General features: G+C 48.0%; 1 protein-coding gene and 2 long non-coding RNA genes across 14 annotated transcripts; 2 read left to right on the top strand and 1 right to left on the bottom strand.

The window, feature by feature from the left end:
- Positions 1-77,729: 77,729 nt before the first annotated feature.
- On the top strand, positions 77,730-140,749 carry LOC138387765 (uncharacterized). Of its 10 annotated transcripts, XR_011233963.1 has the most exons (8): positions 83,649-83,784; positions 88,261-88,388; positions 100,495-100,665; positions 103,140-103,418; positions 131,820-131,896; positions 134,086-134,170; positions 135,565-135,703; positions 139,253-140,749. It is a non-coding gene; the product is annotated as an uncharacterized lncRNA (long non-coding RNA). The 10 variants fall into 10 exon arrangements; XR_011233966.1 differs by lacking the exon at positions 103,140-103,418 and having other exon boundaries at positions 88,319-88,388; XR_011233962.1 differs by lacking the exon at positions 103,140-103,418.
- A 15,726-nt stretch (positions 140,750-156,475) lies between these two features.
- Positions 156,476-157,969, top strand: LOC138386036 (tropomyosin alpha-3 chain-like). 3 transcript variants are annotated; one of them, XM_069472187.1, is made up of 2 exons: positions 156,476-156,644; positions 156,703-157,969. In XM_069472187.1, exons 1-2 carry the CDS (start codon positions 156,514-156,516, stop codon positions 157,316-157,318), a joined length of 747 nt encoding a protein of 248 aa, XP_069328288.1. In that variant the 5' UTR covers positions 156,476-156,513; the 3' UTR covers positions 157,319-157,969. The 3 variants fall into 3 exon arrangements, with proteins under 3 accessions (XP_069328288.1, XP_069328289.1, XP_069328290.1); XM_069472188.1 differs by having other exon boundaries at positions 156,484-156,615; positions 156,806-157,969; XM_069472189.1 differs by having other exon boundaries at positions 156,514-156,652; positions 156,836-157,969.
- Positions 157,970-161,814: 3,845 nt separating this feature from the next.
- Positions 161,815-204,241, bottom strand: LOC138387766 (uncharacterized). The gene is made up of 3 exons (XR_011233973.1): positions 204,153-204,241; positions 168,652-168,786; positions 161,815-161,963 (listed from the first exon to the last, which is right to left on the bottom strand). It is a non-coding gene; the product is annotated as an uncharacterized lncRNA (long non-coding RNA).
- Positions 204,242-288,358: the final 84,117 nt, after the last annotated feature.

Raw genomic sequence — 288,358 nt, 5'->3', positions numbered from 1 at the left:
TCTAATTTAATTAAGTTCCATTGATTTATTTTTATTGTTGCTATGTTTGTCTTTGGGGTCCTAGTCATAAATTCTCTGACTTGGGTGATGCCTAAAATGTTTTTCCTACTTTTTTTCTAGAATTTTTATGGTTTCATGCTTTTCATTTAAATCTTCAATTCATCTTGAATTGATTTTTGTATATATAGAGAGAGCAATCCTGTTTCTTTCTTCTTCATAGGGATATCCCATTTTTCCAGCACTATTTATTGAATCGGGCTTCCTTTCCTCAGTGTATGTTTTCTGCTTTGTCAAAAATCAGTTGGTGCTAGGTAGATGGTTTTATGTCTGGGTTCTCTATTTTGTTCTCTTGGATTAGTCACAGTTTTTTACACCAGGACCACGGTGTTTTGGTTACCATGGCCTTGTAGTATAATTTGACGTCAGGTAATGTCATACCTGCAGATTTGTTGTTGAGTATAATGTTGCATGCAGAGGTGAACGTGAGCATGTTTGCTTTGTCCCTGATCTTAGTGGCAAATCCTGTGGTTAGGGGTTAGGGTTTTTAGAGTTAGGGTAGCTGTTAGAGTTGGGATTGGGTCCTGTTAATAATTTAGTATCTTATGGTCACAAGAATTCTGTTTTGTTAGTCTTATGATCTCTGGTTTTTGTTGTTTTTTTTTGTTTGTTTGTTTGTGTTTTTTGAACATAAGTACTTGTCAATTGTATCTAAACTCCTGGAACTCAGTTGTAAGGTTTCTCTGAGGTTTGCTTGGCCAAGAGGGATCTATTCAGTTGGCATGGGGCTTAGGGTTTTATTTTAATTTACTTTACCATGCTTTCACTAGTATAATTTAGTAATGCTTTCTTTACGTATGCATGGGAGGAAACAGCCAGGAAAAATGAGTAAATCTCCAAGAGGTGGCTCTGAGTTCAGGCTTACATACTATCTTCAGGTGAAACAAAGAAAGAATGGGTGTCGTGGGGGTCAGTAGTGGGGAGGTAACCAGGGAAAGCAAGGTAAGCAAGAGCAAGCATTGTGGTTCAGACTTAAGTGGTGCCTTCCGCATTGCTAAGAATCCCTCAGGATTTAGTCATCCTTCTCTTCTTGCTATGAGAAGGAGACACGTTTACAAATGGAAGTAGGTCTCCTTCACAGACGTAAATTTCCCTGACAAAAAGGTAACTTCTGGCCTGTTTTCAGAGCTTCTCCTGTGTCTGCAGTGTCTCAAAATAATCAGCTCAAAATAATTCGTATGCCGGGCTGGGCATGTTGGCTCGTGCCTATGATCCCAACACTTTGGGAGGCCAAGGCAGGAGGCTCCCTGGAACCCAGGAGTTCAAGACTCGCCGAGGCAATGTAGCAAGGACCCATCTGTACACACACAAAAAATTATTTGGCAGTGGTGGCTCATGCCTATAGTCCCAGCTACTTGGGAGGCTGAGGATCACTCCAGCCTGGAAGTTCAAGGTGGCAGTGATCTGTGTTTGTGCCACTGCACTGCCGCCTGGGATGACTGGCGCCTTGCCCTCGACCAGCCGGTGCACTTCGAGGGCCGCCTCCTGGGTGCTCCTGTCTTTGAACTGCTTCTTGCCCAGCTCCTCCAGTGCCTCCTGGAACTGCTCCAAGGTGAAGGTCTGGCAGGACTTCCTCTTGTGGGCGGTGGCGGCTGAGGGCGGGGTCTGGAAGCTGACAGGGGGCGGGGGAGAGGAGACCGGGGACAGGAGGGGAACAGCCCCCAACTAAGTCCAAAGCCAGCTGCAGCACCCTAGAGGGAGTCCGGGCCCAGGGCCAGGGTGGGCCTTCTGCTCACCAAGGAAGCTACTCTTGGGACCCGGCTGGCTGCTCGGGGCTCTAGAGACCCCTGGTGGTCACAGTGAGGCCTGGGGACAGTGAAATGGAAAGACCACAGCAGTCTGGAGTCGGGAAGGGAGGCTCCCTACTGCCCTTGGTGGGAGGAAGTGGCCGGCATCCCTGAAGAACTCACCTCCTCGTGCTGCGTCCCCGAGCCCAGCGCTTCCCGGGTCCCCAGGGCCCAAGTGAACAGGCCCAGGGGACAAAGGCCATTCAGAGGCTGTGGGCACCCCGGGCGGCACCAAGCTCCCCACACTGGGCGTTCTCAGCTCTTCTATCGAGTCCAGCTGAGCGCAGTGGCCCTGGGGCCATTGTTCGTGTTTCCAGTCACAGCAGGGCACTCCTCCGCCTCTCCTCGGGACACTCCATGTGAGTGGCCACTTGTCGTGGCTACGGCCGCTGCCCCAGACAGGGAGAGCTTCCCAGGGCGGCACCAAGCAGCACTGGCTGGCTGTGCCTCCCCCGCACACCCAGCAGGAGCCACAGCGCTGTCCCCGCACCCTGAGGGCACAGGCCACCCAGGGGCCAGGCATGGCCAGCCTGCTGAGCTCTAGCCCAGCCCAGGGGCCCAGCCTCAGGCTGCTCGCTGGCCCAGAAGGTCGCTGGGACGGGGTCTCGGACCCCAGTGAGGCCCCAGCCCCAAGAGGGTGTCGCGTGTGCCAGCCCTTCGTTCGGGCAACCTGGAGGCTGGAAGGGACGAAGCCCCGCAGGTCTCCTTCACTGTTCCCGAGGAAGTGAGAGGAGAAGGGCGGAGCTGGTGTCCTGAGCAGGTGTCCCCAGGACATCTGCACACTCCCAATGACAGCCCTCACCAAGGATCACACCTCGGTACCCCACTGCTCGCCAGAACCAGGTGTGGCCTCGGACCCACTTGGAGACCAGGGGTGGGCAGTGGACGGGACAGGGCAGGCGGGAGAGGGGAGTCCGGGCAAGGAGCCTTCCAGGAAGGGAAACTGAGGAAGGCAGGCAGGCAGGGCCTGCGGCAGGGGCGGCTGGTGGCCATCTTCCATCCCCAGCGCCTCCGAAGGAGATATGGATGCTCAGGGCTTCTCTGGCCCACAGAGGCCTCCCGGCACCCAGCCGCCTGGTGCCCTCAGTCTCCAGGAACCGCACTTGGGGCTGAGACCAGGCTCACGGCAGGGGTGACCGCTGGAGCCACCTGCGCCCAGACCTAAGGTGAGAAAGCGAGGACAGCCGCTCCTTCTCAGGTTGTGGGGGCCGAGAGGAGACCCTGCCAGGTCACATGGCAATGCCCTGTCCCTGCGAGGGAGCATCAGGATGGGAAGGTGGAACTTTCCAGCACTCGAGTCACCCACCAAGGTTGTCCTCACTGGCCTGTTATCCAGCCCACAGATGCCCGGGCACCCGGGACTCCCAGGAGCACCAGTTAACATCACTAGGCAGCCACAGAGACGGGACGGAGCAGCAAGAGAGCGCTAAGACTTGTCTGCAGGTGGCACCGCGGCCCCAGGCCCTGCGCTCAGAGACCCACAAAGGCAGCAGAGGACATCGGATTCTGAACCAGAGAAGGGGTCAGTGGTGCTGGCGTCCCACAGGCCGTGTCGCCTGCGAGGACCAGCACTGACGCCTCGGGAACCTGGGGGCAGCGTGGCCCCCACAGTGGCCAGGCCTCAGCTTCTTCTCAGCCCCTCTGGGGTCTGCTTCTGCAGCCGCTGCCCAGACTGACCCTAACTCTTGCTGTTCTGAGAAGTCCCCTCCAGAGAGCAGGCAAGGCACAGAGCAGGAGAGCGTGTGTGGGTGGGGTCACACCAGGCCAGTCCTGTGACTCAGGTTCTTTTTACGTCTGTTGTGGCTGGCTGGGCTTTCTTTATGGCCCACGGAGCCCTAGGAACTTGCCTTCTGGAAGTTAGTATTGACAATATAAACCAGGTAGTGAAAAGATCACCCTGGTTGTGTTCCTTTTACCATTTTAGTCAAAAGGTGACTGACTAGTCCGTTTTTGAAAATGAGTACAAATGCTCTTGACATAAATTCAGAGATTTTATCAGTAGAATCACAGCTAGAGGTGGCCTCGGCTTCGGGTCCAGAATTATTCCAGGACAGGCAGACTGTCGCTGTTCAGGGAGCTAAGCGAGTCCCCTGCCCAGAGGAGAACCAGGCTGGCCGTGCAGCGCTACCGGAAAGCCCGGCCCCGCTCCCGGACAGGGCCCTGATGCCACACCAGGAGCAGCCAGCTCATAAACACCAGTCCTGACTGTCTGGGAACGGAATTGATTATAGATGGCAGGTGTGTCATTTCCTAGCAGGCAGTCAGCTCAGTCTGCACTTAGAAAAACACCTAAAATAGTGGCATAGGGTCTTGCTCAGCTAGGAAAATTAGATCCTGGTTTGGGAATTAGTGGCCCTTCACCAGCCATGGCCACCTGACCAGTGCACCCTTTGACCCTGCTCTGGGCTCTTGGTCCGTTGACAGGACCTGGACAACATCCACGGATTTACCTTCCAGTTTTTAAGGACAGATTCCACATCAGTGAACGAACTTCTTCGCAGAAGTTGTGTTTGTAAACTAGGTGGCTTAAACAACAGGAGCTTCCTGTCTTCCGGCCAGCAGGCCAGACGTCCAGGGCCATGTGCCCCCTGGAGGCTCCAGGGAAGGACCCTTCTTTGTCTCCAGCGTCTGGTGGCTCCCTGCATCCTGGACTTGTGGCTGCCAGCTCCTCCTCTGCTCTGTCCTCGTGGGGCCTCTTCCTGGGGTGTCTGTTATAAGGACACTTGTCACTGGATTTAGGGGCCCCCATCTCAAGATGCTTAACTTAATTACTTCTACAAAGACCCTATTTTAAAATAAGTTCCTATTCTGAGGTTCCTGTGGACGTGAATTTGGGGGGCGCTATCACACCAACTCTACCAGCGGCACGAGCAGTTGCCAGGGGTGTTTGCCACATGGCCAGGTCCCCAATTGCCCTGCTCAGCTCCCTGCCCAGGGTCCCTGTGCACAGCTGGGAGCTCAGAGGTCCCTGCAGGAGGCCGGCTCTGGAGGTTGCCCATTCCCCTGCCCTCTGCTCACACCTGAGCTGGCTGGGCCGGGCCCACTCCCTGCCTGTCAGGTTCTGGACTCTGCAGCTGGCCTTGCACCTCCTGAGAGAGACAGAGACAAGAGAATGAGAGAGGCAGAGACAGAGAGAGAAGAGATCAGGGGAGACAAAGAGGCAGAGATGGACACACACGCAGAGGAGGGAGGGGGCAAGTAGGAGGTGTGGCCACCTGGGTGGCCCAGCGACACCACACATCATCTTGGGAGTGCCACCTGCCTTGGAGCTCCGTGGATGGAACTGACTCAGTTTGACCAAAGGATGGTCACGGAGCCCCACTGTCCTCCCCAACCATGTGAACCTGGTAGAAAGTCCCAGGCCTTCCTGAACCAGCGGGATCTACACAGCCAGGTGTGGGGCAGGCCCTGGTGGGACCAAGCCTCCCAGGGAAGCCCAGAGAGGGGAGCGGGGGGACCTGTGTCCACACCTGTCCTACCCCTCCGCCCTCTGCAGTAGTGGGGGGGGACATCTCTCCCTCCTGGAAGCCTCTCTGGCTGACCAGGCCCTGGGCTACTGCTTTGGGCCAGGAGGGTGTCAGGACGCTGACTTGGCAACGGGGTGTGGTGTGGCTGTGGGGTGCAGGAGTCTCGGGGACACAGGGCTCCTGGGCAGCTCCCTGTGCCCAATCCACAGGTATGGGACTGTGCAGGGGCTAAGGGGCTTCTGCCCGCCGCCCAGGCCCTGCAGGCAACCTCTCTGTCCCTCCTGCATGGTCTCACTCCTCCCTCAGCCTTCACCCCCTCCCCCGTCGGGGGGCTCCGGCGTTTGGAGTTTCATTCCAGGTGGCCTGGGGCTGCTGGCAGTGGGCGGTCGGTCATGCTCAGCCACAGCAACTCTTGGACGTCTGTTCAGCCTCTCCCTGGAGAGGCAGCATCATTCACACCCTCCCCCTCCGCAGAGCCAAGGCAGGACCAGCCCCGTCGGACACCACCCAGCCCACAGCACACTTGGCCCCTGGCCCTGGGGGTTGGCTGCCCGCAGCCGCAGCCTCGGGCCTGCTGAGCCCCTCCTGGGGACCTGGCCCAGGGCAGGTTCTGCCCTCAAGTGGCAGTGCCAGGGCCCTCTCACTGGAGCCACGTGGGGCTCGAGCAGCCGGATGCCAGAACAGGGGCCTCTCGACCTAGTTCCTGTTTTGGGCACAGAACCACCCAGCTCAGGCGCCTTGCCTGCCTGTTCCCAGCTCTTCCTGTGTTCCTGGGCCTCCCCAACGTGCCCCATCATTTTGTTTGGAGTGGGCAGCTGCTGGGGGTCGGGGGGCTGAGGCAATATGGCAGCGATCAACAGCTCCTGCTTGTGAGCACTTGTGAGCACCTTGCGAAGCACCTCAAAATCCACCAGGGACACAAAAGCCAAACTCAGGAGATGCTCGAGACACACGTGGGGGTCTCTGACCCTGGCAGGCAGGGACTTAGTGGGAATTGGCTGGCCACAGGGCAGACAGCTGACCCTGGATATTGGAAGGCGCCAAGTACATGCAGTAGGCTCACAGCAAGCCAACAGTCCCCCCACGTGCCCGGGGCTGTGAGGTGGCCTGACGCCTGCCAGCCTCAAGATGCCCAGACCCCTGGAGAGGAAGCTACCTATGCTAGAGCGCCGGCCTGGCCAAGCAGGGTCCTGGCAGGAAGCAGCAGAGGTGTTGGGGAGCAAGGGGAAGTGGCCACTGGAACATTCCAAAGTCCAGCCAAGGACACCAGCAAGAGGCAGTGGGGAGCTGTGCGGGTTGCAGACAGGGGCGCCACATGGCAGAGAAAGGTGGCACAGCTGGCAGCTTTCAAGCTGTATGGCAAAAGGCCACCAGAAGCTGTCCCAGTGGGGACTCAGGGTCCCTGGCCTTGAGCAAGGATTCTCAGCGGTGGCTCCCCAGTGTCCCAGGCAGCCGGAGGATGGGCCCATTGATGCGCGGGAGCTGGGCAGCCTCTACTGTTCACCGCGACCATGCAGCCCACCGCCGAGCGAGCGAGCGAGCGAGGTCTGTGCCCTGGGGGCTCCAGTAGCTCCCATGCGGCCCAGGCAAGGATTAGCTGCAGCCTGAGAGGGAAGTCTCCGGAGGGTGCAGGGTGGGGCCGGGCGGGGCCGCGGGTATGGACAGCTGGGGGAAAGTCTGCGGGACCCACTCGTGCCGGGAACAGAAGTTCTCTAAAAAGGAGTCTGGAGGAAAGAGACTCATTCCAGAGATCCCTCCTTCCGTGTGATAAGGTGGCCGTTCCAGAGAGCACAGGTGAAGAACAGGAATTGATAGTAGGAAAATGTGTGCTCTCTTTGATTCTAACCGATGCTATTCGCTTCTGTGACTATGCTTGCTTTTAGTTGTTTAATAAATATAGTTAATCAGAATGAAAAACAGAGATAAGAACAAAGGTAACTCCATGATAGGCTAGGCTTCCTGGATGTGAGAAGCCTAGTTCTGCTTCTGTATATATGGCTTGCTGGCTTGGTGCTTAGCGTAAGTGGAGCCATGGCAGGCTTCACTAAAGTAAAGGAAAACAAAGCCCCGGGGAGGTAACTGCAAGTTGCTTCCTGATAAAGGGCTGGAGAATCCAGGTGCCCTCCAACCAACTAAGTAGATAAGAAGAGCAAGACATGATCAGCGCATGAACAGCTTGTGCAGGGCGTGTGTTCCCAGTATCGCTTGTAACCAAAAACTAGAAGGTATGCAACAACAGGCCCCCTCCCCCATCAGAGACCCTCCTCTTCCCCTGGATGATGTTAACTACAACTGGCGCCAGTGCAAAAAGCCCGAAGCTTAGAGTCAACAAACCTGAAGCCAACACGATCAGCCACTTCTAAACAAAAGGAACAAATAAACTGAAGGGGGATAAAGTGCAGACTAGTGTGTCGTGTACAGACTAGTATGTCATGTGCAGACTAACGTGTTGTGTGCAGAATAACGTGTCGTGTGAAAACTAGCATACAGAAAAGTAAAAAAGCCTAATCTTTACCCCAGGGCGGGGTCCTAGTTTCTGGAGAGGCCACTGCGTTGGTGCTCTGGAATTTGGACCCTGGCCCGAGGCTAGTTAATAAACTCCTTTGCCTTTTTGCAGCCTCAGTGACTCTGCCTCTCTGTTCCTGGGGCCAAGGGGAACCGGATCTAACACAGGGAAGGCTCAGGTCACACATCGGAAGTTGCCGCCCAGGCTCCAGTCAGGTTCATTATACAAATGAGGGATTCACTGGCTTGGTCTGATTGGTCAGTGCGGCTGAATCCTAATTGATCAATACAGATAAGTCTAATTGGTCAATGCAACTGAGTTGGATTGGTCACAGTGGCTTACTTCTAATTGCTCAATGGAGCTGAGTGTGTTTGGTCAAGGCAGCTGAGTCTCATTGGTCACTGTGGCTCACTTCTAATAGCTCAATGCAGCTGATTCTGATTGGTCAATGCAGCTGAGTCTCATAGGTCACTGTGGCTTCTAATTGCTCAATGCAGCTAATTCTGATTGGTCAATGTAGCTGAGTCTGATTGAACAGTGCAGCTGAGTTTGATTGGTCAGTGAGGCTACATCCTCATTGGTCAGTGCAGCTGAGTCCTGATTGGTCAGTGCGGCTGAGTCCTAATTGGCGAGTGCAGCTGAGTTTGATTGGTCAGTGAGGCTGCGTCCTGATTGGTCAGTGCGCCTGAGTCCTGATTCGTCAATTCGGCTGAGTCAGATTGGTCAGTGTGGGTGAGTCCTGATTGGTCAATGCGGCTGAGTCTGATTGGTCAGTGTGGCACAGTCCTGATTGGTCAGTGAGGCTGAGTCTGTTTGGTCAGTGAGGCTGAGTCCTGTTAGGACAGCGGGGCTGAGTCTGATTGGTCAGTGAGGCTGAGTCCTGATTGGTCACTGTGGCTAGGTCCTGATTTGTCAATACTGCTGTGTCTGATTGGTCCATGTGGCTGAATCCTGATTCGTCAGTGCGGCTGAGTCTGATTAGCCAGTGAGGCTGAGTTCTTATTGGTTAGTGCGGCTGAGTCCTGATTGGTCAATGCGGCTGAGTCTGATTGGTGAATTCGGCTGAGTCTGATTGGTCAGTAGGGCTGAGGCTCATTGGTCAGCGCGGCTGAGTCTGGTCAATTAGGCGGAGTGATGGGTCAGTGTGGCTCCGTCTGAATGATCAATCATGCTGAGTCTGATTGGTCAGTGTGGCTGTGTCCTGATTGGTCAGTGAGACTGAGTGCTGATTGGTCAATGAGGCTGAGTCCGATTGGTCAATTCAGCTCAGTCTGATTGGTCAAGGTAGCTGAGTCCTGATTGGTCAGTGCAGCTAAGTGTGATTGGTCAATGAGGCTGAGTCTGATTGGTCAGTGCAGCTGAGTCCTGATTTTTCAGGGCAGCTATATCCTGATTGGTCAGTGTGGCTGAATCTGGTCAGTGCGGCGGATCCTGATTGGTCCGTGTGGCTGAATCTGATTGGTCAGGCCAGCTGAGACCTGATTGGTCAACGTGGCTGAGTCCTGAATGGTGAGTGTGACTGAATCTGATAGGTCAGGCCGGCGGAATCCTGATTGGTCAATGTGACTGAGTCTGATTGGTCAATGTGGCTGAGTCTGATTTGTCAGTACAGCTGAATCCTGATTGGGAAGTGTGGCGGTATCTAGTCAGTGCAGCTGAGTCTGGATTGGTCAGTTAGACGGAGTCCTGATTGGTCAATGAGGCTGACTCTGATTGGTGAATTTGGCTGAGTGTGATTGGTCAGTGCAGCTGAGTCTAAATTGGTCAGTACCTCTGAGTCCAGACTGGCCAGTGCGGCTGAGTCCTGCTTTGTCAGTGCAGCTGAATCCTGATTGGTCAGTGTGGCTGAATCAGGTCAGTGCAGCTGAGTCATGATTGGTCAGTGTGGCTGAATCCTGATGGGTCAGAGTGGCTGAGCTCTGATTGCCCAACGTGACTAAGTCCTGATTGGTCAACGTAGCTTCATCCTAATTGGTCAGTGCCACTGACTTTGGACAATGCGGCTGAATGGGGGGGTTGGTCAGTGAGACTGAGTTCAGATTGGTCAGTGAGGCTGAATCTAATTGGTCAATTCAGCTGAGTCTGATTGGTCAGTGCAGCTGAGTCCTGATTGGTCAGTGCAGCTGAGTCCTAATTGTTCAGTACAGCAGAGTGTGATTGTTCAGTGCCATTGAGTCCTGATTTGTCAGTGCAGCTGAATCCTCATTGGTCAATGCGGCTGAATCTCGTCAGTGTGGCTGAACCCTGATTGGTCAGTGTGGCTGAATCTGTTTGGTCAGGGCAGCTGAGTCCTGATTGGTCAACGTGGCGGAGCATGATTGGTCAGTGTGGCTGATTCCTGATTGGTCAACGGGGCTGAGTCTGATTGGTCAGTGTGGCTGAGTCCTGATTGGTAAACGCCACTGAGTCTGATTGGTCAATTTGGCTGATCCTGCTTGGTTAGTGCAGCTGAATCCTGATTGGTCAAGGTGGCTGAAGCTGATTGGTCATTGTGGCTGAGTCCTGAATGTTCAACGGGGCTGAGTCTGATTGGTCAGTGTGGCTGAGTCCTGATTGGTCAATGTTGCTGAGTCTGATTGGTCAATTTGGCTGATCCTGCTTGATCAGTGCAGCTGAATCCTGATTGGTCAATGTGGCTGAGTCTTGATTGGTAAACGTGGTTCAGTGTTATTGGTCAACGCAGCTGAGTCTAACTGATTAGTGTGGCTGAGTCATGAATGGTGAACGTGGTTGAGTGTTATTGGTCAATTTGGCTGAGCCTGATTGGTCAGTGCGGTTGAATCCTCATTGGTCAATGTGGCTGAAGCTGATTGGTCAGTGCAGATGAGTCCTGATTGGTCAGTGCTGCTGAGTCTGATTGGTCAGTGCAGCTGAGTCCAGATTGGTGAACGTGGCTGAGTCTGATTGGTCAACGGGGTGAGGGCGGGGCCGGGGGCGGACATGGGAGGGGAGTGGGGGTGAGGACAGGGCACCCGGCAGTCCTGAGCGGGCTGGAGGCTTCTCCGCCTGATGAGCGACTCGGCTAAAGCCTGACACTCCCCGCGAGCAGCATCCTGACGGTCGTTGTAATGAGTCGCTGAACGTCGCTGGCCGAAACAGATCATGCAGCGCGTGCTCGTGGTCCGCGGGGACAGCGCTAACACGCACTGGCTATTCTGGTCGTCCTTGTGGGGAAACTGAGGCACAGAAACCAGTGAAAAGGCCAAAGGAGGCATGGGACTCAAAGCCTGCACGGCATAAACCAAAGCTGGGCCTGAGCCCTCACCCAGCCCTCGCCTGACCCTCGTCTGGTCTGAATGTCAGGTTAGACCCACCTAAATGTGACGCAGCAATAACTACTGTTGACGACTGAACGGACAGACACTTGGAATGTCAAAGTCTCAGGTAAGAGTAAAGGCAGACACGTTTTTTAAACGCAATTACTAGTAGTTTAACCAACGTTGAGGGGACTCAAAGTGGTGAGCAAGTTCCTGATTTTAGGTAAATTTCCTAGTGATGGGGGATCAGCCTGCTCAGGGTCAGCAAAGTCCACCCAGAGCTTGAGACGGAGCCCGGGCTTTGGGTGCCTTGGGCGGGTCTGGCGAGAACTTCAATCAAAGCTTCTGTCACTGCTGAGGACAAGAGCCAGTGCAGCTCTAAATGCCCACGTGTGTGCCCATTGCAGGGCTGGAGTCAGGGCCAGGTTGGTACCCCTGTACCCTGGGGATGGGATCCGTGCTGGCCCTGAGGTCATTCAGGTGGGGAGGCAGGCACTGGCCTGGGACAGTGCCCCTGACCTCCTGGGAACATGCAGCCCATGCTGGTTGGTAGGGGCTGCTCCATCAGCAGCATTCGGTGAGGGGGGCAGAGGCCAAATAAGTCCTTGTGGGGAGCGGGGTGGGTAGGGCTTTGGCCTGATCCCTGCCACAGGCTGGCTGGAGGTCCCTTGCCTAAGAGAACTGAGGGTCACACCCCCTGGGCCAGAGGCCCAGCTGCAGTGGAGGTGCAGGGATTTCCTTCCCCGGGCTGCTTGGGGCCTGGAGACTCTGCACCTCTGTGCAGGAGACCAAGAGGGGCTGGGACTCAGGCGCCCCCAGCCTGCTTCCTTGGTCTTGGAGGAGTGTCTCCATCTGTTATGGCAACTGTCCCAGTTTGCCTGGGACCTTTGGTGCTAAACTGGGGGCTTTCCCCTGTTCCCGCAAGTTCTGCAACACGCTTAGAAGCAGCTCCTGACTGCCTACACTTGACTACAGATGTAACTGTAGGTGACAATTTTAGTATTTTGCCACTATTTGCCAGTCCTGTGGGCAGTGAGCACCCAGGACATTGGGAAGCAGAGTGTGAGTGCCCTGCAGGTTGGAGCAGAGAACCTATTCCAGACACCGAGAGCTGATTCAGAGAACCTGTGCCTGGGGTCCTGTCCCAGGACCAGCCCTGTGTGTGTCCAGGTGCAGTCAGGGAGCGCAGCGAGGGTTGTGGATGTGGGGTTGGCACAGGACTTCCGCCCACAGGGTGGGGCAACTGCAGCCTTTACAGCAGGCTGGGGTTGCTGGGGTCACCAATGTTACCCAGGCCTGACCCTGCTTAGCGGCCGAGATCAGCCAAGGCCGGGCGCGTTCAGGGTGGTGCGGCCGTGGACAAGGAAGAAAAGGTGGTGCAGTGCTGGGGAGAGTGAGGGCACCCTGGGGCCCACATCTGAGAGCAAAAGGACGTCACCGCTCTTCTGCCCGAGGTGGCCTTGGTGGGAGCAAGTGGAAAATGCCTTTTTCACACCCAGTTCTAACCCAAGCCAATTTCCAGACCCAGAGCCCACCCAGGGAAGGGGGCCCAGGGTCCCGCAGCAGTTCCTGCAAGGACAGCCGAGGTGACTGGCAGACCCCGCCCCTGGGTCACCTGCGGACACCCGTGGGCCTTGGGCGAGTCTCTCTGCAGGAGAGCGGCGGGAGGGGTGCAGCTCTGCTGTGGGGGCTCCTCTCATGGGTAGCTTTTAAAATAGCAAATGGGCCATGAACATGGGCACCCACAATGCCTCCCCACGCCTGAAGGACGTGCCACCCCTTCTCAAGGCCCTGGCAGCCTCCTGGTGGGGGTGACTCATTCTTAATAATGTGTCAGGGTGTTGACAGCCTGGTCTCTGATACCCCAAGTAAAAGGAGTTTGGAAATAAAATGCCTTCCCCCGATTGTCTGACCCTGTCATCCTGGACACTTATGGCAGACCGTGTCCTGCAGTCCTAGGAGTCCCTATCATGTGCTCTGTGACATTGGAAGGATGACTCGCCTGTTTACCTCTGGCATCATGTATCTGCTCCTTTCCTTTGCAGCCTTGGTGACATAGGGACGAAGGTCAGGGTGTGGCAGGACCCTCCCGTGGCCTCCCCAGAGCCCACCTGGGTGCTGATGCCTCAGCCCGGTGTGCAGAGGCCACCCTGGCCGGCTGCACTGCGGGTCCCTTCCCCTCCCGGAGCGCAGGGGGGCGCCCTCCACACTATGATGGGGGTCCCGGCAGGTGGGAGACAGGGCGGGACAGAGCACCTGGGCCCGCCCCCGCCCAGGCTGCAGGGGACCAGGCTGGACACAGCAGGCACAGGTGGATCCTTCTGGCTGGGGGCTGAGCCGGGACCAGCTGTGGTGCAGAGTCCCGGGTGCTGGGTGGTGCCGGCAGCTCAGTCCCACGTGGTCCCAGATCCATCTTGAGTGGGCTGTTCCTCAGCTGAGGCGCTCGGGTGTCTCCAGGCCTTGTCATGGCAGGAAGCAGGTTCCGCTTCCAGCTCCCCTCCTCTGCTGGCCTGTTGGTCCCAGCCTTCGAGGAGGCAGGTGGGAGGAGAGCTGCTTCCAGGACCCGGAACGCCGCTGCTGGAGGCTGCAAGCCGCTGCTGGGCTCTCCCCGGCCGGGGGCCAGTGGCCCCGTCAGCTCGGCTGGCGCTCTCCGCACACCGCCCCGGATCTGACCCCTCCTCCTCCACCCGCCGGGATCACCCAGGGCCACGGGATCCCGCAGGGCCGCCAGAGCCTCCTTATTTCTGCTACTGTCTACTTAGCATTTGCAGGGGAGCTTGGTCCACACAAGACACAATCATAGCCTGCCCTGGAGAAGTTGTGTTTATTTTCCGCCAGGGAGCTGCGCTGGAAGCAGCTGCTCAGGAAATACACAGAAGCCCCTCTGATCCAGACCCTGGCTCCCCACAGAGGCCCCTGCCCGCCTGCGACTGACCCGGTGCCGGAGCCGGAGCCTGTCAGCTTCAGTTTGCGTTTCCTCAGTGACCACTGAGTGGAACAGCTGTTCCTGAGCTGATCGGCCATTGGTATACTTTCTTTTTGCAGTGTCTTTGGTATTTCAAGTGACAAATCTTCCTTTAACATGATGCCACAAATTTTATGTATTTTGACTAGTATTTGAACTATTTGCTAATTTTTCTTATGATTTCTTCTTTGAAGAGGGGCATGCGGGCTGACTGGCCTCCTGGTCAGGCACGGAGCTAAGAAGAAACAAAGAATCAAAAGTCAGCAAAAGAATCCCCACCGCACGGCTGCCTCGTGGCCGGGCTGCCGCCACGGGCAGGTCTCTCTCCTGCTCCCGCTGCGTGTGGGGTCACACACACTCGCCCATGCGGGGGAGCAGAGATAACAGGTCCCACAAATGCCTCCGTGTCCCCAAAATGCAGGTGATGCAAGAGCCACATCTGGTCGCTGATGGCATTTCATTACGCAGCTGTCTGAGACCACCTCACAGCGATTCATGTGTCATTAAATAGCTCATGTTCAGCTTTGTTTAGTGACCAGGAATTTTGACAAAATACCTGAAATTAAAGAGGGCAGATGGAGGAGGAAGCTCTAGAGAGAATGTCATTTTAAAAAACAAATTTGACTTTAAGATCATAAGAAAAATGGTGTCTAATCTTTATTCTTTGGTATTCATTAGGCTGATATTTATTGAGCATCTGGCGTGATGGTGAAAGATCCACCCGGAAGGATTAGCAGTAATGAGCTGATGCTCACCAGGCAGACACAGGAGACCACGTGATACACAGCACTGCGGACATGCCTAGAAGACCCTGCCTGAGCGAGGGGACGATTAACCCCCCAGGGAGGGCCCCACCTAACATATGGCAAAGGATCCAACTGTTTCCAAGAAGCCCAGCTGCATCCCAGAGCAATACTCAGGAGTATTCGTAGCCTCGTAAGAACACTTGGGATGCAACAAGGTAAAATTCACAAGGTCTGGCATCCAACGAAATGTACGAGCAAGCAGAAAAATATGACCCCCATCCTAAGGAGCAGAGTCAATAAATTGAAAGCACAGCAGAACTGATACAGATGTCAGCAGAGAACAAGGGCATTAAAACAACTGTCATAACTGCATCAACGTGTTCAAAGTAGAGGCATAGAAGATATAAATAAATAAGACCCAAATGAAACTTACATAGATGAAAACTACCTTGTCTGAGATGAAAAATACTTGGGATTTAGGAGGGATGGCGTGGCCGCTGGACAGCGCCCAGCTCTGTGAGGCTGCGGTTTGCCCTTGCTGTGTCCTCACAGGAACAACGCTTGGATTTACTTCCTCTTTCACAGAACCACGAAGCAGGCAGCGTCTGCGCTGCGGGAGGGCGCTGTGGGGGGGTGGGCGCCGTGGGGAGGGCACTGTGGGGAAGGCGACGTGTGGAGGGCATGGCTGGGGCTGCGGGTCAGGTTCCTGGCTGGGGCTCTGCCCTGCCCTGGGCTCCGGGTCAGGGAGCTTCCCTCAGCTCCTGCATGGCCGGTGCTGAATCGTCCTGCCGCAGGCCTGGTCTGCCCCTGCCTGTCCCCGCGGCTTGGACAGCTCCAGTGCCAGGGGCTTCTCCCAGTCCTGTGTGACCACACAGCAGCTTCCGGTGCCTGTCGGCTACCCCCTGGGCCGCAGACCGGGAGGACGCAGCAGGGACCCGCACCCAGGTCTGCGCAGCCTGTGGGGGAACTCCTGGGTCACCTGGGGAGTTTCTCACCAGGTGTGCCCAAACTCCTCTTTACAAACAGGCACCTGAGGAGGGGAACCTCTCCCTGGCATTAGAAGGTAACAGCACAGCAAACCTGCAGCTCAGCTGAGAGGCCGCTTTCTGGTCTGGAGGCGTCGGGCACAGGCAGCATGGGGGAGGGGGGACTCGTGGGACAGCCATGTGTGACCGGCCGGCAGTGGCTGCTGAGAGGCTGTGGTCTCCTCTGCCCTCCTTGCAGTGCGGGTGACGTCTGCCCGATGGCGGGCAGTCGGGGGGCAAGACGAATGCCCCGGCCGGGCCATGAGGTGGCAGATGGCGCCAGGGTGGGGGGCAGAGGGCGTTGCCTCTTGGGCCTCAGCTGCTGGACCACCAGGTCCCTGCCCTGGAGCTGTCCCCTGTGGCCAAGTGATCAGGGGCGAGCAGGGCCCTCCTTGGCTTCTGACTCAGTCTCCCTGTCTGCTTGGCGTGGGGGGAGCCGTGTCCGGACGGTGCCCTGCGCTCGCGCTCTGCACACGGAGGGTGTGGTGTCGCTTCCCGGATGGCCACAGTGACAGCGTCCCGGGAGGAGGCGGCTACGGCTCAGCCAGCGTTGCCAGAGGCCCCGCGGGGGTGGGGACACACCGTGAAGCCCTGACTCCCCCTGGGCTCTGGGGAGGTCGTGTTCTCGTGACCGTGGGAAGGGCTGAGGTGCCCGGGCAGAGCTGCCGCCCCTGCCTTGACCCGCGACTGCCGAGTCTGTGTCGCCCCGTCGTGGGGGACCAGGCGGAGCCTTCACCGAGGTGGGCGTTTGCGGGCGTGGGCGAGCCGGTCCCCGCCTCTGGGAATCTGCGAGTCGGTCTGAAAACGCAGGGTTGCTGGATGGGGACAGGGCGTCGTTCTTGGTCATCCTCATTGTTTTGTGCAGATCCAGCTTTCCAGCTGGTTAATTTTTCTTTTGCTTGAAGAATTTCTTTTAATTTTTTTTTGGTAATGAGAATCTGGTGGTGATAATTTCTTTCATTTTTTGGTCTGAAAAAGTTATTTTATTTTCTGTTTTGATGGTATATCAGATATACCATCTGTTTGCTCCTGCCCTCTGGCGTCACACCCTGTTTGAGAGGACGCGGCTGCCAGTGAGTGAGGCCTTCCCGTGCCCAGACCTGTGGCCCCGAGGGTGAGTGCCACCTTCCCGTGCCCAGACCTGTGGCCCCGAGGGTGAGTGCGACCTTCCAGTCCCAGCCCCAGGGGCAGCGCCTTCCTGTCCGCAGCCGCCTGCTGAGGGGCGGCCGGTCCTCAGAGACCCGGGAGGGGCTCCGTTTGGACATGTGGAAACGGGGAACCCACAGTTTCCACCACACCGAGGTCCCCCACGCCCAGGCCCAGGACGTGGTGGCCACGGGTGTGATGTCCACGCGGTGGCCTCTCCACCCTAATGGGGTAGCAGCCTCCGAGCTGGACATGGGTCTGGCTCAGCCTCTGTGAGGGAGTTCCTTGTCATCTGTTTCATTGGCAGGGTGTTCAGGTGGTTGTTCATAAACGTGGTTTCCTTACAGTAATTTCATCCTTCCAGGGAACATGGTGTCGCAGCACAAAGTCCTCTGTGTCCGGCCTTCCGAGTCTCCGGGCCCATTGCTGTGTGAGGTCTGCGACTTCACGGTGAGTCCTCCCGTGTGTTTCACCGTGTGTTTTGCAGCAGCCACATGCTCCTAGGCCATCACCGTTAACCCCTAATCAGGAAATACACCTTTCTCCCTGACCATCCAATCCACCAGGCCCGCTTCTCCGCCTTCCCCAACTGGGAGAAAAATGTGTCTTTCCCTTCAGTTCCAGTTTTCTTTTCCCGGAACCGTTTCTGAGACTGTCCCTCAGTTTCCCAGCCTTGGCAGATCTAAAGAGCAGAGATGACTCCAAGGTGGGTGTGGGCAGTGTTTCCTCCTGAGCAGACGCAGACCCCACATTCCCGGCAGGAGCACCCACTGTTCATGCCCTGCTCTCTCAGCCCAGCCCCCCAGGGGGAGCGCAGATCCCCCCTCACTGAGGGTCCCAACCTGACAAAGGCAAACAGCGCTTCACAGACTCAAGTCTCGTCATGTCGCTCTCCTGATTTATAACTTTGCCAGTGGTTTCCTACTGGCCTTGGAGAAACAACACAGGCCTGACCATGGCCTCCAGACCCTGCCTGCTCCCCTCACCCACGCGGTCTACCCCAGCTGCTTACAGTCTACCCTGGTCTCACTTTCAGGGACACAGCCGGGTTTTGGTGTCTCAGGGCTTTTATTCAGCTTCCCTCAACGCATCCACCCAGTGGACACCCTTAGCAAATTTTCCAAGGGTTTGCCCAGCTAGAGCCTTAAAGTCACAGCAGTTTGTAGTATCCAACAGTAGAAAAGTTGATAATGTGATTTTTCAAAAGACAAAAAAATCCATTATTTAGTGTATCATTTGTGAGACTCAGCTTCGATTTATATGTAGACCAAGGAAATAGTAGCTAAAAACAGTTTATAGTTTAGATCATTAGTAAAGAAAAGTTAAATCTCACTGCCAAATGAAAGGCAAGTGGCCTAATTGGTCACGGAAATTTCATAAGAATTTACTGAACCAGGTTACCTTGCTGTGTTCTCCAGCCGTGTGTGTGCACATGTGTGTCCACCGGTTGTGAGGTATCTCAGGTTTGCACACTTATGTTTACATCACCAATCAATGTGACAAAGTCCTAGTCCATACTATGACGATGTATATAAATATTGGAAACCACCTTTTAGAATTTCACCATTTTTACCATTTGTAAGTATATAATTCAATGGAATGTCATACATTGGCCATGTTGTGCAACCATCTATTTATTAATAGTACCAGATTTTTTTTTCTTCCTCTGAAGGAAACTCAGAGCCCATTACAAAGCCAGTTTCCTTTCCCGGTCCCCCAAACCCCTGGCAAGCACTAATCTATTTTTCATTGCCATGGATTGGCCTGCCTTGGACATTTCATACAAATGGATTCATATAATATGTGGCCTTTTGTGCCTGGTTTCTTTCACTTAGGACATTTTCAAGGCTCATCCGTGTTGCAGTATACATCAGCGCTTCATTCCTTTTTTCTGTATGATTAAAGACATACAGCATTCACCATTTTAACCATTTTTAAGTGCACACTTTAGTGGCATTAACCACATACATGTTTTTGTTTAACCATCACCACCATCCATCTCCAGAATTTCTTTCATCTTCCCCAAGTGGAACCCTGTACTCGTTAAACACCCACTTCATATTCTCTCTTTCCCCAGCCCTGGAAACTACTCCAGGTACCTCATAAGTAGAGCGTACTGTATTTGACCTTGTGTGCCTGGGTTGTTTCACTTAGCACGATTTTGTTACCTATGTCAGAATTTCCTCATTTTTAAGGGTGAATTATATTTCATTGTGTGGATGGACCACATTTTATTTATCTACTCATCTGTCAGTGGACACTTGTGTTGCTTCCACCTTTTGGCACGGTGAATAATGCTGCCATGAACGTGGGTGTTCAAGTCCCTGGTTTCAGTTCTTTTCAGTATATGCCCAGGAGTGGAATCAGTGTGTTGTAAGTGAATTCCATGCTTAATTTTTGAGGTACTGCCATATTGTGTTCCATTACAACTGCTCCATTTCAGTTTTCTCTTTCCTTTTTATGGCTGAATAATATATCAGATTATGATATTCATAATTTTGCTTATCCATCCATCTGTTGATGGACGTTTGGGTTGTTTGCACCTTTCAGCTATTGTCAACATGGCTGCTATAGATGTTCATGTACAAGTTCTTGTTTGAACACTTGTTTTCTAATCTTTGGAGTATGTACCTTGGAATGGAATTGTTGAGCTATGGTAATTCTGCATGTAAATTTTTTTTTTTTTTTTGAGACAGATTCTTGCTCTGTTGCCCGGGCTAGAGTGAGTGCCATGGCGTCAGCCTAGCTCACAGCAACCTCAAACTCCTGGGCTCAAGCAATCCTTCTGCCTCAGCCTCCCGAGTAGCTGGGACTACAGGCATGTGCCACCATGCCCGGCTCATTTTTTCTATATATATTTTTAGTTGTCCATATAATTTCTTTCTATTTTTAGTAGAGACGGAGTCTCGCTCTTGCTCAGGCTGGTCTCGAACTCCTGACCTCCAGCGATCCACCCGCCTCGGCCTCCCAGAGTGCTAGGATTACAGGCGTGAGCCACCACGCCCGGCCTGCATGTAAATTTTTGAGGGAAGATTCAACTAGTTTACACACAGCCTGTACCATTTTATATTTCTACAAGCAGTGCTTAAGGGTATCCAGGTTTTCTGTATCCTTGCCAACAGATATCTTTCATTTTTTTTTTAACAATAGTGTTTCTAGTGTGTGAGAGTGGGTATGTCATTGTGGCTGGAATTTGAATTTCCATTATAACTAATAACGTTTAGTATCTCCTTATGTGCTTGCTGGCCAATTGCTTGTCTGTGTGTGTGTGTGTGTGTGTGTGTGTATGTGTGTAGTGTGTATTTTAAGCCCTTTATCCATTTTGTTATTTGACTGTTTGTCTTTTTCCTGTTCAGTCTTCAAAGCTACTTATATATTCTGGATAGCAGACCCTCATCGGATATATAACGTGCCTCTGTGGGTTGTCATCTTACTTTCTTGGTGGTATCTTTGGATTTCCAAAAGTTTTTAATTTTGAGGAAATTCTCTTTTTTTTTTTTTTTTTTTTTTGGAGACAGAGTCTCACTCTGTTGCCTGGGCTAGAGTGAGTGCCGTGGCGTCAGCTTAGCTCACAACAACCTCAAACTCCTAGGCTCCAGCAATCCTCCTGCCTCAGCCTCCCAAGTAGCTGGGATTACAGGCATGCGCCACCATGCCCGGCTAATTTTTTGTATATATATATTTTAGTTGTCCATATAATTTCTTTCTATTTTTAGTAGAGACGGGGTCTCACTCTTGCTCAGGCTGGTCTCGAACTCCTGACCTCGAGCGATCCACCCGCCTTGGCCTCCCAGAGTGCTAGGATTACAGGCGTGAGCCACCGTGCCCGGCCAATTTTGAGGAAATTTTCTTTACTGGCTGTGCTTATGGTGTCAGTTCTAAGAAACCCAATGTTATGAAGGTTTTTCTTCCAGGGTTTGTGTTTTCACCTCTTACATTTTGGCCTGTGGACCATTTTGAGTTCACTTTTTCTGTGTGGTATGATGTCAGGGTACAGTTTCATTCCTGTGCATGTGGATAGTTGTCTGACGTCACTTGTGGAATTTAGGGACCTTGGGGCTGGCACACAATCAATTGACCATAGAGGCATGAATTTATATCTGGACCCTCAGTTCAACTTCGTTGATCTACATGTGTACCTTCATGCCAGTATCATCCGTTTTTGATTGTTGTTGCTTTGTAGTAAAATTTAAGATTTAAAATTGGGAAGTGTGAACTTCCAAGTTTGTCTTTCTTTTTAAAGAAGATTTTGGTTATTTGTGTTCCCTTACAATTCCATTTGAAGGCCGGGCACGGTGGCACATGCCTGTAATCCTAGCACTCTGGGAGGCCGAGGCGGGTAGATCGCTCGAGGTCAGGAGTTTGAGACCAGCCTGAGCAAGAGCGAGACCCGGTCTCTACTAAAAGTAGAAAGAAATTATCTGGCCATCTAAAATATATATAGAAAAAATTAGCCGGGCATGGTGACACATGGCTGTAGTCTCAGCTACCCAGGAGTCTGAGGCAGTAGGATTGCTTAAGCCCAGGAGTTTGAGGTTGCTGTGAGCTAGGCTGATGCCACGGCACTCACGCAAGCCAGGGCAACAAAGCGACACGCTGTCTCAAAAAAAAAAAAAAAAAAAATTCCATGTGAATGTTAGGATCAGTTTGCCCATATTCTGCTGAGAGGCCTTTTTGGATTTTTGTAGGGATTGCATTGGGTTTGAGATCACCTGTGTGTATGGCCATCTTGAAACATATTAAGTCTCCAGTCGATGAACGTGGAGTGTCTCGACATTTGTTTAGGTTTGCTTTAGCTTTTTTCAATAATGTTTTGTAATTTTCCACATACAGGTCTTGCACCTTTGTTAATTGTTTTCCCGAGTTGGTTATTTTTGTTGATATGATTCAAATGGAATTTTTGTCTTCATTTTATTTCCACATTCTTGGTTACCAGAGTACAGGAATAAAATGGATTTCTGTGTATTGAAATGTTGTTCTGTTACTTATCCGTTGTTGTTTGCTGGTTCAAATAATTTTTTTGAATTCTTTGGGATTTTTTATATTTAAAATGATGTGATTTGGAATCTGTGAATAGATTTACTTTCCTCTGATGTATGCATGTCTTTTATTTCCCGTTCTTCTCTCATTGTTCTGTATAGAACTTTCAGTGCAATCTTATTTCTTTCTTTCAAAATACTAATTAAGGTGGTACAAGTATTTTTGTTACATGGCTGTCTTGTGTAGTGCTGAAGTCAGAGGTGTTGGTGTGTCCATCATCAGAATATAGTGTTCATGTGGGCAAGTTTTTATCCTACACCCACTGGCCATTCCTCCCCCTTCTAGGTTTTTCATGTCCTTTATATTGCCATGTGCCTCTGTGTATCCATGTAGTAGCTTCCACTTACTTGTGAGAACATATGGTGTTTGGTTTTCTGTTCCTAAGATAGTTCACTTAGGGTAATGGTCTCCAGTTCCCCCCACATCGCTGCAAATGACATTATTTCATTCCCTTTTGTTTTTAGAGAGAGGGTCTCCTTCTTTTGGCCAGGATAGAGGGCAGTGGCATGATCCTAGCTCACTCCAACCTCACAATCTGGGCTCAAGTGATCCTCCTGTCTCAGCCTCCTGAGTAGCTGGGACTACAGGTATGTGCCACCATGCCTGGCTAATTTTTTTATTTTTTTAGAGACTGGGTCTCCCTCTTGCTCAGGCTGGTATTACATTCCTTTTTATGGCTGAGTAGTACACCGTGATATTTATACATGTATGTGTCTACACACACACACACACACACACACACACACAGATTTTTTTCCCCTTATGAATTGAATGGCACTTAGGTTGATTCCACATCTTTGCAATTGTGAAGTGTGCTGTGCTAAACATTTGAGTGCAAGTGTCTTTTGGATAAAATGACTTCATTTCCTTTGGGTAGATACCCAGGAGTGGGATTGCTGGATTGAATGGTAGGTGTACATTTCTTTCTTTGAGGATTGCCCATAATGTTTTCCATAGAGGTTCTACTAGTTTGCAGACCCAGCAGAGTATCAGCGCTCCTTTCTCTATGCTTCTGTGACAGCATCTGTTGTTTTTTGTCTTTTTAATAATGGCTATTCTGATTGGGGCGAGATGGTATCTTATTGTAGTTTTAATTTGCATTTCTCTGTGATTAACGATGTTTAGCAGTTTTTCATGTTTTTTGGCAATTTGTCTATCTTCCTTTCAGAAACTTCTGTTCTGGTCTTTTGCCCACTTTTTGATGAGGGTGTTAATTTTTTCTTAATGATTTGTTTGGGTCTTTGCATATTCTGAATATCATCTTTTGTTAGATGCATAGTTGTAAATATTTTGTCCAATTCTGTAGGTTGTGTATTCACTGTGTTGATTATTTCCTTTGCTGTGCAGAAGTTTTCTAATTTAATTAAGTCTCTTTGATTTATTTTTGTTGTTGCTATGTTTGTCTTTGGGGTCCTAGTCATAAATTCTCTGACTTGGGTGATGCCTAAAATGTTTTTCCTACTTTTTTTCTAGAATTTTTATGGTTTCATGCTTTTCATTTAAGTCTTCAACCCATCTTGAATTAATTTTTGTATATAGTGAGAGAGTGATCCTGTTTCTTTCTTCTTCATAGGGATATCCCATTTTTCCAGCACTATTTATTGAATAGGGCTTCCTTTCCTCAGTGTATGTTTTCTGCTTTGTCAAAAATCAGTTGGTGCTAGGTAGATGGTTTTATGTCTGGGTTCTCTATTTTGTTCTCTTGGATTAGTCACAGTTTTCTACACCAGGACCACGGTGTTTTGGTTACCATGGCCTTGTAGTATAATTTGACGTCAGGTAATGTCATACCTGCAGATTTGTTGTTGAGTATAATGTTGCATGCAGAGGTGAAAGTGAGCATGTTTGCTTTGTCCCTGATCTTAGTGGCAAATCCTGTGGTTAGGGGTTAGGGATTTTAGAGTTAGGGTTGCTGTTAGAGTTAGGATTGGGTCCTGTTAATAATTTAGTATCTTACGGTCACAAGAATTCTGTTTTGTTAGCCTTATGATCTCTGAGTTTTTTTTTTTGTTTTGTTTTGTTTTGTTTTTTGTTTTTTTTAAACATAAGTACTTGTCAATTGTATCTAAAATCCTGGAACTCAGTTGTAAGGTTTCTCTGAGGTTTGCTTGGCCAAGAGGGGTCCATTCAGTTGGCATGGGGCTTAGGGTTTTATTTTAATTTACATTACATTACATAATTTAGTAATGCTTTCTTTATGTATGCATGGGAGGAAACAGCCAGGAAAAATGAGTAAATCTCCAAGAGGTGGCTCTGAGTTCAGGCTTACATACTATCTTCAGGTGAAACAAAGAAAGAATGGGTGTCGTGGGGGTCAGTAGTGGGGAGGTAACCAGGGAAAGCAAGGTAAGCAAGAGCAAGCATTGTGGTTCAGACTTAAGTGGTGCCTTCCGCATTGCTAAGAATCCCTCAGGATTTAGTCATCCTTCTCTTCTTGCTATGAGAAGGAGACACGTTTACAAATGGAAGTAGGTCTCCTTCACAGACGTAAATTTCCCTGACAAAAAGGTAACTTCTGGCCTGTTTTCAGAGCTTCTCCTGTGTCTGCAGTGTCTCAAAATAATCAGCTCAAAATAATCCGTATGCTGGGCTGGGCATGTTGGCTCGTGCCTATGATCCCAACACTTTGGGTGGCCAAGGCAGGAGGCTCCCTGGAGCCCAGGAGTTCAAGACTCGCCGAGGCAATGTAGCAAGGACCCATCTATACACACACCAAAAATTATTTGGCAGTGGTGGCTCATGCCTGTAGTCCCAGCTACTTGGGAGGCTGAGGATCGCTCCAGCCTGGAAGTTCAAGGTGGCAGTGATCTGTGTTTGTGCCACTGCACTGCCGCCTGTGATGACTGGCGCCTTGCCCTCAACCAGCCGGTGCACCTCGCAGACCGTCTCCTGGGCGCTCCTGTCTTTGAACCGCTTCCTTCCGAGCTCCTCCAGCGCCTCCTGGAACTGCTCCAAGGTGATGGTCTGGCAGGACTTCCCCCTGTGGGCGGTGGCGGCTTAAGGCGTGGCCTGGAAGCTGACAGGGGGTGTGGGAGAGGAGACCAGGGACAGGAGGGGAACAGCCCCCAGCTAAGTCCAAAGCCAGCTGCAGCGCCCAGAGGGAGGCCGAGCCTGGGGCAAGGGGAGGGCCTTCTGCTCACCGAGGCCCCTGCCAGCCGCTTGGGCCCAGGCTGCTCGGGGCTCTAGAGACCCCTGGTGGTCACAGTGAGGGCTGGGGACAGTGAAATGGAAAGACCACAGCAGTCTGGAGTCGGGAAGGGAGGCTCCCTACTGCCCTTGGTGGGAGGAAGCGGCCAGCACCCCTGAAGAACTCACCTCCTCGTGCTGCGTCCCCGAGCCCAGCACTTCCCGGGTCCCCAGGGCCCAAGTGAACAGGCCCAGGGGACAAAGGCCGTTCAGAGGCTGTGGGCACCCCAGGCGGCACCAAGCTCCCCACACTGGGCGTTCTCAGCTCTTCTGTCTGAGTCCAGCTGAGCACAGTGGCCCTGGGGCAATTGTTCCTGTTTCCAGTCACAGCAGGGCACTCCTCCACCTCTCCTCGGGACACTCCATGTGAGTGGCCACTCGTCATGGCTACGGCCACTGCCCCAGACAGGGAGAGCTTCCCAGGGCGGCACCAAGCAGCACTGGCTGGCTGTGCCTCCCCCGCACACCCAGCAGGAGGCACAGCGCTGTCCCCGCACCCTGTGGGCATAGGCCACCCAGGGGCCAGGCACAGCAGGGCTGCTGAGCTCCTGCCCAGCCCAGGGGCCCAGCCTCAGGCTGCTCGCTGGCCCAGAGGGTCTCTGGGACGGGGTCTCGGACCCCAGTGAGGCCCCAGCCCCACGAGGGTGTCGCGTGTGCCGGCCCTTCGTTCGGGCAACCTGGAGGCTGGAAGGGACGAAGCCCCGCAGGTCTCCTTCACTGTTCCCGCGGAAGTGAGAGGAAAAGGGCGGAGCTGGTGTCCTGAGCAGGTGTCCCCAGGACATCTGCACACTCCCAATGACAGCCCTCGCCAGGGAACACACCCCGGGACCCCACTGCTCGCCAGAACCACGTGTGGCCTCGGACCTGCTTGGAGACCAGGGGTGGGCAGTGGACGGGACAGGACAGGCGGGAGAGGGGAGTCCGGGCAAAGAGGCTTCCAGGAAGGGAAACTGAGGAAGGCAGGCAGGCAGGGCCTGCGGCAGCAGCGGCTGGTGGGCATCTTCCACCCCCAGCCCCTCAGAAGGAGATATGGATGTGCAGGGCTTCCCTGGCCCACAGAGGCCTCCTGGCACCCAGCCGCCTGGTGCCCTCAGTCTCCAGGAACCGCACTTGGGGCTGAGAACAGGCTCACGGCAGAGGTGACCGCTGGAGCCACCTGCGGCCAGACCTAAGGTGAGAAAGCGAGGACAGCCGCTCCTTCTCAGGTTGTGGGGGCAGAGAGGAGACCCTGCCAGGTCACATGGCAATGCCTTGTCCCTGCGAGAGAGCATCAGAATGGGAAGGTGGAATGTTCCAGCACTCGAGTTGCCCACCAAGGTTGTCCTCACTGGCCTGTTATCCAGCCCACAGATGCCCGGGCACCCGGGACGCCCAGGAGCACCAGTTAACATCACTAGGCGGCCACAGAGATGGGACGGAGCAGCAAGAGAGTGCAAAGACCTGTCTGCAGGTGGCACCGCGGCCCCAGGCCCCACTCTCAGAGACCCACAAAGGCAGCAGAGGATGATCGGATGCTGAACCGGAGAAGGGGTGAGGGTGCTGGCGTCCAACAGGCCGTGCCACCTCCGAGGACCAGCACTGACATCTCGGGAACCTGGGGGCAGCGTGGTCCCCACAGTGGCCGGGCCTCAGCTTCCTCTCAGCCTCTGTGGGGTCTGCTTCTGCAGCCGCTGCCCAGACTGACCTTAACTCTTGCTGTTCTGAGAAGTCCCCTCCAGAGCGCAGGCAAGGCACAGAGCAGGAGAGCGTGTGTGGGTGGGGTCACACCGGGCCAGTCCTGGGACTCAGTTTCTTTTTACATCTGTTGTTGCTGGCTGCACTTTCTTTATGGCCCATGGAGCCCTGGGCACCTGCCTTCTGGAAGTTAGTACTGACAATATAAACCAGGTATTGAAAAGATCACCCTGGTTGTGTTCCTTTTACCATTTTAGTCAAAGGGTGGCTCACTGGTCCATTTTTCAAAATGAGTACAAATGCTCTTGACGTAAATTCAGTGATTTTATCAATAGAATCACAGCTAGAGGTGGCCTCAGCTGTGGGAGCAGAATTATTCCAGGACAGGCAGGCAGGCAGTTGCCGTCCAGGGAGCTAAGCGAGTCCCCTGCCCAGAGGAGAACCAGGCCGGCCGTGCAGCACCACTGGAAAGCCCGGCCCTGCTCCGGACAGGGCCTCGGTGCCACGCCAGGAGCAGCCAGCTCATAAACACCAGTCCTGACTGTCTGGGAACAGAATTGATTTTATATGGAAGGTGTGTCATTTCCTAGCAGGCAGTCAGCTCAGTCCGCACTTAGAAAATCACCTAAAATAGTGGCATAGGGCCTTGCTCAGTTAGGAAAATTAGATCCTGGTTTGGGAATTAATGGCCCTTCACCAGCCATGGCCACCTGACCAGTGCACCCTTTGACCCTGCTCTGGGCTCTTGGTCCGTTGACAGGACCTGGACAACGTCCACGGATTTACCTTCCAGTTTTTAAGGTTCACCGATTCGCCATCAGTGAACGAACTTCTTCACAGAAGTTGTGTTTGTAAACTAGGTGGCTTAAACAACAGGAGCGTCCTGTCTTCGGGCCAGCAGGCCAGATGTCCAGGGCCATGTGCCCCCTGAGGCTCCAGGGAAGGACCCTTCCTTGTTTCCAGCGTCTGGTGGCTCCCTGCATCCTGGGCTTGTGGCCGCCAGCTCCTCCTCTGCTCTGTCCTCGTGGGGCCTCCTCCTGGGGTGTCTGTTATAAGGACACTTGTCACTGCATTTAGGGGCCCGCATCTCAAGATCCTTAATTACTTCTACAAAGACCCTATTTTAAAATAAGTTCCTATTCTGAGGTTCTTGGTGGATGTGAATTTGGGGGGCGCTATCACACCAGCTCTACCAGCGGCACGAGCAGTTGCCAGGGGTGTTCACCACATGGCCAGGTCCCCAACTGCCCTGCTCAGCTCCCTGCCCAGGGTCCCTGTGCACAGCTGGGAGCTCAGAGGTCCCCGCAGGAGGCCGGCTCTCAAGGGTGCCCATTCCCCTGCCCTCTGCTCACACCTGAGCTGGCTGGGCCGCCCCACTCCCTGCCTGTCAGGTTCTGGACTCTGCAGCTGGCCTTGCACCTCCTGAGAGAGACAGAGACAAGAGAGTGAGGGAGACAGAGACAGAGAGAGACAGAGAGCAGGGGAGACAAAGAGGTGGAGATGGACACACACGCAGAGGAGGGAGGGGGCAAGTAGGAGGTGTGGCCACCTGGGTGGCCCAGCGACACCACATGACATCTTGGGAGTGCCACCTGCCCAGGAGCTCCGTGGATGGAACTGACTCAGTTTGACCAAAGGATGGTCATGGAGCCCCACTGTCCTCCCCAAATATGTGAACCTGGTAGAAAGTCCCAGGGCCTTCCTCAACCAGCGGGATCTACACAGCCAGGTGTGGGGCAGGCCCTGGTGGGACCAAGCCTCCCAGGGAAGCCCAGAGAGGGGAGCTGGGAGACCTGTGTCCACACCTGTCCTACCCCTCCGCCCTCTGCAGCAGTGGGGTGGGGAGGGGGCAGCTCTCCCTCCTGGAAGCCTCTCTGGCTGACCAGGCCCTGGGCTACTGCTTTGGGCCAGGAGGATGTCAGGACACTGACTTGGCAGTGGGGTGGGTTGTGGCTGTGGGGTGCAGAAGTCTCAGGGACACAGGGCTCCTGGGCAGCTCCCTTTGCCCAATCCACAGGTATGGGACTGTGCAGGGGCTAAGGGGCTCCTGCCCACCCCCCGGGCCCTGTAGGCCCCTACTCTGTCCCTCCTGCATGGTCTCACTCCTCCCTCAGCGTTCACCGCCCTCTGCCACCGGGGGTCTCTGAGGTTTGGAGTTTCATTCCAGGTGGCCTGGGGCTGCTGGCGTGGGCGGTTGGTCATGCTCGGCCACAGCAACGCCTGGACGTCTGTTCAGCCTCTCCCTGGAGAGGCAGCACCATTCACACCCTCCCCCTCTGCACAGCCAAGGCAGGACCAGCCCCATCGGACACCACCCAGCCCACAGCACACCTGGCCCCTGGCCCTGGGGGTTGGCTGCCCGCAGCCTCGGGCCTGCTGAGCCCCTCCCAGGGACCTGGCCCAGGGCAGGCTCTGTCCTCAAGCGGCAGTGCCAGGGCCCTCTCACTGGAGCCACGTGGGGATCGAGCAGCCGGATGCCAGAACAGGGGCCTCTCCACCTGGTTCCTGTTCGGGGCACAGAACCATGCAGCTCAGCGCCTTGCCTGCCTGGTCCCAGCCCTGCCTGTGTTCCTGGGCCTCCCCAACATGCCCCATCATTTTGTTTGGAGTGGGCAGCTGCTGGGGGTCAGGGGGCTGAGGCAATATGGCAGCGATCAACAGCTCCTGCTTGTGAGCACTTGTGAGCACCTTGCGAAGCACCTCAAAATCCACCAGGAACACGAAAGCCAAACTCAGGAGACGCTCAAGACACACGTGGGGGCCTCTGACCCTGGCAGGCAGGGACTTAGTGGGAATTGGCTGGCCACAGAGCAGATGGCTGACCCTCGACATCGGAAGGCGCCGAGTACAAACAGTAGGCTCACAGCAGGCCAACAGCCCCCCATGTGCCCAGGGCTGCGAGGTGGCCCGATGCCTGCCAGTCTCAAGAGGCCCAGGCCCCTGGAGAGGAAGCTACCTATGCTAGATTGCCAGCCTGGCCAAGCAGGGTCCTGGCGGGAAGCAGCAGAGGTGTTGGGGAGCAAGGGGAAGTGGCCACTGGGACGTTATGTTCCAAAGTCCAGCCAAGGGCACCCGCAGGAGGCAGTGGGGAGCTGTGCAGGTTGCAGGCAGGGGAGCCGGCACAGCTGGTAGCTTTCAAGCTGCATCTCAAAAGGCCACCAGCAGCTGTCCCAGTGGGGACTCAGGGTTCCTGGCCTTGAGCAAGGATTCTCAGTGGTGCCTCCCCAGTGTCCCAGGGGGCCGGAGGATGGGCTCTTTGATTCCTGGGAGCTGGGCAGCCTCTGTCGGACACCGCGACCATGCAGCCCACTGTGGAGTGAGCGAGGTCCGTGCCCTCAGGGCTCCAGTAGCTCCTGTGTGGCCCAGGCAAGGATGAGCTGCAGCCTGAGAAGGAGGTCTGGGGAGGGTGCAGGTCGGGGCCGGGCGGGCCTGCGGGTATGGACAGCTGGGGGGAAGGTCTGTGGGACGCGCATGTGGGGAACAGAAGTTCTCTAAAAAGGAGTCTGGAGGAAAGACTCATTCCAGAGACCCCGCCTTCCGTGTGATAAGGTGGCGGTTCCAGGAGAACAGGGAAGGTTCAGATCACACAGCGTAAATTCCGGCCCAGGCTCCAGTCAGGTTCATTATACAAATGAGGGATTCACTGGCATGGTCTGATTGGTCAGTGCAGCTGAGTCCTGATTGATCAATACAGATGAGTCTGATTGGTCAATGCAGCTGAGTCTGATTGGTCACAGTGGCTTACTTCTAATTGCTCAATGCAGCTGAGTCTCATTGGTCACTGTGGCTTACTTCTAAATGCTGAATGCAGCTGATTATGATTGGTCAATGCAGCTGAGTCCGATTGAACAGTGAGGCTGAGTCCTGATTGGCCAGTGCAGCTCAGTTTGATTGGTCAGTGAGGCTACGTCCTCATTGGTCAGTGCAGCTGAGTCTGATTAGTGAGTGTGGCTAACTGCTAATTGGGGAGTGCAGCTAAGTTTGATTGGTCAGTGAGGCTGCGTCCTGAATGGTTAGTGGGGCTGAGTCCTGATTCGTCAATACAGCTGAGTCTGATAGGTCAGGGTGGCTGTGTCCTGATTGGTCAATGTGGCTGAGTCCTGATTGGTCAGTGTGGCTGAATCTGGACAGTGCGGCTGAGTCCTGATTGGTCAGTGTGGCTGAATCTAATTAGTCAGGGCGGAGAGGGGGGCGTCCTGTTTGGCCAAGGTGGCTGAATCCTGACTGGACAACGTGACTCAGTCCTGATTGGTCAGTGTGGCTGAATCTGATTGGTCAGGGCGGCTGAGTCCAGATTGGTCAACGTGGCTGAGTAGATTGGTCAACGGCGGTGGGGGCGGGCGAGGGGCGGACACGGGAGGGGATTGCGAGCGGGCACGGGGCACCCCGCGGTCCAGGGCGGGCTGCCGGCGTCTCCGCCCGATGGGCGACTCGGCTGAAGCCTGACACTCCCGCGAGCAGCATCGTGAGGGTCGTTGTAATGAGTCACTGAACGTCGCTGGCCGAAACAGATCATGGAGGGCGTGCTCGTGGTCCGCGGGGACAGCGCTAACAGGCACTGGCTATTCTGGTCGTCCTTGTGGGGAAACTGAGGCACAGAAACCAGTGAAAAGGCCAAAGCAGGCCTGGGACTCAAAGCCTGGACAGTATAAACCAAAGCTGGGCCTGAGCCCTCACCCAGCCCTCGCCTGACCCTCGTCTGGTCTGAATGTCAGGTTAGACCCACCTAAATGTGACGCAGCAATAACTACTGTTGACGACTGAACGGACAGACACTTGGAATGTCAAAGTCTCAGGTAAGAGTAAAGGCAGACACGTTTTTTAAACGCAATTACTAGTAGTTTAACCAACGTTGAGGGGACTCAAAGTGGTGAGCAAGTTCCTGATTTTAGGTAAATTTCCTAGTGACAGGGGATGAGCCTGCTCAGGGTCAGCCAAGTCCACCCAGAGCTTGAGACGGAGCCCGGGCTTTGGGTGCCTTGGACGCGTCTGGCGAGAACTTCGATCACAGGTTCTATCGCTGCTGGGGACAAGAGCCAGTGCAGCCCTAAATGCCCACGTGTGTGCCCGTTGCAGGGCTGGAGTCAGGGCCAGGTTGGTACCCCTGTACCCTGGGGATGGGATCCGTGCTGGCCCTGTGGTCATTCAGGTGGGGAGGCAGGCACTGGCCTGGGACAGTGTCCCCCACCTCCCGGGAGCGTGCAGCCCACCCTGGTTGGTAGGGGCTCCACCATCTGCAGCGTTCGCTGAGGGGGGCAGAGGCCAAATAAGTCCTTGCGGGGAGCGGGGTGGGCAGAGCTTTGGCCTGATCCCTGCCACAGGCTGGCTGGAGGTCCGTTGCCTAAGAGAACTGAGGGTCACACCCCCTGGGCCAGAGGCCTGGCTGCAGCGGAGGTGCAGGGATTTCCTTCCCCGGGCTGCTTGGGGCCTGGAGACTCTGCACCTCTGTGCAGGAGACCAAGAGGGGCTGGGACTCGGGCGCCCCCAGCCTCCTTCCTTGGTCTTGGAGGAGTGTCTCCATCTGTTAGGGCAACTGTCCCAGTTTGTCTGGGACCTTTGGTGCTAAACTGGGGGCTTTCCCCTGTTCCCGCAAGTTCTGCAACACGCTTAGAAGCAGCTACTGACCCCCTACACTTGACTACAGATGTAACTGTAGGTGACAATTTTAGTATTTTGCCACTATTTGCCAGTCCTGTGGGCAATGAGCACCCAGGACCTCGGGAAGCAGAGTGTGAATGCCCTGCAGGTCGGAGCAGAGAACCCATTCCAGACACCGAGAGGTGATTCAGAGAGCCTGTGCCTGGGGTCCTGCCCCAGGACCAGCCCTGTGTGTGTCCAGGTGCAGTCAGGGAGCGCAGCGAGGGTTGTGGATGTGGGGTTGGCACAGGACTTCCGCCCACAGGGTGGGGCAACTGCAGCCTTTACAGCAGGCTGGGGTTGCTGGGGTCACCAACGCTAAGCAGGCCTGACCCTGCTTAGCGTCTGAGATCAGACAAGACCGGGCGCATTCAGGGTGGTGCGGCCATGGACAAGGAAGAAAAGGTGGTGCAGTGCTGGGGAGAGTGAGGGCACCCCGGGGCCCACATCTGAGAGCAAAAGGACGTCACCGCTCTTCTGCCCGAGGTGGCCTTGGTGGGGGCAAGTGGTAAATGACTTTTTCACACCCAGTTGTAACCCAAGCTGATTTCCAGACCCAGAGCCCACCCAGGGAAGGGGGCCCAGGGTCCCGCAGCAGTTCCTGCAAGGACAGCCGAGGTGACTGGCAGACCCCGCCCCTGGCTCACCTGTGGACACCCGTGGGCCCTGGGCGAGTCTCTCTGCAGGAGAGCGGCGGGAGGGGTGCAGCTCTGCTGTGGGGGCTCCTCTCACGGGTAGTTTTTAACATAGCAAATGGGCCGTGAACATGGACACCCACGCCGCCTCCCCACGCCTGAAGGACGTGCCACCCCTTCTCAAGGCCCTGGCAGGCCCCTGGTGGGGGGGTGACACATTGTTAATAATGTGTCAGGCTGTTGACAGCCTGGTCTCTGGTCCCCCAAGTAAAAGGAGTTTGGAAATAAGATGCCTTCTCCCGATTGTCTGACCCTGTCATCCTGGACACTTATGGCAGACCGTGTCCTGCAGTCCCAGGAGTCCCCATCATGTGCTCTGTGACATTGGAAGGATGACTCGCCTGTTGACCTCTGGCGTCACGTTTCTGCTCCTTTCCTTTGCAGCCTCGGTGACATAGGGGCGAAGGTCAGGGTATGGCAGGACCCTCCCAAGGCCTCCGCAGAGCCCACCTGGGTGCTGATGCCTCAGCCCTGTGCTCAGAGGCCACCCTGGCTGGCTGCACTGCGGGTCCCTTCCACTCCCGGAGCGCAGGGGGGCGCCCTCCACACTCTGATGGGGGTCCCGGCAGGCGGGAGACAGGGCTGGACACAGCACCTGGCCCTGCCCCTGCCCCGGCCGAATCCTCCTGAAGACGCGGGCCTGGTGTGGCCCTGCCTGTCCCCAGGGCTTGGACAGCTCCAGTACCACGGGCTTCTCCCATCCGTGTGCTGACCACACAGCAGCTTCCGGTGCCTGTCGGCTCCTGCCTGGGCCGCAGACGGGGAGGACGCAGCAGGGACCCGCACCCAGGTCTGAGCAGCCTGTCGGGAACTCCTGGGTCACCTGGGGAGTTTCTCACCAGGTGTGCCCAAACTCCTCTTTATAAACAGGCACCTGAGGAGGGGAACCTCTCCCGGGCCTTTGAAGGTAACAGCACAGCAAACCTGCAGCGCAGCTGGGAGGCCGCTTTCTGGTCTGGAGGTGTCGGGCACAGGCAGCATGGGGGGGGGCTCCTGGGACAGCCGTGTGTGACCGGCCGGCAGTGGCTGCTGAGAGGCTGTGGTCTCCTCTGCCCTCCTTGCAGTGCGGGTGACGTCTGCCCGATGGCGGGCAGTGGGGGGGCAAGACGAATGCCCCGGCCGGGCCATGAGGTGACAGATGGCGCCAGGGTGGGGCCAGAGGGCGTTGCCTCTTGGGCCTCAGCTGCTGGACTACCAGGTCCCTGCCCTGGAGCTGTCCCCTGTGGCCGAGTGACCAGGGGCGAGCAGGGCCCTCCTTGGCTTCTGACTCGGTCTTCCTCTCTGCTTGGCGTGGGGGGAGCAGTGTCCGGACGGTGCTCCGCTCTCGCACTCTGCACACAGCGGGTGTGGCGTTCGCTTTTCGGATGGCCAAAGCCAGAGCATCTGGGAGGAGGCGGTACGGCTCAGCCGGCCTTGCCCGTGGCCCCGCGGGGGTGGGGACACACCGTGAAGCCCTGACTCCCCCTGGGCTCCGGGGAGGTCGTGTTCTCGTGACCGTGGGAAGGGCTGAGGCGCCTGGGCAGAGCTGCCGCCCCTGCCTTGACCCGCGACTGCCGAGTCTGTGTCGGCCCCGTGTCGTGGGGGACCAGGCGGAGCCTTCACCCAGGTGGGCGTTTGCGGCGTGGGCGAGCCGGTCCCGCCTCTGGGAATCTGCGAGTCGGTCTGAAAACGCAGGGTCGCTGGATGGGGACAGGGCGTCGTTCCTGGTCATCCTCGTTGTTTTGTGCAGATCCAGCTTTCCAGCTGGTAAATTTTTCTTTTGCTTGAAGAATTTCTTTTAATTTTTTTTTTTTTTTTTTTTTTTTTTGGTAATGAGAATCTGGTGGTGATAATTTCTTTCATTTTTGGTCCAAAAAAGTTATTTTATTTTCTGTTTTGATGGTGTATCAGATATACCATCTGTTTGCTCCTGCCCTCTGGCGTCACACCCTGCGTGAGAGGACGCAGCTGCCAGTGAGTGAGGCCTTCCCGTGCCCAGACCTGTGGCCCCGCGGGTGAGTGCGACCTTCCCGTGCCCAGACCTGTGCCCCGAGGGTGAGTGCGACCTTCCCGTGCCCAGACCTGTGCCCCGAGGGTGAGTGCGACCTTCCCGTGCCCAGACCTGTGGCCCCGAGGGTGAGTGCGACCTTCCTGTCCCAGCCCCAGGGGCACCGCCTTCCTGTCCGCAGCCGCCTGCTGAGGGGCGGCCGGTCCTCAGAGACCCGGGAGGGGCTCCATGGGGACATGTGGAAACGGGGCACCCGCACTCTCCACCACACCGAGGTCCCCCACGCCCAGGATGTGGTGGCCACGGGTGTGATGTCCACGCGGTGGCCTCTCCGCCCCAATGGGGTAGCAGCCTCTGAGCTGGACGTGGGTCTGGCTCAGCCTCTGTGAGGGAGGTCGCTGTCCTCTCTGTGTCACTGGCAGGGTGTTCAGGTTGTTCACAAACGCAGTTTCCTTACAGATATTTCGTCCTGCCAGGGAACCTGGCGTCGCCGCGCACCGTCCTCTGTGTCCTGCCTTCGGAGTCTCCGGCGTCCTTGCCCTGTCAGGTCTGCGACTTCACTGTGAGTCCTCCCGTGTGTTTCACCGTGTGTTTTGCAGCAGCCACATGCTCCCAGGTCAGCACCGTTAACCCCAAATTGGGAAACACACTTTTGTCCCCAACTGTCCCATCCCCCAGGCCCGCTTCTCCGCCTTCCCCAACTGGGAGAAAAATGTGTCTTTCCCTCCAGTTCCAGTTTTCTTTTCCCGGAACCGTTTCTGAGACTGTCCCTCAGTTTCCCCACCTTGGCAGATCTAAAGGGCAGAGATGACTTCACGGCGGGTGTGGGCAGTGTTTCCTCCTGAGCAGACGCAGACCCCACATTCCCGGCAGGAACACCCACTGTTTATGCCCTGCTCTCTCAGTGCAGCCCCCCAGGGGGAGCGCAGATCCCCCCTCACTGAGGGTCCCAACCTGACAAAGGCAAACAGCGCTTCACAGACTCAAGTCTCGTCATGTCGCTCTCCTGATTTATAACTTTGCCAGTGGTTTCCTACTGGCCTTGGAGAGACAACACAGGCCTGACCATGGCCTGCAGACCCTGAGCGGTCCTGCCTGCTCTCCTCTCCCACGCGGGCTACCCCAGCTGCCTGCAGTCTACCCTGGTCTCACTTTCAGGGACACAGCCGGGTTTTGGTGTCTCAGGGCTTTTATTCAGGTTCCTCAATGCATCCACCCAGCGGACACCCTTAGCAAATTTTCCAAGGGTTTGCCCAGCTAGAGCCTTAAAGTCACAGCAGTTTGTAGTATCCAACAGTAGAAAAGTTGATAATGTGATTTTTCAAAAGACAAAAAAATCCATTATTTAGTGTATCATTTGTGAGACTCAGCTTCGATTTATATGTAGACCAAGGAAATAGTAGCTAAAAACAGTTTATAGTTTAGATCATTAGTAAAGAAAAATTAAATCTCACTGCCAAATGAAAGGCAAGTGGCCTAATTGGTCATGGAAATTTCATAAGAATTTACTGAACCACGTTACCTTGCTGTGTTCTCCAGCCGCGTGTGTGCACATGTGTGTCCACCGGTTGCGAGGTATCTCAGGTTTGCACACTTATGTTTACATCACCAATCAATGTGACAAAGTCCTAGTCCATACTATGACAATGTATATAAATATTGGAAACCACCTTTTAAAACTTCACCATTTTTACCATTTGTAAGTATATAATTCAATGGAATGTCATACATTGGCCGTGTTGTGCAACCATCTATTTATTAATAGTACCGGATGTTTTTTTTCTTCCTCTGAAGGAAACTTAGAGCCCATTACAAAGTCACTCTCCTTTCCCGGTCCCCCAAGCCCCTGGCAAGCACTAATCTATTTTTCATTGCCGTGGATTTGCCTGCTCTGGACATTTCATACAAATGGATTCATATAATATGTGGCCTTTTGTGCCTGGTTTCTTTCACTTAGGACGTATTCAAGGCTCATCCATGTTGCAATATACATCAGCGCTTCATTCCTTTTTTCTGTATGATTAAAGACATACAGCATTCACCATTTTAACCATTTTTAAGTGCACACTTTAGTGGCATTAACCACATACAAGTTTTTGTGTAACCATCACCACCATCTGTCTCCAAAATTTCTTTCTTCTTCGCCAAGTGGAACCCTGTACTCGTTAAACACCCACTTCATATTCTCTCTTTCCCCAGCCCTGGAAACTACTCCAGGTACCTCATAAGTAGAGCGTACTGTATTTGTCCTTGTGTGCCTGGGTTGTTACACTTAGCACGATGATTTTACGTATGTCAGAATTTCCTCATTTTTAAGGGTGAATTATATTTCATTGTGTGGATGGACCACATTTTATTTATCTACTCATCTGTCAGTGGACACTTGTGTTGCTTCCACCTTTCGGCACAGTGAGTAATGCTGCCATGAACGTGGGTGTTCAAGTCCCTGTTTTTAGTTCTTTTCAGTATATGCCCAGAAGTGGAATCACTGTGTTGTAAGTGAATTCTATGCTTAATTTTTGAGGTACTGCCATATTGTGTTCCATAACAACTGCTCCATTTCAGTTTTCTCTTTCCTTTTTATGGCTGAATAATATATCAGGTTTTGATATACCTAATTTTGCTTATGCCTCCATCTGTTGATGGACGTTTGGGTTGTTTGCACCTTTCAGTTATTGTGAACATGGCTGCTATACATGTTCATGTACAAGGTCTCGTTTGAACCCTTGTTTTCTAATCTTTGGAGTATATACCTTGGAATGGAATTGTTGAGCTATGGAAATTCTGCATGTAAATTTTTGAGGGAAGATTCAACTAGTTTACACACAGCCTGTACCATTTTATATTTCTACAAGCAGCATTTAAGGGTATCCAGGTTTTCTGTATCCTTGCCAACAGATATCTTTCATTTTTTTTTTTTTAACAATAGTCTTTCTAGTGTGTGTGAGTGGGTATGTCATTGTGGTTGGAATTTGAATTTCCATTATAACTAATAATGTGTAATATCTTCCTATGTGCTTGTTGGCCAATTGCTTTTCTGTGTGTGTGTGTGTGTGTGTGTGTGTGTACACGTGCAGTATGTATTTTAAGCTGTTTATCCATTTTGTTATTTGGTTGTTTGTCTTTTTCCTGTTGAGGCTTAAAAGCTACTTATATATTCTGGATAGCAGACCCTCATCGGATATATAATGTGCCTCTGTGGGTTGTCATCTTACTTTCTTGGTGGTGTCTTTGGATTTCCAAAAGTTTTTAATTTTGAGGAAATTTTCTTTACTGGCTGTGCTTACGCTGTCAGTTCTAAGAAACCATTCTTACGCCCAATGTTATGAAGGTTTTTCTCCATGTTTTCTTCTAGGGTTTGTGTTTTTACCTCTTACATTTTGGCCTGTGGACCATTTTGAGTTCAATTTTTCTGTGTGGTATGATGTCAGGGTACAGTTTCATTCCTGTGCATGTGGATAGTTGTCTGACGTCACTTGTGGAATTTAGGGACCTTAGGGCTGGCACACAATCAATTGACCATAGAGGCATGAATTTATATCTGGACCCTCAGTTCAACTTCGTTGATCTATATGTTTACCTTCATGCCAGTATCATCCTGTTTTGATTGTTGTTGCTTTGTAGTAAAATTTAAGATTTAAAATTGGGAAGTGTGAACTTCCAAGTTTGTCTTTGTTTTTCAAGAAGGTTTTGGTTATTTGTGTTCCCTTAAAATTCCATTTGAAGGCCAGGTGCGGTGGCTCACGCCTGTAATCCTAGCACTCTGGGAGGCCGAGGCGGGTGGATCGCTCGAGGTCAGGAGTTCGAGACCAGCCTGAGCAAGAGTGAGACCTCGTCTCTACTAAAAATAGAAAGAAATTATCTGGCCATCTAAAATATATGGAGAAAAAATTAGCCGGGCATGGTGGTGCATGCCTGTAGTCCCAGCTACTGGGGAGGCTGAGGCAGTAGGATTGCTTAAGCCTGGGAGTTTGAGGTTGCTGTGAGCTAGGCTGATGCCACGGCACTCACTCTAGCCAGGGCAACAAAGTGACACTCTGTCTCAAAAAAAAAAAAAAAAAAAAGTTCCATTTGAATGTTAGGATCAGTTTGCCCATATTCTGCCGAGAGGCCTTTTTGGATTTTTGTAGGGATTGCATTGGGTTTGAGATCACCTGTGTAGTATGGCCATCTTGAAACATATTAAGTCTCCAGTCGATGAACGTGGAGTGTCTTGACATTTGTTTAGATTTTCTTTAGCTTTTTTCAATATTGTTTTGTAATTTTCCACATACAGGTCTTGCACCTTTGTTAGTTTTTTTCCCAAGTGGGTTATTTTTATTGATATAATTCAAATGGAATTTTTGTCTTAATTTTATTTCCACGTTCTTGATTACCAGAGTACAGAAATAAAATGGATTTCTGTGTATTGAAATGTTGTTCTGTTACTTATCCGTTTTTGTTTGCTGGTTCAAATAATTTGTTTTTAATTCTTTGGGATTTTCTATATTTAAGGTGATGTGATTTGGAATCTGAATAGATTTACTTTCCTTTCAGATATGGATGTCTTTTATTTCCCGTTCTTCTCTAATTGTTCTGTATAGAACTTTCAGTGCAATCTTATTTTTTTCTTTCAAAATACTAATTAAGGTGGTACAAGTATTTTTGTTACATGGCTACCTTGTGTCGTGCTGAAGTCAGAGGTGTTGGTGTGTCCGTCATCAGAATATAGTGTTCATGTGGGCAAGTTTTTATCCTACACCCACTGTCCATTCCTCCCCCTTCTAGGTTTTCATGTCCTTTATATTGCCATGTGCCTCTGTGTATCCATGTAGTAGCTCCCACTTATTTGTGAGAACATATGGTGTCTGGTTTTCCATTCCCGAGATAGTTCACTTAGGGAAATGGTCTCCAGTTCCCCCCACATTGCTGCAAATGACATTATTTCATTCCCTTTTGTTTTTAGTGACAGGGTCTCCCTCTGGTGGCCGAGATACAGTTCAGTGGCATGATCATAGCTCACTCCAACCTCACACTCTGGGCTCAAGTGGTCCTCCTGTCTCAGCCTCCCGAGTAGCTGGGACTACAGGTATGTCCCACCATGCCTGGCTAATTTTTTTATTTTTTTAGAGACTGGGTCTCGCTCTTGCTCAGGCTGCTATTTCATTCCTTTTTATGGCTGAGTAGTACACCGTGATATTTATACATGTATGTGTCTACACAGACACACAGAGATTTTTGTCCCCTTATGAATTGAATGGCACTTAGGTTGATTCCACATCTTTGCAATTGTGAAGTGTGCTGTGCTAAACATTCGAGTGCAGGTGTCTTTTGGATAAAATGACTTCATTTCCTTTGGGTAGTTACCCAGGAGTGGGATTGCTGGATTGAATGGTAGGTGTACATTTCTTTCTTTGAGGATTGCCCATAATGTTTTCCATAGAGGTTCTACTAGTTTGCAGACCCAGCAGAGTATCGGCGCTCCTTTCTCTATGCTTCTGTGGCAGCATCTGTTGTTTTTTTTCTTTTTAATAATGGCTATTCTGATTGGGGTGAGACGGTATCTTACTGTAGTTTTAATTTGCATTTGTCTGTGATTAACGATGTTTAGCAGTTTTTCATGTTTTTTGGCAATTTGTCTATCTTCTTTTCAGAAACTTCTGTTCTGGTCTTTTGCCCACTTTTTGATGAGGGTGTTATTTTTTTCTTGCTGATTTGTTTGGGTCTTTGCATATTCTGGATATCATCTTTTGTCAGATGCATAGTTGCAAATATTTTGTCCTATTCTGTAGGTTGTGTATTCACTGTGTTGATTATTTCCTTTGCTGTGCAGAAGTTTTCTAATTTAATTAGGTCCCATTGATTTATTTTTGTTGTTGCTATGTTTGTCTTTGGGGTGTTAGTCATAAATTCTTTGACTTGGCTGATGCCTAAAATGTTTTTCCTACTTTTTTTCTAGAATTTTTATGGTTTCATGCTTTTCATTTAAATCTTCAATCCATCTTGAATTGATTTTTGTATATAGTGAGAGAGCAATCCTGTTTCTCTCTTCTTCATATGAATATCCAATTTTTCCAGCACTACTTATTGAATAGGGCTTCCTTTCCTCAGTGTATGTTTTCTGCTTTGTCAAAAATCAGTTGGTGCTAGGTAGATGGTTTTATGTCTGGGTTCTCTATTTTGTTCCCTTGGATTAGTCACAGTTTTTTACACCAGGACCATGGTGTTTTCCTTACTATGGCCTTGTAGTATAATTTGACGTCAGGTAATGTCACACCTCCAGATTTGTTGTTCAGTATAATGTTGCATGCAGAGGTGAAAGTGAGCATGTTTGCTTTGTCCCTGATCTTAGTGGCAAAAGCTGCGGTTAGGGGTTAGGGTTTTTAGAGTTAGGGTTCCTGTTACAGTTGGGATTGGGTCCTGTTAATAATTATCTTGTGGTCACAAGGATTCTGGGTTTTGGTTTTTTTTTTTTTTTTTTGAGACAGAGTCTCACTCTGTTGCCCAGGCTTGAGTGAGTGCCGTGGCGTCAGCCTAGCTCACAGCAACCTCAAACTCCTGAGCTCAAGGGATCCTCCTGTCTCAGCCTCCCGAGTAGTTGGGACTACAGGTATGCACGACCATGCCCGGCTAATTTTTTCTATATATATTTTTAGCTGTCCATATAATTTCTTTCTATTTTTTAGTAGAGATGGGGTCTCGCTCTTGCTCAGGCTGATCTCCAACTCCTGAGCTCAAACGATCCGCCCACCTTGGCCTCCCAGAGTGCTAGGATTACAGGCGTGAGCCACCGCGCCCGGCCAAGGATTCTGTTTTGTTAGTTTTTATGATCTCTAGTTTTTGTTGTTTCTTTTTTTAAACATAGATACTTGTCAATTGTATCTAAACTCCTGGAACTCAGTTGTAAGGTTTCTATGAGGTTTGCTTGGCTAAGAGGGGTCCATTCATTTGGCTTGGGGCTTAGGGTTTTATTTTACTTTACTTTACCATGCTTTCACTAGTATAATTTAGTAATGCTTTCTTTATGTATGCATGGGAGGAAACAGCCAGGAAAACTAAGTAAATCTCCAAGAGGTGACTCTGAGTTCAGGCTTACACACTACCTTGAAGTGAAACAAAGAAAGAATGGGTGTGGTTGGGGTCAGCAGTGGGGAGGTAACCAGGAAAAGCAAGGTAAGCAAGAGCAAGCATTGTTGTTCAGACTTAAGTGGTGCCTTCCGCATTGGTAAGAATCCCTCATGATTTAGTCATCCTTCTCTTCTTGCTATGAGAGGGAGACATGTTTACAAATGGAAGTAGGTCTCCTTCACAGACGTAAATTTCCCTGACAGAAAGGTAACTTCCAGCCTGTTTTCAGAGCTTCTCCTGTGTCTGCAGTGTCTCAAAATAATCAGCTCAAAATAATCCTTATGCTGGGCTGGGCATGTTGGCTCATGCCTGTGATCCCAACATTTTGGGTGGCCAAGGCAGGAGGCTCCCTGGAGCCCAGGGGTTCAAGACTAGCCGGGGTAATATAGCAAGGACCCATCTGTACACACACATACAAAATTATTTGGCAGTGGTGGCTCATGCCTGTAGTCCCAGCTACTTGGGAGGCTGAGGATCGCTTCAGCCTGGAAGTTCAAGGTGGCAGTGATCTGTGTTTGTGCCACTGCACTGCCGCCTGCGATGACCAGCGCCTTGCCCTCGACCAGCCAGTGTACCTGGCGGACCGCCTCCTGGGCACTCCTGTCTTTGAACCGCTTCTTGGTGAGCTCCTCCAGCGCCTCCTGGAACTGCTGCAAGGTGATGGTCTGGCAGGACTTCCCCTGCGGGCGGGGCCTGGAAGCTGACAGGGGACAGGAGGGGAACAACCCCCAGCTAAGTCCAAAGCCAGCGGGCCCAGGGCAAGGGGAGGGCCTTCTGCTCACCGAGGCACTTGCCAGCCCCGCTTGGGCCACAGTGAGACCTGGGGACAGTGAAATGGAAAGACCCCAGCAGTCTGGAGTCAGGGAAGGGAGGCTCCCTACTGCCCTTGGTGGGAGGAAGCGGCCGGCACCCCTGAAGAACTCGCCTCCCCGTGCTGCGTCCCCGAGCCCAGCGCTTCCCGGGTCCCCAGGGCCCCAGTAACAGGCCCAGCGGACAAAGGCCGTTCAGAGGCTGTGGGCGCCCCGGGCGGCACCAAACTCCCCACACCGGGCGTTCTCAGCTCTTCTGTCCAGTCCAGCTGAGCGCAGTGGCCCTGAGGCGATTGTTCGTGTTTCCGTCACAGCAGGGCACTCCTCCGCCTCTCCTCCGGACACTCCATGTGGGTGGCCACTTGTCGTGGCTACGGCCGCTGCCCCAGACAGGGAGAGCTTCCCAGGGTGGCACCAAGCAGCACTGGCTGTCTGTGCCTCCCCCGCACACCCAGCAGGAGCCACAGCGCTGTCCCCGCACCCTGCGGGCACAGGCCACCCAGGGGCCAGGCATGGCCGGACTGCTGAGCTCTAGCCCAGCCCAGGGGCCCAGCCTCAGGCTGCTCGCTGGCCCAGAATGTCACTGGGACGGGGTCTCTGACCCCAGTGAGGCCCCAGCCCCGCGAGGGTGCCGGGTGTGCCGGCCCTTCTTCTGGGCAACCTGGAGGCTGGAAGGGACGAAGCCCCGCAGGTCTCCTTCACTGTTCCCGAGGAAGTGAGAGGAGAAGGGCGGAGCTGGTGTCTTGAGCAGGTGTCCCCAGGACATCTGCACACGCCCAAGGACAGCCCTCGCCAGGGAGCACACCCCGGGACCCCACTGCTCGCCAGAACCAGGTGTGGCCTCGGATCCACTTGGAGACCAGGGGTGGGCAGTGAATGGGACAGGACAGGCAGGAGAGGGGAGTCCGGGCAAGGAGTCTTCCAGGAAGGGAAACTGAGGAAGGCAGGCAGGCAGGGCCTGCGGCAGGGGTGGCTGGTGGCCATCTTCCACCCCCAGCCCCTCGGAAGGAGATATGGATGCCCAGGGCTTCCCTGGCCCACAGAGGCCTCCCGGCACCCAGCCGCCTGGTGCCCTGAGTCCCCAGGAACTGCACTTGGGGCTGAGAACAGGCTCATGGCAGGGGTGACCACTGGAGCCACCTGCGCCCAGACCTAAGGTGAGAAAGCGAGGACAGCCGCTCCTTCTCAGGTTGTGGGGGCCGAGAGGAAACCCTGCCAGGTCACATGGCAATGCCCTGTCCCTGCGTGGGAGCATCAGGATGGGAAGGTGGAATGTTCCAGCACTCGAGTTGCCCACCAAGGTTGTCCTCACTGGCCTGTTATCCAGCCCACAGATGCCCGGGCCCTGGGACACCCGGGAGCACCAGTTACATCACTAGTTGGACACAGAGAGGGGACGGAGCGGCAAGAGAGCACGAAGACCTGTCTGCAGGTGGCACTACAGCCCAGGGCCTCGTGCCCACAAAGGCAGCAGAGGATGATCGGATGCTGAACCAGAGAAGGGGTGAGGGGTGCTGGCGTCCAACAGGCCGTGCCACCTGCGAGGACCAGCACTGATGCCTCGGGAACCTGGGGGCAGCGTGGCCACCACATCGGCCGGGCCTCAGCTTCCTCTCAGCCCCTCTGGGGTCTGCTTCTGCAGCCACCGCCCAGACTGACCCTAACTCTTGCTGTTCTGAGAAGTCCCCTCCAGAGAGCAGGCAAGGCACAGAGCAGGAGAGCACGCGTGGGTGGGGTCACCCCGGGCCAGTCCTGTGACTCAGTTTCTTTTTACATCCGTTGTGGCTGGCTGCGCTTTCTTTATGGCCTACAGAGCCCTGGGCACCTGCCTTCTGGAAGTTAGTATTGACAATATAAACCAGGTAGTGAAAAGATCAACCCGGTTGTGTTCCTTTTACCATTTTAGTCAAAAGGTGACTCACTGGTCCGTTTTTCAAAACGAGTATGAGTGCTCTTGACATAAATTCAGTGATTTTATCAATAGAATCACAGCTAGAGGTGGCCTCGGCTGCGGGAGCAGAATTATTCCAGGACAAGCTGGCAGGCAGGCAGTCGCCATCTAGGGAGCTAAGCGAGTCCCCTGCCCAGAGGAGAACCAGGCCGGCCGTGCAGCGCCCCCGAAAGCCCGGCCCCGCTCCCGGACAGGGCCCCAGTGTCACACCAGGAGCAGCCAGCTCATGAAGATCGTTCCTGACTGTCTGCGAACGGAATTGATTTTAGATGGCAGGTGTGTCATTTCCTAGCAGGCAGTCACCTCAGTCTGCACTTAGAAAATCACCTAAAATAGTGGCATAGGGCCTTGCTCAGCTAGGAAAATTAGATCCTGGTTTGGGAATTAGTGGCCCTTCACCAGCCATGGCCACCTGACCAGTGCGCCCTTTGACCCTGCTCTGGGCTCTTGGTCCATTGACAGGACCTGGACAACTTCCATGGATTTACCTTCCAGTTTTTAAGGACCGATTCGCCATCAGTGAACGAACTTCTTCGCAGAAGTTGTGTTTGTAAAACCGGGTGGCTTAAACAACAGGAGCTTCCTGTCTTCCAGCCAGCAGGCCAAACATCCAGGGCCATGTGCTCCCTGGAGGCTCCAGGGAAGGACCCTTCCTTGTCTCCAGCGTCTGGTGGCTCCTTGCATCCTGGGCTTGTGGCCGCCAGCTCCTCCTCTGCTCTGTCCTCATGGGGCCTCCTCCTGGGGTGTCTGTTAAAAGGACACTTGTCACTGGATTTAGGGGCCTCCATCTCAAGATCATTAACTTAATTACTTCTACAAAGACCCTATTTTAATATAAGTTCCTATTCTGAGGTTCCTATGGACGCGAATTTGGGGGACGCTATCACACCAGCTCTACCAGCGGCACGAGCAGTTGCCGGGGGTGTTCACCGGAGGGCCAGGTCCCCAATTGCCCTGCTCAGCTCCCTGCCCAGAGTTCCTGTGCACAGCTGGGAGCTCAGAGGTCCCTGCAGGAGGCCGGCTCTCAAGGGTGCCCATTCCCCTGCCCTCTGCTCACACCTGAGCTGGCTGGGCCAGGCCCACTCCCTGCCTGTCAGGTTCTGGACTCTGTGGCTGGCCTTGCACCTCCTGAGAGAGACAGAGACAAGAGAGTGAGAGAGGCAGAGATGGAGAGAGAAGAGAGCAGGGGAGACAAAGAGGCGGAGATGGACACACACGCAGAGGAGGGAGGGGGCAAGTAGGAGGTGTGGCCACCTGGGTGGCACAGCGACACCACATGACATCTTGGGAGTGCCACCTGCCCTGGAGCTCCGTGGATGGAACGGACTCAGTTTTACTAAAGGATGGTCACGGAGCCCCACTGTCCTCCCCAACCATGTGAACCTGGTAGAAAGTCCCAGGGCCTTCCTGAACCAGCGGGATCTACACAGCCAGGTGTGGGGCAGGCCCTGGTGGGACCAAGCCTCCCAGGGAAGCCCAGAGAGGGGAGCGGGGGGACCTGTGTCCACACCTGTCCTACCCCTCTGCCCTCTGCAGCAGTGTGGGAGTGGCAGCTCTCCCTCCTGGAAGCCTCTCTGGCTGACCAGGCCCTGGGCTACTGCTTTGGGCCAGGAGGGTGTCAGGACACTGACTTGGCAGCGGGGTGGGGTGTGGCTGTGGGGTGCAGGAGTCTCGGGGACACAGGGCTCCTGGGCAGCTCCCTGTGCCCAATCCACAGGTATGGGACTGTGCAGGGGCTAAGGGGCTTCTGCTCACCCCCCAGGCCCTGCAGACCCCTCTCTGTCCCTCCTGCATGGTCTGACTCCCCCCTCAGTGTTCACCCCCTCCCCCGCCGGGGGGCTCCGGCGTTTGGAGTTTCATTCCAGGTGGCCTGGGGCTGCTGGCAGTGGGCGGTCGGTCATGCTCGGCCACAGCAACGCCTGGACGTCTGTTCAGCCTCTTCCTGGAGAGGCAGCACCATTCACACCCTCCCCCTCCACAGAGCCAAGGCAGGACCAGCCCCGTCGGACAACACCCAGCCCACAGCACACCTGGCCCCTGGCCCTGGGGTTTGGCTGCCCTCAGCCTCGGGCCTGCTGAGCCCCTCCCAGGGTCCTGGCCCAGGGCAGGCTCTGTCCTCAAGCGGCAGTGCCAGGGCCCTCTCACTGGAGCCACGTGGGGATCGAGCAGCTGGATGCCAGAACAGGAGCCTCTCGACCTGGTTCCTGTTTTGGGCACAGAACCACGCAGCTCAGCGCCTCGCCTGCCTGGTCCCAGCCCTGCCTGTGTTCCTGGGCCTCCCCAACATGCCCGATCATTTTGTTTGGAGTGGGCAGCTGCTGGGGGTCAGGAGGCTGAGGTAATGTGGCAGCGATCAACAGCTCCTGCTTGTGAGCACTTGTGAGCACCTTGCGAAGCACCTCAAAATCCACCAGGGACACAAAAGCCAAACTCAGGAGATGCTTGAAACACACGTGGGGGCCTCTGACCCTGGCAGGTGGGGACTTAGTGGGAATTGGCTGGCCGCAGGGCAGACAGCTGACCCTCGACATCGGAAGGCGCCGAGTACATGCAGTAGGCTCACAGCAGGCCAACAGCCCCCCACGTGTCAGGGCTGCGAGCTGGCCCGACGCCTGCCAGCCTCAAGATGCCCAGGCCCCTGGAGAGGAAGCTACCTATGCTAGAGCACCGGCCTGGCCAAGCAGGGTCCTGGAGGGAAGCAGCAGAGGTGTTGGGGAGCAAGGGGAAGTGGCCCCTGGGATGTTCCAAAGTCCAGCCAAGGACACCGGCAGGAGGCAGTGGGGAGCTGTGCGGGTTGCAGGCAGGGGAGCCACGTGGCAGAGGAAGCCGGCACAGCTGGCAGCTTTCAAGCGGAATTGCAAAAGGCCACCAGCAGCTGTCCCTGTGGGGACTCAGGGTCCCTAGCCTTGAGAAAGGATTCTCAGCGGTGACTCCCCAGTGTCCCAGGAGGCTGTAGGAGGGGCCCTTTGATGAGCAGGAGCTGGGCAGCCTCTGCCAGGCACCGCGACCATTCAGCCCACTGCCGAGCAGGTGAGGTCCGTGCCCTCAGGGATCCAGTAGCTCCCGTGGGGCCCGGGCAAGGATGAGCTGCAGCCTGAGCGGGAGGTCTGGGGAGGGTGCAGGGTGGGGCTGGGCGGGCCCGCGGGTATGGACAGCTGGGGGCAAAGTCTGCGGGACCCACGCGTGCCGGGAACAGAAGTTCTCTAAAAAGGAGTCTGGAGGAAAGAGACTCATTCCAGAGACCCCACCTTCCGTGTGATAGGGTGGCCATTCCCGAGAGCACAAGGAAGGCTCAGTTTACACAGTGGAAGTTCCCGCCCAGGCTCCAGTCAGGTTCATTATACAAATGAGGGATTCACTGGCTTGATCTGATAGAATAGTGCAGATGAGTCCTGATTGGTCAATACAGATGAGTCTCATTGGTCAATGCAGCTGAGTCTGATTGGTCACTGTGGCTTTCTTCTAATTGCTGAATGCAGCTGAGTCTGATTGGTCAATGCAGCTGAGTCTGATTGGTTAGTGTGACTGAGTCCTGATTAGTCAATGAGCTGTGTCAGATTGGACAGTGAGGCTGAGTCCTGATTGGCCAGTGCAGCTGAGTTTGATTGGTCAGTGAGGCTGAGTTCTGATAGGTCAGTTCACCTGAGTCTGATTGGTCAGTGTGGCTGAATCCTGATTGATCAATGTGGCTGAAGCTGATTGGTCAGTGGGGCTGAGTCCTGATTGGGTAGTCTGGCTGAATCTGATTGGTCAGAACAGCTGAGTCCTGATTGGTCAGTGGCGCTGAGTCTGATTGGACAATTTGGCTGAGTCCTGATTGGTCAATTTGGTAGAGTCTTCTCCATTAGTGTGGCTGAGTCTGATTGGTCAATGAGGCTGAATTCTGATTGTTCAGTGTGGCTGAATCTGATTGCTCAGTGTGGCTAGGTCCTGATTATTTACTGTGGCTGAATCTGATTGGTCAGTGTCGGTGAGTCCCGACTGGTCAGTGTGGATGAATCTGATTGGTGAGTGCAGCTGGGTCCTGATTGGTCAAGGTGGCTGTGTTTGATTGCTCAATGCAGCTGAATCCTGATTAGTCCGTTTGGCTGAACCTGATTGGTTAGTGTCGCTGAGTCCTGGTAGTCAGTGTGACTGAATCTGATTGGTCAGGGCTGCTGAGTCCTGATTGGTCAACGTGGCTGAGTCTGAATGCTGAATGCAGCTGAGTCTGTTTAGTCAGTGTGGTTGAATCTCATTGGTCAGTGTGGGACTCAGCCACACTGACCAATCAGATTCAGTCACACTGACTACTCAGGACTCATCCACACTGACCAATCAGATTCAGTCACACTGACTAATCACAGGCAGCCGCATTGACCATTATGACTCAGCCACGTTTACCAATCAGGACTCAGCAGCACTGCCCAATCAGATTCAGCCACACTGACTAGTCAGGACTCAGCCACACTGACCAATCAGATTCACCCACACTGACTAATCAGACTCAGCCACGTTGACCAATCAGGACTCCGCAGCACTGACCAATGAGATTCAGTCGCATTGGTAAAGCACGTTCAGCCGCACTGACCAATCAGTTTCAAGCACACTGACTTATCAGGACTCAGCGACAGTGACCAATCAGATTCAGCCACCCTGACTAATCAGACGCAGACGCATTGAGCATTCAGACTCAGCCACGTTGACCAATGAGGACTCAGCAGCATTGACAAATAAGATTCATCCACACTGGCTAGTCAGGACTCAGCCACACTGATCAATCAGATTCAGCCACACTGACTAGTCGGGCTCAGCCACACTGACCAATCAGATTCAACCACACAGACTAATCAGACACAGCCGCATTAAGCATGCAGACTCAGCCACGTTGACCAATGAGGACTCAGGAACACTGACCAATCAGATTCAGCCACACTGACTAGTCATGACTCAGGCACACTGACCAATCAGATTCAGCCACACTGACTAGTCAGACACAGCCGCATTGAGCATTCAGACTCAGCCACGTGGACCAATGCGGACTCAGCAGCACTGATCAATCAGACTCATCCACACTGACCAATCAGATTCAGCCACACTGACTAGTCAGACGCAGCCGCATTGAGCAATCAGAATCAGCCACGTTGACCAATGAGAACTCAGTCGCACGGCCCATTCAGATTCAGCCTCACTGTGGGGCTGAATCTGAATGGGCCATGCTGCTGAGTCCTTATTGGTCAACTGGCTGAGTCTGAATGGTCAATGCCGCTGCCTGTGATTAGTCAGTGTTGGTGAATATGATTTCTCAGTGTGGCTGAGTCCTCAAGGGTCAGTGTGGCTGAATCTGATTGGTCAGTGCTGCTGAGTCCTCATTGGTCAATGTGTCTGAGTCTGATTGCTGAATGCAGCTGCTGCTGATGAGTCAGGGTGGCTGAATCTGATTGGTCTGTGTGGCTGAGTCCTGACTAGTCAGTGTGGCTGAATATGATTGGTCACAGCAGCTGAACGTGCTAGCTCAATGAGGCTGAATCTGATTGGTGAGTGTTTCTGAGTCATGATTGGTCAATGTGGCTGAGTTTGATTGGACAATTTTGTTTAATCCTGATTGGTCAATTTGGCTTAGTCTGCTCCGTGAATGTGACTGAGTCTGATTGGTCAGTGTGGCTGAATTCTGATTGATCAGTGGGGCTGAATCTGATTCGTCAATGTGCCTGAGTCCTGATTTGTCAGCATGGCTGAATCGGATTGGTCAGTGCTGCTTAGGCCTGATTAGTCAACCTGGCTGAGTCTGAATGCTCAATGCGGCTGCGTCTGATTAGTCAGTGTGGCTGAATCTAATTGGTCAGTGTGGCTGAATCTGGTCAGTGCGGCTGAACGTGCTTTACCAATGCGGCTAAATCTGATTGGACAGTGCTGCTGAGTCCTGATTGGTCAATATGGCTTAGTCTGATTCGTCAGTGTGGCTGAATATCATTGGTCAGTGCTGTTGAGTCCTGATTGGTCAGTGTGGCTGAGTCTGATTGGACAATTTGGTTTAGTCCTGATTGGTCAATTTGGCTGAGTCTGCTTCGTCAGTTTGGCTGAGTCTGATTAGTCAGTGTGGCTGAATCTGATTGGTCAGTGTGGCTGAGTCCTGACTAGTCAGTGTGGCTGAATCTAGTAGTGCGGGTGAGTCCTGATTCGTCAACGTGGCTGAGTCTGATTGGTCAATGTGGCTGGTCTGATTCGTCAGTGTCGCTGAATCTTATTTGTCAGTGTGGCTGAGTCCTGACCAGTCAGTGTGGCTCAAACTGACTGGTCAGTGGTGCTGAGTCCTCATTGGTCAGCGTGGCTGAGTCCGAATGCTCAATGAGACTGCGTCTGATTAGTCAGTGTGGCTGAGTCTCATTGGTCAGTGTGGCTTAGTCCTGTTTGGTCAATGCAGCTGAGTCTGATTGGTTAATGCAGTTGAATGTGATTGGTCAGTGGTTGTGTCTGATTGGTCAGTGCAGCTGCGTTCTAATTCCTTAATGCAGCTGAACTCCAGACGTGCTAAAGCTGATCCGAGGCTCAGGTTTCTGGGGAACTCCAGTGCGGTGCAGGCGCGGCATGGGCGCGGCCTCCAGTCAGCAAATGGCCTCGGGCCTCCATGTTAAAATCAGACTCTGTGATGCTCGGGGTCCGTCTTGAAGGATGGGCTTTCAGGTACAAATTTGTCCCCTTTCTCCCTCTGAGCCAGACCCGTCCGGGACAGCGGCTGCAGCTGGCCCGGTCCCCCTAGTCCACAGGGGACCCCAGTGGCAGCGCAGGAGCCGGAGAGCGCCACCAGCCCTGTGCCTGGGAAGCGCCCAAGCGCCTGTGAAATACAGATCGGTTCCGGGTCGCATTGGCTGAGGGTCGGCGGCAGAGGGTCAGCCGGCGCGGTCCGGGGCCTCCCGGAGAGGCCTGTGACAACGGCTGAGGCAGGGTGGGGAGGACTCCGAGCCCAGCCCGGATGCGAGGAGGCTCATTAGGGCCCGAGGGGTGGGGCGTCAACGGGACCTGGAAACAGCTGAGAGCGGGAAATTGAGTCCAGTGCGTCAGGCCGGGGCCGGGAGGCTTTCTGAAGACGCGTCTGTCAGAGGGTCGCTGCCGCAAGATCTTAGGTTTGTCACGTGACCGAGGTGCGGCGGGAGTGTGGGCAGCGGCAGCAAGCCACCTGCGCGGCGGGGCTGCAACCACCGGCGAGGGCGTCTGGGGACCGCCGCTGCACCCTGGTGGCTTCGGCAGCTCTGTTCACGGCATGGGAAAGGTTTCTGACCACACGGTCATCCCAAGCAGAACCTCGTCCAACGCAGGACCATAGAAACCTTCCCCATCTCGCTCCTTCACTGGGGTTGACTCCTGGGGTGAATCGCGTCCTCGGGAGTGTACACAACTGTCATCTTCACAACCTGAGGGTTATCGTAGGTGTTGGATTGTGCGCAGACTCCCACCTAGCTCTTATGGAGCAGGGTGGGTAGTGGTGGCGAGGCTAACTGACTGGATGGGAATTTGGGTAAAAGCTGTTGTGTGGCAAAGTCTCCTGGTGAAAATAACTCAAGCATTATTTCCCCTAGTTGGGAGAAGGACGTATGGGCCTGGTAGGTTTTTAAGAAGTCCCTGTCCGGGAGATGTATGGGGGCTGACGGGACAAGCAAAAGGCCACGGCTGTCACGAGGGGTCCTAGTTGGAGGATAGGTAGAGATTTAGGAACTGTCATAGATTCGTTGGCCACTGCAACCATCTAGATGAATTCAGAACCCTAGGGAGGGCACAGAGACAGTGTGCCAGGGCTAAGGATAGACAGCATAGCCCCAGTGTCACCCACATCTCCAGTCTTCATATCTAACTCCTCTCCAATCTTAATATTTAATTCTATTAGTTGGTTAATCTGGATAGGGGTTGTGTTCCATAAATGGCCCTGGAGTATCCCTGCTTTGCTGCTGGGAGAGGTCCCGGGGACTTTAGCAGGATTTAATTGTAGCCAAATATTGGAGGAAATCAGGGGATTTAGGATCCATTCCAGGCCACAGGTAGATAACAAGGACTTGAACACAGTGCACAGGGCTTCAATCTACTAGCAGGTGTGCTTCAGTTTTCCTTAGAAGCATGATTTTCTCTGTCCACGTGATCATATAGGAATCTCAGATTTTAGAACTTCTTGAACCATGCTTGGCTAATTTTTTTTTAAACTTTTTGTAAAGATGGGATCTCACTGTTGCAAAGGCTAGTCTTGAACTCCAACCTGGGCTTCCCAAAGTGCTGAGATTACAGGTGTGAGTCACTGAATGCGGGAAATCAACAACTTTTTAATTAATGCCTTAGTGTTCTAGCTGAGAAATCTTTGCCCACCCCAAAATCATAAGTATATTCTCCTATGTTTTCAGAAATGTGATAGGTTTGTTTTTCACATTTAGAAACATGATTCATCTTGCTTTTATTATTGGGTGTGGTATGAGATACAGGTCTAGGCATTTATTTTCCTCTAGAAAAAAAAAAAAAACTACATTGTAAAATCTAGGTGTGCCAGTACCATTTATTGAGTATACCTTATGCTTTCTTTTCCACATTGAATTGAAATAGTGACCGTCTCAAAAACAAAGTGACCATACACATGTAGCTCTCTTTCTGGACTCATAATTTGTTCCATTAATCTTTTAATCTGACATACTGTCAATAGCTATAACTTTACAATTCTTGAAATATATGTCATCTAACTTCTAGATTGTTTTCATTATTGTAGGTTCATTGCATTTCCATATTAACTTGCAATAAATTTGTCAACTTCTAAAAAAATTCTTCTGCAATTTCGATTGTAACTGTGTTGAATCTACAGCTCCATTTGCGGAGAACAGATCTCAGCAACGTTAAGTCTCTTGGTCTGTGAACATGGTATAGCGCTTCCTTTATTTTAGTTCCTCCTTAATTTCATCAATGTTTTATAATTTTTAATATAGAAGTCTTGCACATATTTTATTACCTTTAATCACCAAATATTTTATGTTTTTATAAATGGTAGGTATTATTTTACATTTTCATTTTACAATTGTTGCTAGAATATAGAAATATAGTTGTTTTTTTGTATATTGACCTTTGTATCCTTCATCCTTACTAAATTGACTTATTCGTTCCAATAGTTTCTTTGTATGTCTCCGTTTTTTCTCTGTACATTATAATGTGACCTGTGAATAAAGGCAGTTTTACCTCTTTTCCATTGTTGCACTGGCCAGGACCTCTGATATAATAAATATAAGGGGTAAGAGAACAAATTTATTGTTTTTGACAGAAATTATTCAGTATTTCAGTACCCAGTGTGATGTTGGCTATAGGTTTTGGGGTTTTTCTTGTAGATAGGCATCATTAGATTGAGGAAGTTTCCTACTATTCATGATTTGCTGAGAGTTTTTTGTCATGAATTGGTTTTGAGTTTTAACAAATCTTATCAAAATTCTTTTTCTCCATCTGTTGAAATGATCATGTGATTTTTTTCTCCATTATTCTTTTACGGTCGTGAATAACATCAATTGATTTACAAATTTTGGACTGCCCTCATCTTCCTGGGGTAAACTCCACTTGATCTGGACGTACTAGCCTTTTTTTGCTTTGTAAAAAAATTAGCATATAATAGTCTGTGTACAAAAGGTATTGCTTTTTTTTTTTTTTTTTTTTGGAGTGTTCTTTTCAGGTTTTGGTATCAACATTATGCTGGCCCTGTGAAACAAACATACTGAGAAGTCTTCCCTCTTCCTCACTTCACTCATGGAGTTAGTTAAGATTGAATTCCTGCTTTATTTCTACATTAATTGGTAGATGGAATTCAATGAAACCATCTATGCCTGCCATTTTCCTTGAGGGGGAAATTTTTAATTACAGATTTAATTTCCTTAAGAGACAGGACTGTTCATATGATTTATTTCTTCTTGTTTCCATTTTGGAAGGTTGTGGTTTTCAATGAACTTATGTCCATCTGAGTTATAGAATTTATCAGATGAAGTTGTTTATTATACCCCCTTATTTTAATGTCTATATGTTCTGTAGTAATGTTCCCTTTATTGTTCATGACATTCATAATTTGTGTTTTCTCTTTTTCTTAGATAAGTTTTGTGAAGTGTTTATAAATTTTATTAATCGTTTTAAAGAAACAACTTTTGGTTTTGTTTATTTTCATCTATTCATGTACTTTTGTGTACTTCTCCTTTTTCTATTCCCATCCTACTTTTCTGGGCTTAATTTTTCTGCTTTTTCTAGTTTCTTAAGATAGAACCTAAGATCATTGATTTTTAAACCTTTCTTCTTTTCTAATATAAGCATTTAAAGCTATAAACCCTCTAAGCACTGTTTTAGCTGCAGTCTACAAATTTTGATATATAGTATTTTCATAATCATTTAGTTCAAAATAATTTCTTTCATTGTGATACATTCTTTCACCCATGGATTATTTATAAGTGTGTTGTTTAAATTTCCAAATATTAGGGAAGTTATTATCTTTTTTATTCTTAATTATACTGTAGTTAGAGCACATACTCTCAAGCATATTGAGGCTTCTGTCCATGATAAACACACCAGACAACAGGCAGTATAGGACCGTGATCTCTGAGAGAAAGGAAACATCCACCGTTAGCGCTGGGGCAGTGTGGCTTCCTGCTTGGAAGCACCCTGCAGACCGTGGAGCAAGGACAGACTTCAAGCAAAGCAGAGGTCTCCCTGAGTAAGGCAGAGATTGGAGTTCATAAAAGATAAGGCAGTTAGAAATTGTAGGGTGGTGTTCCTGAGAGAAGGGAATTATGTAGAAAAAGAGCTCCAGAAATCTGCAGGGAGACCCCCTTGATCCTTGACAGATACTAATGTGTATATTTGTAGTTAAAACTCCATGAAGCTATTCTATACTTTAACCTTAAAATAATGTACATTTCTTCTGCTCAGAGCGCTCTGACCAGAAGTAGTCACCCGGCAAGGAGTTTTGAAAGTGTGGTGGGGACTATGGGGAGCAAACAAAATGTTTTGAGTCCCACTGTTGCTGCCGTAATGTCTACTTTTTAATATTTCTCAATTTTGTAAGGTTGTTAAATCATTTTCATAAATTCTCTAAAATGCCCATTTCTGTTTATAAGTGAACTTAATATTCTAAAACCAGATCATTTAAACATTTAATCTTTAAATCAAGAGGTTTTACTTGTGTCACATAGGAACTGTATTTAAATTTTTAAAAGTAAGGATAATGGCAGGCTAAGTAATTAGACCTCCTACCCATTGAAGACAATTAAAAAACCTAGAAAAAATATTTTTAAAATCTTCCTAAAAGCATCTAAGAACTGGCCAGATAAGGAGAAATTGCCAGGCCACAACCTGGGAAAGAATGGGAACCCCGAGAAGTAAGCCTAGCATTAGGAACAATTTTGCCTTGAAAAGCATAGCCTAACAGAGTAGGCTACGCTTTTGACAGCCTTTTGACAATAAAAGGACAAAAATCAGAGTCCTTGGTCTGTCAAGGGTGGGAGCCAGGTAAGGTACCCCTTCCAATGTGCTTACGAGGATGGGATCCCAAAGGGCTGTGCCCTAGAATTAAAGTAAACCAGCCCTTCCTCAGACTATAGTTATCTGAGTAGCCTAGAGAAATCTCAAATTTTGGTCAGAATAAAGGGATTCTACATAACTAGTTCCCTGTGCCACCTGGCAGTAGCAAACAAAATTTCTCTCTGAGGAAAAGTGACATCATCCTTGGGTTCAAATTATTTATGTGCACAACTTATCAAATACAGTGTCTAGCACTTAATCAAAACATAACCAGGAACCCAAAACGACATCATGAGCCAGAAAACAATAGACAATACAAACAGATCCACAGGGATTCCACTTACTGGAATTATGAAATACAGGCTGTAAAAGAACTATATTTACTATCTTTTAGGAGAGAACAGCTAACGTTAAAAAATTTATCACAAACTAGACAACATTAAGAATGGCATAACAGACTTGGAAAAAACTGGGTAAAATTCTAGAATGGAAAAATTCAGGTAAACAAACTTAGGAACTTAATAGATGGATTCCACATCAGAATTAGTTACAACTGTAGAAAGAATTTGTGAAATGGAAGGTAGGTTATAAGAAACTGTCCAGACTGAAGCATGGGGGAGACAAAAGGATGGAAAAATACAGAAGCAAAGAGATGTGATGGATATTGAAAAGATCTAACACGGGTTTAACTGAAGTCCCATGAAGGAAATTACTTCTAAAAATCCTCAGTATTTTATAAACATGTTCCATGTCAGTAAATAAAGATCTATCTCTTTTGTTTATATAAGCTGCATGATAGGTATTCCATTATACTTAAAAGGGTTGGGAGAATTTAAATTCTCATGATGTATGAATGTCCATTTCATCACCCTTAATAATACAACATGAGATCAGTCTTTGCCAATTTGATAAGTAAAAATCCATCCATTTTAATTTTCATTTTTGATAGTAATGTGTTTATACATCTTTTAAAAATATATTTGAGCTTACGAGTCTTAGAAGTTGTCCAAACACAGCTTTTATATATTTTTGGCATATTACTAGTTTGCAGGAACACTTTCTGCATTAAGTCTATTACCTCCTTGTTTGAAATAATTTTCTTTAGTTTAGCATTTTGTTTAATTTTATTCTTGGTTCTAATTGTTTCAAAGAAATTTTTAAATTGTTCTTGAACTCCCTTTCACATCTCCTTATTTCTTTGTTTCCCTTTACAGCAAAAAATTTTGAATGGGTTGTGTGCACTCACTGTCTCCAGTTCTTGTGAATCTCCTCCCAGCAGGCGTTCATTCCCATCATTTGACCAAGTCAGTTTCTGTGGGTTATAAATGACTCCTGTGCTGCCAAATTCCGTGACGAGTTCCAGTCTTCATCTTACCCTGCAATCACCACCCCCTCCTCCTTTACACACCCTCTTCTGTTGTCCTCCACTGTTCCATATCTGCATCTACTGGTGTTGCTCTTACTACACATATTCTTCCTTCTCAGTCTCCTTTGTTAGTTCCTTTTCATCCCTTCAACCTTTTTCGACTTTGGAATGCCTCAGTGCTTAATCCTTGAGTCTCTTCTGTCTTTCTGCAGTCAGGAGGCGATTATATTCAATTCATAGATTTAAATCTCCATTCTAATGAATCCCAGATTTACATCACTAACTAGGTCAGTGTTATCTAGTGGAAATATAATATAAGCAATATATATGACTTTATATTTTCTAGTACCCACATCAAAAAAGGTTAAAAGATATGGGTAGAATTAATTTTAATATGTTCTGTTTAATCCAGTATATCAAATATTATTTCAACATGTAATGAAATAAAAATGAGATTTTATATTTTTTGTCGTATTAAGTCTTTGAAATCTGGTGTGTGTTTTACATTTACAGCACATCTCAATTCAGATTAGCCACATTTCAAGTGCTTAATAGCCACATGTGGCTACCAGACAGTGCAGCTCTTGTTAACTTCACTGATTTCCAGACCTCTGTCTCTCCATTTGAATGTCTAATATGTATCTCAGCATTAATGTGTTTCTCGGAATTCATATCTATACCAACAGAAACAAATCCTGTAAGTTCTAACCTCAATAGATCCAGAATCTAATCAGTTCTTACCTCCTCTGCTGCAGTCGCTGTGGTCCTGGCCATCACTGTCTCTTGCCTAGGTTATTACACTAGCCTCCTGACTGGTTAGAGAGCCACGTGACTCTCTTTCTCCTTCAGTTTGTTCAAGTCTGACCTTATCAGAGAAGTGTTCCTTGACTACCTTGTTTAAAGTGCAAACCTCGCTGGGCACAGTGGCTCATGCCTGTAATTCCAGCAGTTTGGAAGGCCAAGGTGGGAGGATCACTTGAGACCAAGAGATTCGAGACCAGCCTGGGCAACAAAGCGAGACCCATCTCTGCAAAAAATTAGCTAGGTGTGGTGATGTGCACCTGTAGTCCTAGCTACTTGGGAGGCTGAGCCAGGAGGATTGCTTGAGTCGAGGAGTTTGAGGTTACAATGAGCTATGATGACGCCACTGCATTCTAGCCGAGGCAACAGAGTGAGACCCTGTCTCAAATAAATAAATAAGAAAAAGTGAAAACCTCTTCTCCTTACACATATAAATACGTACCCATGTAAATTGGTATTTCCTTCTCCCTTCAATGCTTTATTTATTTATTGTTTTAGGGTTTTTGTTTTTGTGGCAGTTTCGAACTGCTGGGCTCAAGTGATCTTCCCACCTCAGCCTCCCTAGTAGCTGGGACTACAGGCACATGCCACCCTGTCCAGCTTAGTTTTTAAGGTTGCCTGTCACCATTTCTCTTTGTTCAAAGAAGGTTTGATTAGGACTTTTTACAGGATATATCTTTAGCCTTTTCAGTTCTCTCTGTGGTTGATTCTGTGTTCACCTATTTCTGAGTCTTTTTAAAAATTTGTTTTCCTGGCCGGGCGCGGTGGCTCACGCCTGTAATCCTAGCTCTCTGGGAGGCCGAGGTGGGCGGATCGTTGGAGCTCAGGAGTTCGAGACCAGCCTGAGCAAGAGCGAGACCCCATCTCTACTAAAAATAGAAAGAATTATATGGACAGCTAAAAATATATATAGAAAAAATTAGCCGGGCATGGTGGTGCATGCCTGTAGTCCCAGCTACTCGGGAGGCTGAGACAGGAGGATCGCTTGAGCCCAGGAGTTTGAGGTTGCTGTGAGCTAGGCTGACGCCACGGCACTCACTCTAGCCTGGGCAACAGAGTGAGACTCTGTCTCAAAAAAAAAAAAAAAAAATTTGTTTTCCTGAGCAACAAAGAAGTGTGGCTTGTAATACAGAGTGGTCATACGGTCAAGATTGTGTAGATACTCAGGCGGCTGTGATAGAAGGATCAGGAAAATCTCCCTCAGTTGACAGTTTAAAACCTAATGGAAATTTTCTAAATAAGGTAAAATCAATATGATTAATAACAAAATTTTATTTGACTTTATAAAGAGACAGTATACGCTAGCAAATGTTTTTGGTTCATTGATTATATTGAGGCTTTTGTGAGAAAATGCTAGAAGAGGGAAAAGGGTACATAGATTGTTACCAGCTCTATCCTCTCATGGCTGCTATTGCCACAAAGTGCATTAGAAGTTGAATTTTACATTTTATTAATACTAGTTTGGAACTCCAGATAGACCATGTGTTATTTATCATATATTTATAATTTAATTTAAAATCATGTTTTCAGGATTTCCTGGAATTAAGAAAAACATCTGATATCACAGACTTAAAGAAACATCCTGAGAGGCACGTCAGATGTATGAGCTTGCAGATACCTGTCGGGGGAAATTGAAATAGTATTTGTTTTCTGTGTAGCACATGTAACCATACAGAATAATAGCTAAAAGGGACCTTAAGAAATCATCTGCTTTAGCCATTTGCCTTCAAACAAATACATAAAACAATATAGAATATTAAAGCTCTTCATTTATTGAGATTTCAGTCTCGGTTTCATCAGAAACTCCTGGCATCTTACCTGTTCAACCCAAACTCATACTGATTTAATTTTCCATTTTCTTTCATTTTATTCCCCTATAGATAAAAGCAAAAAATGTTTTTTGAAAATGTCATAAATTTGAAGAAGTAGCTACTTTCACTGGTGCATTTTAATCTTGATTTTAATTTATTATATAATTTGCTTTGCATTTATTAAGATACCCTTATAATTCAGGGCACAATGAAGAATGAGGAAGTGGGAAGGTAGAGAAACAGGGAGGTGTCTAAGAAGCCAAATTAGTTATAATGTTCTGAGGTCATTTACGTTTTCCTTCCATCATTCATTCTTCTGATGAGTTTATTTTGGCATCTCAACTCCAGAAGCAGAAGCATTGAGGACAGCTGAAAGTGGCAATTGGAAACAAGGGAAGACTTCCAATAACAGTAATACTCAAAAAGATGTAGTGACTTGGGGCTTTTCGATGGATATATTGTAATAGCACAGCAAAATATTTGCTTATGTTAAGGAAAATGTAAATTTTTTCTGTTAAAAAGATAATATGTTTAAGAACAATTTCCATGCAAAGTGCTTACAACTTAAAAAAATCTTGGCCAAAGTTTGATTTAGGTTGAAAAATACATTGATGATGGATAAAGTTATTACCTTAGATTGGAATCCTTTTTTTGGTAAAAGAAAGTATGAATTTGAGAATTGTTTACTTCCTTGACTTCTAGAAAGAATATATTTAGTCATAATTCTTGATGTCCTTGTTTTCTGAAGCTGTTTTGTGTTCCCACAGCCTCTCTATCCTGAGTAGAATCCATTTAAACTTGACAGAGAAACGCAAGAAATTTAAAATGTTTCTAGAGGCCTGTCATTGCTATAGAAAAATGTTTGGAATCTTAACTTAATCCTTGTTTTTATTTTAAAGGGAATTTCAACTTTTTAAAGAGATGGAGAATTTGCCATCAGTGTGCTGTCAGAAAGTAATGCAGAGAGCCACGAAAGCAGAGCTGCACCTTTTAAATGTTCACCATCAGACATGTCATCGTCATTGTTGTGATATTTACAAACTTGTAATGGAAAATGGGGAGGGATTAAATAGGTGTTTATTGGTTTTAAATCTGCATTTTTTAAGAAATGTATCACTGCCTTTAAGTTTATTCTGGAAATTTTTCTTAATTTTCATTTGTGAAGGGCAGAATGAGGGGTAGATTGTAACTGGGCTTCTTAGCTGGCCTAGGGGTAATGGACTTTTCCTAGAAAAAGTAATATGTTTGAACTTTCTGTAACGTCCAAGTAAGAATGAAGTCAGGGGGGGGGGTTGCATGACATTCTACCACATTCTCTCTGATTTATCCATTGAGAGATGTTTGTGCTGCCCTTAGAAAAGCACATTAATTGTGGTTCACTTTCTTTTACTCACCATTTAAAAGAAAAAATTTAAGATCTAGAGAGTTACAACTAAGCATATATTATATTAATATTAGTGTTCAATGGATGACTTAGGCCGAAATAATTTCATTTTGTGAACTTACATTTTGAACAGGAATTTACAAAGTAACTCTGCTAAGAAGGAATTAGGGTCGGCACTGCTGTCTTTTTGGGAGACGTAGACATGCGAGTTTGAAAGAAAAACCACGCGCGGGCGCAGCACTGGGAGAGCTGCCCCCCGTCAGTGGGATCAAGGTCGCCATCCGCCTGCTCTGCTTTTGCTTCCCGGGTATGTGTGTATGTTTTAGGAATAAAAACTTTACTTCATTTAGACAGAAAACATTTTAAACAGAGATTTTTCTTTTCTGTCTTTACAGCTGATGAAAGAAGAATCACATGTGTGAGTTGATTTCATCTAATTTAGAACTCATCACATCTTTAAAATCACTTAATCCAGTTAACTTTAAATTTTCTGTTTTGGTCCCTATTGAAAACATGGGTGGATTCTTTAATGAAGTGTTTATTATCTTTTTTACTGATATGTAATATTTGTACATATTTATAGGGTACATGTAATATTTTGTTACATGCATAGGATGTGTAATAATCAAGTTCAGGGTATTTAGGATATCCATCACTTCATATATTTAATATTTATTATTTCTGTGTTGGGAACATTTCAAGTCCTGTCTTCTAGCTATTTTGAAATATAAAATATATTGTTAACTATAGTCTGCTATCAAACATTAGATCTTATTCTTTCTGAAGCGTTTATCTGTTTAGCTTTTCAGGAGCAGATTCTGAACTAGATGATCAAAGTGCTCAGGATGTTGATGTTTCTTTGAACCTAAAAAAGACACTCTCTGAAGTAAGATTTTTAGAAAGTTCATCTGTATAAATCTTTAATTTTATGGCTTCAGCAAATTATAATTTTCAGAGACTCTGACATCCTTCTTTTCACTCAACTAGCTTACTTTGTAGCTTACTTTATATGCTTACTTCATAGCTTACTTTAGTTAGGAGGAACATAATGGTGTATTTAAGCCTATTCAAACAAATCAGCAATATGTGTTGAGTAGAGTAAGCATATAGTTTATCACCAAATCCGTAGACTTCTGAGAATGAAAGAGAGTAATAGTAATGTTAATCATTCACCACAGCAGTAGGTATAAATCTGGACTGTCCCAGGCAGATCCATGATATATGGCCACCATCATGTTGCGTGACTGCAGTTAAAACTAATATCTTGCACCTTCATGTCATGAGGTAGAATAAAGTAATGTTCTATTTGTTTTAGGCGGGGCAAAGTTTTAATTTCTCCTTTGTTGAAATGTTCCCTAAATCCCTGGGGGGACTGGCCTACAGACCAGGGCTTAACTCTGGGATATCCCAGGTTCCCTAAATCCCTGCATGGGACTGGCCTACAGACCAGGCTCATCTGTGGGACATCCCAGATTCCCTAAATATCTGGGGAGGACAGGCCTATAAACCAGGCGTCATCTGTGGGATGTCCCAGGTTCCCTAAATCACAGGGGGGACTGGCCTACAGACCAAGGCTCAACTGTGGGACGTCCCAGGTTCCCTAAATCCCAGAGGGGACTGGCCTACACACCAGGGCTCATCTGTGAGATGTTCCAGGTTCCCTAAATCCCTGAAAGTGATTGGCCTACAGATCAGGGCTCTTGTGTGGGATGTCCTAGGTCCCCTAAGTCCCTGGGGGGACTGGACTGCAGACCAGGGTTCATCTGTGGGCTGTCCCAGGTTCCCTAAATCCCTGGGGGCGACTGGTTTACAGACCGGGGCTCATCTCCAGGCTGTCCCAAGTTCCCTAAATCACCTGGGGGGGGAACTGGCCTACAGACCAGGGCTCATGTGTGGGATGTCCCAGGTTGCCTAAATTCCTGGGGGAGGGGTTGGCCTACAGACCACAGATCATTTGGGTACTCTTCCAGGAGTCCAAATGGGTGGGCGACTGTGACAGCCACTTAGGTTCCCTTAATGCATGTCTTTCTTCCTTTTCTGTAAGAGATCAGGAACTCGCTGGGCAGGGCATCTAAGAAGGCTTTTTCTCCCTGGCTCCTGCACATCCCAGGGTGGGGACAGGACTAAGTGATGAGCAGAGGGCCGCTGGAATTCCTGGGCTGACCTGGAAGGGAGGAGCAGCCGTTACCCATCTCTTCCTTGTTATCAGGTGTGGAGCCTGTGTGTGATGGCCGGAGCCCCTGCTGCTGCAGTGGGCCAGGAGGCGGTTCCCGTGGGAGCTGTGGGAGGCAGGAGGAAGGCGGCAGGACACCGGGGTTGGCTCTCCCTGCCCACACAGTGCGCCTCAGTCATTTCTGGACACGTTCAGGCTGCTGTCTCCCACCCTGAAGTCTCACTCCTCTGAGCTCGTTCATCAGTAATGTGGCTACATCTACCCTATGTGCTGTACTGAGGGAGGTGAGTTGCGTTCAAAACCTCAAAAACTGTAGGTAAAAAGGCTCCTCATCTGTTTTCTATCAAAGTGTCTTCCCCAAACATCACTTGAATTCAGAAGAGCAACCTGCAGGCAGCCCCAGGCCCCTCCCAAAGTCACACAGTCCTGGGTAGCTGCGGGAGCCCTGGGCAATGGAGCTGCCGGGAATTTGCAAACCCTGGGCACCCCGCTGGCTGAGAGTGGGGCTCTCTGCCTCCTGGTCACTCCCTCCGGGCCACCCCCCTTCCCTACCGCTTCCCCACCTCCCGTAACTCCCACCTCCGGCCCTCCCTAGAGCTCCTCCCTGCCGCCTGCCCAGTCACTCCCTCCCACCCACCTCCAGCTCTCCCTACAGCTTCCCCGCACCCTGCACACCTGGTCCCCAGGCCCCTACCCAGTCACTCCCTGCGGGCCACCCCCCACAACCCTGCACACCTGGTCACTCCGGCCCCGCCCAGCCACCCCCTCCGGGACCCCCTGCCGCCCCTCCCTTCCTACCGCTCCCCCCAAATCCGGGCCACCCGGCCCCGCCCTCATCGCTGCCGGCCGCCCGGCCACTCTCCTTTCCTCCCTCCGTTCTTTCCTTGCATCCTCGACCCTGGGCTGCAGCGCCCGCCGCACATCCGCCGTCCGGCTCTCTCCCTCGTCCCTCGGTGGTTTCCGTCCATCCTTGGCCCTCTCTGTCCTAACTCGGTCCTCGCTGAGGCCTTTCGGCTCTCTGCGCCAAACCTCTTCAGCCCTTCCCGTGGTCCCCCGGCCTTTGTCGCCAACTGTAGGCTCTTTCCGTCACCCGCGGGGTGCACAGTCCCAGCCCTGGGGTCTGCTTGTGCAGGCCCTGCGGTTTCTCGGTGGTCTTGGCGGCAATGGCACCTTCTGGAAGAGTCTTCCTGTTGTCCAGACTGCGGGGGTTTTGCGCCTAGATCCAGGTGCTCCTCGCACAAAGATCCAATGATTGATAGGAGGGTTGCCAAGGAAGGAAGGAATTTTTAACTGGAGAGACCTGGAGAAAAGCAGCTGCTCAAATCCGTCTCCAGCTAGCTGAGCTCTCGGGCTCTCAGGGAGGGGACGTGAGCCCCAGCAAGTGGGAGGGGGTTCGGCGAGTCCCGCGGCGGGTGGGGATGGGGGACGGTGAGCCCCCGGGTTGACGGAGGTGGGGGGATGGCGAGCCCCGGGGCAGGAACTCTGACTCCTGCAGTCCCAGTTACCCAGAGGCTGAGGCAGGAGGATCCCTGGAGCCCAGGACTTCTGGGCTGTGGTGCGCTGTGCCCATCAGGTGTGCGCACGAAGTTCGGCATCAACATGGTGACCTCTCCGGAGCGGGCGACCACCAGGTTGGCTAAGGAGCAGTGAATCGGCTCAGATCGGAAACGGAGCAGGTCAAAACCCCCTGGCTGATCAGAATCTCAAATCCTTTGTCTTGCAAAAAATCCTTCTTTTCTGGGAAACTCCAAAGGTCCAGGAGTTAGTTAAGGGAGAGGATTACATTGGGGTCGCCAAAATTTGCTCGGTGAGGGGCAGGTACAGTCTCTGGCCACACAGCTGTGATTTTACTGTTGGTGTCTCTGTCAACTAAACTAAAATCTTAAGTCCCCCCCCCCACCTGCTGGCCGAATGGACCCCTCCTGGCCAAGTGGATGCCCTAAAACATTCTGTGCAGAACCACTGTTGTTTCCCTGGGCCATATTTAGTCCAGAATCCTCTTTTCTAGACCCACACAGCCTAGCTGGCTTCTCTGGAATCTTCTAGGCATTGGAAGTGATGAAAACTACAAGGAAGAGAGAAAGGAGATATTATGTCTTGTTTTCCCCTGGAGCAGTAGGTGCCAGGGGACCCTGGGGTCTGAAGTCACCCTCAGAGGCCTGGCGGGCAGCTCAGAGCCCCCCTGTGAGCAGGGGTCCGCGCCAGCTGAGACTCTGCCAGGTGTCGGGAGCCCCCCCCCACTCCTGTTGGGAGCTGGGTTCTCGTGCAGATGGGGGGCAGATGGAGGGACCTCCCGGCAGGCGGGGCCTTTTCCCCTTTGTTTCCTCACTGCAGTGTGTGTGTGTGGGGGGGTGGCTGTCACCCTCCCTGGAAACTACACCCCCTCCCCATTGTCATGTGGGGCTGAGCCTAGAGACTGGCTGCCCCCCAGGTGGATGGGACGTGGGGACATCTGCATGGGACATGCACACCGGGGGTGTGACGGTGGGGTCCCACCCGGGCACTCGCCCTCTCCTGAGAGGATCTCTGTGCCCCCCCGCCCACTCCATGGTCAGCCTGTCGCCGTTGGCAGTTTTTAGGGGCCAGAGACTTCTCCTTGGGGGCTATGGCCTCCACCCACAGGGAACCACTCCTGTGGAGGGTGGGGGTGGAGCTGCCCAGTGCTAAGTCCCTGGAGGCTTTTGGGGGGCACCTGTGGCAGCATGAGCCCACCTCCAGCCCCCAAGAGCCTCTGCTGCTTCAGGGGCTCGTCCCAACAGGCCTGGGTGACCTGAGGAGCTGGGCCCAGCATACGCTGTTGGGCTGATGGGCGCGTGTGCACCCCGGATGCAGGCATGGGGCCAGCGGGGCCATAATGGGTGGGTGCAGATGTCCAGTTGGGGCAGTGATGACCAGCGGGGGGCTGCCCAGAGCCAAGGGCGGGGTGGATGGGCTGCAGTCAGGGAGGGCTTCCCGGAGGCAGTGTCCAAAGTGCCCTGTGAAGGCTGTGCTGAGAAAGGGCCTTACTAAGCCCCAGGGGCACAGGCACATGGGACAGCCCAAGATGTGGTCCTCCAGCCAGAACAATGAGAAATGAGGCTACGGGCATCTCCCTGGGATCAGGCAGGGCCTTGGGGAGAAAGCAGGTGAGGTGGTGCAGGCCCTCTGGGTAGGGCCTGGGGATTCCAGGTGCCCCTGGAGGAACAGCTTCCCTTTGCCCTGGGCCAGGGCTGCCCTACAAGCCCAGGGCCACAGGGAAGCCGCAGCCCCAGTCCTGGGCTAGTGGGGCCTCCCAGCTTGGCTCAGCACTAGAAGGGCTCATTCGCCAGTCTGTCTCCCCCCAGGGCTCTGATGGCAGCACTGGATCCCAACTCGCTCCATGCCACCTGGCCCGGGACTCAGTGGCTGGGGGCCAGTCAGTGGGTGACAGGACAGAGCCCGTCCTGGGACAGCACTGACTGTCAGATGTTCTGGGGGCTGGACTTGCTTGGTGGTGGGGGCACTGTCTGGCCACCTGTCCTGGCTGGACATCATGCTGTGGGGACACTGGAATGTGCTCCTGTCTCCACCTTGGTCAGGTCCGCTGCCTGGGACCTCCCCCCGTGAGCCCTGTCTGCAGCCACAGAGCCTGAAGGATCAGTGTGACCCCGAGCTTCCGGCCAAGGCACCCCAGGCTCAGGAGGGGGTTTCTGAGAGGGCTGGTAACTATCTTCATCACTGTCCCCGGTGCAGGCCCGTCCCCTGCGTCCTTCTGCCCCTGGCAAGCAAACCCACAGATGCCCCTGTGGGGCACCTTTGTCTTGCGTCACCTGCTGTGGCCCTCCCAATGGGCAGGGGCACCCTGACACCCTGGGTCCCCACAGGTTTTCCACGTGGCCTATGTGCTCATGAAGTTTGCCAACTCCCCCCCCCTCCCCCGGGCCAGACCTCTGGGTGCTGGAGCAGTCCAGGGACTTTGGCCACACCTGCCAGCTGTGGCAGTTCTTCGCCTGTGAGTCTTGGGAGCTGTGGGGCCTGGGGGGTGTCCCCAGCGGGGCTGCTGTGACCATGGCTTCTTGAGGTCTCGGTCACCAGCCCGGCCCTCATGCCCAACCTCTGTGCGGGTCAGGATCGTCTGTCTGAGGACCAGGAGGCAAAGGGGAATTCATCAGGTCACCCCTGACTTCCGGCACAGCTGGGCCCAGGGGCTGGTGGTGGCAGGAATCTCGGTGCCATCTCCTGGCTCCGTCTGGGCTGGCTTCATGTTCGACAGCTCCCTGTGGTGGTGACACAGGGCCCTGGTGGCTCCCAGCTCGCTTCCTACCAGCTCAGATGCCTGTCAGGAGAGCCCGGTCCTGGCACTCACGCACCAGCTGCCTTTGGCCACCTGCCACCCTGACGAGTCAGGTTGGCAGGACGGGGATGCTCCAGTTTGGCAGCCTGGTCACGTGTCCCCCAAAACTCCCTGGCTCCAGAGTGTAGGAGGGGCAGTTCTCTCACAGGCAGTCGGGGACTGCCCCAAGGAGGACACGAAGACAGTCCTCCAAGGGCGGGGGTCGGCACCTGCTCCCTAGACATGTCACAGGCAGAGGGGTGCAGGGGTGAGGGTGGTGAGCCGGCTCAGCTGTGCATGTCCAGCATGGCCAGTGAGGCGGGAGCGCCTCCCTCAGCAGGGTTCAGTGACCTCTGCCCCAAGTCCTGCTGGCGGGTGGAGCCTTGGCTGGGTGACCCATCGAGGGCGCAGCTTTCCCACCTCAAGATGAGGTGGCCGGGCTCAGGCTCAGGTGACCCGTCCCAGAGGCAGCCTTCCGGGTGGTCAGGCTCAGGGAAGTCAGGGAGCCCAGGGGCCCCGCCTCTGGGCCTGCGGGCTTTTCTGGTGGCCTCAGCCGTCCCTGTCCGTCCTTTCCTGCGGCCTCCAAGAGGGACTGCCTGGAGCGATCTGGGCCTCGGACGCTAGAGCCCATCACTCGGGATGACAACGCCATCTGCCCCACTGAGCACTCGCGCTCGCGCCCCGGAGAACGGCGAGGTGGGCCGGGGACAGCGTGCTGGCGGTTCTGCCGGTCTGCTCCTGGCGGCCACACCTGGCCTCACTGCCCACGCCGTCTGCAGACCGTGGTGTCCCTGGGGATCAGGCGCCTGGGGACCATGACCTGCTCCCACCCGCGGCTGCTGCGCAACTTCACCAAAGCCACCAACGTCCGCCTGCGTTTCCTGCGCACCAACACGCTGCGGGGTCACCTCACGGGCAAGGCGCTGCGGGACCCCACAGTCATGCCCCGGGTGAACCCACCCTGTCTGGCCTGCGGGGCAGCCCCTGGCGGACGGGGCAGGAGCCGGCTCTGGGGGGCAGCCTGGGCCCGAGGCCCTGGGACTCCGGGGGGGGGGGGGGGGTCTGGGCCTGGCGCTCGGGCCGGCAGGGCAGTGTTATTGCGGCATCAAGGACATCAGCACCGGGGGCCGCTGTGTCTGCCACGGCCACGCGGATGTCTGCGATGCCAAGGACCCCTCGGACCCTCGCAGGTGAGGCCCTTTCAGCTGAGGCCCCTTTTACACGAGGCTTCTTTCTGATGAGACCCTTAAAGGTGACCCCCCCCAAGGTGAGACCCCTCTTAGGTGGGGCCCTTTCAGCACAGGCCGCTCCCAGGGGCCGCCCCGTTTTTCTGAAAGACACAGGACAGTGAGCCCACCTGACTTTCCATTTCCAGATCCTGGCTCCCAAGACGCTGAACTGGGAGTCTCACTGGTTCCCCGGCAAGGCCAGGAGGGCTCCCTGGCGCCGCCGTCCCCGCCCCGGTGAGCAGCGAGGGCTGCAGTGCCGGCGCGGGCCACCAGGTGGCGCAGCGCCCTTCCTGTCCCGCAGCGGCTTTGCCCGCGGCGTGAGAGGACGCGGTGCCCCCACGTTAGCGTCGCCCCGCAGGCGCTGCAACCATGCCGTCTGCCGGCCTGGCCTCAGACCCGAAGCGACCGCGACCTCCTCGTCCGCCCTCAGACGCGAGGCCCCGAGGGTGAGTGCGACCTTCCCTTCCCAGCCCCGCGGGCACCGCCTTCCCGTGCGCAGCCGCCTGCTGAGGGGCGGCCGGTCCTCAGAGACCCGGGAGGGGCTCCGTGGGGACGTGTGGAAACGGGGCACCCGCACTCTCCACCCCACCGACGTCCCCCACGCCCAGGACGTGGTGGCCACGGGTGTGACGTGCACGCGCAGGACGCGGTGGCCACGGGTGTGACGTCCACGCGGTGGCCTCTCCACCCCAATGGGGAAGCAGCCTCTGAGCTGGACGTGGGTCTGGCTCAGCCTCTGTGAGGGAGGTCGCTGTCCTCTGTGCGTCACCGGCAGGGCGTTCAGGTGGTTGCTCATGAACGCAGTTTCCTTACAGTCATTCCATCCTTCCAGGGAGCGTGGCGTCGCCGCGGGACGTCCTCTGTCTCCCGCCTTCAGAGTCCCCGGCGTCCTTGCCGTGTGAGGTCTGCAACGTCACGGAAAGTCCTCCCGTGTGTTTTGCAGCAGCCACGTGCTCCCAGGTCGTCACCGTGAACCCCAAATCAGGAAATACATCTTCCTCTCCGACCATCCCATCCCCCAGGCCCGCTTCTCTGCCTTCCCCAACTGGGAGAAAAATGTGTCTTTCCCTCCGGTTCCAGTTTTCTTTTCCCAGAACCGTTTCTGAGACTGTCCCTCAGTTTCCCCGCCTTGGCAGATCTAAAGGGCAGAGATGACTTCACGGCGGGTGTGGGCAGCGCTTCCTCCTGAGCGCACAGGCCTGGCCACGGCCTGCAGACCCCACGCATCCTGCCTGCTCCCCTGTCCCATGGGGTCCACCCCAGCTGCCTGCGGTCTACTCTGCTGTCATTTTCAGGTGCACAGCAGGCTGTTGGTGTCTCGGGCTTTTATTCGGGTTCTGTCAACCTGTCCACACAGTGGACACCCTTAGCAGATTTTCTAAGGCTTTGCCCAGCTAGAGCCTTAAAGTCACAGCAGTTTGTAATATCTAACGGTAGAAAAAGTGGATGATGTGATTTTTCAAAAGACAAAGAATTTCTTTTTTTCTTTCTTTCTTTTGAGACAGAGTCTCACTGTGTTGCCCGGGCTGGAGTGCCATGGCATCAGCCTAGCTCACGGCAACCTCAAACTCCTGGGCTCAAGTGATCCTCCTGCCTCAGCCTCCCAAGTATCTGGGACTACAGGCATGTGCCACCATACCCGACTAATTTTTTCTATATATTTTTGTTGTCCAGCTAGTCTCTTTCTATTTTTAGTAGAGATGGTGTCTCGCTCTTGCTCAGGCTGGTCTTGAACTCCCAAGCTCAAACAATCCACCCACCCCGGCCTCCCAGAGTGCAGGATTACAGGCCTGAGCCACCGCACCCAGCCCCCTCCAAATTATTATCTGATATATCATGTGCAAGAATCACCTTCAATTTATACATAAACCAAGGAAATAGTAGCTAAACACAGAGTTCATATTTGGGATAATTAGTAAAGAAAAATTAAATCTCACTGCCAAATGAATGGCAAATGGCCCAATTGATCATGGAAATTTCATAAGAATTTACTGAACCACATGTTACCTTACTGTAATTCTCTAGCCATGTGCGTGCACACCGGTTGCAAGGTATCTCAGGTTTGCACACTGATGTTTACATCACCAATCGATATAGTTAAGTGATAAAGTCCTAGTCCATATTATGACAACGTATATAAATATCTGAAAGCACCTTTTAAAATTTCACCGTTTTTATCACTTGTGAATATATAATTCAATGGAGTGTCGGACATTGCCCGTGTTGTGCAACCATCTATTTATTAATAGTTCCAGATGTTTTTCTTCTTCCTCTGAAGGAAACTCGAAGCCCGTTACGAAGTCACTTTCGTTTCCCTGTCCCCCAAGTCCCCGGCAAGCACTAATCTGTATTTCATCGCTGTGGATTTGCCTGCTCTGGACATTTCATACAAATGGACTCATATAATATGTGGCCTTTGTGCCTGGTTTCTTTCACTTAGGACGTTTTCAAGGTTCATCCGTGTTGTGATATACATCAGTACTTCATTCTTTTTCTCTGTATGATTCCATACACACAGCATTCACCGTTCTTAAGTGCCCACTGCAGTGGCTTGAACCACATGCACATCGCTGTGGAACCATCACCACCATCCGTGTCCAGAATTTCTTTCATCTTCCCCAAGTGGAACTCTGTACTCGTTGAACACCCACTTCGTATTTTCTCTTCCCCCAGCCCCTGGAAACTACTCCAGCTACCTAATAAGTAGAGCACACTCTATTTGTCGTTGTGTGCCTGGGTTGTTTCTCTTAGCACGATGTTGTTACGTATGTCAGAATTTCCACATTTTTAAGGCTGAATTATACTTCACTGTGTGGATGGCCCACGTTTTATATATCTGCTCATCTGTCAGTGGACACTTGCGTTGCTTCCACCTTTTGGTACCATGAATAATGCTGCTCTGTCCTCATGGGGCCTCCTCCTGGGGTGTCTGTTATAAGGACACCTGTCATTGGATTTAGGGGCCCCCATCTCAAGATCCTTAACTTAATTACTTCTACAAAGACCCTATTTTAAAATAAGTTCCTATTCTGAGGTTCCTGGTGGACGCGAATTTGGGGGGCTCTATCACACCAGCTCTACCAGTGACACGAGCATTTGCTAGGGGTGTTCACCAGAGGGCCAGGTCCCCAATTGCCCTGCTCAGCTCCCTGCCCAGGGTCCCTGTGCACAGCTGGGAGCTCAGAGGTCCCTGCAGGAGGCCGGCTCTCAAGGGTGCCCATTCCCCTGCCCTCTGCTCACACCTGAGCTGGCTGGTGCGGGTCCACTCCCTGCCTGTCAGGTTCTGGACTCTGCGGCTGGCCTTGCACCTCCTGAGAGAGACAGAGACAAGAGAGTGAGGGAGACAGAGACACAGATAGACAGAGGGCAGGGGAGACAAAGAGGCAGAGATGAACACACACGCAGAGGAGGGAGGGGGCAAGTAGGAGGTGTGGCCACCTGGGTGGCACAGCGACACCACATGACATCTTGGGAGTGCCACCTGCCCTGGAGCTCCGTGGATGGAACTGACTCGGTTTTGCCAAAGGATGGTCACGGAGCCCCACTGTCCTCCCCAACCATGTGAACCTGGTAGAAAGTCCCAGGGCCTTCCTGAACCAGTGGGATCTACACAGCCAGGTGTGGGGCAGGCCCTGGTGGAACCAAGCCTCCCAGGGAAGCCTTAGAGAGGGGAGTGGGGGGACCTGTGTCCACACCTGTCCTACCCCTCCGCCCTCTGCAGCAGTGGGGTGGGGAGGGGGCAGCTCTCCCTCCTGGAAGCCTCTCTGGCTGACGGGCATTGGGCTACTGCTTTGGGCCAGGAGGGTGTCAGGACGCTGACTTGGCAGCGGGGTGGGTTGTGGCTGTGGGGTGCAGAAGTCTCGGGGACACAGGGCTCCTGGGCAGCTCCCTTTGCCCAATCCACAGGTATGGGACTGTGCAGGGGCTAAGGGGCTTCTGCTCACCCCCCAGGCCCTGCAGGCCCCTCTCTGTCCCTCCTGCATGGTCCGACTCCTCCCTCAGCATTCACCCCCCTCCCTACCCGGGGAGCTCCAGGGTTTAGAGTTTCATTCCAGGTGGCCTGGGGCTGCTGGCGTGGGCGGTCGGTCATGCTTGGCCTCAGCAACGCCTGGATGTCTGTTCAGCCTCTCCCTGGAGAGGCAGCACCATTCACACCCTCCCCCTCCGCAGAGCCAAGGCAGGACCAGCCCCGTCGGACACCACCCAGCCCACAGCACACCTGGCCCCTGGCCCTGGAGTTTGGCTGCCCGCAGCCTCGGGCCTGCTGAGTCCCTCCCGGAGTCCTGGCCCAGGGCAGGCTCTGTCCTCAAGCAGCACTGCTAGGGCCCTCTCACTGGAGCCACGTGGGGCTCGAGCAGCCGGATGCCAGAACAGGGGCCTCTGGACCTGGTTCCTGTTTTGGGCACAGAACCACGCAGCTCAGCGCCTCGCCTGCCTGGTCCCAGCCCTGCCTGTGTTCCTGGGCCTCCCCAACGTGCCCCATCATTTTGTTTGGAGTGGGCAGCTACTGGGGGTCGGGGGGCTGAGGCAATATGGCCGTGATCAACAGCTCCTGCTTGTGAGCACTTGTGAGCACCTTGCGAAGCACCTCAAAATCCACCAGGAACATGAAAGCCAAACTCAGGAGATGCTCGAGACACACATGGGGGCCTCTGACCCTGGCAGGCAGGGACTTAGTGGGAATTGGCTGGCCGCAGGGCAGACAGCTGACCCTCGACATCGGAAGGCGCCGAGTACATGCAGTAGGCTCACAGCAGGCCAACATCCCCCCACGTGTCAGGGCTACGAGCTGGCCCGATGCCTGCCAGCCTCAAGATGCCCAGGCCCCTGGAGAGGAAGCTACCTATGCTAGAGCACCGGCCTGGCCAAGCAGGGTCCTGGAGGGAAGCAGCAGAGGTGTTGGGGAGCAAGGGGAAGTGGCCCCTAGGATGTTCCAAAGTCCAGCCAAGGACACCGGCAGGAGGCAGTGGGGAGCTGTGCCGGTTGCAGGCAGGGTGCCACATGGCAGAGGAAGCTGGCACAGCTGGCAGCTTTCAAGCTAGATCGCAAAAGGCCACCAGCAGCGGTCGCAGTGGGGACTCAGGGTCCCTGGCCTTGAGCAAGGATTCTCAGCCGGGGTACGGTGGCTCCCCAGTGTCCCAAGCGCCCGGAGGATGGGCCCTTTGATGCGCGGGAGCTGGGCAGCCTCTGCCGGGCAGGGCGACCATGCAGCCCACTGCTGAGCGAGTGAGGTCCGTGCCCTCGGGGCTCCAGTAGCTCCCATGAGGCCCGGGCAAGGATGAGCTGCAGCCTGAGCGGGAGGTCTGGGGAGGGTGCAGGGCGGGGCCGGGCGGGCCCGAGGGTGTGGACAGCTGGGGAAGGTCTGGTGCATGGCAGGAACAGAAGTTCTCTGAAAAGGAGTCTGGAAGAAAGAGACTCATTCCAGAGACCCCGCCTTCCGTCTGATAGGGTGGCCATTCCAGAGAGCACAGGCAAGGCTCAGGTCACACAGCGGAAGTTCCCGCCCAAGCTCTAGTCAGGTTCATTATACAAATGAGGGATTCACTGCTTGGTCTGATTGATCAGTGCAGCTGAGTCCTGATTGGTCAATACAGATGAGTCTGATTGTTCAATGCAGCTGAGTCTGATTGGTCATGGTGGCTTACTTCTAATTGCTCAATGCAGCTGAGTCTGATTGGTCAATGCAGCTGAGTCTATTGGTCACTGTGGCTTACTTCTAATTGCTCAATGCAGCTGAGTCTGATTGGTCACTGTGGCTTACTTCTAATTGCTCAATGCAGCTGAGTCTGATTGGTTAATGTGGCTGAGTCCTCATTGGTCAATGAGCTGAGTCGGGTTGGACAGTGAGACTGCGTCCTGATTGGCCAGTGCAGCTGAGTTTGATTGGTCAGTGAGGCTGAGTCCTGATTGGTCAGTGTGGCTGAGTCTGATTGGACAATTTGGCTTAGTCCTGATTGGTCAACTTGGCTGAGTCTGCTCCGTCAATGTGGCTGCGTCTGATTGGTCAGTGCAGCTGAATACTGATTGGTCAATATGGCTGAATCTGATTGGTCAGTGTGGCCGAGTCCAGACTAGTCAGTGTGGCTGAATCTGACTGGTCACTGTGGCTGAGTCCTGATTAGTCAGTGTGGCTGAATATGATTGGTCAGCGTGGCTGAGTCCTGATTAGTCAGTGTGGGTGAATCTGATTGGTCAGTGCGGCTGAGTCCTGATTGGTCAACGTGGCTGAGTCTGATTGATCAATGCGGCTGATCTGATTGGTCGGTGTAGCTCCGTTCTGACTAGTCAGTGTGGCTGAATCTGATTGGTCAGCGCAGCTGAGTCCTGATAGGTCAACGTGACTGAGTCTGATTGCTCAATGCCGCTGAGTCTGATTAGTCAGTGTGGCTGAATCTGATTGGTCAGTGTGGCTCAGTCCTGACTAGTGAGTGTGGCTGAATCTGATTGGTCAGTGCGGCTGAGTCCTGATTGGTCAACATGCATGAGTCTGATTGCTCAATGAGGCTGAGTATGATTGGTCAGTGAGGCTACGTGGTGATCGGTCAGTGTAGCTGATTCCTCATTGGTCAGTCTAGCTGAGTCGGATTGGACAAGCTGGATGAGTCCAGATTGGTCAACTTGGCTGAGTCTGCTCCGTCAGTGTGGCAGCGTCTGATTGGTCAGTGCGGCTGAGTCCTAATTGGTTAATGTTGCTGAATCTCATTGGTCAGTGTGGCTGAGTCCTAACTAATCAGTGTGGCTGAAACTGATTGGTCAGTGCTGCTGAGTCCTGATTGGCCAAGGTGGATGAGGCTGATTGTTCAATGCGGCTCAGTCTGATTGGTCAGTGAGACTGAGTCCTGATTGGTCAGTGTGGCTGAATGTGATAGGGTAGTGTGGCTGAGTCCTTATGAGTCAGTGCGGCTGAGTATGATTGGGCAATTTGCTGAATTCTGACTGGTTAATTTGGCTGAGTCTGCTTTGAAAGTGTGGCTACGTCTGATTTGTCAGTGTGGCTGAGTCCTGACTAGTCAGTGTGGCGGAATCTGATTGGTCAGTGCTGTTGAGTCCTGATTGGTCAACGTGGCTGAATCTGATTGGTAAATTTGTCTGAGTATGAATGGTCAGTGAGGCTGAGACCTGATTGGTCCGTGTGGCTGAATCTGATTGGTCAGTGTGGCTGATTCCTCATTGGTACGTGTAGCTGAGTCGGATTAGTTAGTGTGGCTGAGTCCTGAGTAGTCAGTGTGGCTGAATCTGATTGGTCAGTGCGGCTGATTCCTCATTGGTCAGTGTAGCTGGGTCTGATGGGACAATTTTACTGAGTCGTGATTGGTCAATTTGGCTGAGTCTGCTTCCTAAGTGTGGCTGCGTCTGATTGGTCAGTGCGGCTGAGTCCTGATTAGTCAGTTTGGCTGAATCTGATTGGTCAGTGTGGCTGAGTCCTCATTAGTCAGTGTGGCTGAATCTGATTGGTCAGTGCTGCTGAGTTCTGATAGGTCAACGTCACTGAGTCTGATATTTAATGCGACTGAGTCCTCTTTGGTCAGTGTGGCTTCGTCTGATTGGACAACTTGGCTGATTCCTGATTGGTCAATTTGGCTGAGTCTGATTCATCAGTGTGGCTGCGTCTGTTTGGTCACTGAGGCTGAATCCTGATTGGTCAATTTGACTGAATCTGATTGGTCAGTGGACTGAGTCCTGATTGGTCAATGTGGCTCAGTCTGATTGGTCAGTGTGGCTGAGTCCTCATGAGTCAGTGTGGCTGAATCTGATTGGTCAGTGTGGCTGAGTCCTGATTGCTCAACGTGGCTGTGTCTGATTGCTCAATGCGGTTGAGTCTGTTTGGTCGGTGCAGTTGAGGCCTGATTGGTCAATGTGCCTGAGTTTGATTGGACATTTTGGCTGAGTCCTGATTGGTCAATTTAGCTGAGTCTGATTTGTCAGTGTGGCTGCGTCTGAGTGGTCATTGTGGCTGAATCCTGATTGGTCAATGTGGCTGAATCCTGATTAGTCAGTGTGGCTGAATCTGATTGGTCTGTGTAGCCCAGTCCTGATTGGTCAACGTGGCTGAGTCCTGTTTGGTCAATGCAGCTGAGTCTGATTGGTCAGTGTGGCTGAGTCTGATTGGTAGTGCAGCTGAGTTCCAGAAGTGCTAAAGCTGATCCGAGGCTCAGGTTTCTGGGGAACTCCAGTGCTGTGCGGGCGCGGTGCGGGCGTGGCCTCCAGTCAGCAAATGACCTCTGGGCTCCATGTTAAAATCAGACCCTGCGGCTGCTCCGGTCCGTCTTGAAGGATGGGCTTTCAGGTACACATTTGTCCGCATTCTGCCTCTGAGCCGGACCCGTCCGGGGCAGTGGCTGCAGCCAGCCCAGTCCCCCTATTCCACGCGGGACCCCAGCGGCAGTGGAGGGGCCGGGCAGCGCCACCAGCCCTCTGCCTAGGAAACGCCCAAGCGCCTGTGAAATACGGATCGGTTCTGGGTCCCGTCAGCGGCGGGTCCAGCTTCGGAGAGTTGGCCGGCGCGTCCCGGAGCCTCCCGCAGACGCCTGTGAGAACGGCTGAGGCAGGGTGGGGAGGACGCCGAGCCCAGCCCTGATGTGAGGAGGCTCATTAGGGCCCGAGGGGTGGGGCGTCAACGGGACCTGGAAACAGCTGAGAGCGGGAAATTGAGTCCAGTCCGTCGGGCCGGGGCGGGAGGCTTTCTGAAGACGCGTCTGTCAGAGCGCCGCTGCCGCAAGATCTTAGGTTTGTCACGCGACCCAGGTGCAGCGGGAGTGTGGGCAGCGGCAGCGACGCCACCTGCGTGGCGGGGCTGGTCTAATGCTCGCAGCGGCTGGGCTGCAACGACCCGCGAGGGCGTCTGGGGACTGCCTCTGCGCCCTGGTGGCTTCGGCAGCTCTGTTCACGGCATGGGAAAGGTTTCTGACCACCGAGTCGTCCCAAGCAGAACCTCGTCCAACGCAGGACCACAGAAACCTTCCCCATCTCGCTCCTTCACTGGGGTTGACTCCTGGGGTGAATCGCGTCCTCGGGAGTGTACACAACTGTCATCTTCACAACCTGAGGGTTTTCCTCGGTGTTGGATTGTGCCCAGACTCCCACGTAGCTCTTACCGTGCAGGGTGGGTAGTGGTGGCGAGGCTAACTGACTGGATGGGAATTTGGGTAAAAGCTGTTGTGTGGCAAAGTCTCCTGGTGAAAATAACTCAAGCATTATTTCCCCTAGTTGGGAGAAGGATGTATGGGCCTGGTAGGTTTTTAAGAAGTCCCTATCCAGGAGATGTATGGGGGCTGACGGGACAAGCAAAAGGCCACGGCTGTCACGAGGGGTCCTAGTTGGAGGATAGGTAGAGATTTAGGAACTGTCATAGATTCGTTGGCCACTGCAACCATCTAGATGAATTCAGAACCCCAGGGAGGGCACAGAGACAGTGTACCGGGGCTAAGGATAGACAGCATAGCCCCAGTGTCACCCACACCTCCAATCTTCGTATCTAACTCCTCTCCAGTCTTAATATTTAAATCTCTTAGTTGGTTAATCTGGATAGGGGTCGTGTTCCATGAATGGCCCTGGAGTATCCCTGCTTTGCTGCTGGGAGAGGTCCCGGGGACTTTAGCAGGATTTAGTTGTAGCCAAATATTGGAGGAAATCAGGGGATTTAGGATCCATTCCAGGCTACAGGTAGATAACAAGGACTTGAACACAGTGCACAGGGCTTCAATCTACTAGCAGGTGTGCTTTAGTTTTCCTTAGAAGCATGATTTTCTCTGTCCACGTTGATCATATAGGAATCTCAGATTTTAGAACTTCTTGAGAGGAGGAAGCCAAACCAAGGCAGGCTTTAGGTGTTACTTATAGTCTTAAGGTTCTCGGACTTATAGTCTCTTTACTTATAGTCTTAAGGTCTGTCACTGCCAGGAAGTGACAAATTTTTACTCATTCACTGTAAGGCTGGGGACACTGGCATTTTATGCATATTCTTAAATATGACACTTCAGTCAAATCCTTGGCAATACGGCCAGTGTTTCCAATTGTATCCCGCTTGTAAAGAGATAGCATATTTTTATTGAACTTATATCAATAAAGATAAAGATATTCACAAATACTTCCGGAATTTTGAAGGAATTGAGTAGGGAGAAAAAGCAAATGCTTTCATCTTTGTTCACAAAAGGATACTTTACGAAATTGTTGCAAACTATACAGAGCTTATGAAAGAAAATTTCCTTGACTCTGGAAAACATTTAGGTAAAGAACCAACATTTTAAATAAAGGCATAAAAGCAGTATTGTTATCAATTACTTAGTTTCATGTAATCAAGATTGTTTTTCTCAATCTTGATTAACAATTTTGGACTATAGCTGATTGAAAATCCTTCCATCAAAGAATTTAAAATAATAACTGTGGAAACCCAGAACAGCCATGGTCAAAAGTCTGATGAGAGTTTACAATTGGCAAGAAAATTTAGGTATTTCTGTGGCATATAACAGTTTAACATAGTAATCATAATGACTGATAGCACGTAACACAACACATTAGAATTTTCAGAATCACATGTTTTTGGAATACATTTTAATAACACATTTACACAAATATGACCAAGTTAAATATCATTTCTTATTTGGCAATGCTTCCTATACGATTTACCAAATTAGCCTAATAGTTTAATATCTCCACAAGAAGAGATATACATTCTTTGATGCTCTCCTGGGGTCCAACTGGAAAATCCCAAAGTTAATTTTAGGTCAAAAAGATTTAATTTAGGATTTTGATCCCAAGAAAACCTGCCAAAGATGTTAAAAGGTTTGAGGTACTTCACTAAACAGAGTCAGAGGTCACTAACAGACTCAGATAACTTTTGTTTCTTTGAAATAAGAAATCAAAAGTATATGAGTCTAAACTCTTATTCAATTAATGTTCAATTACTGTTTTAGAATTATCTTATTTGGATAGTATCTATATATTCAATGAATATTCATCATTTAACTTCACTTAGTAAAACTCTAAGGGTATGTTTACTTAAAATATTTGAGAAACCTCCCCAAGTAAACATGTTACAAAATATAACCATCATCAAAAATTTATTTACAAACTTTTTTCCTAGCCACATCTACCCAATTTATTCATTCTTAACAATTATGCCTGGAAAATTTCATGAGACATCAGACAAATATAGCCATCATCCCAGGCTAAATTTTCATGCCAAGAAAGCATCATAAAAGTAAGAAACTTAAAGTTAAATATATGCATATGTAGCTGAAGACCTGGCCATTCCCATCAAACCAATATTAGACCAGTCTCATCTGCCAAAAGATTACTAAGTCCTGTGCATTTGAATAGCATCTGGGCTTATTTGCACAATTTACGAATACTCATTTATTTATAAGCCCATTTGGAATTATGGACGATATACAAACAGACCTTTGTAGACAGTTCCATTTGTTGAAGCTGTCATTTCTCCCCATCCAATTATCTTGATATCCTTGTTTAAAATTGATCGACCATAAATGAAAGGTTTAAGTCTGGACCTCTATTCTGTTCCACTTGGCTGTAGGTCCATCTTTATGTCAGCATCACACTGTCTTTATTGCCATAGCTTTGCAGTAAAATTGGATGTCTGGTTGTGTAAGTTCTTCAATTTTGTTCTTTTTCAAAATTGTTTTGGCTGGTATATTGTCTAGATGCTCTGAATTTCCATACACATGTTAGGGTCAGCTTGTCATTTCCACTAAAAAAAGGCACTGCCAGGGTTCAGTAAGGATCCTGGTTAGTCTGTAGATCAGTTTAGGGGAAAACTGCCCCTTAACACAGCCAGACCCCCGCCTCCCCGGCGCCCCCTTCCCGGCCCCTCCCCGTCCTCTCCCCATCCCGGTCCTCCCGCCCCGCCCCGCCCTTACTCGCTGTCCAGCTGCGCCCCCGTGTGGCCGCGGGGGGAGGAGCGGAGCCGCAGCGCGGGGCTGGCGGGGGGCGGACGGGGAGGGGGGGGCGGACGGGGAGGGGGAGGGGGCGGACGGGGAGGGGGCGGGGCCGGGGCATGGTATGGTGGCTCATGCCTGTAATCTTAGCACTCTAGGAGGCCGAGGCAGGAGGATCGCTTGAGGTCAGGAGTTCGAGACCAACCTGAGCAAGAGTGAGACCCTGTCTTGACAAAAACTAGAAAGAAAAATTAGCCAGGTGTGGTGGCGTGTGCCTGTAGTCCCAGCTACTCAGGAGGCTGAGGCAGGAGGATCCCTGGAGCCCAGGAGTTGGAGGTTGCAGAGAGCTATTATGACACCACTGCACTCTAGCCCAGGTGACAGAGCAAGACCGTGTCTCAAAGAAAGAAACAAACAAACAAAAAAAAATCCAAACTGTACTGTATAATCTGTGGCTTTAAATAGTTTTATTTTAAATCTTAAAGGCTACATTAAATATGTAAAGAGAGTGTTATGAATATAATATTGACCCAATTAACTGATAGAAATTGAAACCAAGAAGAAATTTAACATACAAACCGGGTCATTTTTTGTTGCTTTACACTTTTTATTATCTCAGGGAATTTAAAAATTTTTCATTTATTCTAGGGACTTGGGTACATCAGTTGAACAAAACAGACAAAAATCCCAGCTTCTACCAGCGAAGACCAGAAAGACACTAAAAGATAAACATATGAAATAAATACAGTCATACCTCAGTATCTTTAGGGGATTGGTTCCAGGATCCCCATCAACACCAAAATCTGCGGATGCTCAAGTCCCTTATATAAAATGGCATAATATTTGCGTATAACTTATATATATTCTCCTGTATACTTTAAATGATCTCTAGATTACTTACAATACCAAATGCAATGTAAATGCTATATAAATAGTTGTTATACTGTATTTTTTGTGTTATTTAATTTTTTTTTCCTGACTATTTTTATCTGCGGTTAGTTGAATCTGTGAATGCCTAACCATAGATCCGGAAAGCTGACCATAGAGATTGCTACCAGGTGTGAAGTATCATGGGAAGAAAAGAAAAAGAATGAAGTAGGAAGGATTGAGAATTGGTGTCTGGCGGTTGCAATTTTAAATACCTGGCTCAGGCTAAGTATCAACGCTAAGTGACATTTCCTTGTGAGAGGATATTCTGGCTGTTTTGACAATAAACAGAGTAGATGATGGGCAGGGAGGCCCTGCAGTTTAGTAGGTCCCTGAGGTATAATGGAGATGCTGGAAGTAACGCAGGTGAGAACTAGTCTGATGTATTTTGGAAGTGGAACCAACGAGCTTTCTTGGCAGATTGGAAGTGAAAATGAGAGTGTGAGAGGGACCAAGGATGACGCCAAAGTCTGTGGCCTGAGGAGCTGGAAGGATGCCCTGACACCAGCACCTGGCTCTCTCTGTCCCTTTGACCACAGGCAGAGTTTTGTGGGTCCTTTGGTGGAGTACTGGCCGCTAGACTGGGACACTGTCACGTGTCCCGACTTCTGGGATGTATGTGATCCCGGGGAGGAGTCACAGGGGTCTGGGGCATGAACAGTTTTCGCATTGCAAATGCCAGCTGGATGTGCCGGGCCTGAAGCCAGTGAATGACAAACGATTCTGACGGTGACATTGAAAACAACAATGGTCCGAAGGTTTCAGGACCTCGAGGTCTCAACTGCTACCACAGACACCTCGCCCCCCGCCAGCTCGGCACCCCGCTTCCTCCTCAGGGCGCGGCCGCGGCCCACACCGCGCGCAGACGCCGCCCCTCCGCGGCCGGGCGGGCGCGAGCCGCAGCCGCCTGCAGGCCGGGCTGGGAAGAGGCTCCCGCGCGCTCCCGCCCAGGCTCGGTCGCCATCTTCCGCGCGCGCTTTCCCGCGCAGGCTCCACCCCCTGCTGTGGGCGGCCGGTTCCCCACAGCAGCGGCCGCCCAGCCTGCGCGGCTCCAAGGTGGGGGTGGCGCCGCCCGCCCATCCCGAGGCGGGGCCTGGCTGGGGCGGGCCCAGGGGCGGGGCCTGGCTGGAGCGTGGCTCAGGGGCGGGGCCAGTGTGGCGGCCGTGGCGGTTGCGCGATGAAGCCCCGCCCCTCACCGCTGCCGGAGCGCGCGACGCCGGTGGCTGGGCCTGCGCACGAGTCTGGGCTGGGCGGAGGGAGCCGGGAAGCGGCGAGCGCGCCGGGAGCGCAGCTGCGGGCGTGGGGGCGGCAGGAGCCGCGGAGCCGGCCCGAGAGCGGCGCTGCGGGAGCGGGCGGCCGAGACACAGGCGACGGTGAGTGCAGCGCCGGCCCCCGCGCCTCGCCCTCTCGGGCCCTTGAGTGGCGGCCTGAAGCCTCGAACCCCGGTCCCCGAGGGCTCCGCCGTGAGCGCGCGCTGCGGGCTGCGGGCTGCGGGCTGTGGGCTGCGGACCGAGCCGGCGGCTCCGTTTCGAGGTTCCGGCGAGGTCCCTTCCCCGAGGACCCGCCCTTTGGGTTTCCTCCCTTCCCTCTGAGGAAGGGACCCGAGCTCAGCTCGGAATTCAGGCAGGAGGCGACCGAGGCGCCGACCCCCCGCCGCGGTAAAGCGGAAACGCAGACCCCTCCCCCCACTTGGCGGGTCTGGCGGTCGCGAGGGTGGCGCGAGGGGCGGGCGGGGACGGCCGGGGTCTCCAGGTGAGGGTTGGCGGGCGGGGACCCGGCTCCGGAGCCCCGACAGTCGCCCGAGGCGCCCGGCGCGTCCCGCCCGCGGTCCCGCAGCGGAGTTCGCTGGGCTCGGAGCGGAAGTCCCGGCCGCCTCCTCGGTGGAGGAGCGCGGGCTACTCTCACAGGTGGTTTCACCGGCTGTGGCTCCTGGTTGTGATTTTGGGTCCCGGGTGTGGTCGGTAGCGGCTCGCTGTTGCCGCTTTAACGGCTGAAAAAGCGCCCCAATCCACTGACTTAATGTGTGCAAGAAACGGTGTTGAGATTCCTTATTACCTTGCAGTTCTTTTAAATGACAAGGCTTCGTAGAGGAATTCGGTGGTGGTGTGCAGTTTGCAAACGTAAACGTTAAAGGGCTTGGAATACAGTAGATGCTCATTAAAATATTTGTTGAACGAATGAATCTGGAAACATCAGACAAAGCTGGTCTCACATCTAGTAAAATTTAGGCACATACCCTTTTGACTAAGATTAAGGGAAAAACGTTGGCAAAAAACATGTAGTTTTGTTTATATGCTTGTTTTTGATTTTTACCCAATATATGCATACTTTGGAACAATCAGTTGTTACTCTCAGTACTACTATCATCGAAAATAAGTTTGAAATGTGAATTTTTTATTTTGAGGAAAGTTGGTATACATTATCTATTTCTTAAAAACAGGCTTTATTTCTCATTTTCTTTAAAAATAAGGGAGAACATAAAGAGGCGCTGGGATTGTATTTTGAGACCCAGCTTTATTTTTCATTGTGAATAAAGTTGTTTATGTGTTTTTGAGGGCCTGCTATGGTCTTGAGTGTCTTTTCCAAAAAGGGAGAACTGTAAATTGAAGCAGGAAAAAAAACTAATGTTGCACTAATACAATTAAACATTACCATTTACTCAACAGATATTCATTAAACATCTATTATGTGCTGGGATCTGTGTTGAGTGGTGTTTCTGGGGACGAACAAAACTCACAATAATCCTTTTTTAAAACGAGCATAAAGTTCTTTCTTATAATCGATGTTGCAAGTGGAGACTGTCTTAAACTCCTAGTGCCTGCTTTAAGTTGGGAAAGGTGGCAGGTGAACTGCGGGAACTGTAAATTCATAACAGTCTATTGAAAAGATAATAAGTAACTTAAGAGGGCTAAGATTATTGGCTTACACTTTCATATTTTCAGTTTAATAAAATCTATCTACATTTTAAAAAGAAGGGAGGAAGAGATTTAACAAACTGGTGTTTTTATTATCTCTCTCTTACAAGAAGATTTTAGTACAGTGTATTTATTGAAAGGTCATGGACTTCTGGTTCTGTGTTCTGTAAATAATCTTTGCAACAACAATATTTTCTATTTTTAAAAATCAGTAATGATAAACATTGGATTCCTTTTCCATAAGAAACGTTTTTAAGTAAAGCACCATTTCAGGAATTTATTTTGTCCTTTTCTTTACTATTTACAAACAAATACAGTATTAGCTTGATAGTGCTGAAATTGGAAGGGTTATTAGTAATAATTTGTGGTTCCATATATGGACTTTACCGTAGTTTTACAACTGATAAAAGTGCTTATTAAAAAGAAGATGAAATTTTTAGTATTGCATTTATTCTAAGGTTGCATTGCCTATTTTTTATCTTATTTACATATGTTTAAAAACAATATTTGGCCTCTTCAGAAGTCTGAGTTAATGTACTCCAAAGCCAATCTTGATCTTTACAAAATAATGTAGATTACTACTTTTTTTGCAGTTAGCTTTTGAATTTTGGTGGACCCTTTTGACTTGTCAATGCTTATAATAGTTTATACATTGTTGAAAATAATGTATACATTCAAATAGAAGTTTTAGATTGTAGACTTACTGGCTGTTAGCTTTTTATGATTGTTGTTCCTAGGAATAATAAGGGAAGGAATCCCTCAAATTTTAGTGGTAGAGAGTTGTGATAGTTTTTCTTTAAACGTGTATTTCTTGGAGGAAGAAATGTGTATTTATTGACAATTTACCACTATCAGTCTGGTGTTGACAAGAAATCTAATAGTGATGATAAAGAACAATGTAAGCAGGCTGTGATATGTTAAATAAAAAGTGCCTGGCATTTTTTTTTGGGTAAGCACATCATCAGAATTCTTGACAATCAACAGTATGGAGACATGTTAAAATAATTTTTTCCAAGAAATCAGGATTCATAATGAATATTTTTTGTATTTTAGAAAACACTGTAAATGTTTTTAAAGTATTATTCCTGTGTTGGAGTAGTTCATGATGTTTTGAGGCTGAGTAACTTCCAGGATTATCCTATTTTGTAATTGTTGGTGTTTTCTTCATCGAGGTAGATGTGTCTGCTGGGGAGGGTGGTTCATTTTTTTGTAAGGCCCTTCAGAGTGATCTAGAAGGAATTTCTTTTCTCTCAGATGTAATTAATCAAGTGATGAAGAATGATGCTAACAAGGCATTTGCAGCAGTGCCCATGTTTGCCTGTGTAGATTGTGAGAGTTTATCAATTAGCATTTGTAGAAAACATTTTTGAATTTTAAAATTTTTATTTAAATGCTATATAACAGATTTCTCACCTTTATTGCCTAGTATAGGTTGCTATTATGTTTTTAATTCCCAGTTGTCTTTTTAAAAAACATGAAAATGTTTAGGTTTCTCATCTGTTTTAGGATGAATCTGGGATTTTTTTAAGGTTTTATAAGATTTTTCACTCACAATGAAACATGCTTATTGGTTTTGATTTATTGTAGTGTTTTTTTTTTTTGTTAGTTTGTTTTTTTTTTTATTTCAGAGACAGGGTCTCTCTCTGTCACCCATGCTGGAGTGCGGTGGCATGACTATCACTCACTGCAACCTCAGACACCTGGGCTCAAGCAATGCTCCTACCTCAGCCTCCCGAGTTGCTGAGATAATAAGCTTGCACTGCCATGCCCGGCTAATTTTCAAATTTTTTGTAGACACAAGGTGTTGCTATGTTGCCGAGGCTGGTCTGGAACTCCTAGCCTCTGTGTCCCAAACTGCTGGGATTACAGGTACTAGCCACTCCAACTGGCCTGTTTTAGTGTTTTCTTATCTCAGTTTTTATAAAACAAATATTTTAACATTTTATTGAATGTTAAATGTTAGTAATGTGTCAGAATGGGGCATTGTAGGTTCCCTGTGTATTCTTGAGAGGAACTGAGTAAAACATGTGCTTATCCTTAATGCTTGCTTGCTAGTTAGGTGATAGCATTTTTTCTGATTTTTTTTTCATATTTCCTGGAAAAACTTGGAATTTAGCATATTAAATATTGACTTGCTGCCTCAGTTCAAAGCTTAAGTATGCTTGAATCTTTCTGTAATACTACCAAATTATGAATGGACTAGAATTTAGTTGAGACTGCTCTGTGACTGCATCCAGATGGGGTTTCTGAATTGAAATGCCAAAAAGACTTGGTAATAAATTGTCTTTATTGTCTTTATCTTGACACTATAAAATACCTGTAAATGTATTTTAGTCAAAATTATGGTAACACATACTCAATCCTTTTCCTAGAATGCATTAGATAAGTCTGCATTAAATAGAGGTGACTTTGAAAATGACTAAATGGTGAGCCCTGTTATTTCTGTTTTGTTGCTTGCCCGCTTAGAAACTCATGCTAAGATTTCTTATGACATCTTCCGTGATCAAATTTTGTAGTTGTACTCAAACATAAAATGACTTTTGTTTTATTTGACTTAATAATTTGCTTTCACTTTTTGCTTAGTAAAGCAAAAATGAATTTTTACTACATCTAGCATTGGGTATATTTTATACCTTACATGTAGTGGGAATTTATGGGTATCTATGGAACTAGTATGTTCAGTGGATGGGACTTGGTAAGGTTAAGCAGAAAACAGTTTTCACTGTGCCTTCAGACCCTCCATAGATTCAGTCTCTACCTCTGGATGAGCTCTTAGTAAGATCAGATAGCTTTTCCAGTAACTTTCAGGTAATAAAAACTCTTATGGTCACTTATTCATAATCTTATTTTAGTCATTAGAAGGTGCAGTTCAGTATAATCAGTGTTGAGACTTTCACACAATTCTGAACTCTTCTTTGGTTCCCACTGTTTCAGACCTAGAAGCCTGCTTTGGAGGAAGATTCCTACTTGATTTCTCTTGTTACTTTGCCAGATTCTCTTCAGTATGACGTCCTCACCTGCTCAGGGTCCAGCTCCGTGCGGAAAAGGGATCGAGGGGAAAGGTATGGTTTATTTTAGCTCATCTGATTGTGATCTGGCATTTTTGTCTTCTGAGTTGGACAGGTTGTTCAAAGCTGACGCCCTAGGACTGCTGGAAATAGTTTTCTTGAGAATTCTATGTCTGGGACCCCCAGCTACAATTCCTGTGATATAATTCTCTATCTTTAATTTCGCTTCCCAGCTTTCCTCATCTGCGGGCCCACTTTGCCCAGGGTGACGTTTTGCTTTAGTGTTTAAGGTAGTTCTATAACATTTTAACCAGAACTGCCCATACTTTACTAAGGATATTTCATTTGGTATAATTCCACTGGGGCCTCCACATCCTCTATTTCCAACTTCTGTCAAATACAGTAGACCCTCTGTGTCTGTGGGTTCCACATGTGAGGATTCAACCAACTGTGGGTCAAAAATACTAAACCCTGTCTCTAAAAAAAAAAATACAAATTTAAAAACTACAGTATAACAGCTACTTAGATGGCATTTACATATAAGTAATCTAGAGATGCTTTAAAGTATGTGGATATGTATAGGTTATATGCAAATACCTACCCATTTTATATACGGTACTTGAGCATCTGGGGATTTTGGTATGGTGGGGTTCCATGAACCAAACCCCCGTGGGACAACTGTAACCCCCCTTGACAGCACTTCTGTCTGTTTGGGACCTGCAGTCCATTGCTTCTGCCACCTCTGTACTGTCCCCCTTCCTGCACATCCTTACTTGAATATATTCCCTGCCTTGAAGCCGTGGTCCACTATTATAATCTCTCCCTTTCATGCGCCCTCAGTTCCATGTAGGGCGCTCCTCCATTGCACTCTGCTGGCCAGCCCTCCAACCCACACCGTTTACATGCAGTTCTCCATCCGGTTCAGCCTGCGCCTGGGCAGTAGACTGTGGTCTGAGGGAAACACAGCCATGCTGACCCGGGTCTCCCGTTCAGTGCCTGACCTTTGACCTCAGGAAGGCCCTTTGTGTTGGTGACAGTGGTGTAATCCTAGTACATTGCCCTGGTTGAATCACTTTAGCATTCCCATAAGTGACTATTTTTTTTTTTTTTTTTTTTGAGACAGTCTCGCTTTGTTGCCCGGGCTAGAGTGAGTGCCATGGCGTCAGCCTAGCTCACAGCAACCTCAAACTCCTGGGCTTAAGTGATCCTACCGCCTCAGCCTCCCGAGTAGCTGGGACTACAGGCATGAGCCACCATGCCCAGCTAATTTTTTCTATATATATTTTAGTTGGCCAGATAATTTCTTTCTATTTTTTTAGTAGAGACGGAGTCTCGCTCTTGCTCAGGCTGGTCTCGAACTCCTGACCTTGAGCGATCCACCCGCCTCGGCCTCCCAGAGTGCTAGGATTACAGGTGTGAGCCACTGTGCCAGGCCCATAAGTGATTATTTTATAGCTCTCTCCTCAAACCTCTAACCTTTTCTCCATTTTCCTCTGATAACGTGTTTCCTGTGTGTGAAAAATGAAAGCGATCAGAAAGCGTTTCCGTGTCCCTCAGGCCTCTGCACATGCTCTTTGCATTTCCTGCTGGTCTTTCCCCCGGTCTCCACGGCTGCCCTGGGTTCTCTCCCTTCCTCCTGTCAAGGACACTGCGTTGCTTCCATGTCCATCCCCTCATGCATGCCAACGAGATGCGTCAGTGTGCTGTTTTTACTGGATCATTCCTGTCAGCATATAGATACATATGCAGCATATAGATACTGATATCTCCCATGTTTAAAGAACCTTGTTCCACACCAGATCTTTCTTTAGTTACTACTATCCAGAAAAGTTGATATTTGTGGTCTTCAGTACTCCCTCTCTCTCTTGGATCCACTACAGTGAGGTTTTTTTTTTTCTCTTCCATTCTACCATAGCAGCTCTTTTTTGATGTTACTGGTGACCTCTTTGGTGAATTCTAATGTCAGTGAATATAGCAGCAATAACAGCATTTGATGTGGTTGATAATGTTCTCTTGTTTGAAACCTTCTTCCCTTTGCTTCTGGGATATTACTGCTTATTTTCAGTTTCTTTTGCTGGTTCCTTTTCCTCACTCCAACTTCTAAAAAATGAGGCAGTGTTCCAGGGATATATGTTTAGACCTCTTCTGTATTGATATTTAGTCCCTTATGATCTCATCTCGTTTAGCTAGAATTATATATTTCTAACTAAAAATTTTATCTTTGGTCTGAATTTCTTTCCTAATCTCCAGACTTGTATGTTCATTTGCGCACTCAACATTTTCAGCTAGATGTCTAATTTAACTAGACATCTAGATCCCAAATTTAACATGTCACAACTGAAAACTCGTCGCCTCCTTCTTCTCTCCCACCCCCTCCAATAATTGTTTCCATTCCATTCTTCCTCATCTTTTAAATGTCCACTCCCTCTTTCAGTTTCTCTGGCCCCAAACCTCATAGACATCTTGATACTCCCTTCTGATACTCCCACATCTAATTCAAATAATTATCATGAAAGTACATTCTTTATATACTTTAAATGCTGCCTTAACTATAAATGGAACGACAATTTGCTGCCACCCCTGTAAGCAACCATAATCTCTTGCTTGTGTTATTTTCATAGTCACTAGTCTCCCCGCTGCTTCTGCACCTTTCTATTCTCAACCCAGAAACCAAGGTGATCCTTTTAACATGAAAGTCTGGTTATTTCACTCCTGTGTTCAAACCGTTCAGTGGCTTTCTATATCCTTGAGAGTAAAAGCCAGAATATTTACTGTGCCTATGAGAGCCTCCTTTGATCTGTACCTCCTGCCTCTCTGGTTTTGTGTCCTACACAATCAGATTTCTCCTTGGCTTCCTCTACTCTGGCCCCCAGGCGTCCTCCAGGCTCAGTCTTGCTTTCGTGCCCTGAGGGATAGAGCATTGTTTTATTCACTGCAGAGTCCCCAGGACTGAGGCTGGCTCCTGATGGGCACTCACAGTTCCTGAATGAATGGCTGCTTGTCTTGTTACTCCTGATTCTGGTTACAGCCTATGTGCATGTTTCTATAACAAAAGTATTTGAACTTCACCTAAAACCGTATAGTCCTGTAAGAATTAAGTAGAAACAAATTTAGATACAAGAATATAAAGTAAGTTTCAAGTCAATTTTTGTGTATGGGAAGTGAAAATACACAGTGAAATGGTAAGGGACAGAAGAGGTAGGAAAGGAATGAAGAGAGCTAAGGCAAATGAAATAAAGAAGAGGAAAACCTGGTTTGGAAATAGGGTGACAACATGTAAAAAATTTATTTTGGGCTTGCTCCATATTTCTTTTCAGTTACATTTCTCGAGTTCTGAGTGTTGGTGATTTTCATGGACTAGACACTTCAAGTTGGACTATATAATACCCTTCTTTTTATCAGGGATGTAGGCTCAGGTGAGATCAGGAGCCAAAACTTCATTGTTCTCCTGTGTTTTGCTCAACTCTTTTTGTTAGAGAAGAGGAGAAATTACTGAGAAAGCCTAATGGTATTCTTAGCAGTTTTTATTTTTTTTGTAGAAACCTCCAATAGAAGTCTCATAGTTTTAGGGAGGGATTTTCAGTGTACAAAAATGTATTGGAATGCCTGTCCTCTTGGTACTGTACCGCCTATTTAGTCCCCCCTTAAAAAAAGGAGAGGAATATAAGTACATTTATTGTTTTGCACAGTAAACTAGCAGCTAGCTACAATAATCACAAGTTTATTGAGTAGTATTAAATGCATATGCTTATTTGTGCTCTTAAATGAAAAAAAAAAGAAAAATGCTTGTACAGACTTAAATGCATAGTCTAAAAATGGAGTTTAACTGATATTTAGTTGGGAAATGAGAGTGCAAGGGGAATTAATGATATGCAGATTTTTAGTATTTCATTCTGCTGAGACAAGATTTTTTTTCTTTTAACCTTTCTTCCCTGAGCTGTAGGTCTCATTTCCTGTCGGTTGATTAAAAAGAAAAATCTTTTAGATAAATTGTTGAAATGAGTAGCTTAGTAGTTCTGGAATGAATAAATAATTTTATGTGCAAGTATAAATTCTCCTCAAACCAGTCTACACAGTTTCCTTTTTTTGTGTAATATGCAAAAATTTGTCTTTATTGACTTGTGGGACTTTTATGTGGCCATAATGTGGACTTGTTTTTCACGGCTATAGGGAGTGTGGGTGTGTATGTGTGTGTATATTTCTTTGCAGTTTTTGTAACATGAACATGTAATTTAGACTGATATGCTGATATTTTACTTTAACTCCTAAGCACTAATTTGAAGAAAAATCAGATTTGGTATTATATTCTTCTTTCATGTTAAAATAAACATGACCTTTATAATTCTTAAAAAGTCTATTTACATACCAAATAAAATGATTTTGGATGACACGCAAGAAGTGTTTGCCTATGGTTTTGAAATGGTCCTAGCCTGAACAACATAGTGAATCTATTTTATAGACTAATTAGGTCATCTTCATTAGAATTCCACATTGACGTACATGGATTCATATGTTAGCATTTCACGTACGAAGTAACCATCTTGGGTTAATAAGATCCTTATTTCTGAGCTGGTGTGTAGTCCTACCACTAAGTTTATTTCAGCTATAGTCACGGTCTTCTGTTTTTTCTTTTTTTTAAAGAGACATGGTTTTGCTCTGTTGCCCAGGCTGGAGTGTAGTGGTGTGATCATAACTCCTGGGATTGCTGTAGCTAGCTGCTAGTTTACCATGCAAAATAATAAATGTACTTATACTCCTCTCCTTTTTTAAGGGGGGACTAAATAGGCGGCACGGTACCAAGAGGACAGGCATACCAATACGTTCTTGTACACTGAAAATCCCTCCCTAAATCTATGAGACTTCTATTGGAGGTTTTCACATTGGCAGTCTCCTGTCATTGCTTCTTGAGTAGCTGGGACTACAGCCATGTACCACCGTGCCCAGCTGAGCAGAATTTTTTTTTTAGAGATGGGGTCTTGCTGTGTTGCCCAGGCTGGTCTTTAATTCCTGGGCTCAGGAGATCTTCTTGCCTCTGACGACCTCTCAGACAATCTCACCTTTGCTCATTAGACTCTATCCAAGTTAGTCTGTTCACTTTTTCAAACATGCCATGCTTGGTCTTGCCTTAGGACTTTTACACTAGTCGTTTCCTTTGTCCGAATGGTCTTTCCCAGATGTTGAGCCTGGCCCCTTAACTTTAAGATCTCAGCTTAAATATCACCTAACTCACCACGCAGTTTAAAATCGCTTCCCCATTACTGTTTTAATTTCTTGATGGCATTTCTCAGTCCTTGAAATTATGTATTTTTATATATATTTCTTAGGAGAGCAGGGACCTCTTTTGTCTTGTTCCCTGCTGTCCACAATGCCCAGAACGCTACCTGGCACCAAACAGGTGTGCAGTAAAGTGTTGAATGGATGAAACCAGGTACCAGTCTCATTTGTTCTTTGTTATGAATGATTTTAGTGTACTAGTATTTTAAACTGTCAACAGCATATTTCTTCTAACCTAGGGAAGACAGAAACTGGATCAATCAGACAAAAGCCTGGTTTTAGAAAAGGGTGGGACAGTTTGGGGACTGCTCTGATCCTCAGCATGTTCCGTGGAGCCATGGTGTGCTGGAGTTGGTGAGGTGCCTGCGTCTCTCGCTCCGACTCCGTGCTCGGTGCCATCGTCTGACAGCTTGAAACTGGCCATGGTGGGACAGTTCCAACATGGGAATGGGCAAAAGCTACAAATCAGGGCTCTTTTTTTCAAAAGAGGTTGTGGTTCAATATTTATCAGGAGACCACTGGGTGGGCCCATGTGAAATTGCTGGTGTTTGCTTGACTATTGGCAATTTCTTATGTTTTAACCTAGTAGAGTTACCTGTTTTGGTTTAAAGGTAATTTCTTCGTAGGAGTTACTGAAATTACCTCAGTCCTTTACTTTCTTTCTTTTTCAAAATTATGTTCTCTTCACATCTGATGATTACTTTGAGATTCATTTAATACATATAATTAGCTATGTATATGTTTGTATGTTAATTGTTTAACTGCATATCTAATAGTTTAGCTTATTCCAAAGCAGGCACAAAAGATCTTCAGATTCCTCTGAGAGTGTTCTTGGTTTTGCTACTGAGCAGTAAATAAGCCTTTTGAAAGGTGTTCCTTTTCTCGTCAAGAAAGCAGATCTGATTCAGTTAGTGATACAGCATTATCTACCCTTTTTTCCCCCCTATGATTTACATAAATATGTCTGAGTTCAGTTCTTTGGGGTTTTTTTTTTCTGGCTTTTTTCTTCTTTTGCCCATTATTACTCTTGAAGTGCTTGCTTACATTTTCTGATCATTTACTTCTGCTACTCCGTGATTTCTTCTACAAATAAATGTCACTAAATCAATGAAATGATTCTGTCTTGTTTCTCGAGTTTTTTCCTATTATCTTTCCTATGGTTACCTGGACATTCCAGCCCATTTCCTACCCTCCACCCAGCTCTCCAGTAAAGAGACATGAAATTAAAGACATCATTTTCTTATCTGAGGAAGTTTATTGTTTAAAAATTGAACTTTGTTGGCTCAGGGGAATTTATTGGTATTTCTTGAGCAAGATTTGCTTTATGTTAATTCTGAATAAGTGGACTTGAACTGGTGGTATTGAATTATTATAAAATATGACACCTACATTTCCTATCCTCTAACTCAAATTGTTCTCTCTCTTATGTACATATGAAAAAAAAGTGTTTAATATAGAGCATCAGAAAGTACATATAAGGTAAAGAAGAAACCTTTACTCCTACCACCGCAGGATAACCAACCACTGGTAATATTTTGATGAATGTCCTTCCAGATAAATCAGTGAATATATGCTTTTTCACAAAAGTAAGATCTTATTATACATACTATTCTATAACATTTTACCTTAGGAAATATTATGATCATATAAGCATTGCTTTTTATTGTTTCAGTTTGAAAGGGTCATATTGGAAAGTGAAAATTTTGTTTGACAAGGGCAAAGCTGTCAGTAAAGTTATGATTAAAAACGATGGTGTTTATGGAGAGCAGAATGTGGCAGAGTCAACTGGAGACAAGAATTACTTAAGCAGTAATTTTTTTCTCAAGAGCTCTGTCACCATTGTACAATAGCCTGATTGTTTTATACTAGCTAACAAAAACCATTCCTTACTCCATGTAAAGTACAATTATTTTAAATAGCCCTATGGTGAAATATGGGCCTGTAAATACGTTCATATTTTTTAGACTGCCCAAGTCCTACTGATGTCTTAATATTAAAATACTTCTAGAAGAAAAATGTGTTTTTTTGACAGCCTTCATCTATGTGTAGTATGACAGTTTTATTAGATATTGCTGCCCTTGTTATGTGTCAGAGTGAGGGAGTTCTTAGAAAAAGAAAATTAGCATGTAAGAATTCTTATGTTAATGTTTGATTTGACTTTTGTTTTATGACTGTGAAAATTCTTGTGGAAGAATTGCTGAGATGTATTGATGTATTGCGTCCTTGGAAATTACCAGTCCCAATCTTGTCAAGTAATTGTTTGGGTCTTAAGGTAGCAATTTTTTTTTTTTAGACAGGTCTTAGTCGCTGGGGCTAGAGTGCGGTAGAGTCGTCATATCTCACTGCAACCTCCTACTCCTCGGCTCAAGCCATCCTCCTGCCTCAGCCTCCCGAGTAGCTGGGACTACAGGCATGCGCCGCCATATCCGGCTAATTTTTTCTGTTTTTGGCAGAGATGGGGTCTCACCCTTGGTCAAGCTGGTCTTGAACTCCTGAGCTGAAGGGATCCTCCTCCTTCGGTCTCCCAGAGTGCTAGGATTACAGGCGCCAGCCACTGTGCTGGGCCTTAAAGTAGAAATTTTTAAAGCCAATCAAAGATCCTTTAAGGGTTTTATAATTTAAATGTTTTTTCCTTTGCCACAGGAAAGGCACCTGTTACCTAGGGTAGAGTAGGCTGTCGATGTTTTGCCTTGTTTTTAGCTATGTCCTTTCCTGTGCTGTATTACTGCTTGCTCGCAAGCTCTTGTAGTCTTTTTCTGTTCAGTGGCCATTTCTCTTACCCCACAATGCCACATCCGGGACTCGCATGTGTTGCAGAAAGCACTTCTCACAGGGTAAAGAAGAATAAAAAGCAGTGTAGTCACTGTGGACTTTTTTACTGGGAAATGATGTATTTCTTGTTTAGAGACTGGCAGTGTAGTCACTAAAAAATGTTTTTCATCCACATTCTATGTTTGTGAATGGATATGCAGGTGTCTCTGTTTGTTGGAAGGTAAAGTGAATCTTGAGATAAATTCGAGAAGTGTTTAGAATTATTCCATACATTTTGCTGTTTTAAAAAAATGTTATTTTTTAAAAAGTTTCATTCCACAGTGAGTTTTTAGCCTCCTCTTTTTACATTTATTTTGTTTTTGTAAACTGTTCTAAATTAGCTTAGTAACTAGTGACACAGTAAGTGGCAGAACTCACGTTTGAAGTCCTTTCTGATTTTTCAGAGTCAGTAAGCTTGGGAAGCACTGTAAAGTGGCAGAAAGAATATGGACTTTGGAGTTAGACACACCTCAGTTTGATCCCTAACTCTGGCACATATTTGCTGCATGGCAAGTTCTTACCCTGGGTGATTTTTATTTTCCTTTTCATTTAAGTGAGGGTAATAGGCTTATTAAGATTAAATGAAGTAATACACGTAAAGCACTTGGCTTGTACAAGATGCTAATAAATGTTTCATTTCCTTTCTGCTACATCTTGTGGTTTTAAAATATCTTGGGAGCCACTTGGACATTTCACTTGAAAGTGAATTGCAGTCAGGAAACTGGAAATAGACGTAACCCAGGTGGACTCGTACTGTAGTGACCTTCTTAATTTCCCTGTCTGAGAAGCAGAGTGGTTCTTATAACTGTTCAAAATATTTGACTTCAAGGCAGGTTTTATTGTTAAAAGCTGAAATGGAACCCATTGGGATGAGTTAATTATTGCTGACCAAAATGGCAAGAAAGTAACTATTTCTACATTTTCTGAGAAAGTGAAGCATTTGTGCTGTATCCATAAGGATGGTAAATTTTAAAGGCTAAGAACTGACCCTTTGGAAAGAAATATATGATGAAAATAGGAGGGGAAAGTGTTCAACCAATAATAAAAATTTTTTTTTTTTTTTTTTTTTTTTTTGTTGAGACAGAGTCTCACTTTGTTGCCCAGGCTAGAGTGAGTGCCGTGGCGTCAGCTTAGCTCACAGCAACCTCAGATACTCCTCGGCTTAAGCGATCCTACTGCCTCAGCCTCCCGAGTAGCTGGGACTACAGGCATGCGCCACTATGCCCGGCTAATTTTTTCTATATAGATTTTTAGTTGTCCATATAATGTCTTTCTATTTTTAGTAGAGACGGGGTCTCGCTCAGGCTGGTCTCGAACTCCTGACCTTGAGCAATCCACCCGCCTCGGCCTCCCAGAGTGCTAGGATTACAGGCGTGAGCCACCGCGCCCGGCCAAAAATTTTTTTATCAGATTTAAGAGATGCTGATTCAGACATGCGCACAGTGACACAGGTGCTAAATGCAGTGCTGGAGGGAGTACAAGTCTGTGGAACCTGTTTCAGAAGCACTTTGGCACATGTCACAGAGCGGAACTTAGTACTTCCGAGAGTACATCCTAAGGAAATAACCCATTTTTCTGTTTTGCGGGAGTGAGGGGAGAAATTATTTTTTTTATTGTAACAGCCTTATTGAGATTATTCATATAACATAAACACCTTTTTCAAGTACATAAGTCAGTGTTATACAGCCCTTGCCACTATCTAATTTTACAATATTTTCATCACGCTCCCCCCACCAAAAAAAGAAATTAGCAGTCATTCCCCGTTCTTCCCTCTCCTCAGCCCCTGGCAACCACTAACATATTTTGTCTTTCTAGATTTGCCTCTTTGGACATGTAATGTAAATGGAATTATATGCTGTGTGGCCAACTGGCTTTTTTTCATTTAGCATAATGTTTCAAGTTTGATCTGGACAGTGTATATCAGTACATCATTCTCTTTTATGGCTAAATATTATGCCATTGTAGGATATGCAACATTTGACTTCTCTGTTCACTAATGAATAGATAGTGAGTGAGTGAACCCAAACAACTGTGATGAACAACGCTGCTATGAAAATTCACGTACAGGTTTTTTTTGTGTGGATATGTTTTAATTTATGTTGGATATATACCTGGGAGTGGAATTGCTGGATCATATGGTAATTCTACGTTTAATATTTTGAGGAGCTGCTAGGCTGTTTTCCAGAGTAGCTGTACAATTTTACATTTCTGTCAGCACAGTAGGTAATATGTGGCCTTTTGTAACTGTTTCTTTTACTTAGTATGTTCAAGGTTTATCCATGTTGTATGTATCAGTACTTTCTTTTTATGGCTTTATCATAAACCTTGAATTCACATAGTATAAGGTTTCAAATGGTATTTTTCAAAGTTATTTTCACTATTCTATCTTTTTTGCATTTCTGTGTGATTTTAGAATCAACGTGTCAATTTCTACAAAAAAGTCTGCTGGGATTTTAACTAGACTTGCGCTGACTCTATTGCTTAAATTGGGGAGAATTGACATGTTAACACCATTGACTGCACTGATCTATGAACATAGTATCTCTCTCTATTTGTCTTTGCACATCATTTGATAATTGATTAATAATTCATATTTTTCATATTATAAATGAACTTTTTTTACAGTGTCAGTTTCTGATTGTTCTTTGAACAATTGTTTTATAGAAATAGATTTCATTTTTGAGTATTGATCATGTATCCTGCAACGTTCCTAAAATCACTTTAGTTCTGCTAACAGTAGTCTTTTGGTTTTCCCAATTTCATTATAAGATTTAGCATAGCCTCTGAGTTCCTTGTCAGCTTAGAGTTGAAGAATTGCATAAGCTTATGAATTGTAATACCAATACCTTGCAAGGAGTGATGTGCAGCATCCCCAATATTTGTCTTCATTTTTCTTTTAATGAAATATTAATATTCCTCATAATATGGAACCTTGACATTTCAAGCTACTATTATTTAAGTAGTTGAATTTATAGGCAATTTCAGCAAAGTATTTGATTCTGAGGGAGGAATTGCTGTTTGTTTTCATGGCTGGAATTCTAACCATCTGTTCAAATTATGTATTTTGGAGGGCGAATCAATTACCTTGCTGATGATTTTGGGGAACAAGGAGAGTATATGGTAAGGACTGTCATGTTTGTGGCTTGAGCAGAACTGTGTGGATCATGGTATGATTTATTGAGATGAGGAAGAATGAGGAAGCAGTGGATTTAACATTATCAATTTAGCTTGGACAGGTTAGATTTTAGGCCTGTTTGCCTACTGTGTTAAATGCTTGTAGGTTTATTTGGGTGCTTGTAAATGAAGAAATATATTTTAGGTTAAAAACAGGCCTGAGGTCCCATGGGTAGTCATTTACAGAATTAGAACTCAGGTCTTGGGTGCTCTGACTAAGCCCATGTTGTTATTCCCTTATGCTATATTATATCCTCAAGGCAGAAAAACATGCCTGGCTTTGGCAATAATAAAATGTTCCCTGGGAGCTACTAGAAATACGTAGCAGAGTGGAAGCTCAGCTGCCTGTGGAGTCCAGGCAGGTAACCGTGAGCCAGGTTGTAACATGAAAGAGTGGCGTTGTCTTTGGAGAACGGCGAAGTCCATGCCCCACCTAGAGGGTCCACTGTTAATCAGCCCCAGCAGATTATTACCATGTGGGAATGTGGGTGCAGTATTGCCAGATTTTCTGATTTTTCAAGAGAGCTAGAAGTGTTGATTTTTCACGTGAAGTCTTCTAATTTATAAATGTAGGTAGCTATCCTTTAACACACTGTGGAGACCAACTTTGCGTGAGTCCAACAAAAATATCTGTCTGCTGAATTCTGCTTACTGGCAATGTTTGGTAGGGTTGTACCTGGTATACTGTGGAAGCAACAACAGATTTATATGATGGGAAAAGGGTGGTAACCACATATAATAAGCTCATTACTAGTGTTGAAGTGTAGGTTGCTTAGTTTAAACATGGTGCTTAGTCTGATGTTTGAGTTCAATTTTCATATGGATCTGTTAATTATAGATGGGGGAGGGGGAATTGCTCCCTGCAGCTTTTTGCCTCCTAATTGCATGCTTTCATTTGCAGATAGGGCCGGTTTGGGGTATGTGGATTTTTGAGTGAAACCTCTTCCCCAGATGAGAAGAAACCTTCAAGGAAGAACTACTGGCAGTGAGTCTGCAGAGTCATCTGGATGCATAATGTGGAATGTTCTAAGCCCAGATGTAGCTGAATGGGTGGCTCCACTGATGAGGAGTGGTAAGTCTGATTGTCCCCACTGATAATTAAATAACCTCAATCCTTTCCATAAAAATAGGATGACTTCTACATTCTTAGCATTTACTGATGAACAGTAAGTTAATTTTTGTATCACTGGGAAAGACAACAGTGCAGTTTAAGAGACTTGTTTATCCCTGACAGTGTATTTAATGTATGATTTCAGAATTTGGCTTTCTTCTTCCAGTTAGACACATCTCTTCCTTTGCTTATGTATTTTTCTTTTTTATTTCTTCTTCATTCCAAGGCTGGAAATATTCTTGAAATATGCAGCCAACACTGAAGTGATGGTCATGATGGTTACCGGTATCCATGGTAATCTTAGTTGTAGTGGATCTCATTCCCTCTGGAAGTGATTGTTCTAGTAATGGATACGAGAGACAGTTCTGGCTGATGGGAGATAAAAGAGAAATCTGCAAGAGGCTTCTGGGGAAGGTTTTCTTACATTTGAGAAAAGGAAGAAAAAAGATGGTCCCTCTTCTCTCCGGGGCTGGTTTTATCTGGACGTGACATCTGGGACTGCTGTAGCCGTTTCTCTAGTAGCTCGAAGGCGATGCCTCCATGACGGAGGGCAGCACCAACAGGATCGCAGAAAAGTAGAACTGGAGCCCCGTTTACTGTGCCTACAGCCACCCTACCTGAATTTCTTTATTGTTTAAGTAGTTTTGCCTAGAGATTTTCTGTTATTTGCTATAGAAATCATCCACATTCGTTTGATTTCTTCCTTTTCTGATTACCCAAAGCCCTATCTTTTAGTGTCTCAGGCATTTCTACTTGATTATGTTTTATGCTGTTCAGGAATGTTTGAAGTCAAAGGCTATGTTTATATCCCTATCGTGTCTGACATTAATGCGCTCTTCTTAGTGAATTCCTAAGTACATATTTGTTAAACTGAATTATTTGAATGGTGGAGTATTTGACAAACCAGTCCACGGAATTGAATAGAGATTTTCTTCTCATTCACGTCCTTTTCTTTAACCACACTACTTCCCTCTAGGATTATTAGTGAAGTTTGACTTTTTATTTAAGATGACTAGTGTGTAATATGTGTTCAGGTGGTTAGTTCTAGTCTAAAACATACTGCTTGGATTTTGCCTTTTGTTTTTATGCAACTTTACCATCAGAACCAGAATACTCCTACATGTTTGAGTATTGGCTTTCAGTCTAGTAAATGTAATTTTGTTTTCTTTTCCATTATAAAATCTGAGAATAAACTTTGTGTTTTCTGTGCTAATTGTAAGACTGAGGGACGTGAACATTAGGAAACAGTGCAGGAATGATTTGTATTTGGCTTTGGAGTGAGCATTCACAGTAAGATTCCCTAAAGTGCGCATCCCCCACTGTGTTCCTAGGACCTGTGTTTTGGGCGGGGCAAGAGAAGAGGTGTGGTGGTGGTATGGTAAGAGGGGTCTTGAGCCATAGGACGGATTATCTAGTTGCTTATATTTTAAGGCTGTATGAAACAAACCACTTCTTTTTTTCTTTCTTTCTTTCTTTTCGGCCAAAGTCAAGATATTCCTGTACTCTTCTATCTTTTAAGTTGTTATAATAATCTCAAAAAAGTATGGGGTAAGGACCTCTTTTTCTTCTTGAAAATCTATGGTGTTGCTTTCAGTTATGTTAACAAGAATAATCATGAACTTGTGGTTTTGATTTTACCAGGTAATATAGTAGTACATTTTGAATCCTTCAAAAAGTGATTTACGTTAAGGGAAAATTTTAATTTTTTTTCTTGATAGGTTGTGATGAAAATCTGGGAGAGTAATTTTTAAGAAGATAGGGAAAGTTATATGATGTGCTTTACCCATCAGTTTAAATGCAATAATATCATTGTTTAGTAATATAAGAAACTTAAATCACTAAGGTCAACTTTAATGTGCTTTGTTTCATATAAGTTTTGATGGGTTTGTAGGAATGGATCATGTGTCTTACCTAAGCCAATCATGGCAGGCATGTGACTTAAGCCTGATCAGTCAGAATGAATCTTAAGACATTTGCTAGGAATGCTGGGATGAAGGCACTTTTTTTATTTTTTTTTTCTGAATTTCAACCTGAAAACGTAGTCATTGAACTCCTGGCAGTTATCTTCTGACCATCAAAGGAAAGCTAGTTGAATAAGAAGTCAACACTGAAGGAACACAGTGGAGAAAAACCATGCCCTGGTCACCTCAGTTGAGCTGCTAGCTCAAGCCTTCCGTGAAGGTGCTGTGCCTTTACACTTTCAGTTATAGGAGTCAGTAAACACCTTGTTTAATCCAATTTGCTTTGGATTTTTCTCTTACATGTATGTGAAAATGTCCTGATACATCCTTCTCATCACTCATTCCATACCTTTATAATAAGAGCTCAAGCAACTCACTAAATCTTGAATTGTGAATTAGGCAAGTAAGCCTCTAATACAGTTATGCCGGGTAGCAGATAATGCAATCTACTCACTGATTTTTTTTTTTTTTCAGTACCAAATACAAGGACTAAGGTGGTAAACAAATATGAAGTCCACGCCATTGCAAATGGAGTTTGTTGTTAACTCGACGAGACTGACGTTATGTGAAGAGTCTTACTATGAATATATTCTTATCAACAGAAGTTAGGGTTCTAGAAAAAAGGAGTATGTGTTCATCTACAGTGATTGGCCCTTTGGCAGGGACTCCTGCTGAACCCTTGGCACCTCTAGAACTGTAAAATAAACAACTATGGGCAACTTGGAATCTGGCTGACTTAAAAAAATAAATACAGTAAGTCATTACTAATTATTTTTTCATAAGAAGAGTTTATAAAGGTGCAGGACCACAATCACTTATTCAAAATCTTGGGGCCCTCATGTGTTTTTAAATTGCAGAACTTTTTATATTTTAGAGAGTTTCATTTGGTAGACATCCCTCATTATCTGTGAGAAATTGGTTCCAGGACCACAGGTGCTCAAGTTCCTTGTATAAAATGGCATTGTAATTACATATAACTTACACACATCCTCCCATATACTTTAAATCATTACTTCTAATACCCATTATGATGCCTGTATATCACTTTATTCTTGTGACAAATTCAAGTTTTGGTTTTTGGAACTTTGTGGAATTTTCTTCCCCGAGATGTTTTCTATCCATGCTTGGTTGAATCCCTGGATGCAGAACCCCTGGATCCTGAGGGTGGACTGTACATACTGTGTATTTAATGTGACTTCTCTGCTGTGGTTTGGATGTGATTCATCCCTGCCAAAACAATCAGTGAGGCAGTGTTGGGAGGTGGGGCCTGGTGGCAGGTGTTTGGTCAGGGAGGTGGATCCCTCCTGAGGAGACTAATGCCCTCTCCAGGGAGCATGTTCTCTCCCTTGTGGGAAGGAATGGATCAATTCCCCAAGAGTGGGTGCTGTAAAGTGAGGGTCCTCTCCTGTGTGGTCCCCCTTCACACATGCCTGCTTGCCTTTCCGTTTCTCCATGTGCTAGTGCAGCTGAGGCCTTTACCGGCAGCCGAGCTGGTGCTGGTGCCATGCTTTTGGTCTTTATAGCCACCAGAATTGTGGGCCAAATAAACTTCTTTTATTTATAAATTAACCCAGCCTCAAGTATTCTGTTAGAACAACATGAACAGGTAAGACAATCTTTTTTTTTTTTTAAGGAATGGACAGGTGGCTTTTTTTTTTTTTTCTAATACAGATAATGATATCTTAACATTAGTTGAACTACTAAATAAATGCCAGGCTCTGTGTAAAGTACTTTTCTGTATTATCTTAACTTACCTGTTTAATAAATTGTATTCATTTATATACTTGAGAAAATTTAGAGAGGTTAAGTGACTTTATCAAGGTTTATTCAGCTAGGAGATAGGAGAATTGAGATTGTAACCTAGAGCTTTTGGCTCTGAGGTCTGTGCCCTTAACCGCTGTTCAGACTGTGGATTGTGCTGTGCTGCTCAGGGCCAGTGCGGAAGGCGTCATGTCTTACCCACGGGGTTATTGTTCTTTTCAGCAGGGACTTTCTTGAGTACATGGTGAGAGAGGAAGGGAAGGGGGAAGAAGGGACTGTCTTGAAATCTTACTGTACGGGGAAAAAGAAAGAAAATTTTTAAAATGCACTTTTAACCCATCACATATCACACTACATGAGGGGCTAAAAAAATTGAAACATATCTCTGATGCCACATTTTCTAAAATAAAATTCTGTCGGTGTTGTCTATCAGAAACACGGGAAGGGTAATCGCAGCCCAATGTCCACTCCCAGGTTCAGTCTGGGCACATCTGTGAGTATTTTCTGAAACTTGATTCCTGGGATTGGGATTCTAGGGGTAAGGATAATGGCACGTTATTTAGTCTTTTAAACTTTAATTATGAAGTTCTGGTCTGTAATCCTAGGACTATTCACTGAATTCATGAAATCTTTAGAATTATAATATTTTTCAAGTCTGCCCATTTGAGCAGAAAATATTTGTTATTTTCTTCATTTTTATTTCTTTAATTGATATTGAGATTTAACATTTTTGATGTATTTTTTTTTTACCTGTTTTCATTTTTCCTTCAGGATTTTAAAAGATTTTAAGTGGTCTTCACAAATCTATTATTCTTTTGGAAGAGAGATGTAGAAAATTAAAAGAAATGGACTCTGGAGCCAGATTGTTTATTGCATTGGATAGAACTTCTAGACCATTGTGATTATAAGGAGTATCTTTTCTTGTTCAATAATTAATGCTTCTGATGTTCCATTAAATGCTTACATTTTTGGAATGTTTATAATATTTTGACATAGAGCATTTATTTCTTTTTTAAGATGCACCTATGTCCTAGGAACGATTAAGCATTATGTCTGCCTTTGAGTGTACTTTATAAATGTGAAAGAGATCGGTTTGCTGGTTAAGACTTTTTAAAACCAGAAGTATATGTTGAATATTGTCAATTCAATTTTGACATCTGTATAGGCCAGATTTTAAAGTGTGCATAAAATGATCTTAAAAAGTGTTTAATTGTCACTGTGTTGCAGTTGCTACAAACTAAAAATAAAGTTACTTTTATCTAGTTAAACTGCACTGTAGTTAATCTCTGGTCGTCTACAAATATTTAGCTTCTATGGTAGTTTCAAGAATATAGTGCTTATTTTATTTTTGTGCTTTTGAAAATATAGTTTTATAATATGTTGACTTATATTTAATTTATATATGTTTTATTAAAATATCTATGTGGTCCTAATGTGTAGGAGCTCAGTGAATATTTGTTGAATAAGTTAATTTTTATAATTATCTGATTAGTGAGTTATCTTGATAGCTTATTTTTTTCACTGGTGATAGGAAAAGAATATAGCAATTTTAGAGATGGAAAAAACTCAGAAAATATTTATGCAGTATTAACAGTTTTAGTTTCCTGGTTTCGTGGTCATATGGCTGACTTCTGATCCTGATTTCCCATTCTGACTTCATAGCATCTTGCTATGCGTACCAGTCTACTAGAAGCAATCTGTTGGGTTTAGGTATTGAGCCCCCACTCCCCACAGGGACAGAAGGAATAATCTGTTCACCAAATGTGAGAGAATGTACACATTGTAGAAATTGAAATTTTTTAAAACCCAGAAATACAATGGGATATTTTTTCACACATCAGCCTTAATGGCTCTGAGTTTCTCCCTTTCTAAATGTTAATATCTATAAAGAAGGAGTTTGGGAAACTTTCAGGGAATAGAATAATTGGTATTAGTTTTTCAGTTTTGGGAATTTGATCCAATGTGAAAATCTTCATCTATAGCTAGAAAAAAATGTATATAAATATATATATATTTTAAGAGACAAGGTCTTGCTCTGTCATCCAGGCTGGAGTATAGTGGTACAATCATAACACACTGTAACTTTGAACTCCTGGGTTCAAGCTATCCTCCAACCTCAGCCTTCCAAGTAGCTAGGACTACAGGCATGCACCACCATTCCCAACTAATTTTTAAATTTTTGGGGGGACATGAGATTTCACTATTTAGCCCAGGCTGGTCTCAAAGCAATCTTCCTGCCTTGGCTTCCCAAAGTGCTGGGATTATAGGCATGAGCCACTATGTCTGGCCTATAGATAGAAAATATTTTAAAGTCTGATACTAGTTTAAAGTGTAGGGAATGGAAACTGATATTAAATTTCCAGTTTTTTAGTTAATGGTCCAGTTTAGAAGTATCTGGAAATAATTGCCATCTAAGGGGATATGCTTATGTAAATAGTTGGTGATTTTAATTAATTAGCTGGCCATTGTTAGGGTGAGTGCTTTTCGTACACTAAAGCTCTGCCTGTCACTTCAACAAGCCTTTTTGAGGCAAGACATGGTAGCTCACACCTGTCATCTTAGCAGTTTGGGAGGTGGAGGCGGGAAGATCGCTTGAGCCCAGGAGTTTGAGAACAGCCTGGACAACAGCAAGACCCTGTTTCTTAAAAAAAAAAAATTAGCTGGGATCATGGCGCATGCCTATAGTCCCAGCTGAGCTAAGAGGATTGCTTGAAGCCAGGAGTTTGAGACTGCAGTGAGCTATGATTGTGCCACTGCAGTCCAGCCTGGGCAACAGAGCAAGACCCTGTCTCTTAAGAAAAGAAAAGCCTTTATTTTTTTTTTTCCTTGTGAGACAGAGTCTCACCCTGTTGCCCGGGCTAGAGTGCTGTGGCGTCAGCCTCGCTCACAGCAACCTCAGACTCCTGGGCTCAAGCAATCCTTCTGCCTCAGCCTCCTGAGTTGCTGGGACTACAGGCATGCGCCACCATGCTCAGCTAATTTTTTTCTATATATTTTTAGTTGGCCAGATAATTTCTCTCTACTTTTAGTAGAGACGGGGGTCTCGCTCTTGCTCAGGCTGGTCTCGAACTCCTGACCTCGAGTGATCCACCCGCCTTGGCCTCCCAGAGTGCTAGGATTATAGCTGTGAGCCACAGCGCCCAGCCTAGAAAAGCCTTTTTGAGCCCATTCCTTTCAGCTGGGACTTACTTAGTCACATAGGTTTTAATTTTATGCAACTTAGTATATTTACCTGAAATGCTGATCTTTTAAGTGAATTAGGAGTGGAAGGTGGGAGAATGATCTTTTCAAGTCACAGTGTTAATTTTTCCTCCCCACACCCAGGGTCTCATGTCATTCTAGTTCTCTTAAACCTATAATAAACCACTGAGCTTTAAGTTCCTGTATAGAATGGAATTCTGAACCTCTTACTTCAGCTGCAGTTGTCCTCTACCCTAGGGCCATAGAAAGTGTTTTGGAGTGCAGTTTCTGCCGCTGGGAAGAACTGATCTCCCTAACAAGGATAACTGCACTGATACATAGCACTGTTAGGCTGCAGCCCGCAGCTAGACATGGCCTGCACTGTGTGCAGTGGCTTCCCTCGCCCCTTGTCAGGCACCACTGTTCTGCAGTTGGACGGGCAGGGCTGTTTCTCAAAATGCAGGTCACCTATGGCAGAATCATCTAAAACCTAAAAGATGATATAGAGAGTCACCATCATGATTCAGTACGTGAAAAATGTTATTCTTCTTTAATCAATAATACAGCATGATCCCAATAAAAATACCAGCAGGATTTTTAAGGATTAGACCAGCTGAATCTAAAATTGTGTAAGGAAAAAAATAAGATTATCCAGAAAAATTCTTAAAAAAAGGAACTTTTAAAAAGGAACTAGTTCTCCCAGATATTAAAAGTATATTCTAAAGTTACAGTAGTCAAAACATCATGATTCAGGTATATGATTAGATAGATTAGTGGTACAGAAAAAAGGAGGCCCAAATTCATATGGAAATTTAGAATATAATGAAGACACATTTCAGTGTGAAAAGGAGATAAGGATTTTTTTTTTTTTTTTGGCAGTATATATAGCTGGGTAGTCGTCAGGAAAAAAATCAGATCCTTGAGAGAAGGAATACAGATTTTTTTTCCCTTTTTATATTTGAAATTAGGGAAGCCTTTTAAGAAAATAGTTTTTGAAAGATAGAAAATACAGGTACTCTGATGCATTGTTAGAGGAAGTATAGGTTGGTACATTCTCTTAGGAGATTTGGGAAATATCTGCCAAAGTTTAAAAATGCCTACCAAAGTTTAAATGTATGTGTCCTTTGATTAATGATTTTCACTTCTTGGTATTTATCCTGCAGATAAATCCTTTAGGTTTGGATTCACTTCATCATATTTCCACATGTGTGAATATACAGATTATTCTTTGCAGCATTTCTTACAATAGTAAAATATTAGAAACAACTTACTTTTCCATCTGTCAGAGACTACTTATACTGATATAAAAATGCAGCCTTTAAAAACTGAGGGAAGGCTGGGTGCAGTGGCTCACGCCTGTAATCCTAGCACTCTGGGAGGCCAAGGCGGGCAGATCATTTGAGTTCAGGAGTTCAAGACCAGCCTGAGCAAGAACGAGACCCTGTCTCTACTAAAAGATAGAAAGAAATTAGCCACACAACTAAAAATATATATAGAAAAAATTAGCTGGGCATGGTGGCGCATGCCTGTAGTCCCAGCTACTTGGGAGGCTGAGGCAGGAGGATCTCTTGAGCCCAGGAGTTTGAGGTTGCTGTGAGCGAGGCAGACGCCATGGCACTCTAGCCCGGGCAGCAGAGTGAGACTTTGTCTCAAAAAATAAATAAATAATTGAGAGAGGTAGTTTTTAAAAAGTTATTGCTATTGCCTGATTTTCAAGATGTAGTATGAAGTGAAAAGGTAGGGTGCCAATGATATATGATACTATGTAAAAATATTTTTACATATATTGGATACCTGTAAAGGCTACAGAAGAAGCTAATATTCGTGGCTGTGTTAGAGGAGAACTGGGTGGCTAGGGGTAAGGTGGGATGGAGAGTTAGTTTTCATAATTAATATCTTGAATCTTGAGTTTTGTGCCATGGTGATATAAGACCTATCTGGGGGAAAAAAAAGTGATAGTTGGTAAAAGCAAAAAAAAAAAATTCCACCAAATTTTCATCTTTATCAACTTATCAGAATCTCCAAGGGTGAAATCACCCTGAATCTCCATTGGAAAAATGTTTTCCATAGTACTGGTAAAAACCACATAACATTGGTATAGTTGAAGAATAAATTTTTAAAAACTCCACATAACATGAGATTTATCATGGTAATCATTTCTAAGTGTATGGTTTAGTAGCGTTAAGCATATTTACGTTGCTGTGAAACAGATCTCCAAAACATTTTTATCTTGTAAAACTAAAACTCTATACCCATTAAACAGTAACTTTCCTTTTCCCCCTACCACCATCCCCTGGTACCCACCTACTTTATGTTTCTATGAACTTGACTACTATAGAGACCTCATTTAAGTGGAATCATGCAGTATTCGTGACTGGCTTATTTCACTTGACATGATGTCCACAAGGCTCATTCATGTTATAGCATATGGCAGAATTCCATTCCTTTTTAAGGCTGAATTATACTCCATTGTGTATGTACCTTATTTGGTTTATCTCTTTATCCCTCGATGGACGTTTGGGTTGGCTATTGTGAATAGTGCTGGTATTATCACGGGCGTATGGATATCTCTTCAAGACCCTGCCTTCAATTCTTTTGACTCTATCCCAGAAATGGGATTGGTGGATCATGTGGTATTTCTATTTTTAATTTTTCGAGGACCTGTAATCATGTTTTCCATGGCACCTGCACCATTTTACAGTCTCACCAATAGTGCACAGGGTTTTCAATTTCTTCACATCCTTGCCAACACTTATTTTTTGTTTTTTTTGATAGTAGCCATCCTAAGGGGTATGAGGGGATCCTAATCTATATTTTTAACAAGCATTTTGATGTATTTCTCAGTGAGCTATGATGGCACCGTTGCACTCCAGCCTGGGTGCCAGAGGAAGACCACGTCTCTTAAAAGAAATATCATGTATTTCTCTTATACTTTAAAAAAAGCTTTATGAAGTTATGAAGTACACTTAAAGATTTTATAGTTTGATTACCTAAAAAATGCAATTAATAGTCACTTTTTAGAACTGTTATCTGTGTGCTTTGTTTCTGTAAAGTACATGTTGTATAATCAGATTGTCTAGGGATAATACACTTCACTCTCCCCCCTCCCCCATCTTTTTCTTTTATTTAGTTAACTGTAAAGAAATTGCCCAGGAAACAGACTCAGCTGTGTGTATTTAACCCCAAGATGTTTTGCTCACCGTAATTCTTTTCTCCAATATAGTTAAAATTCTAGGGTTCTACATGTTATAAGAATTCCAATGGTATACCAACATTCAAAATATTATGTTTTAATAAAACACTGTCCTTTTTACTTGGCATGAGAGGATTTGAGCTGTTTAGTTTTAATTGAAAATACTAAGATCCTAGTAAAAAAGGGAAAAGAAGTATAAATTGTCCTTAAATTTTTTTCCTCCATTTCCAAGAAAATTTTAGGGTGTGAGTGTTCTACAACAAAATTAATAGCTTATGGAGTATTTTGCATTTGGAGTAAATTCCTTGTGGTTTTTGTTTTCCTGACTTGAAGTTCCTGAAATTGGTATTCTGGAACAGTTATTGCACAGTGCCCATTCTTTCTGGCAGGTATTTATGCTTGAGAAGTATTATTTCTAAAATCACATCACTGTATGAGTATCCAGCTATAACCTATGACTACATCATGAGTATTAGAAGTCATTTTGAAATAACTTTTACCAGACTTTAAGGTTTGTTACTGTGCCATTTTCTCCTTTATGACTGTTTTTATTTGGATATTTAAGACTGAACTGCTGCATTTATTCTGTCTGGTGTGTGAGTTGGTAGAGGAGGGTTCAGGTAGTTGTATGGCTTGGGAAGAGTGGGAGTTCAGTCCTCACTGTGAATTGTGAGATGATGATGAAATCCTTTATATCCCTTTCCATAGACCTGCATTTCATAGACTCACATTTTAATGAGAATTGGTTGTGCAGCTGCAACCCTGGCAACAAAGCCTAGGAGAAAAGCATGGGGCAGCATTCCAGAAATCAAGGCAGGCCCTGGTCTCATGTGGAGCTGAGCCAATGAAACAGATAAAATATAAAGCATTTAGTAGAAATAAGACCAATGCTTTCTTTGGCATAGTGGAGTTGAAAATTTTCCACACGTTTTATTTAAAAAGTCCAAAGCTGTCATAAGTTGCACACTCAATAAGAGTAGCTATATCATATTCTCTTTTAGTATAAAAATAAAATACTCTTGGAAGTTAATATTTCTGTGAATTATATCTAAAATGTCGTGATTACTGGCCTATTCTTGGTGAAGTCTAGATGTTTTCAAAACACAGGGTACCAAATTTGTCAGATTTTTAAACACAAGCTTTGAGGTTTTAATAACTTTAAAAATTAAATGGTCATAGCAGTTTTAATGTGAATGTTGCATGGTTATTGGACTCCATAGATTCCCCTAAATAATACAATTTATTAAATATATTCTCCTAATACTATGACAGTGACTATATAATCTATCATTAAAGCATAATTTCATTACTACCTGGTTTTTATACAATTATGTTGCATCTGGGTTTTCCCTCCTATTATAATAGGAAATACTACAATAAAACATTTTTGTCCATATAGGTATTTTGCTTTCTTTTGGATTACTCAGGATTATTTCTGTATTTCCAGAAGTGTTACTAATGCATTAAGTGTAAACATTTTCAATAATTTCTGACAGTGTGTATGCAATTAGTAGTTTCTCTACTTTCCCTTTATTGATTACCACATTTTAAAATTCATTGAATAGATGTGAAATGGCAGTTGCATTTTTTGTTTTTAATTTTAATTTCTTTAATTAGGAACTTTGAACATTTTAAAAGAAGCCTACTAGCTTCTCCTCTGTGGATTGTAAATTTTACACCCTTTTCCCGTTTATCTATTGGAAATCCATTAGTTGTTTTAGGTACTAGCCCTAAGGAACTCTCACATTGAATGTGGTAAACTTCTCATTCATTCTGTATGTACATACCAATATGTGCCAGACCCTGTTATAGCTTGAACAAAACATCATGATGTAATTGCAAACTCCTCGAGCTAAAAGGACTCTTAGTGTTTTCATTTTTCACCTAAGAAAACTGAGATCCCATCCCAAATCACATGATCAGTAATTAACCTTAGGGAATTGTGGCCGAACTGGAATTAAAGCTCTGTAGGCATCGTTGCCTCCGTACTCTCCCGTGTATCTCCTCTTTGCTCTTCCAGATACGATACCAGATTTCTTCCCACTACCCCTGCTGCTTCTGCTATACTTGTGGATTCCTGTGGCCTAAGCAAATCAGCCTAATCCTAGTCTTGTGGTTTAAAGAACCCATTGGTTTTTACCATTCCTTTGGCCGCAGTGATTGGTTTGGGAATGACAAGTCAGCCAAGTTGATCCAGTTAGAGGGTAGCCTTGAATTTTCATTACCATTAAGTGCTAATAAGTATTTTAAAAAATGTTTACATGTTTTTACCTTTTAATTTGAATTATCTAGTTATGTAGTTTCCAAACATGAGATTTTAAAAACCATCTTTTTGTCATTAATTTCTAATTTTATCCCCTTTTTGTAAGAGAATACAGTCTGTCTGGTATTGATCCTCTCAAGTGTTTGGAGGCACGCTTTTTCTATTATACGACCAGTGTGTGTGTGTGCTGTATGCTCATGAAAATAATAGGTATTCTCTAGTTTTTTTGCAGGGATCTTCAATATCTCTACTTATATTGTTCTCTTCTTGATGAATTGATGTTAAAATTCTCAACTACACTTGAATTTTTACACCTGTATTTGTGGTATTTATTCCTGATGTATATTGAAGCTTTCTTATTTGCTGTGGATGTGTTCATGATGATGATACATTTTTGTTTTATAAGTATATAGTATCTGAATTTGTCCTTTATGATATTTTTTGCCTTAAATTTTAGTATGATTGCTACTGTAGCCTTATTTTGGTTCATACTCATCTGATGTATCCTTTCTTAAATATGTCTCTTGTATGGACTATATTGCTTTATCTTTTTTTTTTTTTTTTTTTTTTTTTTTGAGACAGAGTCTCACTCTGTTGCCCAGGCTAGAGTGAGTGCCGTGGCGTCAGCCTAGCTCACAGCAACCTCAAACTCCTGGGCTCAAGCGATCCTCCTGTCTCAGCCTCCCGAGTAGCTGGGACTACAGGCATGCACCACCATGCCCGGCTAATTTTTTCTATATATATTTTTAGCTGTCCATATAATTTCTTTCTATTTTTAGAGGTGGGGTCTCGCTCTTGCTCAGGCTGGTCTCGAACTCCTGAGCTCAAACGATCCGCCCACCTCGGCCTCCCAGAGAGCTAGGATTACAGGCGTGAGCCACCGCGCCCAGCCTGCTTTATCATTTTTTAACCCACCATAAAATCTTTGGCCTAATTTGTTTTTAAATTGGCAAGTTCAACGCATTTACATTATTGTAATTCTTTTTTTTTTTTTTTTTTTTTTTTTTTTGAGACAGGGTCTTGCTCTGTCTCCCATGCTAGAGGGCCGTGTTATCATCATAGCTCACAGCAACCTCAAACTCCTGGGCTCAAGTGATCCTCCTGCCTCAGCCTTTGGAGTAGCTGGGACTATAGATTCATGCCACCATGCCCAGCTAATTTTTCTATTTTTTGTAGAGATGGGGTCTCATTCTAGCTCAAGCTGGTCATGAACTCCTGGCCTGAAATGATCCTCCTGCCTCGGCCCCTGTTCTAATTACTCTGATTGGGCTTACTTTTGGTCCTTTTCCCCCTTTCCTGCCTTTCATTGGATAGGTTGAGTTTTTTTTTTTTTTTTTTTCTACTATTGTTCTGATGCTGGTTGTCCTTTAGACCCATTCCTGTTTATTTCTGCATATTGATTACACTTAAAGTAGCTTTTTCTTCCCCCACATATGACAAATACTCTAGCGCACTCTTATGTTCTCTGGGTGTGTGTTCTGACTCCCCGTCCCCAATGAATGTATTGCTAGTATTTTAGGTCAGAGTTTTTTTGATATCAAGGCATTTGACTACTTTTACTTTGTTTCTCCCTTTTTCTTTTTCTTTTCAATATTCCTCCAAGATTGTGCTTAGTGGGCTTTATATGACATTCTGAGGCTTTGTGTTCTTGAGAATATTTTTACCTAACATATTGGAATGATATTTTGTCTGGATGGAAAATTCTAAATGTAAAGTTCTTTTAATTCAAGACTTTTAAAATAGAGGTAACAATCCCTTACCTGGAATTCCAAAATCAAAAAAAGATCTGAAAACCAAAGGATTTTTTGTAACTCATTTGGCAACAAAACCCAACAAGCTGACATGAGGCTGTTTATGGCTCATTTGGCAGAAGAACCCAACCTAAACTGACGTAAGGGTATTTATGGCTTTTATTCATCTCATTTAGTGTGAGTATTTACAGATTTTTGCTTCAAAATATTAATGAGTTCAATTATGGGTTAGTGCCTTAGACACTGCTCTGGATGTTACATAATATATGATATATATACCATATTACTTTGTAAAATCTGAAAAATTCTTGTCTTAGTCTGTTTTGTCCATCTGTAACAGAACACCACAGACTGGGCAATTTATAATGAATCAGAAGTTTATTGGCTCACAGTTCTGGAGGATAGGAAGTCCAAGATCAAGAGGCTGGTATCTCGCTGGGCAGAGAAAGTGAGGCAGTGGGGGAACTCGCCCCTTTACAATGAACCCTTCCTGATGGACGCACTCTCAGTGCAGGGCCAGCATGAATCCGTCCATGAGGGCTGATCCTTAGTCCCAATGCTGTTGCATTGGATATTGAGTTTCCAACACATGCTTTTTGGAGGATACATTCAAGCTATAGCAATTTAAAATTCTGAAAAAACCCTTGCCTCAAGAAGTATGGATTGTGAATTTGGGTTACTCCATCTTGTATCCAGTGTTACTTGCTGTGATATGTATTAATCTTATTCTTTTACTTTGGCATTGGTCTATACTTTTCTTTCAGTGTTGTCGAATTTTTTCTTTGGTGAACTTAAATTTTCTAGGAATAGTTTCCTCTGTTATTTGGCTCTTTGAGCTCTTATAATACTGACTTCTTTTATCTTTAATTTTGGGAAGTTATCCTCATTTCTTGAAATGCTTTATTTCTTCCCTCCTTCTGAAACTCCGATTATCTGGATATTGTCTCTTTTTCATGCTCAATATTTCTACTTGATTCTTTTTCATTGTTTCTTGTTTTGTTTCATAGTGTTTACATCTCTCATTGACTTCTCAGGGCTGTATTCTTGGATCCTCCATTTCAATAATTCTACTTCAGATGGCATAAATTGTTTAGTCTGTTGTCTTTCTTTTACAGTGGTTTTATGCTCCAGATGTATCTGTTTGTCTATGTCCCTTGGGGGGGGGCATTAGTTACTTACTCTAATGTGCATTGGAATTTGTGTCAGTCCAGGTGAGTTTAAGGAGAGGAAGGGCTTGAGTCTCAGGGCAGCCAGCTGCCTGGCACTGCTGAAGTGCTGTTGAGTCTCCTCTTGGCTGATGCTGCATCAGGCAACTTCTGATGAGGGTTTGCTTCGTACACTCTCGGAATGAGTAATATCGGGAAGAGGCAGTGTCCTTAGATCGTAACTCCCTCTCAGCTCCGTACCCCTGGCCCTTGCTGTGGGAGCCCGAGTGGGGGCAGGAAGGGTGAGTGCCCAGAGGCACTGTACCTGTTTCCACAGCTTTCCCCACAGGGCTTTTGTGTTGTCTGCATTTTATCTTGCTGCCAAAGACATCTAGGCTGTTGCTGCTAATTTCTGTGGTGAAGGGACAATCAAGGAGAGGCAAGGGCAGAATTCAAAAAAGCTTTTAGCTAATCTGTCTTTTAACTCCGACCTCTGCTGCCCTTTGCTTCTGGTCACCAGTTTCCTCTCAGATAAGTTCAGTACAGCTTCTGGTATCTCCAGCAGTTTCTGTTTGTTTTTGTTGCTGCTGCTATTACTGTTCCTGGAATCTGGATTTACTTCCATGTTTTTTCCTTCCCAGGGTTGATTCTTTTGGGACCAGAAGCCTGTGACAGTTTGCAATCTTGATAGGAATTGGATGACCTCATTTGGGCCAATAAGGATAGTTACACAAAGATTTCCCCAAAAAACATGAAAATCTTTAGTTAAAAAGTGTATGCAGGCCGGGCACGGTGGCTCACGCCTGTAATCCTAGCACTCTGGGAGGCCGAGGTGGGCGGATCATTTGAGCTCAGGAGTTCGAGACCAGCCTGAGCAAGAGCGAGACCCCATCTCTACTAAAAATAGAAAGAAATGATATGGACAGCTAAAAATATATATATAAAAAAAAATTAGCCGGGCATGTGGTGCATGCCTGTAGTCCCAGCTACTCGGGAGGCTGAGACAGGAGGATCGCTTGAGCCCAGGAGTTTGAGGTTGCTGTGAGCTAGGCTGACGCCACGGCACTCACTCTAGTCTGGGCAACAGAGTGAGACTCTGTCTCAAAAAAAAAAAAAAAAAGTGTATGCAAACAAAATATATACAAACTAAATGAAAATAATCATGTACGGGTTCCTGTTATCTATTGCCATATAACAAACTATCTTAGAACTTAGTGGTTTTAACGAGCAATTCTTTTATTAATAATTTACCTCTCATTTTTGAAGGTCAGGAATTTGGTCAGGTATTGGCACTTCTTTTATTTATTTATGTTTTTTTTTTTGAGACAGAGTCTCACTCTGTTGCCTGGGCTAGAGTGCCGTGGTGTCAGCCTGGCTCACAGCAACCTCAAACTCCTGGACTAAAGCGATCCTCCTGCCTCACCTCCCTTGTAGCTGGGACTACAGGCATGCGCCACCATGCCCGGCTAATTTTTCCATTTTTTTCTAGAGACAGGGTCCCACTCATGCTCGGGCTGGCCTTGAACTTCTGAGCGGCCTTTCAAAGTGCTAGGTTTATAGGCATGAGCCACAGCCCACAGTCTCATATTCTTTTAGTAAAGTTGTAAAATTTTATTATGTAAGTTTGCATATTTCTTGTTAGATTTGTTCTAGGTATTCTATGGATTTTTTTTTTTCTATTTGAAGTCCTATTTTTATATTTTCCTAACTGATTAATATATAGGAACCTAATAATTTTTATATGCTAATTTTTAATCCAAACACCATACTGAACACTTGAATTAGTTTTTTAAATTTTATTTTTGTTTTATTATCATTTTCTTTTTTGTGATGGGATTTTGCTATGTTGCCCAGGCTGGTCTTCAAACACCTGGATGCAGGTGATCCTCCGTCCTCAGCCTCCCTAGTAGCTGGGACTACAGGCATGCACTGCTAGGCCTGGTTTTCAGTTAATTTGATAATTGATATGCTTATTGTCTTCCAAATATCTCCAAATAGTGGCATTTTTTAGTTGTTTTCTGATATTTAAGCTGTTTATCCTTTTGGAATCTTAACTGAATTAACTAAGACCTCTAGTATAATGTTGAATAGTGCTAGTGTTGGCTGAATATACCTGCTTATCCTGACTTTTTATAATCGACCATGTTATCAAAGATTACATTTTCGGGGCCGGGCGCGGTGGCTCACGCCTGTAATCCTAGCTCTCTGGGAGGCCGAGGTGGGCGGATCGTTTGAGCTCAGGAGTTCGAGACCAGCCTGAGCAAGAGCGAGACCCCATCTCTACTAAAAATAGAAAGAAATTATATGGACAGCTAAAAATATATACAGAAAAAATTAGCCGGGCATGGTGGTGCATGCCTGTAGTCCCAGCTACTCGGGAGGCTGAGACAGGAGGATCGCTTGAGCCCAGGAGTTTGAGGTTGCTGTGAGCTAGGCTGATGCCACGGCACTCACTCTAGCCCGGGCAACAGAGTGAGACTCTGTCTCAAAAAAAAAAAAAAAAAAAAAAAAAAGATTACATTTTCAACAGAGTTTTAAAAGATTGTGGGCCGGGCGCGCTGGCTCACGCCTGTAATCTTAGCACTCTGGGAGGCCGAGGCGGGTGGATCGCTCAAGGTCAGGAGTTCGAGACCAGCCTGAGCAAGAGCGAGACCCTGTCTCTACTAAAAAAAAATATAAAGAAATTATATGGACAACTAAAAATATATATAGAAAAATTAGCCGGGCATAGTGGTGCATACCTGTAGTCCCAGCTACTCGGAAGGCTGAGGCAGAAGGATTCCTTGAGCCCAGGAGTTTGAGGTTGCTGTGAGCTAGGCTGACGCCATGGCACTCACTCTAGCCTGGGCAACAAAGTGAGACTCTGTCTCAAAAAAAAAAAAAAAGATTGTGGAACACTTGAGTCCTATTGCCATATTAAGTATGCCTTGTAATTTTTTGTTGAACATGATGATATACTGGGTAAAAGGAGCCATGATTAATAGGCATTTCTTGTGAGGTTTTATGTTTATCTGGTTGGGGTTTAGGCCGTTTTACTATTTACTTTTACTATTTTCTATTTACTAGCTTTAGGTGTTGGAGGATAAAGTTTCCTCTTGTGCCCTTATGTTTGTCCTCTCTTGTCTTTGAGTTTGAGACTAAGAAGGCGCTTCTTTCTTTTGTCATCCTGTTATGTGGGAGCCCTGTAGGTGTGTGGCAAGGTGTGGGGGGAGGGGAGACATTAGATAGCGCTGTGGTTAGTTCTCAGGTTTTCAGTGAGTCTGTGCCCCTGGCTGTGACCTACACAAAAGTGCTTCTCAGTTTTGTTTTGTTTCTACCCCCAAGTGAGACAAAAGGGCTGGAGCAGACTGGAGTGGGATATTTATTTCCCCTCCCCCAACTTGGTTAGTTTTTGATAAAACCCGGTTGGTTAGTCTCTGGTGAAAGTTTCTCTCGAGGGCCAGCCTTACTAGGAGAACAGAATGCGCTGGTGTGTTGCACCATGGCTGCCTTCCCCTCCCTTTGCTGAGGCACAGGAGACTTTCTCTGACCTTCACCGTGGGAACCTGGTAGGACAGTTCCTGGAGGTGAAACCCACAGACCTGTGGGGGCCTGCCTAAGACCAGGCACCTCTGGCATCTTTAACTCTTAAAGTTGTCTACGCTGAGCCTCCAGCTAGTCACAAATTACAGTTTAGATTTTCCTGCCCTGGTACTGGGTCCTGCAGAGTTTCTGCTTGTGGGTTTCTGTTCTGGCTGAGTTGTGGTTCTCTGTGTCTGCCTGCCTGTCTCTCTCGTTTGGGGAGCAGCAGTTTCCTGTGTACCCTCATTTCTCCAGTGGATCTGAGATGTTGGGTTTTCCATTTGTTCAGCCTTTTTCTTGTTCTGTGGATGGGAATGATGATCTCTAAGCTCCTTACAGATCGGAAACCAGAAGTCAGATTGCCATATTTTTTCAAGATTGATTGATTGATTGATTGCCAGTATTCACATTATAATAAAGTGACTTCTATTCAGGCATGTTAAAAGGTCTGCTTATCAATAGCTAACATAGAAAGGCACAGATTAGAAATTTAGGTAGCAGGAACATGAAGCCTTAGAGTTACAAGAATGAAACATCAGAAATACATTTTCTGCTGAGGATTTGCAACTTGTTTATTTTGCATACAATATTTAACATGTCAGCATTGTGTTGTTTAATAAATATATGTCTATGTGAAATATTCCACAGAAACTCCATGGACATCTGATTTCTTAACCTTTTTGGCCTGCAGGGCCTCTGGTCATCATAGTGGAATAATAGCTTGCTTGTTGGCATCAGGAAACAGATTTAAAGAAAGCATTAATAATTTTATGTCTCTTTACATTCTGCAAAAATATCCTTAATGTTCTACTGGACAGTAGCAAGACTGCCTTATCTGAAAGCTGCTTGGTCATCTCTGAAAGTATCTTTTCTAAAGTATTTATTGAAATAAAGTGCTGCGTGCCAGTTCTCCCACTTGTTCTTTTATCACCCCTGCTCTTGCACATTCCATGTGTGAAAAAGGAACAACCCAATATTGGGAAGAAAATAGAATGCATTTTTCTCAGTAGTAGCATAAGAATCATTTTTCTCTTCCTACTCCTTCATTTTAACACAGTACAATACAGAGTATAATAAGGTCCCAATGTTTTGAGCCGTGGTAATCTGAAACTTTTTAACTGACTGTAAGTGCTGGAGTTGCTGTTGCTAGATACAGCAAAGGTTTTGGATTTTAAATTGGGTGGTTGCTGCCTTGCAATTTAGTTTAAAACAAAAGTGAAAGATCTGTTAGCTGTTTACAGAACTGTAGTGGATTCTTTACCCACTTACTGTTGTGCATCACAGTGCTGGTGAACTTCTAAGGTGAGCTTAAAAACAATGAACGCTGATTTACAGGGGAAAAAAACGCCACTTTTCTGTTTATATTATCTGCCTTCCCTTCTAATGTTTCCCCACATGGCACTGATATTTTGTGATACTGCTTGTCTCTGAAATGTATCATTTTAGACATATATGTAGTTACCATACATTTGTACAATTAATAACACTCTGGTATTTCTATAATGAGCCAGGTATTGATGAAATAATAATAAAACAGACATCATTTCTCCCCTCATGGCTCTCACTCTAGTGGAGAAGATATTTACTGTACAAATGTGTATATGATATCAGGGGATGATAACTGCTCTGTGGGAAAAGAAGATAGAGAATGACAAAAGCAATCCATGTGTACCATCTTCACAATTTACCATAGCCCTATGTTCCCTGTAATGTTATTCTGTATTTTTCTTTAAATCATTCTCCTTTTCACAAAAATTTAAGTGTGAAAAATAATTCACTCTTACATATAAGAAAGAAATATTATTTCCCATAAATAAAAGATATACATAAGCATACACTAAATTAAATACATAACTGTTATTAATATTTATATATAATTATGTAATTAAATATATGTTATTAATATTTTTATATACCTCCCAAAGTTATCTCAAGTACTTCTAGTGTGTATCTGCCACACTTTCCAAAATACTAGTGTTAGCACATAGTAACTATACACAGACTGGATTCAAATCCTAATTCTTGTTAACTGTGACTTGGCGCAGTGAGTTTCTTAGATTCCGTTTTCTCATCTGTGAAGTCAAGTTGATGGTTTTACTCTCATAGCCTTCCTTATTGTACGGGCTAAACAATGCCAGTGAAGAGTGCCTGCCACATAGTAAGAGCACAATAATTGCTAGTCCTTATTATTGTTTTTATTATCTTAATCCTCAGATATCTTTTTTATCTGACACTAGTCATCCTAAACAAAATACATCTCCCAAGAAAGATGGTTTAAAAAATGGTGATATAAATGTAGACTTTGATCAACTGAAAGTTGATGATAAAAGTTAGTATAAAAATATATTATCTTTCATAGTTGCCAGAAAACAGTCAAGGTTTAAAATATATCCAGTGTTGATTCATTAAATCAAAATAAATATTTTTAATTGACTACAATGGCATCATTCTGATTGTGAATGTTAAGTATGTTCTTATTTTTGCTTGACTTGTCTTTAAAGTCACCTAATATATCTGATAATGCTGAATAATAATACGGACTTTTATTCTTCTGCTTCATGTTTCCAATTTGAAAACTTTCTTGTGTCTAATTGTATCTCTGTAAATTGTGTACTTTTTTTAGTTTTCTCCTCTATGAAAAGAGATTATGGTCATTCCAAAAAGATCATTAATTTTAATGATATAAAGAGCTGCAGCACTACTTAGTCCTTTTAAAGAAGTTTTCTCTTATTCTGTATATAAAGATGTCTTTTTTCCAGTAAATAACAATTGAAAAATCAGAATAGTGACAGTTTTAATAAACTGGGAATCAATATTAATTAAAGGGAAACTAGGAAGCAGATCACTCAAACTGAAAAGAACTTTTTATTCCGGGACTGCTGAAATCCCTTCTCACAAAAGCTTTATGCTTGGTTCTCTTATTTTGGTTAATATTCATCTTTAGGTTTGTATATAAAACAAGTAATTATAGTGATTCATCATGCTTTTTAGATAACTTTTCAGAGGGTTAAACATTGTAGGTAATTCATAGCTCATTGTTTTCAATTTATTAGACTGTAGAAATTACCAAGAAATAAGTGAAAACTGGTTTGATGCTAAAGAAAACCTGACAGGATTTGACTTCTCAGGAAGGAAAGAAAATCAAATAGAACAAGATAGATGGAATCTGAAGTTTACACTAGGTTGGTTTAACAATTTACTGAGGAATCCTAACCTATTTGTAAAATAATACTTACCTGCTTCTGTGTTGTGTTGGGTGCCTGAGCTGTTTTAATATTTTATTCCTGTCTGAGGCTTTTCTTTATACAAAACGAGAAATTGGCCAGTTGGAGGTCAACTTTTTAAAGAGCAGAAAATTGCTAAAAGCTTAAACCCAAGATTTAGTTAGCAAGTAGATAAGCTGCATTCTTTTCCACTGAGCCCTAACTGGACACTTTCCAGGTGCGGTTACCTGGTGAACAAAATCAACTTCTCAGTTTTCCTCAGGTAACCAGCACTAATCTATCAAATCGGTATTAGTGATGGAAACTATTTGCTTTCCCTCACTTTAATAATTTCATCTATTTCAGGAATATTTTCAACTTTAGATAGTCCCTAAATGCTTATAATAGTTAGAATAATCACAGGCACTAGAGAAAATTCTATCATTTCTTGTGATAGTTATGCGGTTACCTCTATTTATTTTTATCTGTATGTTTCTGTGGGTTTTTAAATTTTCCATGTTAGCGATGGTTTTATTTTTTTCTGCTTGTATAGATAATGGCTTACTAAGATTTTTAAATAAAATATGAAAATATAAGAAAATTAAAATTACCTGAAGTTTCTGCAACCTTCAGTAACCACTATGAATATTTTAGTGAGCATTTCAATGCATTTCTTTATGCACATATTAATACATATACACAACTTAAAATATTATATCATCTGGTTTAATTGTAACTGTTTTTTTCTTTCCTTGCATTATTTTCCACCATATCACTTGTCACAATACTGTATGTTTTGCTTACTTGATACTTGATTGATTACTGGGTTCACTGCCTTCCCACCCTTACATACTAGCTCAGCAAGATCAGGGATTTTGTTCACTGCCAAGTACAGCGTGTAGCCCATAGGGTATCCAGTAGATATTTTGTATTGAGTTAGTGAAGGGTTAGGTGATGGGTGTAATGTATACCTTCTGACTCCTTTAGTGTACTATAGCTCTTTACTTCTTTTTCACTGCAATATAAAAATGTAAAGCTAGGTAGTTTCACTATTTTGTCTGTAGAATACATTTATAATCCAAAGGGATTAACAAATTAAATGAAGTAAGTTAATGAAGAAGTTTAGGTATTAATTACCTAAAGATGAAAGACTCTACCTGAATTCTAGCACTAATACTTAACAGATTTGTGACCTAAACTCCTATGACCTCAGTATCATCATCTGTAAAATGGAAATAATAATAGCTCCCTCACGGGGTGTTTGGGAGAATCATGTGAGGTGATGTGTATATAAAGTGCTTAGCATGTTGCTTGGAGCAGAGCATTCAATAAGTGCTAGGCTACTCTTGTTACTACTATTACTTAATGAACACAATAAAATTTACAAATCTCCCATTATTATTTAAAAATTATTAAAACATAAGTAAAAGTACTCATGGATTCATTCAACAATATTTGTGTACTCCCTCTGTGCCAGGTATAGGATTTGCTAGTAATTCAAGTCTCAATTCAGTGAATCTTTGATTTCAGACCAGGTTCCCTTCACAATATTGACTATGAGATGACAGTCTAAGAATTTTGAATTTTTTTGTCAAGCAAGAAAAAAAATTATCTATAATCCTAGTATTTGTGGTTTCCAAAATCATGCTGTCTAACTCAAGTAATTTGTCTGTTTTTTTCTTATTGCTCTTAACATTATCACAAGCTGTATAACACCTGCTGTTGATATTTGTCTGATTGAAAGGTTTTCTTGGTACGTTATTCCCCAAAAAGGTGTAAGGTTTCTTTGAAGTAGCCGGCACCAGAGAAAGAAAGATGAACAGAATTGAAAAGGGGAAAGCAATGAGGCTTTATTAGGGTGCTCCCGGGCGAAGTTTGCGGGCCCCGTGAGAGAGAGACCCGAGAAGTCGTGTGGCACAGAAGTTTGAGTGGGTTTTTATATGTCCTTAGGGTTGGGGGATGGGCGCTTCTTCGGCCAGGAGATGTGGGCCCCAGGAGTAAGGAATTTCTTTGTTTAAGTTTTGGGGCGGGTACCGAGGGACAGGAGCAGCCGCCTCTTTTTTCATTAGGGAAGGGAGGGGTGCCTGCCACCAGCCTTACATTCCAGCCTTTTAGTGATAATAGGGCGTCATGGTCTTTCTGGCTACTTCCTGCTTTTGAGGGGCATAGTGGGGGCTATGGGCTGGAGTCGGCTGGTGGAGGGGTGACTGGAAGGGGAGGGGAGGGGAGGGGTGAAGAAGCATCTGGTTTACTGCTACTCTGGACAATTTCTGCAGGCGGCGTTGGAGAAACTGAGCCAGAGAAGTCGGTTGTCTCTGCAGGGAAGTTAGTGACGTGGACGACGTGGTTTCCAGGGATAGCTGTAGGCGATCTGTAAAGTCTTTGGCAGGAATAACACTGTGGCCCAGGGCGCCTCCCGCAAGCCCTGAGGCTGTGATGGAGGAGACCAAGTTGAGACGTATCATGACTGGCAAGAAGATGGCTCATTTTGAGCGGGGTCCCGGGAGAAGCCACCCAAATTCAGACTCACCGTATAGAGTTAATTGAGGGATGACCATGACAGGGAAACAAGGACCCGGGGTGGAAGTATTGACGTAGCGGGTAAGTGTTCCGTTGCACCAGAAGAACTGTCCCGGAGCAGAAGAGGTGGTCATGGTCATAGTACGGTTAGTGAGACAGCGTCCATGAAGTTGTATGTTGGGGTCAGTGAGGGTGGTGAGAAAGTATATGTGATCCACATAAGGTGGTCTGTGGGCTCAGGTTCCCATAGGGGAACTCGAGTGAGTGGAGTGGAGCATGAGGGACCCGATGAGGGAGTCTTTTAAGGGTAAGAAAAGTTTAGGGGAACAGCAGCCAGTAGGGAGTCACTGAAGGGAGGCACAGAGGAAACAGTGGGAGATGTTACAGATTATTTTAGAGGCATTTTAAGAAGGCGAGGGTATGTTGAATAATATTTAGCCAGGAGGTAAGAGGGGGATGTTTAGGGCGGCAGGAAAGTTGTCCTGCTAGAGTTGGTTCTGCTTCCAGCATATTGATAGATATTTGAACCTGTGTCTGGTGGGCCAGGACATATTCACGGCTGACGTGAATAGTCGCTGAAGGGTAATAGTCGTGTATTTTTCAGTATACTTTTCCTGTGACTTTAATTTTCCAGTGCTGGTCTCAAGGGTTGAGGATAGCTGTGTGAGAGATATCTGAGTCGGTCTCTGGAGGCTGAGGTAGGTATCTGTCTGTGTGGGCCCGGAGAAGTTGTCTGAGGAGGGAGAGATATGAGAGATAGGAGGCCAAAGGTGGGGGCTGGGCTGGAAGATGGTGGCTAATGAGAAAAGGCCGGCCGTACATGAGTTCAAAAGGGCTAAGGTAGGTAGGATGTCGGGGGGCTGCCCTAATCCGGGTGAGAGCTAAGGGGAAAAGGTCAAGCCATGCTTGGCGGGTCTCAATAATGAGTTTGGTGAGGTGGTCTTTGATTAGTCTGTTAGCCCTTTTAACCTTTCCTGAGGACTGAGGCCTGCAGGGAACATGAAGTTTTCACTCGACATTGAGAGCCTCACAGACCTGATGAACAACCTTAGAAACAAAAGCAGGGCCACTGTCAGACTGAATGGAGGAAGGAAGGCCGAAGTGTGGGATAATTTCAGTAATGAGAGTGGAGGCAACAACAGCAGCAGTTTCACTGGCAGTGGGAAAGGCTTTAACCCACCCTGTAAAGGTATTTACCAGTGTTAAAAGATATTTGAAACGCCGGTGAGGTGGCATATGAGTGAAATCTACCTGCCAGTCTTGTCCGGGGAGGTGACCACGCATCTGGTGGGTGGATACAGGGGGTTTGAAGCCCCTTGAGGGTTAACAGAGGCACAGATGTCACAGTTCGAGCAAACAGTTTTGATGAGAGAATACAGGGAAGGGTGTGAAAATAGAGGCTGTAAGAGGCCCTTAGTGCCCATATGAGGTGAAGGGTGGACCTGGCCAATGAGTTTTAGGGCCCGTGCCTTAGGGAGAGCCAGCTTGCCATCCTTAAGAAGGACCCACCCTTCAGTGGTGGTTGATCTCACTTGGGTGAGAAGGCTGTCGGGCTCCTCTGGAGTGTAGCGAGGCTGGAGGGAAGGAATGGAAAGGAAAAGAAGAGGAGCCGGACTAGGATGTTAGACTATGGGCAACAGTATTAGCATAGTTGTTTCCCTTAGCGATGGGGGACCCGTCCGTCTGGTGTCCCTTGCAGTGTATGATAGCTAATTGGGTGGGTAACTGAAGGGCCTCGAGGAGACAGGAGATAAGGGTGGCGTTAATAACAGGGGAGCCCTTGGTGGAGAGAAAGCCCCGTTCTCTCCATATGGCAGCATGGCAGTGAGCCATCATAAACACATATTTGGAGTCTGTGTAAATATTTACACTCCCGCCTTGGGCTAGGTGTAAGGCTCGGGTGAGAGCAATGAGTTCTGCCTTTTGGGAGGTGGTGCCCTCCGGAAGTCGGGAGGCTTTTATTACCTGAGAGGCAGAGACAATGGCATAGGCCGCCCGGCGTTTGCCGTCCTCACCTGTGACAGAGCTGCCATCAACAAAGTTAACTCCACTGTAGGAAGTGGCTTGTCTGACAGATCGGGTCTAGGGGTAGTGGAGACTTCAACCATTTCTGAGCAGGAGTGTGAGGACAGGGTAAACAGGGAAAGGGGAGCAGAGTGGCAGGGTTTAGAGTCGGGGACTGTGATAAAGTAATGGTGGGATTTTCAATAAAAAAGAGATGGAATTCCAGTAGTCTAGATGGGGTGAGGAGGGCTAAAGAGCGGTGAGTCAGAAGGTCCTGTAAATGGTGGGTGGAGAAGATATGTAAGTTCTGTCCCACGGAGAGTTTCAGGGCCTCCCTGGTGAGAGCAGTGGCTGCTGCTAAGGCGCGGAGGCAGGGCGGCCACGGACCGTGGTGTCCAGCTGTTTGGATAAGTAGGCCACTGGGGTGGAAATGGGAGTAGGTCCCAGAGGTTGGGTGAAGACTCCGAGGGCCAGGCTCTGGCGCTCATCCGTGTAGAGGTTAAAGGGTTTTTCAGGATGAGGGAGTCTTAGAGGAGGTGCTTGTAGGAGAGAGTCTCGAAGTTTTAGGAATGCGCGAGAGACAGCCTAAGGGTTTAAGAGAGGGCCAGCAGAGGCATCACGTGCTGCCTCATAGAGGGGTTTGGCAAGGAGAGAAAAGTGGGGATCCAGTGTTGGAAGAAACCAACAAACCCAAGGAAGGATAGAATTTGTTCCGCAGTGGTGGGAGGCTGGAGGTCGAGGAGGGCCTGCTGGTGATCAACATTGAGATGATGGGAAGTGGGGGTGAGACTAAGTCCAAGGTAAGTGACAGTAGGCTTAGACAGCTGAACTTTGGAGGGGGACACCCGGTAGCCCTTAGGGGCAAGGAAGTTGAGTAGAGAGGCAGTGTGTGTGTGGCTGTCGGAGTATGAGGGGCTGCAGAGTAATAAATCATCCACATATTGGAGGACAGTGCTCGGTTGTAAGGGGCACTGTAGAAGATCTTGGGCGAGAGCCTGACCAAAGAGGTGGGGGCTGTCCCTGAACCTCTGGGGCAGGACAGTCCAAGTGAGTTGTCGAGACATGTTCGTGTCGGGATCTTCCCATGTAAAGGCAAAGAGATTGTAGCTGGCTGGGTCTAAAGGAATGGTGAAGAAAGCATCCTTGAGGTCCAGGACAGAAAAATGGGTGGTGGAGGGTGGAATATGAGAGAGTAAAGTGTAGGGATTAGGCACCACAGGGTGTATGGGGACAACTGCCTCGTTAATGAGTCTGAGGTCCTGGACTAGCCGGTAGGAGCCATTTGGCTTTCTTACCGGGAGAATGGGTGTGTTATAGGGAGAGTCAGTTGGAATCAAAAGTTTTTCGCGCAGAAGACGTTCTATGATGGGTTTTAGACCTCCGCGGTGGGTTGGTGAAATAGGGAACTGTGGCCGGGAAGGGAAGGATGAGGGGTCTTTGAGTCGAATGAGGACGGGGGTGTGGTGTGTGGCCACCACTGGGGTGGAGGTGTCCCAAACCTGGGGGTCTACGAGTTCTGGTGGGAGGGGGTATGTAGGACTCGGTAAAGTGGGAGAGGCTGTGGGCAGAGCTGAGGAATCTGGAGAGAGAGAGAGAAGAAGGAGGGCGGAAGTTCCAGAGGAAAAGTGGAGGGTGGTTCCCAGCTTGGTTAGTAAGTCCCTTCCCAATAGTGGAGTGGGACAGGAGGGCATGATAAGGAAGGAATGGGTGATGGGACAGTCATCTATTAGACAAGTTAGGGGACCGGTGGTGGGGGGTCGAGAGGGATTGCCGTCAATACCCACGACCGACACCTGGGAAGGATAGGTAGGGCCTGAAAAGGAAGGCAGGACAGAGTAGGTAGCCCCCGTGTCAACCAGAAAGGACACTGCCTTGCCTGCTACCTTGATTGTTACCCTGGGCTCGGCGAGGGTGATGGGGTCATTGAGTCAGGGTCTCTTCAGTCTTCGGCAGCCAGACCCCAAACTGCCATCGGCAGGTCTAGGGATGGAAGGACTGACCCTCCGGACTTCTGTCCCAAGGGGCAGTCACTTTTCCAGTGTCCCTCTTGACCACAGTCGGGCAAAGTGTCATGGGTGGAAGTGGCTGCCGGCACCACTTGGCCCAGTGGCCTTCCTTACCGCACTTGAAGTAGGTGCCTGGTGGAGCGTGGCTGGTCACCTTAGACGAGGTCAATGGCTTCTCGGGTCTCCCCGGCCTCAGGGCTGCAAACAAGGCTTGGGCCTGCAGGTTGCCTTTTGGCGGACACGGGCCTCCCTTTGGGCCTCTGCCTGTTCATCTCGGGAATTGAAGACTTTAAATGCCATATTCACCAGGTCTCGGATAGGGGTCTGAGGGCCCTCCTCTGCCTTTTTTGTGTTTCTTTCTGATGTCAGGGGAGGACTGAGTAATAAAGTGAGTTGTAAGGACAGCAGTCCCCGCGGGGGAGGTAGGCTGTAGGCGGGTATATTGGATAAGGGCATCTGTAAGGCGGCTGAGAAAGGCCGCAGGGTTTTTGTCTGCCTGTTGAGTGATTTCCCTGAGTTTAGGCACTTTTCAATCTGAGAAGGGTCAGAAAGGGAGAAGGGAGCATGTACACGTACAAGCCCTTCGGCGCCTGCCACCTCCTGTAAGGGACAGACAGGGGCTGGTCCGAGGGGTTTGCGTGGGGGCGAGTGTGCTGGCTGACCGGAGACAGCAAGCGGCTGGGAGATGTGGGAGGATGGGTGGGCGCCTGTGGGTGTGGTGGAGGTCGAGTGGGGGGAGGGCTGAGGGAGTCGGGTGGATCGGAGAAAGCAGAAGGGGCGTCTGAAGAGACGTCCGGGGGAGAGTTAGAGGGAGAAGAGGCGGAGGGGGTGGGGGGTTCAGCACAAGGAGGACCTGTGCGGGGTGGCAGGTCAGACAGAGAGAAGGACCGGGAGCGCCAACAGAAAAAGGCTTGGACATATGGGATCTCCGACTATTTGCCATTCCTGTGACAAAAATTATTAAGGTCTTGCAGAATATTGAAACTGAAAGTCCCATTTTCAGGCCATTGGGAGTCACTGTTCAATTTATACATTGGCCAGGCAGTGTTGCAGTAAAGAATGAGGCGCTTGGGCCGAATGCCTAAATCCAGGGCCTTCAGATTGGCCAGCAGACAACCCAGGGGCGTCTCTCAGGGAATTTTGGTCACCCATGTCACCTCAACCCGGATGGGGCAACAGCCAGGAACCGTATCCTGGCTATGGAGTCAGCAAAAGCCTGGGGGGACGTCTCTGCCCGAGACTAGTGTGCCGGCACGGAAAGGGGTGAGAGGAATTCAGGCGCCCCCGAATAGCCTCAGCCCCAGAACGGGGGAGCCTCCGACGTGGGCCCACGGTTTAACGGAGAGGGAACAGATTCCCGGAAGGAACGGAGGCTCCTGGGGGATCCGGGTTGGGATAACACGGGGTGACTCACCCAGGCCGAGGTCGTCAATCAGGGACTGGAAGGCAGTCAGCGGAGGTCCCGGTCCGGGAAGTGAGAGTTCTCGGAAGGGGGTGGTGCAGCCAAAGGCCCCTCCCGGGTTTCGGCACCAAATGTAAGGTTTCTTTGAAGTAGCCGGCGCCAGAGAAAGAAAGACGAACAGAATTGAAAAGGGGAAAGCAACGAGGCTTTATTAGGGCGCTCCCGGGCGAAGTTCGCGGGCCCCGTGAGAGAAAGGCCCGAGAAGTCGCGTGGCACAGAAGTTTGAGTGGGTTTTTATATGTCCTTAGGGTTGGGGGATGGGAGCTTCTTCAGCCAGGAGATGTGGGCGCCAGGAGTAAGGAATTTGTTTAAGTTTTGGGGCGGGTACCGAGGGACAGGAGGAGCCGCCTCTTTTTTCATTAGGGAAGGGAGGGGTGCCTGCCACCAGCCTTACAAAAGGAATGTGAGTAAAGAGGTCTCTGAAACCACTAGCTCTAGCCAGCACTAACACTAAGGAGTTAAGATCCTGTGTACATCCAGTGTTCTCATAGCACTTCTCTGAACCGAGGACAAATGACAGACTTTTTTAGTCGTGATGTACAGTCAGCCCATGGGTTCTGTATTCATGGATTCAACCAACTTTCTTGTCATTATTTCCTAAACAACGCAGCATAACAACTATTTACATAGAATTTACATTGTGTTAGGTATTATGAGTAATCTAGAGGTAATTTAAGTATATAGGAGGATGTGTGTGGATTATATGCAAATACTATGCCATTTTATATAAGGGATTTGAGCATCCTCAGATCTTGGTATCTGCAGGGAGTCCTACAACCAGTCCCCCAGGGATACCAAAGGACAGCTGTAACTGATTACTCCGTTTAGATGTAATTTATTCATTTGAGCTATGAGAGACTTAATATCAACTAATCCATACCCATTTATTTTTCAAGATGATACGATTAAGGCCCAGAAATCTTAACACTGTACTCCAGGCTTTTGGTCTTCAGTCTGGTCATGCTGATATTTGTTGATAACTTTTTGATAAGCTTTGTGATAGTAAAAAGAAACCATGAAATATTTAGCAAGTTTTCATTTTCTCTTAAACATCTCAATACAATGATGATCATTTCTGTGGTATATTCTGTTTTTCTACAAGCAGAAATGTATGCTGAACCCTTACGAAGAGATAAAGGTTATTTGGTACATGTTGGTGGTCTCTGCCCTTCAGTATCTGAGGTATGCCAAGATTTCTTTTTGAACTTCATATTATTTCTATTTTTTTAGGCTCATTGAAGGTCTCATTTCCAGAAATACCTAGTTTCTGAAATTTCAATTTAGGATTCTTCTACTAACTACAGGTGTGTTTCCCAAATTCAGTCCAATGTGCATTACTGTGTGCCTGCAGCTCACTAGAGGTTCTGTACCAGACATCAGCCGCAGTGGGGATAGAGTCAAAGGCCATTCCCACAGGAGGGTCCCAGGCTAGTATAGGGGCCATGCAGACAAATAGTTGCAGTCATTATAGACAAATAGCTGCAGTCATTAGTTCATGCTGTTCTTAATCAGATCTTTCTTGGATTATACTTTGTAGCTTGTTATTAGTGGTATGTAGCAGACTGACTGACTTTCGTGTACTTTATCTTGTTACGCACTGTTTCACAGGTAATGTAGAGAGCCTTAGTTAAGGAGAACGGGCTCCAGAAAGAGATAACTTTGGCTCAATTCCCAGGTCTGTCAGCAACTTGATGAATAAATTTGGGCAACTTACTTAACCTTTTTGTACCTCAGCCTCCTCTTCATCTATAAAGTGAGGTCGATAGTACTGTCATAGCGATGTTGTGAAACTACTATGAGTTAAGTTTGTAAAGCACTAGGAGTAAAGCCTGGCACATAGTAGATGCTCAGAAAATTGTATTCTATTATTTCTGATTTTAATTACTTTTCAGATGACACTTGTATACTTTTCAGGTAGATAGCTACATCATCTATATATAATCTCTTCCAATCTGTATGTTGCTACTTTCTATTTTGTGACATTGTCAGGTCATTCAAATCAAAATGGTGATGGAAATACCTTTACTGTCTTCTGATAAAAAATGATGGCTGTTCATTTCAGATATGAAAGTCTTTATCAATTAAGAGAGAATCCTGTTTGTAGTTGGGGTTGAAATTTGTTAAAAAAATAGGTGTTTAATTTTATTTAATGGAGTCACCTAAGAGTATATGCTTTCTAAATTTTACTCATTAATGTGGTATTAATACAGTTCAATAAAGTAGTATTATAATCCTAGTAGTATTACCTGATGTGAAAGATTCTTTTAGCATCTTGTTGAATTCTTAAAACAAACTGTGGCGTTTTCTTTTCTTAAGTATTCTACGTACTGTGTGGAAATTTAGAAAATACAATTAAATGCAAAAATACAAGGAGGTTATAAAAAATTATCCATAGTCCCATCATTTGAAAACAACCGCTTTTCAGATTTGGTATGTATCCTTCCACTGACACTCTCTAGGTCTGGTGCTTTTATAGGAATAGCTCTTGCCTGACTTTCTCAATTATATGGTTAAAGTTCTGATTCGATCTTCCAACTTTTTTTTTTTTTTTTTTTTTTGGTCTAAATATTTCCCCACAACAAGGCCATAAAGACATTCTCTTAAATATTCTGGTAAATGTTTTAAATTTTGACTTTCACATTGCAAGCCTTTGAGTCATCTGGAGGTTATGTTTGAACATAGGAATTAATTTTAACTTTTTTAGTATAAATAGTCCCCAGATTGCTAATCTCTGCAACTTTATCATATATCAGCTTTGCAAATGTTTTACATTAAATTTTAATATAAAATTAATAGGAGATAATTCATGAGAAATGCTTAGTATCTTTTATTTCTTATCTTTAATTTGGTTTTTATTTAGTTATCCTAAATAAACATTCTTCCTGATTTCAAGCTAAGTATATCAACCTTTTTTTTGTGTTTGTTTTGTTTTGACAGAGTCTCACTCTGTTGCCCGGGCTAGAGTGCCGTGGCGTCAGCCTGGCTCACAGCAACCTCCAACTCCTGGGCTTAAGTGATCCTACTGCCTCAGCCTCCCGAGTAGCTGGGACTACAGGCATGTGCCACCATGCCCGGCTAAACTTTTCTATATATATATTTTTAGCTGTCCATATAATTTCTTTCTATTTTTAGTAGAGACGGGGTCTCGTTCAGGCTGGTCTCGAACTCCTGACCTTGAGCGATCCACACGCCTTGGCCTCCCAGGGTGCTAGGATCACAGACGTGAGCTACCTCGCCCAGCTTAGTATATCAACCTTTATAAGAGCATTTATTATTGTGAAAACTATATTTGAGCCAGTGATTACAAAATTAAGTTTGAGGTAATTTAAAGTCAATGAAAAACCTTTTGGTTTTCTGCTTTTCTATTTTAGATATCCATCTCTTGCTTTCCAAAAAAACGAAACAAGAAACAGTGATATAAAGATGGCTGTGAAGGAAATGAATGGTGCCAAAAAGGTGGGGGCCTGCTGCTTTCCAGTCTTTTTTTTCTTCTTTATTCTTGAATAGTGCTACTCTGTAAGTAACTAATTATTATACGTTCATCACTTTTTATAGCTAATGTTATCTCATAATTATTAAAACCATAAAAGGTAGTCATTTTATTTTTTTATGCCCTCATCTGTACCTCACTGAGGTTTTAAACACGATGTGGAAAATGATGGAGGTTTGCTCTGCCTCCTGCTCATCCTGTGTGACTCTGCGAGAGCTACCTCACTCTGAGCTTTTTGTCTTAAAATGAGGATAATAGTTCTTACCTCAAATATTTAGAAGTTTAAATGAGCTTAATATGGAAAAATTCTTAGTACAGTGTACTGAGGATGGACTCAGTAAATACAGCTATTATCATTGCTGTTACATACCAGTAATTTGGCTTTTTCTTGGAGAGCTCATTTTTTCTGTGGTTTCAACTATCACTTTAAACTATCACATTCCAATCTTTTCACTTATTTATTGAACAAAGAGTTATTACATACCAACTATGTACATTGTTCTAGGAACTGGGAAAGCAACAGTGAACAAAATAGACAAAAATCTGTGCTTTTATATGAAGCTTAAATCTAGTGGGAGAGATAATGGCAATAAGTAAAATGTAATATTCTGGTGTGACAGAGCTAATATTTTATGTATTTTGCCCTGACTTTTCATCTAGGATTCAAAGTCTGAGCCCTTCCTTTGTTGAATTTTTACAGGATTTACAGTGGTTTCGCACCATTTATAGTCTATTTGCATGGTTAATAGTAACTAATTGATCATTTTAATTTTATCTTTCACAAGTGAAGGAGGCTGCACTTTATATTACTAGTTCTCCCCCCCCCCCATAACCTGTGGTACAATTCTGGGCATGTAGTTTGTGTTCATTACATACAGTATTTATTAAATAAAATATAGAGTATTTATAATTACTCTTCAGACCAGCCTTTATCAGGTGGGTTGATTAAAAGAATTAAGCTTTAATACCCTAACCCCAAAACATTCATTTTATTTAATGGGTTAACCCCTCTCCTTGGCATCTAGAATGGGTCTGATTATGTCCTGTCTTTGGGAGGGTTGAGAAAATAGTTACACCATTTGCTGTGTTCTGGGGTTCAGAGGAAGAATCCCAGTTGAGAAAGACTGATTTAGGCATAGTCTCATAGACTTTATCATTACTATAAAAAATTATATTGGGCATGTTTTCTTAATACATAGCCCTGAACACCACTGAAGTAAATTTACCTGGTATAAATAATCTTAAAGTAAAATTTTCAGAGCAGTTTTCTTTATTTATAATTTTAAAATTTATTTTAATTGAATAAGCTGGATTATCACTATGTAATGGTTTTAAGAAAACTTTTAAAATGCTTATTTAGGGTGTCAAGAATTGTAAACAAATTGAATCTGCTAAATTATTACCTGATGCACCTGTTAGATTCATACCTCCAAATACTCTGAACTTGCGTTCACCAAGATCATGAAGTGACTGGCTGAACTACATCCAGAAGTCAGCAGGTAAGAACTAAAATTATATTTTAATTGGTTTTAAGCTTTTTATGTAAAAGCATAGTTCCATTCAATAACTTAGCTATAGTCAGATTGTGTTACTTTGGGAAAGACAAATGCTCGCGTATGTTTTCACTTTGCCTAGAGACTATATTATAGAAGCTCTTCAGGAAGTAAGAATAAATCCTAAAGGGTTTCTGAATGGCTTATCTGTTAATACTGTTGTGGAAATGACTTCATCCGTTCTGAAAAACTCTTGGTTTTATTCCTAACTGGAAGCAGAGATCATACAACATATTCTTTTTTATTTAAATATTACTTTAAAATTTTAAGCTATTGATTTCATTTTTCACATAAAATGAATATTAAATTACAAATAATAAAATATAAAATTTAAAAACAAACAGATTACTATTAATATAAAACCATTTACCCCAAAATTGCTTGGTTTAACATTTGTCATCTCACAGTTTGCAGATTAAGATTCAAGGCTGGGCCGGGCACGGTGGCTCACGCCTGTAATCCTAGCACTCTGGGAGGCCGAGGTGGGTGGATCGTTTGAGCTCAGGAGTTCGAGACCAGCCTGAGCAAGAGCGAGACCCCATCTCTACTAAAAATAGAAAGAAATTATATGGACAGCTAAAAATATATATAGAAAAAATTAGCCGGGCATGGTGGCGCATGCCTGTAGTCCCAGCTACTCGGGAGGCTGAGACAGGAGGATCGCTTGAGCTCACGAGTTTGAGGTTGCTGTGAGCTAGGCTAATGCCACAGCACTCACTCTAGCCTGGGCAACAGAGTGAGACTCTGTCTCAAAAAAAAAAAAAAAAAAAAGATTCAAGGCTGGCTTAGCTGGGTAGTTTGCGTTCAGAGTCTTTCATGTTGCAGTAAAGAAGTTGGCCTGGACCGTAGTCATCCAGAGGCCACACTGAGCCTGGAGGGTCTCCTAAGACGGCTCATTCACATGGCTGTTGGCAAGAGGCCTCAATGCCTTACTGCATGGGCCTTTCCACAGTACCCTTCGAATGTCTTTACATTGTGGCAGCTGGCTTCCCCTGAGCAAGAGAGCAAGGGGGAAGCTGCTCTGACCCACCCTCAGGAGTCACAATCCATCATTTTGCCACATTCTATTAGATGAAGGTCATTACATGCAACTCATACTCAAGGGGAGGGAAATTTAACCCACCTCTTAAAGAAAGGCATATCAAAGAATTTGTTTATATATTTTAAAATGACTACCAGTGAACATATACAATACCTTTTTACAACATAGGTGAGACTTCTGTTTCCAGTTATAGGTGTATAGATGACTCAAGCCAACCGTTCACTGAGAACAACTAGAAAACCTGAATAAATATTAAAAAAAAAAAAAAAAAATCTGCTTGAAGGCACTGATGAGCTATCTAGATAATGATGAATTACTGGATCAGGGTACAAAGAGGAGTCTCAAAGTATGCCCAGTGTTTGGGGGTACTTTCCCCCCAGTATTATTTGCAGAGGGGAAGCTAGGAGGGCATGGGCCATTTTCATAGCATTGCAGCCAGGGGGATGGGTGTTGAGCCTAAGAATACTGAGTTATAGAAATGCCCCCTGTATCTCTGGAGACAAGATTTGATTTCAGAAGTCAAATAAGGCTTTGCCTTAAAGAAAAAATAAATGTGTTAGTTCCAAAATTAAAAAAAGAGAAAGAAGAAAAAAGGGGGGGGTAAACTTTTACTTTAAGCAAGAGCTCTCTGCGAGGCTCAAGCCAGCCACTTTAAGCTTGGGAACTGCTGCTTTCTAATGTAAATGATTCCCAGAAGCATGATCCACCCTTGAGAGAGGCTGATTAAAAAAAAAAAAAAAAAACTTAAAAAAAAAACAAAGATCTTAAAAAAGATAATCAAGTTATTGCTCAAATTCAACAGTGCTATATTATAGCATAAGAGAAAATAGCTTCTCCTAAACAGTCTGTGTTTTCTTGTGTAAAATGTTAAAGAAAATGTTAAAAACTTATGCAGATTTCATAAGTTTTATTATGAAACTTATGAATCACAAGATGTTGTGCAAAAAACGGTTAGTCCGCCTGACTTGAAAAATTTAATGTTACATATATTGGCTTTTAATAATGCTAATTCAAAGCGTTAGTGGCTTTTACATCCGCCGCTCAATATTGGCAAACTTTTATTAATGATCAAAGACCTCAATTAGAAATGAAGTTAAATGGCAAATCTTTTGTTAGACTTATAGATACTGGAGCTGATGTTACAATTATTTCTAAAAGTTTTTGGCCAAAAGCTTGGCCTTTACAACAAGTTCCTACTGTTCTTACCGGAATAGGAACGATGACTGACATATTTCAAAGTCGACAAATTTTAAATTGTTCAGGCCCTTATGGACAGACAGCCACTTTAAAACCTTACGTGGCTAACATCACTATTAATTTGTGGGGAAGAGATTTGTTACAGCAGTGGGGAGCATCTATCAATATACCTAATACATCTGCTAAACAGGTTATGCTAAATATGAATTATAACCCTTGTTTTGGTTTGGGTAAAAGGAGCCAAGGGGCTAAGACTTTCGAGGCACCAAAGGCACATACTTCTCGGCATGGTTTAGGCTATCCAAATTTTGGATAGCGGCCACTGCTACTGAAAAGCACCATTCTGCTCTGGCTTTAAATTGGATATCACAAAAGCCTATATGGACAGAGCAGTGGCCACTAAAACAAAAAACAAACAAAAAAAAATTGGGTGCTCTTCAATTAGTAAAAGAACAATTACAAGCAAGACGTATAGTGGAGTCCACCAGTCTGTGAAATTCTCCTATATTTGTTATTAAAAAAGAAATCTGGCAAATGACAAATGTTAACTGATTTAAGAAAAGTCAATGCAATTATACAATGAATAATCAAGCCAAACATATTGTTTCTCATTGTCCCACTTGTCAATTAATTAATCAGCCTAAATTTTCTGCAGAAGTTAATCCTTGAGGTCTCTCACCAAATAAATTATGACAAACGGATGTTACACATATTCCTGAATTTGCCAAGTTAGGTGTTGTACATGTTACTGTAGATACTTATTCCGGTCTTATTATGGCTACTCCATCCTCTGGAGAAACTGTTAGACATATGTTCTCACACTTACACTCCTGTTTTATATACGTGGGAGTCCCAGCCACCATTAAAACTGACAATGGCCCTGCTTACACTAGTCATTCCTTTACAGCTTTTTGTATTAAATGGGACATCAAACACATTACTGGCATTCCTGATAATCCTCAAGGACAAGGCATTATAGAACGTACACATCAAACTTTAAAAAAACATGTTATTAAAACAAAAAGGGGGAGGTACACAGTCTCCTAAAGATAGAATAAATCAAGCCTTATTTACCTAAAATTTTTTGAATATTCATAAGGAAGATAAATTAACAGCAATAGAAAAGCATTGGAATAGGAGTCCACAATCAGACTCTTTCCCTCACCAGCCTATCTGGTGGAAAGATGATGTAGAAAATAAATGGAAAAAAGGATGTGCAAAGGTGTGGCGGAGAGTTTTTGCTTGTGTTTTGACAGATGACAGACCAACAGTCTGGATTCCAAGCAGAAGAATCAAACCCAGAGTGGAAACTCGAGGAGAAAAAGCGGAAGACACGTCAGGCACAGACCATGACGTGGGGACAGCTGAAGAGAACATACGAAGAAGCAGACAGGATATTGAACCGGACATCTGTACCTAAAACATCTGTAAATCTTTTTCTTGCCATGATCTGCGTGGTGAGCATGGTGGTAAGAGTGTCTGGCAACCAGACACATCACTATTGAGCATTCTAAAATTGCACCCACAGATATACCCCTTTGTAAGAAAGTAATAATTTCTGACCCTAAAACTTGGGTACAATGGGACAATTGTAGAGCTCACATGGGGCGCATTCTTGCTGTGTCCACATCTTATGGTGTTGTCCTAGACTGGAGTCCCTATGGACATCCTGCCTCCTCTCACAATTTTAAAAAGCTTCATTGGAATAAAACTGCCACCTCGCTGTCTGTAAAAGACACTGATCTTAAAAGTCATATTACATGGCTCAATGATGGTAGGAGCTCTCCAGCTCCTCATATTTTAGATGGCCCTATTCATGATCAATTGTGGAACATATCAGCTGCTTTGCACCCTTTGCAGGCCTGGATTAGCACACACACTTTGGATACAAACAATAGCCGAGAATGGACTTTTAATTTAAATTCTACTCATTATATTCAAGTTTGTGTTAGACTGCCTTACTTATTTATGATTGGACATGCTGTTTATAACGAACCTTCTTTCCTAGTGACCTGTGACAACTGTTCTCATTATACCTGTATTAACAATTCTATGAAGTTCAATCCTTATAAAGAAACACTTTATATTCTCAAAGCCAGAACAGGACTGTGGTTACCTGTTAAAATGAATAGAGTCTGGCAAGAAACACCAGCAATGTTCCTTTTGGACAAACTACTTAACCACATTCTTAAACGTACAAAAAGATTTATTGGTCTCTTAATAGCAGCTATTTTGGGAATCATTGCTGTCACTGCTTCTGTGGCCACCGCAGGTGTGGCTCTGCATCAGACCGTTCAGACCACTGAATTTGTTCAAAATTGGCACCACGATTTAAATCAATTATGGTCTACCCAAAATCAAATTGATTCTAAATTAGCTATTCAAGTGGCTGACTTACCACAAGCAGTCACCTTGTTGGGAGACCAGGTTCTAAGTCTACAAAAGCAACTTAGACTTCATTGCGATTGGAATATCACTCAATTTTGTGTTACACCTCATATATATAATCAAACTCGGTTTCCTTGGGAAAACATCAGAAAACATCTACTTAACCAAGCAAATCTGACTGAAGAGATTGGAAACTTACAACAAGAAATATTAAGTACCTTCAGTCACAAACTTAAATTGCTCTCTGATGCTGACATTATTAATGACATCTCTTCTGATTTAGAGTCAGCTGATCCACTTTACCATCTTAAGATCTATGGAAGTTCCACTGTTGTAACTTTTGGCATTATTTTAATCCTTTGCTTGTGTTTACTTATAGTCTGGAGAAAACTCCAAAGAAGACAAGAATCCAGAGACCAACGCCTTGCTGTGATGGCTGTCCAACTCCATCAGCTTTCTTCAAAAAATAAAAAAGGGGCAGATGTTGAGCCTAAGAATATTGAGTTATAGAAATGCCCCCTGTATCTCTGGAGACAAATGTGTTATTTGAAAAGCTGCCTCATCTCAGGAGGGCATCTTGCAGGTCAGTAGAAGCTGCACTTCAAAGAGACAGCTGTAAACTGGGCCTTTGGTTCTCACCTGTTTTGAAAGACAAGGCAGGCTTTTCCCTTAGAACCAAAGGTTGCTGGAGCTGACAGGTAGACCCCCCCCAGAGATGAGAGCTGATGTTATAATATGCTAATGCCCAAGCCTGGCCTAGATGGAACCATGCGGTTCAAGTAATTAACACAAAGCACAGCCCATGTTGACTTCTGGGATCATGTCTGTCTCCAAGAACACAATCACCAGAGCCAAGATGTCCCTGTTGTAGCCTTTTAGGAGACTTTGACCCTAAAGCAAACTGCCTGTTAGTATGCAAATCGCGTTGCCAATCCCGGAGCCTGTATGTACCCTATAAAATACCTGTGTGGAGTTTCAGTTGGGGAGATATTTTATGCAGGTAAAATATTTCCATCCGGGTACCCTCCTTTATCTATTTTCATAAACTTTTACTTTATAAACTATATCTTTTGCTCTGTGTATTATTATTGCCATTACTATCTTTTATTTCTGTTTCCTACTATATTTTTCATCCTTTGCAATGACCCCTGCCTGAGATACCTGATCTGAAGAAAAAAACCTCTTTGCAGGGAGCATAGCTAAGTCCCTGCAAACTGGCGTAGTCAACTTAGAGACCATGATCGAAATAAAGAGAAAAAAAAAAACCTCTTTGCAGGGAGTGTAGCTAACTCTCCGCAGATGGAGTCTTGGTAAATTCTCAGCATGGGAGTTTGGACCCCAGTGGGCTGTACTTGAGGAGAACAAGTTTGAACTAGAAATACATGTTCCCCAGAAGGGCTGTAACTCAGCTTCAGAATTTAGTCCCTAAATCAGATTGAGATGATCTTGGGTTATGAGTTCTGCCAGGCACCTGGAAGAAATGAAAGTAAGACTTCTCTGGAAGAAAATAATATCATTTTAGGCCTCAAATTATTTATGCCAACAATTTAGTATTTGTTAGCTTATTTTATAAATAAGAACATACAGTCAAAATCATGGCCAGTGGGCACCGTGGCTCACACCTGTAATCCCAGCGCTTCAGGAAGCTGAGGCAGAAGGATCACTTGAGGCCAGGAGTTTTGAGACCAGCATGGGCAACGTAGACAGACCATCTCTACAAAAAATGAGGAAGACATTTCAAAAGCTCAGGGAAAGCTAGGCCCCCTACACCAGTTAGCCCAGCTGTGGCTGCAAAGGACAAGTTCTTCAAGGAAATGCAAAGTGCCACTCTAGTGAACACATAAATGACAAAAAAGCAAAACAGCTTTATCGCTGATACAGAGAAAGTTTGTGTGCTCTGGATAGATCATCCCAGCTACAACATTCCCTTAAGCCAAAATCTAATTTAAAGCAGGCTCCTCTCTTCAATTCCATGAAGACTGAGAGAGGTGAGGAAGCTGAAGAAGAAAAGGATGAAGCTAGCAGTTGGTGCATGAGGCTTAAGTAAAGAAGCCATCTCCATAAATAGAAAATGACTAACATCCTAGGAGAATATGATTATTGGGATTTTGTTTTGACTAGAATTTCTGTCCCTCTTGGAGACTAAAATTTAGCCTGTTGCATATTTTGGAGCAATGTTTTTTAATAAATGTACTGCAAACCAGGTGTAATTCAACTTAATGAAAAAACCCAACTGAAATCTCAAGCTATTTTGAAACAGGAAGGGGAAAATTTGCAAATAGAAGTTTTTCCCAACTGAAAAAGAGAGGGCAAAACAAATGAACCCTTTGGAAGGTAGTAAAGAAGCTGTCACAATCCGAGTGCCAAGCAAGGTGATTGTCAGTCCTCAAATACCCTTGGTCTCTGCCTCCAAAAAAAACAAATCATTTTATCGAAGTTATAATAGTCAAGCCTGTAAATAAATATTTTTAAATTTCTGAAGCTGTTCCTCCCCACTAAAAGATGCTCAAAATTAAAAAAAAAAAATCAAAATATTTTTTAGCTACTTTTGTCAGAAAGGTAAATATTTCATAAGGTGTCACTATGCATGTTGGCCCTCAGTTTATCACGCTGTAACACACCATCTCTCAGGTTTTGCCATGACAGTAGGTAACAAGGCTTCCAGGCTCTCTTCAACACCTCCAAGCTCCCCTTTCTCCAAACACAAAAGGAAGAAGAAAACTATAAACCCCCATCTGCCTGCCCTACAGTTCCTGGGAAGAGACGGTCCTCAAATTGTTCCTGCTTAGACCCCTGAAGCCTGGAGAAGGAGATGGGGACAGCTGTGCCAGCGGGCGAGGACAATGTCCAATAAGGGGGAGAAAATTTGGCTGAGGGGACAGACAGGAGAAGGGACATGGAGAGGAGGGGTCAGTGGAGATAAAATGGTGAGGGGGGTAAGAAGGGCGAGCAAAAAAACAGGGAGAAAGGTGTGAGGATCACAGAAGACAGAAAAAGATAAAATGGAAGAGAAAAAGAAGAAAGGGGCCGGGCGCGGTGGCTCACGCCTGTAATCCTAGCACTCTGGGAGGCCGAGGCGGGTGGATTGCTCAAGGTCAGGAGTTCGAGACCAGCCTGAGCGAGACCCCGTCTCTACTAAAAATAGAAAGACATTATATGGACACCTAAAAATCTATATAGAAAAAAAAAAAAATTAGCCGGGCATAGTGGCGCATGCCTGTAGTCCCAGCTACTCGGGAGGCTGAGGCAGTAGGATCGCTTAAGCCCAGGAGTTTGAGGTTGCTGTGAGCTAAGCTGACGCCACGGCACTCACTCTAGCCTGGGCAACAAAGTGAGACTCTGTCTCAACAAAAAAAAAAAAAAAAAAAAAAAAGAAGAAGAAAGGGTCAGGGTTAAAGGACGCAGAGACGGTGGCAAAGAGAACGCGGAAAAGGCTGTCACTGGGAGGGAGATTAAGGGGGTGCTACCTAAAGGGCTTCACCCCAACAGGTGAATGGGCTGCACGAAAGGGGGAACTGGAAACCGAGCGGGTGGCAATAAGGGTCTGTGGGCGAAGGCAGGAGCCTGAAGGGAATGCCGGAGCCAGGAAGCGACAGGCCCGCGGGGGCAGGCGGGGGCAGCGGCTTGGGCCGGCCTCGCTCCCTCACCGTGGCTGAGCTGGCCCGAACCTCGGGCGCAGCCTCTGCCCTGCACTGGGGCTCCGGGCTCCGGGCTCCGGGCTCGGCCCCAGCCTAGGCCTCTTTAATTCAGAAGCCGGAAGTGCTGCAGCCACGGCCCGCCCAGCAGCGGAAGCTCCGCCCTTCGAGGCCCCGCCCCAGCGCGAGAGACGCGCCTGCGCGTTCCTGTTTCCGTTGCCAGGTCCTGGGGGGGGGTCTATGTCACTGAGCAGCCAGCAGAGGGCAGGTTTCTAATTGTTGAGAGCCCCGCAATGTCTGAGCGTGTCCAAGGGGGTTGTTGGGGACCTGTCACCTGGGCGCTGCTTGGTGAAGCCTGGGGGACTCCAGGGGACTGCCACAGTGGGTACGGGGAGCAGCCCTGCTCCGATGGCCAAGAAGCTGAGGAGCCTGGTCTAAGACCAGGAGGGAACACTGGGTAACGACTCCCAGCCCAGGCATCCCATCCTCCATCCCCCTGGCCTCTGAGAAACTGGAACCCTCATACATGGCTGATGAGAGTGAAAAATGGTGCAGCTATTGTTGAAACGCTTTGGTGGTTCCTCAAAAGGTTAAGCATAGAATTACCGTATGACTCAGCAAGTCCACTTACAGGTGTGTAACCAAAAGAATTCAGAACAGAGACTCAAACTTACACTTGCATACTAATGTTCATAGCAACCGTATTCACGCTAACCAAAAGGCAGAAACAACCCAAATGTCCATCAACAGATAAATGGATAAAGAAAATATGGTAAGTACACACGCAGGAATATTACTCAGCCATGAAAAGGAATGGAGTTATGACACCTGCTACAGCATGGGTGAATCTTGGAAACATTATGATAAATGAAATAAGCTAAGGCACAAAAGGATAAATACCTTATGACTCCACTTCTGTGAAATATCTAGAATAGGCAGATTCACAGAGACAAAGTATGTTAAAGGTGACCCGGGGCTGAGGGCGGGGGGAAATGGGAGTTACCGCCTAATGGTTACAGAGCTTCCGGTTGGTATAGTGAGAAAATTGGAAATAAATAATGGTGATGGTTGCACAACATTGTGAATGTACTTAACGCCACTGAACTACACTTACAAATGGTTACAGTGGCAAATTGTGTGTATCACAAGAAAAATAGGTTTAAAGTAAAATATTTTTTAAGATACACAAAAGCTGAAAGAATCAATCAGCAACAGACTCTTAAACTGCAAGAAATGTTAGACGTACTTAGGCAGGAGAAAAATGATACCAGATGAGATTATGTTTAGAGATCTGGCCATGGTAACCAAATGGGTAGTATGTGACTTTTTTTCTTTTTAAAACGTCTTTAAAAGATAATTGACTGTTTAAATAAAAATAACAATAATGAAATTGGGGCGTATAACACACGTGTAAGTAACACGTATGACAATAGCACAGAGACCCAAGGGGAAGCGACGGAAGGACGGAGCATGCTGTACGGCCCTTACCCTGCACAGAAAGTGGTGTCATATCACTAGAAGGCAGAAACCAACGGTATTGTGACGTATCCTAGGCTGCACAGGACAGCTTCCCACACAAAGAACTATCCAACCCAAAATGTCAGGTTGAGAAACCATGCCCTAAAGCTAAATAACTAAAACAGTGAAACAAAAAGTTATAGCTAATGGGCCACAAAGGCAATAAGAATGAAAACAATACTCAATGCAAAAGAAGTCATAAAAGAAAACAGAGCAAAGGGCTGATGAGATGAAGGAAAAACATACAGGAGGGTTTGGTGAATGGAACATGGTGGAAATGACATGGTGCCAGCTTCCAGGCCCAGGACTCATGAAACCAGCAGCTTCCACTGTCTGTCTCTCGGAACATTTGCTCTGGAGGAAGCTGTCCTCACATCGCCACCTGGGCTCCACCTCTTGTCATACCAGTGGTGGCATTAGATTCTCATAGAATCTCGAACCCGACTGTAAACTGCGCGTGGAGGGACCTAGGTTGCGACTTCTGATGAGAATCTAATGCCGGATGGTCTGAGGTGGAGCGGAGGCCGTGATGCTAGCGCTGGGGAGCGGCTGCAAATGCAGATTACCATTAGCAGAGAGGTTTGACTGAACAACGAATGTGATGCGCTTTGGTTTTTTTGTTTTGTTTTGTTTTGGTTTTTTTGAGACACAGTGTTGCTTTGTTGCCCTGGCTAGAGTGAGTGCCGTGGCGTCAGCCTACCTCACAGCAACCTCAAACTCCTGGGCTTAAGTGATCCTACTGCCTCAGCCTCCCGAGTAGCTGGGACTACAGGCATGCGCCACCATGCCCGGCTAATATTTTTCTATATATATTTTTAGTTGGCCAGATCATTTCTTTCTGTTTTTTTTTAGTAGAGACGGGGTCTCGCTCTTGTTCAGGCTGGTCTCGAACTCCTGTCCTCGAGCGATCCACCCACCTCGGCCTCCCAGAGTGCTGGGATTACAGGCGTGAGCCACCGCGCCCAGCCTGATGCACTTGAATCATCCCAAAACCTTTCCCCCCTCCCCTGGTCTGTGGAAAAATTGTCTTCCGTGAAACCGATCCCTGGTGCCAAAAAGGTTGGGGACAGCTAGGATATAAGACAAACATACAAAAATAAATTCTATTTGAATATACTAGCAATGAATGATTGGAAATTGAAATTAAGAATGATACCACTTACAATAGCATTTAAAAAGAAATATTTACAGGTAAATCTGACAAAACTACAAAAGACCTGTACTATAAAAACTGTAAACATTGCAGAGTAAAAATAAAGGAGACCTCAGCAAAGGGAAAGATACATCTTCGCAGCTCAGAAAAACACTCAGACATCAATTCTTACTGCAGATTCAGCACAAGCCCAGTCAAAATCTCAGTGTTCTCTGTTGTAGAAATTGTCAAGGTGATTCTAATATTCATGTGGACATGCAAATGATGTACAATAAGTCCTCCGGAAAAAAAAAAGAACAAAGTTGAAGGACTAACACCACTCAATTTCAAGATTTTTTATAAACCTATGGTAATCAAGACAGTGGTAAAAGACAGACAAATAGATCAATAGAATGAAATAGAGAGTTCAGAAATAGATTCATGGCTGGGTGCGGTGGCTCACTCCTGTGATCCCAGCACTCTGGGAGGCTGAGGAGGGAGGATCACTAGAGGTCAGGAGTTTAAGACCAGCCTGAGCAAGAGCGAGACCCCATCTCTACTAAAAATAGGAAGAAAAAAAAATTAGCCAGGTGTGGTGGTGGCACCTGCAGTCCCAGCTACTCAGGAGGTGGAGGCAGGAGGATCACTCAAGCCCAGGAGCTAGAGGCTGCAGTGAGCTAGGCAGACACCATGTCACTCTAGCCCAGGTGACGGAACAAGACTCTGTCTCAAAAAAAATAAATAAATAAAAATAAAAGGAAAAGAAATAGACTCACTCATGCATGGAAAATAAATGTGTTACAGATGAGCAAAGGCCATGCAGTGGAAAAAGGATTGTCTTTTCAATAAATTGTGCTGGAAAGTGTGGCTACTTATGTGTCAAAAAAAAAAAAAAATTAATTCATTCCACACCTCATACATATATGAAAATTAACTTAAAATGGGCCATAAATATAAATGTAAAACTATAAACTTCCAGAAGAAAATAGAAAATGTTTGTGATCTTGGGCTAGGTGAAGATGTCTTAAATATAACACCTGAAGCATGATTTTCTGAAAAAACACGCAGAATTTTATCAAGATTTTAAACTTATATTCTTCCAAAGGCACTGTTAGCGTGAAAATACCAACCATAGACTGGCAGGAAATATTTGCAAAGCCTGTACCCGATAAAGGACTTGTATCCAGAATATGTAAATAGGTCTCAAACTCAGTAATAAAAAATAAATAACCCAGTAACAAAATGAGCAAAAAATTTGGCCAGATACTTCACAAAGAAGATGCTCAGAAGACAGGTCAGTATGCTCAATGTCATTAGTCGTGGGGGAAACGCGACTTACAACACGGTGAGAATTGCTGTGCATCTACCCGAGTGGCTGAAAGAAAGAGACTGGCGGACCATGCAGGGCTGGCTTCGCGGGCCTGTGACCTGTGTGGCGACACAGAGCCCCTGCACAGAGGGCCCTGCGCCTTGTTTCATGCCCTCCTGTTTTCATCTGGAAATCCTTAATGATCTTAGAACACGGAGCCTGGTGTTTTCATTTTGCCCCAGACCCAGCAAATTATATAGCCAGTCTTGACTCCACACGTTAGCAAGGATGGGGGAAAGTGGAGCTCTCACACACCGCTGGTAGCAATGTTAAATGGAACCACCACTTTGGAAAACAGTTGGGCAGTGTCTTAAAAAGCTAAGCATTTACCTCCATAGGACCCAGCATTCCCATGCTTAGATGTATACCCAAGAGAAATAAAAATATATGTTAAAGATTATATAGATTTTATGGGGATTAACTAACCAATAAAACCCCTTTTCTTTCCATTATACCTTTCATGAATAGCGAAGACATTACAAATACTTTCTCTTTAAAAAGTTTCTCTATTCATCTGTCCCAAAGGTCACACTGTAAATAATTACCTTAGATTTTGACCTCTTATTTATGCAGTGACAGTAATTAAAATTAGAAAAGTAAAACATTTATTTATTTTAAAGCTACTAGAGACTTAACTATCCCTTCCATAACAGGCAAAGTTTTCATTTGGGGGAAATAAACCGTTTTTACTGTGACACATACACTACTTACATTATTAATATTGGTTCCATTTTATAAAAAGAGAGTTTTTTTTTAATTCAAAGTTGTGATTTCAATAATGATGAATTGTACATTTTATAGCTTGCTCTAATCTTTTAACACAATTAAATTGGACCTATCCCCAAGTTTTACCAACTTCTTAAAAACTTACCAGTCTATAACAATGACACAACTGATGAAAATGACATATCTGTGTAACGATGCAAAACTCACCATAGGTTCAAGAATAATGTACTTGTTTCATATCTGAAGATTAAATATATTGTAAATTTGGGGGGGGGGAGTTGTTTTTTTTTTTTTCTTTTTTTGGAGACAAGGTCTCGCTCTGTTACCTGGGATACAGTACAGTGTTACTACCACAGCTCACTGCAACTTCAAACTCCTGGGCTCAAGTGATCCTTCTGCCTCAGGCTCTACAGTAGCTGGGACTACAGGCACATGCCACCATGCCTGGCTCTCCCCCCCATTTTAGTAGAGATGGAGTCTCGCTCTTGCTCAGACTGGACTCGAACTCCTGGCCTCAACCAATCTTCCCTCCTTGGCCTCCCAAAGTGGTAGGATTATAGGCACGAGCCACTGCACCAGGCCTAAAATATACTGTAAGTTGTACAGTCCATTTCCTTGGTAGTTGGGAAAAAGAGCACAGGCAGCAGCAGAGGACTGTCCTGGGACACTCTTCATCACACAGCAGTAACAGTTTAGTCAAAATCATACCCGAAAGCCCAACCTTGACTACTCAAGACACAGGGCTATGCTCTGCCATCAATTAGAAAATGGTTACCTTTCTGAAAACCCTCAGGATAAATTTCCTTCTGGTTTCAGTACTGTGAACAATAGCTACGGTTCACCTGGGCAACCGATTTGCTTTATGGCCATCACTAAAATGTTGAGCCTGCCCTTTTATACCAAAAGCCAAATTTGTGACACATCCTTAACAAGCTGTAGGAATTCACGGAAGACTTTCTTGTATTAGGTTTCCTCCTGGCTCTGTTTTAGATCCTAAACTTCATTTCTCTTTTCATCATCCTTCTCATCCCCTTCTAATATGTATAGCCTTACTCTGTTTCTTCTTTTCTAATTGTCCTCAAAATATTTTTGGAACAAAAGAAGTTCTAATAAAATACACCATGTATACTTATCAATACACATGAGGACAATGTGCACACATGCACACACATAGACTAAAAGCCAACCGAGTTTTAGTCTTTCTCCAGGATGATGGGGGACCCTGCTTCCTGCGCTGTGTGGCTCACGTGTTGCACCGACAGCACTGGTGACAGCGCCCATCTTACTCTTGGCCAGCAGCAAATATTCCCATCTCTTGTTTCTCCATTCCTCAGCAGTTGAGAATAGGAATTAATCAACGTCTTATAATGAAATGGGATGTTTCAGAATGTTACATTAAAGCTCAATTCCACCACTGAAAACATTTGTTATGTTTTTCTTATTATATACATTTACTAGCCCTAAACCAAATCTAACTGTATTTTGTACAACATTTAGTACACAATCTATTTTAACAGAACTCTAAGACAAACTTTCAACGATTAGCAAAGTTTATGATGTATAACCTACTAATTTTATTGAATGAGTTTTGTTTCAAAATAAATTATGTAATTAAAAATTAGAAAATTACATCTTTCTAAATCATATACATTTTTAAAACTTCTATTTTCATTTTAAACTCAATTATAAAAAATTATCACAATAATGTACATTGTACCCAAAAAGCCTTAACCTCAGCATGATATAATTCATCCATGTAACCCAAAATACTTGCACCCCCTAAATCTATTGAAATAAAAAAAAAAAACCTAAAAAAATGGTCACAATAAAATTATATGCTTTGTCCATTTGTCAGAGAAAAATAATTAACGGTAAATACTAGGCCTTCTGGCCGGGCGCGGTGGCTCACGCCTGTAATCCTAGCACTCTGGGAGGCCAAGGTGGGCGGATTGTTTGAGCTCAGGAGTTTGAGACCAGCCTGAGCAAGAGCGAGACCCCATCTCTACTAAAAATAGAAAGAAATTATATGGACAGCTAAAAATATATATAGAAAAAAATAGCCGGGCATGGTGGTGCATGCCTGTAGTCCCAGCTACTCGGGAGGCTGAGGCAGGAGGATCCCTTGAGCTCAGGAGTTTGCGGTTGCTGTGAGCTAGGCTGACGCCACAGCACTCACTCTAGCCTGGGCAACAGAGTGAGACTCTGTCTCAAAAAAAAAAAAAAAAAAAGGCCTTCTTTTTCAATTCTGTATGAAATGCCTTTTGATAACACTTGATAGAATTCTATTCACAACAACACTCAGCCAAATACACTTCTTTCTATAGTGCTAAGTGTTCAGAAACACACAGCATTCAAATAATGTAGTTTCCATGTAATTAGGATATCATTTTCAGTTTGATAATCTGGCATAGAAAAGTCTGCCAGTGGAAGAAAAGAGAAATAGCTAAAAAGAAACAGTTGACTTAAATGATGATGATTACTACTGAATGAACCGGTTCCCTAAAACGTAGTGGAATGGGCTGTCAATGCCTGAAAGTGACAGAGACGTGCACGTCTGGGAACAGAAGGAAAGCTCTGTTGGCAACACAACAGTGATCCGACCAGGGAGGATAATCCATTTTTTCATTACATATCTATCCCACCTCCCGACTCCTGTTTATCATCCATGTTTCCCAACAGGCTTCGGTGCCATCCACTTACTCCTTCTTTGTTACAAAATTTTCATTTAGAAATTACTCATACAAGGAAGTATTTTAAAATATGTGCAGTTTGAAGAATTAGAAACACCAGAGAAACCACCACCTCGGCTCAGAAAGAGCAGAAGCTCCTTGGATAGGCCCCTCCTGCCGGCTCCTGCCACCACCACCAGTGTCCCCAATTCTGTGTTAACCGTTTCCCCGTTTTTGTCTTCATACCGTTCAGTCCTGTGTATGTGCATCCCTTAAAACACGTTGCTCTGTGCTGCCGGGTTTTGAACTTTACAGAAGTGGAATCATTCTGCAAGTATTCTTTTGTAATGTGATTCCTTTCTTCGACATTACATTTTTGCAATTAATCCATACTGCTGTGTGAGGTGACAGTTTATTTTTATTGTAGTGCAATAGCCTGTTATATAAACATTTGACTATCCGTTCTGCTGCTAATGACCCTTTGTAATGTTTCTATATTCTGCTGCTGGTGTTACAGTTGCTCTGGCCTGATTATTTTTCACAAATTGAATGTTATTTTTATATTTTATAGTTCATGCTTTAATTTTAACCGCACTTATCAACTTTGTTCCTTATTCATTCTTATATTTCAGAAGTTTCATTTGGGATCTTTTTTTTTCTTCCTAACGTAAACCATTAAGAATTTCTTTTGTCTCAGACTTTGTCTAAAAAAGCCTTTATTTCAATTTCTTCCTTGAAAGGTAAGTAATTCTAGGCTGAGAGTTATTATCTCTCAAGATATATTGAAGCTATTGTTCCAGTCATTTGAATTCCAGTGCTGCAGTTAAGAAGTCAATCGTGAGTCTAACTACCACACCTTTATAAATGATGTCTTTTCAAAAATCTATTGACTGTATTTAAGGTTTTCTCTTTCCCTCTAGTAAATTCTGCAGTTCTCACTATAATATGGCTAAATGTGGATACCTTTTTTGATTTGTTCTTCACTGGGCTTGCTGGATTGAGTACTAGTATCTTTTACCCAGTATCTCTATAAATAGTGATTCTTCCTCATTTTCTCTATTATCTCCTTCTAGAACCATAGCTATATAGATCTGTCAGTGAACTCGTATCCAGCATATATAAAGAGCTCTGCGACACTTCAGTAAGAATACTGAAATAAACCAATTCAGTAAGAAATGGGCAAAGGAACTGAACGGACACTTTGTGAAGGAAGATATCATTGGTCGATAGGCACATTAAAGATGCTTACTTCAGGAAAATGCAAACTTAAATTTCGTGAGATGCCACTAACAAACCCACTGGAATGACACAAATTTTACAAGACCGACAATACCAGGTTCGGAGAACTTGGAATTCTCATATACTGCTGGTGGAAATGTAAACTCTTCACTTTGGATAACAGTTGTGCTGTTTCTAATAAAGTTAAACATACATTTATCATATGGCCTAGCAATTCCACTCTTAGGTTTTTATCCAAATACACGCCTACACCTGTACATAAAAGCACACTCTATCTTATGTCATGATAACCCCCAGATGTCCCTCCAGCAGATAAATGGATTTAAAAAATCATGGTATATATGCACACAATGGCCTACTACTCAGCAATGAAAAAGAATGAACCACCAACATCTGTAAGCAGATGAATCTCAAAACATGCTGACCAAAAAAGCCAATCGTGGAAAATAATACACTGTATGATTCCACTTATATAAAATTCCAAAGCAGGCAAAGCTCATCACTGTGACAGGAAGCAAATCGGTTACAGAGTGGAGCTGGAGGGCTGGGTGGGCTGAGCACACAGGAGCACAGGGAACTTCCTGTATCTTGACTGAAAACGGTGGTGACACAGAGGCACCGATTTACAGAGGAAGTAAGAAAAACGACTTCCTCGAGAAAACACAGCCAGTTAATAGTAGAGCAATATTAGCATTAGTCTCGGTCTATTAACATTTTCAAGCTTTCTCTCAGAAGGACAAACTGGATGCAGGAAAAGAGCTCACGTTCACCCAGCATTTAACAAATACTGCTGGGTGAGTGCCACATGCCAGCCACATGCAATAGAGACCCCGACCTCACAGAGATCACAGTGGTGGGAACAGGTTTTATGGCAGAGGGCAAAGAACGCTATGGCACCGCCAACAAGCAATTCAACCACACGGTCTGCTACAGGGGCCTCTAAAGTACCTCCCACAAGAGTTTTTAAGATCTTTAAGTTTAAAGTCTAAAGAAGAAGATAGAGTCACAACAAACAATAAGGTAAGGTAGATCCTTACCTAACACATAAAAAGATAACTACAGATGGTTTAAAGACCTAACTAAACTATAAAGTTAGTAAAAGAAAATATAGGAAATGTTCTTGTTGCCTTAAGGACTTCTTAAATAAAATTTCAAAAGCATAAAACAGTAGGCAAACTAGACTGAATTTGATCACATCCAAATTAGAATTTTCTGTTCAATAAAGAAAACTATGGAAAAAATTAATAAACAGATGACAGAAAGAGAAAAGATATTTACAAAGCATAAAACCTGTAAAGGTCCAGTGTAACAAGAGCTTCTGCAAGTCAACAGGAAAAGACAACAATCCCAGTGGGAAATGGGCAGAAGGCAGTAACAGGCACCCGCAGCAAAGGAACCCCAGAACCATATAAGAACACCACGAGCTGCCTAAACCAAATACAGAAATGCAAATTAAAACATCCCTCTGAATGACAAAATTTGGGCAAGTGAACATCAAGTATATGCAGACGTACAGGAAAACAAAACCCAATGTGCACAGCGCTACCGAACTTGTAGACTGAGGCATCTTTCATAAGAGCTTAGTCAAATTAATTACCCATATGCACATAGTATCACCAAGGAGGAATTCTTTCTGGACGTACATCCCAGTGCGTGGCCGTGAAGAGCTGGGGCAATGCACAGTCATCCGTGCCGGAGAGAAGCTGGAGACACTCACCTGAGTGTCCGCGGTAGGGAAATAATTCAAAGCACGGGGAAAGGGTATGATGCGAGGAGACACGGAGCATGGCGAAAACACCCAGGTTATCCTAGCATGCGACGGTGATGGCATGGCGAAGAAAAAGGCAGAGGACACTCCCCTTAGGGTTGTAGACAGAGCCAGATGAGGTAATGCACGGAAAGTGCCCAGTCCCTTGCCCTTAGTGCTACGAAAGTAATTCCTGCTACGTGGTATAGGTCACCCCCTAAGCTTTCACCCCACTGTTTATTTGTTTGTGCAGCTGGAGCACGGAGCTTTGTTACGAGAACTTAATAGAAGACACGGCGGCAACGTGAGAGCCCGGGGGGAGGTGAGGCCTCCGGAGTCTCTCGGGTCCTGTGTGCACAGCGGCTGCTCCCCGCGCTGCTGCAGGCGGGACAAGCCTCACCCCACCCGCATCTCCATCTGCGCATCTATTGAATGGAATTGTTAAAGCCAATGCCATGTGGCTGATTTGAGGGTAAATGAGATAATGTAAAGCTCATAACAAGTGTTCGTTCCCCTCGCTTCTCCTCCCTCCCAGGGATGTGAAGGTGCCGTCTCACCAGGGGGAGCCCCGTGCCACCGTCACATGTTGCAGTGGCCACGCAACAACATGGAAGAAGACTCAGCCATGCTGAGACAACACACACCTATACAGAAAATGACTAGAAAGAAGAAAATCAAAGTGAGTACCTTACTTGAATTTGGGTAGAGAAATTATAGGTGGTTATTTTTCTGTTTTTCTATTTTCCGAGTATCCTATAATATGGTTACGTTACTTTTAGAAATGGAATATTTCATGGCAAACAAATATTTTACTTTAAAATTGCATTGAACAAAAAGTGTTAAACTTCAAAACCTAAACAGCATCTTTATAGATCCTCCCTCAGTGGAGTTAATTTTAAAATTCTAGGATATATTCTGAAGCATTAGTTTCTTCTTAATTCTAACACTTAACCTGGGACAAATAATTTACTCTGAGAGCTGCATTCTTCACCTGTAAAGTGGGGCTAACTCTAACTCACAGTTGTGAGGATGAAATGAGATAATATGTAACTACCATGGAGATGTTCATGTTTTGAAAACTTCAAAGTTTGCAAAGATATAAATATAAACCCATTAAATACCAGAAGAAAAAATTTTAATGTTTAGTAGCTTGAACTCCAACATCAGATAGACCTATATTCAAATTTTAGCTCTGCCACCAACAACCTGGATGACTTTGGGCAATCTACTTCACCTTCTTACTACAGCATCTTCTCAGCAGTGTGGGAGTAATGACAACATGCCTGTGTTGCTGTGAAAATTAAATAAGTTACTTATATAAAGCACAGTGCTTGTCAGAAAATAATGGCTCATTTAATGTTACCAATTATAATCCTCCTTAAAACCACTTCTGCAGTTAATGAAACTGAATATTATTATTAATGTCCCAATCACTGTTTCACATTAATATACAAAAAGAGAAAAGACATATTCCCTACTCTTAAGGTTCTCACAGTCAATAAAAGAAATGGAAATGTATTTCAAAGATCATAGGAGACTTCAATAACTAATAAAATCAAATTTTATATCCATTACTAAGGGAACAAAGAAAAAGAGGAATAGGATTGGCTACAATGAGTAATATATCAAAATCTCAAAGGAGATCATATTTGAGTTGGATCTTGAACGCCTGGGTATGATTTTGTCCATTAATGAAGGAAAAATACAAAATTGAAAATCTAAGCCAGGCATGATGGCTCACGCTTGTAATCCCAGCTACTCAGGAGGGTGAAGTGGGAGGATTATTTGAATCTAAGAGTTTGAGTCCAGGCTGGGCAACCTAGTGAGATGCCATCTCTAAAAAAAAAAAAAAAAAAAAAAAAAAAGCCATAGAGTGCTCAGGCCATTGACACTTGTCTCATCAGATGGAACACTGAGAGGGAAAAGGCTAACGGTAAAAAGAAGAAAGAAATATCATGATCTAATTGTGAAGAGCTTTATACAAATGTCCTGCTCCATTATTTGGACTTTATGCACAATAGGGAAATCAAAAGAGGATTTAAGAACACAATCAGAGGTAGGAACGGGAGCGCTAGCAGGAGCAGGGTAGGCACTATGGCTGGGATCACCACCATCGAGGCGGTGAAGCGCAAGATCCAGGTTCTGCAACAGCAGGCTGATGATGCAGAGGAGAGAGCAGAGCGCCTCCAGCGGGAAGTGGAGGGAGAAAGGCGGGCCCGGGAACAGTCTGGAAGTCTATTCTGGAAGACGTTCCCTAGGCTAGTTATCCTCCTGATCTATTAGGGCTGAGGCTGAGGTGGCCTCCTTGAACCGTAGGATCCAGCTGGTTGAAGAGGAGCTGGATCGTGCTCAGGAGCGCCTGGCCACTGCCCTGCAAAAGCTGGAGGAAGCGGAAAAAGCTGCTGATGAGAGTGAGAGAGGTATGAAGGTGATTGAAAACCGGGCCTTAAAAGATGAAGAAAAGATGGAACTCCAGGAAATCCAACTCAAAGAAGCTAAACATATTGCAGAAGAGGCAGATAGGAAGTATGAAGAGGTGGCTCGTAAGTTAGTGATTATTGAAGGAGACTTGGAACGCACAGAGGAACGAGCTGAGCTGGCAGAGTCCCGTTGCCGAGAGATGGATGAGCAGATCAGACTGATGGACCAGAACCTGAAGTGTCTGAGCGCTGCTGAAGAAAAGTATTCTCAAAAAGAAGACAAATATGAAGAAGAGATAAAGATTCTTACTAATAAACTCAAGGAGGCAGAGACCCGTGCTGAGTTTGCTGAGAGATCGGTAGCCAAGCTGGAAAAGACAATTGATGATTTGGAAGATAAACTGAAATGTACCAAAGAGGAGCACCTCTGTACACAAAGGATGCTGGACCAGACTCTGCTTGACCTGAATGAGATGTAGAGCACCCCAGTCCCGCCCTGCTGCCGCTTCTCCCTCTGACCCTGACTCCGCCTGAGGCCAGCCTGCCCGAAGCTGACCTTTAAACTGAGGGCTGATCTTTAACTGGAAGGCTGCTTTCTACTTTCTCCATCCCCCTCCATCCTCTACCCCACCCACCACATCTTTTTCGCCAAACTGTCTCTGCCTCTTCCCAGAGATTCCAACTGGGCTAGAGGCTGAGCACCTTTGGGAACAACATTTAAGGGAATGTGAGCACAATGCAAAATGTCTTTAAAAAGCATGTTGTGATGTACACATTTTGTAATTACCTTTTTGTCGTTGTTGTAGCAACCATTTGTAAAACATTCCAAATACTTCCACAGCTCTGATGCAGCAACCTAATCCCTTTCTCACTTTTGGAAGGTGACTTTGCAGCTTAATGCATATTGCCCTCTCTATAGAGGAGGCAAAAAGGTATGGGCCTGCCTTACTGAGAACCAAACAGAGCCCAGGGAAAGACTCCACTGTGGGAAACCTCATTGCTCTGTACAAAGTACTAGCCAAACCTGAAAGGTGATCCCAGGAGGAGTAAGCCAAAAAAAAAAAAAAGAAAAACCCAACAAAAATATGCTGTTCAGGTTTTCAGCTTTAAGGTATCTTTTGACAATTTTTTTTTTTTTCATTTGAAGTGACCAAATTAAGATGGTGAGACCTCTGAGACCAAATTTTTGTCCTATCTCTACCCCGTTCCTAACCACTCACAGAATGGATCATATGCCCCTTACTTTGAGTTGACCACTTAATTGCTCTCCTGCCTCCTTGAAAGAAAGAAAATTATGTTTTGCCACTGAATTAGCCATATGAAACTCATCTCATTACCCTTTTCTGGGTCTGAAGCTGCTATCTCTAAAAGTGCCATCTCATCGTGCTTTGTATCAGTCAGTGCTGGAGAAATCTTGAATAGCTTATGTACAAAACTTTGAAAATTTTTTATTATTTTGAAACTTTGCTTCTTTGGGTTTGGGGCACCCTGGCCATCCCATCTGGCTGTAAGAGCTCTCTACAGTTTGTGGGTTGGCGATGTGCTGATATTTTAAAGTTTTTTTCCCCTGCCCAGTCCCCACTTTTTGATGAAGTTTCTGTGAGGTCTGTTAGGTGTACATCCTGCAGCTTATTGGCTTAAAATGTACTCTCCTTTGGTGTGGTCTCTTTGGGGCCGATTGGGAGAAAGAGAAAACCAGTAGTGCAACTGTTTTGATACTGAATATTGACAAGTGTCTTTTTGAAATAAAGAACCAGTCCCTCCAAAAAAAAAAGAAAAAAAAAAAAAAAAGAACACAATCAGACCTAAAATTTAGAAAAATAACTGGTAAAATTAAGTTGACTTAACGGTGTCAAGAAAGACTTCCCAGGAGATGACACTTGAAAGAGGAGTCTGGGAAGGTCATCCCAGGTGGCATGTGGGAGACACAGACCTGAGGATCTGCCAAGCGTATCTCTGATTTCTGGAGCGTAGCAGTGTGGGGGGTGGCAGAGGTGATGTGGAAGACACGGGCTGAGACAGCGACACCTTTGCACAGGAATGGGGGCTTCGAGGGCAAGAGAGAAAGGCCTGCGAAGGTAGAGCGATCTGAGATGACATTGTGGAAAAACAGGGGCTGGAGGAACAGGCAGGAAATCACAAGAGTGAAAACCCAGCCCAGAAGAGGGAAGAGCAGATGGACTCAAGAGACATTTGAAGGGACCATTCAGTCTAGCCTGGGAGGGAAAAAAATGAATATGTTCTTTTTACCATTTCCCTATTCAAAAAGCACTCACTATTCCCCTCTACCTATGGATTAAAATGTCAATGCTAGCATTCTCAAGGCCTTCCTAGTCTGACCCTCCCTGCCTTTTTATCCACTTTTCCTTAAACCCCACAGTCCCTCTACTTGGACTCTCCTCTCTGCCGCGTCAAACCCTATACAATGACTGGGGCCTGACTAATTCCATGCCACCCACAGGGCCTTCTGAACTCTCCTGGTGTCTCTCTCCTCAAACAAAGCCTCCAGTGTTGTAAATTAATAAACCCTCATCATGTGGTAACGACCCTCTCCTATTACTAGGTACTACTGTCTCATTCTTTAACAGCTGTTTACATTTCTATGTGCCTTGTCTGTATGTTTCCTTCACAGAACTGCAAAGAAATGTCAAGCACATGAAAACACCTAGACAACAATCCAAGGCAAGATGAATGTCAGAAGATTTTGGCATCCTGGAAAAAAACTCACCATGCACTTTGGTTATTCAGAATTAGCTATTTCTTGTATAAGACTATCTTGTAAAATAAAATAGTAATGATAACAGTGGTAAAGTATACCTGCCAATCCACTTTCACAGTAAGATATGTAAGAAGAATAAATCAATATAGATTGATGTTGAGCCTAAGAATACTGAGTTATAGAAATGCTGCCTGTATTTCTGGAGACAAGATTTGATTTCAGAAGTCAAATAAGGCTTTGCCTTAAAGAAAAAATAAATGTGTTAGTTGAAAAGCTGCCTCATCTCAGGAGAGCATCTGGCTGGTCAGTAGAAGCTGCACTTCAAAGAGACAGCTGTAAACTGGGCCTTTGGTTCTCATCTGTTTTGAAAGTCAAGGCAGGCTTTTCCCTTAGAACCAAAAGGTTGCCTGAGCTGACAGGTAGACCCCCCGAGATGAGAGCTGATCATATAGATATGCTAATGCCCAAGCCAGGCCCAGATGGAACCATGCAGTTCAAGTAATTAACACAAAGAACAGTTCATGTTGACTTCTGGGATCATCTCTGTCCCCAAGAACACAATCACCAGAGCCAAGATGTCTCTGTTTGTTGCTAAAGTAATAGCCTTATCATAAAACTTACAAGTTTGCCCCAAGATGATTTTATAACTCATTGTTCCCCTAGTTGGAGTTAGTTAAAGGATCTGTAGTAGCCTTTTAGGAGACTTTGACCCTAAAGCAAACTGCCTGTTAGTATGCAAATCCTGTTGCCCTTGGCAACGGGGAGCCTGTATGTACCCTATAAAATACCTGTGTGGAGTTTCAGTCGGGGATATATTTGATGCGGGTAAAAATATATCCATCCAGATACATTCCTTTATTTATTTTCATAAACCTTTACTTTATAAACTATATCTTTGGCTCTGTGTATTATCATTGCCATTACTTTATCTTTTATTTCTGTTTCCTACTATATTTTTCATCCTTTGCGATGACCCCTGCCTGAGAGACCTGATCGGAACAAAGAGAAAAAAAAAACCTCTGTGCAAGGAGTGAGCTAACTCCCCGCAGATCGAAAGGAGAATACAATGAGTAATTCCAAGAAGAATCCTTGGAATTACATAAGCAGCATAATAACTGGTAGTTTTTCAAACTAACTTATTTACAAAGAAGTAACTTAGGAATGGCCATTCTCCTCCTCTCTAATAATTCTAAGACAGAGAGACATAGCAAACTTTAACTTAAATAAACTGTTCCTGGAAATTGTGTTAGATCCGGTTCCCCTTGGCCCCAGGAACAGAGAGGCAGAGTCACTGAGGCTGCAAAAGGGCAAAGGAGTTTATTAACTAGCCCCGGGCCAGGGTCCAAATTCCAGAGCACCAACGCAGTGGCCTCTCCAGGAACTAGGACCCCGCCCTGGGGTAAAGATTAGGTTTTTATACTTTTCTGTATGCTAGTTTTCACACGACACGTTATTCTGCACACAACACGTTAGTCTGCACATGACATACTAGTCTGCACACGACACACTAGTCTGCACTTCATCCCCCTTCAGTTTATTTGTTCCTTTTGTTTAGAAGTGGCTGATCGTGTTGGCTTCAGGTTTGTTGACTCTAAGTTTCGGGCTTTTTGCACTGGCGCCAGTTGTAGTTAACATCATCCAGGGGAAGAGGAGGGTCTCCGACGGGGGAGGGGGGGCTGTTGTTGCATACCTTCTAGTTTTTGGTTACAAGCGATACTGGGAACACACGACCTGCACAAGCCGTTCATGCGCTGATCATGTCTTGCTCTTCTTATCTACTTAGTTGGTTGGAGGGCACCTGGATTCTCCAGCCCTTTATCAGAAAGCAACTTGATCATGTCTTGCTCTTCTTATCTACTTGGTTGGAGGGCACCTGGATTCTCCAGCCCTTTATCAGAAAGCAACTTGCAGTTACCTCCCAGGGGCTTTGTTTTTCTTTACTTTAGTGAAGCCTGCCATGGCTCCACTTACGCTAAGCACCAAGCCAGCAAGCCATATATACAGAAGCAGAACTAGGCTTCTCACATCCAGGAAGCCTAGCCTATCATGGAGTTACCTTTGTTCTTATCTCTGTTTTTCATTCTGATTAACTATATTTATTAAACAACTAAAAGCAAGCATAGTCACAGAAGCGAATAGCATCAGTTAGAATCAAAGAGAGCACACATTTTCCTACTATCAATTCCTGTTCTTCAATTGGGCTTCAACGAGTTAAATTTTAATACATAAAAAAATAATATGCACCTAGTTGCAACTTCAAAGTCAACATACACACGAAGAGGACTTACAGTTTGGGCTTATATATATCTGTAGTGACAGGAAGAACTCCAGGAGAACTCAGAAATTTCAATGCCAAACATGTCACAAGAGGTCAGAGGTCACATTTTTCTAACTGGGGTTTGACCCTAAAGTAAGCAATACATGTAATTAATTGATGCCTTATTCTGAAACATTAACTTGAATGGGACTAGTCTACCAATCCACTGTTAGTCTAATCATGCTAGTCACAATGTGATCACCTCTAGAAACACAAAGTCAAAGTTACTCAAGACAGAAAGGAAACATACAGGTTGACTATTTTGATTGCTTTTTCCAAGTAGTCAATAAAAAATAAGTTAACCTCCCCAATCACACTGCCTAGGTAATAATGCCAGTAGAGACTAGTAAAAAATCCATATCTGTTTCAAAAGTGTGTCTTTAAACTATAACTATTACTTAAAATAATTATAAACTTCTAATGCCATGTTATAACTACCCAAATTAGATGTGCATAATTTATTTGGATTAAAGAAGAAAAGAAAGTGATATATGTAACTTGATTTTATTGGACATTAAACTAACATGGTATTTAGGGAAATAACATGTCAATGAGTTATGGATCATTAGGAATCTGCATGATTGAAGGCTTAAATTTCACTTGTTACTGATTTTTTGTTATATGATTCTTCACCCTTTATATCTTGATTAGTAATCTGTGAAACAAGGGCTAACATCATCTTAAGCATAAAAATATTTTATAAATATTTAACAGAAATGTTAAGTAACTGAGTATTTCAAAGCTTTAATGACAACTATCCAAATTACATAAAAGTGATGAATTCATGTGACAACTATAGTGTTTACAGACGTTTAAACTGCAAAGAGGATTACTATTACCTATGCGTATCTTCACAAAACCCTCAACTGACTACCTTATTTCCTTTTTTAATGATAAAATGACTCAACTGTTTCAATTTTATGATGATTAAACATTAGAAGACATCCTTCCATTTCTAGAAATGTAAAACATTTTTATTGAGAGGCCAAAATTTGTGCTTATTTAGTTCCCAAATGAAGTCACCCAGTAGCTGGTACTACAGGCATGCGCCACCATGCCTGGCTAATTTTTTTTCTATATATATTTTTAGTTGGCCAGATCATTTCTTTCTATTTTTAGTAGAGATGGGGTCTCACTCTTGCTCAGGCTGGTCTCGAACTCCTGACCTCGAGCGATCCACCGCCTCGGCCTCCCAGAGTGCTAAACAACTTTTTTTTTTTTTTTTAAAAGAAAAATCGCAAGATTTTTGTCAGCTGGGAAGATGGTGGAGGTAACAGTTTTAAACTCACCCCCAAACCTCCTAGACAGAGTTACTGGAAGAGTAGCAAACAAAACAAAGCAAAAGGCCCTGGGATAACACATACAGTACCAAAAAAATTAAGCGATAAGGAGTCCTGAGAATCCCAAAATTTGAGCAGTCAGGACAAATCTGCAAGAGCTACAGTTGCAATCGGTACTGACAGCTACGGAGGACAAGGAGGGACAAGGCGGGGAATCTAGGGGAGCTGAACACAGGAGGACCAAACTCGCAGCTGCAATGGACAGGGTGAGACACCCTCACGTGAGACGATCCACAGTAACGCACGGATCCGTGGTAAAGTCCTGAGGAGCTGGAGCACAACAGCCCTCTGAACACTCAAAATTAGGCAAAGCTCCCTTCCAGGACAAAGCCCCATATCATAGAGAAGTGTGAGGAATTAAAGTATCAAATACTACTGGAGTCAGTTAAAAAGACCTTTAGTATAAGAAAGGGTGGTTCAAGGAAAAATGGGAGAAAGAGAGAAAAACCTAGGAAATCTCAAGAAATATGAGGCCATATTTTTAGCACTTCATAAAACTGGCATAAGAAGAGCATTAGAGCCATGAATCTAGTAAAAGGATTCAGACCCACTTCTCCCTGCTACAAGTTTGGGAAAACAGATTTTCACACCAGAATGACAACAGGAAGGACTGCGGCTCACAGGACAGAGTGACACCCTTATGATGAAAGCATGTCAGAAAGATACGCCTGCAAAACAGAAGAAAACCAGGGTCCACTGTTTCAAGAAATGAGAAAAGACATTAAGAAAATGATATAATAGGAAAGCTGTAAATCAGAATTAGAAAAACTCAGGAATGAGTTAAACATTTGAAGTAAATGGAAAAGAAATCACTTCAGAAGTGAAGTCTAAACTAGAAGCTACACAAGAGTGATTATACAGCAGATAATATCAGACAAACAGAAGTTGAAAAGAATGAAAAAATTAAAAATCAAAAAGAAAAAAGATGAAAACAATTCAATTGCAAATTACAAACACAGAAGACAGGAAAAGAAGACTAAACACACTAAGACAGGCCTCAAATAATAAAAACTAAATATATATAATAGTAATATAATCATAACTATCTATAATTTTAAGTTTCTTATTCTCAGATAGCTGTGTATATAATGTTGAATAAAATATAGACTAATTATATGATATTCTAAAATTTTATTGTTAATGATATCCATGATTCTCACCATGTCAGAGGAAAGGTAAGATTTTAGATAGAAGAGATACATAAAACCCAGTAGCCATAAATTTGAATGGAAAATATCAGTATGAATTAATGAGGTGTTTTTATCTTTTAAAAGTATATCAATTTCCTAACTCTGTCCATTCCAAGGCCTACAGAGACAACACAGTAGCAACACGGAGTGGCCAGAAAGTACTGTTGAAATACAATTTCAAACTAAAAGAAACCGGAGCCCCTGGAAGAAACTAGTGGTTTAGGATGTGTACAAAATGGGCCTTAAACCTTGTCACCTGAGAAAGCAGCGACAAACTTCGGGAGCCAACACAGAGGCTCCTGCTGGTCAGAGATGGGAAAACCTCAGCATCAGTAAGGGTTTTGTCAAAAACGGACTAAAGTATCTCAAGTGTGTTTAAGTCCATGGATTGCAAATGACAAATAAGAGAAAAAACCCAGCTGGTTACCACTGGAGGATGCTATTTTGAAAACTGATAAATACATAAAGAGAAGGAATTAAACACTTCTCCTACTTTTCCCATGTGAACCATACCACAGCGTGACCCAATAGCAGATAATGGGAGCCTATGTCCTTACAGAAGCATTCCAGTTAGCAAAGGAAAGATAAAATTAGATTACCACCATTTTGCAATTCTTAATGAATTACTGGATCTAGCATCAATAGCTACATATATCACAAAACGAGACGACTGACACATGTGCCTCCTGAACACACAACTCTCCGAGGCCTGTGCAGCAGCCTCGACCCACCCACAGCCCCTGGACCAACCATCAATTTCCATGAAATACAGAGGACTGAGCAGCAGGTCAAACTGGACCACAGCGCTGCGATCCTCGAAAGCCAGACTGCGAGAAACCAAATGACCCAGTTTCCCCAATCAATAAATCCCAAATGAAAGCCAAAACAAAAAAGATGGATGAGAAATCCACAGATCAAAAGAACAGAAACAAGCAGAACGAAGCCATTATACCAAAGTAAACGATAATGTTTAGGACACAGGATGCAGGACTGCCTAAGAAGCAGTCACACCAAACCCCGTAACTTTGAATGCATGACTCAAACTATGTAGCTTTCAATTTTTTTTATAATGGAGTCACCAGTCAAAATAAAGAGTGAAACTTAATGACTACATATGCAATCCTAACAATAATTCTTCTGCAGTAACTTCAGCCATTTCTAAAGTTTAAAAGTCACCTCTATGTTCAGACTTAACTGTAACTAAGCAGAACAACTTGACTTAAAATGAATCCAAGGCTTGAAAGTACAGAATAGGAATATCAGGCTTTACAGCAAAAGATTGGATTTCCTGTCCTCGTCCCTTGCAACTTCCTAACTGACCTCAGGCAAGCGCAGCAGGCAAGAAAGTTGATGTTAACCAAGAAGCAAAGGCACTGGGTCAGGCAGTTCTCTGCACAGTCCCCCCTGGAGCCAACTGTCCAGCAGGGAGATAGTCACGACTGTGACTGAGGTTGGGAAAGAAGCACAGAACGCTCGGACGTGAGCCACTGTGATGAGAGGAAATGCCGCACAGCTCTCAGAGGGGACGAGGCAGAGGACACACGAGGAACCCCTCCTGAGCACTTAACCTCGGGTTTTCTTCCTTTCTTTTCATCCATCTTTATATGACACTAATAAAACTAAGACTATTTACTAGGTAAAATAAATTTATTGATATTTAATTCAGGAGCTACGAAACTCACAACATGAAGGAAGATAACCCTTGGCATCATTTAAGGCTACACTGATGAAGCAAGGAGAGAAAGGAACACTTACCGACAAGCCGCGATACAACAGGAGAAGGCGTGTGCAATCCTGTTTAACAACCTTTGCATCTTTTGCCACAGTTTAACTTGCGCACACACAGGTGCTGTGATAATCCAACAGACCTCTGCACCCAGCACTGTGGGGTTAATTCTCTGACTCCCACAGGGCAGGTGGTCACAGCCTAACAACAACATTCACTAGGAGAGTCTGACAGCTTCCTAGGGAACATCCCTAGAGCTTCTAGAAGGATGCTACACGTGAGATCTAGAAAGATGCCACACGTGAGAAAAAGGAGTAGTCTGAAAAACTGAAATGGTTCAGTGAAGCTTACATGATTTTAATTTTTAAAAACGAATCCAGGCCGGGCGCGGTGGCTCACGCCTGTAATCCTAGCACTCTGGGAGGCCGAGGCGGGTGGATCGCTCGAGGTCAGGAGTTCGAGACCAGCCTGAGCAAGAGCGAGACCCCGTCTCTACTAAAAATAGAAAGACATTATATGGACAACTAAAAATCTATATTCCAAAAATTAGCCGGGCATAGTGGCGCATGCCTGTAGTCCCAGCTACTCGGGAGGCTGAGGCAGTAGGATCGCTTAAGCCGAGGAGTCTGAGGTTGCTGTGAGCTAAGCTGACGCCACGGCACTCACTCTAGCCTGGGCAACAAAGTGAGACTCTGTCTCAACAAAAAAAAAAAACAAAAAAACAAAAAACGAATCCAAAGAACAGTATTGCATTTCAGCAGCCTTCTGTGAGCAATTTTGATATACAAAAACTGTTTTGTTAAAAGTCTCAACCATAAGAAAATACTACTTTTAAGTCTTCGAGATTTTTTTAAATGTTTGTATTATCAACATCACCTCTCTATAATTTGTATTTAGCTACCACACCTCAAATTATTTGCTTTAATTAAAAATATAATAATTAAAACAACGTACTTTTTATTCTTATTTTTCATACAGTATTATTTTGTTCCTTCCACTATCCTACAGGAGCTAAGAGTTGTGCATGGTCAGCTTTAAAGTATTCTGAGCGTGAGTGTAGAGTCAGAGCCACACAGAGCCTGAACCCTTTCTCTATCTTCTGTTCCTTCCCTTGCAGGTAATTTTATGATCTTCTTCACCAGAATACAGGGAAGGGACAAAAATATATGTAATTCAATTTTGTTACTTATTAACAAAGGTCAAAAAAAAAGCGTTTAAGTGAGCTTTTGTAAATTATCTGTTTTCCATTTTTACACATAGCATTTAAAGAATATGGAGATATAGGTATAAAGAAATTTTATCTAAATTAACAACAACAACAACAAAACCAACCTCCAAACATTTAAAAGGATAAATTTGGCTTTTGCTTTGTTTTGTTTTGTTTTGACACAGAGTCTCACACTCTGTCGCCCAGGCTAGAGTGCCATGGTGTCAGCCTAGCTCACAGCAACCGCAAACTCCTGGGCTCAAGCAATCCTCCTGCCTCAGCCTCCAAAGTAGCTGGGACTACAGGCATGCGCCACCATGCCCGGCTAATTTTTTCTGTATATATTTTTAGGTGTCCATATAATTTCTTTCTATTTTTAGTAGAGACAGGTCTCGCTCTTGCTCGGGCTGGTCTCAAACTCCTGAGCTCAAACAATCTCCCCGCCTCGGCCTCCCAGAGTGCTAGGATAAATTTGGCTTTATTCCTTTAAAAATACCCAGAGAAACAAAATAAAACCAAATTCTTATTGTAAGACATCCTTATAATTAGTATATAACAAGTAAATAGAAGAGTCATAAATTAGTTTGATTTTATTTTGTATCCTGAATCTTTGTCTACCAATATAAATAGCATTAGAAACTGGGGTGGGGAGGAACTTTCTTTTTAAAAACTGAGTGGTTTTTTTAATAATTTCTAAAATATAGAATGAAATTATTAAATATTCTGTCAGTGGGCTATGACCTAACGTAATTTTGCTTTGTTTTGTTAAGAGGGTCTTTGAGGGACTCTGTGGCCCCACTTAGAGTACAATGCCATCATCATAGCTCACTGCAGCCTCCAACTCCTGGGCTAAAGTGATATCCTCCTGCCTCAGCCTCCCAAAGTGCTAAGATTACAAGCGTGAGCACACAGGCAAGATGTTATTTACTTACTGCACATACCATGCTTGTCCTGTATTACAATGAGTAACGAACAGTATACTATTTTTAGACAGCTTCACTACATAAAAGCAAATGATTAACTAAAAGCCATTTTAATAAAAGACCTAAAGAGTTAAAAATTCTGATAACTGCAAAACTATTATAAATAGTACATACTGATATTTTACTTATCTAATATTTATTTTATAAACACAAGTTGCTTGTGTATGTTTCTGTATTTGTTTTTCTAACTATAAACTCCTGCAAGGTAAGTGACTTCAGTCCTTTGTAATGTATGTTGATTAGCATAATAAAGTATTTTTGGACTTTCCCCCAAGGTCTTACATGAAATTTTACAGGGATTTTTTTGTTTGTTTGTTTAAATTTACTTACTTTGTAATACGGTCAATGTTGGCAATTTGCTTCTGGTTCCGTATAATCTCAATGGCTGCCCAAAGATGCTGGATAGCTTTTGTATCCACCTGTCATCTTTTTGTTAAACGTGCCATGACCTGTTTACTTCTTTAGCTGTAGTAAGACATAAAAACATAAGGGAAAAAAACATTACAAATTGAATTATTATCAACACAAGTGAGTACCATCATCAGTGCCTCTTGACTACTGATCATACCAAGGTAGCAGGTAGCACTGCCAACTTTCTGCCTCATTCCCTACCGTCCACCTCACCACCTTCTTCATACAAGTTACCATTTGCTTCATTACTTCATAAAAAGTGAGAGTCTAAAAATGAAAGGTTAAGGTTTTCCCAAAGAGGACAAGTGGCTACCTTATGCCAACATGTTTTATTAAATAAATTTAAGTTTTATTCTAATGCACAGAAATATTACAAGACAAAATTTCATTTATCAATAATGCATTGTTTGTAATTTGATCAATATAAAATGGAATTTAAATGCCCTAATTGTTTGTACTTTGGTTTATTATAATCATGGCTTAAAAAGTCCAATTCTGTATGCATATATTGATAAATGGAAGCATTTCAATAAAATAAAACCATGAACAGAAAATGCAAAAAGTATTAATAGTTACTTCTGGGGTAAGATGGGAAAAGCTGGCAAACAGGATACCAGAGGGCCACAAATTATTAGGAACAATCATATTCTTGAATAGATGTTAATTTCAGGGGTATTTATTACATTATTAAGAAACAACATTGCTATTTTATTCAAATTTCAGTATTCTGGAGTAACTGAAGAAAATAGCCACCCGACCTCCAGATGATTCTCTATCTGTGCCTGGCAAGACTGGGGAAAATCCTGGGGCCACAGCTTGGGTGTCTGGTGACTGCGGGTTTTACAAAAGAGGCCTCTCCTGACTCAGCTTGGAGGGACTCATCTGTTAGGAACAGAGTGAGCCTATGAAACCCTCACCACGAACTTAGATCATGAATCCCAGCATTTGGCAACAACTGAAATATATCTCTAAATCTTACAGATTATAATGCTAAGTTTAAAATCTAGGCCTTAAAAATACAGTACACATTAAAGCTTCTGGGATTCCTAAAATCTCCTTGCCCGGACCTTTCCTGTCCTGTAAGGGAAGAGAATGAGCGAGGGAAGCTCATTCTCGGCACTTCACTGTGCTGTGTGATTGCCAACTGAGCCCTGTGAATCTCCTCTTTCTCCACCTCCACACTTCTTTTCACAGCGCCCTCAGTTCTCCCTTTCCTTGACAAACCCAAGTAAACCCCACAGCTGCTATCAAAGCTTATCCTGAGAAGACTCACTTCCAGTTAGTCTGGGGTCAGTGGGGCTTCTAGAATGAGATGGTTTTCAGAATTACACTACCGACAGAATACATTCTGAACATGTTTTAAAAGGTATTCTTGAATATCCTACTTCTTCACACTTTTACTTATAATAGTTCCAGACTTTGCTCCAAGAAAATAAATAAAAAATAATGCCAATATTCAAATTTAAAGAAAACTTAAGGAAAATCAGTTGGTTCTGTACAAACTTAGATGTAAAACTAAAATATAATAAAAAATACAATTAAGAAACACTTCTGTTTTAGAGTAATCACTTTAAGATGAAAGAAACTTTAAGATGAAGGAAGACAGAAACTTCTCAGTTTAAGTGCACTCATAGAGGAGTGCCAACTTTCAGGATCTGATAAGCTGTACAGCAGGAATTCAGTGGTAAGAACATACGTTAGAAAGTGACATCTAATGGTGAACTGTAATAATACAACTTAATCCTGTGAGATTACACAAAGACTCAGACACAACAACAAAATTTCAGTCATTCTTACACACTTGAAAAAATACACAGTTCCCCACTTTGTGTAAAGCACTGTGCTAAACATAAGGAAGTATTTAAAAATGTATAAATAATGGCCAGGCATGGTGGCTCATGCCTGTAAACCTAGCACTTTGGGAGGCCGAGGCAGGAAGATTGCTTGAGGCCAGCAGTTCAAGACCAGCCCGAGCAAAAGTAAGACCTCATCTCTATAAAAATTAGGAAAAAAAAAAAAAATATAGCCAAGCATGGTGGCACATGCTTGTAGTGCCAGGTACTCAGGAGGCTGAGGCAGGAGGATCACTTGAGCCCAGAAATTTGAGGTTGCTTTGAGTTGTAATGACACCACTGCACTTTAGAATAGGTGACTGAATGAGATCCTGTCTAAAAAAAAAAAAAAAATGTAAAAAATACCGATGCTTGCCAAAAAGTAACCTAAAACCAGTAGAGAAAATTTGGTGTATGCATGGAACTATGAATTGTATGGTAATATATGACATATAAATTGTCCACAATATGAAAATTCGGATGGCGAGACATTAATTCTAGCTTCAGTAAAAATTAAGCAGAAAGAAAGAGATGTCTTCTGCAAAATGGTAAATATATGGAAAAATATAAGAGCCAATCTTTTCCTTTGTTAATTTCTTTAAAAGATAATTGGCTGCTTAAAGTAAAGATAAAAATAATTGGTAGGTGTCATTAGGTTTATAATGCATGTAGAAGTAAAATACATGAGAACCACAGCAAACAGATGGGAAAGGGGGAGTAAACAGAATGATACTATTGCAAATCTCTTACATTTTTTGTGAAGTGGTATCATGTTACAATGTTATATATTATATATTATAAATGAATTATATTAATTCATGGGAGATTATGGTACATTAAGCATGTATACTGTAATTTCTAGAACACTAAGGAATAATACAAATAGGTATAGCTAATATATAATGAAACTTGTAAGTTTTTTCAAAATACACATATATAAAATTATAAATAATTTATTCAGAACTATCAAATATGAAGCAGCAAAGCTAACATTTCTAAATAATATTAAAATAGGAAACACAACTATTTATAGAATATAACAAGCAGAAGAACACAGTGGGAACCAAGTGGCAAAAACTCTAAAAGTGACGTCACATATTCCTAGAAATGATTAAAATCGAGATTAAAGAATGAGGCAATGCTACACACCTCAGGAAAAGAGATGTAATGTTAAAATCAAAGATTTGTGAGCTCTGCCTGAACCAAGACACAGACAGCAGGTTCACCTTGCAATGCAGGTGCACTGTGGGGAGGGTCATTCGCACTAGAAGCCAAGTAGGGAAGCAAAAGCGACAGGGCCAGGAGGTGGAGGAGGAGGAGAGCGACTTTTTCACCGCTGCCTTCGCGGGAGCTAGCGGCCGTGGAAGCTTCTGGAGGGCGGGGAGTCGGCCCCGCGGTTCCGGGGGCTGCAGGAACTTCTCAAGGACGCGGTTTGTTCCCGGCCGCCTGCGACCTGCGCGGGGACAGGAGACCTGGCGCGGTGCGGGCGGCCCTGGCCGAGCGGCGGGAGCTGCAGCCCGAGGCGCGTTTCACTTCCCAGAACCGGAGCCAGACGGAGCTTCCGCCGGCGCAGTGGCCGCGGCTCCCGGCCCCGGCGGCCCTCGGAGGAGGACGGAGGCTGCGGCTCCAGCCAGGGCTGCGGCTTCTCCCGCCCGGAGTCCCGAGTCCCGGGGACGAGGCCGAGGAGCCACCAGCGCGAGCCCTTCTGACCGCACCGAGCAATGCGCTGTCGAGCCCTGGCTATCCCAGCACCCTGGGCCGACCAAGGCCGCGGCTGCCAGCTGCTCTGCGGCCCAGGGTCCGCCTCCGTGTCCCTGGAGGACCGCAGCGACGGCGTGCTGGCCGCGGCCCGCGACAGCTCCGCATCACAGCACGGGGACACCCGCGTCTTCCTGCGGGTGGTCAGCAGGGCCATCGCGGGGGCCGCAGCGGGATCCAGTTCGCCCCTTCCACCTGGACCTACCCGGGGATGGACGGAGACCTCGAGGGCTCTGGTTTAGACAGGAGCAGAAATCACTGGAACGACGCTGACGATTTCACTGGCTGGGCCGGGATGTGGCCTCCCCAACCCGGAGTGTCCTTCCTGAAGACGAGCCAAAGATCCAGTGGGACCAAGCAGTTGCCACTCTATTCTTCACTCCTGTCACAGCTTTCCATGTGGGACTGGCTCCAGCGAATGGGGGCCCCAAGTTACCTACTGTTGTCACACTGTACACGTATTCAGTATTTTAAGGCTTGAGATTGTGACAGGCTCGTAATTGTGACTTACATTAAATTCATGACAGGTATTAAAAAAAAAAAGCCCAAGTAGAATATTACAAAGAACACAAGAGAAAGACAAATCCAAGTGAGGTGAATACAATGAAGTTTGGGGCATACTATAAAAGTATCCAAAACAGCTTGGCCTATTAAGACAAGATCTCTTTAAAGTATAACCACTGACATTCTTCTTACAAAATCTAAATTTATTCCTTGATTTAACATATAATTCACATTCGCCTGTGACAACACCAGGAGCTCTTCTACGCTCTAAGGATACAGCAATAAGCAAAGAGACAAAAATCCTTCTCTAGTCTAGTAAATATGATTAATGACGTGACTAGATACAAGAAAAGAATTGTAATTTGGGTGTTCACCAATAAAAAGAAAACTAGATCCTATGTGTAGACAGTTGATCATTTAAGGTCCTTGTTGATGTGGCCAAACCAACTTTTCAGCCCCTCCTTACCTGGATGTGTATTCTATCACTATTAAACTGTACTATTCACATTCCCAAATATGCCCCCTAACCTCACACCTCTAGCCCGTTGTTTATGCAGTTCTCTCTTCTGGAATGTTCTCCCCTGCCCCATTACTAATTAGTAAAAACTGTCCTTTCTAGGACTTACTCTAATCCAATCTTCCCTGACCAAACTAAATCAAACTCAATTGTCTTTTGTATTCTAACAGTAATTTGTTTATATCTCTCTCACAAATTTATTGCCTGTACACATAACTACATATTCCTCAAAAGAATTCTTTTAATTCAACTAAGACAAGACATGTTGTTTATTTTTACAGCTAATGTCTTTCAAGGTGCCTAGCACAGGTTTCAACATGTTAAATCTGCAATACAAAATTTTTAAACTCAACTTTTTCAGCTGTTATGTAAACAACAAGATCCTAGAGTAAGCCTTCATTTCTGTTTTATCAAAGACTGAGACATCAAAAAGGAAGACCAAGACGGGAAGACTTGCAGAGATCATTGCCATAGTCCTCAATCTTTTTTCTACTCAAATGCATTTGAGGAATACAACAGACTCCTTTCAGTAAAAGTAGCTCGTGACCCTCAAAAATAAAAAAACAGAAAACTTGTGAGTAACTTTAATGAGGCCCCAGGCGACACTGACACTCTCCACCCTACAAACGCAGGCTCACCGCAGCCCCTCGGTCACAGCAGCCTCGTATTTTGCGCCAACACCAGCTTTACACAAACAGCAGGGAAAAGAGGAGAGAAAAGGAGAAAGCAAGTCAGGAAAAACTTTAAAATGGGCAAAGTTGAACAATCTGCTTGGGGATATACATGTATGTGAAAATTGCTTTAATGCAAGAGAATGATAAACACAACAGGCAGGAGAGCAGCGAGGGGACAGGGAGGGGACAGGGAGGAGACGGGGAAGCCACATGCGAATTCACACCATCAAACAGGTTCTGAGTTTTACTTGCAATGGGTTCAAGTTTTTGCTTTTTTATTATGTTGCATAAAATGAACATAAAAATATTTTCAAACATTTGCATCAAATATTACATAAAATTAAAAAATTAATCCCATTTGTTTTGGATGTACATTTCATTGTTACTTCGGTAAGTCTGAACTTTCCCCAAATGTCTACTAGCAATTTTAAATTATTTTTCATTCCTCGTCTATTCCTACCATTTTCCCATTTATGTGTTAATTTTTCATATATTAACATTACTCATACTTTTCTCTCTTTGCCTCTTAAGAAACATTAAATAAAATTATACTGAAATCTAGCTATGTATCCCTTTATCACCGTGAGTCTTGCAGTCGGGTACTGTCAGTCCTCCAACTTCGTTATTCTTCAAAATTATGTGGACTAGTCTGGGTCTTCTGCCTCTGCATATAAACTTTAGAATCATTTTTTTTTTTTTTTTTTGCATCCACTTATTCCTTCTTGAATGGTCTTCCATTCTTCAGGAAGATCCAGGTTTCTAATCTATATAATTTTCCTCTGAAGAACTTCTTTTAAAATTTCTAATAAGGCAGGTAACTGTCAAGAAATTCCCTCAATTTTGTCTGTCTTATAAAGTCTGTATTTTTACTTTTTATGGAAGACATAGCTTTGCTGAATACAGAATTCTAGGTGGGTGGATTTTTTTTCTTCCAATACGTTCAATATTTTCACTCCACTCTTCTTGCTTAGTTTCTGAGGAAAAAGACATAATTCTTAACTTTGCTCCTTTATAGGAAAGGTTTTTTAATTTTCTGACATTTGAATATCATATGCTTAGGTATTTTTGGCATTTATTCTGCTTGATGTTCTCTGAGCTTCCTGGATCATTGTTGTGGCGTCGACATTAATTTGGTGAAATTCTCAGGCACTAGTGCTTCAAATATTGCTTCTGTTCCTTTCTTTCTTCACTTCCAGCATTCCCATTACACATACGTTACACCCTTTGTAGCTGCCCCACAGTTCTAGAATATTCTATTCTGGGTTTGGGTTCCCCCACACCCAACTTTTTTCTCTTTGCTTTTCAGTTTTGAAAGTTTCCAACCGTCAAGCTGTGACAGTCTATCCTCAGCCCTGTCCTGTGAGCCCATGAAAGGCAGTGTACATTTTGCTATAGTGTTTTTTATCTCTAGCACTTCTTTTTGGTTTCTTCTTAGAATTTCTACCTCTATGCTTAGGTCACAAATCTAACCTTGCATGTTGCTTATTTTTTGCTTTAAAGTCCCTACCATTTTAATCATGGCCTTTAATAATTCCTGGTCTGATTATTCCAACATTTCTGCCATATCTGACTCTAATTCTTGTGGTTGTTTAGTCCCTTCAAACTATTTTTTACCTTTCAGTAGGCCTTGCACTTCTTTGTTGAAAGGCAAACATGATGTGTTGGGTACAAGGAACCAGGGTACACAGGCCTTCAGTAATGCAGTGTGAGGTGTGGGAGGGAAGTATTCCCAGCCCTGTCATCAGACCGCAGTCTTTGGTGAGCCTGTGCCCTGCACTGCGAACTTCACCGGTGCTTCACAGTCCCCCCTTGGGTGGGGCAGGACGGCTGGAGTAGGCTGAAGTTGTTTATTTCCCTTTCCCCCAGTAGAATGATAGAGGGGGCTGGAGTTGGGTACTTCCCTTCCCCCAGGTAGGTTAGGCTCTGCTAGAATCACCTCTCCAGAGGGGAGGCCTCTCGAAGAACAGAGTGCTCTAGCATCTATCAGGACGGTTCGTCTCTCCTTTCTCATGTGAGAAGCACAAACGGGTTTTTCTCCAGTATTCACTGTGAGGTCCTGGCTGAGCTCCTGGAGGTGAAACTCAGCAATGCACGGAGGCCCTCCCCTGTGACTCGGTCCCTCTGGAGTCTGTAACTCTGAGTTGTCCACATAGAATGTCCAGCAACTCACCAGTTACAGCTCAGGTTTTCTGGCCCCAGCACTGGTTCCTGCAGAGGTTTCTGCTTGCAGGCCTCTGCTGTGAGGAGCTGGGATTCTTTGTATCTGCCTGTCTCTTCGTTTTTGGTGCAGCAGTTTGTCCTGTGGTCTGACTCCTCTAAAAGAGATAAGAGTTGGGTTTTCTTGACTGTTCAGCTTTTCAGTTGTTGTTAGGATGGAGTGGGGACTTAGGAGCTCTTGAAATGCCAGACTGCAAACCACGAAATTACTTTTTTATATGACATTAAATGAGAATATGCAGTGTTTTCCCAAAGAGGCAACAATTGAAGTAGCATGATTTACTGAAAAACTTCCTTCTTCTCCAACAAAATGTGACACATTCCTAATCATATATTAAACTCTTTTTTATTTAGAGACAGGGTCTCACTATGTTGCCCAAGCTAGACTCGAACTCCTAGGCTCAAGTCGTCCTCCCACCTCATCGTTCGGAGCAATGGGGACTACAGCTGTGCACCACTACCCAGCATCGTAATTAAATTCTTATCAATGCTGGCATTACTTTCTTTGATCTGTTTGGTCTCTTATTAGTGCCCCATAATTTATTACAACTTGCATATACAAGCTACATATTTAAAAGCTACAATTATAATTCCATGTTTTCATTCATTCCTATATAATTATCGTATATGTATTATCTGCCCAGCAATATTGTCAGTGTTTTAAAGCATGCCGTGCTTTCAACATTCTTTATGTCGCTAATAATTTTTACCATTAAATAGACACTAAATAAACACTCACCAATTGAATACTCTCCCCAACCAACCCTGAGATAGTAATGAGCGGGTGGCTGCCAGCGGCCGGGGCAGGGAGGGCAAGCTCCTGCTTAGTGGGTGCAGAGCTCCAGGGTTACCAAACGGCAGCGCCACTGAGGTGGGTGGTGGTGAGAACCGCGCATTATAGATGATGTAAATACACTCAACTGTACACTTCAAATAATTAAAATAATAAATTTTGTTACATGTATTTTACCACAATAAAACTAACTGAAAGAAAAAATAAGGGGAGGAGAAATAAAGTTAGTCCTTAAGAATAAGATCTGGTAACCAGCCATTTTTTAAGAAGAATAACTATCAATAACATTTCCCCAAGAACCTCCAAGCAGTCAGTGTGGCAAGCACTGAATGTGGACAGTTAGCAAAGCAGAGTACTTAAATTAGACTTCCTGGTAGGTTTTTGTTTATTTATTTTGACATCAAAGTACATTAGAGTAAGAACAGGAAATAACACTATGCAACTTATTGATCAAGGTTCCTGATAGCAAAACAGGTCATTTTGAATACTTTATTCGGTTTTATAAAATGTTTTAATTATTTTTTTAGTTAAACTAGTAAAGCAAAAGTATGTTTCCAGGCTTTTGGATTTGACAGAATAGCAGTTTATAAAACAAAATGATGGGTGGGGAAATTGTTGATCTTTCATTTCTTAAACAGTTACATTGAGGCATAATGCACACTCCATGCAATTTAACTATTTGAAGTATACAATTTAGTACTTGTTATATATAACGTTTTTAATTTTTTTAGAAGTGTAAAACAGCATATTTTTTATTGACTACAAATATATCTGCCTCATTTAACTGCATAGCATTCCATAGAATTAATATACCATTATTTATTAAGAATAAGCACCCAAAAAGTATTCATTGGAAGGAAGGAAGGAGATGCTGAGTTGCCACTCATGACAATGTCCACCAGATTCTCTGATCCAGATTCCTGGAGGTGGCTATGAAACAGGCCCTCCCCATCTGGCCTATTGCATCATTGGAAGGAGTTGTCATTCATGCAATCAGAAAGAAAGTAGCCAAAAAGCTAACACTGAAGTGCAGTTTGTCCATCTAGTGGACTGTCTTGCCTAACCGGTTATCTTGGACAATATCTTTAACCACTTTAGGGTAAACTGAAATAATACCAAATTTAAAAGGGTCTGCTAAAAAATTAAATGAAGTAAGAGAATTCCTGTAGCCTCTCCAAAAAGTTAGTTCTGTTTCCAGCTGCCTGCAAGTTAAATTGAGAGAATAATGTTTCATTGCCATATTTGTCACTATGTGCAATTAAGTCAAACCTAAATTGGAAAACAAAAAAAACAATAGCTGGACTGGAGAAGAAGTCTCAGCCAGCACAGTTGAGTTGGCAGTGCCAAAGAGGAGGAGATGGCCATATGCTCAGGCGATTGGTTACATGTAAAAGAACTAAGCAGGCCCGGTGCGGTGGCTCACACCTGTAATCCTAGCACTCTGGGAGGCCGAGGCGGATGGATTGATTGAGCTCAGCATTTCGAGACCAGGCTGAGCAAGAGTGAGACTCCACCTCTACTAAAAATAGAAAGAAATTATATGGACAGCTAAAATATATATATAGAAAAATTAGCCAGGCATTGTGGCGCATGCCTGTAGTCTCAGCTACTTGGGAGGCTGACACAGAAGGATGGGTTGAGCCCAGGAGTTTGAGGCTGCTGTGAGCTGGGCTGACACCATGGCACTCTAGCCTGAGCAACAGAGCAATACTCTGACTCAAAAAAAAAAAAAAAAGACAGAAAAAAAAAAGGACTAAGCAAATATGTCAATACATTGAGTGCCTACCCTCACTCTCAGGGAAGGCAGGTACAAATGTAAAAGGGGGAAAGACTAGAATTAGAAACATCTAAGATTGGATTGTAATTGGAACTATCAGTAAAAACTCCTGGTTTCTGATTGATAGATGATAGATAGAAAAACATCTTATACAGTCAGGCCTCTATCTGTGGGCTCTGCATCCATGGATTCAACCAATTGTAGATCAAAAATATTTGAGAAAAAAATTGTATCTGTACTGGACATGTACAGACTTTCTTCTCTTGTCATTATTCCCTAAACCATGTAACAACTATTTGCATAGCGTTTACATTACATTAGGTATTATAGGTCTTATAAGTAATCTAGATATGATTTAAAGTATATAAGAGGATGTGCATAGGTTATATGCAAGTACTACACCATTTTATATCAGGGACTTGAGCATCCATGGATTTTGGTACCTGTAGGAGGTCCTGGACCCAATCCCCCACTAAGGAACAAGGGAGAACTGTGTATGTATGTATGTATGTATGTATACATGCACACACATACATACATACACACATAAACACAAAAATGAGTATACCAGCAGCAATGAGCATGCCAGACATCCAGACTTTGGTTTCTAAATATTATTCTCCTCAAAAGGAACCAGAGAAATGGCTAATTTCAGGGCTCAGGCAGGGAAAGTATTTAATAAGCCTAGAATATCATGTACCATAAAGTATGGAAATTCCCAAAAGATCATGGAGGTATATCAAAATGACACTGGAGCCAACCAAGGGGCTCCTACTGGCTAAATCTGGGACAATTTGAACATCAAAGAAATGATATAATGAGAGCAATCGTTTATAAATCATTGAATAAAACAGGAACCTAGGAGCCCATACTGATATCAATTAATAGATAAACAAATGGGGGGTGGATACAGAGGCAGGAAAGCTTTCCCTTACAATAGAAGGTCAACTAATAAATGTAGAAGGATGATGGAAGGGATGGTTACCATTTGGTAACCCTTATAATAATTGTTTTGGTCAAGGAGCAAAACTGGATACTAATATAAATGGGTGAAAGTGTGATCAGGAACAGGATTTTTACATAGTCTCAAAATATCTCCAGACAATATTTATTCATTAACTTTCCATTACAAAGTCTGGCAGACATCATCTTACCAAATGATAAAAGCAAATTTCATCAGCAATGGGACAAATCAACATCATGTGCCTTCTGATAGATGCATTGAGAAGAACACAGCATCACTTCTGTGGTATTCCTGCCAAAAACGCCTGTCCTGAGTACATTGGTGGTATAGTGGTGAGCACAGCTGCCTTTCAAAATGCATGTCATAAATCCAGTCATGAGGAAACATCAGACAAATACAAACTGATGGACATTCTGCAAAGTAATTGGCCTGTCCTCTCCAAAATATCAAGGTCATGAAAGGAAGGAGAGACTCGGAACTGCTCCAGATAGAAGGAAACTAATGAGACATGACAGTGAAATGCAACGTGTGATCCTATATTGGATCCTGGATCTATAAAAGACTTTATTGGAGAAAACCAGTAAAATTTGAATGAGGTTTGTGGATTAGAATGTGCTGTGATATTAATTTCCTGACTTTGATGGACATAATGTGATTCATGTAGAAAAGTGTCTATTTTTTAAGAAACAGACATTGAAGTATTGAGGGGTCCTGTGACATCATGTCTGCGACTTACTGCCAAATGGTTCAGAAAAAAATGACTTGTATCTACACAGACAGAAAGAGAGAATGATAAGGCAGATGTGGTAAATTTCTAACAACTGGGAAATCAGGCTGAGGGAACACAGGATATCTTTGTACTATTCTTGAAACTGTTTTGAAGAGTTTAATTATTTCCACTTTAATAGCTTTGAAATATTTTTAATAACCCTATTGTAACATCCTCTTCAGCAATTTAATTCAAGATCAGTATCAAATAAGAGCATGAAGCTAATAAGAAATAAGTCATGCACAAAGTAAGAATTTATAAAGATAAATAAATAAGAGTTACTAAATATATTAAGACCTATGAATCTTAGATTCTAATTTTTAATTACATACTAAATTTTACTGTTAAAGAGCCATAGGGGGCCAGAAAAGTTCTAAGAGGTCTTTTCTTCATATATTTTTACATTAGGATCAAGAATAAAGTACAATGATCCCAAGAGGATTATGTTTCAGAGAGTTCTTCTGGAGTTAACTCATATAAGATTTTTATTTTATTTCATCATAAAACAAGTCAAGCAAAAAAAAGCCTAGCTCTCTTTTCCTGCTGTGACAATGGGTCTGGTCGTCATCTGTGGCGTATGCGTCACACTCTGTAAACCTGTATCTTGCTTTTGCCCTATAATCCCATCTTTCTCTCCTCAATAAACCTCATTTCCATGCTTGCCTTACAAAAAAACAGTAAAGCCTAGGAAATACATTATGTAATATAATGAACACCTACCCAGCCTAAAATAAAACATTTCTAAACACAACAGACTCTCTTCTTCTCCCTACCATGTTCCCAGGACAATATTCTTAATTTATCTGTCTTAATTTATCTTAGTATCTGTCATTCCCTTTTAAGTATTTATACTTTTGCTTTACAAGTATATATTTTTTAACAAAATATAATCTTTTTTGGCATGATATTTGACTTTACAGAAATTGTATAATACCATATACATCCTTCCAAGCTTATTTTTCTCACTCAAGTGTTTTAGATTTAGTTAGCTTGATACACATAATTTTAATTCATTCGTTTTAACTGCTGTGTAGTGTTCCATGGTTTAAATATATTATTTTTTATTCTGTATCATATTGATGAGCATTTAAATTGTTATCCCATCTACCCTATTACAAACAATGCTAAAATGAACACCAAGTCTACGCCTTACACTGATTTGCAAGCATTTTTCTTGGCCGGTGGTTCTAAAACTTTGGAATGCATCAGAATCCCCTGAGGGTTTTGTTAAAACATAGATTGTTGAATCCCACCCCCAGAGGTTCTGATTCATTTTCTAAAAGAGGTTTTTAAGTGATGTTGATGCTGCTGGCCTGAAGACCACACTTTCAGATCCACTGCCCTAGGATGTACATCCTGGAGTAAAATTGCTGGGTCAAATAATTGTGCATCTTCAGCTTTACCAAATTGTGCCAAATTGCTCTGCAAAGGAATTTTAATGATATGCTCTCCCACAACAAGCAAGTTGTCTTTCTCAAATCCACACCACACTTGATGTCACAACACTTTTAAGGTTTTACCAATCCAAAGAACATGGAATTATGGCCAGGCACGGTGGCTCACACCTGTAATCCTAGCACTCTGGGAAGCTGAGGCAGGTGTATCATTTGAGCTCAGGAGTTCGAGACCAGCTGAGCAAGAGCAAGACCCCATCTCCACTAAAAATGGAAAGAAATTATAGGGACAACCAAAAATATATATAGAAGTACTTGGGAGGCTGAGTCAGGAGGATCGCTTGAGCCCAGGAGTTTGAGGTTGCTGTGAGCTAGGCTGATGCCACAGCACTCTAGCCCAGGCAACAGAGTGAGACTCTGTACCCCCCCAAAAAAAACAACAACAACAATATGGAATTGTGGTTTTCATTTGAATTTTTATAATTACTAATGAGGTTGGGCATCTTTTTATATGTCTGTAGCCATTCAGGCTTGGTTTTCTCTTGTCTGCATTATCTGTTCATTCCTTTGTTTGTTATTAGGGTGTTTAACTTATGTCAAAAGACAAAATTACAACAAATTTAAAGATCCAATTAGCTTTTATTTGTGCTTCTAGAATTGGGCAACACCTCACTCTGTGAAAATAAAATGAGTGTTCTAATGAACTGAGCAGAGAAGTCTGGCTTTATAGGCAGAAAAAATGCTGCAGAAAGCAGAAACAACACAAAAAAATGGATTGGCCATTTCAAAGTTACTTTCCTTATAGGGTTAAAAAAGAGGGGACTTCCTTACATGCGACTCAGGTTGGTTGACTGGTATTCATCTGCTTTTTGGGAAACTGGTCTGTTTCAAAGTTCTATTTAATTGTGGCACTTAGCACAAGCAAACCCATTCTGGTTTGGCCTGGTCTACTGGGGCCTAGTGCAGGCAGCTAGTCCAAAACAGTGGCCTCCCATAAACCTTGTTTAACTCTTATATAGAGTAATAGTTACTAAACTGTCATCTTTAGAACATGATGTGAGAACAATGCACCTATAATACATTTTTGGGAAATTCAACATATATATTTACACTCAATTTATTATAATATAAAAATTTCTGTGTTATATCAACCTAAAAGTAAGAAGCTGATGAAAAATTAATATAGAGAGTTTATTTGGGCCAAGGTTGAGGACAGTAGCCTGGGAAACACTTTCAAGTTGCCTTGAGGAGTCTTCCAGGGAGCAAGGAAATGTTCAAGATTTTAAAGAAAAAAGGACAAATCAGGAGAGGGGACAATTACAAAAATTGTTCAGGAATTCTCATTGGTTTACAGATACAACAGTGGTTAGTGATTGGCTATAGACTGTTGAACTATAGGGTGTATGGCATTTTATGGCTACTTGGCATCAGGTTAGTCCAGAACCTCATAGCAAGTGGCTTCAAGAGGTAATTATTTTGCTCAAGGGGGAGTGAGAGTGACTGCTGTTATATTTTAAATGCCTCTCCTGGCCTGATAGTTTAAAAGTGCTGGAATTTCTCAGATAAAAAGGGTTATTTTTTTTTTCTTTCTCAGTTATAATAGGAGAAATAAGAATACAAAATTACATATGTACCACAATATATAAACACCATACTTAGAAAAGAAACTAAAAGGAAATATTCTATCACTGTATGTTCAAGTTTACAGATAGGTTTTTTTTTTTTATGGCTTTAAGTATGTACACTTTCTTCCAATTTTCTATATTTTCAAATTTTTAAATTAAAATAATGTAGTTTCATATTCCATGGAGATTCAGCGCCAAGCTAACACATAAAACAAAAGTCATGTATGTAATATTACCCTGAACATCCCTTAAATTGGGCTGTCTCTCAGAAAGTCCAATAGTGATTGAAGAAATGTTCAGGGTAATTTTGCAATACAACCCATTTTCTGTCTACCATTGGAATTATTACTGTTTCTTCAGTTGAGTACCAGATAGAGCAACAGAAAAGCAACTGGGTAACATAAGAAAAATCTACATTGTATCTCTTCTTAGAATCACACTTAATCTAGTGTGATGATAATATCAGAGACACCCAGAAACTGGGATCACTGAAGAAAAAGCAGGTTTACACATTTCATCTCATGCTCACCCTACGGTTCATTGAGTGGAATGTTAGGCAGTATAATGCACCATTTAGACTGTTGCTTTCTCCTTCTCTATTTTTGTGGGGCTAAGCTCATACAGTTGAATTTGCATAAGCCAAATTTGTATATGAGGAGACTCCCTTGTATATAGTTTGTTTATAATAGGAAAAAAGACACCTTTTTCAAAGGAACAGATATTCTGGAATACATAAATATATACATGCCCCCTGTTTTCATCATTTACTCAGTCATTCAACAAATATTGCATCTGCTATTTCCAGCACTGGGCTACATAATGGAAGAGATAGAGGAAAAAGTAAAACAATCTCTGTCCCTACCCTCATGGTGCTTAATCAATTAATCAATCAGTAAAATAAAAAATTATCCTGTGATAAAAAAGAGGTACATAGTATCTTGAGAACATATAATAAGGATATTGATGTGCACTGAAGGTTTTAGAAAGGCTCCCTGTGAAAGTGACTACTGAGCTGGATAGGAAGTATGGGATGCTGTGATGTAAGCTGGAGACAGACGACACTGTCTCATGAGAGCCAACAGCTTAATTTTCAGAAATTTTGAGACAGGTTTAGATAGCCATTATTAAACATTAAATTATGTAAACTTATAATTAAATTATATTAAAAACAGATCATAGATACTCAAAATTCATCACTTCTTAATTATTTTTACATTTTACTCTTATCTATGCTCTTGAGGTTATCAACTATGCATCTTTTCCCATTCTGAGGAGCAGAATGAAATCATCCTGTCCAGCACCTCTGCACTGCATATGCTACCTGCCCATTAGTGACTTAGTAGCCACGTCAGTTATCAGATCGACTGTCACAGTGTCACAGTGCTTATGTTCAAGTAAATCTTATTTTACTTAATAATGGCCCCCAAGCTCAAGAGTGGTGATGCTGGCAACTCAGCTATGCCAAAGCCACAAAGTGCTTCCTTTGAGTGAAAAAGTGAAAGTTCTCAACTTAATAAGGAAAGAAAAAAAAAGTAGGCTGAGGTTGCTAAGATCTACGGTAAGAACAAATCTTTCATCCATGAAATTGTGCACAGTATATTGTTATAATTGTTCTATTTTATTATTAATTATTGTTATTAATCTTTTTACTGTACTTAATTTATAAATTAAACTTTATCATCGGTATGTACGTATAGGAAAAACATAATATAGGGTTTGGTACTATCTAAAGTTTCAGGCCTCCACTGGGGGGTCTTAAAACATATCCCCTGAGGATAAGTGAGAACTACTACATCCATGGAAAAGCTGCTTCAGAGCAGTGACGAGTATAGAAGCAAGGCTGGAATGGGTTAAGAAGTGAGTAGGAAAAAAGAAAATAGAGGCGCTTTTCCTTCTATTACAAAAAACAATTGTAGGAAATGTACTTACTTACATTGGCCTAAAAGAAAAATGTGATTTTAACCAAATCAGAAATATTAACTGAATTCAAGCTCCACTTAGGACAAAAGTTCACCTCAATTTATCCATGTAATTTTACCTAGTTCTCTGAGTTCCAGAGGATGAAACTAACTCTGGAAAAACACAATGGTTATAAAACAAAAACTCAAAGTAAAAAATAAATAAATATTTTTTAAAAACCACAACAGTAAATTGTTACCACTGCCATTCCATTTAGGAAACAGCAATTCTACAAAGAAATTGGTACCAAAAAAATTGCTACAAAAAAGTCAGTTGGAGAAAGTGAAGCAAGAACGTCACTCTGCTGAGCCTTACCTGGTCCACCCCATTCTGAGTCAATGATTACCACCAGATGCAGGCAAAAGACATGGATATTCTTATACAAATTTCATAAATAAACATAATACTATGAAAATCCTGAGTTTAAAACCCCAGTACAGCCGATGGAGTACTGTACCTTTGTTTTTATTTGCCTCAAACGGGAGCATATGCATCTTTAGCTTTTAATGGTCACACCCTCCTCTCACTCTGTGTTCCATACAGAGGATGCCTTTCTTTCCTCGGATGCCTTTCTCTCATATCAAAAACCTTATCCAAGTTTCAGCTTGAGTTCTGTCTACCAGTGAATCTTTTCTGGTTATCACACCTTATTTGGGAAATCTTACCATTTGTGCTTTTAATATGTAATACTGCCAACCAGGCCTTGCTCTCAAATTGTTAAATATTTTCCACAAGAGATTATAAAGTTTTAGCACGTAGAGACTGTGATGCCTCATTCTTTCATGTTTCCAAGGCTCTTTGTATTCAAATTAAGTAGAGTACCGTAAACTATTAATAATTATAACTTATACTGCTCAAAGTCCCATTTTCATCCCCAAATCTCCATTCTAAAATTTCTTTGAATAATAAGAGTTAACATTTATTGAATGATACTATATAGCATTCACTGTTCAAGATACTTTTCACATATTAACACACATAATCTTCCCAACAACCCTATGATATAGATACTACTATTCCTATTTTACAGATAAGAAAACTGAGGTACAGAAAGGCCAAGTGATCGACCCAAAGTCCCACAATTAGTAAGTGGCAGAGTTGGGATTCAAACTAAGACTGACACAGGAGCTCACATTTCTAAATTTTTAGCAACACAAAAATAACTCTTACGAGGCCTGGTCCTCCCTGGCCTTGTTTTAAGATGTGCCTGGATAAGTAGCACAGTTTCACAGCCAGAATTTAAAGAAATTCTACTCTTTTCTTTTCAAAAAGGGATAAAACATAGTGTACAGCAACACTTAACCAAATCCCCTTCCTTCTGCTGTGTTCTGTCCCCAGGCACTTCAATTCCAAGGCCTTTGTCTAGCGATCACTATCAGTTTTCCAGCCCCCCAAGGGAAAACCACAAAGGCATTCTTTTGATAGATGGCCCCAGGCTCCCTGCTGGCAAAGAGAATCCTTCCTTCAGAAATGTTTAGGTTCAGTTGTCAGGGTGGGAGAGGAGGCCATAAAGATACCCACAGTCACTCCTAGAAAATTGCCCTGAGGTAATTTGCAGAGAAGGGCAACTTTGGCCAAATACAAGTTTCTCCTCTGCAAAATCCAACGAGAGAGTTGTTCAAAAGAAAAGGCTGGCCCACTATTTGCAATAGATTCTCTACATATTGAAACACAGTTATTTCTCTGGGGGTCACGAGCACTTTTAAGACTTTGGCTTTTTTTCTTGGTTTGTTTTTTGCCCGGGCTAGAGTGCCGTGGCGTCAGCCTCGCTCACAGCAGCCTCAAACTCCTGGGCTCAAGCGATCCTCCTGCCTCAGCCTCCCAAGTACCTGGGACTACAGGCATGCGCCACCATGCCCTGCTGATTTTTTAAAAATATTTTTAGTTTCCCGGCCAAGTTTCCTTCTATTTTTTAGTAGAGATAGGGTCTCAGTCCCGCTCAGGCCCGTCTCAAACTGCTGAGCTCAAACAATCTTACCGCCTCGGCCTCCCAGAGTGCTGGATCACAGGAGCCACCGCGCCGGCCGAGACTTTGGCTTTCTTATCAGAAAAATGTGATGCATACACAAACTTTGAGGAAACGCGTACGTCACAGTCCTAAATTAAGAAACCCTGGCCGTGCGTGGCGGCTCAGGCCTGGAACCCTGGCGCTCTAGGCAGAGGCGGGAGGTCGCCCGAGGCCAGCAGTTCGAGACCCGCCCGAGCCGGGCAAGGCCCCGTCCCTACCTGGAGTCAGCGAGGCCGGCCGGGCGTGGCGGCGCCTGCAGCCCCAGCCACTCATGGAGGCCGACGCAGGAGGCCAGGGGCTCGCTGGAGCCCAGGAGTCTGAGGCTGCAGCGAGCTGTGAGGACGCCAGGACACTACTCTAGCCCGAGGGACAGAGCGAGACTCTGTCTCAAAAAGGAAAAAAAAGAAATCCCTAACGCGGAGGGATTGTGAGCTTTGTTGAATCACACAACTTGTACGTTTTCTTAAGCCCCGGTCATGGCACTTACGGAACACCGGGACCCGCTGTGCCAGTGGCGGCCCCCAGGCGGCACTGCGGGGACAGCTAAGCGGGCCGCCTGCGTCCACCGCAGAGGCTGATGGAGACGGGGATTCGATTTTAATTTTTTTAAATTGTGGTAAATATGTTATCATAAAATTTGCCACCTTAACCATTTTTGAGTATACAGTTTGGTGGCATTAATTACTGTGCATTCTCAGTGTTTTGCAACCATCACTATTTTCCAAAACCTTTTGTCACCCCAAACAGAAATTCTATAACCATTAAACAATAATTTCTCATTCTCCCCTCTTCCCAGCCCCTGGTATCCTCAAAGCTACTTCTTGTTTCTATGAATACGCCTGCTCTAGATACTTCATGAGTGGAAACATACACTATTTGTCCTTTTGTGTCTGGCTTATTTCACTTAGCATAATGATTTAATGTTCATCCATGTTGCAGCCTGTGTCAGAACTTCATTTATTTTCATGGATGGATAATATTCCACTGTATTGAATATCATACTCTGCTTACCCATTCCTCTGTTGGACACGTGGGTAGCTTCTACCTTTCGGGTCCTGTGAGTAGCGCTGCAGGACACACTGGCACACAGGCATCTGCTGAAGTCTGCTTTTAATTCCCCTGGGTATATACCCAGAAGTGGAGTTGCTAGCTCACATAGTAATTCTATGATTAACCTTTTAAGGAATCAGCAAACACTTTTCTACAGCAGCTGTACCATTTCACAATCCTACCAGCACTGTACAAGTGTTCCAATTTCTCCACATTACCAACATTTGCCATTTTCCATTTTTTCCTTTTTTCCCCCCAAAAAATAAAACAGCCATCTTAGTAGATGTAAAGCAGTATCACATGGTGGTTTTGATCTGAATTTTCCTAACGACTAATGGTGTTGAGCATCTTTTCATGTACTTATTGGATATCTGTTATCTTCTCTAGAGAAATGTCTATTCAAGTCCTTTGCCCATTTTCGAATTGGGTTGCCTGTTTGGTTGTTGTTGAGTTGTAAGTGTTCTTCATAGATTCTGGATATTAGTCCCATGTCAGACATAAGCTTGGTAAACATTAGGTTGTCCTTATACTTCCTTGATAATGTTCTTTGATGCATAGCAGTTTTAAATTTTGATAAATTATAACATCTATTTTTTCTCTTCTTGCTCATGCTTTTGGTGTCATACCTATGAATCCATTGCAAAATCAAAAGTCTGAAGATTAACTTCTGTTTTCCTCTAAAAGTTTTAGGGTTCTGGATTTTATATTTAGGTCATTGATCCCTTTTGAATTAATTTTTATATATGATGTGAGGTAGGAGGTCCAACTTCATTCTTTACAATGTGGAAATCAAGTTATCCCAGCCCCACTGTTGATGAGACTATTCTTTCCCAATTGAATGGATTCAGTGTCTTGTCAAAAATCTACTGGCCATATAGATCTATGGGTTTATTTCTGAACAATAAATTCTAATTCATCAGTCTATATGTCTATCCTTATTCTAGTGCCACACTGTTTTGATTCCTGTAGCTTTGTAGTAAATTTTGAATTGAGGAGGAGGAGGAGGAAGAGGAGGAGAATTGTTGAGAAAAAGCAGGACAAGGAATGGAAGACTAACTGCAGTTTTGGAAAATGATAGTTTTTTTAACTTGCTTCCAGCTACAGGGTGCAAAATGAAGAGAAAACATCACTAGGATTTAATTTTGGACGGGGAACGAGGCAGAGGCAAGTCTCAAGGACAAAGTTTCCATTTCTGGCTTACACAGGGTACTGAAGTAAGGACTGTGGGAAGAAGACTAAGTTTGCAGAAGGCAGTGGTGTGTGCATGTGTGTGCTGAGTTTGGTTTGGGGCAGACTAAGTTCAGATGCCTTTTAGAAATCCAAGGGAAGATGCCAAGCAGCTATGTGGAGATACAGCTGAGGACTTCAGGAGAGCACATGCTGAAGATCTGTGAGACACGTAATAGTAACCAAAACCATAAATGCAGATTTGACTTCCCCAGGACAGAATATGGCAGAAAGAGACCTAGGCCCCAAGAACTAAGAGCAAATCCAGGAGAGCTATCCTATAGAAATCCAGTGAAGATAGGATTTCAAAAAGTGCAGAGTATCACTGAAAAGTCAAAAAGCAAAAGGAACTGAAAAGTCCACTAGATTTAGCAAACTGTTGGTCACTGGTAACTTTAGCAAGAGTAACATTATTTTGTTGAAATAATATTGTTCCAAACCAGATCAGGGTAGGGTGGGTTCAGGAGTGAGTGACAGGTGGAGAAACTGAAACAGAAAGAGAGCCCTTCCTAGAAGACAGACTGAACAAAGGGAGGAGGCAGATGGGAAAGGACCTGGAAAGAGATGAGAAGGCACATGAAGGTCTATGGTTATGCAAAATTTATCCTCATTTTAATTAAAATACGTACATATGATTTTTCAAAAATCAAACAATCCCAAACCCCATCCCCTATTGATGCTACCCTACGGCAATCCCTGCCCTCTATTTTAGTTTTGTGGTTTGGTACTTACCTCTGTATTTATAAGCCCCACCCTTACCTACTGACGTCCTACCTCAAGTCAATTAATCTCTTCCACATACACCCACCCCCAACACAAACGCACATACGCTATCCTTCCTCTTATCTTCTCAATAAAGTCATACCCCACTTTCTAGTTAAACCAGCATTCACTGTTTTAATTACCAGGACAACGTGCTGACACTCACTACTGCTCTGAACTCTTATCACATCTCCAGCTCCCCAAGATCAGTCCAGACATTTTCCCAGACACAGAGCAGGGCAACTGTGGGCTCATCTCCTCTATTTACTTGCTCTCAGGACTGCAGTCTTATACGGCCTATTGCCCAGTGCTGGAAAGCAATAGCCTCGTGTATTTTACCCAGTTTCATCATGGATGGTGGGAATGTAAGTCCATTAGTAGTTGCTCTGCCTTGGCCAGAAGTAGAAGTCTAGACTCTCTCCTAGTACCCCTGTTTCTAGCAGGGCATCACCCACTTTCAAGACAGTCTAAATGAGAACTGTTCTCATTTGCCCTTTTCAGAAAATACACCTCAAGGCTTTTGCAGTATAGAAAATAGTGAGCTGGCTGCAGGTGCTGGGGAAGGGCTGTGTGCACTACCACAGACTGGGAGCGATCACCCTATTCTCAGCCCCCTTCACTTCCCCACTCCCAGAGAGACCTGGTGCCTCTAATTCTTGAGATTTCCATGGTTTTGAGGCTCAAACTGGCATGTTCCTTGACCTTCCCTCTCAGGCACTTACGTTTCCTGCTAAATCAAAAGACACTTCCAGGGGCCGGGCGCGGTGGCTCACGCCTGTAATCCCAGCACTCTGGGAGGCCGAGGCGGGTGGATCGCTCGAGGTCAGGAGTTTAAGACCAGCCTGAGCAAGAGCGAGACCCCGTCTCTACTAAAAATAGAAAGAAATTATATGGACAACTAAAAATATATACAGAAAAAATTAGCCGGGCATGGTGGTGCATGCCTGTAGTCCCAGCTACTCGGGAGGCTGAGGCAGGAGGATCACTTGAGCCCAGGAGTTTGAGGTTGCTGTGAGCAAGGCTGATGCCATGGCACTCTAGCCCGGGCAACAGAGTGAGACGCTGTCTCAAAAAACAAAAAAAAAAAAACAAAAGACACTTCCACCACTTTCTTTCCAGTTTCCAAAATGTCGTCTTTTCTACACTCTAGTCTATCTCATTCTTTTTGTCTATATATATGGATATACATACATGCACACACACACACACACACACGCACACACACACATAACAACGCTCATTTCAATAGGGTTTCAGGAAAGAATGCACATTCAGTTAATCTTGTTCCAACAAAGGTCAGGTTTGAACTGTTTGTTTCAAATACGAAAGACTTCAAAATGTTTGAGATTCTATAAAAAGATTCACTTGAGAGGATGAGGTTGACTATATAAGAGAGAAAAGACATACATAAACTTTTTCTAAAGCCAGAAGATCAAATTCAAGCCGGAGAAAACATAGTTTTTAATAAGAACAAAAAAAGTAAATCACATGTAAATTAATAACTTTGGCCATATTTGAAAAGATTTATTAATATTTATAAATCTAAAGAATCCTAAGGAAAATAATTATCTTCTCCTAAATAGAAATTCAGCAATATGCCATAAAATTATTGAAATCAATATAAAAGAATAGTGAAAAGAAAGTATTCAATTTTCTCCTGCTTAATCATAAAAAGTGGGGCACTATAAAGGGCTTCTCTGTTAGCCTCAAGTATTTGATGCATAAAAATGTCCTATGTATCTACACAACCTGCACTGGACCTGCCAGAGCACAGCACAGTTCCCATAAGAGTTAGTTTGCTTTGACACTTTCTTTACATTCTGTGGGACAGAGACTGTACACTGTTCAGCATGGGATCCATAGCTTAACATGGAAAAGTCTGAATTTAATAATTCCAAAACACTGTACAACACTGTATCCTGGGGAAGTAAATAAATCTATATAAACAGAAATTTTGGGTGCTGATTGCATAATTCAAATTTTTGCTTTCTTTCTTTTTCTTTTTTTTTTTGAAATGGAGTCTCACTCTGTGGCCTGGGCCAGTGTACAGTGGTGTCATCACAGCCCACTGCAACCTCAGACTACTGGGCTCCAGCGATTCTCCTGCCTCAGCCTCTCGACTCACTGGGACTACAGGCGTGTGCTACTCCACCTGGCTAATTTTTCTATTTTTTGTAGAGACAGGATCTCACTCTTTCTCAGGATAGTCTTGAACTCCTGGCCTCAAACAATTCTCCCACCTCAGCCTCCCAGAGTGCAAAGATTACAGGTGTGAGCCAAATTTTTGCATTCTGTTTCTTTTTTTTTTTTTTTTTTTGACAGAGTCTCACTCTGTTGCCCAGGCTAGAGTGAGTGCCGTGGCGTTAGCCTAGCTCACAGCAACCTCAAACTCCTGAGCTCAAGTGATCCTCCTGTCTCAGCCTCCCGAGTAGCTGGGACTACAGGCATGCGCCACCATGCCCGGCTAATTTTTTTTTTTCTATATATATTTTTAGCTGTCCATATAATTTCTTTCTATTTTTAGTAGAGATGGGGTCTCGCTCTTGCTCAGGCTGGTCTCGAACTCCTGAGCTCAAACGATCCGCCCACCTCGGCCTCCCAGAGTGCTAGGATTACAGGCGTGAGCCACCGCGCCCGGCCAAATTTTTGCATTCTGAACATATCAAAAACACTATCACATACAAAAATGACCTAAAGCACAGTTTTGCTGTCTACACATTTCTCCATAAAAATGGAAGTCTGCAAAAAATCATAAATTATTGAAGAGATTTGAGTTGTAATAGCTTATCAACAATTTACTACATAAAAAAATGAGTATATCACCTTGATCTAAAAATTTTAGAACTACATTATGAAACCTAGGCTGTTAGTTTCTGTACTTGCTATAAATGATTTTGGTTTTATCCAAAGTGGGTTATGTGTCCAAATCTAACAAATATTAAATTACAAATTTCCTCCATTAAAAACCCTAATATTTTACACTTCTAATAGAAGACAGCCTATAAATATATAAAGCTAAAATTTCAAACTGTAAAAAATTCTTTATTCACAGAAAGGAAAAACTCTTTCATAAGGAAGAATGTCATTTGCAAGCAAAAGGGAGTAATAATTATTAGTGACTATTCATTTCTGCAGGGACAGAAAGAACTAGAAGAAGGTTAAAAGGTTTTGTTTTCTTTTTTACATCTTGTCATGTAAAATTATGATTAAATATAACATAAATGTCTCCCTATTCAGCAAAGATAAACAAGTATCCTCATAAAAATATAGCTAAGAGTTGAAAATATTTGCTGTTAGACAACACTACTAATTTTGCATAATTTTGCACTCCACGTTGTTGGGCCAACAAAGTTTTTTTACCAGTGATCTAAATCAATACTGTAATTGGAAGTTTATGGAATTATAAACATAATACATTGTATTTTTGTGATAATTTTCTAGTTTGTATTGATTAATGATGGTCATTTCTAATGACTTTTCCTAAAATGTTTTTGAATACTTAAAAATTAACTCTATTACTATCTAAGAAAATTACTCTCAGTTGTCTATAGCAATTCATATCAAAAGCACACCTAATTTTGTTTAATGGATATTAAAGAAAATAGGAAAAGTGCCCAGTTCTATTAAAAGTGCATATTCCCTTTAGTGGGAAGTGTTGTAAAATTTTACTTATTTCAAAAATTAACCTAGAATCATTCATCCAATGTTTTTGAGCACCTACTATTTGCTAAGCACTGCTCTAGGTACTCAGGATATAGTGGTGAATGATTCAGAAAGGTTCCTATACTTATATGGCTTATTGTTAATATTTGAGGGTATTGGGGGAACAGACAATAAATGTGAAAACAAAAAGATGATTTCAGATAGTGACAAGTCCTGTGAAAAAAAGAAAAGAAAAGGAAAAAATCAGTAGGCAATGGGGAGGGCCACTTAAGATTGGGTGGTCAAGGTTGCTATGGTGGTCATCAGTGTTGTTCACTAAATACTTCTATTTGTCCCAAGCACCAGCAGTATTGCACTTGTAAAGGAAAATAAAAATCTCAGGACCCTCCAACTCCCTATGCCAAAGGGAAGGTCAAGCCCAGATGCTGAGTCATGCAACACCCTCTTGCAAATGAACAGCTGTTACTAACACTACAGGCCAGATTGCCACAGAAAGGTAAATGGCTTCAGGCATCTACACGGACAGTTCCCATAGATCATTCATAAGAACACTGTTTGCTGGCCTCCCATCAATGAGGACATTCAAATTGTAACTTCCGGGTCTGCAGGCTAAGTCTAGCTCCTAAAACTAAAGTCCACTTTGATTCCACACTAATAATGTGGATTACAAGTTTATCTTCCCAAGTGCAGAACAGAGACAAGACCATTCTTTCTTCCAGCTACCCAGGGACATCTGTATAACCAATTCTTCCTTTACTCCCTTTTCTCTTCAAACATTTTCCTTAACCTTGTGTAAAATGCAGATTTCCTGGCACTAACTAAAATCTCACAAGAATGTAACCATTTACATCACAGCCCACCCTCTCCCCTTTTCTCTTTCCATATGCCCTCACTCTTTAAATACTGAGTTTCCAAATCCCTCTTCAGATAGCACAGGGCACAGATGCTTCTGTGGTTTGTCCTTGAACTTTGGCTTCATAACCCTCCACTGATTGAGATCTTTGTCTGGCCACCTATTTGGGTTGTCACACTTCCCCATAGCCCTAAAAAAGTGATTTATGACACTTGCCATTTGAAAATTCAAGAATCTTACTCTGATTTGCTACACTTTCTCTATATATCACAGGCAATGGCAATGCCCCGATGGTGGCTGCTGTCAGCCTGCTACCAGAAGGAGGACCATTCGAGGCAGAGCTCCCACTAACCCATGATGGATGGGTAGCATGAGCAAGACCCATTGTTCTGAACCACTGAGGTTTGAGGTTGCTTGTTTCACAGCACAACCTAACCAATCCTGCCTATCATAGAAAGTTAAGGAGATCATAAATGAAGTAAAACAGCTAGGCACACCAGGGGGAAAACACATGTAAAGACATAACTGAGAAAGGACAGTGGTGGGAGTGTGGTGAATAAGGACAATCATATGAAGGAGGTGGAGAGCTGTACTCAGATCAGGCCACGCAGGATTGAAAGCAGACTGTGGGCAGCTTGGGCTCAATACTATTTCCATAGGTGAGCAAGGTGGGGATTTTAAGCTGGAGTGGGTGGGATGGGCATGGGGGGGCTTTTAAGGGAAAAGCTACCTAATGAATCATGAACAGGTAAAGTCCCTTTCTACCACCAAATTCCAGATGACTGGTCTCAGACTCAGACAAGAGACCAAACTGTACCTTTCTGGAGAAATTAAATGATCCCAGACGAAGAACCTTCAGACCCTGACATCTGAAGGAACCTAAAGAAACAGCCATCTGACCACCTGACATCCCACCAGTAAAACCCACACAAAGAATGTCCAATTAGCTTCCCAATGTCTCACTCATAAATACAAACAGACAGCCAGGAATCACCAGACATTTGAGACCGGCTTCTCCACAAAAGAGAAAAAGAGGTCACATGGAGCAAACAGAAAATACATATAATTGATATCATAGAAGAGTAAGAAATGGAATCGCACCTATAAACCACAAATAGGATACTCTAAATAGAAATATTCAAAAAACTTTAAAATATGATAAACAAATTCAATTAAAGGGTTAGAAAATAAAGTTGAGGCAATCTTGCACAAAGTAGAAACAAAAGACAAGAAATGCACAAATAGGAGATAAGAGAAAAAAACTTTGTGATACAATATCTGAATAACAAGAATTACAGAATGAAAATAGAGGGGAAAAATTATTCAAGAAAAGTACCTACCAATGAAAATTGGCATCTGCAAATGGACAAAGAACATGAAATGCCCAGCATATGAATGGAAGGAAGCGCAAAGCACATCCACCTGGAAAGTCAAACACTGGTGGTAAGAAGAGGAGATGAAAGGCTCCCCAGGGTGGGTGACAGGAGAGGTCATAAAACAAACTGGTATCAGATTTCTCAGTAGCAACTGTGGAAGCTAGAAAATCATGGGTGAATGCCTTCTACATTGAACAAAAAAAAAGAAGTGGAAGATGAAGATGTGACTCAATTGCTACAATCACAGGATAAAATTTTAACACATGAGAAGCTGCTTCTTATGAATGAGCAAAGAAAGTGGTTTCTTGAAATAGAATCTACTGGTGAAGATACAGTGAACATCATTTAAATGACAACAAAGGATTTAATAAATTTAATTGATAAAGCAGTGGCAGGGTTTGAGAAGACAGACTCCAGGTTTTTGTTTGTTTTTTTTGTTGTTGTTTGTTTGTTTTTGGAGACAGGTCTTGCACTCTTGCCTGAGCTAGAGTGCAGTGACATCATCATAGCTCACTGCAACCTCAAACTCCTGGGCTCAAGCCATCCTCCTGCCTTAGCCTCTCAAGTAGCTTAGACTACAGGCACATGCCACCCCACCCAGTTAATTTTTCTACTTTTTATAGAGACAGGGTCTTGCTATGTTGCTCAAGCTGGTCTTAAACTCCTGACCTCAAGAGATCCTCCGGCCTGAGCCTTTCCTATGACTCAAAATCCAGAAGCAAAGCAAGTGAAAGGCTGAAAATGGGACTACCACCACATACACACAAAAACACAAAAAGACCCCACAAAACCTAAAGCAAACAAGCAAAATTAAAACCTTTTACATGTCCAAAGTACACCATAAACAAGGTAAAAATATAAATGACAAATGGGATAGGTAAAAGTAAAAGAAATTTTTACAAATTAAACTATGAATTAAGGGTTAATATCCCTGATATGTTAAAAAAAAAAAAAAAAAAGAAAGAAACCTCTAAAATTTCAGAAAAAGCCCCAAAAACCCAATGGAAAAACTGAGCAAAAGATATGGACAAACAGAAAACACAACACAAAAGGTCAAGTTATGGAAAGACAATTTCTCTTAGGGAAGACCAATTTCTAAACTACATCTAATATAGAATTTCTATTTAATACCTATCAGACTCACAAAACTATAGAAGCCTGGCAATGTACTCTGTCGTACAACTGTACAGAAACAGGGATTCTCATACAGCAGTGGTGGGAACAGAAAATGTCTCAATCTTTATGGAGGGGAATGTGGCAATAACCACCAAAATTACATATGCATTTTCTCTTTGACCCAGCAATCCCACTGGCAAAATCAAAAATGATGTACCTACACATTCATGTCTTATAGCAGTCTTTGTAATAGTAAATCCACAAGGAACTGGTGGAATACAGCGCAGGGCATCTACACAGTGGAATGCAAACAAACTGGAAAAAAGGGATCATATCATGTCAAAAGGCAACCAAAGAAAATATATTAATGGATAAAGTGGACTACATCAAAATTAAAAACTTTTATGCTTCAAAGGACACCATCAAGAAAGTGACACCACAGAATGGTCAAAAAGACCTGCAAATCCTACATCTGATAAAAGACTTCTACTCAAAACACATAGAAGGTTTTTACAATTCAATAAAAAGACAACCCAACTAAAACATGGACAAAGGATGTGAACAGACATTTATTCAAAGAAGATAAACAAACAGCCAATAAGCACTAGGATGCTCAACATCACTAGTCATTAGAGAAATGCAAATGAAAATCACAATGAGATGCCACTTCACGACCACCAGGATAGCTACAGTCAGGAAATCCGGACAATAACAAGTGCTGACAAAGATGCAGAGAAACTGGTATTTTCATACATTGCTGGTAGGAATGTAAAATGGTACAGCTGCTTTCAAAAGCAGTTCAGCAGTTCCTCAAAAAGAAAACAGAGTTGCCACATGACCACAGCAATTCCACTTCTACATACATGCCCAAAAGAACTGAAAATATATGTCCACACAGAAACAGGTACATGTATATTCACAGCATTATTATTCACAATAGCCAAAAAGTGGGAAAAATGCAAATGTCCATCAACTGATCAATGGATAAACAAAATGTGTTACACCCAATGGAATATTATTGACACAATGAAACATTATTCAGCCATAAAAAGGAATGAAGTAGTGACACATGCTACAACATGGATGAACCTGGAAAACGTTCTAAGTAAAAGAAGCCAGACACAAAAGGCCACATATTATATGATTTCACACATATGAAATGTCCAGAATAGACAAATCCAGAGACAGAAAGTAAAATAGTGAATGCCAGGGGCTGGGATGAGAAGAGAATGGGAGACGACTGATATTGCCTCTGCGGTTTCTTTTGGGGACAGTGAAAATGTTCTAAAAGCAGATACTAGTAACAGCTCCAAAACCTTGTAAATAGACTAGAAACCACAGAATCATATTTATGGAAAAAAGTCACTGGAGCCAATTTACATGTCACTTTGTTCAAGTGGGGAGGCAGCAGAGGATTATTTTTGTAGCTTCTATGTAAAATTATCAATTTACAAAGAATTTTCAATGATTCCTGTTTTTTCCATGTGTCTCCTCTTCCTTTGAGACTTTCCCCCACCCTCTAGGAAAGTTTCCATCATTACTGTTACTATTAACTTTTAAAAGTATCTGATATGGACATTTTTCAAGCATACAAAAGTAGAGAGAATTATATAAGCCTTTTGTGCTACAATAGTTTATTAACATGTGCCATGTATTTTAAATCTAAATTATTTTCCTGAAATTGCCAAACCCAGGCCACAGCCTGAGGCAGGGTTAATCACTCAAACCTGCCAGGATGGTGCTGGGCCAGTCATGTAACGCTTTCAGGCTAACTTTGGGTGAATTCTGGCAAACTATTTCCTTCACTCACAATGACATTTCTCAAACTTTCCCCTTCACTATCTTTGAAGATAGGATGGGCAAGGTAACTAGTGACCATTATATCGTCTAAGGAGCAGGGTTCCATAAAAAAGGAAGAGAAAGAAGAGTGAAAACAATGCACATCATTAGACTGTGTCAGCCTTTGTCCTTTCTCACAATAAAGTGCCATTCTCCTAAGTGATACAATGTCTACTTAAAGTGTAAGGCTTGATAAAGTATAAAATCCATCCCCATATACACCAAAACATACCCAGAATGTAGAGTACAGATATTTAAAATGTAAGGTAACTGAATATATTTAGTTATACTTTACTAGTGTGTTGCTCTTCCACATGTAAACTCTATGTTTAAGATATCACCAGTTCACTGCCTTGAAGCAGTTCTCAGGCCACAGTGCAGGGACGGAGACTCCAAAAGGAGCTTGAGGACTGAGCTGTGGAGACAGAGACCAGAGACTGAAGTGGCCAATTTTCGGTTTAGCCTTTTTTCAGATAATTCATATTTTTCAAAGACAATTATTTTCTGTGATTCATACTTCAGATGCTTTTCCTTTCCTATTATCTACAATATTTAGGATAATTGTATTAAATGGTACCTACTTAAGAATACTGACTCACAATAGTATAACCACCTAACATTTTCTACTCTGTTCAAGATCAAATTTTATAAAAATATTCTCTTTAAAATGCAATTCTAACAGCAGCAATTAAGAATGTAATTCTTGACTGTATCGGATAATCTGAAACTGAGAAAACTATGTGTATTTAGAAAATTTGACTGAACACACTTTAAAAACACAGAACTTTGTGTGTTCTCCCCTGAGGTAAACTGAGAAGACAGAACACTGACACCACTGGGAATCCAGCCACCTGGGGAAGGGCCATGTCACACAGTGGGAGAAGCAAATAAAGAACATGGACCAGACTCTGCTGAACACCCTGTCAACAGTACCAGGCCCAGGGAGGCTTTCCTGTCACTTCCTAGATGTCCCTCTTCCTTTAAAACCAATCTGCCATGCACCTTGACTTTTGTGAAACTGGTGGAGAATTATGAACCTATATTACAGAGGAATTAAAGAAACCTGTGGAAACTAGCACAATTGCCTAGGTCCTAGGATCACTATGAAGCCTCAAAATGCTTGTGTGAGAAATCCAGTTAGCGAGGAGTGAACACAGATATTGTCCAGTAGTGGCTGAAGCCACAGTAAGTCTTACAGCTCAAGGACTTCTTCCCAGAACAAAGGAATTAACTCCTACTCTCCTCATACTCAGCCCAAAGGCTTTGAATCTATTGCTGTGGATGGGTCTTGCAGCTCAAGGACTTCTTCCCAGGGCAAAGGAAGTAAGTTATAATCTTCTAGAACTCAGCTGAAAGACCCTGAATCTCCTCCTCTGGATGGCCATCCCCACTGAACAACCTGTAGGTGGAAATGCCACCCCCAACCTGAAGGAACAGGAAGAATCATCTGAAACCCAGATAAAGGCCAGGGAAAAGAGGAGGCTAGCCAGAGAGCAGGGCAGAGTCCGGAAAACTTTCTCAGGTTGTCTCACCACGGAGTGCAGATGTGACCCCAAGACGGTTGGTCCGACTGCCCTAGGGAAAGGCTTCCAAGCTTTTCTGATTTTCCTACAGGATTATGAGAAATCCGGAGCTCTGAGGGCAGAAGGGGCAGGAACACCATGCTGCTGCTTTTCAGTCCAGTTACTGGAATGCCCAGACATTCAAACTGGACGTCAGCCTATCTCCTGAATATTACCTACCTCAAGATATGGTACATATTTACCTGTGATTTTAGGTATATCTGAGCCCATCGGGGAACATCAGCCAATGGTACCTTTGATATCCATCTTACCTAGCAACACGGTAGCATTTCTGAGGAACCTGAAAAGACTTAAGGCTTTCTTCCAGGATGCATTTATTTTTCAGGTTGTGTTTTTTTTCCCCCCAGATTGTTTTGATTATCGTCTTTTTTTTCCCCAGGAAACTTAATTGATCTGATTCTTGAAAGAGAATTTCTGAGATTTAGAGCTAAAGGTCCCAGGGTACACCATTTTCTATAATCTATTCCAAAAAGAAATATTTAAAAAGAAAGCATGAATACCACTTAGAAAAATAAAAAATTTGAAATGTGAAACATTTAAAAAAGTGTAACTTTTAAAACTTAGACCTTAGATCCATCCCCAGAGATTCTGTTTTAATGTTTTTTTAAAAATTTAAAAAGCAATTTAGATGCTCACTCATGATTGAGAACAAGCATGCTAAATATTGTTTCTTCCTAATGTGACTTGTGTAGCACCATCACCTAAAATCCCAAATAATTCATTTAAAACTATATAGTACAAATACTACTGTAACTAAAGCTTACAATAGTACATTTTTCATCAGCATTTGTCTAAAAATGCAGGTGAACCAAGAGAAAGTCCAACTTTATATTAGACTGCTCGTCGTTTGGCTTTTAAGTCACTTGAAAGTAACTGGGACTAAAACTAGTTTTATTTGAATAGTCCTTAAAAACAATAAAAGCTTTCAAATGATTCAAATGGCAGTTTCTTGCCTGAAACAAACCAACATGAATATTAATGACAAGTAAGAGGCTTCTTAAGATTGTGTAGAACATATATGTGAAGAGTGGTAAATAAGTAGGTATTTCAAAAGAAACATTTCAGGTATGTTGATATTAAATGATATTAAACTTGATATTTCCAAACATATAAGAGAAATGATAAATTATAAGTACAGTAGAAAAAAATTACTTTAGACTTTATATTGTCTATAATTTAAAAAGATAACATCTCTAATGGTAAATACACCTCCTCCCAAAACCTATTAAATTTGACATCAATGGAAATCCCAAATAAATTATTCTTATTTTTTGACCAGGCAGTTAAAATAAGCATATTTTATATTAATTGGGGAAGGGCTCCATGTCAAAATTCAATTGAAAATTAAGGACTTGCTCTCTCAAACAGCATTTTCTAGATGCACTTTTGAGATAGAAAAACAAACAATAAGCAGGTAAATCAAGAATCTACAAAAAGAGAAAACTAAAAAATTCATAATAGCTTTCAAGTTGAGAGAGCTTCTCTATACTTAGCCTTCCTTAAAATTTTTTTTTTCTAAAATCTTTCCATAGCTATCAAATATGAGAAAATCATATTAATAACCCACTGGAACATTTCTGTTGATGGCTGTCAGGATGATCTGGATCTGTGGATGCTATAACTCACTCGATCTGTTACTCTCTTCACCACATGCTTCTCATGAAATGGTATTTTATTTTAGATGACAGTGCACACCTAATGGAATTCTGAAGCCTTAGCATTTACCACAGCTTTCAAGAAATTAGCTATTTCAATGTAAATTGAACTTATCCAGGAGAAGGTATGTTAAAAGATTCCTCAAGACAATGACTTCCCCTTTGAAGACAAGAATGCTTTAATGTTGGAGTTAATTCCAAGTGTTTTCAAACATTTTTCTCCATTACATAAGTATTAAAATAAACATCATAGGTCTCCCCACCTCCACTGCTCCCGACTCAAGTTATCTTTATAACATGAGCTACCATAGTGACAGCAAGAAAATGAGCCAATTATCCACACTTGTTCTTAGATTGCCAGCTATCATCACCAGTGAAATTGGAATTAACCAGAACTTTATATATGGAATGTTTTGATTACCAGGAGTTTCCTACTATACCTGCCTTTCCACCTCCTGCTTTTGTAGGTAGAATGAGCATAGTTTTTATATTCTGTTAATATTACATACTTTTGGAGACTTATAAAGGTACATTGGGAACATGAAGGCATATCAGTACAAAGATCCAAGAGGTTGATGGGTCTTAGGGAGACAGACTAGCATAACATACTACAGGTTTGGTAGTCATACCCATGGATTGAAACCAATTTGATTATGTCTGTGTGAACTTGGGGACCAGCAATTTAACTGTGTCTCTTCCCTTATTATAAAATCGTTATAACAACATTCCCCTCATGATGCTGTCATGAAGACTAAATGGAAAATGTACACTGCCTAGTATGAAAGATGCTCAATGATGGACATCTTAAAAAAAAATGGTAGTGCCACAGGCACTGTTTGTGATAAAACCTAGCTTGCTAGAAACTGCTTGCAAAGTGGACTTGCAAAGTGATCTAATGTGCATAGTCAAATTAAAATGTATATAAGTCAGATTCTCTTGCTATAAACCATAGTATCTAACTAAATTTTTTAAGTAGTATTTTTAATCCCACTTATGAGAATTAATGTGACAAGCTCTCAACAGAAATCCATTGAAAAATATTTGTATATCTTGCTTTTATGTCCATATGATAAATGCTTAAACTAAGAAAGAAGATCCTACATTCTTTAAATTATATTTTAAATTTACTTAACATACAAGCTGACCCAACCAAGGGAAAAAAAAACAAAAAACCAACACTGAAAACTTTTAAATGGGTCTACCTTTCACTTAAATGCCCAGATAATATCTGGAGAACATAATATATGTTTGATATTTAATACACGTCTACTTTTTAACAGAGTACTGTAAAAAATTAACATAAGAAAGTTGCTTTTAGGCCAGGAGTGGTGGCTCATGCCTTAATCCTAGCACTCTGGGAGGCTGAGATGGGCAGATTGCTAGAGGTCAGGAGTTCGAGACCAGCCTGAGCAAGAGCAAGACCCTGGCTCTACTAAAAATAGAAAGAAATTAGCTGGACAACTAAAAACATATAGAAAAAATTAGCAGGGCATGGTGGCACATACCTGTAGTCCCAGCTACTCAGGAGGCTAAAGCAGCAGGTTTGCTTGAGGCCAGGAATTTGAGGTTGCTGTGAGCTAGGCTGATGCCAGGGCACTCTAGCCAAAAAAAAAAAAAAAAAAAGTAAGTTGATTTTAAAAACCCTCAGGTGGTTATTACAGTAAAAAAGTTACAAATTAGAATAAAATTTTAAATCATCAGTGCTAACACCTCACAAGTAATTTTAACTCAAATACAATGTATCTTAATTCAGCTTCTGTCCCACAGTACCCTGGACTTACTCTCTTCTGTTACACTTTATGTGCTTCCTTCAGTAATTGTGTTACTCTGAACTATAAACTCTGCAATGGCAAGAACTCTCTTATCTTGTTCACCTCAGCACCTAGCAAGTGTACGGCACATAGCAGAGTTTCAATAAATAACAATGTATTAATAAATGAAATTAAGACATTAAAATTGCATATATTCTACTTGTACAAAAAATGCAATTTTAATGTGATTTTATGAAACAGATTTAATTATGAAGTAACTTGAACTATAAAAGCATTTATTTAAAATAAAACTAGCTTACCTACTATACTTATTATTCAGTTTAAAAAATAAAACTTTGTGTACAAGTTTTCAGCAACACACATTTTCCAACTAACATATAAGATAATGTGATCTGGAAATGTATCACTCTCATTTCTGAAGAACATATAGATAACAGTCTATATGACTCCTTCAAAACTCTGATGCAACAGTATTCTATTACCTTCATCATTTCTCTTTTTAATTTTACATAAAGGTAGACAAACTTTTAGCCATTTATGGAGCAAACAGTCTGGACAATTGCTGATGTTACCAACTTTAAGTGAAATCTGCCACATACCCAGTGCAAATGCAACTTTATAATGATTTAATAGTGTGAATAAATTGCTTCAGTGTTTGCATATAAGGGTATTTCTATTGCTATCTGATCAAACACATTTAAAAGATCTTACCCTGCACCTTAATTGTGAAAATATATTCCAAGCTGCTAAATTCCCCTTAAAAGAAACCTGAGTTAAAAATCAGAATACTACTCTGAAATAGAAAATATACAAAAAAAGAAAGATTAAATATCTAATTAGATTATTTGTTGAATTGAGTTAAATATCTAATTTCCTAAGTTTCCCTCCTAAAGTGTGTAATGGATTATACAAAAATACTAAGAAAACTCCAAATAATTTTTTTTATAGACTATTTCTTTCCATTTGTAACTAATTTTGATATTAAAGCTCGTATAGCATTTTCACAATACAAACTAAGTAACTTTTTACGAATTTCCTACAGAAAAAACATAACAGCAGGTACCTACACACACATAAGCTCTTTCTTTAAAGCAATACTTCATTTCTGTATATGTTTTAAAAATTAAAGTTAAGCCATGATTACTCAAAAAGACTATTTTATTGAGTATTTAGATTTAGAGTCTTATCTCTCTCCCATTATCTTCATTTCTATCATCCACCTCTTATTCCAGGGATTCTCAAACTTTCATGTGACACGGATCACATTCTCTCTCAAAACATCTGATTCACCCACTTGTCTTCTGTGTGTGTTTTTCTGTTTGTCATGCAATGGGATGGGATGAGGGGTGTGCTACAAGGAGGGGAACCTTCTATAACTTAAAGGAGGACTGCTATGCTTTTAAGATAATACGTAAGGGTTTTAAGTGAGATAATGTTTGTAAATAATTGCACAGTGGCTGATATACAGTAGACAGACATGATATTAATACATATTATTGTAACTCATCTGTGTTATAAAATCGTAGACACCAAAACATTTCAAAAACCAAGACTACTGGGGGGCAAAACACTGACAACCTGCAGTGCAACGTCTGCACAGAGTCTCCGGGCCAAAGCAGATTCATACTTGTTTTGAAATGTGACAGTGGCACTGCAAGTAAGTAACTCAAAGTTAATACGTGAGAGATACAAGTAGACATTGAACTCAAATCAGTTACTTTTTACTTCTTGTGAAAATTCCTAGTAAAAATGTTGGTAAGGGATTAAGGACAAGAATACTCCCTACACACCATGTATGACATGCGGTACTATGTATACACTGTTGTCTATGACACCAAGCATTTCGTATACACTGTATGAGACAACAGGTAGCGCTTGCGTACACAGCGTGACAAGGGCAGTGTGTACACACAGTACATAGGGCGCCGTGTAAAACACCAGGTGCGGTGCACACCCCGCAAAGCGCGCGCGCGCACACACACACACACACACACACCCTCCGCAAGCGCCTCCACAGCTGGCTCTGAGGAAAAGCGCGAGGCAGGACAGAGCAAAGGAAAGTTCGCCCCCGGCCACCCCCAAGGAGCCCCTCGTCCCAGCGCGGCCCGGCAGCTTCTCCCCAGAGCTCCGGCGGGAGGAGGCGGCGGACCCCACAGAACAGTCCCGGAGGCCCGCGAGGACCCGTTGTCGCAGCGGTGGCCTCACTCCCGGGGTCGCCCGCAGCCCCCCGGACACGCACGGACCCCCGCCCGGCCTCGGCCCGACCCTGCGCCGGCTCCCACCGCCCACGGCGCCCGGAGCCCGCGAAGCGTCCTGTCCTCTCCGCCCTCCGCACGCCAGGCCCGCGCTGCCGCCGGCCCCACCGCGCAAGGCCCGAGGCCTGGCCGGGCCGACGGCGCGGGGCCGGCGGGCGTGCTCACGCGACTCCGCAGCTTCCCGGCCCGAGCAGGCCCCGCGCCGTCTTCCCGGGCCTCCGCCCCGCGCCCCCGGGCTTTCCCCGCCATTGTTCTCTGGCTCGGCTCCGCCGCCCTCCCGCGCCCGGCCCTCCCTCTGGAGCCGCCTGTTCCCGCCGCTGGCACCTCTGGGGCCTGAGCCGGACGGGCGGGCCTGGGGCCCGGGGGCGCCATGTTGGTGGGCGCCGCCTCAGAGGAAGCCGCGGGGCCCCGCAGCCCACACTTACTGTGTGTCCTCACCAGCGGCGGCCGCGGCCGGGCGGAAAGTTAAGCACCATCACCGGGAAAGTTGGCGTCCACGCGGGCCGCTCCTCCCTGCCACCCGGCCGCCCAGATAGGCTGTGCCTGCCGGAGCCCTGCACGCGGCTCCTACCTCCGCTCCCGCCCGGCTCCCCCGACGCTGCCCGCAGCCGCTTCAGCACGTTCCGCGCAGCCGCAGGCGCCCTCCGTCCCCACACGCGCCAAGGCGGCAGCCGGCATCCGCGGTCCTAGTGCCGCTGGTTCTGCAGGCAACAAAACCGGCCACCTGGTTTCACTATCTTTTTAATCCGTGATCAAGAGGAATTGCAGACAGGTGCTACGTTCCCATTCCTTGCATATGCAAACAGGACTGCACCAAGAACAGGACCAGCCATTACCAATTTGGCAAGGTCACCCCAAATCTGCGTTCCAAGTAGGTTGTCTATCAAAGTCAGTCTGTATCTGACATCTAACGGGAGGAGATCCCGTACACCTGTGGTTTAAGGAAGTATCAGCGATAAGCATACTTTTATAATGCTCACATATTTTCCCTCTTGTCCTTTCTCGTACGAGTTTGGAAGGAAGACCTTTCAGCTAAAATGTCTTGCTCTCGTTATCAGTGGGCATATGTACTTATACTTAGTTTCAGTCACCAGCAGTCAAGTGAGGTCTGAAACTAGGCAAGTGCAGTACAGTAAGCTATTTTGAGAGAGAGAGAGAGACCACATTCACATAACTTTTGTTATAGTATTTTGTTATAATTCTTCCATTTATTATTATTGTTGTAAATCTCTTATTATGCCTAATCTATGAATTAAACTTTATCATAAACATGTATGTGTAGGAAAAAGATCATAGTATAAGTAAGGTTTGATAGTATCCTGGTTTCAGGTGTCCACAGGGGGCCTACCTGAGAATCATGGGAAAGACACTACGGGGCCCCACCTCCTCTTCCACGGGGCATGGGTACCCCACTTTCTCCCAGGATTGGCTCAGGAGTCCCTGAGCCTCCCCCATAGGGCGTGGCCATCCCACCTCCCCCCACGCAGGGCACGGCAGCCCCGCCTGGTCTAACGGTGTGGGATTGTATTGCTAAACCTCCTGTCACTCTGGCCAAGTGGCCCTGCCTCCTCTCAAAGAGGTTGTAATGGCCCCACCTCCTCTAACAGTGGGTGGGAGGCAATGGCCCCTCCTCCACTCATGCAGGGCAGAGCAGCCACACCTGCTCTCAGCTGGATACAGGCCCTAACCTCCTCTCATGCATGGGTGCCAGACTTCATCCCAGGATTGCTCGGGAGTCCCGGCTCCTCACCCAGAGGGCGTGGCCATCCCATCGCCTCTCAACAGGGAGGGGCAGCCCCTCCTGCTCTTACATTGGGGAGGGTGCATTGGCTAAATCTTCTGTCACTCTGGGCAAGGGGCCCCACCTCCTCTCAAACAGGTCGCTGTGGCCCCACCCCCTGTAACAGTGGGTGGAATGCAACAGCCCCTCCTTCTCTCACGCAGGGCACAGCAGCCACACCTGTTCTCACACTGGATTCGGGCCCCCAACTCCTCTTATATAGGGTACAGGGCCCAACCTCCTCTTCTGCAGGGCATGGGGGCCCCACCTCCACCCAGGATTCGCTCAGGGGTCCAGGGTGCTGCCTCATAGGGCGTGGCCGTTCCACCTCCCCTCATGGATGTTGCAGTAGCCCCGCCTGCTCTAGCTGCGGGGAGTGCATGGGCTAAACCTCTTCTCACTCTGGACAAGGGGCCCTGCCTCCTCTCAAACAGGGCGCTGTGACCCCCACTTCCTCTACCAACGTGTGGGACGCATTGGCCCATCCTTCTCTCATGCAGGGCATGGCAGGCACACCCCTCTCATGCTGGATTCGGGCCCCCACCTCCTCTTTCGTGGCGCAAGGGGGCCCCACTTCCTCGCAGGATTGTCTTAGGAATCCTGACTCCTCCCCCATAGGGCGTGGCCATCCCACTTCCATTCATGAAGGGTGCAAAAGCCCCACCTGCTCTAACAGTGGGGGGGATGCAGTGGCTAAACCTCCTGTCACTCTGGACAAGGGGTCCTGCCTCCTCTCTAACAGGGCGTTGTGGCTCCACCTCCTCTAACAGGGCACGGTAGCCCCACCTCCTATCACTTGGGATTTGGGACCCCACTTCCTCTCATATATGGTAGGGGACTCCACCTCCTCTTCTGTGGGGCATGGGGCCCCACTTCCTCCCACGATTGGCTGAGGAGTCCTGGCTCCTCCCCCATTGGGCGTGGCCATCCCACCTCCCCTCATGCAGGTCAAGACAGCCCTGCCTGCTCTAATGGCGGGGGCGGGGGGTGCCTTGGTTTAACCTCCTATCACTCTGGGCAAGGGGCCCCGCCTCCTCTCAAGCAAGGCGTTGTGACCCTGCCCCTTCTAACAGTGGGTGGGACGCGTTGGCCCCTGCTCCTCTCACCCAGGGCACAGAGGGCCGCCTCCTGTAAAGGAGGGCGCAGGTGCGTCGCCTCCTCTCAGGCAAGGCATGGCAGCACCGCCTTCTCTGATGCAGGGCATGGGGCCCCTCCTCTTCTGTGGGGTGGGGGTGCATTGGCCGCTCCTCCCCTGACGCAGGACACAACCACCCAACCTCCTCTCACGCAGGGCACGGAGGGCCACCTCCTGTCAAGCACGGAGCAGGTGTCCAGCCTCCTGTCACGCAGGGCATGGCGGCACCGCCTCCTCCGATGCAGGGGACGGGGCCCCTCCTCTTCTGTGGGGGCAGGCGCATTGGCCCCTCCTCCCCTCACGCAGGACACAGCAGCCCCTCCTCCTCTCACGCAGGGCAGGGAGGGCCGCCTCATATTAACCAGTTCGCAGGAGCCGGGCCTCCTCTGATGCAGGCACATGGCTCCCCCTCCTCTCACACATGATTCGGGTCCCCACATCCTCATGCAGGGTACGGGGAACCACCTCCTCTCCCGTCGGGCATGGGGGCCCCAATTCCTCCCAGGCATGGCTCAGGAGCCCCGGCTCCTGCCCCATAGGGCGTGGCCATCACACCTCCCCCCATGCAGGACGCGGCAGCCCCGCCTGCTCTAACGGTGTTGAGAGTGCATTGGCTAAACCTCCTCTCACTCGGGGCAAGGGTCCCTGTCTCCTCTCAAGCAGCGTGTTGTGGCCCCGCCTTTTCTAACAGTGGGTGGGATGCATTAGCCCCATCTCCCCTCATGCAGGGAACGGGTCCCCAGTTCTCACACAGGACATGGCAGTCCGACCAAGACTTATCTGTTCATTGTCCAACATTCTCTAAATCCCAGGGTTGGGGACTGGCCTACAGGGCAGGGCTCATCTGTGGGCTGTGTAAGGTTCCCTAAGTCCCTGGAAGGGACGGGCCTACAGGGCCAGGCTCATCTCTGGGCTGTATCAGGTTTCCTAAATCCCTTGGGGTCTGGCCTACAAACCAGGGCTCAACTGTTGGGATGTCCCAGATTCCCTAAATCCCTGGGGGGGGGGCACAGGCCTCCAGAACAGGGTTCATCTGTGGGATGTCCCAGGTTCTCTACATGCCAGGGGGCCTGGCCAACGGAATAGGGCTAATCTGTATGCTGTCCCAGGTTCCCTAAATCCTTTGGGGGACTGGCCTACAGACCAGGTCTCATCTGATGGCTGTCCCACGTTTCCTAAATTCCGGCGGGGGGTACTGGGCAACAAAGCAGGGCTCATCTGAGTGCTGTCCCAGGTTCCCTAAGTCCCTGGAAGGGACTGGTATACAGACCAGACCTCACCACTGGGCAGCCCCAGGTTCCCAAAATCCCTGGGGGCCTGGCCTACAACCAGGGATCCTCTGTGGTCTGTCCCAGGTTCCCTAAATCACTGGGGAGGACAGGCCTACAGACCAGGGTTATTTGTGCGCTGTCCCAGGTGTCTAAATTCAAGGGGGGGACAGGCCTACAGGCCAGGGCTCAGGTGTGGCCTGCCCCAGCTTGCACAAACCCCTTGAGGACTGATTTACACACCAGGGTTCACCTGTGGGCTGGCCGAGCTCCCTAAATCCCTGGGGCAGACTGGCCTAAAGACCAGGGCTCGTCTCTTGGATGTCCAAGGTTCCCTAAATCCCTGGGGGGACTGGCCCACAGACCAGAGCTGTCCCAGGTTCCCTAAATCACTGAGGGCACAGGCCAACAGACCAGGGCTCATCTGTGGGATGTACCAGGTTCCCTGAATGCCTTGGGTACTGGCATACACACCAGGGCTTACCTGTGGGATGTCCCACGTGGCCTAAATCCCTGGGGAGACTGGCATACAGACCAGGGCTAAACATTGGGATGTCTCAGGTCTTTAAATACCTGGGGGGACCGATCTTCAGACCAGGGATCATCTGTGGCCTGTCCCAAGTTCCCTAAATCCCTGTTGAGGACTGGCCTAAAAACCAGGGTTCCTCTGTGGGCTGTCCCAGGTCCCACAAATCACTGAGTGGACTGGCCTACAGCCCAGGGCTCATCTGTGGGACGTCTCAGATTCCCTAAACATCTGGGGAGGACAGGCCTATAAGCCAGGGATTATTTGTGGGACGTCCCAGGTTCCCTAAATCACAGGGGAGGGGGCAGGGGGAATGGAACAGGGACAAAGGCTCAACTGTGGGATGTCCCAAGTTGCCCAAATAATTTGGGGACTAATTTACAGACCAGGGCTCACCTGTGGGCTGCCCCAGGGCCCAAACTCACTGGGGAAGACTAGGCTACATACCAGGACTCACCTGAGGGATGTCCCAGGTTCCCTAAATTTCTTGGGGGACTACCCTACAGACTACAGTTATTCCAGGTCCCGAAAATCCCTGGGGACCTGGCCTACAACCAGGGCACCTCTGTGGGATGTCCCAGGTTCCCTAAATCCCTGGGGGTGACTTGTCTACACACCAAAGCTTCTCTGTCAGGTGGCCAAGGTTGCTGAAATCACTGTGGGACTGTCTACAGACCAGGGGTCCTCTGTGGGCTGTCCCAGGTTCCATAAAACCCTGGGGGGACTGGTCTACACACCAGGGTTCATTTGTAGGCTGTCCCAGTTTCCCTAAATCCCTGGGGGTACCTGTGCACAAATCAGGGCTCATCTCTAGGCTGTCCGAGGTTCCCTAAATCCCTGGGGCGGCGGCCAGAATAAACACCAGGGTTCATCTGTGGGCTGTCCCAGGTTCCCTAAATCCCCGGGGGGACTGGCCTACAGACCAGAGCTCATCTGTGGGATGTAACAGGTCTCCTAAATCACCCTGGCAGACCTGGCCCACAGACCGGGGCTCATGTGTGGGATGTCCCAGGTTGCCTAAATACCTAGGGTGCCTGGGCTACAGACCACAGATCTTCTGGGGACTCTCCCAGGAGTCCCAATGTGTGGGAGACTGTGACAGCCACTTAGGCTACCTTAATGCATGTCTTTCTTCCTTTTCTGGCAGAGATCAGGATCTCGCTGGGCAGGGCATCTAAGAAGGCTTTTTCTCCCTGGTTCCTGCACATCCCAGGGTCGGGACAGGACTAAGTGATGAGCAGAGGGCCGCTGGAATTCCTGGGCTGACCTGGAAGGGAGGAGCAGCCGTTACCCGTCTCTTCCTTGTTATCAGGTGTGGAGCCTGTGTGTGATGGCCGGAGCCCCTGCTGCTGCTGTGGGCCAGGAGGCGGTTCCAGCGGGAGCTGTGGCAGGCAGGAGGAAGGCGGCGGGACACCGGGGTTGGCTCTGCCTGCCCACACAGTGTACCTCAGTCATTTCTGGACACATAGAGGCTCCTGTCTTCCACCCTAAAGTCTCACTCCTCTGAGCTCCCCTGAGCTCGTTCGTCGGGAATGTGGCTCCATCTACCCTATTCTGTACTGAGGGAGGTGAGTTGCGTTCAAAACCTCCAAAACTGTAGGTAGAAGGGCTCCTTTCCTGTTTTGTAGGGAAGGGTCTTCCCCAAACTTCACTTGAATTCACAAGAGCAACCTGCACCCAGCCCCAGGCCCGTGCCAACCTCACACAGTCCTGTGTCGCTACAGGCGGCCTGGACAGGGGAGCGGCCCAGGATGCGCAAGGCAGCACACCCCATGGTTGAGAGGGGGACTCCCTCCTCCTGGTCACTCCCTGACAGACACCAGCAACTGTGCCTGTGCAGACTCTGCACCAAGGTCACAGGTCACAGGGAGTCCTCACAGACTCCACCAACTGTCACTGCTCAGAGTCCCGGCCAGGGTCACAGGTCCTCCTGACAGAAGCAACTGCACCTGCTCAGCGTCCACGCCCAGGTCACAGGTCGTCCGAAATTCAAATTCCAACGACAATGACACACCCCCGCACACACACGAGAAAGGCTACTATTTAAAAAAAATGGAAGCCCTGATTTGGGGTTAACGGTGATGAGCTGGGAGCGTGTGGCCGCTGCCAAACACACGGTGAAACACACGGGAGGACTTACCGTGAAGCAGCAGACCTCACACGGCAAGGACGCCGGAGACTCTGAAGGCGGGAGACAGAGGACCTTGCGCGGCGACGCCACGTTACCGGGAAGGACGAAATTGCTGTAAGGAAACTGTGTTCATGAGCAACCACCTGAACGCCCTGCCAGTGACACAGAGAGGACAGCGAACTCCCTCACAGAGGCTGAGCCAGCCCCACGTCCAGCTCAGAGGCTGCTACCCCATTGGGGTGGAGAGGCCACCGCGTGGACGTCACACCCGTGGCCACCACGTCCTGGGCATGGGGGACCTCGGTGGGGTGGAGAGTGCGGGTGCCCCGTTTCCACATGTCCCCACGGAGCCCCTCCCGGGTCTCTGAGGACCGGCCGCCCCTCAGCAGGCGGCTGCGCACGGGAAGGCGGTGCCCGCGGGGCTCGGAAGGGAAGGTCGCACTCACCCTCGGGGCCTCGCGTCTGAGGGCGGACGAGGAGGTCGCGGTCGCTTCGGGTCTGAGGCCAGGCCGGCAGGCGGCATGGTTGCAGCGCCTGCGGGGCGACGCTAACGTGGGGGCACCGCGTCCTCTCACGCCGCGGGCAAAGCCGCCGCGGGACATGAAGGGCGCTGCGCCCTCTGGTGGCCCGCGCCGGCACTGCAGCCCTCGCTGCTCATCGGGGCGGGGACGGCGGCGAAGTCGCCCCCCTGGCCTTGCCGGAGAGCCAGTGACACTCCGAGTTCAGCCGTCTTCCCAGCCAGGATCTGGAAATGGAAAGTCAGATGGGCTCACTGTCCTGTGTCTTTCAGAAAATCGGGGAGGGAGGGAACTATTAAGGGGAAAACATATATAATGAAATAAGTGTAGCTATAAACTTTACAACGGACATCAAAATTCATTCCAAACCGTCCTCAGACTTCAACTGCAATGCAAAACGTTAAAGATTCGGGGAAGAAACAAAAAAGAAAATTGACGTGGCCTTGGGTTTGGTGATGGGTTTTAACACACAACAACAAAAAGAATCTGATCCACAACAGAAAAAGAATACCATGGCTGTTATAACGTTCACTAGCCATCCTCTGTGAAAGACCCAATTCAGAGAATAAAAAGACAAGCCACAGAATGATAAGAAATATGTCCAAATACATAGCGGAAAAACAATTCACATTCTACATATAAAAAGATGTCTTAAAACTCAACAATGAGAAGACAAACTCCTCGATTAAAAAGGGGGACAGATCTCAACACACACGTGAACAAAGAACATGTATAGATGGCAGATATTCATACAAAAAGATGCTCGGCATCATATATCGTCAGGGAAGAGCAGATTACAACAGCAATGAGATACCAGAGCACACCTGCTAGAATGACTAAACTCTTTAAAAAAGAAAACCAAAAAAGAACAAACCACTGCTGGAGGCAAGGCAGCAATTCTCATTCATTGCTGGGAGAATGCATAATGGGACACAGTCACTCTGGAAGACAGCCTAGAAGACTAGAATATGCCACCCCAAGATGTAGCTCTTTTTCTTGCCGTTATTGTTTTGGACAGGGTCTCTGTGACCCAGGCGGGGGTGCAGTGGCACGAACACAGATCACTGCCACCTTGAACTTCCACGCTGGAGCGATCCCAAGCCTCCCAAGTATCCGGGACTACAGGCATGAGCCACTACAGCCAAATAAATTTTTGTGTGTGTGTACAGATGGGTCCTTGCTATATTGCCCAAGGGTGACTGGCATGCAGACCAGGGCTCATCCATTGGATGTTCCAGATTCTCTACATGTTGGGGGGGGCGGTGGGGGACTGGCCTACAGACCAAGGCTCAACTGTGGGAAGTCCCAGGTTCCCTAAAGCCCAGGGGGGATTGGCCTACACAGCAGGGCTCATCTGTGGGATGTCCCAGGTTCTCTAAATCACAGGGTGGGAGGGGCCTACAGACCAAGGCTCAACTGTGGGACATCCCAGGTTCCCTAAAGCCCTGGGGGGAGGGGTCTGGCCTACAAACGACGGATTAGCTGTGGGATGTCCCAGCTTCCCTAAGTCCCTGGGGGGACTGACCTACAGACCAAGGCTCCTCTGTGGGCTGCCCCAGGTTCCCTAAATCCCTGGGGGGCACTGGCCTACAGACCAGGGTTCATCTGTGGAATGGTCCAGGTCTCCTTAATTCCTGGGGGGGACTGGCGTACATACCAGAGCTCATCTGTGGGCTGTCCCTTGTTCCCTACATCCCTAGGGGGACTGGCGTACAGAGCACGGCTCATCCTCGGGATGTCCCAGGTCTTTAAATACCTGGGGGGACTCATCTACAGACCAGGGATCATCTGTGGCCTGTCCCAGGTTCCCTAAATCCCTGTTGGGGAGTGGCCTAAAAACCGGGGCTCCTCTGTGGGCTGTCCCAGGTCCCACAAATCGCTGAGGGGACTGGCCTACAGCCCAGGGCTCATCTGTGGGATGTCCCAGAGTCCCTAAACATCTGGGGAGGACAGGCCTATAAGCCAGGGCATATTTGTGGGACGTCCCAGGTTCCCTAAATCACGGGGGAGAGGGGGGACTGACATACAGACAAAGGCTCAACTGTGGGATGTCCCAAGTTGCCCAAATACCTTGGGGACTAGTTTTACAGACCAGAGCCCACCTGTGGGCCGGCCCAGTGCCCAAACTCCCTGGGGAAGACTAGGCTACATACCAGGACTCACCTGAGGGATGTCCCAGGTTCCCTAAATCTCTTGGGGGACTATCCTACAGACTACAGCTATTCCAGGTCCCCACAATCCCTGGGGGCCTGGCCTACAACCAGGGCACCTCTGTGGGATGTCCCAGGTTCCCTAAATCCCCAGGGGTGACTTGTCTACACACCAAAGCTTCTCTGTCGGGTGGCCCAGGTTGCTGAAATCACTGTGGGACTGTCTACAGACCAGGGCTCCTCTGTGGGCCGTCCAGGTTCCCTAACCCCCTGGGGGGACTGGCCTACACACCAGAGCTCATTGCGGGATGTCCCAGGCTCCCTAAATCCCTTGGGGGACTGGTCTACACCCCAGGGTTCATCCCTGGGACGTCCCAGATGCCCTAAATCCCTGGAGGGACTGGCCTACAGCCCAGGGCTCATCTGTGGAACGTCCCAGAGTCCCTAAACATCTGGGAAGGACAGGCCTATAAACCAGGGCTTATTTGTGGGATGTCCCAGGTTCCCTAAATCCTGGGGGCTGAGGGGGGGGAGCACTGACATACAGACAAAGGCTCAACTGTGGGATGTCCCAAGTTGCCCAAATACCTTGGGGACTAATTTACAGACCAGGGCTCACCTGTGGGCTGGTCCAGTGCCCAAACTCCCTGGGGAAGACTAGGCTACATATCAGGACTCACCTGAGGGACGTCCCAGGTTCCCTAAATCTCTGGGGGACTACCCTACAGACTACAGGTATTCCAGGTCCCCACAATCCCTGGGGGCCTGGCCTACGACCAGGGCACCTCTCTGGGATGTCCCAGGTTCCCTACATCCCTGGGGGTGACTTGTCCACACACCAAAGCTTCTCTGTCGGGTGGCCCAGGTTGCTGAAATCACTGTGGGACTGTCTACAGACCAGGGCTCCTCTGTGGGCTGTCCCAGGTTCCCTAAATCCCCGGGGGGACTGGCCTACAGACCAGAGCTCATCTGTGGGATGTAACAGGTCTCCTAAATCACCCTGGCAGAACTGGCCCACAGACCGGGGCTCATGTGTGGGATGTCCCAGGTTGCCTAAATACCTAGGGTGCCTGGGCTACAGACCACAGATCTTCTGGGAACTCTCCCAGGAGTCCCAATGTGTGGGAGACTGTGACAGCCACTTAGGCTACCTTAATGCATGTCTTTCTTCCTTTTCTGGTAGAGATCAGGATCTCGCTGGGCAGGGCATCTAAGAAGGCTTTATCTCCCTGGTTCCTGCACATCCCAGGGTCGGGACATGACTAAGTGATGAGCAGAGGGCCGCTGGAATTCCTGGGCTGACCTGGAAGGGAGGAGCAGCCGTTACCCGTCTCTTCCTTGTTATCAGGTGTGGAGCCTGTGTGTGATGGCCGGAGCCCCTGCTGCTGCTGTGGGCCAGGAGGCGGTTCCAGCGGGAGCTGTGGCAGGCAGGAGGAAGGCGGAAGGACACCGGGGTTGGCTCTGCCTGCCCACACAGTGTACCTCAGTCATTTCTGGACACATAGAGGCTCCTGTCTTCCACCCTAAAGTCTCACTCCTCTGAGCTCCCCTGAGCTCGTTCGTCGGGAATGTGGCTCCATCTACCCTATTCTGTACTGAGGGAGGTGAGTTGCGTTCCAAACCCCCAAACCTGTAGGTAGAAGGGCTCCTTTCCTGTTTTGTAGGGAAGGGTCTTCCCCAAACTTCACTTGAATTCACAAGAGCAACCTGCACCCAGCCCCAGGCCCGTGCCAACCTCACACAGTCCTGTGTCGCTACAGGCGGCCTGGACAGGGGAGCGGCCCAGGATGCGCAAGGCAGCACACCCCATGGTTGAGAGGGGGACTCCCTCCTCCTGGTCACTCCCTGACAGACACCAGCAACTGTGCCTGTGCAGACTCTGCACCAAGGTCACAGGTCACAGGGAGTCCTCACAGACTGCACCAACTGTCACTGCTCAGAGTCCCGGCCAGGGTCACAGGTCCTCCTGACAGAAGCAACTGCACCTGCTCAGCGTCCACGCCCAGGTCACAGGTCGTCCGAAATTCAAATTCCAACGACAATGACACACCCCCGCACACACACGAGAAAGGCTACTATTTAAAAAAAATGGAAGCCCTGATTTGGGGTTAACGGTGATGAGCTGGGAGCGTGTGGCTGCTGCCAAACACACGGTGAAACACACGGGAGGACTTACCGTGAAGCAGCAGACCTCACACGGCAAGGACGCCGGAGACTCTGAATGCGGGAGACAGAGGACCTTGCGCGGCGACGCCACGTTCCCGGGAAGGACGAAATTGCTGTAAGGAAACTGTGTTCATGAGCAACCACCTGAACGCCCTGCCAGTGACACAGAGAGGACAGCGAACTCCCTCACAGAGGCTGAGCCAGCCCCACGTCCAGCTCAGAGGCTGCTTCCCCATTGGGGTGGAGAGGCCACCGCGTGGACGTCACACCCGTGGCCACCACGTCCTGGGCGTGGGGGACCTCGGTGGGGTGGAGAGTGCGGGTGCCCCGTTTCCACATGTCCCCACGGAGCCCCTCCCGGGTCTCTGAGGACCGGCCGCCCCTCAGCAGGCGGCTGCGCACGGGAAGGCGGTGCCCGCGGGGCTCGGAAGGGAAGGTCGCACTCACCCTCGGGGCCTCGCGTCTCAGGGCGGACGAGGAGGTCGCGGTCGCTTCGGGTCTGAGGCCAGGCCGGCAGACGGCATGGTTGCAGCGCCTGCGGGGCGACGCTAACGTGGGGGCACCGCGTCCTCTCACGCCGCGGGCAAAGCCGCCGCGGGACATGAAGGGCGCTGCGCCCTCTGGTGGCCCCTCGCCGGCACTGCAGCCCTCGCTGCTCATCGGGGTTGAGAGGGCGGCGAAGTCGCCCCCCTGGCCTTGCCTAAGAGCCAGTGACACTCCGAGTTCAGCCGTCTTCCCAGCCAGGTTCTGGAAATGGAAAGTCAGATGGGCTCACTGTCCTGTGTCTTTCAGAAAATCGGGGAGGGAGGGAACTATTAAGGGGAAAACATATATAATGAAATAAGTGTAGCTATAAACTTTACAGCGGACATCAAAATTCATTCCAAACCGTCCTCAGACTTCAACTGCAATGCAAAACGTTAAAGATTCGGGGAAGAAACAAAAAAGAAAATTGACGTGGCCTTGGGTTTGGTGATGGGTTTTAACACACAACAACAAAAAGAATCTGATCCACAACAGAAAAAGAATACCATGGCTGTTATAACGTTCACTAGCCATCCTCTGTGAAAGACCCAATTCAGAGAATAAAAAGACAAGCCACAGAATGATAAGAAATATGTCCAAATACATAGCGGAAAAACAATTCACATTCTACATATAAAAAGATGTCTTAAAAGTCAACAATGAGAAGACAAACTCCTCGATTAAAAAGGGGTACAGATCTCAACACACACGTGACCAAAGAACATGTATAGATGGCAGATATTCATACAAAAAGATGCTCGGCATCATATATCGTCAGGGAAGAGCAGATTACAACAGCAATGAGATACCAGAGCACACCTGCTAGAATGACTAAACTCTTTAAAAAAGAAAACCAAAAAAGAACAAACCACTGCTGGAGGCAAGGCAGCAATTCTCATTCATTGCTGGGAGAATGCATAATGGGACACAGTCACTCTGGAAGACAGCCTAGAAGACTAGAATATGCCACCCCAAGATGTAGCTCTTTTTCTTGCCGTTATTGTTTTGGACAGGGTCTCTGTGACCCAGGCGGGGGTGCAGTGGCACGAACACAGATCACTGCCACCTTGAACTTCCACGCTGGAGCGATCCCAAGCCTCCCAAGTATCCGGGACTACAGGCATGAGCCACTACAGCCAAATAAATTTTTGTGTGTGTGTACAGATGGGTCCTTGCTATATTGCCCAACGGTGACTGGCATGCAGACCAGGGCTCATCCATTGGATGTTCCAGATTCTCTACATGTCGGGGGGGGTGGTGGGGGACTGGCCTACAGACCAAGGCTCAACTGTGGGAAGTCCCAGGTTCCCTAAAGCCCAGGGGGGATTGGCCTACACAGCAGGGCTCATCTGTGGGATGTCCCAGGTTCTCTAAATCACAGGGTGGGAGGGGCCTACAGACCAAGGCTCAACTGTGGGACATCCCAGGTTCCCTAAACCCCTGGGGGGAGGGGTCTGGCCTACAAACGACGGATTAGCTGTGGGATGTCCCAGCTTCCCTAAGTCCCTGGGGGGACTGACCTACAGACCAAGGCTCCTCTGTGGGCTGCCCCAGGTTCCCTAAATCCCTGGGGGGCACTGGCCTACAGACCAGGGTTCATCTGTGGAATGGTCCAGGTCCCCTTAATTCCTGGGGGGGACTGGCGTACATACCAGAGCTCATCTGTGGGCTGTCCCTTGTTCCCTACATCCCTAGGGGGACTGGCGTACAGAGCACGGCTCATCCTCGGGATGTCCCAGGTCTTTAAATACCTGGGGGGACTCATCTACAGACCAGGGATCATCTGTGGCCTGTCCCAGGTTCCCTAAAACCCTGTTGGGGAGTGGCCTAAAAACCGGGGCTCCTCTGTGGGCAGTCCCAGGTCCCACAAATCGCTGAGGGGACTGGCCTACAGCCCAGGGCTCATCTGTGGGATGTCCCAGAGTCCCTAAACATCTGGGGAGGACAGGCCTATAAACCAGGGCATATTTGTGGGACGTCCCAGGTTCCCTAAATCACGGGGGAGAGGGGGGACTGACATACAGACAAAGGCTCAACTGTGGGATGTCCCAAGTTGCCCAAATACCTTGGGGACTAATTTTACAGACCAGGGCCCACCTGTGGGCCGGCCCAGTGCCCAAACTCCCTGGGGAAGACTAGGCTACATACCAGGACTCACCTGAGGGATGTCCCAGGTTCCCTAAATCTCTTGGGGGACTATCCTACAGACTACAGCTATTCCAGGTCCCCACAATCCCTGGGGGCCTGGCCTACAACCAGGGCACCTCTGTGGGATGTCCCAGGTTCCCTAAATCCCCGGGGGTGACTTGTCTACACACCAAAGCTTCTCTGTCGGGTGGCCCAGGTTGCTGAAATCACTGTGGGACTGTCTACAGACCAGGGCTCCTCTGTGGGCCGTCCAGGTTCCCTAACCCCCTGGGGGGACTGGCCTACACACCAGAGCTCATTGCGGGATGTCCCAGGCTCCCTAAATCCCTTGGGGGACTGGTCTACACCCCAGGGTTCATCCCTGGGACGTCCCAGATGCCCTAAATCCCTGGAGGGACTGGCCTACAGCCCAGGGCTCATCTGTGGAACGTCCCAGAGTCCCTAAACATCTGGGAAGGACAGGCCTATAAACCAGGGCTTATTTGTGGGATGTCCCAGGTTCCCTAAATCCTGGGGGCCGAGGGGGGGGAGCACTGACATACAGACAAAGGCTCAACTGTGGGATGTCCCAAGTTGCCCAAATACCTTGGGGACTAATTTACAGACCAGGGCTCACCTGTGGGCTGGTCCAGTGCCCAAACTCCCTGGGGAAGACTAGGCTACATATCAGGACTCACCTGAGGGACGTCCCAGGTTCCCTAAATCTCTGGGGGACTACCCTACAGACTACAGGTATTCCAGGTCCCCACAATCCCTGGGGGCCTGGCCTACGACCAGGGCACCTCTCTGGGATGTCCCAGGTTCCCTACATCCCTGGGGGTGACTTGTCCACACACCAAAGCTTCTCTGTCGGGTGGCCCAGGTTGCTGAAATCACTGTGGGACTGTCTACAGACCAGGGCTCCTCTGTGGGCTGTCCCAGGTTCCCTAAATCCCCGGGGGGACTGGCCTACAGACCAGAGCTCATCTGTGGGATGTAACAGGTCTCCTAAATCACCCTGGCAGAACTGGCCCACAGACCGGGGCTCATGTGTGGGATGTCCCAGGTTGCCTAAATACCTAGGGTGCCTGGGCTACAGACCACAGATCTTCTGGGGACTCTCCCAGGAGTCCCAATGTGTGGGAGACTGTGACAGCCACTTAGGCTACCTTAATGCATGTCTTTCTTCCTTTTCTGGCAGAGATCAGGATCTCGCTGGGCAGGGCATCTAAGAAGGCTTTTTCTCCCTGGTTCCTGCACATCCCAGGGTCGGGACATGACTAAGTGATGAGCAGAGGGCCGCTGGAATTCCTGGGCTGACCTGGAAGGGAGGAGCAGCCGTTACCCGTCTCTTCCTTGTTATCAGGTGTGGAGCCTGTGTGTGATGGCCGGAGCCCCTGCTGCTGCTGTGGGCCAGGAGGCGGTTCCAGCGGGAGCTGTGGCAGGCAGGAGGAAGGCGGCAGGACACCGGGGTTGGCTCTGCCTGCCCACACAGTGTACCTCAGTCATTTCTGGACACATAGAGGCTCCTGTCTTCCACCCTAAAGTCTCACTCCTCTGAGCTCCCCTGAGCTCGTTCGTCGGGAATGTGGCTCCATCTACCCTATGTTCTGTACTGAGGGAGGTGAGTTGCGTTCAAAACCTCCAAAACTGTAGGTAGAAGGGCTCCTTTCCTGTTTTGTAGGGAAGGGTCTTCCCCAAACTTCACTTGAATTCACAAGAGCAACCTGCACCCAGCCCCAGGCCCGTGCCAACCTCTCACAGTCCTGTGTCGCTACAGGCGGCCTGGGCAGGGGAGCGGCCCAGGATGTGCAAGGGGGCACACCCCATGGTTGAGAGTGGGGCCCCCTCCTCCTGGTCACTCCCTGACAGACACCAGCAACTGTGCCTGTGCGGACTCTGCACCAAGGTCGCAGGTCACAGGGAGTCCTCACAGACTCCACCAACTGTCACTGCTCAGAGTCCCGGCCAGGGTCACAGGTCCTCCTGACAGAAGCAACTGCACCTGCTCAGCGTCCACGCCCAGGTCACAGGTCGTCCGAAATTCAAATTCCAACGGCAATGACACACCCCCTCACACACACTAGAAAGGCTACTATTTAAAAAAAAATGGAAGCCCTGATTTGGGGTTAACGGGGATGAGCTGGGAGCGTGTGGCTGCTGCCAAACACACGGTGAAACACACGGGAGGACTTACCGTGAAGCAGCAGACCTCACACGGCAAGGACGCCGGAGACTCTGAATGCGGGAGACAGAGGACCTTGCGCGGCGACGCCACGTTCCCGGGAAGGACGAAATTGCTGTAAGGAAACTGTGTTCATGAGCAACCACCTGAACGCCCTGCCAGTGACACAGAGAGGACAGCGAACTCCCTCACAGAGGCTGAGCCAGCTCCACGTCCAGCTCAGAGGCTGCTTCCCCATTGGGGTGGAGAGGCCACCGCGTGGACGTCACACCCGTGGCCACCACGTCCTGGGCGTGGGGGACCTCGGTGGGGTGGAGAGTGCGGGGGCCCCGTTTCCACATGTCCCCACGGAGCCCCTCCCGGGTCTCTGAGGACCGGCCGCCCCTCAGCAGGCGGCTGCGCACGGGAAGGCGGTGCCCACGGGGCTCGGAAGGGAAGGTCGCACTCACCCTCGGGGCCTCGCGTCTGAGGGCGGACGAGGAGGTCGCGGTCGCTTCGGGTCTGAGGCCAGGCCGGCAGGCAGCATGGTTGCAGCGCCTGCGGGGCGACGCTAACGTGGGGGCACCGCGTCCTCTCACGCCGCGGGCAAAGCCGCCGCGGGACATGAAGGGCGCTGCGCCCTCTGGTGGCCCGCGCCGGCACTGCAGCCCTCGCTGCTCATCGGGGCGGGGACGGCGGCGAACTCGCCCTCCTGGCCTTGCCGGAGAGCCAGTGACACTCCGAGTTCAGCGTCTTCCCAGCCAGGATCTGGAAATGGAAAGTCAGATGGGCTCACTGTCCTGTGTCTTTCAGAAAATCGGAGAGGGAGGGAACTATTAAGGGGAAAACATATATAATGAAATAAGTGTAGCTATAAACTTTACAACGGACATCAAAATTCATTCCAAACCGTCCTCAGACTTCAACTGCAATGCAAAACGTTAAAGATTCGGGGAAGAAACAAAAAAGAAAATTGACGTGGCCTTGGGTTTGGTGATGGGTTTTAACACACAACAACAAAAAGAATCTGATCCACAACAGAAAAAGAATACCATGGCTGTTATAACGTTCACTAGCCATCCTCTGTGAAAGACCCAATTCAGAGAATAAAAAGACAAGCCACAGAATGATAAGAAATATGTCCAAATACATAGTGGAAAAACAATTCACATTCTACATATAAAAAGATGTCTTAAAACTCAACAATGAGAAGACAAACTCCTCGATTAAAAAGGGGTACAGATCTCAACACACACGTGACCAAAGAACATATATAGATGGCAGATATTCATACAAAAAGATGCTCAGCATCATATATCGTCAGGGAAGAGCAGATTACAACAGCAATGAGATACCAGAGCACACCTGCTAGAATGACTAAACTCTTTAAAAAAGAAAACCAAAAAAGAACAAACCACTGCTGGAGGCAAGGCAGCAATTCTCATTCATTGCTGGGAGAATGCATAATGGGACACAGTCACTCTGGAAGACAGCCTAGAAGACTAGAATATGCCACCCCAAGATGTAGCTCTTTTTCTTGCCGTTATTGTTTTGGACAGGGTCTCTGTGACCCAGGCGGGGGTGCAGTGGCACGAACACGGATCACTGCCACCTTGAACTTCCACGCTGGAGCGATCCCAAGCCTCCCAAGTAGCTGGGACTACAGGCATGAGCCACTACAGCCAAATAAAGTTTTGTGTGTGTGTACGGATGGGTCCTTGCTATATTGCCCAAGGGTGACTGGCATGCAGACCAGGGCTCATCCATTGGATGTTCCAGATTCTCTACATGTCGGGGGGGGCGGTGGGGGACTGGCCTACAGACCAAGGCTCAACTGTGGGAAGTCCCAGGTTCCCTAAAGCCCAGGGGGGATTGGCCTACACAGCAGGGCTCATCTGTGGGATGTCCCAGGTTCTCTAAATCACAGGTTGGGAGGGGCCTACAGACCAAGGCTCAACTGTGGGACATCCCAGGTTCCCTAAACCCCTGGGGGGGGGTCTGGCCTACAAACGACGGATTAGCTGTGGGATGTCCCAGCTTCCCTAAGTCCCTGGGGGGACTGACCTACAGACCAAGGCTCCTCTGTGGGCTGCCCCAGGTTCCCTAAATCCCTGGGGGACACTGGCCTACAGACCAGGGTTCATCTGTGGAATGGTCCAGGTCCCCTTAATTCCTGGGGGGGACTGGCGTACATACCAGAGCTCATCTGTGGGCTGTCCCTTGTTCCCTACATCCCTAGGGGGACTGGCGTACAGAGCACGGCTCATCCTCGGGATGTCCCAGGTCTTTAAATACCTGGGGGGACTCATCTACAGACCAGGGATCATCTGTGGCCTGTCCCAGGTTCCCTAAAACCCTGTTGGGGAGTGGCCTAAAAACCGGGGCTCCTCTGTGGGCAGTCCCAGGTCCCACAAATCGCTGAGGGGACTGGCCTACAGCCCAGGGCTCATCTGTGGGATGTCCCAGAGTCCCTAAACATCTGGGGAGGACAGGCCTATAAACCAGGGCATATTTGTGGGACGTCCCAGGTTCCCTAAATCACGGGGGAGAGGGGGGACTGACATACAGACAAAGGCTCAACTGTGGGATGTCCCAAGTTGCCCAAATACCTTGGGGACTAATTTTACAGACCAGGGCCCACCTGTGGGCCGGCCCAGTGCCCAAACTCCCTGGGGAAGACTAGGCTACATACCAGGACTCACCTGAGGGATGTCCCAGGTTCCCTAAATCTCTTGGGGGACTATCCTACAGACTACAGCTATTCCAGGTCCCCACAATCCCTGGGGGCCTGGCCTACAACCAGGGCACCTCTGTGGGATGTCCCAGGTTCCCTAAATCCCCGGGGGTGACTTGTCTACACACCAAAGCTTCTCTGTCGGGTGGCCCAGGTTGCTGAAATCACTGTGGGACTGTCTACAGACCAGGGCTCCTCTGTGGGCCGTCCAGGTTCCCTAACCCCCTGGGGGGACTGGCCTACACACCAGAGCTCATTGCGGGATGTCCCAGGCTCCCTAAATCCCTTGGGGGACTGGTCTACACCCCAGGGTTCATCCCTGGGACGTCCCAGATGCCCTAAATCCCTGGAGGGACTGGCCTACAGCCCAGGGCTCATCTGTGGAACGTCCCAGAGTCCCTAAACATCTGGGAAGGACAGGCCTATAAACCAGGGCTTATTTGTGGGATGTCCCAGGTTCCCTAAATCCCGGGGGCCGAGGGGGGGGAGCACTGACATACAGACAAAGGCTCAACTGTGGGATGTCCCAAGTTGCCCAAATACCTTGGGGACTAATTTACAGACCAGGGCTCACCTGTGGGCTGGTCCAGTGCCCAAACTCCCTGGGGAAGACTAGGCTACATACCAGGACTCACCTGAGGGACGTCCCAGGTTCCCTAAATCTCTGGGGGACTACCCTACAGACTACAGCTATTCCAGGTCCCCACAATCCCTGGGGGCCTGGCCTACGACCAGGGCACCTCTCTGGGATGTCCCAGGTTCCCTACATCCCTGGGGGTGACTTGTCCACACACCAAAGCTTCTCTGTCGGGTGGCCCAGGTTGCTGAAATCACTGTGGGACTGTCTACAGACCAGGGCTCCTCTGTGGGCTGTCCCAGGTTCCCTAAATCCCCGGGGGGACTGGCCTACAGACCAGAGCTCATCTGTGGGATGTAACAGGTCTCCTAAATCACCCTGGCAGACCTGGCCCACAGACCGGGGCTCATGTGTGGGATGTCCCAGGTTGCCTAAATACCTAGGGTGCCTGGGCTACAGACCACAGATCTTCTGGGGACTCTCCCAGGAGTCCCAATGTGTGGGAGACTGTGACAGCCACTTAGGCTACCTTAATGCATGTCTTTCTTCCTTTTCTGGCAGAGATCAGGATCTCGCTGGGCAGGGCATCTAAGAAGGCTTTTTCTCCCTGGTTCCTGCACATCCCAGGGTCGGGACAGGACTAAGTGATGAGCAGAGGGCCGCTGGAATTCCTGGGCTGACCTGGAAGGGAGGAGCAGCCGTTACCCGTCTCTTCCTTGTTATCAGGTGTGGAGCCTGTGTGTGATGGCCGGAGCCCCTGCTGCTGCTGCGGGCCAGGAGGCGGTTCCAGCGGGAGCTGTGGCAGGCAGGAGGAAGGCGGCAGGACACCGGGGTTGGCTCTGCCTGCCCACACAGTGTACCTCAGTCATTTCTGGACACATAGAGGCTCCTGTCTTCCACCCTAAAGTCTCACTCCTCTGAGCTCCCCTGAGCTCGTTCGTCGGGAATGTGGCTCCATCTACCCTATGTTCTGTACTGAGGGAGGTGAGTTGCGTTCAAAACCTCCAAAACTGTAGGTACAAGGGCTCCTTTCCTGTTTTGTAGGGAAGGGTCTTCCCCAAACTTCACTTGAATTCACAAGAGCAACCTGCACCCAGCCCCAGGCCCGTGCCAACCTCTCACAGTCCTGTGTCGCTACAGGCGGCCTGGGCAGGGGAGCGGCCCAGGATGTGCAAGGGGGCACACCCCATGGTTGAGAGTGGAGCCCCCTCCTCCTGGTCGCTCCCTGACAGACACCAGCAACTGTGCCTGTGCAGACTCTGCACCAAGGTCACAGGTCACAGGGAGTCCTCACAGACTGCACCAACTGTCACTGCTCAGAGTCCCGGCCAGGGTCACAGGTCCTCCTGACAGAAGCAACTGCACCTGCTCAGCGTCCACGCCCAGGTCACAGGTCGTCCGAAATTCAAATTCCAACGGCAATGACACACCCCCTCACACACACTAGAAAGGCTACTATTTAAAAAAAATGGAAACCCTGATTTGGGGTTAACGGGGATGAGCTGGGAGCGTGTGGCTGCTGCCAAACACACGGTGAAACACACGGGAGGACTTACCGTGAAGCAGCAGACCTCACACGGCAAGGACGCCGGAGACTCTGAAGGCGGGAGACAGAGGACCTTGCGCGGCGACGCCACGTTCCCGGGAAGGACGAAATTGCTGTAAGGAAACTGTGTTCATGAGCAACCACCTGAACGCCCTGCCAGTGACACAGAGAGGACAGCGAACTCCCTCACAGAGGCTGAGCCAGACCCGCGTCCAGCTCAGAGGCTGCTACCCCATTGGGGTGGAGAGGCCACCGCGTGGACGTCACACCCGTGGCCACCACGTCCTGGGCGTGGGGGACCTCGGTGGGGTGGACAGTGCGGGTGCCCCGTTTCCACATGTCCCCACGGAGCCCCTCCCGGGTCTCTGAGGACCGGCCGCCCCTCAGCAGGCGGCTGCGCACGGGAAGGCGGTGCCCACGGGGCTCGGAAGGGAAGGTCGCACTCACCCTCAGGGCCTCGCGTCTGAGGGCGGACGAGGAGGTCGCGGTCGCTTCGGGTCTGAGGCCAGGCCGGCAGGCGGCATGGTTGCAGCGCCTGCGGGGCGACGCTAACGTGGGGGCACCGCGTCCTCTCACGCCGCGGGCAAAGCCGCCGCGGGACATGAAGGGCGCTGCGCCCTCTGGTGGCCCGCGCCGGCACTGCAGCCCTCGCTGCTCATCGGGGCGGAGAGGGCGGCGAAGTCGCCCCCCTGGCCTTGCCTGAGAGCCAGTGACACTCCGAGTTCAGCGTCTTCCCAGCCAGGATCTGGAAATGGAAAGTCAGATGCGCTCACTGTCCTGTGTCTTTCAGAAAATCGGGGAGGGAGGGAACTATTAAGGGGAAAACATATATAATGAAATAAGTGTAGCTATAAACTTTACAACGGACATCAAAATTCATTCCAAACCGTCCTCAGACTTCAACTGCAATGCAAAACGTTAAAGATTCGGGGAAGAAACAAAAAAGAAAATTGACGTGGCCTTGGGTTTGGTGATGGGTTTTAACACACAACAACAAAAAGAATCTGATCCACAACAGAAAAAGAATACCATGGCTGTTATAACGTTCACTAGCCATCCTCTGTGAAAGACCCAATTCAGAGAATAAAAAGACAAGCCACAGAATGATAAGAAATATGTCCAAATACATACCGGAAAAACAATTCACATTCTACATATAAAAAGATGTCTTAAAACTCAACAATGAGAAGACAAACTCCTCGATTAAAAAGGGGTACAGATCTCAACACACACGTGACCAAAGAACATATATAGATGGCAGATATTCATACAAAAAGATGCTCAGCATCATATATCGTTAGGGAAGAGCAGATTACAACAGCAATGAGATACCAGAGCACACCTGCTAGAATGACTAAACTCTTTAAAAAAGAAAACCAAAAAAGAACAAACCACTGCTGGAGGCAAGGCAGCAATTCTCATTCATTGCTGGGAGAATGCATAATGGGACACAGTCACTCTGGAAGACAGCCTAGAAGACTAGAATATGCCACCCCAAGATGTAGCTCTTTTTCTTGCCGTTATTGTTTTGGACAGGGTCTCTGTGACCCAGGCGGGGGTGCAGTGGCACGAACACGGATCACTGCCACCTTGAACTTCCACGCTGGAGCGATCCCAAGCCTCCCAAGTAGCTGGGACTACAGGCATGAGCCACTACAGCCAAATAAATTTTTGTGTGTGTGTACGGATGGGTCCTTGCTATATTGCCCAAGGGTGACTGGCATGCAGACCAGGGCTCATCCATTGGATGTTCCAGATTCTCTACAAGTCGGGGGGGGGCGGTGGGGGACTGGCCTACAGACCAAGGCTCAACTGTGGGAAGTCCCAGGTTCCCTAAAGCCCAGGGGGGATTGGCCTACACAGCAGGGCTCATCTGTGGGATGTCCCAGGTTCTCTAAATCACAGGTTGGGAGGGGCCTACAGACCAAGGCTCAACTGTGGGACATCCCAGGTTCCCTAAACCCCTGGGGGGGGGGTCTGGCCTACAAACGACGGATTAGCTGTGGGATGTCCCAGCTTCCCTAAGTCCCTGGGGGGACTGACCTACAGACCAAGGCTCCTCTGTGGGCTGCCCCAGGTTCCCTAAATCCCTGGGGGGCACTGGCCTACAGACCAGGGTTCATCTGTGGAATGGTCCAGGTCCCCTTAATTCCTGGGGGGGACTGGCGTACATACCAGAGCTCATCTGTGGGCTGTCCCTTGTTCCCTACATCCCTAGGGGGACTGGCGTACAGAGCACGGCTCATCCTCGGGATGTCCCAGGTCTTTAAATACCTGGGGGGACTCATCTACAGACCAGGGATCATCTGTGGCCTGTCCCAGGTTCCCTAAAACCCTGTTGGGGAGTGGCCTAAAAACCGGGGCTCCTCTGTGGGCAGTCCCAGGTCCCACAAATCGCTGAGGGGACTGGCCTACAGCCCAGGGCTCATCTGTGGGATGTCCCAGTGTCCCTAAACATCTGGGGAGGACAGGCCTATAAACCAGGGCATATTTGTGGGACGTCCCAGGTTCCCTAAATCACGGGGGAGAGGGGGGACTGACATACAGACAAAGGCTCAACTGTGGGATGTCCCAAGTTGCCCAAATACCTTGGGGACTAATTTTACAGACCAGGGCCCACCTGTGGGCCGGCCCAGTGCCCAAACTCCCTGGGGAAGACTAGGCTACATACCAGGACTCACCTGAGGGATGTCCCAGGTTCCCTAAATCTCTTGGGGGACTATCCTACAGACTACAGCTATTCCAGGTCCCCACAATCCCTGGGGGCCTGGCCTACAACCAGGGCACCTCTGTGGGATGTCCCAGGTTCCCTAAATCCCCGGGGGTGACTTGTCTACACACCAAAGCTTCTCTGTCGGGTGGCCCAGGTTGCTGAAATCACTGTGGGACTGTCTACAGACCAGGGCTCCTCTGTGGGCCGTCCAGGTTCCCTAACCCCCTGGGGGGACTGGCCTACACACCAGAGCTCATTGCGGGATGTCCCAGGCTCCCTAAATCCCTTGGGGGACTGGTCTACACCCCAGGGTTCATCCCTGGGACGTCCCAGATGCCCTAAATCCCTGGAGGGACTGGCCTACAGCCCAGGGCTCATCTGTGGAACGTCCCAGAGTCCCTAAACATCTGGGAAGGACAGGCCTATAAACCAGGGCTTATTTGTGGGATGTCCCAGGTTCCCTAAATCCCGGGGGCCGAGGGGGGGGAGCACTGACATACAGACAAAGGCTCAACTGTGGGATGTCCCAAGTTGCCCAAATACCTTGGGGACTAATTTACAGACCAGGGCTCACCTGTGGGCTGGTCCAGTGCCCAAACTCCCTGGGGAAGACTAGGCTACATACCAGGACTCACCTGAGGGACGTCCCAGGTTCCCTAAATCTCTGGGGGACTACCCTACAGACTACAGCTATTCCAGGTCCCCACAATCCCTGGGGGCCTGGCCTACGACCAGGGCACCTCTCTGGGATGTCCCAGGTTCCCTACATCCCTGGGGGTGACTTGTCCACACACCAAAGCTTCTCTGTCGGGTGGCCCAGGTTGCTGAAATCACTGTGGGACTGTCTACAGACCAGGGCTCCTCTGTGGGCTGTCCCAGGTTCCCTAAATCCCCGGGGGGACTGGCCTACAGACCAGAGCTCATCTGTGGGATGTAACAGGTCTCCTAAATCACCCTGGCAGACCTGGCCCACAGACCGGGGCTCATGTGTGGGATGTCCCAGGTTGCCTAAATACCTAGGGTGCCTGGGCTACAGACCACAGATCTTCTGGGGACTCTCCCAGGAGTCCCAATGTGTGGGAGACTGTGACAGCCACTTAGGCTACCTTAATGCATGTCTTTCTTCCTTTTCTGGCAGAGATCAGGATCTCGCTGGGCAGGGCATCTAAGAAGGCTTTTTCTCCCTGGTTCCTGCACATCCCAGGGTCGGGACAGGACTAAGTGATGAGCAGAGGGCCGCTGGAATTCCTGGGCTGACCTGGAAGGGAGGAGCAGCCGTTACCCGTCTCTTCCTTGTTATCAGGTGTGGAGCCTGTGTGTGATGGCCGGAGCCCCTGCTGCTGCTGCGGGCCAGGAGGCGGTTCCAGCGGGAGCTGTGGCAGGCAGGAGGAAGGCGGCAGGACACCGGGGTTGGCTCTGCCTGCCCACACAGTGTACCTCAGTCATTTCTGGACACATAGAGGCTCCTGTCTTCCACCCTAAAGTCTCACTCCTCTGAGCTCCCCTGAGCTCGTTCATCGGGAATGTGGCTCCATCTACCCTATGTTCTGTACTGAGGGAGGTGAGTTGCGTTCAAAACCTCCAAAACTGTAGGTACAAGGGCTCCTTTCCTGTTTTGTAGGGAAGGGTCTTCCCCAAACTTCACTTGAATTCACAAGAGCAACCTGCACCCAGCCCCAGGCCCGTGCCAACCTCTCACAGTCCTGTGTCGCTACAGGCGGCCTGGGCAGGGGAGCGGCCCAGGATGTGCAAGGGGGCACACCCCATGGTTGAGAGTGGAGCCCCCTCCTCCTGGTCGCTCCCTGACAGACACCAGCAACTGTGCCTGTGCAGACTCTGCACCAAGGTCACAGGTCACAGGGAGTCCTCACAGACTCCACCAACTGTCACTGCTCAGAGTCCCGGCCAGGGTCACAGGTCCTCCTGACAGAAGCAACTGCACCTGCTCAGCGTCCACGCCCAGGTCACAGGTCGTCCGAAATTCAAATTCCAACGACAATGACACACCCCCGCACACACACTAGAAAGGCTACTATTTAAAAAAAATGGAAGCCCTGATTTGGGGTTAACGGGGATGAGCTGGGAGCGTGTGGCTGCTGCCAAACACACGGTGAAACACACGGGAGGACTTACCGTGAAGCAGCAGACCTCACACGGCAAGGACGCCGGAGACTCTGAAGGCGGGAGACAGAGGACCTTGCGCGGCGACGCCACGTTCCCGGGAAGGACGAAATTGCTGTAAGGAAACTGTGTTCATGAGCAACCACCTGAACGCCCTGCCAGTGACACAGAGAGGACAGCGAACTCCCTCACAGAGGCTGAGCCAGACCCACGTCCAGCTCAGAGGCTGCTTCCCCATTGGGGTGGAGAGGCCACCGCGTGGACGTCACACCCGTGGCCACCACGTCCTGGGCGTGGGGGACCTCGGTGGGGTGGAGAGTGCGGGTGCCCCGTTTCCACATGTCCCCACGGAGCCCCTCCCGGGTCTCTGAGGACCGGCCGCCCCTCAGCAGGCGGCTGCGCACGGGAAGGCGGTGCCCACGGGGCTCGGAAGGGAAGGTCGCACTCACCCTCGGGGCCTCGCGTCTGAGGGCGGACGAGGAGGTCGCGGTCGCTTCGGGTCTGAGGCCAGGCCGGCAGGCGGCATGGTTGCAGCGCCTGCGGGGCGACGCTAACGTGGGGGCACCGCGTCCTCTCACGCCGCGGGCAAAGCCGCCGCGGGACATGAAGGGCGCTGCGCCCTCTGGTGGCCCGCGCCGGCACTGCAGCCCTCGCTGCTCATCGGGGCGGGGACGGCGGCGAACTCGCCCTCCTGGCCTTGCCGGAGAGCCAGTGACACTCCGAGTTCAGCGTCTTCCCAGCCAGGATCTGGAAATGGAAAGTCAGATGGGCTCACTGTCCTGTGTCTTTCAGAAAATCGGAGAGGGAGGGAACTATTAAGGGGAAAACACATATAATGAAATAAGTGTAGCTATAAACTTTACAACGGACATCAAAATTCATTCCAAACCGTCCTCAGACTTCAACTGCAATGCAAAACGTTAAAGATTCGGGGAAGAAACAAAAAAGAAAATTGACGTGGCCTTGGGTTTGGTGATGGGTTTTAACACACAACAACAAAAAGAATCTGATCCACAACAGAAAAAGAATACCATGGCTGTTATAACGTTCACTAGCCATCCTCTGTGAAAGACCCAATTCAGAGAATAAAAAGACAAGCCACAGAATGATAAGAAATATGTCCAAATACATACCGGAAAAACAATTCACATTCTACATATAAAAAGATGTCTTAAAACTCAACAATGAGAAGACAAACTCCTCGATTAAAAAGGGGTACAGATCTCAACACACACGTGACCAAAGAACATATATAGATGGCAGATATTCATACAAAAAGATGCTCAGCATCATATATCGTCAGGGAAGAGCAGATTACAACAGCAATGAGATACCAGAGCACACCTGCTAGAATGACTAAACTCTTTAAAAAAGAAAACCAAAAAAGAACAAACCACTGCTGGAGGCAAGGCAGCAATTCTCATTCATTGCTGGGAGAATGCATAATGGGACACAGTCACTCTGGAAGACAGCCTAGAAGACTAGAATATGCCACCCCAAGATGTAGCTCTTTTTCTTGCCGTTATTGTTTTGGACAGGGTCTCTGTGACCCAGGCGGGGGTGCAGTGGCACGAACACGGATCACTGCCACCTTGAACTTCCACGCTGGAGCGATCCCAAGCCTCCCAAGTAGCTGGGACTACAGGCATGAGCCACTACAGCCAAATAAATTTTTGTGTGTGTGTACGGATGGGTCCTTGCTATATTGCCCAAGGGTGACTGGCATGCAGACCAGGGCTCATCCATTGGATGTTCCAGATTCTCTACATGTCGGGGGGGGCGGTGGGGGACTGGCCTACAGACCAAGGCTCAACTGTGGGAAGTCCCAGGTTCCCTAAAGCCCAGGGGGGATTGGCCTACACAGCAGGGCTCATCTGTGGGATGTCCCAGGTTCTCTAAATCACAGGTTGGGAGGGGCCTACAGACCAAGGCTCAACTGTGGTACATCCCAGGTTCCCTAAACCCCTGGGGGGGGGGTCTGGCCTACAAACGACGGATTAGCTGTGGGATGTCCCAGCTTCCCTAAGTCCCTGGGGGGACTGACCTACAGACCAAGGCTCCTCTGTGGGCTGCCCCAGGTTCCCTAAATCCCTGGGGGGCACTGGCCTACAGACCAGGGTTCATCTGTGGAATGGTCCAGGTCCCCTTAATTCCTGGGGGGGACTGGCGTACATACCAGAGCTCATCTGTGGGCTGTCCCTTGTTCCCTACATCCCTAGGGGGACTGGCGTACAGAGCACGGCTCATCCTCGGGATGTCCCAGGTCTTTAAATACCTGGGGGGACTCATCTACAGACCAGGGATCATCTGTGGCCTGTCCCAGGTTCCCTAAAACCCTGTTGGGGAGTGGCCTAAAAACCGGGGCTCCTCTGTGGGCAGTCCCAGGTCCCACAAATCGCTGAGGGGACTGGCCTACAGCCCAGGGCTCATCTGTGGGATGTCCCAGAGTCCCTAAACATCTGGGGAGGACAGGCCTATAAACCAGGGCATATTTGTGGGACGTCCCAGGTTCCCTAAATCACGGGGGAGAGGGGGGACTGACATACAGACAAAGGCTCAACTGTGGGATGTCCCAAGTTGCCCAAATACCTTGGGGACTAATTTTACAGACCAGGGCCCACCTGTGGGCCGGCCCAGTGCCCAAACTCCCTGGGGAAGACTAGGCTACATACCAGGACTCACCTGAGGGATGTCCCAGGTTCCCTAAATCTCTTGGGGGACTATCCTACAGACTACAGCTATTCCAGGTCCCCACAATCCCTGGGGGCCTGGCCTACAACCAGGGCACCTCTGTGGGATGTCCCAGGTTCCCTAAATCCCCGGGGGTGACTTGTCTACACACCAAAGCTTCTCTGTCGGGTGGCCCAGGTTGCTGAAATCACTGTGGGACTGTCTACAGACCAGGGCTCCTCTGTGGGCCGTCCAGGTTCCCTAACCCCCTGGGGGGACTGGCCTACACACCAGAGCTCATTGCGGGATGTCCCAGGCTCCCTAAATCCCTTGGGGGACTGGTCTACACCCCAGGGTTCATCTGTGGGACGTCCCAGATGCCCTAAATCCCTGGAGGGACTGGCCTACAGCCCAGGGCTCATCTGTGGAACGTCCCAGAGTCCCTAAACATCTGGGAAGGACAGGCCTATAAACCAGGGCTTATTTGTGGGATGTCCCAGGTTCCCTAAATCCTGGGGGCCGAGGGGGGGGAGCACTGACATACAGACAAAGGCTCAACTGTGGGATGTCCCAAGTTGCCCAAATACCTTGGGGACTAATTTACAGACCAGGGCTCACCTGTGGGCTGGTCCAGTGCCCAAACTCCCTGGGGAAGACTAGGCTACATACCAGGACTCACCTGAGGGACGTCCCAGGTTCCCTAAATCTCTGGGGGACTACCCTACAGACTACAGCTATTCCAGGTCCCCACAATCCCTGGGGGCCTGGCCTACGACCAGGGCACCTCTCTGGGATGTCCCAGGTTCCCTACATCCCTGGGGGTGACTTGTCCACACACCAAAGCTTCTCTGTCGGGTGGCCCAGGTTGCTGAAATCACTGTGGGACTGTCTACAGACCAGGGCTCCTCTGTGGGCTGTCCCAGGTTCCCTAAATCCCCGGGGGGACTGGCCTACAGACCAGAGCTCATCTGTGGGATGTAACAGGTCTCCTAAATCACCCTGGCAGACCTGGCCCACAGACCGGGGCTCATGTGTGGGATGTCCCAGGTTGCCTAAATACCTAGGGTGCCTGGGCTACAGACCACAGATCTTCTGGGGACTCTCCCAGGAGTCCCAATGTGTGGGAGACTGTGACAGCCACTTAGGCTACCTTAATGCATGTCTTTCTTCCTTTTCTGGCAGAGATCAGGATCTCGCTGGGCAGGGCATCTAAGAAGGCTTTTTCTCCCTGGTTCCTGCACATCCCAGGGTCGGGACAGGACTAAGTGATGAGCAGAGGGCCGCTGGAATTCCTGGGCTGACCTGGAAGGGAGGAGCAGCCGTTACCCGTCTCTTCCTTGTTATCAGGTGTGGAGCCTGTGTGTGATGGCCGGAGCCCCTGCTGCTGCTGTGGGCCAGGAGGCGGTTCCAGCGGGAGCTGTGGCAGGCAGGAGGAAGGCGGCAGGACACCGGGGTTGGCTCTGCCTGCCCACACAGTGTACCTCAGTCATTTCTGGACACATAGAGGCTCCTGTCTTCCACCCTAAAGTCTCACTCCTCTGAGCTCCCCTGAGCTCGTTCGTCGGGAATGTGGCTCCATCTACCCTATGTTCTGTACTGAGGGAGGTGAGTTGCGTTCAAAACCTCCAAAACTGTAGGTAGAAGGGCTCCTTTCCTGTTTTGTAGGGAAGGGTCTTCCCCAAACTTCACTTGAATTCACAAGAGCAACCTGCACCCAGCCCCAGGCCCGTGCCAACCTCTCACAGTCCTGTGTCGCTACAGGCGGCCTGGGCAGGGGAGCGGCCCAGGATGTGCAAGGGGGCACACCCCATGGTTGAGAGTGGGGCCCCCTCCTCCTGGTCACTCCCTGACAGACACCAGCAACTGTGCCTGTGCGGACTCTGCACCAAGGTCGCAGGTCACAGGGAGTCCTCACAGACTCCACCAACTGTCACTGCTCAGAGTCCCGGCCAGGGTCACAGGTCCTCCTGACAGAAGCAACTGCACCTGCTCAGCGTCCACGCCCAGGTCACAGGTCGTCCGAAATTCAAATTCCAACGGCAATGACACACCCCCTCACACACACTAGAAAGGCTACTATTTAAAAAAAAATGGAAGCCCTGATTTGGGGTTAACGGGGATGAGCTGGGAGCGTGTGGCTGCTGCCAAACACACGGTGAAACACACGGGAGGACTTACCGTGAAGCAGCAGACCTCACACGGCAAGGACGCCGGAGACTCTGAATGCGGGAGACAGAGGACCTTGCGCGGCGACGCCACGTTCCCGGGAAGGACGAAATTGCTGTAAGGAAACTGTGTTCATGAGCAACCACCTGAACGCCCTGCCAGTGACACAGAGAGGACAGCGAACTCCCTCACAGAGGCTGAGCCAGCTCCACGTCCAGCTCAGAGGCTGCTTCCCCATTGGGGTGGAGAGGCCACCGCGTGGACGTCACACCCGTGGCCACCACGTCCTGGGCGTGGGGGACCTCGGTGGGGTGGAGAGTGCGGGGGCCCCGTTTCCACATGTCCCCACGGAGCCCCTCCCGGGTCTCTGAGGACCGGCCGCCCCTCAGCAGGCGGCTGCGCACGGGAAGGCGGTGCCCACGGGGCTCGGAAGGGAAGGTCGCACTCACCCTCGGGGCCTCGCGTCTGAGGGCGGACGAGGAGGTCGCGGTCGCTTCGGGTCTGAGGCCAGGCCGGCAGGCAGCATGGTTGCAGCGCCTGCGGGGCGACGCTAACGTGGGGGCACCGCGTCCTCTCACGCCGCGGGCAAAGCCGCCGCGGGACATGAAGGGCGCTGCGCCCTCTGGTGGCCCGCGCCGGCACTGCAGCCCTCGCTGCTCATCGGGGCGGGGACGGCGGCGAACTCGCCCTCCTGGCCTTGCCGGAGAGCCAGTGACACTCCGAGTTCAGCGTCTTCCCAGCCAGGATCTGGAAATGGAAAGTCAGATGGGCTCACTGTCCTGTGTCTTTCAGAAAATCGGAGAGGGAGGGAACTATTAAGGGGAAAACATATATAATGAAATAAGTGTAGCTATAAACTTTACAACGGACATCAAAATTCATTCCAAACCGTCCTCAGACTTCAACTGCAATGCAAAACGTTAAAGATTCGGGGAAGAAACAAAAAAGAAAATTGACGTGGCCTTGGGTTTGGTGATGGGTTTTAACACACAACAACAAAAAGAATCTGATCCACAACAGAAAAAGAATACCATGGCTGTTATAACGTTCACTAGCCATCCTCTGTGAAAGACCCAATTCAGAGAATAAAAAGACAAGCCACAGAATGATAAGAAATATGTCCAAATACATAGTGGAAAAACAATTCACATTCTACATATAAAAAGATGTCTTAAAACTCAACAATGAGAAGACAAACTCCTCGATTAAAAAGGGGTACAGATCTCAACACACACGTGACCAAAGAACATATATAGATGGCAGATATTCATACAAAAAGATGCTCAGCATCATATATCGTCAGGGAAGAGCAGATTACAACAGCAATGAGATACCAGAGCACACCTGCTAGAATGACTAAACTCTTTAAAAAAGAAAACCAAAAAAGAACAAACCACTGCTGGAGGCAAGGCAGCAATTCTCATTCATTGCTGGGAGAATGCATAATGGGACACAGTCACTCTGGAAGACAGCCTAGAAGACTAGAATATGCCACCCCAAGATGTAGCTCTTTTTCTTGCCGTTATTGTTTTGGACAGGGTCTCTGTGACCCAGGCGGGGGTGCAGTGGCACGAACACGGATCACTGCCACCTTGAACTTCCACGCTGGAGCGATCCCAAGCCTCCCAAGTAGCTGGGACTACAGGCATGAGCCACTACAGCCAAATAAAGTTTTGTGTGTGTGTACGGATGGGTCCTTGCTATATTGCCCAAGGGTGACTGGCATGCAGACCAGGGCTCATCCATTGGATGTTCCAGATTCTCTACATGTCGGGGGGGGCGGTGGGGGACTGGCCTACAGACCAAGGCTCAACTGTGGGAAGTCCCAGGTTCCCTAAAGCCCAGGGGGGATTGGCCTACACAGCAGGGCTCATCTGTGGGATGTCCCAGGTTCTCTAAATCACAGGTTGGGAGGGGCCTACAGACCAAGGCTCAACTGTGGGACATCCCAGGTTCCCTAAACCCCTGGGGGGGGGTCTGGCCTACAAACGACGGATTAGCTGTGGGATGTCCCAGCTTCCCTAAGTCCCTGGGGGGACTGACCTACAGACCAAGGCTCCTCTGTGGGCTGCCCCAGGTTCCCTAAATCCCTGGGGGACACTGGCCTACAGACCAGGGTTCATCTGTGGAATGGTCCAGGTCCCCTTAATTCCTGGGGGGGACTGGCGTACATACCAGAGCTCATCTGTGGGCTGTCCCTTGTTCCCTACATCCCTAGGGGGACTGGCGTACAGAGCACGGCTCATCCTCGGGATGTCCCAGGTCTTTAAATACCTGGGGGGACTCATCTACAGACCAGGGATCATCTGTGGCCTGTCCCAGGTTCCCTAAAACCCTGTTGGGGAGTGGCCTAAAAACCGGGGCTCCTCTGTGGGCAGTCCCAGGTCCCACAAATCGCTGAGGGGACTGGCCTACAGCCCAGGGCTCATCTGTGGGATGTCCCAGAGTCCCTAAACATCTGGGGAGGACAGGCCTATAAACCAGGGCATATTTGTGGGACGTCCCAGGTTCCCTAAATCACGGGGGAGAGGGGGGACTGACATACAGACAAAGGCTCAACTGTGGGATGTCCCAAGTTGCCCAAATACCTTGGGGACTAATTTTACAGACCAGGGCCCACCTGTGGGCCGGCCCAGTGCCCAAACTCCCTGGGGAAGACTAGGCTACATACCAGGACTCACCTGAGGGATGTCCCAGGTTCCCTAAATCTCTTGGGGGACTATCCTACAGACTACAGCTATTCCAGGTCCCCACAATCCCTGGGGGCCTGGCCTACAACCAGGGCACCTCTGTGGGATGTCCCAGGTTCCCTAAATCCCCGGGGGTGACTTGTCTACACACCAAAGCTTCTCTGTCGGGTGGCCCAGGTTGCTGAAATCACTGTGGGACTGTCTACAGACCAGGGCTCCTCTGTGGGCCGTCCAGGTTCCCTAACCCCCTGGGGGGACTGGCCTACACACCAGAGCTCATTGCGGGATGTCCCAGGCTCCCTAAATCCCTTGGGGGACTGGTCTACACCCCAGGGTTCATCCCTGGGACGTCCCAGATGCCCTAAATCCCTGGAGGGACTGGCCTACAGCCCAGGGCTCATCTGTGGAACGTCCCAGAGTCCCTAAACATCTGGGAAGGACAGGCCTATAAACCAGGGCTTATTTGTGGGATGTCCCAGGTTCCCTAAATCCCGGGGGCCGAGGGGGGGGAGCACTGACATACAGACAAAGGCTCAACTGTGGGATGTCCCAAGTTGCCCAAATACCTTGGGGACTAATTTACAGACCAGGGCTCACCTGTGGGCTGGTCCAGTGCCCAAACTCCCTGGGGAAGACTAGGCTACATACCAGGACTCACCTGAGGGACGTCCCAGGTTCCCTAAATCTCTGGGGGACTACCCTACAGACTACAGCTATTCCAGGTCCCCACAATCCCTGGGGGCCTGGCCTACGACCAGGGCACCTCTCTGGGATGTCCCAGGTTCCCTACATCCCTGGGGGTGACTTGTCCACACACCAAAGCTTCTCTGTCGGGTGGCCCAGGTTGCTGAAATCACTGTGGGACTGTCTACAGACCAGGGCTCCTCTGTGGGCTGTCCCAGGTTCCCTAAATCCCCGGGGGGACTGGCCTACAGACCAGAGCTCATCTGTGGGATGTAACAGGTCTCCTAAATCACCCTGGCAGACCTGGCCCACAGACCGGGGCTCATGTGTGGGATGTCCCAGGTTGCCTAAATACCTAGGGTGCCTGGGCTACAGACCACAGATCTTCTGGGGACTCTCCCAGGAGTCCCAATGTGTGGGAGACTGTGACAGCCACTTAGGCTACCTTAATGCATGTCTTTCTTCCTTTTCTGGCAGAGATCAGGATCTCGCTGGGCAGGGCATCTAAGAAGGCTTTTTCTCCCTGGTTCCTGCACATCCCAGGGTCGGGACAGGACTAAGTGATGAGCAGAGGGCCGCTGGAATTCCTGGGCTGACCTGGAAGGGAGGAGCAGCCGTTACCCGTCTCTTCCTTGTTATCAGGTGTGGAGCCTGTGTGTGATGGCCGGAGCCCCTGCTGCTGCTGCGGGCCAGGAGGCGGTTCCAGCGGGAGCTGTGGCAGGCAGGAGGAAGGCGGCAGGACACCGGGGTTGGCTCTGCCTGCCCACACAGTGTACCTCAGTCATTTCTGGACACATAGAGGCTCCTGTCTTCCACCCTAAAGTCTCACTCCTCTGAGCTCCCCTGAGCTCGTTCGTCGGGAATGTGGCTCCATCTACCCTATGTTCTGTACTGAGGGAGGTGAGTTGCGTTCAAAACCTCCAAAACTGTAGGTACAAGGGCTCCTTTCCTGTTTTGTAGGGAAGGGTCTTCCCCAAACTTCACTTGAATTCACAAGAGCAACCTGCACCCAGCCCCAGGCCCGTGCCAACCTCTCACAGTCCTGTGTCGCTACAGGCGGCCTGGGCAGGGGAGCGGCCCAGGATGTGCAAGGGGGCACACCCCATGGTTGAGAGTGGAGCCCCCTCCTCCTGGTCGCTCCCTGACAGACACCAGCAACTGTGCCTGTGCAGACTCTGCACCAAGGTCACAGGTCACAGGGAGTCCTCACAGACTGCACCAACTGTCACTGCTCAGAGTCCCGGCCAGGGTCACAGGTCCTCCTGACAGAAGCAACTGCACCTGCTCAGCGTCCACGCCCAGGTCACAGGTCGTCCGAAATTCAAATTCCAACGGCAATGACACACCCCCTCACACACACTAGAAAGGCTACTATTTAAAAAAAATGGAAACCCTGATTTGGGGTTAACGGGGATGAGCTGGGAGCGTGTGGCTGCTGCCAAACACACGGTGAAACACACGGGAGGACTTACCGTGAAGCAGCAGACCTCACACGGCAAGGACGCCGGAGACTCTGAAGGCGGGAGACAGAGGACCTTGCGCGGCGACGCCACGTTCCCGGGAAGGACGAAATTGCTGTAAGGAAACTGTGTTCATGAGCAACCACCTGAACGCCCTGCCAGTGACACAGAGAGGACAGCGAACTCCCTCACAGAGGCTGAGCCAGACCCGCGTCCAGCTCAGAGGCTGCTACCCCATTGGGGTGGAGAGGCCACCGCGTGGACGTCACACCCGTGGCCACCACGTCCTGGGCGTGGGGGACCTCGGTGGGGTGGACAGTGCGGGTGCCCCGTTTCCACATGTCCCCACGGAGCCCCTCCCGGGTCTCTGAGGACCGGCCGCCCCTCAGCAGGCGGCTGCGCACGGGAAGGCGGTGCCCACGGGGCTCGGAAGGGAAGGTCGCACTCACCCTCAGGGCCTCGCGTCTGAGGGCGGACGAGGAGGTCGCGGTCGCTTCGGGTCTGAGGCCAGGCCGGCAGGCGGCATGGTTGCAGCGCCTGCGGGGCGACGCTAACGTGGGGGCACCGCGTCCTCTCACGCCGCGGGCAAAGCCGCCGCGGGACATGAAGGGCGCTGCGCCCTCTGGTGGCCCGCGCCGGCACTGCAGCCCTCGCTGCTCATCGGGGCGGAGAGGGCGGCGAAGTCGCCCCCCTGGCCTTGCCTGAGAGCCAGTGACACTCCGAGTTCAGCGTCTTCCCAGCCAGGATCTGGAAATGGAAAGTCAGATGCGCTCACTGTCCTGTGTCTTTCAGAAAATCGGGGAGGGAGGGAACTATTAAGGGGAAAACATATATAATGAAATAAGTGTAGCTATAAACTTTACAACGGACATCAAAATTCATTCCAAACCGTCCTCAGACTTCAACTGCAATGCAAAACGTTAAAGATTCGGGGAAGAAACAAAAAAGAAAATTGACGTGGCCTTGGGTTTGGTGATGGGTTTTAACACACAACAACAAAAAGAATCTGATCCACAACAGAAAAAGAATACCATGGCTGTTATAACGTTCACTAGCCATCCTCTGTGAAAGACCCAATTCAGAGAATAAAAAGACAAGCCACAGAATGATAAGAAATATGTCCAAATACATACCGGAAAAACAATTCACATTCTACATATAAAAAGATGTCTTAAAACTCAACAATGAGAAGACAAACTCCTCGATTAAAAAGGGGTACAGATCTCAACACACACGTGACCAAAGAACATATATAGATGGCAGATATTCATACAAAAAGATGCTCAGCATCATATATCGTTAGGGAAGAGCAGATTACAACAGCAATGAGATACCAGAGCACACCTGCTAGAATGACTAAACTCTTTAAAAAAGAAAACCAAAAAAGAACAAACCACTGCTGGAGGCAAGGCAGCAATTCTCATTCATTGCTGGGAGAATGCATAATGGGACACAGTCACTCTGGAAGACAGCCTAGAAGACTAGAATATGCCACCCCAAGATGTAGCTCTTTTTCTTGCCGTTATTGTTTTGGACAGGGTCTCTGTGACCCAGGCGGGGGTGCAGTGGCACGAACACGGATCACTGCCACCTTGAACTTCCACGCTGGAGCGATCCCAAGCCTCCCAAGTAGCTGGGACTACAGGCATGAGCCACTACAGCCAAATAAATTTTTGTGTGTGTGTACGGATGGGTCCTTGCTATATTGCCCAAGGGTGACTGGCATGCAGACCAGGGCTCATCCATTGGATGTTCCAGATTCTCTACAAGTCGGGGGGGGGCGGTGGGGGACTGGCCTACAGACCAAGGCTCAACTGTGGGAAGTCCCAGGTTCCCTAAAGCCCAGGGGGGATTGGCCTACACAGCAGGGCTCATCTGTGGGATGTCCCAGGTTCTCTAAATCACAGGTTGGGAGGGGCCTACAGACCAAGGCTCAACTGTGGGACATCCCAGGTTCCCTAAACCCCTGGGGGGGGGGTCTGGCCTACAAACGACGGATTAGCTGTGGGATGTCCCAGCTTCCCTAAGTCCCTGGGGGGACTGACCTACAGACCAAGGCTCCTCTGTGGGCTGCCCCAGGTTCCCTAAATCCCTGGGGGGCACTGGCCTACAGACCAGGGTTCATCTGTGGAATGGTCCAGGTCCCCTTAATTCCTGGGGGGGACTGGCGTACATACCAGAGCTCATCTGTGGGCTGTCCCTTGTTCCCTACATCCCTAGGGGGACTGGCGTACAGAGCACGGCTCATCCTCGGGATGTCCCAGGTCTTTAAATACCTGGGGGGACTCATCTACAGACCAGGGATCATCTGTGGCCTGTCCCAGGTTCCCTAAAACCCTGTTGGGGAGTGGCCTAAAAACCGGGGCTCCTCTGTGGGCAGTCCCAGGTCCCACAAATCGCTGAGGGGACTGGCCTACAGCCCAGGGCTCATCTGTGGGATGTCCCAGTGTCCCTAAACATCTGGGGAGGACAGGCCTATAAACCAGGGCATATTTGTGGGACGTCCCAGGTTCCCTAAATCACGGGGGAGAGGGGGGACTGACATACAGACAAAGGCTCAACTGTGGGATGTCCCAAGTTGCCCAAATACCTTGGGGACTAATTTTACAGACCAGGGCCCACCTGTGGGCCGGCCCAGTGCCCAAACTCCCTGGGGAAGACTAGGCTACATACCAGGACTCACCTGAGGGATGTCCCAGGTTCCCTAAATCTCTTGGGGGACTATCCTACAGACTACAGCTATTCCAGGTCCCCACAATCCCTGGGGGCCTGGCCTACAACCAGGGCACCTCTGTGGGATGTCCCAGGTTCCCTAAATCCCCGGGGGTGACTTGTCTACACACCAAAGCTTCTCTGTCGGGTGGCCCAGGTTGCTGAAATCACTGTGGGACTGTCTACAGACCAGGGCTCCTCTGTGGGCCGTCCAGGTTCCCTAACCCCCTGGGGGGACTGGCCTACACACCAGAGCTCATTGCGGGATGTCCCAGGCTCCCTAAATCCCTTGGGGGACTGGTCTACACCCCAGGGTTCATCCCTGGGACGTCCCAGATGCCCTAAATCCCTGGAGGGACTGGCCTACAGCCCAGGGCTCATCTGTGGAACGTCCCAGAGTCCCTAAACATCTGGGAAGGACAGGCCTATAAACCAGGGCTTATTTGTGGGATGTCCCAGGTTCCCTAAATCCCGGGGGCCGAGGGGGGGGAGCACTGACATACAGACAAAGGCTCAACTGTGGGATGTCCCAAGTTGCCCAAATACCTTGGGGACTAATTTACAGACCAGGGCTCACCTGTGGGCTGGTCCAGTGCCCAAACTCCCTGGGGAAGACTAGGCTACATACCAGGACTCACCTGAGGGACGTCCCAGGTTCCCTAAATCTCTGGGGGACTACCCTACAGACTACAGCTATTCCAGGTCCCCACAATCCCTGGGGGCCTGGCCTACGACCAGGGCACCTCTCTGGGATGTCCCAGGTTCCCTACATCCCTGGGGGTGACTTGTCCACACACCAAAGCTTCTCTGTCGGGTGGCCCAGGTTGCTGAAATCACTGTGGGACTGTCTACAGACCAGGGCTCCTCTGTGGGCTGTCCCAGGTTCCCTAAATCCCCGGGGGGACTGGCCTACAGACCAGAGCTCATCTGTGGGATGTAACAGGTCTCCTAAATCACCCTGGCAGACCTGGCCCACAGACCGGGGCTCATGTGTGGGATGTCCCAGGTTGCCTAAATACCTAGGGTGCCTGGGCTACAGACCACAGATCTTCTGGGGACTCTCCCAGGAGTCCCAATGTGTGGGAGACTGTGACAGCCACTTAGGCTACCTTAATGCATGTCTTTCTTCCTTTTCTGGCAGAGATCAGGATCTCGCTGGGCAGGGCATCTAAGAAGGCTTTTTCTCCCTGGTTCCTGCACATCCCAGGGTCGGGACAGGACTAAGTGATGAGCAGAGGGCCGCTGGAATTCCTGGGCTGACCTGGAAGGGAGGAGCAGCCGTTACCCGTCTCTTCCTTGTTATCAGGTGTGGAGCCTGTGTGTGATGGCCGGAGCCCCTGCTGCTGCTGCGGGCCAGGAGGCGGTTCCAGCGGGAGCTGTGGCAGGCAGGAGGAAGGCGGCAGGACACCGGGGTTGGCTCTGCCTGCCCACACAGTGTACCTCAGTCATTTCTGGACACATAGAGGCTCCTGTCTTCCACCCTAAAGTCTCACTCCTCTGAGCTCCCCTGAGCTCGTTCATCGGGAATGTGGCTCCATCTACCCTATGTTCTGTACTGAGGGAGGTGAGTTGCGTTCAAAACCTCCAAAACTGTAGGTACAAGGGCTCCTTTCCTGTTTTGTAGGGAAGGGTCTTCCCCAAACTTCACTTGAATTCACAAGAGCAACCTGCACCCAGCCCCAGGCCCGTGCCAACCTCTCACAGTCCTGTGTCGCTACAGGCGGCCTGGGCAGGGGAGCGGCCCAGGATGTGCAAGGGGGCACACCCCATGGTTGAGAGTGGAGCCCCCTCCTCCTGGTCGCTCCCTGACAGACACCAGCAACTGTGCCTGTGCAGACTCTGCACCAAGGTCACAGGTCACAGGGAGTCCTCACAGACTCCACCAACTGTCACTGCTCAGAGTCCCGGCCAGGGTCACAGGTCCTCCTGACAGAAGCAACTGCACCTGCTCAGCGTCCACGCCCAGGTCACAGGTCGTCCGAAATTCAAATTCCAACGACAATGACACACCCCCGCACACACACTAGAAAGGCTACTATTTAAAAAAAATGGAAGCCCTGATTTGGGGTTAACGGGGATGAGCTGGGAGCGTGTGGCTGCTGCCAAACACACGGTGAAACACACGGGAGGACTTACCGTGAAGCAGCAGACCTCACACGGCAAGGACGCCGGAGACTCTGAAGGCGGGAGACAGAGGACCTTGCGCGGCGACGCCACGTTCCCGGGAAGGACGAAATTGCTGTAAGGAAACTGTGTTCATGAGCAACCACCTGAACGCCCTGCCAGTGACACAGAGAGGACAGCGAACTCCCTCACAGAGGCTGAGCCAGACCCACGTCCAGCTCAGAGGCTGCTTCCCCATTGGGGTGGAGAGGCCACCGCGTGGACGTCACACCCGTGGCCACCACGTCCTGGGCGTGGGGGACCTCGGTGGGGTGGAGAGTGCGGGTGCCCCGTTTCCACATGTCCCCACGGAGCCCCTCCCGGGTCTCTGAGGACCGGCCGCCCCTCAGCAGGCGGCTGCGCACGGGAAGGCGGTGCCCACGGGGCTCGGAAGGGAAGGTCGCACTCACCCTCGGGGCCTCGCGTCTGAGGGCGGACGAGGAGGTCGCGGTCGCTTCGGGTCTGAGGCCAGGCCGGCAGGCGGCATGGTTGCAGCGCCTGCGGGGCGACGCTAACGTGGGGGCACCGCGTCCTCTCACGCCGCGGGCAAAGCCGCCGCGGGACATGAAGGGCGCTGCGCCCTCTGGTGGCCCGCGCCGGCACTGCAGCCCTCGCTGCTCATCGGGGCGGGGACGGCGGCGAACTCGCCCTCCTGGCCTTGCCGGAGAGCCAGTGACACTCCGAGTTCAGCGTCTTCCCAGCCAGGATCTGGAAATGGAAAGTCAGATGGGCTCACTGTCCTGTGTCTTTCAGAAAATCGGAGAGGGAGGGAACTATTAAGGGGAAAACACATATAATGAAATAAGTGTAGCTATAAACTTTACAACGGACATCAAAATTCATTCCAAACCGTCCTCAGACTTCAACTGCAATGCAAAACGTTAAAGATTCGGGGAAGAAACAAAAAAGAAAATTGACGTGGCCTTGGGTTTGGTGATGGGTTTTAACACACAACAACAAAAAGAATCTGATCCACAACAGAAAAAGAATACCATGGCTGTTATAACGTTCACTAGCCATCCTCTGTGAAAGACCCAATTCAGAGAATAAAAAGACAAGCCACAGAATGATAAGAAATATGTCCAAATACATACCGGAAAAACAATTCACATTCTACATATAAAAAGATGTCTTAAAACTCAACAATGAGAAGACAAACTCCTCGATTAAAAAGGGGTACAGATCTCAACACACACGTGACCAAAGAACATATATAGATGGCAGATATTCATACAAAAAGATGCTCAGCATCATATATCGTCAGGGAAGAGCAGATTACAACAGCAATGAGATACCAGAGCACACCTGCTAGAATGACTAAACTCTTTAAAAAAGAAAACCAAAAAAGAACAAACCACTGCTGGAGGCAAGGCAGCAATTCTCATTCATTGCTGGGAGAATGCATAATGGGACACAGTCACTCTGGAAGACAGCCTAGAAGACTAGAATATGCCACCCCAAGATGTAGCTCTTTTTCTTGCCGTTATTGTTTTGGACAGGGTCTCTGTGACCCAGGCGGGGGTGCAGTGGCACGAACACGGATCACTGCCACCTTGAACTTCCACGCTGGAGCGATCCCAAGCCTCCCAAGTAGCTGGGACTACAGGCATGAGCCACTACAGCCAAATAAATTTTTGTGTGTGTGTACGGATGGGTCCTTGCTATATTGCCCAAGGGTGACTGGCATGCAGACCAGGGCTCATCCATTGGATGTTCCAGATTCTCTACATGTCGGGGAGGGGCGGTGGGGGACTGGCCTACAGACCAAGGCTCAACTGTGGGAAGTCCCAGGTTCCCTAAAGCCCAGGGGGGATTGGCCTACACAGCAGGGCTCATCTGTGGGATGTCCCAGGTTCTCTAAATCACAGGGTGGGAGGGGCCTACAGACCAAGGCTCAACTGTGGGACATCCCAGGTTCCCTAAACCCCTGGGGGGGGGTCTGGCCTACAAACGACGGATTAGCTGTGGGATGTCCCAGCTTCCCTAAGTCCCTGGGGGGACTGACCTACAGACCAAGGCTCCTCTGTGGGCTGCCCCAGGTTCCCTAAATCCCTGGGGGACACTGGCCTACAGACCAGGGTTCATCTGTGGAATGGTCCAGGTCCCCTTAATTCCTGGGGGGGACTGGCGTACATACCAGAGCTCATCTGTGGGCTGTCCCTTGTTCCCTACATCCCTAGGGGGACTGGCGTACAGAGCACGGCTCATCCTCGGGATGTCCCAGGTCTTTAAATACCTGGGGGGACTCATCTACAGACCAGGGATCATCTGTGGCCTGTCCCAGGTTCCCTAAAACCCTGTTGGGGAGTGGCCTAAAAACCGGGGCTCCTCTGTGGGCAGTCCCAGGTCCCACAAATCGCTGAGGGGACTGGCCTACAGCCCAGGGCTCATCTGTGGGATGTCCCAGAGTCCCTAAACATCTGGGGAGGACAGGCCTATAAACCAGGGCATATTTGTGGGACGTCCCAGGTTCCCTAAATCACGGGGGAGAGGGGGGACTGACATACAGACAAAGGCTCAACTGTGGGATGTCCCAAGTTGCCCAAATACCTTGGGGACTAATTTTACAGACCAGGGCCCACCTGTGGGCCGGCCCAGTGCCCAAACTCCCTGGGGAAGACTAGGCTACATACCAGGACTCACCTGAGGGATGTCCCAGGTTCCCTAAATCTCTTGGGGGACTATCCTACAGACTACAGCTATTCCAGGTCCCCACAATCCCTGGGGGCCTGGCCTACAACCAGGGCACCTCTGTGGGATGTCCCAGGTTCCCTAAATCCCCGGGGGTGACTTGTCTACACACCAAAGCTTCTCTGTCGGGTGGCCCAGGTTGCTGAAATCACTGTGGGACTGTCTACAGACCAGGGCTCCTCTGTGGGCCGTCCAGGTTCCCTAACCCCCTGGGGGGACTGGCCTACACACCAGAGCTCATTGCGGGATGTCCCAGGCTCCCTAAATCCCTTGGGGGACTGGTCTACACCCCAGGGTTCATCCCTGGGACGTCCCAGATGCCCTAAATCCCTGGAGGGACTGGCCTACAGCCCAGGGCTCATCTGTGGAACGTCCCAGAGTCCCTAAACATCTGGGAAGGACAGGCCTATAAACCAGGGCTTATTTGTGGGATGTCCCAGGTTCCCTAAATCCTGGGGGCCGAGGGGGGGGAGCACTGACATACAGACAAAGGCTCAACTGTGGGATGTCCCAAGTTGCCCAAATACCTTGGGGACTAATTTACAGACCAGGGCTCACCTGTGGGCTGGTCCAGTGCCCAAACTCCCTGGGGAAGACTAGGCTACATACCAGGACTCACCTGAGGGACGTCCCAGGTTCCCTAAATCTCTGGGGGACTACCCTACAGACTACAGCTATTCCAGGTCCCCACAATCCCTGGGGGCCTGGCCTACGACCAGGGCACCTCTCTGGGATGTCCCAGGTTCCCTACATCCCTGGGGGTGACTTGTCCACACACCAAAGCTTCTCTGTCTGGTGGCCCAGGTTGCTGAAATCACTGTGGGACTGTCTACAGACCAGGGCTCCTCTGTGGGCTGTCCCAGGTTCCCTAAATCCCCGGGGGGACTGGCCTACAGACCAGAGCTCATCTGTGGGATGTAACAGGTCTCCTAAATCACCCTGGCAGACCTGGCCCACAGACCGGGGCTCATGTGTGGGATGTCCCAGGTTGCCTAAATACCTAGGGTGCCTGGGCTACAGACCACAGATCTTCTGGGGACTCTCTCAGGAGTCCCAATGTGTGGGAGACTGTGACAGCCACTTAGGCTACCTTAATGCATGTCTTTCTTCCTTTTCTGGCAGAGATCAGGATCTCGCTGGGCAGGGCATCTAAGAAGGCTTTTTCTCCCTGGTTCCTGCACATCCCAGGGTCGGGACAGGACTAAGTGATGAGCAGAGGGCCGCTGGAATTCCTGGGTTGACCTGGAAGGGAGGAGCAGCCGTTACCCGTCTCTTCCTTGTTATCAGGTGTGGAGCCTGTGTGTGATGGCCGGAGCCCCTGCTGCTGCTGCGGGCCAGGAGGCGGTTCCAGCGGGAGCTGTGGGAGGCAGGAGGAAGGCGGCAGGACACCGGGGTTGGCTCTGCCTGCCCACACAGTGTACCTCAGTCATTTCTGGACACATAGAGGCTCCTGTCTTCCACCCTAAAGTCTCACTCCTCTGAGCTCCCCTGAGCTCGTTCGTCGGGAATGTGGCTCCATCTACCCTATGTTCTGTACTGAGGGAGGTGAGTTGCGTTCAAAACCTCCAAAACTGTAGGTAGAAGGGCTCCTTTCCTGTTTTGTAGGGAAGGGTCTTCCCCAAACTTCACTTGAATTCACAAGAGCAACCTGCACCCAGCCCCAGGCCCGTGCCAACCTCTCACAGTCCTGTGTCGCTACAGGCGGCCTGGGCAGGGGAGCGGCCCAGGATGTGCAAGGGGGCACACCCCATGGTTGAGAGTGGAGCCCCCTCCTCCTGGTCGCTCCCTGACAGACACCAGCAACTGTGCCTGTGCAGACTCTGCACCAAGGTCACAGGTCACAGGGAGTCCTCACAGACTCCACCAACTGTCACTGCTCAGAGTCCCGGCCAGGGTCACAGGTCCTCCTGACAGAAGCAACTGCACCTGCTCAGCGTTCACGCCCAGGTCACAGGTCGTCCGAAATTCAAATTCCAACGGCAATGACACACCCCCTCACACACACTAGAAAGGCTACTATTTAAAAAAAAATGGAACTCCTGATTTGGGGTTAACGGGGATGAGCTGGGAGCGTGTGGCTGCTGCCAAACACACGGTGAAACACACGGGAGGACTTACCGTGAAGCAGCAGACCTCACACGGCAAGGACGTCGGAGACTCTGAATGCGGGAGACAGAAGACCTTGCGCGGCGACGCCACGTTCCCGGGAAGGACGAAATTGCTGTAAGGAAACTGTGTTCATGAGCAACCACCTGAACGCCCTGCCAGTGACACAGAGAGGACAGCGAACTCCCTCACAGAGGCTGAGCCAGACCCACGTCCAGCTCAGAGGCTGCTTCCCCATTGGGGTGGAGAGGCCACCACGTGGACGTCACACCCGTGGCCACCACGTCCTGGGCGTGGGGGACCTCGGTGGGGTGGAGAGTGCGGGTGCCCCGTTTCCACATGTCCCCACGGAGCCCCTCCCGGGTCTCTGAGGACCGGCCGCCCCTCAGCAGGCGGCTGCGCACGGGAAGGCGGTGCCCACGGGGCTCGGAAGGGAAGGTCGCACTCACCCTCGGGGCCTCGCGTCTGAGGGCGGACGAGGAGGTCGCGGTCGCTTCGGGTCTGAGGCCAGGCCGGCAGGCGGCATGGTTGCAGCGCCTGCGGGGCGACGCTAACGTGGGGGCACCGCGTCCTCTCACGCCGCGGGCAAAGCCGCCGCGGGACATGAAGGGCGCTGCGCCCTCTGGTGGCCCGCGCCGGCACTGCAGCCCTCGCTGCTCATCGGGGCGGGGACGGCGGCGAACTCGCCCCCCTGGCCTTGCCGGAGAGCCAGTGACACTCCGAGTTCAGCGTCTTCCCAGCCAGGATCTGGAAATGGAAAGTCAGATGGGCTCACTGTCCTGTGTCTTTCAGAAAATCGGAGAGGGAGGGAACTATTAAGGGGAAAACATATATAATGAAATAAGTGTAGCTATAAACTTTACAACGGACATCAAAATTCATTCCAAACCGTCCTCAGACTTCAACTGCAATGCAAAACGTTAAAGATTCGGGGAAGAAACAAAAAAGAAAATTGACGTGGCCTTGGGTTTGGTGATGGGTTTTAACACACAACAACAAAAAGAATCTGATCCACAACAGAAAAAGAATACCATGGCTGTTATAACGTTCACTAGCCATCCTCTGTGAAAGACCCAATTCAGAGAATAAAAAGACAAGCCACAGAATGATAAGAAATATGTCCAAATACATACCGGAAAAACAATTCACATTCTACATATAAAAAGATGTCTTAAAACTCAACAATGAGAAGACAAACTCCTCGATTAAAAAGGGGTACAGATCTCAACACACACGTGACCAAAGAACATATATAGATGGCAGATATTCATACAAAAAGATGCTCAGCATCATATATCGTCAGGGAAGAGCAGATTACAACAGCAATGAGATACCAGAGCACACCTGCTAGAATGACTAAACTCTTTAAAAAAGAAAACCAAAAAAGAACAAACCACTGCTGGAGGCAAGGCAGCAATTCTCATTCATTGCTGGGAGAATGCATAATGGGACACAGTCACTCTGGAAGACAGCCTAGAAGACTAGAATATGCCACCCCAAGATGTAGCTCTTTTTCTTGCCGTTATTGTTTTGGACAGGGTCTCTGTGACCCAGGCGGGGGTGCAGTGGCACGAACACGGATCACTGCCACCTTGAACTTCCACGCTGGAGCGATCCCAAGCCTCCCAAGTAGCTGGGACTACAGGCATGAGCCACTACAGCCAAATAAATTTTTGTGTGTGTGTACGGATGGGTCCTTGCTATATTGCCCAAGGGTGACTGGCATGCAGACCAGGGCTCATCCATTGGATGTTCCAGATTCTCTACATGTCGGGGGGGGGGCGGTGGGGGACTGGCCTACAGACCAAGGCTCAACTGTGGGAAGTCCCAGGTTCCCTAAAGCCCAGGGGGGATTGGCCTACACAGCAGGGCTCATCTGTGGGATGTCCCAGGTTCTCTAAATCACAGGGTGGGAGGGGCCTACAGACCAAGGCTCAACTGTGGGACATCCCAGGTTCCCTAAACCCCTGGGGGGGGGTCTGGCCTACAAACGACGGATTAGCTGTGGGATGTCCCAGCTTCCCTAAGTCCCTGGGGGGACTGACCTACAGACCAAGGCTCCTCTGTGGGCTGCCCCAGGTTCCCTAAATCCCTGGGGGGCACTGGCCTACAGACCAGGGTTCATCTGTGGAATGGTCCAGGTCCCCTTAATTCCTGGGGGGGACTGGCGTACATACCAGAGCTCATCTGTGGGCTGTCCCTTGTTCCCTACATCCCTAGGGGGACTGGCGTACAGAGCACGGCTCATCCTCGGGATGTCCCAGGTCTTTAAATACCTGGGGGGACTCATCTACAGACCAGGGATCATCTGTGGCCTGTCCCAGGTTCCCTAAAACCCTGTTGGGGAGTGGCCTAAAAACCGGGGCTCCTCTGTGGGCAGTCCCAGGTCCCACAAATCGCTGAGGGGACTGGCCTACAGCCCAGGGCTCATCAGTGGGATGTCCCAGAGTCCCTAAACATCTGGGGAGGACAGGCCTATAAACCAGGGCATATTTGTGGGACGTCCCAGGTTCCCTAAATCACGGGGGAGAGGGAGGACTGACATACAGACAAAGGCTCAACTGTGGGATGTCCCAAGTTGCCCAAATACCTTGGGGACTAATTTTACAGACCAGGGCCCACCTGTGGGCCGGCCCAGTGCCCAAACTCCCTGGGGAAGACTAGGCTACATACCAGGACTCACCTGAGGGATGTCCCAGGTTCCCTAAATCTCTTGGGGGACTATCCTACAGACTACAGCTATTCCAGGTCCCCACAATCCCTGGGGGCCTGGCCTACAACCAGGGCACCTCTGTGGGATGTCCCAGGTTCCCTAAATCCCCGGGGGTGACTTGTCTACACACCAAAGCTTCTCTGTCGGGTGGCCCAGGTTGCTGAAATCACTGTGGGACTGTCTACAAACCAGGGCTCCTCTGTGGGCCGTCCAGGTTCCCTAACCCCCTGGGGGGACTGGCCTACACACCAGAGCTCATTGCGGGATGTCCCAGGCTCCCTAAATCCCTTGGGGGACTGGTCTACACCCCAGGGTTCATCTGTGGGACGTCCCAGATGCCCTAAATCCCTGGAGGGACTGGCCTACAGCCCAGGGCTCATCTGTGGAACGTCCCAGAGTCCCTAAACATCTGGGAAGGACAGGCCTATAAACCAGGGCTTATTTGTGGGATGTCCCAGGTTCCCTAAATCCTGGGGGCCGAGGGGGGGGAGCACTGACATACAGACAAAGGCTCAACTGTGAGATGTCCCAAGTTGCCCAAATACCTTGGGGACTAATTTACAGACCAGGGCTCACCTGTGGGCTGGTCCAGTGCCCAAACTCCCTGGGGAAGACTAGGCTACATACCAGGACTCACCTGAGGGACGTCCCAGGTTCCCTAAATCTCTGGGGGACTACCCTACAGACTACAGCTATTCCAGGTCCCCACAATCCCTGGGGGCCTGGCCTACGACCAGGGCACCTCTCTGGGATGTCCCAGGTTCCCTACATCCCTGGGGGTGACTTGTCCACACACCAAAGCTTCTCTGTCGGGTGGCCCAGGTTGCTGAAATCACTGTGGGACTGTCTACAGACCAGGGCTCCTCTGTGGGCTGTCCCAGGTTCCCTAAATCCCCGGGGGGACTGGCCTACAGACCAGAGCTCATCTGTGGGATGTAACAGGTCTCCTAAATCACCCTGGCAGACCTGGCCCACAGACCGGGGCTCATGTGTGGGATGTCCCAGGTTGCCTAAATACCTAGGGTGCCTGGGCTACAGACCACAGATCTTCTGGGGACTCTCCCAGGAGTCCCAATGTGTGGGAGACTGTGACAGCCACTTAGGCTACCTTAATGCATGTCTTTCTTCCTTTTCTGGCAGAGATCAGGATCTCGCTGGGCAGGGCATCTAAGAAGGCTTTTTCTCCCTGGTTCCTGCACATCCCAGGGTCGGGACAGGACTAAGTGATGAGCAGAGGGCCGCTGGAATTCCTGGGCTGACCTGGAAGGGAGGAGCAGCCGTTACCCGTCTCTTCCTTGTTATCAGGTGTGGAGCCTGTGTGTGATGGCCGGAGCACCTGCTGCTGCTGCGGGCCAGGAGGCGGTTCCAGCGGGAGCTGTGGGAGGCAGGAGGAAGGCGGCAGGACACCGGGGTTGGCTCTGCCTGCCCACACAGTGTACCTCAGTCATTTCTGGACACATAGAGGCTCCTGTCTTCCACCCTAAAGTCTCACTCCTCTGAGCTCCCCTGAGCTCGTTCGTCGGGAATGTGGCTCCATCTACCCTATGTTCTGTACTGAGGGAGGTGAGTTGCGTTCAAAACCTCCAAAACTGTAGGTAGAAGGGCTCCTTTCCTGTTTTGTAGGGAAGGGTCTTCCCCAAACTTCACTTGAATTCACAAGAGCAACCTGCACCCAGCCCCAGGCCCGTGCCAACCTCTCACAGTCCTGTGTCGCTACAGGCGGCCTGGGCAGGGGAGCGGCCCAGGATGTGCAAGGGGGCACACCCCATGGTTGAGAGTGGAGCCCCCTCCTCCTGGTCGCTCCCTGACAGACACCAGCAACTGTGCCTGTGCAGACTCTGCACCAAGGTCACAGGTCACAGGGAGTCCTCACAGACTCCACCAACTGTCACTGCTCAGAGTCCCGGCCAGGGTCACAGGTCCTCCTGACAGAAGCAACTGCACCTGCTCAGTGTTCACGCCCAGGTCACAGGTCGTCCGAAATTCAAATTCCAACGGCAATGACACACCCCCTCACACACACTAGAAAGGCTACTATTTAAAAAAAAATGGAACCCCTGATTTGGGGTTAACGGGGATGAGCTGGGAGCGTGTGGCTGCTGCCAAACACACGGTGAAACACACGGGAGGACTTACCGTGAAGCAGCAGACCTCACACGGCAAGGACGTCGGAGACTCTGAATGCGGGAGACAGAAGACCTTGCGCGGCGACGCCACGTTCCCGGGAAGGACGAAATTGCTGTAAGGAAACTGTGTTCATGAGCAACCACCTGAACGCCCTGCCAGTGACACAGAGAGGACAGCGAACTCCCTCACAGAGGCTGAGCCAGACCCACGTCCAGCTCAGAGGCTGCTTCCCCATTGGGGTGGAGAGGCCACCGCGTGGACGTCACACCCGTGGCCACCACGTCCTGGGCGTGGGGGACCTCGGTGGGGTGGAGAGTGCGGGTGCCCCGTTTCCACATGTCCCCACGGAGCCCCTCCCGGGTCTCTGAGGACCGGCCGCCCCTCAGCAGGCGGCTGCGCACGGGAAGGCGGTGCCCACGGGGCTCGGAAGGGAAGGTCGCACTCACCCTCGGGGCCTCGCGTCTGAGGGCGGACGAGGAGGTCGCGGTCGCTTCGGGTCTGAGGCCAGGCCGGCAGGCGGCATGGTTGCAGCGCCTGCGGGGCGACGCTAACGTGGGGGCACCGCGTCCTCTCACGCCGCGGGCAAAGCCGCCGCGGGACATGAAGGGCGCTGCGCCCTCTGGTGGCCCGCGCCGGCACTGCAGCCCTCGCTGCTCATCGGGGCGGGGACGGCGGCGAACTCGCCCCCCTGGCCTTGCCTGAGAGCCAGTGACACTCCGAGTTCAGCGTCTTCCCAGCCAGGATCTGGAAATGGAAAGTCAGATGGGCTCACTGTCCTGTGTCTTTCAGAAAATCGGGGAGGGAGGGAACTATTAAGGGGAAAACATATATAATGAAATAAGTGTAGCTATAAACTTTACAACGGACATCAAAATTCATTCCAAACCGTCCTCAGACTTCAACTGCAATGCAAAACGTTAAAGATTCGGGGAAGAAACAAAAAAGAAAATTGACGTGGCCTTGGGTTTGGTGATGGGTTTTAACACACAACAACAAAAAGAATCTGATCCACAACAGAAAAAGAATACCATGGCTGTTATAACGTTCACTAGCCATCCTCTGTGAAAGACCCAATTCAGAGAATAAAAAGACAAGCCACAGAATGATAAGAAATATGTCCAAATACATACCGGAAAAACAATTCACATTCTACATATAAAAAGATGTCTTAAAACTCAACAATGAGAAGACAAACTCCTCGATTAAAAAGGGGTACAGATCTCAACACACACGTGACCAAAGAACATATATAGATGGCAGATATTCATACAAAAAGATGCTCAGCATCATATATCGTCAGGGAAGAGCAGATTACAACAGCAATGAGATACCAGAGCACACCTGCTAGAATGACTAAACTCTTTAAAAAAGAAAACCAAAAAAGAACAAACCACTGCTGGAGGCAAGGCAGCAATTCTCATTCATTGCTGGGAGAATGCATAATGGGACACAGTCACTCTGGAAGACAGCCTAGAAGACTAGAATATGCCACCCCAAGATGTAGCTCTTTTTCTTGCCGTTATTGTTTTGGACAGGGTCTCTGTGACCCAGGCGGGGGTGCAGTGGCACGAACACGGATCACTGCCACCTTGAACTTCCACGCTGGAGCGATCCCAAGCCTCCCAAGTAGCTGGGACTACAGGCATGAGCCACTACAGCCAAATAAATTTTTGTATGTGTGTACGGATGGGTCCTTGCTATATTGCCCAAGGGTGACTGGCATGCAGACCAGGGCTCATCCATTGGATGTTCCAGATTCTCTACATGTCGGGGGGGGGCGGTGGGGGACTGGCCTACAGACCAAGGCTCAACTGTGGGAAGTCCCAGGTTCCCTAAAGCCCAGGGGGGATTGGCCTACACAGCAGGGCTCATCTGTGGGATGTCCCAGGTTCTCTAAATCACAGGGTGGGAGGGGCCTACAGACCAAGGCTCAACTGTGGGACATCCCAGGTTCCCTAAACCCCTGGGGGGGGTCTGGCCTACAAACGACGGATTAGCTGTGGGATGTCCCAGCTTCCCTAAGTCCCTGGGGGGACTGACCTACAGACCAAGGCTCCTCTGTGGGCTGCCCCAGGTTCCCTAAATCCCTGGGGGGCACTGGCCTACAGACCAGGGTTCATCTGTGGAATGGTCCAGGTCCCCTTAATTCCTGGGGGGGACTGGCGTACATACCAGAGCTCATCTGTGGGCTGTCCCTTGTTCCCTACATCCCTAGGGGGACTGGCGTACAGAGCACGGCTCATCCTCGGGATGTCCCAGGTCTTTAAATACCTGGGGGGACTCATCTACAGACCAGGGATCATCTGTGGCCTGTCCCAGGTTCCCTAAAACCCTGTTGGGGAGTGGCCTAAAAACCGGGGCTCCTCTGTGGGCAGTCCCAGGTCCCACAAATCGCTGAGGGGACTGGCCTACAGCCCAGGGCTCATCTGTGGGATGTCCCAGAGTCCCTAAACATCTGGGGAGGACAGGCCTATAAACCAGGGCATATTTGTGGGACGTCCCAGGTTCCCTAAATCACGGGGGAGAGGGGGGACTGACATACAGACAAAGGCTCAACTGTGGGATGTCCCAAGTTGCCCAAATACCTTGGGGACTAATTTTACAGACCAGGGCCCACCTGTGGGCCGGCCCAGTGCCCAAACTCCCTGGGGAAGACTAGGCTACATACCAGGACTCACCTGAGGGATGTCCCAGGTTCCCTAAATCTCTTGGGGGACTATCCTACAGACTACAGCTATTCCAGGTCCCCACAATCCCTGGGGGCCTGGCCTACAACCAGGGCACCTCTGTGGGATGTCCCAGGTTCCCTAAATCCCCGGGGGTGACTTGTCTACACACCAAAGCTTCTCTGTCGGGTGGCCCAGGTTGCTGAAATCACTGTGGGACTGTCTACAGACCAGGGCTCCTCTGTGGGCCGTCCAGGTTCCCTAACCCCCTGGGGGGACTGGCCTACACACCAGAGCTCATTGCGGGATGTCCCAGGCTCCCTAAATCCCTTGGGGGACTGGTCTACACCCCAGGGTTCATCTGTGGGACGTCCCAGATGCCCTAAATCCCTGGAGGGACTGGCCTACAGCCCAGGGCTCATCTGTGGAACGTCCCAGAGTCCCTAAACATCTGGGAAGGACAGGCCTATAAACCAGGGCTTATTTGTGGGATGTCCCAGGTTCCCTAAATCCTGGGGGCCGAGGGGGGGGGAGCACTGACATACAGACAAAGGCTCAACTGTGGGATGTCCCAAGTTGCCCAAATACCTTGGGGACTAATTTACAGACCAGGGCTCACCTGTGGGCTGGTCCAGTGCCCAAACTCCCTGGGGAAGACTAGGCTACATACCAGGACTCACCTGAGGGACGTCCCAGGTTCCCTAAATCTCTGGGGGACTACCCTACAGACTACAGCTATTCCAGGTCCCCACAATCCCTGGGGGCCTGGCCTACGACCAGGGCACCTCTCTGGGATGTCCCAGGTTCCCTACATCCCTGGGGGTGACTTGTCCACACACCAAAGCTTCTCTGTCTGGTGGCCCAGGTTGCTGAAATCACTGTGGGACTGTCTACAGACCAGGGCTCCTCTGTGGGCTGTCCCAGGTTCCCTAAATCCCCGGGGGGACTGGCCTACAGACCAGAGCTCATCTGTGGGATGTAACAGGTCTCCTAAATCACCCTGGCAGACCTGGCCCACAGACCGGGGCTCATGTGTGGGATGTCCCAGGTTGCCTAAATACCTAGGGTGCCTGGGCTACAGACCACAGATCTTCTGGGGACTCTCCCAGGAGTCCCAATGTGTGGGAGACTGTGACAGCCACTTAGGCTACCTTAATGCATGTCTTTCTTCCTTTTCTGGCAGAGATCAGGATCTCGCTGGGCAGGGCATCTAAGAAGGCTTTTTCTCCCTGGTTCCTGCACATCCCAGGGTCGGGACAGGACTAAGTGATGAGCAGAGGGCCGCTGGAATTCCTGGGCTGACCTGGAAGGGAGGAGCAGCCGTTACCCGTCTCTTCCTTGTTATCAGGTGTGGAGCCTGTGTGTGATGGCGGAGCCCCTGCTGCTGCTGCGGGCCAGGAGGCGGTTCCAGCGGGAGCTGTGGCAGGCAGGAGGAAGGCGGCAGGACACCGGGGTTGGCTCTGCCTGCCCACACAGTGTACCTCAGTCATTTCTGGACACATAGAGGCTCCTGTCTTCCACCCTAAAGTCTCACTCCTCTGAGCTCCCCTGAACTCGTTCGTCGGGAATGTGGCTCCATCTACCCTATGTTCTGTACTGAGGGAGGTGAGTTGCGTTCAAAACCTCCAAAACTGTAGGTAGAAGGGCTCCTTTCCTGTTTTGTAGGGAAGGGTCTTCCCCAAACTTCACTTGAATTCACAAGAGCAACCTGCACCCAGCCCCAGGCCCGTGCCAACCTCTCACAGTCCTGTGTCGCTACAGGCGGCCTGGGCAGGGGAGCGGCCCAGGATGTGCAAGGGGGCACACCCCATGGTTGAGAGTGGAGCCCCCTCCTCCTGGTCGCTCCCTGACAGACACCAGCAACTGTGCCTGTGCAGACTCTGCACCAAGGTCACAGGTCACAGGGAGTCCTCACAGACTCCACCAACTGTCACTGCTCAGAGTCCCGGCCAGGGTCACAGGTCCTCCTGACAGAAGCAACTGCACCTGCTCAGCGTCCACGCCCAGGTCACAGGTCGTCCGAAATTCAAATTCCAACGGCAATGACACACCCCCTCACACACACTAGAAAGGCTACTATTTAAAAAAAATGGAACCCCTGATTTGGGGTTAACGGGGATGAGCTGGGAGCGTGTGGCTGCTGCCAAACACACGGTGAAACACACGGGAGGACTTACCGTGAAGCAGCAGACCTCACACGGCAAGGACGCCGGAGACTCTGAAGGCGGGAGACAGAAGACCTTGCGCGGCGACGCCACGTTCCCGGGAAGGACGAAATTGCTGTAAGGAAACTGTGTTCATGAGCAACCACCTGAACGCCCTGCCAGTGACACAGAGAGGACAGCGAACTCCCTCACAGAGGCTGAGCCAGACCCACGTCCAGCTCAGAGGCTGCTTCCCCATTGGGGTGGAGAGGCCACTGCGTGGACGTCACACCCGTGGCCACCACGTCCTGGGCGTGGGGGACCTCGGTGGGGTGGAGAGTGCGGGTGCCCCGTTTCCACATGTCCCCACGGAGCCCCTCCCGGGTCTCTGAGGACCGGCCGCCCCTCAGCAGGCGGCTGCGCACGGGAAGGCGGTGCCCACGGGGCTCGGAAGGGAAGGTCGCACTCACCCTCGGGGCCTCGCGTCTCAGGGCGGACGAGGAGGTCGCGGTCGCTTCGGGTCTGAGGCCAGGCCGGCAGGCGGCATGGTTGCAGCGCCTGCGGGGCGACGCTAACGTGGGGGCACCGCGTCCTCTCACGCCGCGGGCAAAGCCGCCGCGGGACATGAAGGGCGCTGCGCCCTCTGGTGGCCCGCGCCGGCACTGCAGCCCTCGCTGCTCATCGGGGCGGAGAGGGCGGCGAAGTCGCCCCCCTGGCCTTGCCTGAGAGCCAGTGACACTCCGAGTTCAGCGTCTTCCCAGCCAGGATCTGGAAATGGAAAGTCAGATGCGCTCACTGTCCTGTGTCTTTCAGAAAATCGGGGAGGGAGGGAACTATTAAGGGGAAAACATATATAATGAAATAAGTGTAGCTATAAACTTTACAACGGACATCAAAATTCATTCCAAACCGTCCTCAGACTTCAACTGCAATGCAAAACGTTAAAGATTCGGGGAAGAAACAAAAAAGAAAATTGACGTGGCCTTGGGTTTGGTGATGGGTTTTAACACACAACAACAAAAAGAATCTGATCCACAACAGAAAAAGAATACCATGGCTGTTATAACGTTCACTAGCCATCCTCTGTGAAAGACCCAATTCAGAGAATAAAAAGACAAGCCACAGAATGATAAGAAATATGTCCAAATACATACCGGAAAAACAATTCACATTCTACATATAAAAAGATGTCTTAAAACTCAACAATGAGAAGACAAACTCCTCGATTAAAAAGGGGTACAGATCTCAACACACACGTGACCAAAGAACATATATAGATGGCAGATATTCATACAAAAAGATGCTCAGCATCATATATCGTTAGGGAAGAGCAGATTACAACAGCAATGAGATACCAGAGCACACCTGCTAGAATGACTAAACTCTTTAAAAAAGAAAACCAAAAAAGAACAAACCACTGCTGGAGGCAAGGCAGCAATTCTCATTCATTGCTGGGAGAATGCATAATGGGACACAGTCACTCTGGAAGACAGCCTAGAAGACTAGAATATGCCACCCCAAGATGTAGCTCTTTTTCTTGCCGTTATTGTTTTGGACAGGGTCTCTGTGACCCAGGCGGGGGTGCAGTGGCACGAACACGGATCACTGCCACCTTGAACTTCCACGCTGGAGCGATCCCAAGCCTCCCAAGTAGCTGGGACTACAGGCATGAGCCACTACAGCCAAATAAATTTTTGTGTGTGTGTACGGATGGGTCCTTGCTATATTGCCCAAGGGTGACTGGCATGCAGACCAGGGCTCATCCATTGGATGTTCCAGATTCTCTACATGTCGGGGAGGGGCGGTGGGGGACTGGCCTACAGACCAAGGCTCAACTGTGGGAAGTCCCAGGTTCCCTAAAGCCCAGGGGGGATTGGCCTACACAGCAGGGCTCATCTGTGGGATGTCCCAGGTTCTCTAAATCACAGGGTGGGAGGGGCCTACAGACCAAGGCTCAACTGTGGGACATCCCAGGTTCCCTAAACCCCTGGGGGGGGGGTCTGGCCTACAAACGACGGATTAGCTGTGGGATGTCCCAGCTTCCCTAAGTCCCTGGGGGGACTGACCTACAGACCAAGGCTCCTCTGTGGGCTGCCCCAGGTTCCCTAAATCCCTGGGGGGCACTGGCCTACAGACCAGGGTTCATCTGTGGAATGGTCCAGGTCCCCTTAATTCCTGGGGGGGACTGGCGTACATACCAGAGCTCATCTGTGGGCTGTCCCTTGTTCCCTACATCCCTAGGGGGACTGGCGTACAGAGCACGGCTCATCCTCGGGATGTCCCAGGTCTTTAAATACCTGGGGGGACTCATCTACAGACCAGGGATCATCTGTGGCCTGTCCCAGGTTCCCTAAAACCCTGTTGGGGAGTGGCCTAAAAACCGGGGCTCCTCTGTGGGCAGTCCCAGGTCCCACAAATCGCTGAGGGGACTGGCCTACAGCCCAGGGCTCATCTGTGGGATGTCCCAGAGTCCCTAAACATCTGGGGAGGACAGGCCTATAAACCAGGGCATATTTGTGGGACGTCCCAGGTTCCCTAAATCACGGGGGAGAGGGGGGACTGACATACAGACAAAGGCTCAACTGTGGGATGTCCCAAGTTGCCCAAATACCTTGGGGACTAATTTTACAGACCAGGGCCCACCTGTGGGCCGGCCCAGTGCCCAAACTCCCTGGGGAAGACTAGGCTACATACCAGGACTCACCTGAGGGATGTCCCAGGTTCCCTAAATCTCTTGGGGGACTATCCTACAGACTACAGCTATTCCAGGTCCCCACAATCCCTGGGGGCCTGGCCTACAACCAGGGCACCTCTGTGGGATGTCCCAGGTTCCCTAAATCCCCGGGGGTGACTTGTCTACACACCAAAGCTTCTCTGTCGGGTGGCCCAGGTTGCTGAAATCACTGTGGGACTGTCTACAGACCAGGGCTCCTCTGTGGGCCGTCCAGGTTCCCTAACCCCCTGGGGGGACTGGCCTACACACCAGAGCTCATTGCGGGATGTCCCAGGCTCCCTAAATCCCTTGGGGGACTGGTCTACACCCCAGGGTTCATCTGTGGGACGTCCCAGATGCCCTAAATCCCTGGAGGGACTGGCCTACAGCCCAGGGCTCATCTGTGGAACGTCCCAGAGTCCCTAAACATCTGGGAAGGACAGGCCTATAAACCAGGGCTTATTTGTGGGATGTCCCAGGTTCCCTAAATCCTGGGGGCCGAGGGGGGGGAGCACTGACATACAGACAAAGGCTCAACTGTGGGATGTCCCAAGTTGCCCAAATACCTTGGGGACTAATTTACAGACCAGGGCTCACCTGTGGGCTGGTCCAGTGCCCAAACTCCCTGGGGAAGACTAGGCTACATACCAGGACTCACCTGAGGGACGTCCCAGGTTCCCTAAATCTCTGGGGGACTACCCTACAGACTACAGCTATTCCAGGTCCCCACAATCCCTGGGGGCCTGGCCTACGACCAGGGCACCTCTCTGGGATGTCCCAGGTTCCCTACATCCCTGGGGGTGACTTGTCCACACACCAAAGCTTCTCTGTCGGGTGGCCCAGGTTGCTGAAATCACTGTGGGACTGTCTACAGACCAGGGCTCCTCTGTGGGCTGTCCCAGGTTCCCTAAATCCCCGGGGGGACTGGCCTACAGACCAGAGCTCATCTGTGGGATGTAACAGGTCTCCTAAATCACCCTGGCAGACCTGGCCCACAGACCGGGGCTCATGTGTGGGATGTCCCAGGTTGCCTAAATACCTAGGGTGCCTGGGCTACAGACCACAGATCTTCTGGGGACTCTCCCAGGAGTCCCAATGTGTGGGAGACTGTGACAGCCACTTAGGCTACCTTAATGCATGTCTTTCTTCCTTTTCTGGCAGAGATCAGGATCTCGCTGGGCAGGGCATCTAAGAAGGCTTTTTCTCCCTGGTTCCTGCACATCCCAGGGTCGGGACAGGACTAAGTGATGAGCAGAGGGCCGCTGGAATTCCTGGGCTGACCTGGAAGGGAGGAGCAGCCGTTACCCGTCTCTTCCTTGTTATCAGGTGTGGAGCCTGTGTGTGATGGCCGGAGCACCTGCTGCTGCTGCGGGCCAGGAGGCGGTTCCAGCGGGAGCTGTGGGAGGCAGGAGGAAGGCGGCAGGACACCGGGGTTGGCTCTGCCTGCCCACACAGTGTACCTCAGTCATTTCTGGACACATAGAGGCTCCTGTCTTCCACCCTAAAGTCTCACTCCTCTGAGCTCCCCTGAGCTCGTTCGTCGGGAATGTGGCTCCATCTACCCTATGTTCTGTACTGAGGGAGGTGAGTTGCGTTCAAAACCTCCAAAACTGTAGGTAGAAGGGCTCCTTTCCTGTTTTGTAGGGAAGGGTCTTCCCCAAACTTCACTTGAATTCACAAGAGCAACCTGCACCCAGCCCCAGGCCCGTGCCAACCTCTCACAGTCCTGTGTCGCTACAGGCGGCCTGGGCAGGGGAGCGGCCCAGGATGTGCAAGGGGGCACACCCCATGGTTGAGAGTGGAGCCCCCTCCTCCTGGTCGCTCCCTGACAGACACCAGCAACTGTGCCTGTGCAGACTCTGCACCAAGGTCACAGGTCACAGGGAGTCCTCACAGACTCCACCAACTGTCACTGCTCAGAGTCCCGGCCAGGGTCACAGGTCCTCCTGACAGAAGCAACTGCACCTGCTCAGCGTTCACGCCCAGGTCACAGGTCGTCCGAAATTCAAATTCCAACGGCAATGACACACCCCCTCACACACACTAGAAAGGCTACTATTTAAAAAAAAATGGAACCCCTGATTTGGGGTTAACGGGGATGAGCTGGGAGCGTGTGGCTGCTGCCAAACACACGGTGAAACACACGGGAGGACTTACCGTGAAGCAGCAGACCTCACACGGCAAGGACGTCGGAGACTCTGAATGCGGGAGACAGAAGACCTTGCGCGGCGACGCCACGTTCCCGGGAAGGACGAAATTGCTGTAAGGAAACTGTGTTCATGAGCAACCACCTGAACGCCCTGCCAGTGACACAGAGAGGACAGCGAACTCCCTCACAGAGGCTGAGCCAGACCCACGTCCAGCTCAGAGGCTGCTTCCCCATTGGGGTGGAGAGGCCACCGCGTGGACGTCACACCCGTGGCCACCACGTCCTGGGCGTGGGGGACCTCGGTGGGGTGGAGAGTGCGGGTGCCCCGTTTCCACATGTCCCCACGGAGCCCCTCCCGGGTCTCTGAGGACCGGCCGCCCCTCAGCAGGCGGCTGCGCACGGGAAGGCGGTGCCCACGGGGCTCGGAAGGGAAGGTCGCACTCACCCTCGGGGCCTCGCGTCTGAGGGCGGACGAGGAGGTCGCGGTCGCTTCGGGTCTGAGGCCAGGCCGGCAGGCGGCATGGTTGCAGCGCCTGCGGGGCGACGCTAACGTGGGGGCACCGCGTCCTCTCACGCCGCGGGCAAAGCCGCCGCGGGACATGAAGGGCGCTGCGCCCTCTGGTGGCCCGCGCCGGCACTGCAGCCCTCGCTGCTCATCGGGGCGGGGACGGCGGCGAACTCGCCCCCCTGGCCTTGCCTGAGAGCCAGTGACACTCCGAGTTCAGCGTCTTCCCAGCCAGGATCTGGAAATGGAAAGTCAGATGGGCTCACTGTCCTGTGTCTTTCAGAAAATCGGGGAGGGAGGGAACTATTAAGGGGAAAACATATATAATGAAATAAGTGTAGCTATAAACTTTACAACGGACATCAAAATTCATTCCAAACCGTCCTCAGACTTCAACTGCAATGCAAAACGTTAAAGATTCGGGGAAGAAACAAAAAAGAAAATTGACGTGGCCTTGGGTTTGGTGATGGGTTTTAACACACAACAACAAAAAGAATCTGATCCACAACAGAAAAAGAATACCATGGCTGTTATAACGTTCACTAGCCATCCTCTGTGAAAGACCCAATTCAGAGAATAAAAAGACAAGCCACAGAATGATAAGAAATATGTCCAAATACATACCGGAAAAACAATTCACATTCTACATATAAAAAGATGTCTTAAAACTCAACAATGAGAAGACAAACTCCTCGATTAAAAAGGGGTACAGATCTCAACACACACGTGACCAAAGAACATATATAGATGGCAGATATTCATACAAAAAGATGCTCAGCATCATATATCGTCAGGGAAGAGCAGATTACAACAGCAATGAGATACCAGAGCACACCTGCTAGAATGACTAAACTCTTTAAAAAAGAAAACCAAAAAAGAACAAACCACTGCTGGAGGCAAGGCAGCAATTCTCATTCATTGCTGGGAGAATGCATAATGGGACACAGTCACTCTGGAAGACAGCCTAGAAGACTAGAATATGCCACCCCAAGATGTAGCTCTTTTTCTTGCCGTTATTGTTTTGGACAGGGTCTCTGTGACCCAGGCGGGGGTGCAGTGGCACGAACACGGATCACTGCCACCTTGAACTTCCACGCTGGAGCGATCCCAAGCCTCCCAAGTAGCTGGGACTACAGGCATGAGCCACTACAGCCAAATAAATTTTTGTGTGTGTGTACGGATGGGTCCTTGCTATATTGCCCAAGGGTGACTGGCATGCAGACCAGGGCTCATCCATTGGATGTTCCAGATTCTCTACATGTCGGGGAGGGGCGGTGGGGGACTGGCCTACAGACCAAGGCTCAACTGTGGGAAGTCCCAGGTTCCCTAAAGCCCAGGGGGGATTGGCCTACACAGCAGGGCTCATCTGTGGGATGTCCCAGGTTCTCTAAATCACAGGGTGGGAGGGGCCTACAGACCAAGGCTCAACTGTGGGACATCCCAGGTTCCCTAAACCCCTGGGGGGGGGTCTGGCCTACAAACGACGGATTAGCTGTGGGATGTCCCAGCTTCCCTAAGTCCCTGGGGGGACTGACCTACAGACCAAGGCTCCTCTGTGGGCTGCCCCAGGTTCCCTAAATCCCTGGGGGGCACTGGCCTACAGACCAGGGTTCATCTGTGGAATGGTCCAGGTCCCCTTAATTCCTGGGGGGGACTGGCGTACATACCAGAGCTCATCTGTGGGCTGTCCCTTGTTCCCTACATCCCTAGGGGGACTGGCGTACAGAGCACGGCTCATCCTCGGGATGTCCCAGGTCTTTAAATACCTGGGGGGACTCATCTACAGACCAGGGATCATCTGTGGCCTGTCCCAGGTTCCCTAAAACCCTGTTGGGGAGTGGCCTAAAAACCGGGGCTCCTCTGTGGGCAGTCCCAGGTCCCACAAATCGCTGAGGGGACTGGCCTACAGCCCAGGGCTCATCTGTGGGATGTCCCAGAGTCCCTAAACATCTGGGGAGGACAGGCCTATAAACCAGGGCATATTTGTGGGACGTCCCAGGTTCCCTAAATCACGGGGGAGAGGGGGGACTGACATACAGACAAAGGCTCAACTGTGGGATGTCCCAAGTTGCCCAAATACCTTGGGGACTAATTTTACAGACCAGGGCCCACCTGTGGGCCGGCCCAGTGCCCAAACTCCCTGGGGAAGACTAGGCTACATACCAGGACTCACCTGAGGGATGTCCCAGGTTCCCTAAATCTCTTGGGGGACTATCCTACAGACTACAGCTATTCCAGGTCCCCACAATCCCTGGGGGCCTGGCCTACAACCAGGGCACCTCTGTGGGATGTCCCAGGTTCCCTAAATCCCCGGGGGTGACTTGTCTACACACCAAAGCTTCTCTGTCGGGTGGCCCAGGTTGCTGAAATCACTGTGGGACTGTCTACAGACCAGGGCTCCTCTGTGGGCCGTCCAGGTTCCCTAACCCCCTGGGGGGACTGGCCTACACACCAGAGCTCATTGCGGGATGTCCCAGGCTCCCTAAATCCCTTGGGGGACTGGTCTACACCCCAGGGTTCATCTGTGGGACGTCCCAGATGCCCTAAATCCCTGGAGGGACTGGCCTACAGCCCAGGGCTCATCTGTGGAACGTCCCAGAGTCCCTAAACATCTGGGAAGGACAGGCCTATAAACCAGGGCTTATTTGTGGGATGTCCCAGGTTCCCTAAATCCTGGGGGCCGAGGGGGGGGAGCACTGACATACAGACAAAGGCTCAACTGTGGGATGTCCCAAGTTGCCCAAATACCTTGGGGACTAATTTACAGACCAGGGCTCACCTGTGGGCTGGTCCAGTGCCCAAACTCCCTGGGGAAGACTAGGCTACATACCAGGACTCACCTGAGGGACGTCCCAGGTTCCCTAAATCTCTGGGGGACTACCCTACAGACTACAGCTATTCCAGGTCCCCACAATCCCTGGGGGCCTGGCCTACGACCAGGGCACCTCTCTGGGATGTCCCAGGTTCCCTACATCCCTGGGGGTGACTTGTCCACACACCAAAGCTTCTCTGTCGGGTGGCCCAGGTTGCTGAAATCACTGTGGGACTGTCTACAGACCAGGGCTCCTCTGTGGGCTGTCCCAGGTTCCCTAAATCCCCGGGGGGACTGGCCTACAGACCAGAGCTCATCTGTGGGATGTAACAGGTCTCCTAAATCACCCTGGCAGACCTGGCCCACAGACCGGGGCTCATGTGTGGGATGTCCCAGGTTGCCTAAATACCTAGGGTGCCTGGGCTACAGACCACAGATCTTCTGGGGACTCTCCCAGGAGTCCCAATGTGTGGGAGACTGTGACAGCCACTTAGGCTACCTTAATGCATGTCTTTCTTCCTTTTCTGGCAGAGATCAGGATCTCGCTGGGCAGGGCATCTAAGAAGGCTTTTTCTCCCTGGTTCCTGCACATCCCAGGGTCGGGACAGGACTAAGTGATGAGCAGAGGGCCGCTGGAATTCCTGGGCTGACCTGGAAGGGAGGAGCAGCCGTTACCCGTCTCTTCCTTGTTATCAGGTGTGGAGCCTGTGTGTGATGGCGGAGCCCCTGCTGCTGCTGCGGGCCAGGAGGCGGTTCCAGCGGGAGCTGTGGCAGGCAGGAGGAAGGCGGCAGGACACCGGGGTTGGCTCTGCCTGCCCACACAGTGTACCTCAGTCATTTCTGGACACATAGAGGCTCCTGTCTTCCACCCTAAAGTCTCACTCCTCTGAGCTCCCCTGAACTCGTTCGTCGGGAATGTGGCTCCATCTACCCTATGTTCTGTACTGAGGGAGGTGAGTTGCGTTCAAAACCTCCAAAACTGTAGGTAGAAGGGCTCCTTTCCTGTTTTGTAGGGAAGGGTCTTCCCCAAACTTCACTTGAATTCACAAGAGCAACCTGCACCCAGCCCCAGGCCCGTGCCAACCTCTCACAGTCCTGTGTCGCTACAGGCGGCCTGGGCAGGGGAGCGGCCCAGGATGTGCAAGGGGGCACACCCCATGGTTGAGAGTGGAGCCCCCTCCTCCTGGTCGCTCCCTGACAGACACCAGCAACTGTGCCTGTGCAGACTCTGCACCAAGGTCACAGGTCACAGGGAGTCCTCACAGACTCCACCAACTGTCACTGCTCAGAGTCCCGGCCAGGGTCACAGGTCCTCCTGACAGAAGCAACTGCACCTGCTCAGCGTCCACGCCCAGGTCACAGGTCGTCCGAAATTCAAATTCCAACGGCAATGACACACCCCCTCACACACACTAGAAAGGCTACTATTTAAAAAAAATGGAACCCCTGATTTGGGGTTAACGGGGATGAGCTGGGAGCGTGTGGCTGCTGCCAAACACACGGTGAAACACACGGGAGGACTTACCGTGAAGCAGCAGACCTCACACGGCAAGGACGCCGGAGACTCTGAAGGCGGGAGACAGAAGACCTTGCGCGGCGACGCCACGTTCCCGGGAAGGACGAAATTGCTGTAAGGAAACTGTGTTCATGAGCAACCACCTGAACGCCCTGCCAGTGACACAGAGAGGACAGCGAACTCCCTCACAGAGGCTGAGCCAGACCCACGTCCAGCTCAGAGGCTGCTTCCCCATTGGGGTGGAGAGGCCACCGCGTGGACGTCACACCCGTGGCCACCACGTCCTGGGCGTGGGGGACCTCGGTGGGGTGGAGAGTGCGGGTGCCCCGTTTCCACATGTCCCCACGGAGCCCCTCCCGGGTCTCTGAGGACCGGCCGCCCCTCAGCAGGCGGCTGCGCACGGGAAGGCGGTGCCCACGGGGCTCGGAAGGGAAGGTCGCACTCACCCTCGGGGCCTCGCGTCTCAGGGCGGACGAGGAGGTCGCGGTCGCTTCGGGTCTGAGGCCAGGCCGGCAGGCGGCATGGTTGCAGCGCCTGCGGGGCGACGCTAACGTGGGGGCACCGCGTCCTCTCACGCCGCGGGCAAAGCCGCCGCGGGACATGAAGGGCGCTGCGCCCTCTGGTGGCCCGCGCCGGCACTGCAGCCCTCGCTGCTCATCGGGGCGGAGAGGGCGGCGAAGTCGCCCCCCTGGCCTTGCCTGAGAGCCAGTGACACTCCGAGTTCAGCGTCTTCCCAGCCAGGATCTGGAAATGGAAAGTCAGATGCGCTCACTGTCCTGTGTCTTTCAGAAAATCGGGGAGGGAGGGAACTATTAAGGGGAAAACATATATAATGAAATAAGTGTAGCTATAAACTTTACAACGGACATCAAAATTCATTCCAAACCGTCCTCAGACTTCAACTGCAATGCAAAACGTTAAAGATTCGGGGAAGAAACAAAAAAGAAAATTGACGTGGCCTTGGGTTTGGTGATGGGTTTTAACACACAACAACAAAAAGAATCTGATCCACAACAGAAAAAGAATACCATGGCTGTTATAACGTTCACTAGCCATCCTCTGTGAAAGACCCAATTCAGAGAATAAAAAGACAAGCCACAGAATGATAAGAAATATGTCCAAATACATACCGGAAAAACAATTCACATTCTACATATAAAAAGATGTCTTAAAACTCAACAATGAGAAGACAAACTCCTCGATTAAAAAGGGGTACAGATCTCAACACACACGTGACCAAAGAACATATATAGATGGCAGATATTCATACAAAAAGATGCTCAGCATCATATATCGTTAGGGAAGAGCAGATTACAACAGCAATGAGATACCAGAGCACACCTGCTAGAATGACTAAACTCTTTAAAAAAGAAAACCAAAAAAGAACAAACCACTGCTGGAGGCAAGGCAGCAATTCTCATTCATTGCTGGGAGAATGCATAATGGGACACAGTCACTCTGGAAGACAGCCTAGAAGACTAGAATATGCCACCCCAAGATGTAGCTCTTTTTCTTGCCGTTATTGTTTTGGACAGGGTCTCTGTGACCCAGGCGGGGGTGCAGTGGCACGAACACGGATCACTGCCACCTTGAACTTCCACGCTGGAGCGATCCCAAGCCTCCCAAGTAGCTGGGACTACAGGCATGAGCCACTACAGCCAAATAAATTTTTGTGTGTGTGTACGGATGGGTCCTTGCTATATTGCCCAAGGGTGACTGGCATGCAGACCAGGGCTCATCCATTGGATGTTCCAGATTCTCTACATGTCGGGGAGGGGCGGTGGGGGACTGGCCTACAGACCAAGGCTCAACTGTGGGAAGTCCCAGGTTCCCTAAAGCCCAGGGGGGATTGGCCTACACAGCAGGGCTCATCTGTGGGATGTCCCAGGTTCTCTAAATCACAGGGTGGGAGGGGCCTACAGACCAAGGCTCAACTGTGGGACATCCCAGGTTCCCTAAACCCCTGGGGGGGGGGTCTGGCCTACAAACGACGGATTAGCTGTGGGATGTCCCAGCTTCCCTAAGTCCCTGGGGGGACTGACCTACAGACCAAGGCTCCTCTGTGGGCTGCCCCAGGTTCCCTAAATCCCTGGGGGGCACTGGCCTACAGACCAGGGTTCATCTGTGGAATGGTCCAGGTCCCCTTAATTCCTGGGGGGGACTGGCGTACATACCAGAGCTCATCTGTGGGCTGTCCCTTGTTCCCTACATCCCTAGGGGGACTGGCGTACAGAGCACGGCTCATCCTCGGGATGTCCCAGGTCTTTAAATACCTGGGGGGACTCATCTACAGACCAGGGATCATCTGTGGCCTGTCCCAGGTTCCCTAAAACCCTGTTGGGGAGTGGCCTAAAAACCGGGGCTCCTCTGTGGGCAGTCCCAGGTCCCACAAATCGCTGAGGGGACTGGCCTACAGCCCAGGGCTCATCTGTGGGATGTCCCAGAGTCCCTAAACATCTGGGGAGGACAGGCCTATAAACCAGGGCATATTTGTGGGACGTCCCAGGTTCCCTAAATCACGGGGGAGAGGGGGGACTGACATACAGACAAAGGCTCAACTGTGGGATGTCCCAAGTTGCCCAAATACCTTGGGGACTAATTTTACAGACCAGGGCCCACCTGTGGGCCGGCCCAGTGCCCAAACTCCCTGGGGAAGACTAGGCTACATACCAGGACTCACCTGAGGGATGTCCCAGGTTCCCTAAATCTCTTGGGGGACTATCCTACAGACTACAGCTATTCCAGGTCCCCACAATCCCTGGGGGCCAGGCCTACAACCAGGGCACCTCTGTGGGATGTCCCAGGTTCCCTAAATCCCCGGGGGTGACTTGTCTACACACCAAAGCTTCTCTGTCGGGTGGCCCAGGTTGCTGAAATCACTGTGGGACTGTCTACAGACCAGGGCTCCTCTGTGGGCCGTCCAGGTTCCCTAACCCCCTGGGGGGACTGGCCTACACACCAGAGCTCATTGCGGGATGTCCCAGGCTCCCTAAATCCCTTGGGGGACTGGTCTACACCCCAGGGTTCATCTGTGGGACGTCCCAGATGCCCTAAATCCCTGGAGGGACTGGCCTACAGCCCAGGGCTCATCTGTGGAACGTCCCAGAGTCCCTAAACATCTGGGAAGGACAGGCCTATAAACCAGGGCTTATTTGTGGGATGTCCCAGGTTCCCTAAATCCCGGGGGCCGAGGGGGGGGAGCACTGACATACAGACAAAGGCTCAACTGTGGGATGTCCCAAGTTGCCCAAATACCTTGGGGACTAATTTACAGACCAGGGCTCACCTGTGGGCTGGTCCAGTGCCCAAACTCCCTGGGGAAGACTAGGCTACATACCAGGACTCACCTGAGGGACGTCCCAGGTTCCCTAAATCTCTGGGGGACTACCCTACAGACTACAGCTATTCCAGGTCCCCACAATCCCTGGGGGCCTGGCCTACGACCAGGGCACCTCTCTGGGATGTCCCAGGTTCCCTACATCCCTGGGGGTGACTTGTCCACACACCAAAGCTTCTCTGTCGGGTGGCCCAGGTTGCTGAAATCACTGTGGGACTGTCTACAGACCAGGGCTCCTCTGTGGGCTGTCCCAGGTTCCCTAAATCCCCGGGGGGACTGGCCTACAGACCAGAGCTCATCTGTGGGATGTAACAGGTCTCCTAAATCACCCTGGCAGACCTGGCCCACAGACCGGGGCTCATGTGTGGGATGTCCCAGGTTGCCTAAATACCTAGGGTGCCTGGGCTACAGACCACAGATCTTCTGGGGACTCTCCCAGGAGTCCCAATGTGTGGGAGACTGTGACAGCCACTTAGGCTACCTTAATGCATGTCTTTCTTCCTTTTCTGGCAGAGATCAGGATCTCGCTGGGCAGGGCATCTAAGAAGGCTTTTTCTCCCTGGTTCCTGCACATCCCAGGGTCGGGACAGGACTAAGTGATGAGCAGAGGGCCGCTGGAATTCCTGGGCTGACCTGGAAGGGAGGAGCAGCCGTTACCCGTCTCTTCCTTGTTATCAGGTGTGGAGCCTGTGTGTGATGGCGGAGCCCCTGCTGCTGCTGCGGGCCAGGAGGCGGTTCCAGCGGGAGCTGTGGCAGGCAGGAGGAAGGCGGCAGGACACCGGGGTTGGCTCTGCCTGCCCACACAGTGTACCTCAGTCATTTCTGGACACATAGAGGCTCCTGTCTTCCACCCTAAAGTCTCACTCCTCTGAGCTCCCCTGAACTCGTTCGTCGGGAATGTGGCTCCATCTACCCTATGTTCTGTACTGAGGGAGGTGAGTTGCGTTCAAAACCTCCAAAACTGTAGGTAGAAGGGCTCCTTTCCTGTTTTGTAGGGAAGGGTCTTCCCCAAACTTCACTTGAATTCACAAGAGCAACCTGCACCCAGCCCCAGGCCCGTGCCAACCTCTCACAGTCCTGTGTCGCTACAGGCGGCCTGGGCAGGGGAGCGGCCCAGGATGTGCAAGGGGGCACACCCCATGGTTGAGAGTGGAGCCCCCTCCTCCTGGTCGCTCCCTGACAGACACCAGCAACTGTGCCTGTGCAGACTCTGCACCAAGGTCACAGGTCACAGGGAGTCCTCACAGACTCCACCAACTGTCACTGCTCAGAGTCCCGGCCAGGGTCACAGGTCCTCCTGACAGAAGCAACTGCACCTGCTCAGCGTCCACGCCCAGGTCACAGGTCGTCCGAAATTCAAATTCCAACGGCAATGACACACCCCCTCACACACACTAGAAAGGCTACTATTTAAAAAAAATGGAACCCCTGATTTGGGGTTAACGGGGATGAGCTGGGAGCGTGTGGCTGCTGCCAAACACACGGTGAAACACACGGGAGGACTTACCGTGAAGCAGCAGACCTCACACGGCAAGGACGCCGGAGACTCTGAAGGCGGGAGACAGAAGACCTTGCGCGGCGACGCCACGTTCCCGGGAAGGACGAAATTGCTGTAAGGAAACTGTGTTCATGAGCAACCACCTGAACGCCCTGCCAGTGACACAGAGAGGACAGCGAACTCCCTCACAGAGGCTGAGCCAGACCCACGTCCAGCTCAGAGGCTGCTTCCCCATTGGGGTGGAGAGGCCACTGCGTGGACGTCACACCCGTGGCCACCACGTCCTGGGCGTGGGGGACCTCGGTGGGGTGGAGAGTGCGGGTGCCCCGTTTCCACATGTCCCCACGGAGCCCCTCCCGGGTCTCTGAGGACCGGCCGCCCCTCAGCAGGCGGCTGCGCACGGGAAGGCGGTGCCCACGGGGCTCGGAAGGGAAGGTCGCACTCACCCTCGGGGCCTCGCGTCTCAGGGCGGACGAGGAGGTCGCGGTCGCTTCGGGTCTGAGGCCAGGCCGGCAGGCGGCATGGTTGCAGCGCCTGCGGGGCGACGCTAACGTGGGGGCACCGCGTCCTCTCACGCCGCGGGCAAAGCCGCCGCGGGACATGAAGGGCGCTGCGCCCTCTGGTGGCCCGCGCCGGCACTGCAGCCCTCGCTGCTCATCGGGGCGGAGAGGGCGGCGAAGTCGCCCCCCTGGCCTTGCCTGAGAGCCAGTGACACTCCGAGTTCAGCGTCTTCCCAGCCAGGATCTGGAAATGGAAAGTCAGATGCGCTCACTGTCCTGTGTCTTTCAGAAAATCGGGGAGGGAGGGAACTATTAAGGGGAAAACATATATAATGAAATAAGTGTAGCTATAAACTTTACAACGGACATCAAAATTCATTCCAAACCGTCCTCAGACTTCAACTGCAATGCAAAACGTTAAAGATTCGGGGAAGAAACAAAAAAGAAAATTGACGTGGCCTTGGGTTTGGTGATGGGTTTTAACACACAACAACAAAAAGAATCTGATCCACAACAGAAAAAGAATACCATGGCTGTTATAACGTTCACTAGCCATCCTCTGTGAAAGACCCAATTCAGAGAATAAAAAGACAAGCCACAGAATGATAAGAAATATGTCCAAATACATACCGGAAAAACAATTCACATTCTACATATAAAAAGATGTCTTAAAACTCAACAATGAGAAGACAAACTCCTCGATTAAAAAGGGGTACAGATCTCAACACACACGTGACCAAAGAACATATATAGATGGCAGATATTCATACAAAAAGATGCTCAGCATCATATATCGTTAGGGAAGAGCAGATTACAACAGCAATGAGATACCAGAGCACACCTGCTAGAATGACTAAACTCTTTAAAAAAGAAAACCAAAAAAGAACAAACCACTGCTGGAGGCAAGGCAGCAATTCTCATTCATTGCTGGGAGAATGCATAATGGGACACAGTCACTCTGGAAGACAGCCTAGAAGACTAGAATATGCCACCCCAAGATGTAGCTCTTTTTCTTGCCGTTATTGTTTTGGACAGGGTCTCTGTGACCCAGGCGGGGGTGCAGTGGCACGAACACGGATCACTGCCACCTTGAACTTCCACGCTGGAGCGATCCCAAGCCTCCCAAGTAGCTGGGACTACAGGCATGAGCCACTACAGCCAAATAAATTTTTGTGTGTGTGTACGGATGGGTCCTTGCTATATTGCCCAAGGGTGACTGGCATGCAGACCAGGGCTCATCCATTGGATGTTCCAGATTCTCTACATGTCGGGGAGGGGCGGTGGGGGACTGGCCTACAGACCAAGGCTCAACTGTGGGAAGTCCCAGGTTCCCTAAAGCCCAGGGGGGATTGGCCTACACAGCAGGGCTCATCTGTGGGATGTCCCAGGTTCTCTAAATCACAGGGTGGGAGGGGCCTACAGACCAAGGCTCAACTGTGGGACATCCCAGGTTCCCTAAACCCCTGGGGGGGGGGTCTGGCCTACAAACGACGGATTAGCTGTGGGATGTCCCAGCTTCCCTAAGTCCCTGGGGGGACTGACCTACAGACCAAGGCTCCTCTGTGGGCTGCCCCAGGTTCCCTAAATCCCTGGGGGGCACTGGCCTACAGACCAGGGTTCATCTGTGGAATGGTCCAGGTCCCCTTAATTCCTGGGGGGGACTGGCGTACATACCAGAGCTCATCTGTGGGCTGTCCCTTGTTCCCTACATCCCTAGGGGGACTGGCGTACAGAGCACGGCTCATCCTCGGGATGTCCCAGGTCTTTAAATACCTGGGGGGACTCATCTACAGACCAGGGATCATCTGTGGCCTGTCCCAGGTTCCCTAAAACCCTGTTGGGGAGTGGCCTAAAAACCGGGGCTCCTCTGTGGGCAGTCCCAGGTCCCACAAATCGCTGAGGGGACTGGCCTACAGCCCAGGGCTCATCTGTGGGATGTCCCAGAGTCCCTAAACATCTGGGGAGGACAGGCCTATAAACCAGGGCATATTTGTGGGACGTCCCAGGTTCCCTAAATCACGGGGGAGAGGGGGGACTGACATACAGACAAAGGCTCAACTGTGGGATGTCCCAAGTTGCCCAAATACCTTGGGGACTAATTTTACAGACCAGGGCCCACCTGTGGGCCGGCCCAGTGCCCAAACTCCCTGGGGAAGACTAGGCTACATACCAGGACTCACCTGAGGGATGTCCCAGGTTCCCTAAATCTCTTGGGGGACTATCCTACAGACTACAGCTATTCCAGGTCCCCACAATCCCTGGGGGCCTGGCCTACAACCAGGGCACCTCTGTGGGATGTCCCAGGTTCCCTAAATCCCCGGGGGTGACTTGTCTACACACCAAAGCTTCTCTGTCGGGTGGCCCAGGTTGCTGAAATCACTGTGGGACTGTCTACAGACCAGGGCTCCTCTGTGGGCCGTCCAGGTTCCCTAACCCCCTGGGGGGACTGGCCTACACACCAGAGCTCATTGCGGGATGTCCCAGGCTCCCTAAATCCCTTGGGGGACTGGTCTACACCCCAGGGTTCATCCCTGGGACGTCCCAGATGCCCTAAATCCCTGGAGGGACTGGCCTACAGCCCAGGGCTCATCTGTGGAACGTCCCAGAGTCCCTAAACATCTGGGAAGGACAGGCCTATAAACCAGGGCTTATTTGTGGGATGTCCCAGGTTCCCTAAATCCTGGGGGCCGAGGGGGGGGAGCACTGACATACAGACAAAGGCTCAACTGTGGGATGTCCCAAGTTGCCCAAATACCCTGGGGACTAATTTACAGACCAGGGCTCACCTGTGGGCTGGTCCAGTGCCCAAACTCCCTGGGGAAGACTAGGCTACATACCAGGACTCACCTGAGGGACGTCCCAGGTTCCCTAAATCTCTGGGGGACTACCCTACAGACTACAGCTATTCCAGGTCCCCACAATCCCTGGGGGCCTGGCCTACGACCAGGGCACCTCTCTGGGATGTCCCAGGTTCCCTACATCCCTGGGGGTGACTTGTCCACACACCAAAGCTTCTCTGTCGGGTGGCCCAGGTTGCTGAAATCACTGTGGGACTGTCTACAGACCAGGGCTCCTCTGTGGGCTGTCCCAGGTTCCCTAAATCCCCGGGGGGACTGGCCTACAGACCAGAGCTCATCTGTGGGATGTAACAGGTCTCCTAAATCACCCTGGCAGACCTGGCCCACAGACCGGGGCTCATGTGTGGGATGTCCCAGGTTGCCTAAATACCTAGGGTGCCTGGGCTACAGACCACAGATCTTCTGGGGACTCTCCCAGGAGTCCCAATGTGTGGGAGACTGTGACAGCCACTTAGGCTACCTTAATGCATGTCTTTCTTCCTTTTCTGGCAGAGATCAGGATCTCGCTGGGCAGGGCATCTAAGAAGGCTTTTTCTCCCTGGTTCCTGCACATCCCAGGGTCGGGACAGGACTAAGTGATGAGCAGAGGGCCGCTGGAATTCCTGGGCTGACCTGGAAGGGAGGAGCAGCCGTTACCCGTCTCTTCCTTGTTATCAGGTGTGGAGCCTGTGTGTGATGGCCGGAGCACCTGCTGCTGCTGCGGGCCAGGAGGCGGTTCCAGCGGGAGCTGTGGGAGGCAGGAGGAAGGCGGCAGGACACCGGGGTTGGCTCTGCCTGCCCACACAGTGTACCTCAGTCATTTCTGGACACATAGAGGCTCCTGTCTTCCACCCTAAAGTCTCACTCCTCTGAGCTCCCCTGAGCTCGTTCGTCGGGAATGTGGCTCCATCTACCCTATGTTCTGTACTGAGGGAGGTGAGTTGCGTTCAAAACCTCCAAAACTGTAGGTAGAAGGGCTCCTTTCCTGTTTTGTAGGGAAGGGTCTTCCCCAAACTTCACTTGAATTCACAAGAGCAACCTGCACCCAGCCCCAGGCCCGTGCCAACCTCTCACAGTCCTGTGTCGCTACAGGCGGCCTGGGCAGGGGAGCGGCCCAGGATGTGCAAGGGGGCACACCCCATGGTTGAGAGTGGAGCCCCCTCCTCCTGGTCGCTCCCTGACAGACACCAGCAACTGTGCCTGTGCAGACTCTGCACCAAGGTCACAGGTCACAGGGAGTCCTCACAGACTCCACCAACTGTCACTGCTCAGAGTCCCGGCCAGGGTCACAGGTCCTCCTGACAGAAGCAACTGCACCTGCTCAGCGTCCACGCCCAGGTCACAGGTCGTCCGAAATTCAAATTCCAACGGCAATGACACACCCCCTCACACACACTAGAAAGGCTACTATTTAAAAAAAAATGGAACCCCTGATTTGGGGTTAACGGGGATGAGCTGGGAGCGTGTGGCTGCTGCCAAACACACGGTGAAACACACGGGAGGACTTACCGTGAAGCAGCAGACCTCACACGGCAAGGACGCCGGAGACTCTGAATGCGGGAGACAGAGGACCTTGCGCGGCGACGCCACGTTCCCGGGAAGGACGAAATTGCTGTAAGGAAACTGTGTTCATGAGCAACCACCTGAACGCCCTGCCAGTGACACAGAGAGGACAGCGAACTCCCTCACAGAGGCTGAGCCAGACCCACGTCCAGCTCAGAGGCTGCTTCCCCATTGGGGTGGAGAGGCCACCGCGTGGACGTCACACCCGTGGCCACCACGTCCTGGGCGTGGGGGACCTCGGTGGGGTGGAGAGTGCGGGTGCCCCGTTTCCACATGTCCCCACGGAGCCCCTCCCGGGTCTCTGAGGACCGGCCGCCCCTCAGCAGGCGGCTGCGCACGGGAAGGCGGTGCCCACGGGGCTCGGAAGGGAAGGTCGCACTCACCCTCGTGGCCTCGCGTCTGAGGGCGGACGAGGAGGTCGCGGTCGCTTCGGGTCTGAGGCCAGGCCGGCAGGCGGCATGGTTGCAGCGCCTGCGGGGCGACGCTAACGTGGGGGCACCGCGTCCTCTCACGCCGCGGGCAAAGCCGCCGCGGGACATGAAGGGCGCTGCGCCCTCTGGTGGCCCGCGCCGGCACTGCAGCCCTCGCTGCTCATCGGGGCGGGGACGGCGGCGAACTCGCCCCCCTGGCCTTGCCTGAGAGCCAGTGACACTCCGAGTTCAGCGTCTTCCCAGCCAGGATCTGGAAATGGAAAGTCAGATGGGCTCACTGTCCTGTGTCTTTCAGAAAATCGGGGAGGGAGGGAACTATTAAGGGGAAAACATATATAATGAAATAAGTGTAGCTATAAACTTTACAACGGACATCAAAATTCATTCCAAACCGTCCTCAGACTTCAACTGCAATGCAAAACGTTAAAGATTCGGGGAAGAAACAAAAAAGAAAATTGACGTGGCCTTGGGTTTGGTGATGGGTTTTAACACACAACAACAAAAAGAATCTGATCCACAACAGAAAAAGAATACCATGGCTGTTATAACGTTCACTAGCCATCCTCTGTGAAAGACCCAATTCAGAGAATAAAAAGACAAGCCACAGAATGATAAGAAATATGTCCAAATACATACCGGAAAAACAATTCACATTCTACATATAAAAAGATGTCTTAAAACTCAACAATGAGAAGACAAACTCCTCGATTAAAAAGGGGTACAGATCTCAACACACACGTGACCAAAGAACATATATAGATGGCAGATATTCATACAAAAAGATGCTCAGCATCATATATCGTCAGGGAAGAGCAGATTACAACAGCAATGAGATACCAGAGCACACCTGCTAGAATGACTAAACTCTTTAAAAAAGAAAACCAAAAAAGAACAAACCACTGCTGGAGGCAAGGCAGCAATTCTCATTCATTGCTGGGAGAATGCATAATGGGACACAGTCACTCTGGAAGACAGCCTAGAAGACTAGAATATGCCACCCCAAGATGTAGCTCTTTTTCTTGCCGTTATTGTTTTGGACAGGGTCTCTGTGACCCAGGCGGGGGTGCAGTGGCACGAACACGGATCACTGCCACCTTGAACTTCCACGCTGGAGCGATCCCAAGCCTCCCAAGTAGCTGGGACTACAGGCATGAGCCACTACAGCCAAATAAATTTTTGTGTGTGTGTACGGATGGGTCCTTGCTATATTGCCCAAGGGTGACTGGCATGCAGACCAGGGCTCATCCATTGGATGTTCCAGATTCTCTACATGTCGGGGGGGGGCGGTGGGGGACTGGCCTACAGACCAAGGCTCAACTGTGGGAAGTCCCAGGTTCCCTAAAGCCCAGGGGGGATTGGCCTACACAGCAGGGCTCATCTGTGGGATGTCCCAGGTTCTCTAAATCACAGGGTGGGAGGGGCCTACAGACCAAGGCTCAACTGTGGGACATCCCAGGTTCCCTAAACCCCTGGGGGGGGTCTGGCCTACAAACGACGGATTAGCTGTGGGATGTCCCAGCTTCCCTAAGTCCCTGGGGGGACTGACCTACAGACCAAGGCTCCTCTGTGGGCTGCCCCAGGTTCCCTAAATCCCTGGGGGGCACTGGCCTACAGACCAGGGTTCATCTGTGGAATGGTCCAGGTCCCCTTAATTCCTGGGGGGGACTGGCGTACATACCAGAGCTCATCTGTGGGCTGTCCCTTGTTCCCTACATCCCTAGGGGGACTGGCGTACAGAGCACGGCTCATCCTCGGGATGTCCCAGGTCTTTAAATACCTGGGGGGACTCATCTACAGACCAGGGATCATCTGTGGCCTGTCCCAGGTTCCCTAAAACCCTGTTGGGGAGTGGCCTAAAAACCGGGGCTCCTCTGTGGGCAGTCCCAGGTCCCACAAATCGCTGAGGGGACTGGCCTACAGCCCAGGGCTCATCAGTGGGATGTCCCAGAGTCCCTAAACATCTGGGGAGGACAGGCCTATAAACCAGGGCATATTTGTGGGACGTCCCAGGTTCCCTAAATCACGGGGGAGAGGGAGGACTGACATACAGACAAAGGCTCAACTGTGGGATGTCCCAAGTTGCCCAAATACCTTGGGGACTAATTTTACAGACCAGGGCCCACCTGTGGGCCGGCCCAGTGCCCAAACTCCCTGGGGAAGACTAGGCTACATACCAGGACTCACCTGAGGGATGTCCCAGGTTCCCTAAATCTCTTGGGGGACTATCCTACAGACTACAGCTATTCCAGGTCCCCACAATCCCTGGGGGCCTGGCCTACAACCAGGGCACCTCTGTGGGATGTCCCAGGTTCCCTAAATCCCCGGGGGTGACTTGTCTACACACCAAAGCTTCTCTGTCGGGTGGCCCAGGTTGCTGAAATCACTGTGGGACTGTCTACAAACCAGGGCTCCTCTGTGGGCCGTCCAGGTTCCCTAACCCCCTGGGGGGACTGGCCTACACACCAGAGCTCATTGCGGGATGTCCCAGGCTCCCTAAATCCCTTGGGGGACTGGTCTACACCCCAGGGTTCATCTGTGGGACGTCCCAGATGCCCTAAATCCCTGGAGGGACTGGCCTACAGCCCAGGGCTCATCTGTGGAACGTCCCAGAGTCCCTAAACATCTGGGAAGGACAGGCCTATAAACCAGGGCTTATTTGTGGGATGTCCCAGGTTCCCTAAATCCTGGGGGCCGAGGGGGGGGAGCACTGACATACAGACAAAGGCTCAACTGTGAGATGTCCCAAGTTGCCCAAATACCTTGGGGACTAATTTACAGACCAGGGCTCACCTGTGGGCTGGTCCAGTGCCCAAACTCCCTGGGGAAGACTAGGCTACATACCAGGACTCACCTGAGGGACGTCCCAGGTTCCCTAAATCTCTGGGGGACTACCCTACAGACTACAGCTATTCCAGGTCCCCACAATCCCTGGGGGCCTGGCCTACGACCAGGGCACCTCTCTGGGATGTCCCAGGTTCCCTACATCCCTGGGGGTGACTTGTCCACACACCAAAGCTTCTCTGTCGGGTGGCCCAGGTTGCTGAAATCACTGTGGGACTGTCTACAGACCAGGGCTCCTCTGTGGGCTGTCCCAGGTTCCCTAAATCCCCGGGGGGACTGGCCTACAGACCAGAGCTCATCTGTGGGATGTAACAGGTCTCCTAAATCACCCTGGCAGACCTGGCCCACAGACCGGGGCTCATGTGTGGGATGTCCCAGGTTGCCTAAATACCTAGGGTGCCTGGGCTACAGACCACAGATCTTCTGGGGACTCTCCCAGGAGTCCCAATGTGTGGGAGACTGTGACAGCCACTTAGGCTACCTTAATGCATGTCTTTCTTCCTTTTCTGGCAGAGATCAGGATCTCGCTGGGCAGGGCATCTAAGAAGGCTTTTTCTCCCTGGTTCCTGCACATCCCAGGGTCGGGACAGGACTAAGTGATGAGCAGAGGGCCGCTGGAATTCCTGGGCTGACCTGGAAGGGAGGAGCAGCCGTTACCCGTCTCTTCCTTGTTATCAGGTGTGGAGCCTGTGTGTGATGGCCGGAGCACCTGCTGCTGCTGCGGGCCAGGAGGCGGTTCCAGCGGGAGCTGTGGGAGGCAGGAGGAAGGCGGCAGGACACCGGGGTTGGCTCTGCCTGCCCACACAGTGTACCTCAGTCATTTCTGGACACATAGAGGCTCCTGTCTTCCACCCTAAAGTCTCACTCCTCTGAGCTCCCCTGAGCTCGTTCGTCGGGAATGTGGCTCCATCTACCCTATGTTCTGTACTGAGGGAGGTGAGTTGCGTTCAAAACCTCCAAAACTGTAGGTAGAAGGGCTCCTTTCCTGTTTTGTAGGGAAGGGTCTTCCCCAAACTTCACTTGAATTCACAAGAGCAACCTGCACCCAGCCCCAGGCCCGTGCCAACCTCTCACAGTCCTGTGTCGCTACAGGCGGCCTGGGCAGGGGAGCGGCCCAGGATGTGCAAGGGGGCACACCCCATGGTTGAGAGTGGAGCCCCCTCCTCCTGGTCGCTCCCTGACAGACACCAGCAACTGTGCCTGTGCAGACTCTGCACCAAGGTCACAGGTCACAGGGAGTCCTCACAGACTCCACCAACTGTCACTGCTCAGAGTCCCGGCCAGGGTCACAGGTCCTCCTGACAGAAGCAACTGCACCTGCTCAGTGTTCACGCCCAGGTCACAGGTCGTCCGAAATTCAAATTCCAACGGCAATGACACACCCCCTCACACACACTAGAAAGGCTACTATTTAAAAAAAAATGGAACCCCTGATTTGGGGTTAACGGGGATGAGCTGGGAGCGTGTGGCTGCTGCCAAACACACGGTGAAACACACGGGAGGACTTACCGTGAAGCAGCAGACCTCACACGGCAAGGACGTCGGAGACTCTGAATGCGGGAGACAGAAGACCTTGCGCGGCGACGCCACGTTCCCGGGAAGGACGAAATTGCTGTAAGGAAACTGTGTTCATGAGCAACCACCTGAACGCCCTGCCAGTGACACAGAGAGGACAGCGAACTCCCTCACAGAGGCTGAGCCAGACCCACGTCCAGCTCAGAGGCTGCTTCCCCATTGGGGTGGAGAGGCCACCGCGTGGACGTCACACCCGTGGCCACCACGTCCTGGGCGTGGGGGACCTCGGTGGGGTGGAGAGTGCGGGTGCCCCGTTTCCACATGTCCCCACGGAGCCCCTCCCGGGTCTCTGAGGACCGGCCGCCCCTCAGCAGGCGGCTGCGCACGGGAAGGCGGTGCCCACGGGGCTCGGAAGGGAAGGTCGCACTCACCCTCGGGGCCTCGCGTCTGAGGGCGGACGAGGAGGTCGCGGTCGCTTCGGGTCTGAGGCCAGGCCGGCAGGCGGCATGGTTGCAGCGCCTGCGGGGCGACGCTAACGTGGGGGCACCGCGTCCTCTCACGCCGCGGGCAAAGCCGCCGCGGGACATGAAGGGCGCTGCGCCCTCTGGTGGCCCGCGCCGGCACTGCAGCCCTCGCTGCTCATCGGGGCGGGGACGGCGGCGAACTCGCCCCCCTGGCCTTGCCTGAGAGCCAGTGACACTCCGAGTTCAGCGTCTTCCCAGCCAGGATCTGGAAATGGAAAGTCAGATGGGCTCACTGTCCTGTGTCTTTCAGAAAATCGGGGAGGGAGGGAACTATTAAGGGGAAAACATATATAATGAAATAAGTGTAGCTATAAACTTTACAACGGACATCAAAATTCATTCCAAACCGTCCTCAGACTTCAACTGCAATGCAAAACGTTAAAGATTCGGGGAAGAAACAAAAAAGAAAATTGACGTGGCCTTGGGTTTGGTGATGGGTTTTAACACACAACAACAAAAAGAATCTGATCCACAACAGAAAAAGAATACCATGGCTGTTATAACGTTCACTAGCCATCCTCTGTGAAAGACCCAATTCAGAGAATAAAAAGACAAGCCACAGAATGATAAGAAATATGTCCAAATACATACCGGAAAAACAATTCACATTCTACATATAAAAAGATGTCTTAAAACTCAACAATGAGAAGACAAACTCCTCGATTAAAAAGGGGTACAGATCTCAACACACACGTGACCAAAGAACATATATAGATGGCAGATATTCATACAAAAAGATGCTCAGCATCATATATCGTCAGGGAAGAGCAGATTACAACAGCAATGAGATACCAGAGCACACCTGCTAGAATGACTAAACTCTTTAAAAAAGAAAACCAAAAAAGAACAAACCACTGCTGGAGGCAAGGCAGCAATTCTCATTCATTGCTGGGAGAATGCATAATGGGACACAGTCACTCTGGAAGACAGCCTAGAAGACTAGAATATGCCACCCCAAGATGTAGCTCTTTTTCTTGCCGTTATTGTTTTGGACAGGGTCTCTGTGACCCAGGCGGGGGTGCAGTGGCACGAACACGGATCACTGCCACCTTGAACTTCCACGCTGGAGCGATCCCAAGCCTCCCAAGTAGCTGGGACTACAGGCATGAGCCACTACAGCCAAATAAATTTTTGTATGTGTGTACGGATGGGTCCTTGCTATATTGCCCAAGGGTGACTGGCATGCAGACCAGGGCTCATCCATTGGATGTTCCAGATTCTCTACATGTCGGGGGGGGGCGGTGGGGGACTGGCCTACAGACCAAGGCTCAACTGTGGGAAGTCCCAGGTTCCCTAAAGCCCAGGGGGGATTGGCCTACACAGCAGGGCTCATCTGTGGGATGTCCCAGGTTCTCTAAATCACAGGGTGGGAGGGGCCTACAGACCAAGGCTCAACTGTGGGACATCCCAGGTTCCCTAAACCCCTGGGGGGGGTCTGGCCTACAAACGACGGATTAGCTGTGGGATGTCCCAGCTTCCCTAAGTCCCTGGGGGGACTGACCTACAGACCAAGGCTCCTCTGTGGGCTGCCCCAGGTTCCCTAAATCCCTGGGGGGCACTGGCCTACAGACCAGGGTTCATCTGTGGAATGGTCCAGGTCCCCTTAATTCCTGGGGGGGACTGGCGTACATACCAGAGCTCATCTGTGGGCTGTCCCTTGTTCCCTACATCCCTAGGGGGACTGGCGTACAGAGCACGGCTCATCCTCGGGATGTCCCAGGTCTTTAAATACCTGGGGGGACTCATCTACAGACCAGGGATCATCTGTGG

This window comes from Eulemur rufifrons, chromosome 7 (genome assembly GCF_041146395.1).
Source record: "Eulemur rufifrons isolate Redbay chromosome 7, OSU_ERuf_1, whole genome shotgun sequence".
NCBI classification, from domain to species: Eukaryota; Metazoa; Chordata; class Mammalia; order Primates; family Lemuridae; genus Eulemur; species Eulemur rufifrons.
The sequence above is the reverse complement of the archived record's forward strand: the minus strand, read 5'-3'. Positions and strand labels throughout refer to the sequence as shown.

Coding starts and splice junctions, on each gene's coding strand:
- LOC138386036 (XM_069472187.1), top strand. CDS start 156,514: ATGGCTGGGATCACCACCATCGAGGCGGTGAAGCGCAAGATCCAGGTT. Junction 156,645..156,702: donor GAAAGGCGGGCCCGGGAACA/GTCTGGAAGTCT, acceptor CTGATCTATTAG/GGCTGAGGCTGAGGTGGCCT.